Source organism: Pieris napi, chromosome 8 (genome assembly GCF_905475465.1).
Source record: "Pieris napi chromosome 8, ilPieNapi1.2, whole genome shotgun sequence".
In the NCBI taxonomy this organism is placed as follows: domain Eukaryota; kingdom Metazoa; phylum Arthropoda; class Insecta; order Lepidoptera; family Pieridae; genus Pieris; species Pieris napi.
The window spans coordinates 2,132,166-2,404,921 of record NC_062241.1 but is presented as its reverse complement, the minus strand read 5'-3'; the positions used below and the strand labels follow the sequence as shown (position 1 = coordinate 2,404,921).

Genomic DNA, 272,756 nt, shown 5'->3' with positions numbered 1-272,756 from the left:
TGTAAAAGAAAATAATTGCCAGGTCTTCTTGTCCGTTCTACGCCCTTTATTTGAAAAGTATAGAATAGTATGAGTTGATGTTAATTTTGTAACGTACAAACGTTATCTACCTATAATCAACATGCATAAATTATATTTTGATTATTTATTTTTAGGTTCAGGGGCCTATCGTCGCTAATTGGTAATGACGACGACAACAACAAACACAAACAATTTATTTTATCTTAATTTTATTTATTTGTAATACTTATTATACAGATTATTTCGTAAAAACTGAAACTTCCGATTGTTGAAAATCTTTTTCAATACTATTTTACTGTCCTTCGAAAAAGAACACATTTGAAAAAATATATTTTATAAATCATTAACAGTATTTTCAAACAGTATACAATAGTTTAAGCCCTTTTAACTTCCATTAATATACGTATTCAATTTCAAGAAAAATAATCTTTTTTTTTTAATTTGATCCAAATACCACTCTCAGGAGCGCAAGAAAATGATGTTGCCTTGATTCGAATTGGATCTTCTGTTTTTTCGTCCAATGATAGTTCGTATTTGGTAAGTAATTTCACTAACAACATTTTTGATTGTATGTAGCCTTGACGAATACCTGAAATAAAGACATACATATTAATTTTCTATTTTGAGTATTCAGGCTACTGGTGGTGTAGGTAAAGAGTCCCACATAATCCCTGCTTGAGTAAAATCCCGTAAGGATATCCGTAACCGCATTTCCTGACGATAAAAAAAAGAAAGTCCACTTTTCTAAGAAAACTTAAGAAATCACTGCAATCCCACCAAATGTTAGGCGTATGTTTTGATGGGATAAATTTAAGGTAGTTTTTATCACTTTATTTCGAAAAGAATCGGCGAATAGAATAGGGTCGATAATTTTTGAAACCAAAAAATAATAATAGTAGGATGAAAACCATTGGAAAAGGAGGAGAATATTATAAAAATGAAAAAACGGTTTATCTCGATTTCCGACAAAACTAACTTCCCCCTTCCCGACCTCAGATCGCCCGTAAGTTATTTTTCCTTTTATGTTTATAATATTCACCTCCTTTTCCAATGGGTTTCATCCTACTAATTTTTTTTTTTAATTCTACCCTGGTCTAGAATGGCCAATGACAAGGCATGTCTTTTGAGCTTACTTATTTGTTTGCTATCTGTCAAATTATGTTTTACACTATAATAAAAAACGTTTCCTTTTATAATATACTAAAATCGTATGAATGTCTATACTTTCGTCGTATGCCAATAAATTCTTAGTACAACGAAATTAATAATTTTCAAGGTATAAAATTGTAAAGTTCACGAACTGTAAAGCCATCCATCGTGACTTACATGACTTATAGCAACGATAATAATAAAAGTGGTAATTATTAGTTTAATTATAAATAAAATGTATTTATTATACATAGCATTAAGATACATGAGATATATTATTATTGTGTGTAATGAATCACAAATTACCTAAACATTTCTTAGGTCCCTCCCCGAACGGCATCCAATGACATGGATGCATCTTAGCTTTCTTCTCAGGTGTGAATCGCTCTGGGTCGAATCGCTCCGGATTTTCGAAAATATCAGGGTCCATTTGTATTGCGTGAATGGGTATAAACAGTAATGTACCGTTTTCTATAACAAAATCGCTGTCAGGTACTTTGAAATCTTTATTACACCTCCGGAACAGAGCGCGCATTGGTGGATATTTTCTCATCGTTTCTGAAAATGTATTGAATCTGAGCAACGATTTTAAGAACGTAAAACTAATACAAATTAAACAGAACGAATACACACATGTACATTGTACACGTAGCACTTGTGTGTGTAACATCACAGCCAATAGCGTTAAACGCTTTTAGTCCAGTCAGTCAAGACAATTAATTCATTATAATTCCAAAAGTTTTCAAATTTTGATGTAAGGTCGGGAGTGGTATTAAAACAAACTATAAAATTTTGCAACCTGCTCTGCGGTCCGGAACATTGTTAAAAATGCAATAAATGATAATTTGCTCAGTTCTTGGGACCAAAATTCCAAAAGTTCTGCAAAGTTGGAGTGGTGTTAAATATATTATTTTACATCACGTGTCAAATTTGCAACCAATTTAAATTTTTTGTTATTAAAAATTAATGTTTTTCTTTATTAAACTGAAGGAAAACGTTCCAAAAGTTCTGCAAATTTGACAGATATATCGAAAATAAAATAAATAACAAAAAATGTTCCGTACACTTAGGTTGGTTGCAAATTTTATACGTGATATGAAATATTATATCGAAAACTTCCCCAAGTTTGCAGAACTTTTGGAATTTTTTCCACGCAAAAATTAATTTAATTGCAATTTTAACAATGTTCCGGACTGCGGACAAGGTTGCAAAATGCGATTTATTGTCGTCCCAATGTACCATTCACTTGACCGAAGTTTGAAAACTTTTGGAATTATTATCAAATTTTCGATTTCGAATGTCTATAATGACTGGTCTATTTGTCAATTGCGAAAATCAATAATGGAACTTGAACCGGCTTTTACGCACGTAAAGAATTTATTACAAAAAATCATTAAATTCCAATTACACAGCACATTATATGAGTAATCGGAATTACATATAATTATGCTGTATTGCATATTATGTTTTATTAACATAACGTATTTTACCTTCAAGAACCATGGTTATATACGTCATGTCATTTTGCGCTTCATACGTCCATTCGTTATTATGTTTTGCGAGGACCCTGATCACCTCCTCTCTAGCTTTGGCCTGAACAGCCGGGTTTTTTGCCAATTCATATGCCGCAAACATGCCTGTCCCAGCCGATGTCTCGTAGCCAGCGAACATATAGAGCAATGTATTCGCTATGATATCATTGAACGTAAATCTATATTCTTCCGTTCCTGAAAGGAGGATTAGTTGTTGTCACAAGATACATACCGAGACTTGGAAACGTTTCTGCATTAGTCTCATTGATAATTGTTATTCCCTAATTTATTGACTATAAATCTATTTCAGAATTTTAAGGTACATACATAGTAGCCTATCAGGCACGCGATCAGACGGATCTGTGACCTAGAAGCTAGGCAGGGGAGTGTCAAATTCCTTTCCTAAAAAGGGACTTTATTTGCTGAAAAGGCTTGGCGTCTCCCATCGGGCCCGGGCAAACTACTCCGGAAATATTCTCATGATATTTTATGGCAGAATTTTTCCAGCTGCGATCTGTGCTCAAGCAACATGTCGAATAGCCCATCACGGGATATCCACATGCCAGTCTCGAGTTCCAGATCGCTCCTGGCTTTTTAAAAGTTCGGCAGTCAACAAGTAAATGAACCACCGTTTGGTCGGTTCTTTTGTTATATCTATATCAGGCTATACTTAGACTAAGCCACGAATGGTTCTCAGTCGTAGATTAGACTTAAGCGTTTTTAATAAGTAAGATTATAATATATAATATAATATAATTAAATAAAAATATAATATAATAAAAATAATATAATGACAACTTAGTATCATTAAATACAGAATAGCTCTGCTGTTTAAAATTAAAATTCTAAAGATTTTAACTAAATAATGTATAAAAAAAAATCCTTTTCTCTGTGTTTGCTGTAATATTTTCGTTCCGTGTTATTGTATGAATTGTATTTCTTTTTAACTCATTAGGAATTTTAATTTGTACTGCGGTGTAGCTCTTCTGGCACCAAGGTTTAAGTATTGTTTTTGGTGTTTTCTGTAGTTTTAGTTTATATTTATGTATTAATTAATAATAAATAATAACTATATATGTTCATAAAAGGATAAAATTACATTTATTTCATGAATAAGGAGACAAATACTTAACAGTACGTACATAATAAATTTTAAATGGATCCTACCTGACAGGGAAGGCAGGGTATCCCTGTCTTTTATTTCAATCAGTGTCTGAAGAAAATCATTACGGCGATAACTGTTTTTCTTGCGATAATCCACAGCGTCCCTCACCAGATTATAAAAGAAATTGTATATGCCAGGATCGAATCGGTTTATTCTTAATGCTTTGAAAGCCTCCGGAGCGAAGAATGCAATTGCTCGAGTAACTGTCCTGCAAGAGTAACAAAGATAAATAAATACGTTTAATTGGAAATTGCTTGAAGGAAATATTACTACAACATTTTTTGTGTATAAATTATACCATTATTATAAACTCTTATAAATCCTTTTCGTAGATTCTGTTACTCCTAGACACATTTTAGCTATGTTAGCCAATAAATCACGATCGTACCAATTTTTAAAATGCCGGCAACGCACTCGCGAGCCCTCTGGCATTGAGAGTGTCCATGGTAACACTTAACATCAGGTGAGCCTCTTGCGCATTTGCCCCCTGTTCTATAAAAATAATCTTCAATCTCACAGTCCCACAGTTTTACAGAGCTATCTTCAAAATTATATATTATATATATCTCTCTTTGTTATAATCAGATATTTTTAGTTTTTTCAATATTCTGCTAATAAGTAAAAGTAATAGTTGTTAAGAACAAAGCATACCTACTGTGTTTGCCTGTTAATATAATATAATTTATTTTAAAAGCAATTTTTAACTGTAATAAATGTATTATAATTAATTAAATATTTTTTTAAAGTATTTATAATTAATTTTAATAATAATAATAATTAAAAGTTAATAAAGAAAAAATATTAAACAAATTTAAAGGTTAGGTCCCTGAGACATTGTGTCATATTTATTTATTATAAAAAAAATATAATTTTCAAAAGTTTGCAATACTTGGTTTCCTCTACTAAACAAATCATAAATTATAGCATTACACAAACAATATTATTTGTTTGTATCTCGCAATTCAAGGACCAGAAGGGAAAACCTGACAATAATATTATAATATTCAAAGAAACATTCAACGCTACCTACCTATAATTAACTAAGTTTCATAACTTCTATTAATTACAATAAAATCATTTCACTTACCGATAAAAAGAAGTATATTCAAAGAACTGACGACCGCGCTTATGAAATTCTGTGTTCGATTTAAAACCGTTGTTATTAACACCAAAACCAATGCTGCTAATATTTTCCATCGCATATGTTGAATAGAAATCTGAAAAGTTGATTACTTCCCCTTTCTCATACATCATATCGCCATACTGTAATCCTTCATTAGATATTTTATCTACAAGCGGAAAAAACGACTTCAGTTTTCCCAATGTGAAAGCTGGCGATAATTTCGTTCGAAGGGTTTTCCACTTGTCACCGTGTATATTAAAAATATGGCCTCCGAAAGGATCTCCAACTGAGCTTGTAAATATTCCATGAGATTGAAAATAGTCGAAATCCTTAATTAGGATATGTTTTGCTAAATCAGGATCATTGATGCACAACACTGGTATACTGAAAGAGTATAGTCCAACGTAAGGTAGGTGTTTGTATGTGTTATAGCTGTCACAGTAGGGTTGGAACAATTGCTTCCTTCGAAATATAACATCGCGCATATTCCCGAATGGAAACGTGGGCCTTGGTCCTTTTACACCTCTTCTTGCCCAATAAGAAAATTTATACTTAAACCACGCGTAAAAAGCGAAGAAAATTGTTGTCGCTATTAATAATATGGTAACCATCGCAGCTGTTTGCTGTTTGTAGCCATAGCTGCAAACGAATGTTATATATAGTTTCCATTCTGAACAATTTGCGTAGCATTTTTCCGCAAAAAGTGTTAATTTATCTTTTATTTGACGTTGGAAAAGTTTATTGCTTCCTGTATCCAATTTTATGAGAATCTTCAAATGATTTAGTAAAAAAAATTAATAAAAAGTGAATAAAAACAAAGTAAATTTTTGTTAAGTTTATGTAGTTATTTTCATTTATTTTTGATATGATATGATACAATAAGTAAGTTTTTGCAATACATATATTATAGATTGGTCCTTGTGGCTAAATGCCCTTAAAGATGGCAGCATTTTCTCGCTGTATTGTGATGCCTATATCCTGAGAGAAAATTGATCTGGAGTCACTTACGGTTTTAACTCGTTCTCTGCAGCCTCCTGATTGGTGCGCTTATTTCTTTATTACGATTACCATAATTATGGAAGCTACTCTTATTTTTAAAGATATCTATATTTTTCCGCACATAAAAAATATTCTTATAAATGGTACAGATGGCAGAGCACCTACTTGCCTGTCAAAAAAAAATCACGAAATCGATAGACACAGCTGAGGGGCAACGGCGGTAGGGCCACTATTTTCTATACTATAGGAAACTTTTGTACTACCTTGAAATTATTATAAAATTGTAAGGCGTTAACTTTTGGAGGCGGTAAATTAAAAATGCCCAATACACAGACATATTTTATTTATTTACCTTAAAGCTATTTCTATAAAAAATATTGCTTATACTATTTTGACCAGTTATTTAGACCAACAAAACAGTATTCGTAAATATGTACAACATACTATGTATAACAATAGATATAGAATGACCAGCGCTGTGGCGCTGTTAGGGGTTTAAACAGAGGCACAAACTTCGTGAAGCCTACAAAGAAGAAAAAGAAAACTACAAAATATTAGTATTGAAATTTGGCTGATGCCTCATGGGACTTCATGACTACGCGGCGCGTAACACGTACGAGTATCATCTCCTGTGTAAGGTGTGTTCAGAATCCAGCGCTTTAGACGTTTTTTTCCTTCGGAAACATCTTTAAGATAAGTAATTGATTGGTATGGTAAATTCATGTTAACGACATTAAGTATAACTTGCACTACACGTGCGGTTTTACTTACAATTAACACATAAAAGTAAATATTACAAATTACGTTTGTTGTTATTATACGTCGGTAACACTGAAAATGATTAGAACGTTAGAAACATTGCTAATGATTTTTTTTTTTAATTTCAATTTTAGAACTCTTTGGTAATATTGCATTCATTTGTCGTTTGTTTTTGCGAATTGGCGGCAAATCTAAAACTCTGGTTACTCGTGAAAATGAACCTAACGCAAGAAAATTTTCGTTCAATGATTTATTATGATTTTCGTCGTGAGTTTACTCAACAACAAAGCTATGATAGGCTGTGATTAGCATTTCTTAATGAAGCCCCATCTCGTGCCACTATTTACAATTGGTTTAACGAGTTTAAGTGTGGACGTAACAATATCAACTGATGATCCGCATGTAATTTAACAGCGACTACTAAAGACACATCAGTGCAGTGCAACATCACTGCTGTGCGACGCATGATAGAGGAAGATAAGAGAGTGATCTATCAGCAGACACGGGCAAGCCTAGGCATTGGTAAGAGTCAAGTTAAAAAAATATTACACGAACATTTAGGCGTCAGGAAGCTTTGTACCAGATGGATTCCCCATACTTTAACCGAAACCCCTTTGCATGGACTGGTGTCGCCAAATGTTAGATAAGTTCAACGGCGGTGACTCAAATGCTGTATTTGACATCGTCACAGGTGATGAAAGCTGGATATATTGCTACGAACCCGAAACCAAAAGACAATAAGCTAAGCGGGCGTTTCCTTTAGAGGATCGGCCAACTAAGGTAAAGAATGGAAGAATTCAAGGAAAAAAGATGACGGCCTCATTCTTTGGTCGGAAAGGTCATTTCGCGACAGTTGTGCTAGAAGATGGAAGGACAATTATTGCAGACTGGTATGTCAATCGCTGTTTGCCTGTTGACTTGGAAAAAATTCGATAGCGCCCTCGAAGCAGAATCCTCCTTCACCACGACAATACTTCAGCGCACTCCGCAAAACGGACTGTTGAATATTTGACTAAGGCAGGTGTCGAGATAATGAGTCATCCGCCATACAGTCCTGGCGCCCTGCGACTTTCATTTATTCCCAAGAACTAAAGATAAAATTCGAGGTATTCGCTTTACGACCCCTGAAGATGCGGTGAAAACGTACGAAAATGCCATAGAAGAGACCCCTAAGGAAGAATGGGCCCGATGCTTTTCTCAGTTGTTCCATCGAATGCGACAATGTATAGAGAGGAACGGAGATTACTTCGAAAAACAATAAAAGTATTGGGAACTTTCTACATTAAGCCGTTTTTCATTTTCTAAACATTTTCAGTGTTACCTAGGTATAACTGTATGAAATACAGTCCTTTGAAAGCTGCGTGGTATTCGACATATCCTCATGGTTTGATAAAACGTATGCCAGGGTGGTTTCGTTTAAATAAATTCGCCGATTGCCGCATTAATACCTCAAATTCTATTTGGACTTTAAATAACTACGAGCATAACTGTTCTTTTGTCCCTTTCGGTCAAATTGTGTTTACGCTGTGATGAAAAGCGACATGAGTAATTAGTTTAAAACCGTGCAATTGGACTTTTGTATTATATGAATAACGGCCATAGTTTGCGACAAGAGATTATTTTAATGATTTTACATAAAATAAGTAATTTTTAGTTTTAATCAAGATTTCCCTTATAAACAGGTTTTTAAAGAATAAATATAACTAAATGTTACCCAACAACAATTAACAACGATCCAATTTAATTTTAGGAGCTTATAGAGGTCTATATTAATGCTGTATTGTATTTTAATTAAAACTTATTTCCTACATTCAACGCGAACTATTAAATTAATTAAAAACAAAGACAATTAATTAAACAAGCATTAATTACTATTATTATACTTAAGTGTTATTAAACATATTAATTATATTTTATTCTATCATGATTGTGTAAGTACTCCTAATCAAGAAGCAGTATTACCTTGGTAGAACAGTGTTGACTTCGTGCGACTCTCATCCGTGCGGTTCGAACCCCGGCTGTGCACCAATAGGTATACTTTCTAACTATATACCTATCTAAGGAAAGCATCGTGAAGTCTACGGCGTGCATCAAGCACAGCCTTGCTATTCTGTAACTCACTTTTCGAACTCTCACAGTCCTTAATCATTGTCTTTACAAAATGATGACGTTTTGTGTTATTTGATATCATTTTTTTTTCATATGATTTTGTCCCATTCGGTGATGAGACCCTTGGTCCGTGGGGTCCTAGCCATATGAGGCTTTTTAAGGAAGTAGCAAAAAAGGTTAGTCGACATCACAGGAGACCGAAGAGCTGCCTCGGACAAAGAATTAGTCTAGCTATTCAAAGGGGGAACGCTGCCAGTATCTTCGGAACCTGCCTAAAGGGACTGCTTTATATTTGAAGGTAGATATCATTTAAGCCATTTTTAATATTTGTAGTTTTAACTGATTCTATAATCTTCCTATCCTGGCTCAACGAATAAGTATCGCAATACAGCGAGGAAATGTTGCCAGCGTTAAAGGTACACTGCCACAGGGACCAAACTTTTTAAATTTGTTTTGATTTTCATTTTTTTTTTAATTATTCCTATTATTACTTTGTAGGTTAAGAAAATTGTAAATACTGTATTTTAAGGTTATAGACCACAAGCCCATGAACAAAAAATACCTGTGAAATGACCCAACCTGAATTACGCTTAGAAGGCTGTTACTATATCTGAAAATAGCTCTGAGCACTATGCCGTCATTTCTGAGCGGTACATGTGAGTACGTGAGTGAATGGACTTTCTCATGTACAATGGGGTAATTTCGACTAATTATTAATGTACGGCTTTGTTATAAGTGTATAGATGATTAAAAATAAATGTCGAAAAACCTAGTGCCGTACAAAAGTGATGGTGCCGGAAGACGGCGCAAATTTTTAATTCGACGACAGTTGCAGAAGCAATATAGGTCATTTATTACTGTACGGCATTTGTGTCATTCCTTTTGGACACATATACAGATACTTTACCCGTAAACGCCGTACATATTTCCAGCGGAGCGGTCGAAAGCCAAGGGTCGGAACCCTACCCCTACACCCATATACCATAAGGTCATTGTAAAATGTACGGCAACATGTTCAAAATATTATTTAACACGGACAATAATGTTTTATAATTATGCCGTCCAAATATTATAGTTAATATTTGTGTAATTAAATATTTATCGAAATTTCAGGATTTACCAAGTTCTTACTGCTGTAAGATCAGAGAATAATGTACGGCAACTTGTTTTTTTACATAATGTTACTAAATATTACCGTTGTACATTATAGCCGTTCATTATAAATGGTAACAAATAAAAATATTATGTTAAAAAGTATATGAAATTTCCGAAATTTAGATGACTTTTCAAATGCTCCTAGAGTAATATGGGGAGTAATATTTTCAAAGATTATTGTTATTTTATATGTAACAAATATAAATAAACATAAAAAACCAGATGCCGTACATTTTACTCCAGATTATTCTTTACAGCTGATAAAAACTTCGACGACGTTTGAGGTGTCCCTTAAGGTCATTAATAACTGTACATATCTGAGTATACTACCATAAGGCTGTAAAGTATATTTACAGCCTTATCGTACCAGCAGAGAGAGGTAAAGGAAAAATATTTTTAACAAAAATATATATAATACAGGGCGTCCCAAAGTTATGAGACATGAAGGAAAAGTACCTTAAATATCGCAGATAGGGTATTTTACTAAAAGAAGACTTTATGTTATTTATAAAAGTTAGTAATTCTGCATTCAAAGATTTTTTTAAAACTACTTGCCTCGTCTGGAAATCGAACCGGCTTAAATTAAAAAAAAAACACCCCTACTTTTATGATGCCAATCGAAACAATGGCCAAAACCTAATAACTTTTCTAAAGTAACAGACTCGTAGGGGATTTTTTTTAGGCCGAATACGATAGATAATGTTTTTAATTTGATTAAAAAGATATATTCACGCTGTTCCTTTCTTTTAAAATACTATGTTACTTAAGAAGAGTTATTAGTTTAAGGCCATTCTTTCGATTGGCATCATAAAAGTAGGGGTGTTTTTTTTTACATTTAAGTCAGTTCGATTCCCAGACGAGGCAAGTAATTTTAAAAAAATCTTTGAATGCAGAATTAATAACTTTTAAAAATAACATAAAGTCTTCTTTTAGTAAAATACCCTATCTACGATATTTAAGGTACTTTCCCTTCATTTCCCATAACTTTGGGACGCCCTGTATTGGTAGGCGGTGGTAGCGGACTATCGAAAGTGTACGGCATTTATCTTTTATTGAAGATTGTCTAAAGTATTAATAACCTGTGTTATTGCCGTACAGATAAAAGTCACCGGAAAATGACTCTTTTCTGAGAAAAGTAATTTACCCCATACACCTATGTGTTCCACAAAAAATGTACGGCATGCCGGAAAATGTTATCTATTTGTGAAGTACTCTCAAGATCATTTAATTTTATGTTGATTCATATCATCATCACCTATATGCTAATCAGACATATGTTGCGACCCTTGGCTTTCGACCGCTCCGCTGGGAATATGTACGGCGTTTACGGGTAAAGTATCTGTATATGTGTCCAAAAGGAATCACACAAATGCCGTACAGTAATAAATGACCTATATTGCTTCTGCAACTGTCGTCGAATTAAAAATTTGCACCGACTTCCGGCACCATCACTTTTGTACGGCACTAGGTTTTTCGACATTTATTTTTAATCATCTATATACTTATAACAAAGCCGTACATTAATAATTAGTCGAAATTCCCCCATTGTACCTGAGAAAGTCCATTCACTCACGTACTCACATGTACCGCTCAGAAATGACGGCATAGTGCTCAGAGCTATTTTCAGATATAGTAACAGCCTTCTAAGAGTAATTCACGTTGGGTCAATTCACAGGTATTTTTTGTTCATGGGCTTGTGGTCTATTAGTTATTGTGTTTCTTTTAGTATTAATATAGTTCTATAATCGTTGTTTTATGTCTTGTGAAGCTAGGTGTTATTATTTCAGCTCCTTGCAAGCGTCTTGTAAAAGAAACGAATTGCTTGTTCTTCTCGGACCTTCTCGTCCGTTCTAAGCTCTTTATTTGAAAACAGTTGATGCAAATGTTGGTAATGACGACGACAACAACAAACACACACAATTTATGTTATCATGATTTTATTTATTTTATTATATAAAAACTGAAAACGTTATTATATTTATTACACACTTAAAACACATTTTCCGATTGTCGAAAATCTTTAAAAAAAGAACAATTCCTTTGAAATAATATTTTATAAATCATTACATATTTCCATACAATACAAAATAGATAAATCTCTTTTAACACCCTTTTATGTTTAAATTTCATTTTTTTTTAATTTGATCCAAATTGCACTATCAGGTGCGCCAGAAAATGATGTTGCCTTGATTCGAATTGGATCTTCTGTTTTTCCGTCCAATGATAGTTCGTATTTGGTAAGTAATTTCACTAACAACATTTTTGATTGTATGTAGCCTTGACGCATACCTGAAATAAAGATTTATAAGTTAATTTGCAGTTTCGAGTTTTCAGGCTACTCTAGGTAGTATAAAGGGTCCCACATAAAACCTGCTTGAACAAAATCCCGTAGGAATATGCGTAACAGCATTTCCTGACGATAAAAAAAAAGAAAAGTATTTCATTTTTCTTAGAAAACTTTATGAATCACTGCAATCCCACCGACTGTTAGGTGAACATACAAACAACTCTGGTTAACTGCCGCCTGTTTAAATATGACTATCTTATGATGGGAATTTCCTTTTAACAATATTTTAAGATTTCCTAAATTGTCTATACTATCGTCGTATGTAAATAATTTCTTAGTAAAACGAAATTAATATATTTTTCAAGGCATAAAATTGGAAATTCCTGAAATGTAAAGCCTTCGTGAATGACATCACTTATAAAAGTGGTTATTATTAACTATTATACACTATTATTGTGTGTAAATTATTGTAATTAAGCTTATTACCTAAACATTTCTTAGGTCCCTCCCCGAACGGCATCCAATGACATGGATGCATCTTAGCTTTCTTCTCCGGTGTGAATCGCTCTGGGTCGAATCGCTCCGGATTTTCGAAAATATCAGGGTCCATTTGTATTGCTTGAATGGGTATAAACAGTAATGTACCGTTTTCTATAACAAAATCGCTGTCAGGTACTTTGAAATCTTTATTACACCTCCGGAACAGAGCGCGCATTGGTGGATATTTTCTCATCGTTTCTGAAAATGTATTGAAACAAATTAATATGAACTAATACATACATGTATACATTGCACTTTTATGTGTTATAATCATGCCAATATAGCAGTAAACGCTTTGACAATTCCAGGAATAAAGAATGGAACTTAAACCGGCTTTCACGCACGTAAAATATTTATTATTTTTATAAGAAACTTATTTACAAAACGTATTTTACCTTCAAGCACCATGTTTATATACGTCATATCATTCTGGGCTTCGTACGTCCATTCGTTATTATGTTTTGCGAGGACCTTGAGCACCTCCTCTTTAGCTTTTGCCTGAACAGCCGGGTTTTTTGCCAGTTCGTATGCTGCAAACATGCCTGTCCCAGCCGATGTCTCGTAGCCAGCCAACATATAGAGCAATGTATTCGCTATAATTTCATTGAAAGTAAATCTATATTCTTCCGTTCCTGGAATGAGCATATTTCTGCGTTAGTCTCATTGATAATTGTTAAGGTTTTCACTTTTTTTGTTCGCCAGAATTCAAGATACATACTTATACGTTGACTCAACCTAAAAGAGAAGTGGCCACGGCATGTAGTAGAATGCACATATAAAAGGTGGACTTTAAGACAACTATATGAAAAGGACTAAGAGGAAGAAGGAGAAGAGGGCGCCCAAAAAATGATGAATATAAGAAACTAACGCTTCTAGCGTTAGCAGGAAGCGAATGTGTAGAAAGATACAATTAATGGTCCTGAAGGAAGCTAGGTTAATAGGATAACAAGATTTTTCTTTATAAAATGTATATAACAAATCGAAGCATATTATAGTATATACTACTTGTAATGATAAGAAATTAAACAGGCTTTTATTATTATTGTTTTATATTTTGTATAAAATAGTATATTAATAATAATAAATAATTATAATAATATTAAGCGTTTTTAGTAAGTAAGATTGACGAAACAAGAGAATATTAAAAACTTTAGCCCCAGTATCATTACAACTTAACAACTTGCATCAGTTAAGATAATAAATACATAATAGATCTGCTGTTTCAAGTTAAAAATCTAACGATTTTCAGAATTTGCTTAGCCTTATAAATAAGCAATGTATAAAAATGGTTTTTTTCGCTGTATTTGCTGTAATTGTTTAGTTTTGTTTTTTTGTATTAATTGTTTTTTTTATCTCTTTAGTTAATTAGAAATTTCAATTTGTACTTTGGTGTAGTCATTAAGGCCCCAAGGTTAAACCTCTTAATGTTTTTTTGGTGATTTCTGTACGTTTAGGGTATTTAAGTAAAATTATATTATCAAAAAAAACAATTCTATATCTTCATCATCATCAATTTTACAGACGAATGAGTTCTTTAGTTAAAATGATGAAATTACATTAACTTATATTTTATGAATAAGAGGATATATACCTAACACGAAATAGTATCATTTATAATATAGATAGGATACAATAGGATAGAGAAAGATGGCAAGCCTTGGAAGAGGCCTTTCCCGGAGAGGGTTCCTGATATTAACTGTAAAAGATATTCACTAACACATGAGATAATTCGATATTTTTGTATTAGGAAATAAGATAAGGCTTACAATAAAAATATTAAAAAAAAATAATTAAATTACAGAATATTTTTTTTGTATTTTTTTCTGCTTAACAAAAATTGCTGGTATTTTGTATATGACATTTATGTTTTGTTGTATGTATTTTTGTTTACCAAAATTGTTATATATTTTAGATAAAAGAGCTTGTAACACACCGTAGACCATATTATGTATGTTGTGTTAAACTTGAATAAATAAACAAATATCATACCAGACACGGCAGTTTCCCTGTCTTTTATATCAATCAGTGCCTGAAGAAAATCATTACGACGATAACTGTTTTTCTTGCGATAATCCATGGAGTCTTTCACCAGATTATAAAAGTAATTGCCAATGCCAGGATCGGTCCGGTTTATTCTTAATACATCGAAAGCCTCAGGAGCGAAGAATGCAATTGCTCGGATAACTGTCCTGTAAAAATTATACAAACGTTAAATGACAAAATTGAGCAATGTTGGCCTAGTGGCTTCAGCGTGCGACTCTCATACCAGAGGTGGTAGGTTCGATCCCTGGCTGTGCACCAATAGGCTTTCTTTCTATGTGCGCATTTAACATTTGCTCGAACGGTGAAGGCAAACATCGTGAGGAAATGTTAGACCCAAAAAGTCGACGGCGTGTGTCGGGCTGAGCAGGCTGATCACCTACTTACATACTTATTAGATTGAAAAATATTCAGAAATCTGAGGCCCAGACCTAAAGAGGTTGTAGCGCCACTGACTATTATTAAATAACGAAAATTCTTAAAAATTATTAATGCCAAGGAATTAACATTTACTTAACTTGTGTATGGAGTTATACCATTATACCCTTTGCCACTCCTTTTCGTAGACTGTGCTACTCATAGATACACTTCACGGACGTATTTGCAGAGCTATCGTAACAATAAGTTTTGTCAGTCATTCAATCATTATATTTCTCTCTTACGATCAGTTATTTTGAGTTAAAATATTCTGCTATTAAGTAATAGTTGTCAAGTACAAAGCTGTGTTAGCCTGTTAAAGGACGTCCTTTTTTTTATAAATATATAAATTATAAAAACAATCAATGTTGTTTTTTTTGTAACTCCCAATTCACGCTACCAGAACTAAAAGCCCTGACTACTATTATTGTTCTCTTACTATTATATTAGTGTTAATAATTCAACGTTTTCTACCAATATTTAACTGACTTAATTATTTATATTATTTTATTTTTCTCGGATCTCGATAGTAAAGGATATACACGTGTCAAAATAACATGAGACTTAAGAAGGCACAGCGATTACCAGATCCATTCAACTTCCTCAGAATCGAGTAACCCGCAACTGCCAAGGGAACTTTTTGTATGACATAAAAGTCACATTACAATAATAAATCATTTCACTTACCAATAAATAGAAGTATATTCAAAGAACTGACGACCGCGCTTATGAAATTCCGTGTTTGATTTAAAACCGTTGTTATTAACACCAAAACCAATGCTGCTAATATTTTCCATCGCATATGTTAAGTAGAAATCTGAAAAGTTGATTGCTTCCCCTTTCTCATGCATCATATCGGCATACTGCAATCCTTCATTAGATATTTTATCTACAAACGGGAAAAACGACTTCAGTTTTCCCAATGTGAAAGCTGGCGATAGTTTCGCTCGATGGGATTTCCACTTGTCGCCGTGTATATTAAAAATATGGCCTCCAAAAGGATCTCCAACTGAGCTTGTAAATATTCCATGAGATTGAAAATAGTCGAAATCCTTAATTAGGATATGTTTTGCTAAATCAGGATCATTGATGCACAACACTGGTATACTGAAAGAGTATAGTCCAACGTAAGGTAGGTGTTTGTATGTGTTATAGCTGTCACAGTAGGGTTGAAATAATTGCTTCCTTCGAAATATAACATCGCGCATATTCCCGAATGGAAAAGTGGGCCTTGGTCCTTTTACACCTCTTCTTGCCCAATAAGAAAATTTATACTTAAACCACGCGTAAAAAGCGAAGAAAATCGTTGACGCTCTTAATAATATGGTAACCATCGTAGCTGTTTGCTGTTTGTCTATGATTATACTAGACCATAGCTGCAAACGAATGTTATATATAGTGTCCATTATTAACAAATTGCGTAGCTATCTTCCGCAAAAAAAATAATTTTTCTTTTATTTGATGTTGGAAAAGTTTATTGCTTCCTGTATCCAATTTAATTACAACCTTGAAATGATTTAGTAACCTAAATTAATAAAATGTTATTAGAAACAAGATAGATTTTCTGTAACGTTTACGTAGTTTTTTATTTATGATATGATATAACAATTACAATTTTAGAATACATGCTTAATAGATTGATCCTTGTGCCCAAATGCCCTTAATGATTGGAGCATTTTCTCGCTGTATTGTGATGCCTATATCCTGAGAGAGAAATGCTATGGGTTCACTCACGGCTTAAATGTTTTAATTAATTTCTAAGCAAAACCAGCATATAATTTCTTAGATAAATAAGTGCTCATTAAAATAGACTACCTGTCTTGATAGTTGCGTACCTTTATTTAAGAAGCTCAAAATGTTATCTCTCCCATGTATTTATGATTTTAGAAATATCCTTATTCGTGCACAGAAACATACATATTTTTAAGTCGAATGTAGAAGTTGAAGTAAGAAGTAGACATGGGATGAAATTGGCTGTGCCAAAAATCAATCTGGAACTGTTTCGGAAAAACATGTTTTGTATGGCAATTAAAGTTTACAATAAATTACCAAAAGAATTAAAAGATCTTCCGTCTAGAGTCTTTTGTGGTGTATTTCTTTTAGAAAAAATGAACTATTAAATACCGTAATTGATAAAAATTTAATGATGTAATGTATATAGTATAATATACTAGATAATATAATAATTTACTTTGACTAAAAATGTAAAATTCCTTAAGACAAATTTGCGCGCCATTGTGTATGGCAGAATATGCGAACGATTTACGATTGTATCACCTTAACATTTTGTACCATATTCTTGCAATAAATAAATTATTATTATTAATATTTATAGGCTACTTTAGAAGAGAGCGTTCCGCTTTTTAAAACGCCGGCATCACACTCGCGAGCCCTCTAGCATTGAGAAAGTCCATGGGCGGCGGTACCACTTAACATCAGTTGGGCCTACTGCCCGTTTGCCCCCTGATCTATAAAAAAATATTTGCTCCCACCGATAGCGCTGTTTGTTCTCCCTCTAAATCGACATTATCTTTGAGGCCCGTAGATAGGATGTGACCGAGGTAATTACACACAGTTGTTAATAATGACCGCCACCGCTCCTTCTTCCCATAATGACCACGACCCATGACTTGGCTTTTATTGGCGTTTTAGCTCAGACCATGTGATGCAGCATATTTTTCGCAAACAGCCACCAATTTTGTTAATACGCCGGTAAAAGCGCTAAGCAGCACGAAGTCATTAGATTAGCTAAAATTGTTTAGGTTTTTACATAAGTGTATTCATGTTAGGTATATATGTATTGTCTTTATGGGTTTATGCCAGTACTGCACTATATAATTAACGATTATAAACGCAATTATTGAATTATCTATAGGTATGTTAACTAAAGCTGGCGGCTTTAACACATTTACACTTTGTGCTTGTGTAGTGTCTGTGAATAAGCGCGAGACGTGATGTCAAACTGAAATCCAATCATAAATACATCATGAATAGACTGTCCGTCGTGTATGAGTGGACTTAAATGTATAGCATGGCAAAAAAAACATATTTTGAAACATACTGTATGTGAAATTGCATTAGTGTGAGTACTGTGAACCCGCCAGCTTTCGATAATCGACCTATACATAACTTGACGTTTTGAGTGCCCACTAATCGTGGTCACCGATGACTTATAATTTTAATACCTATAACCAATGTGACTGAAAAGTTTCAATGCTTTTCTGATTTTTTTTATGTAGCCTGTTATAGCAAGCAGTGTTGGCCTAGTGGCTAATAGTGTGATTTTCATCCCTGAAGTCGTAGGTTTGATCCTGGGCACCATTTTCATGTCAATGTACAGAAGGATCGAACCTATTTGCTGGTTAGAAAAAATCACGAAACAGACAGAGGCCAATAGCAAAGGTAGTAGGGCCATTGTTTTCTACATAATAATTCTTTTTTGTACAACACTGAAATTATTATAAAATCATAAGGCGTTAACTTTTTGGAGGAGGTAAATTAAAAATGCCTAATAATACACAAATACATTTTATTTATATATCTTAGTGATATTTGTATAAAAAATATTGCATTTTCACTATAAAACTTATACTATTTTGTTCAGTTATTTAGTCCAAAAAGACATTATTCGCAATTATGTATAAAATACTATACTACTAACAATAGATTTTATATCCTAATCAGTTTATAAATGCATAATTGTGACATTGTATGACGAATTAAGGCTTTTATTCATCAATGTGGCATTTCACTTGGACATCTTGATAGCTTGGTCCTCATCCCCTCTGAAATAAAATACTTATTTTTATTTATTTATTAACACTTCGTTGCATAAAACAATAAATCAAACACAATACAAAAAAAATTATAAGGGATGCAACGGGCGGCCTTATCGCTAATAAGCGATCTCTTCCAGGCAACCCTAGTTAAAGAAAAAACTAAAAAAAAATATTGGTTGTTTGTAAAGTAGGTTTACGATCGAGATGTTTACGTGATAACGTCTTATTGGTGATATAAGTTTTTGGGAAGTAAGGAATTAATGAAGATAACAATTTTTTCAAATTTTAAATTACATCTATCGTTTTATTCACACTTTTGATGATAAATTTCGGGTGTAAAATGACAAGTTTACTTATTCGACTATGATATACATTTTTCTTCATACATTCACGGAATGACTGGCAGCGCTCGAGATGAGACGGGAGATCGGTCCGTCTCTCTCTCGTTATACCTGCGATCGCGCTCGTGAGGTTTTGGTGTGACACAAGTTTCTGAACATGTCACCCGACTAAAACGATTTTAAAGACGTTATCACGTCAAAAAAAGAAACATGATTCGTGCGAGAAGTGCAGAAACAAATGTTATATATAAAAATATATATATATATACACAGTACCTTAATCTAAAGTATTACAAAAAAAAACATATTAACAACAGACTAAAAACTTAAAAGCTAATCTTACAAATACATGGACAGCAAATAGTGATGTAAAAGGAAACATAAGATTTATACAAGTCACGATTGATCAGGATAGGATAAGGTTAAGAAATGATTATACAGAAGAGTTTTAAAAGATGACAGAGAGGTAGCCAATCGTACGGAACCGGGCAGCGTATTCCACAACATAATGGCGGAGATCGTGAATGAATTGCCTAAGAAGGATGAAGTGTGAGACTGAATTACTTCATGACCAAATTAAGACAATTATGGGTATTCAACAACTCTTTTATTTCTTAAGTCAATGTGAAGATGTGGAAGCAGTATGTTGACGTTTCGGTTAGGGCTTTTAAACTTAGCCGCAACCTTCATGATGAAGCCAAAGTAGATGAAAAAGTAACCTACAAAATAATAGCATTGAAATTTGAATCAGGCATTTCTTGTGTGGAAAATGTGTGGTTTTAATGCGTCTATGGACCTCATATATATATTACTACATAGGATTATAATATAAATAGTCATATTAATTTTAACACCCAGTAGTGTAAGATAACAATATGTGTTTAGGTATAATGTTAATAACTTCTTGCAAAAATTACAAATATCATTAAAATTGTCGCTAGAATCATTTGGAAGGCAAAATTTTTATTATAATATGAGGTTTTTAGATATTATACATAGGACAACATACTTTATAGATATAAAGGGATTCGATGTACCTATATATATGTCAGGCCGAATTTTTTCAAATAATTAATTTAGAAATATGAATGCAATTACTATAGTTATCACTATTTAAAGAACGTTTTAAGTATAAAGGTTATCGAACTATAGAGAACAGGAGGCACAGGCAGGTCTTAAAAGTTAAGTTTGTACCGCACCCCATGGAGACCCGCATCGCCAGCAGGTTTGCGTTGGCCTTTAAGGTACGGTCTTCTAATTCGTATCGGTTCGGAAATAGCTGCTTATAGTTGGTCCATAAAGTTTTGGTGCATGGACGTATTCGTTATTATATTTTTGTGTGTTGTAACGACTGTATGCAAACATATAATAAAAATGGTTTTTTTTTAACTGTGTCAGAGTTCCCAGCTCTTCCATAACAAAGTAATTTTTTTTAACTGTTTTCAATCAATTATCCCAATTAATTTTATAAAAAGCATAAGTACAGCGTGAGTGAATGAGTGAATGTAATGTGTATGAATGTGTAACATATTAGATATCAGTATCTTCTCTAACTCCGCGTAAGGTGTGTTTTTTGGGAAATAGCTTATATATTATTAACTGATTGGTAAGGTAATTTCATGGTAACGACTAGAACTCGCGTCAAACGTGTTGTACTTACAATTAACACATCAAAGTAATATTACAAATATGTTGTTATTATATAACTGTATTTCATGTAGTCCTCTGAATGCTGCGTGGTGTTCGATATATCCTCAGAATTGTTTGGCAAAACGTATGCCAGGGCGGTATGTGTCAATAGGAGCAAACAAAACATCCACATTGCCTGAAAAACAAAACATAAGTGAGATATCTGGCGTATATATCGCTTGCCCTGGAAAACAAAGTTGTAAAAGCAAAATCTATTTTTTTAATTTTCTATGTTAATAAACATATTGGTTGTATTATATCATGGTTGTGTAAGTATTCCTACTCAAGAACCAGTATTAGATTATTGGAACAGCGGTGTTGGCTTGAAGGAAAACATCGTGAGCAAACCAAAAAAGTCGACAGCGCGTCTTAGTTACAAAAAGTGAGCATCCATTACTTGCCAATTAAAAAATCTATTGTTTAAGAAACAGTTACAGAGATCCAGACCTAAACTATAGTAGTGCCACTGTTTAACTATTCAATGATTATTTCGCTGGAGTCCGAACAGTGAACCATTTTCATTAAACAACCAAATAAATTTGGCCATTAATCATGTACTTAGTATGAATTATAGAACATCTCTAATTATTTGTTTTGTTTTTGCCAAATTAATATGACGTCATTATGACGCATATACTCGTAATAACTATAAATATTACCTACTGACAAAATTGTTATTGTGTCAAGATTATTACAAAAACATTTAATAAGTGAAGGAATTAAACTAGAATGAACTAATCATTAAGATTCCAATTCGGGATCCAAATATAAACCCATTACGGGTTTATAATAATAATAATATAGCCTTTAAATTCCGAAACTCTGTCATTTTATATATCTGAACTTTAATATATTTTCACTCCAGTATATCTCGGAGTTCGGTATGCCTCTTGGCAAAGGCCTCCTCTAACCCTTTCCACTGTTTTCTATCTTTTGCGACTTTTTAGTGAATCAGGAGTTCTTAAAGTCCTAGTATTGAGCGATGCTATATATATATTATGTTTATTTGTTAGAGGGTGGTGGTCTGATCTTCCCGCGGCGACCAACCGTGGTGGGAAGGCTTCTTGATTAGGTTGTTTTAGAATGTGTTTCTTCCATGTTTGTTTTGCTTTTCCGGTTTTAGTTGTTGTTGTTTTTGTTTTGATAGGGGGTTATATCGGGTTTATATCGAAGTATTTAAATTTGTAATACACACAAAAACTAGATAAATGAACGAATAAGTATCGCAGTACAGCGAGAAAATGCTGCCAGCATTAAGTTTTTTTATTTTTATTTATTAAGTTTTATATATTACTAGCTGATCCGGCAGACGTCGTTTTGCCATGTATATCATTTATAATGAAAAATAGGGGTTGATCGTAGAAGGGTGAAAATTTGGGGTTATATGTATTTACTAATGCTGTATCATAAAAAAAAATTATTATAATTTTAGATAAAAAAAATTTTTTTTTATCTAAAATTAAAAAAAAAAATTAGGGGTTGATTACCCTTAACATTTAGGGGGATGAAAAATAGATGTTGTCCGATTCTCAGACCTACCCAATATACACACAAAATTTCATGAGAATCGGGAAAGCCGTTTCGGAGGAGTTTAACCACAAACACCGCGACACGAGAATTTTATATTTTAGATTATTACCTTGCAGGTAAATACTGCACACTATATTGTCATAATAATTGATAATTATGTTCGTGTGTTATCTTTTAACACCTATATTTCATTTCCTTTGTTATTTTTGGACATTTCATGATTCTGTATTTTTATAAGATATCGTAAATATAAGTACTGGATTGTTGAATCGCTTTTGACTTTCGGCAATGCAGTTGATATATTCAAAATTCATGTGTATTCATCATCATCTCTTCTATCCATTTTTGCTTATTATTATTTAAGTAAAGATTGTTAATGTAAGTTGCACGTGAGCGATCAAAAAGTTTCTACTCATGGAGAAAGTGTAATTTGTTTAATGAGATGAATTTATAATTACTTTCTTCAAATTTCTTAGTTTTAACTTGAATAATGAAGTAGTCTTCATATAATATCCCTGTGTAATGGTAATTAGCTACTCACGCGAACCATTTATCGTTTATCCGTTTCATCTTTATTTATTTTTTTTCAACTGTTTTATCTTTATTTATTTTTACTTAGGCTTTTTAGTACCTTTAGCTACATACCAACATATGGAACATTTTTTAAATAAACAAGCTTCCGGAATGATCATATTGTATCTACTATACTGCCTATTAGGAGAGCCTCCTGTGCCTGAGACACGCCGTCGACTTTTTGTTCTAAGGTTCAGGCCGGTTTCCTTACGATGTTTTCCTTCAACGTTCGAGCGAATGTTAAATGCGCACATAGAAAGTCCATTGGTGCACAGCCGGGATGCGAACCCACGACCTCAGGTATGAGGGTTGCACGCTGAAGCCACTGGGCCAACACTGCTCAGAGTTAAATAAATAAAAAATAAATACTCGAATTGGTACCAGCCGTCTTCGAGTTTTGAGCTTAGCAACATATTTTGCGATTCATTTTTATTTATATAGATATAGTTTATTAGACTGTTACAATTTCTTGTAAATTTTAGTAGTTTTTCTAGATCTGTTTTCTGCTTCTTAGTACCACTGATATTATTATTTACATCAATTTAACAATTAATAATTAATAATAAAGTTTTCCGACCTTTCAGCACTTGTACAGTATTATTATATTTAATTTAAAATAAATTAAAAAATATAAGTGTGTCTTTAAATAAAGATCTAGGTTATTTCCTTAATCATTGTCTTTATATATGAGGATCCTTGTGTACATTAATACGCGCCGTTGATATTTGGTTCATAATTCCCAGTTACCGTAATAACATCGTATGAGCGAGTATAAAGTATTAATTGACCCCGCTTATCATAAAATGTTGGTATGCTGTCCATGCCCCACTATAGAAGTCTTTTTGTTTTGTTCACTAACCAATACTAAAAAAGCAACTAAGACCGAATTCTTACTAACTCTAACTAAAACTACATATGGATGTATGAATAAATAAGTTATTAGTTTTTATTAATTGTGGACATAGCTTTGTACAAAGCCGGGGTACGAACCTACATCGCTACATAAGAATTATAACACTTAAATCGATACAAAGTCAACATGGTTTTTGTATAAAGCAACGATGTAGTTTTTCCATTTAAATACGGGTGAGACTTTTGCATAATCTCTGACATGCTATTTTTAAGTGACACAAATTACACATCCCTTTTAGATAAACGCACAAATTCCTCATTACTAATTAGTTAAACAACATTGATAGTGTCTCTGGTCGTGCGTTGTAACCTCGACATCAAATGGGTTTCATTTGTATGTGCACAATTATTTGTGCAGTATACAAATACGAAGCGAAGAAATTTTCAACTCTCTAAGTAGAAAAAACAGCTAAGTTTTTTCTTAGCTTAAGATTCTAATATAACGACCAATCAGGCTCCAGAAGATAAACCACTCCTTATATGGAAATTGTATTCGTTTTTACAACAAACTCCCAATACAAGCGAAATTAGAGAATTATCACTAAATAAATTCAAAGCCGAGGGATTAGTCGTAAATTAATCAATAAAGATTTTTATACATTTGACGAATATTTAAATGATCCCAATCCTTGGGATTGATTTGCTTCAGTTCAAACAATTTCTATGACTCAATACTATTATATATAATATTTCAAAACTAAAAAGAGTGGCGGAAAGTGTCTTGCCAGTTCTTCTTGCCCGCTCTACGCCCTTGACTTGAACTGATAGTAAATGTAAATTTACAATTAATTTAACTTTTTGTCGTTCATAAGTGAACTTGTTTACCTATATAAATAAAGTTATTTTAAGTTTAAGTTTGAATAGTTTGATTATAATTTCTGGATAGAAAACGCGATAAAAATAAGATTAGTTTGATTATTTTAGCCCTTTTAAATACATAGTTTGTTTGTATATAGAATACTCAAACTGTAAATCAAAAATGTATTGGATTTTTACATTTATAATTGTGAGTTCGATCACCTACTTCAATGACAGTGGCATGAAGACCACTGAATTATTATTGTTCCGAGAAAATGTGTATATTCTGTACGTTAATAAATCATATAAAATATTTTACTTTTTGTACCACAGAACTCAGAATTACGTACAATTAAATATTTAATTAGGAAATTATAAACTATGAGTACATGAAAATCATTAATTTATGTAAGATTTATAGGCGGTTATAATAGTCAAATTTGCCAAAGCTATGCCTTGGTGATTTTAGTACAATTTTGTATTACCAAAGTTTAGTTAATAATTTTAATATTGAATTTAAAAAAATGTATTTACCATAGAAAACAATACTCACTATTATCAAATGCATCGTCGCCACAAGTCACATCACTCAACTACCGTCACACACGTCTTAATTCGAACTGACGTAAAAAATATTCATCTGGTGTATTTTTAAATCTGTAAATAGTTTTTCGTTCAGAGCGTTCTTCTCATGGCGAGTTCGGGCTCAAATTAAATTATTACGTAAACAATTCCCAGGATTCATTTTGAATCATCATGGTTTAAAAAAAAGTGCAGCCACAGCACGCAGCACACAGGTTCTATTTAGTAATTAACGTTTTTTTATTAAATCAAGGGATGATAAGATTGTATGATAAGTGATGGGATGGGATGATAAGTGAAGGTGATTCTGACCCAAAAATCAATCTAACTAAACTTAACTAAATCAATCTAAAAAAACCTACTCTTTCCACTATTTCTATCAAATTGTGCTCACGCTGTGATGAGAAGAGATATTTAAAATGTTGTAACTTAAAAAAAAAAATGTTTATCTGGGTTAAAGAGGGTTTATATAAATATAGTTATAATAATTTAATATATTGGCAATGGGACACAAAGTAACTGTTTAATTAATGAAAATATCTCCTAAAACATCAGACTATATAAATGTAATAAATACGCATATATGTATAAGATTAATTACCTACTTAAATATTATTTTTTTGGGAACAAATTAGTATTTAATACATTTGGTTAGTATGCATAACATTATGAACTTCGTACTAAATAGTTATTCCTGTAGCTAAAGTTTTTTTGTTAATTCCGTAACCTTCAACAAGTACTTAATTCTAAATACGAAAAATCTCAATACAATTTCTACGAACGCATGGAATTGAATTATTTATAATTCTTTGAAATTATTTATTCTAAGCATGTAAGGTTTTGATTTAGGATCCCTTTTTTTAAATATTCAAATAAACCTAACTTTAATTTTTATAATAGAACCTAGATTCTTTTTAGTTTTTTTAATTAAACTTATAATTTCATTAGTAAATACGGTTTCATCGCGCGGGATGACAAGACTTTGGGTTATCTTAACCAAAACATCTATTTCAGCCTTGCGATTCTGTAACTCACTTTTCGAACTCGCACAGCGGTTTTCGCAGCGGCGGTCGCGCTCAAATCAGTCGTGAAGCAGTCATTTTACGATTTGGCCATCTGATAAGGAGGGAGCTTGTAGTTTATTGTTAATTAGAATGTTAATTACATAACAATCAAATAATATACAGTATTTACAATTTTCTTAACCTACAAATAAAAAGAAAATTAAAACAAATTTACAAAGTAGTCCCTGTGGCAGTGTACCTATAACGCTGGCAGCATTTCCTCGCTGTATTGCGATACTTATTCGTTGAGCTAGGAAAGCACCAGCTCTGAGGTCACCGGTACCATCTACCAGGCGCCAACTTAAATCTTTAATTAGTGCCGGTGCTCCTTCATAACATTTTTTATACAAACCAAACAGGCAGGTCCATACCACCTTACCTTAAACATGGACACTTATTCCCATTTTGACATACGAGTCATAATTTCGATTCAAAATCTCTCTCTTAGGGTCGATTCGACCAAACAAGAGTAAATCTTAATCTTAGAATAAATCGAGAGTTAATCGAGAGTAAATCAATTTTACGTTTTACCAACTACAAATTCTAAGAATAGTGGGCTTATTCGGGAATTGCTACTATACCGCCGTTTCGCACGGAATAACAGCTATTCCTAGAATAATTTAATGGCGTCAGTCAGTCCAATCAGCTGATTTCTGTCATTTCACAAATATGTATTCTGTGTTTTAATTTCAAGTCAACGCAACGCACTAAATTAATAGTCTAGCATTGTATAATGAAACGTTTAAACAATTTATTATTTATTTATTTGTTTTTAGATTTTTTATTTTCTATAATATTAGAATGAAATTCAACTGGGCTCAACAGAAGTTCCTTTTTAGACGAAAGCCTCAAACAAACAAGAAATAAAAACTTTTTGTTGTCGTTTGACACCTGTTAAAAGCTACTTTTTCACACTATAATACGGCAAAATCGAGTTGACATGATGTATGCTCTTACACTGTCCCGTTGTAGAACAACATTTAGGTATTTGCCGAGTTTTATTTTCGTTCACCATTCTCTTGCTATTCGCGTATTGTTATTCCTAGCACAATTATACTATCGATTACGTGGACAAACGACTATGGATTTACTCGAGATTAAAATCATGGAATAGATTATTCTTGGTATAGTTACTCGTGCATAAATTGAAGTTTGGTCGAATCGACCCTAATACTGCTATTCACCTTATAGCTGTGATGTATAGTCGTATGTTCCATAAATTACAATGCCTTTATTTAAAATGTATGATAATACAGAGGTCACCGACAGTTCATGGAACAATTCAACAAACAGTAATTGTTTAAGTAACGTCATTTATTTCCGTGAATGTCGCTTTAATTAATACTGATTAGTACCTAATTGTTTTGACATTGAAATATCTACTATTTGATGAACGATGTATGTTTTTTAGGTATTTATAATACATTACTGAAAATTGGAAGATACAATAGTTTTTACTATTGATTAAGATTGTATTTTTTAATAAATTGTCTCTGCACAAAGACATAATTTACCCATTACCTTCTAGCCTAATTTAAAACTAATAAGTACATATTTTAAGTCTATCTTAATTTAACAAAAAATATATTTAACATAAGAATCTAATAACACTACCTACTTACAGTTTCTATTAATACTGTGTTCTTGTGTAATACTTGTTCTTGTGTAATACTTGTTCTTGTGTAGGTATTATTTACATACCAGAGTTATTTATAATCGTTAATAAATAATAGTTAAAAAAAACTAAAAACACGCTTTTAAAGCTGTTGATGTTTTTTAGTTTTTTATAACTATTATTTATTTTTTAGGTAAATTTTTTAAATTTTTTTAAATTTTTTTTCGGATTATTGCATTGTCATCGATCTTTGACAGGTGCGCAAAGTTTGAATTAAATCTGTCCGTTAAAATTGGGTCAAAATCTAGTCCGAAGGAGTCGGTTACATACATACATACATACAGGTGAAGCTAATATAAAGCGTGTAAAAATATGTCTCATGCCCTGAAGAGGACTTAAAGACTTAAAGCCATCTAACAATAATGATTTTAACCTATTTAAAAAACGTATATACGTACGCTATTCCCGTTAATTTTGTTAAGCTGTCTAGCTTCTATATTCCTAATGATGATACAAACAGCAGCATTATTTTTATTAGTCTAGGCCGCTGTTTCAGCGTAAAACTAACTCTTCCCCATTCGCTGGGAAGTAAATCCGAGCACTAGAAAGATCCATTTGCAGTCATTCCATTATTGCTATCTATAATAATAATAATAATTTATTTATTGCAAGAATATGGTACAAAAATGTGTAAGATGGTACAATCGTAAGTTCGCATATTCTGCCACACTATCTAAAGAGTTTTATCTAAAAACAGCAAAAATGAGGTCGTCAATTATCAGTTTTGATTTTATAAGAGATTAAATAAATATAAATAATAAAGTTTGTTTGCCTCTTCACAATATTGAATTTTTCGGGTTTACATGATGTATTGATCATCTTTGGGCTGGTACCTATAATAGGACTTAAGAAGTCTTTTTTTTACTTGGGGAAATGCATTGCGCATACCGCGGCGTGACTGCTCAGTGCGGGAGGGCTATATGGGACTCGCGATTGTGTCGTATACCCACTAAAACCTCAAGGCGCCACCAACAATCACCATAGGTGGGATGCGGTAACAGCAGTGCCTTTATGCTTCCCGACATGCGATGCGGCGCGGCGGTTGCGTCCGCTTCTCCACGCCCATTGTTGGTTTGTGAAGATACTTGACACAGGAAGTATCCTTGACAGACCGGGCCATACACTTTTACATATAGCTAGGGGAGATCGGGTCCAGTTGCCATATCCATTGTTTGATGAGACACTATTTGTACTAAGCAATAATATTCCTAAACCGATAACCAAACCAAGGTTTGCACCAACGTAAATCTCTTTATTTCATGAAACCGAATATAATACCCCTAAGGTTTAGTCTATCAAGATCAAAAATCCTGTCGACAAATACAGCTTATCACGGCTGAGTATATGTGCAATAATTACTATGAATATTGTACTTATCAGGTACTTAATAAAATAAATATTAGATTGACGGGTGTCGATAATATTATCAATACGAGATAAAGATTTCTCAATAGTAAAATATCACGTCTCAGTTTCATAATTTTTATATACTTTGATATCAAACACTATTTTTTACTTAATTGCAACCGGTAATCCTATGTTCATTCAGCAGTGCAATATTTTTTTATATTTTAAGTACAGAATTAACTCATGATTACTACGAAAAGTACAGGTACAGTAATATTAATTATAAGAACTTCGGAAATTGAGATTTGTAGCTAATAAAAGATTATACGTAGGAATAACAAAGGATAAGAATTGTCATGGATTACTATTACTGTCTGATTTTTTTAAACGTAATTTATAATGATATCCATAGTTGCTCCCCTTACACTTTAAAATCGATTTTCGTTTAGATTTTGTAATTTTAATTGTTTGGTTTATAATTTGTATTATCTCTTCGTATATGTCATGTTTGCCTATAAGTGCTTGTAACATTAAGGGTCTGTTTCACAATGTACGGATAAGTTCTACATAAGTTCCAAATTAGCTATTTATTACTTATTGGTAGGATAAACACTATTATTGCGTTTCACGACTGTCAGATAGAGCTATTCGTCACATAAAGTCCATCATAAGTTATGAGTCCGATGAATGTCAAATAACACAATTTATCTTCCAAATAATTTATGTGTTGCATAGCTATTTGGTACTTTATCTATACATTGTGAAACAGACCCTAAAAATTGTATATTGTGGCTCTTTTAACAATGTATCAGTGTGCCGAGCGCTGGCAAGCTTTAATCAATAAAAATTATATATATACTATACATACACGGAATCACAGTCAATCAAATAATTTGACATTTGATTCAAATTTGTTTTGATTGTAATTTGACATTTATACCAACGCATTGCTGTCATAACAAAAACATCATATATGTTAAAAATTTTCAAGTATTATGTTTAAAAATATAAATTATGTTTCATAAATTCTACGTGTTAATTTTATGTGCACTTAATATACAACACGGCCAACGATGCGTGTTAAATACAAGAATACATTTCGGTGAACCTCTCCCAGTTATTTTGCGCAACAACAGAATTCTGGAACCAGACGATAATGAGGGTAACATAGTACTAAACGCTGGAGATGTTCTCACACTTAGCTGCCAAGGAGCTGGTTTTATCAACCATCCAGATATTAAAGATCGCCGTGAAGTAGCAACTATATCGTGTGAAGGCGGCGATAACTTCAGAAACGATGATTGGCTGAATTCCCTTGCTAGATTCACGTTTTTTAGATGTTCCTTTGCCCCAATCCATCATAGTAAGCCCACAAATAGAACATGCTACGAAGGATACCCCATAATAGACGTTGGGTATACGATTGAAGACCAATTTTACCCTGTCTACGAATCGTGTTTTGATGACGTCCATTTTAATCCTATTTATTCAAAATATACCCAAAAACCCTATAATGCATTCTTTCAAACCAGAGTAGAACGTCCGTTCTTCTTGGATAATCATAATTATGAAAATATTCCCGTTGAAAGGCTATTTTCCCCGCCAGGTCAAAAAGCAGCAGTCGCCCAGCGAGTAGGTCCTTTAGTGGAGTCGTATGTGACCAAAAGTCAACTTCTATCGAGGGGACATTTGGCTGCAAAAACAGATTTTGTCTTTGCTTTTACTGAACGAGCAACTTTTCACTACGTTAATTGTGCACCGCAATGGACAGGTTTCAATGGAGGAAATTGGAATACTCTAGAAGTTGATTTAAGGAATCACATTCATGATGCTGGCTATGAGACAATTATCTACACCGGTACATTTGGAATAACTCAGCTAAGCGATAATTTTGGAAGACGAGTTGATCTGCATTTATACACGGATCAAAATAACAATCCTGTTATTCCGATACCGCAGTATTTTTATAAAGTTGTATATGAACCGAGAACGAAGAGAGGTATCGCTTATGTGGGTATTAATAACCCATATTATACTTTTGCTGAAGCCCGTGAGCTATTTTTTTGTTCGGATATTTGTAGGAATACCAGCGGATTTGGTTGGTTATCATGGCATCCTGATAATCCTGCTGAAGGCTATACGTTTTGCTGTTCAATTCCTGATTTTAAGGATACCGTGCATCATTTGCCATATTTCGAAGTTGGAAGTCTACTAATATGATTTGTATGATAACAAGTTTATTGTCCCCTTACGTTATCAGAGCAGCGGCTCGGTTGACCTTTGATATAACTAATTGAGTACATACAGTCATCTTTATAAACCTTTTTATTTTATATACAACGTGTATGTAATAATAAGAATCAAAATATTATTTAATAATTTGTTTTTATAACCACTTCCTATTCTAGTAAACTAGTCAAAGTCATTTACAAATGATGCAATTTACGGTTAAATTATAACTTATTTATAATTAGGGATTTATGATCCTAATTATCATTACAAAAGGATCTATCGCTAGAAATCATTAAGGTTTTTAATTAAGTTACTATATAAATGTGTCCTGTTTTAATTTTTATTCATTCAATATTTGACCAGCTTATCGTTGAGTGATTTAAAGTAGTGATACATAAAGTGAAGTAAGTGAGATAAAGTAGTGAGTTTTAAATGCAAAAAGTTAATTAACAACAATGAAACCAAAAACGGTATGTTGAAGATTACAAATACTACTATAGATAAAATTGTATATTAACGAATTTTTTATATTTACTTACTGTTATTTATATTTTCAGATTGCCTTCGCGTTTTTGCTAGTGGTTACAATTTCTTTAGTACAAGGACTTCCCAGGAGTCACAGATTTAAGCCTGTTGTGAATCTTAATCCAGAAAAGGTGACGACAACACAGAAGCCTATTGAAGTACGAAAAAGCACTCTTTTCCCCAAGAACACGAAAAAGTATGTGATAACGGATAAACCACTTCCGCGGATGACTGCTCCATCTTCGTATAAATATTTTCTCGCAAAAAGGCCTCTAATGCTTAAATTCGAGCCAACATCATCACTTTTGAGAAACGGGCCCACCGTACCCCACCAATCTCTGATGAAAAAAGTAAACTTTGTGGTTTCGACTCCTTCTCCATACGAAAATAATTCCAAGAAATCCTATTGGGAGAATCAGCGTCCAATTCACATCAGAAACAACAAAACTACCGAAGATAATGTTGTCAACAATACGATGCCACAAAAACCTAACGAAAATAAGGATAAAATTACTGCTCAACCACAGCTAAATATTATGAACACAACCAAGAGTACCAAGGCACCTAAAAATGAAACAAGGGAAATCATTTTGCTACCCGTTAATGAACAAGAGTTAAAATCTAATCCGAACGCAATTGCCGATGAAGTAAGTGATATTATAGCATTCGTAAACAAACTGCATGAAAGAAAGGAAAATATTTCAAAAATTGCGTCTACTACACAACAACCTATTGATAAAAGAACGTTCATTCATCCTACGATGCAACCATCACCTAAAGTAACAGAGAGTTCTTCGGCTTATACCACCCATGAGCATACAACAATAAAAAACCAAGTTAATGGTAGCAGAAAAACACCCAATGAAGACGTAATACAACCAATTAGTTCACCCACTACAGAAAAAACTGCAAGAACTTTATCACCAGTACAGAAAGATACAATAACTAAAAGTTATTCCTTAAAAGGTAATAAAGATGAAATAAATGAAACCGCGCCAGAAATTGTGTTCATACCAGTAAATATAAGTGAACTTAAATCACACCCAGATTTAATAGCAGAAGAGGTTAAAAATGTCGTCAGTGATATTTCAAACCATGCCTCACAAGTAACTCAAAGTACTACGGTTAGTACTACAGTTGCCAGTATCAGTAGCTCTACTACTACTTCTACGGTAACAACTACTGCTTCAGAAAAAGCCACGCCAGTAACTATGGGATTGGATGAACCGGAAATCATTATTATAGGTAAAGGTAAAAGTTTTCCTTCAAGTAATAGCAGCAGTGGAGACCGCCAAAACCCTAATGACGATGTCGAAAACGTGATTTACCTTCTTTCAAACAAAAATTTCAATAAATCAAGTAATAGTTTAACTACCAAACAGTCTTCGTATCCTGCTGTGGACCTGACGACTACACCTTTAACACCGATACAGAAAGAAATAATAACTGAAAGTTATTCCCTAAAAGGTAACAAAGATGAATCTTCAGCTCCGGAAATCGTTTTTATACCGGTGGATTTAAGTGATCTTAAATCACATCCTTATTTAATAGCAGAAGAAGTTAACGAAATTAAAAAACATACTTCAACAGTGTCTGAAAGTAGTACTAGTACAACGGCTGCTATTACCAGCACTTCTACTAATCCTTCGATAACTACTACTCCTACGGTAACCACGCAAATACCAATGGGACCCGAAGAACCAGAAATCGAAATTACAGCTAAAGGTGAGCAGTCTCCATCAAGTAACAATAGGAAATACAGCCAAAATCCAGACGATGATGTCAAAAACATAATTTATCACACGCCTAATAATGTTTTAAATAATTCAAATAACGATGTAACAACTGAAACATCTACAAATGTTGCTATTAGTTCCGCTAATAACTCTTCGCCAGAAATATTGTTCATACCGGTCAATCTAGATGAGCTAAAATCACATCCAAACTTGATAGCAAATGAGATGAAGAATATTATCGATAACATTAATAGGCATCCGCCCAAAATTGATATTACTACTACCACTAGTACAATAACTAATGAAGCAGCTACTGTTTTAACTACTATTACCCCGTCTACTACTAGTACAACTACCACAACTACTACTGCGGTGATCGATAACAGCGTATATAATCAAAACCCAAATGCTGGGGTAACTACTGAACAATCAGAAGCAACTCCCAAAGTCGATAAACCCATTACATCTAGCTCGTCTCATGATATGATATTTTTACCAGTTAATTTAGCTGATTTAAAGGCACACCCAAATGCTATAGAAGATGAAATCAAGGATGTGGTAAATCTAATAAATGATAACCCCGATAATAAGAAGAAAAGTGAAACAACGGCAACCCCTTCACCAAAGAGTAAAGAGGTTGTTCCAAATACAACGCCTCGAGAATATAAAATAATAACGAGCACTTCGGAACCCTTAAGTAAGCATATGTCAAATCCTGAGAGTATTGTTCCCGTTGGAAGTTCTGACAAACAAATATCACCAGAAATTATTTTTATACCGGTGAATTTGAAAGACTTTGAATTACATCCTAATGATGTAAATGATGAGATTCAAGATATAGTGAATAATATGGATAAACCTAAATCAAGTGATGAGACAAACTTAACGGATAAAAGTCTGACAACAATGAATAAAGATCACACAACAGAAAGTTCAAAAAATCTACTTCCAATGCAACTAGATGATAAACCAATGAAAAACGAATCCAAGAATATGATGGCAACTGAAAAGTCGCTACCTACAAGTGATATGGTTACGGAAAGGTCTTCAACTCAAGTTGATTTCCAGTCATCAACAATTTCTTTAGATGACATAACGACTGAAAATGCTCACAGCAAACAAAATGTTACGGCCGAAAAACCCCCCGATGTTGTCTTCATTCCTGTAAATTTGAATGATCTTGAATCAAATCCCGCAATTGCAGATGAAGTACGAGATATCGTTGATTTTATGAATAAACTTCACCCACATGATAACAAGGTCACAGCATCACTAGATCCTCAAAAAAATACACCGCAAGAAAGTGTTTCACCAAAATCGACGGATAAAGTGACAGATACTTCTTCAGCCATGCCAACAACGGAAATGTTGTCTACTACTACTTCTACGACTGAAAGTTCTGTTAGAAAATATTCCCAAAACTTGGAAACAAACGCAACAACCGAATCTTTCGTAAAATCTTCAAGTGATGCCAGTCTTACTCCGAGCAAAGAAGATCACGTAACTACAGAGAGCTTACAGCGAGAAATTGTCTTCATACCAATAAAACTTGAAGAACTTAAATCTAATCCTGATTTAGTAGCGGATGAAGTAAAAGATATTGTTAATTATATGAATGAAAAAGACAAAACTTACAATAATACGACTGAACAATATACAACTGAGAAGGACATTTCATCAATCAAAACTACATCTGAGATACCCGCTGACACCACAACATTAAAAACTTCTACAATTACTGAAACTACTGACAATATCGTGACACCAAAGTATATAATTATCGAACCAATAGAAGTAACTGCTATGAAAGATGAAGATGAAAATGACATATATGTGGGAAACATCTTACGTAGACCAAAAGTTACCAACAAGCAAAACGACAGTGAAAAAAATAAAGGTGCGAATAAAAGCGGAAGATCAAACTCAATAAGCGATGATATTTCAGATGTTATTTATGTTATTAAGAAAAACAAGAATAACACGTAAAGGACTAGGATATAACATACGTAAGTTATTAAAATGTAAATAGCGTTTTCTAACAGGTGTATTATGATCCACGTGATATTGTATTTAAATTAATTTAAGAAATAAAAACTCACACAAATTAATTTTATTTTTATTTATTTACACCTTATATTTTATTAATACACAGTGCAACGTGAAATTGAAAAAATATTTACGATTGAATATGTGAGCTCCTTATTTGGTAGCTTAGATAATTGAGCAGGTATTACCGGCCTGAATTGAAATTGATGTGATTTTTCAAAGCCAGCAGATGCGTACAGACGTTCTTTATTTTAATGTGTAGTTTTAGTTTTTAACATAAAAATAAAAGAACATGAGATCTTAATGTGTCAAATGCTTCTATTACCGACCCCTTTCAACAGCTAATAACGATTTTCATGAAGGTATTACCGACTATATGTATGGTACGTCAATTAGAAGAGATCTAAACTTAATAACCTGTATTGGTTGTTAATACATTACAGAACAAAAAAATTGTAAAATCAATTATTTAATGGTAATTAGAACTTTTTTTATTGTGACATACACAGATAACATTGATAATAATAAAGTATGCACTGTTCATTTGAATAGACCAACTGACATGGCTCACGTGGCTGTTTCAATTATTGGCGATACCGAGATATCATAACACTAATATTATGTATGCGTGAATAGGTGTAAGTACTATTTAAGATGTTGTTTTGCAACAGTAAATTAGATTTGAATACTGCTCTGTCTTATTAATTTCTCGCTTCCTCTCACAGTGGCGAGCCTGAATGACTCGCCACTCAAACTCGACGATAGCTATGTAAAAATCTTCTTGAGTTTTACTTGATCCTGCTCGTAGGGCTTTTCCAACTGTTACCTTGATGCAGACATCTCGTACTTATATAATGACTGTTTATGTGTTAGGATACATATTATGTAGGGCTTAGGGATCCGTAAGTATTTTAGGTTTATAGGTCTAACCCTCTCGTATATTTAGTTATCTAGTGCAGCTTGCTAATACATACAGTACATATTCAATAAATTCGACGACTCATTGGTCTAGTGGTTAGTACCCCTGACTGCGAATCCATGGGTCCCGGGTTCGATCCCCGGCTGAGACGAACATCGATTTGGTGAGCATATTTTGGTGTTGTGCTTAGGTCTTGGGTGTTTAAATATGAATTTATATGTCTATCTATCTATAATATGTATGTATTTCCGTTCCTAGTACCCATAACACAAGCTTCACCAGCTTAGCATGGGACTAGGTCAATTGGTGAGAATTGTCTTTAAAAAAAAGAAGACATTTATTACATATCAATTAAAAGTCACCTTTTTTTTCAATGAGTGATGTTAAGTGATGGACACTCACATGTCTAGAAGGCTCGCAAGTGCATTGCCGGCCTTTTGAGAATTGGTAAGCCCTATTCTTGAAGGACCCTAAGTCGATTTGGTTCGGAAATATTTCAGTGGGCAGCTGGTTCCTGCCTTAAGAAACGCATGAATAATTAATTAATTTTATCTTAATTTATTCGTCTTAAGTTTGGATCGACGGGCGTCGAGGATGATATTATATGGATGGTATTTTTTATTCAAACAACTTCTCTGAAAACTTTTCATAGTAAATGCGGTAGAAGAGACCCCATATCTCTTCGCAACGCCAAGGGATCAAGCCGGTCGGAAAGAGACGGGTCGTCGACGATTCGAATCGCTTTTCGTTGATTATGGTCAAAAAGAAGGTGCTGGTACTGGGAAGCCCCCCAAAGGTGAGAACAGTGCTTATGTGGGGCTGAATTTGAGCTTTATAGGGTTGCAAGCGGTGATCCAGAGTGAAGTACCGTCTCGCCTTGCCTGAGCACATCAAGCTTCTTAGATACTAATTTAACTTTACCTTCCAAATGACCGCGTAACTGAATTTCATGTGAAATATTATGTAGAAGCAGATTTTTTTTAATCAATTACCAAACCATGACCTATCGTGCATATTCTCAGAAAAACTTATGTATTTTGTTCCTTTCCCGAGTTGAATGCAATACAATCAGGCACGCATAATTTAACATTTTAATAGAAAAATGCGAAATAAGCTAATGAATGAGTGACCCTGCAGATTTTCGATGGGTTGCTCATAACTACATTTACCTGTAAACAACTATAGTACAAGTATTAAACGTCATTATTTCCATTTAATATGAGAAAACTTTTTTTCTTAGTTTTATTTATTTAAAACTTATTATAGACATAAAACAATATATTCTAGAAATTATAGATTTACTTAAACTACCTAATCCAAGAACATACCGAATACTTATGCTTTTATCTGACATTAGTCATACTAATAGACTAAAAGATTTTGTCACCGTTATGGAATCCCTATATTATATTATTGATTTATGTGTATTTGCTTCCGTTTTCTCTTTAATAATAACCCGGATGTCCTTAGTACCCGGAAAACATTTTTTGGCTTTGAAAGCATAATAATAATAATAAAGCCCGTTTAATATCCAATCATTAAAAAAAAGATAATATTCAGCTTGGAATTTTTACATTTTATACATTATTTTATTTATTTTGCTATCGTATATTTCCTATATCTTAGCTACCTTCAGTACCGTCGATCGGAACTCCTTCACAGGTAAAGTCATCAAGCTTTTTCCAACTGACTCTGTCCATGACTGTCTTTCTACATTCGCTTCCGCTACCGCTTCTATTTCTTCTATCCACCTTTTTTTGGGGCAACCTCTTCTCCTTCTTCCCCTTTGTCCTTTCCATACAATTGTCTGTAAAGTCCACCTTCTATCTTTGTTCCTGCTATATGTCCCGCCCATTGCTACTTCTGTTTTAGGGCATACTATATTATACGAAAATGATTTGCAAGCATATTCCTATATTATTGAGAAAAAGTTTTATGTTCGTTGTTGACTATTTTTGTATTTAGAAAAGTGAAATGTAGGTATAAAGAAATTAACCCAAATTTCAGGTAATTCAAAGCATAAATTATTTAATTTCTTACTTAAATTTCAGCTTATACATTTTAAGCTTATAAATATTTTCCAACTTTTACTTATTCGGGAAAATAATATTTTTGTATTTTGTTCTGTTGTACACTGTAGTATACCTTCTTATTATTTTTAAACGAATGTATAAGCTGAAAAAGAATATATATATAATTATAAATAGAGTATAATTATTATAATACAAAGATGAACGATTTGTGTTTTGTGTCTATGTAACAAATATACTCGAAAACTAATGCACCAGATCGCTTCTATAGAATAAATATACTGTATGTAGAATACTATTCTTTTTCTTAAATATAACTACGCTATAAGAAAATCTACCTTTTAGCCAGATTTATTATAATTATATGATGAAGTAAATTTGCACTGCCTCAATCAAGAACTATGCATTGCGCATATTGCGTAATTCATACTTACATTTACCATTAGCAAAACTTTGCTAATGTTCACATAAACATTAAGAGGCCATTAAAATTGCTTTCCATTTAATTGTAATCACTTAAGAAACATATTTAAACATTGATTTTCAAAAAATTATTCACTTGTCAATTGAAAATCCCAAAAACAACTTGACGCTGCAATCATGAAGATCAATAAAGTGAGTATGGAAGGTTCTTTTATTTTAAGTTTTTAAGTATTAACTTTATCTTGCAAATATGTATAATTGTAAATTTAGATATTTTAAGTAACAGTATTTGTGTTTTCAGGTTATTTTTGTTATAGTAATTACCACATGTGTCATAAACGGCCTGCCAGTACAAGACAAAAATGAACCTGAAAAGCCTTCTGAGCCAGCCCAAGATCAAAAGAAATCGCCCGTAAATAGCACAGATGAAGTTATTCTTATACCTATCAATCTTCAAGAACTCAAATCAGATCCTGAGGCAATAGTCAAGGAAGTTAAGGATATTCTAAATTTTATGAAGAGTAAAAAGGACAATACTAACAACCCTAATTCCTCTACAACTGAGGCATCTTCTAAACCTAGTGATGCTACAACTGATAAGTCTTCTGATAAACCATCGAATGATACCACTATAACTGCTAAACCATCGGACAAACCGTCAAGTGCTGCAACCACCACTGCCAAGTCAGATAAGTCATCCAGCGATGCCACTACCACTTCACAACCATCAGAAAAACCATCGAATGATGCATCCACTGTTAAACCTTCGGATAAGCCATCAAATGATGCCACAACCACCTCCAGCCCATCTGACAAACCATCAAGTGACGCAACCACCACTGCGAAACCTTTAGATAAATCATCTAACAATGCCACCACTACTACTAATCCCTCAGATAAGCCATCAAGTGACTCCACCACAACTGCTGCGCCGTCGGATAAACCAAAAAGCGATGCCAGTTCAACTGCTAATCCTTCAGATAAATCATCAAACGATACTACTACAACTGCCAAGCCCTCAGATAAATCTTCAAATGATGCTACCACACCGGCCAAGGCGTCGGATAAGCCAAGTGACGCAACAACGACACCTAAGTCTTCGGATAAACCTTCGAATGATAGTACTTCAACTGCTAAGCCAGCAGATGAATCTTCAAGTGATGCTAAAACTACTGCCAAGTCTTCAGAAAAAGCGACAAGCGATGCTACTACAACTAACGACACTTATACTACCGCTAAGCCATCAGACAAGAAATCAGAGGATTCTACCACGAAGGGTCCAAATAAAGACAAAGTTGATTTAGAAAAAGAAAAAGATGTCGCACCTGAAAGTGCAACGCAAAGTCCAGAAAAAGACTCCAAAAATTCTACAACAAAGGCACCTCAAAATATTATTAACGAAAATTGTTATTACTGTATAAACGAATATTTCTTTGATAAACCAGCGCCTAAGCACTAACAAAAATGTATCATATACTATTTTCATGTGCCCAGGTGCTTAGTTAGCCACTTCTACTTAGTTCACTATATAATAAACTTAATAGCAATAACATACATTTATTTTATTCATGTTAAAAGTCACGATGTTGCAGAAAACATAGCAACATTTGCCAATATTTGGCATGCAAACACATTAGATTAACTCTCTTAGAACGACTCTCAATATCAACAATCATTCTGTATGAATATTTTTGTGTTAAAATACTACTACTTGTGGTACTAGTTCACCTCCACTGTTTATTGATCCTTTAGATCATTTGAAACACCAATATATATTTTATGACAGTATTTTTCTAGGAACATCAAATAATCTTTAAAATAATACACAATTATAAGCTTACTTTAAAATATTAATAGAATATATCGATAATTTATATTCGCTAATATTGATTGTGTATCAGCTAATTAGGTACAATATAGTTAGTACTGTAAGTAATCCATTACCTATCTTTGTAAAGAAATAAGAAATCTTGTTTTCCTACTCGATCGACATAAGAATTTGAAGTGTTTCGTAGCGATATTAAATCTGTTTTAAAACTCTTATTGGTCATAAATTTGTTGCTAGATAAAATTGTCAGGCGTTTATTAATAGTATTGTACATATAATATGAAAGAATAATGAAATATATTGTCTTCTTCGTTTCGGAGTTACACAATACGACACAACTTTAAATACAATAAAAATAAATTGTTCGCTTTTGTTGGTATGGTATCTGAATTATTTTCATTTTTGACCACCTTTTTCTTATTATTAATATGCTTGTTTGTTATACATTCTATGATATGGTGCCATCTATGCTAAAAAAAGAAAAATATTTATTTAACAAAGCATATAACACAGATTTTTAGTAAGTCCATATAGTAAGTACTTCAAAGAAATGTGTATCGATTACAAACTAGTAACAACAAATTTACTTTATAAAATAACAAGCTTTTTCAATGAATCGCGTAACTCGTTAATTAAGAACATGCTGTTACCAAAATACCTGTCAAATTCATTTTCGATAATTGTAGATAGGGCGATAACTCTTTTCATAAAGCTTTTACGCGTTTTGAAACAAAAGTTGTTTCCTCGGGACGCAGGACCTCCGGGTTTTACATCGTAAGTTAACTTAACTGCGCACCTATACGTAGAAAAAATTTACTTAAAGCTTTTATACTTGTATGGTTAGTTACTAATTATCCATTTTCTAAAAAATATTATCCATAGCTTTACAATCTCCGAACCAAAGTTATATTATACAGTCAAAACCATTTACGACCACATCGTTTAGAACAACATACCGGTTATATTGACAAAAATTGTTCCCGTCCGAATTCTATTGTACGTGTATTAGGCTCTTAACGTTATCGGCTGTTACGACTATCGGTTTTTACGACCAGATGAGTAATTCCTTCGATGTCGTTATAACAAATTTTGACTGTATTATAATTACTATACCAAAACTGTCCTACAACCTAACACTTCGTTTCAGAAACATATTACAATTGATATAATTAAATAAAAAGGAGGGCAACTGGCGGTGTTTAAATCACGATTCTGCATCTTATCCGTATAACAAAGCCAATACGTTTTTGACATATAGGTAAGAGTCAAACACCTGATGTGTCTCTTATCACCATATACATTCAGGTTTCTTTATCTATTTTCACTATGTAGTGCTACAAAATTGGGCTAAATACTATTTCTATAGTACCTTTAATATAACCTTTTATACATACTTAATTATACAATTTTTCCGACATTACTTTTCTCTACTTCTTTTATATAATTTCTGCAAAATCATGTCGAGGCTATTCAACTTCTTGTCACCACGGGCTTGGTGAGAAGATTGAAAAGGACAAAACGATTTTGAACTAATGAATTAGTGTTAGTGCACGTTAGGATTAAGTGCTAAACAGTGAGTGAAAAAATAGAACACAAGAACAGAGTGTCTTCCCTTTAACTGTTAATGGACACTTTCTTATGTTAAATATCCTTTCTAATAAATTAGGTTAGACTTAAATTAGGCTTTTGTAATGTTCCATGATGTCTTAGTGAAGACACATATATTAAAAAAAACTGCAATATCACCATACGGATGTAACAACAATTATGAATATAACTTTTTTAACCTTATGCAGTTGTGACATCACAAAGGACTAGACGGGTTTCGCGCATTATCTAAAAGACAATAGGTGTTGTGAATGTAAGAAATAGTAACATAGCAGGTAATTTAACGGGAACCAACATGGCCGTTAATCTATTCTCAAGAAACCATAAGCTTTATTATTAAAATTAACAAATGAGCACCCAAAATGTATTTAAACAAACTCACATTGAATACTTTGTCATTGTGTTCTTGCCCTTACAGGATGAGGCTTCTGCTGGTGAGTAGTAGATATCCTATTTTTAAAGTGTCTATATATCTATGTTTCATCTTTTATCTATGTATTGTTTTTCAGATATTAATTTCGTCCCTTCTGGTGATGTGTATAGCAGAAGTACAGAAGAAGAATCGCAATGAACCTCCAACAGAAACGTTAAGCGAGAAGAGAATACTCATGCCACCAAGGCACATTAACATAAAATTATCACCAAAGACCAAGCCTCAACCTTTGATATCATTGTATAAAACGTACGTTGGGAAAAAGTCTTTGATGCGTAAGTTTGTACCTGTTCCAAGAATGACCGAACCACCGATTAAGGTAACTAGACGACCAGTTATGAAGCAACGGCAATTAGTTGTTGGATCTGTCACAGTTAAACCACATAAGAAAGAAGATATTCATGTTACATTAAGGAGAAAAGCCAATTTTAGACCTGTAAGTTTTGTGAAGGATACCAAAAGACAAGAGGTTGCTGCAAAATCTGTTAAACCGGATAGTAAGGAAGACAAACATGTTACTAAGGCTCTGGCCAATGATCACAAAGAAGATATTTTAAAACCAAAAGAGGAGAAAATAGATGCGGATGAAGATAACAAGGAGTTTATATTTCTAAATCCAAACGCTAGTGCAGCTAAAGAAGACAGTGATAAAAACTCTAATTAATTTTAAAAAATTGCTTTAGTAATTTTTGATTCGTAGTCTTCGGCAAATAACTTGGCAAGAGTCCTTTATACGTCTTTTTCTACGAAAGGTACAAAACTTTCCCACCAGGCAACGTTGCCAATTTACCTGCCGAGACCTTATAGATTATAGAACATGATTGTAAGTTTGAACTTCAAATAAAAAATTAAATTGAGAATTATTATTTTATTTCTAAAAAAATCTTAAATTTAAGACAAGTAAATGTACATCCTTAATTCTAAGTACAACATAATGGCAATAATTATTATCTATTTCCATCACACTATCATAAATTATCTTTAACTAGGCAAGGCGAACCACTTGGTAACATCACACCAACACATTCAATCGAAACCTAGAATTATAACTTTTGATTTGACATAAAACGAAGAATTTGAAAATTGCATTACGACCGACCCAATAATGACGAATTAATGATATTTATTGCAAAACTTAATTAACAATTAGCAAAATTGTGATGTGCATGACATAATATTACTTATACAAATTCATTAAATTAAAATCTTGAATCACGTCACATTTATTATGTTATGACATTTTTTATTCAAAGATCGAAATTTCTCATAAGGCATTTAAAAAACCACCTTAAAATTATAAAGATGAAATTCAATTTCTAATCGCATATAGCTAAAACGTAAGCAAATAAATATACAAATTACTGGCTTAGGGTCGGCCAACTTCTGAGATCTTTCACGCACTGCGTCAACAAGATTGCAGATTTTTCTATATTGTACTCGTAGATTTAGATTTCAACTGGGTTCAACGCCGAAAGATGGCGTTGTAAAAAATTTAGTCGATTCTATTGTAATCGTAAAAAGATAAACCAAAATAACATTTTAAGGAATTATATAATGTCTAGAAATTTATATTTAAGCATTTTATTTATCAGAAATAATATTTCAGAGATATACATCTACACATTTAGCTTAATTTCTTGTGAATGATTCCACTTTTTTGGGACTGGGAATAAAAACATCTTGTTTTGAAAATATCATTCAATACTTTGATTATTCGATGTTGAAAAACTCCTTTTTTAATAACATTGGTTTAGTCTCTCCTTCTACGATTTATGGCGATTTACACTGGAATTTTCCAATCATTTGGAAAGTCTAAATACGTCATTGAGGGGTGAATAGGGCGTTCTTGTGGGTATTGCGTTGTATGCATACGATGGCTGAGCGTCCGCTCGGAGTATTACCACACCTGTATAGAAAAACGGAAATGAATATTTATTTTTAACAACTCTTTTCTACTAGCAAAGTATTAAAGCGATATATAATGTAATAAGCTTATATTAATAATTTATTGAAATTAAATAATTCTTTATATTTAAGGTTTCATTTGTTTATATGATAAGTCATATTATGTTCTCAAATAAATAAGAGATATGTACGAAAATAAAAACTGCTTTCAGACTTAACTTGTTTGGTGTTAGATTATACTTACGAAGCCTCCAATAAATATAAATAAATATTAATACCGCAGCCTAGAATACAAAGAAAAGCGACACTTTCTACCTGAGGGGTTCACTTTCACTTTGATCTTAGTTTGAGGTGACAGCACTCCGTAATCCACGTCCTCGTAAAGATCCTGGAAATTAAAAACGTTCAAGTATTGCAAATACTATTCTAATACTCTGTTTATATAAAGGACTATATAAGTTAGCGGTTACAGTTCTCCAAGCCTTCAATAATATGTTTTCTAGTTCTACAACGATAGCTATAATAAATCTAAACATATATGGTGCAGTTTATTGTTAAATAATGTACATAATGTTGGTAATATAATCTTTGGATGTCGTTTATTAGCCTTAGAATCAGATTTCATATAGGACCATTATTATCAGGATTGGAAACATTTTAATATTTTTAAGGCACTCTTTTTCATCACCCTATTAAAGAATTTCCATTGAAAATCAAATTCTTCAAAAAAAAAAAGGGTTTCCAATTCTAAGAAGGCTGGCATCGCACTCGCGACCCCACTCACCGTTGGCGCACTCTTCAAGTTCGCAACTACTGGTGCACAACCAAAGATTTGTAAGCTTAACAACTATGCCGATCTGCTACCCTTCTGATCACAAATCTGGTAAAATAAGTCTTGCATACCTCAACTCTGTAGCCTGATGGGTTGTTAAGTCCCAGCTCCCTCAAAGTGACAGCGACATCTGACGGTGTTCCATCTGTTCGTCTGTTGACGAACGCCACGGCATATGAATAGTACTGGCCTTGGATCGGTAAGATAGGTCTGGACCAAATTTCGATGCCTCGGTGCTGAAATATAATATTTTATACTAACTTAAACATGTTTAAAATGTCTATATGTCTATTTACTATTGACTTAGGTTTTTGAAGACTAACTTTATTTCTCATAAGAATTGCATACATGATTCACTTACTGACAAAAACAATATTTTAAATTAAGATTAAAAATTAGAAATTAGACCGCATAGATGTAGGTATATATATAAAATAACTAAACAAAACAGCAACAAAAATGTGGGTAAAGACATAATAAACTTGATCAGTCAACTAAGCAAAACACAGATGTTCGAATTTGATTTTTTACTAGATGTGGCATTGATGGCATAGTCTGATTATAGCAAATTTATATTTATTATTTTTCATAACACTATTTTATTTTTAGTTTATTGTTTTTGTCAATATATATATACATATTATATTTTAAATCTTAACTTAACTTAAGGCATAACTTTGTTCTCCTTTTATAACTGATGGTAACTTATTATAAATTGTATTGTATTTCTTTAACAAGTAACTAGCACGTCTTAAGTTAATGTTTCGTGTTTGTTGTTTTGTTAAAATTTTTCTTTCATGGCACATAAAAGGTTGGGAACCACTGCTCTAGAGTATATATATCTCTCTCTCTATCTCGGTGTTTAAAACGCGACATTATTGGTTTGAAAAAATGTTGAAGATTTAAGAAGAAAAAATTGTGATTATATCTAACAGTGTAAAAAGTATCGCAATTATTCTTGTCGCCTTGGTTCTCAAAATAAAAAGTTTATAAATTCAGTAGGTACCTCATACAAATTTATTTAAAAAATTTTGTTTAAATATGTCGAAACTACACTACATTAAACATCATAATAATAATAAATAATCAGTGGCGCTACAACCTCTTTAGGTGTGGGCCTCAGTTTTCTGAATCTGTTTCATGATCATTTTTAAATTTAATGCGCAAGTAGGTGATCAGCCTCCAGTGCCTGACACACGCCGTCGACTTTTTGGGTCTAAGACATGTCGGTTTGCTCACGTTGTTTTCCTTCACCATTCGAGCGAATGTTAAATGCGCACATAGAAAGAAAGTCCATTGGTGCACAGCGGGGGATCGAACCTACGACCTCAGGGATGAGAGTCGCACGCTGAAGCCACTAGGCCAACACTGCTCTTTAAACATCATAACTTAACTCACCTTGTATATCCTTCTACCCTGTATTCCCAGTGGATCCTGGTCTACATCGATGATCTTTCGGTTCTGCAGGATCGCCTTGTACTCCGGCCGAATGGTCCTCAGGTCAACACTCATCAGTAGAGGCGCCGCGAGTATAGCCCAAATCGCAAACTGGGTCTTACTCTGCTCGTACGATAGACCAAAATTGCCTATGATCAGCTGGAAAAATACAGTTAGGATGATATCTCGATCAGTAAATTTGAGTGCTTTTTGTACAACATGACTTCACATTTTACATGAGGGGCTACCATATTATACACAACAGGCCTATATTTAAATAAATATTTGGATATGTATTTAAATATATAGCAATCTCGTCTTGAGTACTGCCAAGTATATCAAATTAAAAAAAAAATTACAGCTCTTGAAACGAGCATGAAAGATAGAAAACTTCCATATGACAAATGATATAATTTCCAAAAGGCATCCAATTCATCTAAGGCATCATTTCTAATAATGTTCATTTTTCTGTATGGAACATGGAGTAAACGGGCGGGAGGCTCACCTGATGTTTAGTGAAAACCGCCGCCCATAGACACTATCAATGCCGAACGGCTCGCGATTGCGTTGCTGGTCTTGTAAAAATCGGTATGCTCTTTTCTTGAATGTTTTTTCTATTTCGAATTGGTTCGTGAATAAATGTTCGATTTAATAAGTTTCGAAAGACTTTTGTGTCAAACAAAAGAAATCAAAAAATTTTATAAGATTAGGTAGTCCATTATATTGAGCTACAGCTGTTGATGGATTGCCTCTAAGGACCAAAGAGATGTAGTAAAAAGGCCACTTACCATGTCCGGGTCATTCCAATGTCCGGGACCTGCATTCGGCACGATCACGTCCTGATGGTTTCCGTAATAGTCTATGATAGACTCGACGGACGCCCACGAGTCTTGAATATCGTCGAAGTTCCTCCACAGGTTGCAGTGCTCGATTATCGATGAGAAATTGGGCTGAAAATATCATTTTTCTTTATTGTTAAGGAATACCTAGATACTTTTTGAAGTTATACTTCTTTTGGTGAGTTAGGGAAAAATTATGAGGGTAAATTTTTACGATGCGTTACCGTCACAAAAAACCGACACCCTGAAGTTAGCTATAATCAACATTTTAGTTTTTTCTATTGTTAGTGTATTTTTTTCTACATAGAATACAATTTTTGAAAAAAAATTAACCTTGTTACGCCAAAGAAGTATAACTACTGACGCGTGTACATAAGTACACACACGTTATTTTTAAATCATTTAATATTTAAAATTATCCATGCTACATAGGGGGCATAATAATTTTAGAAAGGCTATGGTAGGGCATAGCACAACAAAGTTTGGGAATCACTGGTATAAGACATCTATACGTATGAATGAATCATGCTTTATATTTAAATAACGGCCATGATAAATAAAAATATAGTAAAACTAAGAAGGTATATAAATCTTAATTATCATATATTTTCTTTCGTAATTCTTTCATAAAAGTATTGTTCACAATAATTAATAAATTCTCTTCAATTTAATGCTTTAATCCGATTTAAGCCAAATCATTCAAAAGGATTAAATAAAAACTTCGTCTAGTAATCGTTTCGTGGAACAATTGTTGTAAATGTGTTTTACAATTCTAGGAAGTTAAAAGAATACTCGGTTTCAATGTAAGTACTTATGGATTACGTAAAAGGGAGGGTAATTATTTGATTACCTTGCAAATGACAAAAAGCGGTTTAGAACCACTTCCATTATATAGCTTCCCGATGCCATCATCTGTATGATATATTATTAGAACTTTTTATTTTTTAGAATTATTATTAGTCGTAGCTATAAAAAAGCGTTTGTGTATTTCATTGTAGTTCAAGTTGTTTGTATGAGATTCATCTTGAAAACCTAAATCAAATTTTATTGAAATATTTTTTTAACAAACAAAATAATATAAATTTACTGGGGTTTGATTCATATTTATTATTTAAAAATCAACATCTTTCAAAACGGGTCTACGGGACGAAATGTAAAAAAAGTTTTTACGTTCAAAAAACTTTACTTTTTACTTTTTACTATACCATGCGTGATACAAATATAACACATTATTAACGCCTGCCCGAAAATATTCTTCGATCTTTGATTTGACCATTCACAAATAAGCGTTTCTTTCGTCTTTTGTTTTACATTTTCATTCCTCACAATATCTTTAGTGCACGTTTAGTAATGCAGCTATAGAAGTTAAAAATGTACTGAAAAAGTGTTAACCACTTACAACTTAGTAAAATAATGTTTAAAGTTTATTCAACATTAGGCGTTTCACACTTTAACAAAATCGTGGACGTCTTTAAGTGTAAATATCATGTTTAAAAAAGCAAATAAAAAATAAATCAGTGGCGCTACAACCTCTTTAGGTCTTGGCCTCAGATTTCTGAATCTGTTTCATGATCATTTTTAAATCTAATAGGCAAGTAGGTGATCAGCCTCCAGTGCTTGATTAACGCCGTCGACTTTTTGGGTCTAAGACGGTTTCAACACGATGTTTTCCTTCACCGTTTGTGCAAATGTTAAATGCGCACATAGATCATTGGTGCACAGTCGGAGATCGAATCTACAACCTCAGGTATGAGAGTCGCACGCTGAAGCCAATAGGCCAACACTGCTCATAAAAAAGCAAACGTCACTCATTAAAAAGTAAGTACAATTATTCTAGCTATATACCTGTAGGCCGGCGTATATCTGGTAGACTGGCCAACTGCACGAGTAGACCATCTGTCTCCCAGTTGCGTTCAATTCCCTCCCAAAGGCCGGGTATCCATGGTCCATATCAGCTGGGAGAGCGTAGCATCCATCCAGCTTAACATAGTCTACGCCCCATGCCTCGAAGGTTGCCGCATCTAGAAATATAGTACTAGTTTAATTTTTGAAGTTATACTTCTTTAGGCGCGTTATGAAAAATTGATGAGAGTGAAATTTTACGATGCGCGCGCACCGTGACACAAAATTAACAGAATGAAGTTGCCCACGGAAGATGCTACGGCATTGGACATAATTTAAAAACAACATTCGAATAATAATAGAATTTATGTTACACTTAATGTAAGAGAATAATAATAAATATTTATTTATTTAATTTTTCAAATGTAAACTGAACTTTATTGACTATAATGGCTCCTTTTCCAGTCTTTGATTATTTAATTGCAATTAATTATTTGCTTGCAATCAAAAACTATTTTTAATAATGCCAAATAAGTATAACTTCTTACGCGCGTACATAAGTACACGCACCCTTTTTTTGTAGAATAAATATGGAAAAACACAAAACTAAATTCCATTTAGCGACGCTGAAGAATCTGCCCATTTTCATTTCATTTTTATGTTTAAGTAGCAAACCAAAATCGGATGAATTCATTTCAAGGAGTTTGACACTACAAACAACTTTACACTGTAATTGACCTTTTCCAGTTTTCTTCGCTCCGATGCATTTTTTAATACTTTATTATACGGGTTGTTAAAACCACCATACAGGTAATATAATTCAATATTACACGGCTGACGTTTCTATAATTGCTTTTGTTTGTATGGTAATTATCGTAGGGTCTCATTCATTATAAACTGTGGATGTGTTAATCTAATGTATCCATCGCACTACGTGTTGTTCGTGAAAGAATTTTATAAAATTTTACTGCAAACATTTCTTGCCGCACACAAGTAGCCGTAAAAAATGAAGGCCAAATTATACCCAGTTTTCATTTTTGTAGTATTTTATATCATACAACAAAATTAGGGTTATCTTAAACAATTTCTAACCGCAAATCTTATTTTTGAAGTAGTTCCCTGTAATTTCGTTTTATAATTCTACCAATAGCAGTAGAAACTTTCCATAAATATACAACACCGTCTGTCAAAATGAACTGTTATAAATTCCTTTTTCTTTAAAAAAAAAGGTAAAGCCCCAATAGATGATCATGTGCCAGTATATGATCACTCCATGTATTTGTATATCTATATTCACACTGTTTACATCCTGTATACGAGCTAATGAAAATATAAATAAATAAAAAATCTGCGTTTACTGCACAAGACGTTATGCGACAGAATTGCTATCTAAAGTTCTAATATGTAGCTACTAAACGAATACATCAACCAATAGCGTGTATTTTTTCTCGATCTCCCTTACTCTCTCTCTCTCAATCTATCTCACTATAGCTCTCTCCCACCTCTCGCTCCATTGCTATTTGCGTCATGCTACGTTCGCCCTTTCTCACTATCTCTCTCAATCGGTCTCAATCGCTGTCTCCCTTTTCTTTGACAAAGACTCTGCACATCTTCGTGACGCTAATATTATTATTATTGCGTCTCACCCCTTAAAATTATACCCTCATGCGCCTAAAAAAGTTTCACTTCAAAAAATTCAAATCTAGTTCGCGACTATAAATGTAATTTAATACGCTAATACGATACGACATATCGTTGCATATTTGGTAACTTTAATGCGTTCACTACACCTTTCAATCGTGTCAAGGTGTTAACTCAGGAATCAGCCCCGTACTTTGTAACTAATGCCAATTTAAGTATCTCAATAGTTCTGTAATATTTTCCTCACAAAAAACGATGACCTTTATCTAGGGACAATTCAGAGTTGAGTCTAAGTGCTGGGTATCAGTCCAGTATGTCAAAAAGTTATTGGAATTTGGCATTTGAGAGTCATGGTCGTGTTAAGTATCTACTCTAAAGATAAGATTGGATTTAGATTATAGAAACGAGACTTAGCTCGTAGTAACGCAAACTTGGGCTTACGTGGTACGAAAACTGGAAATGAAAACTAGTTGCTATTAAAATGAACATAGTCCTATTCACGCAAAGCAAGGAAAAGTATAATATAGGGTAGGCTTCAAAATTACGGTTTCACCCACTATTATACATTTTTTTATGTATAATAGTGAGAATCGAACTGGCTGAAGCATCGAATATAATATAGAATTACATAGTATTATGTCTTAGGATGTTTCTTCATTAGTGGTTATCGGACATGAATCCTTGGGCAGCCGCAGAAATAAGAATCACATCTAGTCGCAATAAGAACGGTATGATGAAAACAAACAAATGACTGCTTCACAACTGATTTGAGCGCGACCGCCGCTGCGAAAACCGCTGTGCGAGTTCGAAAATTGAGTTACAGAATCGCAAGGCAGTACTTTAATTAAAACGGAGCAATAAGACCGATTAATTTTTGATAAGTATCACAATTTGTTTAGCCATCGAGGAATAAAAATTCCAATCGTGTTTTGTTTCAACTACTACTGTTGATTGTAGTGTATTGAGTGAGTATTGAGTGACATTTAGTGGCAACCTTTAATAGGTTAATTATTACCGCGTTTATATAATTGCTAGTTTAAATGATCGTCATCAACTAATTAGCATCTATTGATCAATATGCAACTTCCTAATTAAACGAGAATCTTCAACAGCATAAAAATACATATTTATTAATTTCCGCAAACTAAAGGAAGAATAAAGATGGTATGGCGATTTTTTTACTATATTATACTACAATATAAGTATCCAAGACCGAAAACCATAGAAGTCCAAAACAAAAGTCTCGATAATCCTGTTTTGAGTTGATGTAAAAAAATGGGTCATGAAAAGCTTTGCAGCAAAACAAAAACCATTTTACAACGTTTTTTGAGACAAACAAAATTGCGTATATTGTTTTTGAAGTCCTCTATTCTGTAAAGAGGCACGAGGTAGAACAAATGATTCCTTCTATTAATATTATTTTTCCGTTTTAGTGGGGTTTCAGTGATCATTTTTAAATTACACCGTGATGATACGTTTAGGCTTGTAGGGAGTACTTAGGGTAGAAAAGGCGGGCTTCATACGTGAACTAAAGTCAGTTTGTTACTGGATGTATTTCTATCGTAACCAAATCAGTCCACAATTTATATTAAAACTAGCAGACCGGCTGCGACCAGCGTTGCTGTGGCTAAGATTTTTGCTATATTACATAGTAGTAAACTATTCAAGAGAAACGGCAGGAAAACACCAATCCACCATGCTTTTTATGGCATTAAATTGTAGCTTATGTGAAACGTTGGTACTTTCAACACAGCGCCATCTGTTAGAATTGTGACTATCAAATAATAAACATAATATATTGTGCAATAAAATAATATCGCGGGTATTATCTTTTAAGTTGGATCAAACTACACACGGTGTGCAAATTTGTTTGATATCGGTTCGGTAGTTTAGGAGTCCATAGCGGACAAAAAACGTGACACGTAATTTATATATATTAAGATTAACCCTTAGGGCGACAATAAGCGCTTACTATGTCTATCTAGTAAATATATTTGTTTAAACTATTGCCGAAGTCGTGTGTAAACTCGTAATGCATAGTACAGTATCGAAGATTAAATGTAAATTACATTGAATGAGGTAAGACTGGGTTCATGACAGGGGATTGGCATTTTGTAATGTTATTATAATAGTCGCAAATAAACTTACGAAATATGTAAATAAACAATTACTTTTTTGTCTCAAAGGGCAACATGTAAATTTCATGATTGGTTCAATAAAGCGTTTGATATTGCTAAACTGCGTGTGTGGAGCAATAACTTTTCCAATAAAATGACCGTCAATTACTTTATTACAATTATTTAAAGGACGCCAAACTCACTAAAAATGTATGTGGTTTCATCTTAAAAAAACAGTGGCATTTCTGTATTTGTTCATCAGTTGTTGTTAATTGATTATCCTTCTGTGCCTGACACACCGTTGCCTTTTTTTGGGTCTAAGGCATACCGGTTTCCTAACATATCATAACATAATATAATAACATAACAGCGCACACACAGAGAAAGTTCATTATTGCCGAGAATTGAACCTACAACTTCAGGAATATCAAGCTGAAGCCACTAGGCCAACATTGCTTGTGTATCTCATCCTTTAAAAGCAAATTCAGTAAAACATAACAATTGTGACTAATAAATTATTACTATGTAAAACGTATTATATAAAAATACTCTGCAGAAACATCGACAAGCAAATTACACATATAATAAACTTTGTAGTACTATCATTAAGATTATTTGTCTTTCAATTTTACCTCCAGCAAGATGGCCGACAACACCCGGATATCCGGCACAAGTGAAGTTGCCATAATCTTCATAGATACCAAACTTCAGTCCTTTGCTGTGTACCTGAAATTAAAAAAGAATCTTGTACTCTATTTATAAGCAAAAAGATATATTTATCTAATTAAAGTTACAATTTAATTCTTATTTGCGCTTAATATTCAAGACTTCTATGAAGAAGTGCAGAAATTGTCGCAAAAGATAAAACACACATACACGTATTTCGTTAACGCAATTTGAAGATAGAACTACTCAAAAATATCCTCGTTTCTTAGCTAACCTATTTCCTGTAGCGTATTCAAAATCTTTTAATATATAAAATTCTCATGTCACAATGTTCGTTCCTATACTCCTCCGAAACGGCTCGACCGATTCCTATGAATTTATTTATGCATATTCAATTAGGCTGAGAATCGGCTACTGTCTATCTTTCAAATCCCTAAATTTATATTTTTTAGATAAAAAAAAGGAGAAACCAAGTTCGTGGGGCAGCTAGTTTTATTATAAATATTACATTTAAATAAACCAGCTACTAGCATTATTTTTCCATAAATAATAAGTCATAAATTTATTCTTCGTCCGTCAATAGATAAAAAGTGAAAAGGCGAATAACGCTTTGCATTCACAATTCTTTAAAACTATTCATTGGATTAACCATGGAATAACAATTGTTCAATGTAAGATAATCGGTTATCATTGTCAAAATTACAAAACAATAAAACAAAAACTAAATCACTTAGATATTGTTTTTTATTACTCAGTGATACGGAAAGTCGAAGGTTAGATTATAGATAACTTTTTGTTGCCAGTAATAAAAATATCATTGTTTTACCGCGTTCGAAGGTTTATAGGTTACGCATAAGAGGCTTTATTTAAAAAATCATATTATAATCTATCATATTCTAAAATGTTCGTAAATGCCAAAATTGTATTTAGTGTGTATAGCTGTTATAAATATACTTTTTTCTTTCTTAAATACTAAAAATCTATTTCAATCAGTAATGTGACGCTCTGCTAGAGTAACTGTTAACATTCTCTTGATGTGCACTTTAAAATATTGAAAATATATTATAATTTGTCTTATTAATAAACATCACTTTAATAATAAGTTACTAAATACTTGTATCATAAGTTTACTACCCAAAGTGTTCCTCAACTACTTTAGTTTTCTTTGTTTTACCATGGATTTACCCAATACATCTAACTATAAAGTACTTGATTATAGATGAACATTTTTTTAAGGCGTAAATAGTTGTCTATATTTAGCACATAATTTAGTTATAAGCTGTGAATCTTCTTTATAAATAAAAAAAAGAATTTTAGTTACTATACTAGTTGCAACACCCGTGACCAATTATCAGTATATTCCAATTTTTTAACACCATTGTTTGGCTCTCTGAGCAGTATCAAATGTATTTAAGGCTTCAAAAGGTTTTAAAGCTTTAAAAGCTAAACACTTACAATATATTATGAATATGAGTTACTTATTATAAATAGTTACTTCCTTTGTCTTGACTAAGATTAAGGCTAAGCTGCGTAACAGCTTAATATAGTAATTACGTCAGCAGGTAAATGTCAATTTATAAGGTTAATTGCTCTTTGGTTTGTTAGTCAGGGCTGGATTTAGGGGATAGCCCTCCATAAAAGAGTGGCTCCCACAATAGAAACTTCGAGAAAAAAGTTTCAAATTCCGATTAGTAAACACGTTTTCTTTCGATATATTTTTATGTTTGTTAAATACTAAAAGAATCTGGTTTCACGATAAATTATTGATTGAAAAACTCCACTAAAAAAATTGTTTAGTTTATTTGGAAAATGATTTGGGGCCAAAGGGCCCCGACTCCTTTTCTTGGAGACATCTAAATCCGGCCCTATTGTTAGTATACGTAGCAGTTGTTCTGATTTATGTCTGAATAGAGACATTTTACGCTGAATACGTATAAAATCTAGTTTTAGTAATTGTTGATATCATTGGTGATTTAAAATGGTAACATCGTAATGTTCTAATACTGAAAGTCTAAAAGTTTTACGGGTTTAAAAAGGACGGACATGGCGGACGGATATAGACTTTTTGTAGATCTTAAATCAATAATCGAATAAGAAACATTAATAAATCAAAGTGACACATTGTTGCCATTTTCAAAACAAATAATCATCGATTAAGAAAGTATAATGACCTCCTTTACTTTAAATTTATGAACGAAGTATAAAAAACTTGTCATTATTACAATCTAAGTAAGTTTCGTATGACCGACGTCAGTTTAATTTATAATATTAGCTACAAAAAATACATCGTTACAATTAGCTTTTAAATATAGAACAAAATGAACCATTTTCAAATAAAACAACAAGTAGTTAGGTGTCACAATTCACCGTAGTTACATTAATTTCGACACAGTTCTAGGTACATACTTTACTGTTTTATAGAAGCATCAAGTCGTGATTTCATTGCAGAAGCCTACTGCGTGGGAAAGTGTTTGCAATATAGCGTGCACCCGGACAGTAATCCAACACAGTCATTTGTAAGGATAATATAAAATAAACAATATAAATCGTCGTAGTACTCGTTAGAGACATCAGAAGATCACAATAAAAGGTATTAATATTTTACGAATTTTCATTTCTTAAAAATGTCACCTTGGTTTTTTTCGTAGGTATATATGTATAGTGTACTTAGTATCCGCACTCAGACGCACATTCGGTTGTTTGTACGTCCGATCCTGTCCAGAAGTTCTGAAGTGAAGCCTCAGCCACGCAATCCAGGACTACGTGGGTGACTGATTGTGTGCCAAAAACAAAGAGACGTTTATTTAGGAGACAATGGCCCGTTCTCGTATATATACTCTTTCATATGGGAGAGTTTATTTACAGCTTTCTTAATCAGCAATCATTAAATCACATCGAAGAATATATTTAGTAATATGAGTTACTGAATGTGGCATAAACTGTGGTTAGATCAAATAGTTTCGAAATGTGCCACTGTGGCAACTTCTAATGACTTCCTCTACCGTCTCGTTTATATTACTGACACATAAATAACGCAGCTGTCTTGAATAAATACTTAAGAACACTCCCATCCTCTAACAACCAATTCCAGTAAAAGAACATACTTCAAAGACTATATAGACTATACAGAGTTTGACAATCATACGCGTATTCAGCAAACGATTAGGCTTTTATCTGAAGACCTGTGAGTTGTATCAGTTCATAAATTTCTGGCTTGGCAACTGGCTCCACAAAATTGACATGTACTCCAATAGAATCATGATTACACGGAAACCTAAAAAAAAAATAGGTTTTGCAATACCAGCTTCAAATCCATTTGACTTAGGGAAAAGCAAAGTCGGGTCTGCGGTAGGTACGCAATACGGGAGTCATATTTGGACCATCAACTAAAGACCGAAACCTCTTAAAAGGCCGGTACTGCACACGCGTATAGTAGGAGTATCCCTTAATATCAAAGTGTTCCATTTTCCAAATTAGATGTTTAAATTAGATTTGTGTAAGTTTTTGTTTAACTAAATCAATATGGCACTGATATTTATCTTATTTTGCTAGTAAAAAACATAATTACATCTAAAACTCTACTGTAATCCAAATAGGCCCTAAGTCATAATATATTTCCAGACATATTCCTACAACATATCCCTAAGATTCGTTTACAATCTTGGTGGACAAGTAATTGTCATCAATCATCCTCGCGTCCATGTACCATGATTTTTACATCTCGCGATGTTTTTCATTGAAATAAATATTGATTGCACATAGAAAAGCTGGCACAGTATCGATTTGAACGTACCTTCTCAAGTCACATATACTTGTAAAACTTCTAAATATATTCTTGTATTCATATGTCTAAACAAACACAATTAATGCTAAAAGGCATAATAATAATATATTTTATGATATGACAATTATACTGCATTAATATCGCCATGATATCTTTTGTTTAACATAACACGACATAGGCGTTCCCACGCAGATCCTTACGCGAAGGTCACAGATCACAAAATGTTGAAGTATTTCTACAGACTATAGAACTATCACAGAACAACTATAGCAACAATCTACGAAAAATATCTATAGATTATAATTTTTGAAGTTATACTTCTTTAGGCGCGTTAAGGCCGATTTACATTATCTTAGTGTTTAGGAGAGTGCTTTAGGATAGTACTTTAGTTGAAACATGTAAACGCTACTTGCTTTAGTAAACGCTACGCTAAAGAACTTGCCTTTCAAGTTGTACTAAAGCACTCCCCTAAACACTAAGATAATGTAAATCGGAATTTATGAAAAATTTATGAGAGTGAAATTTTACGATGCGCGCGCACCGTGACACAAAATTAACAGAATGAAGTTGCCCACGGAAGATGCTACAGCATTGGACATAATTTAAAAACAAAATTCGAATAATAATAGAATTTATGTTACACTTAATGTAAGAGAATAATAATAGATAAATATTTATTTATTTAATTTTTCAAATGTAATCTGAACTTTATTGACTATATGACTCCTTTTCCAGTCTTTGATTATTTAATTGCAATAATTAATTATTTGCATGCAATCAAAAACTATTTTTAATAATGCCAAAGTAGTATAACTTATTACGCGCGTAAATAAGTGCACGCACCCTTTTTTTTGTTATATGGGCCACACGGGATGTATGATGTAAGTTTGGTTTTATCAATATAATATAAGGTACAATTTAATTAATATGAATCGAAAATTTTATAAGTATAATATATCTAACAAGAATATAAAACACAGATTGTCAATTCACACGTAAACTAATCTCTCACTAACGTTCCAAATTTAAAAAGATATTTCCCCACTATATTCTTTACACTATGGTTCTAGTTCTATGTGTTATTGTTATGTATTGTTCACAGTTCACATACAGGGGTTGTGTCGAAATAATCATTGTGATATAATGAGATTGCGGTCGCAGTGATTAAAAAAGCTTTAGAATTAAGAATTGAAAGAATAGGCTGTACTTAGGCGTATCACAATTAACATTCTAAAACAATTGAATAACGTACGTGATAATGTAGGCATAAAAACAGCCCGATAAAATTTCACGGTCTATTATATATGATTATTTAAGTTAAAGCATTGTCTAACGAAGTAGAAGTACTTACATAAATAGAAGATTTTAATTTTAATTTCTTTATGTCTAACTTATTATGTATATTATGTAGGTTTACACTTCTTGGGCTCACCTTATTTAATTTAATTTCCTGTTAAAGGTTGCCTGGAAGAAAACGCGCAAAAATGTTAAGGTTAACAGTTAGAAGGACCTTCTAATTATTTAATTATTATACTGATTTTCGCAACGAAACGTTAAATAAACAAATAATTAAATAATTATGTCATTAATTTTTATCCAAATTTTTGTTATAACTCTTATTTTTCTCCTTTCTGATTTAAAATGTATACAGCTATTACGAATAGTGGTTTCATTAGTACGACAGCCTTGCTGATTTTGCAGTTGCGGAAATAACGAAACACTGTTCGTTAAAAGCATCAATGAGTTTCTTCTTGAACTTGGCCTGCTTAACTTGTTGAATTTTAGAATTCCGTTAAACTATGAAAAATAAAAAACTCAATAAACGTGGAGAATATAATATAATGGAGTATGCCTATTAATTGTTCATACCTAATAATAGCACATTCCAATGACAGGACGGATTAAAGACCACAGATTAAAGTAACGAAGAAAAGTTGACATTAAGCTAATCAAATATTATCATTAATCAAATGTTAATAACCATGAATACATTTTGTTACCTGTATATATTGGTGGTTCGTCGTATACAGGCCTACGTAATAGATTTTTTTAAACCCTACTATACAAAGACGGGAGGTCTGACCGTAGCCCGATTTGTAATTTGAGTTAATTGTATTTTATTGTACTGTATTTGTTTTGTTGTGTGTTGATTCTTGTACGTATTTATGTAATAATAACATTACTTTGATTACGATGAGTAAGAAAACTCCTAGGTTTAAAATTGAGACTTATTTATAATTTAATACGTTTTTGACATCCGGGAGTCATGCTTAACACTAAGTTTATCTGTACTAGTGATTCATTAAAAAAATGTTATTAATATTTACCATAGACGCGGCTAAGTTTATAATGCTTACAGCAACTAACAAAGAAAACCTTGCTTCCGTATAAAAAAAAATATATAAAATTACTAGCGGACCCCACAGACGTTGTCCTGCATGATATTTCAAGCTATTAGTATATTAAAGTATGAAAGTACCGACTGCAGCGCCACCTGCCGGGCTGATTTGTGAATCTAAACCATTCCCAGATCCTCTTAAACAAACATAAAAAATTTCATCTTATATATATAAAGATACCTAATATAAAAAGTTAATATACGAAACCCAATACCCGCGTTCATCTTGATACAACCTTCAGCTTTGCTCTGGTTCAAATGAATGTTCAGTTTTTCTCACGCTGCTGACATTGAACTGTCAAAATATTCATTTTCGCTCGAGTTATTTATTGTCTCAGTTAACTTGGTCACCCTATTACCATTTACGATTTATTTTAATTGGAACACACTTAAATTATAATTTAAATTTATTTGTTAGTTTTTTACGTATTTATGCGTCTAAGACTGTATGTCTATGTATAACCATAAAGCATAGAAGGCTAACTATAAAGAAAATAAATGCAGAAAACTAATGTCAACACTAAAACAGATATAGTAATACTAGTTGTAAGGGTAATTCAGATATACTCACAAACTATGACCCTGTATACGATACGATATTGAAATAATACTTTATAACATACGAGATTGCTCAATTATCAATTTTATCCTAAAATCTAAAGCTGGAAAACCTTTTTAACTAGCTGACCCGGCAAACGTATGTTTTGCGATGTATATTACTTCTAGAAAACATTTTTTTCGTACAATAATAATAACTATCTATTATAATCAAATATAGGAATTGATCGTAGAGGGGTGAAAATTAGGGGTTGTATGTATAAAAATACATGCTATATCATAAAAAAATAAAAACAAAAAAAATATCTAAAAAATATTTTTTGGGGTGGACAGCCCTTATCACAAAGGGGTTTTAAAGATAGATAATAGCCGATTCTCAGACATACTGAATATGCATAAAAAAATCATAAGAATCGGTCAAGCCGTTTCGGAGGAGTATGGGAACGAAAATTGTGACACGAGAATTTTTTATATATAGAGATGTACACCACATATTGCTATCAAGCAGTTCAGAAAATTGGCGGGCCATAATATATTCAGTAAATTGTATAATAGCTTAATTTAATATAATTTAATAACATTTAAAGCTTCAAAAGCTCTTATATTATTACAAGCTTTAAGACCATCAAACGGAGTTTCACAATCATAGATTTTCCAGTATAGAAATAAATGTATTTACACTAAAATCATTGACCTACATATAAAATTTAAAACTATTTACCTTAGCAATTGCTAAGAGTATGAAAGTGAAAACAATGCTGTGTTTGTTACGCTTTCAGAGCAATACCACTGCACTACTTTTATTGATATTTAGCGACGATTAGATAACTTTATTAACATGTTAATTTGTTCTTATCATGACCAGTTATGAAAAAACTAGCGGCCTCACACGCCTGAATTTTTATTGTTAATATATTTTGCGAATAATCTTTTTTGTGCCTTGCCCCACCAAAGCCTTTCTAAAATTCTTATGACATATGTATGTAAGTAACCAGTAAGTATATTTTCGAAACATAAAATGAAAAAGGGAAATTCAAATTCCAAATATTAAAAAAAATTGAATAGCCCCCCTTAACAATAGAATTGACCGGGGACGTTGGGACGTTGGCCCCACGTAGGAAAACACCGCTATATATATATATATAGCGGTGTACATATATATATATATATATATACGTGGTGTTGTACTACTATAGACTGGGATAATGTTTGAAATTGGTCCAATTTGAGTCAAACAAATCTTTCTTCTTTGTAAGCAGTTTTGGTGAGACTGTCATTATTACAGGATTTATACATATAAATTATGCAATATATAATAGATTTGTTTATGTTTACACACAAATGCAATGTATAAGCTGAGCTAGATAGCCCTTAATAGTAATATTTAATAGATGAAATAATAACGCCGCAAATACTAATAGTTCATTAGAATAATGACAAGACTTGACTACAGATGATCAAGCGCATAAAAGGCCTTTGTATCGGTCTGATCTCATTTCAATGCGTAAGCGCACGTAGTTCTGACGTGAGTTCTCATGCTTCATTATCATTCAAATTTGATTTGACCGACTGCAAAAAACGATAAAGAAAAATTCCAAATTTAAATTTTATTTAATTACTTTACTGCAAAACATATTCAGCGTAATTTAATTTAATATTTCTATTATAAAATTGTTAATTCCATTTGCTTGCAATTTATTCACGGTATGTAGGTTCTAATATTCTGCATTTGGCATTAATAAAATAACACTATTTGCTAATTACTGTTTCGATTTTCATTTGTTTTGGACCGAAATCTCTCTCCTCGGACCTCCATACCAAAACATTTATTTAAATAAATTTCTCCTTTTTATATTATACATATAATATATCTAAATAGTTTACGGGGCAGGTATTTCTCGTGATTTAATTGATAATTTAATCACGTGAACATCGCAATGTGGTAGTTATTTATGAAGTAATCGATCGAGTCACGAAGAATTATGCCAATTGTAATATTAGTCAGTCAATTGTCAAATTTAATCCAAAAATAACCAAAGCTACATTAATTGTGACCTTTCTAATAAATTTTAAGATGTAGAGAGGGAAATAAGTTTTCTAGAGCGTACCTAAATATGCATTCCGCCATTGAATTGCATTAAATAATCGTAACCTAGAAATAGATAAAGAAAGTCTTCATAAATGTGATTTTCCATCTTTCAAGCATAATTTTAGAATGATTGTAGATCTGTAATATTCGCTATGGCCGATTTGTGTCTGGGAAAGTGTGTTACCAGGTTTGAAAATGCGTGCCGGGTCAAAGAAATAAACGTCAATTGCCTTGAATTAAAAATAAATATATGGCAAGTAATTTTTTCGATTCTATTAAAATTGGAAACTCGGCTTTTATTACTTTCGTAAATGTAATACAACTTGAAAGCTTTTAACTATTACTTAAAAACTGTTCTTTTTTACTTTGATTATCTGTGCTCATTCAACGAAAGTTCTGTGGCTTATCCATGTTTGACAATTTATGTCAAAGTCTTAGTAAAACTTGTTTGGAAAGAATTTTAAGTTTGTAGCCAATAATTTAAAATTAGGGGCCTCATAGCCTAGCGGTCTTATTAAGTGGCAGCTAGGTGAGGAGTACCGGGTTCGATTCCCGGTTCGAGGGCAAGTTTTAATTTAATTTAAATTTGTTCTCGGCCTTTGGGAGGGTTGTGCGGTACCGGGCGAGTGCCTAAACCGTACATGGAGGACACGGTCGAATTTCTAAAGACAAGCACGAATTATAAAAAAATCCTATACTTGACGCTGGCTAATGCACAAATCGTGCCAGAGCCATATTTTTTTTTTTTAATTAAATACAAATATGTATGAATATATTTGAACTGTAATTTGTCAAACTGATTGAAGAACAAATTAATATATTTTAACTCGTTGGTTGATTCCAAGCAAACTTGTTTAAAAACCTACACAAGTTTGGTACTTATAATTAATCAAAGAAACAGATACAGAATTCGTACAATAAGGTAAAGACAGCGACTTAAGTGATTCTTTTGACTACAATACTTTATGATATAAGTATCTCGATCCAATAACGATAAAAGTGTCTAAAAAAATTCTATACTAATAATAAATTATGAAACATGGAACTAAGAAATGATTATAAACGTAATCTAAGGAAACAATCAAAATGTTAAGTGAATAAGCCGCGTAAATAATATAACAGATGATTTAGCGTTGACAGCGCCTACCGCATTCTGTGAAAGTAATAAGCCGTAATTTAACCGACTTATTAAGATATATTGACAATAACAAGTTCCGTTAGACGTACCTATATTTTTAATAAAAATAAAATAAAACGAAACAAATTAAAAGTCAACTTTATTCTTAATAAGAGACAATTTTGACCAATGCAAAAAAAAATAAAAAAAACATTTTTTATGGGACATGAGACAAACGAGAAGGTGGGTCACGTTAAATAAAGTGACCCTGGCATGGTCACCTGCAACCGCCTGCAACCTTCATACCTTCAACCTTTTTATGTGAGAACAAATGCAAAAAAATTGGTTTCCTACATATACTTTGGACACAAACGGATCACAAATTCTTGGCCACTCAGGTAGCTTGTGGAAGATGTAAATTAAATTGTTCTGAAAATTCTACATCCGTAAAGAGAATTCAAAGAGACTATGAAACTAATCTAATGTCCATAAATATCATGAGGATATTTCCCGATCAATTGTCGCCCGGGCACGGCAGGAGACGCCAAGCCCACCAGACCTTACTTAAAGCAAACAAAGTCCCTTTTTAGGAAAAGGGAGATTTGATACTCCCCTGCTGAATATATTCTCGGCCACAGATCAGCCTGATCGCGTGCCTGAAAGGCATATAGGGTTCCTAAGTATTTAACCATCTAATGTGAAACTTTACTTTGCATTTTTAAAAATTTCTTTAATATATAATATATGTAAATATTACTAATATTAATTTCCGTAAACACGTGTTTGTGTGTCGCACGTACAGAACTCATCAATGCCACTTCCGACGTCTGAGATAACCTCCTGAACTTGACATACAAACTTTCTACTCATTAGCATTAAATCATAACAGTAAACTTCCGTATGCAAACATTGAGTTAAATGTGAATTAATATTAAATAGCGACGAAGATCGCTAATATCTGTTTGAATAGATTTATCTGTCTATTCAAGAAATTATAAAGTACTTCATAAATTAATTAAATATTTTGTCGGCTTAGATTTCTATTAACTAGAGTATAATTATTTTATTATCATAGATAAGAAAAAGCTTTGTGCCTTTCGGGCTGACTTCAAGCATTTATTTGCAATAGCCGTAAATTATAAACAATAATTCGTTACAACTACGAAATGTATGTAACATAATATTAGAGAACTTTCTATAGTAAAACAATGCGCATAGCCTCAATGCTCTGACAACAACGTTTCTTCTATACTAGGTATGCTAATTTCTAATAGTTACGCCTATAGAACAAAGTCTAGAAAATTGGCGTTTTTAAATGGAAAGGGAAATCATTTTAAAAACAAGTAAATAAATAAGTCAGTGACGCTGCAATCCTACTTGGGATGGACCTCAGATTTTTATAACTGTTTCATTATAATTTGTCAATCTAATAGGCAAGTAGGTGATCAGCCTCTTGTGCCTGACACTGCCCGTCGACTTTATGGGTCTAAGGCAAGCTGATTTTCTCCCGATGTGATGCGCACATAGAAAGAAAGTCCATTGGTCACAGCCAGGTATCGAACCTACGACCTCAGGAATGAGAGTCGCACGCTAAAGCCACTAGGCCAACGCTTTGAAACCAAGTACCCATCCTATAATTTCACAGCGAAGTATTGCTTAACTTGTTATATACAATACAGGTAATGTATAGTCAAGCCAAACGCGGATATCAACGATGCCCTAGAAAGTGTCCACAAATCATTCAAAGAATTACTAAAAAGCAAACAAGAAGTTTGAATGGACAAAAGCTTCGATGTCGTAATACAATTTCTACTTTGATACGCGTGAGAGTTGATAACAATAGGCAAAAAGGTACAGACATTGTCACGAGCGTGATTACAGGAAAAACTACTTCAAATCGGGACATCGTATGTTGTATAATACGTGGGTATAGTCGGTGTACTTGACTCAAAGGTAGAGGTTAAAGTTTTGTAGTCCGAGAAAGCGCTACGTCACGAAACGCATGAGTAGGTACTTGTAGACGACCAAATAGGTGAAGGTACACTCTTCGTTGCATTCTGCACTGGAGAATGCAAGTCAATAAGCAACTCTGAGTGTCTATACAATGTTTGAACTCTTCCTAAGAATTTAAGATGCATTCATGCGTCGATGTATAATGAAAATACCCTAAATGTGAAGAGTCTTTTTGGCCTAATTCGTAACGCAATTAAATCTGATTCTTCGAGTTTGAACTTGTCCCAAATGTGATGCCATATGAGCCGAAGACTAATTGTTTTCGGGAGCACATAAACTGACCACGTTCTCAAGTTTAACATTTAAAAATTTAAAACGTTGATCTTAAATCCAGATTTAGTATGTAAGATAAGAAACTTTTAAAACGTTAGAAGAAGGTAATACAATAATCAAAATAAACCCGAGTGAATATTTTCATTTTCTCCGATCACTTTCTCGTACAAAACATGCGTGTACAACTGTACAATGATTAATCTCCAACCTGTACAACTGTCTAAATCGTGTAATGAACACGAAATGAAGAACACCAGACGGTGAGACTATGTTTTGGGATTAATGTATAACCTTCGACATAATAATACAGATATTCCTCACAAATTTATATTTGTAGTCTTGACCTTAATAAGTGAACTTATTCTTCCGTTACTTAGTTACCACTATCTAAGTAACACTCTAAGTTCCGAACTCCGCTATAAATTTAATGTTTAAGTTATAGCAGACTGTATTATCACTGCGATTCATTAAGTATCACACAAAAACACAGTTTTATAAACCTTAACACTAATTTGATTAATCTAAATGACTCGAAAATATATTCAAATTAATTTGTTATAAAAGTAAATTAGTTTCTATTTCCTACTATGTAAATATACATTTTTTCGATAAAAATGAATATGGTAATAGATTTAAAAATATTTAAAAAACAAGATTGTGAATTGCTAATTATGTATTTGGACATAAAAACCGCCAGCGAAATCACGTGTTTTAGGAATCTTGGAATCTTTATGTATCGTGTTATAGGCATTTTACTTGCACCACCCGTGGTCAAAAATTTATCTTCTAATGGTAGGGGAGCCCACGATGCTAAATGGGGATTTACTCGAGCGTCGTAGAGACCTATTGGGATGCAAAGCTTAGATAAAAAGAAGAAAAAAATGTTATATGATAAATTCCTTTTCATCGGTGGGGGAAGCGGTTATAGATTGTTAAATATGTAAAAAAAAACTGTTGCATGGACATCCTCGAGCGCGTCAGATATTGATAGCATCTATGCCCTACGTATTTTTAATAATGTACGTATATTAATCTGATCGTTTGCATGATGCGGGTGGTTGTATTTAAGGGTTGAAAATTAAAAAAAAAAAAAAATTATCGAGCGCGTCAGATTTTCTAAGGGAGTGTTAAGTGCACCAAAAAAAAGCTCTCATTCACTAATCTGACGATTTCGATGGGACGCAAACCCACAGCCATTTTCTTAATTTGCAAAAAAAAATCGCAATTTTGAAATACTCAAGCGCGTCAGATTAAGATATATGTGGTTCATCTTTATGTTCTAAACGTACTGTCTCATAATCTGACGATTATCTAGAGGGATTCGCCTGATCTGACAAAAAAAAAATAGAAAAACGGTTCACCTAAAGGGCCATCCCTGCAACTTCCCGCTAATTCCATTCCTGGGCGCTTAAAATTGATATTTTGAGCTCGCTGAGTTCAAAGAAATAACATTTCTATGCATTTGAGCTCTCCCAGCTCGAAAGTCTGATAGAAGTTTCATAGAACACTATTTTTGGAATTTTCAAACCGCAATAACTTTTGAATGGATCAAGCAATTTTCACGCGGTTGGCGGCATTCGACGCAGTTTTATCATCCTCATAAATAATTTTGCAATTTTAATTGATCGAACCACAAATTTCGGAGTAATCCCGAAAAAACACTTTTTCGGGTTTCTTTCGTGTACGATATCTCTCGAACGAATCAACCGCTTTTGACCAGCTTGGTGGCGATCGACGTGGTTTTTCAAGCTCAAAGGCGGATTAGTTTTTGAAGTTGATCGATAAAGAAACCACTTTAAAAAAAAATATTTCTTATTTTTTTAAGATTTTTCAAAATTTCTCAAAATCTATCGGTCCGAATCGGTTCAAATTCACAGGAAATGTAATTTTGAGGGAAATGTTTAGAACGCCGTTTAGTAGATTCCGATCGGTTTAAGGAAATGTAGACATCACGCAGCTGCACGCATTTAACTTTATCGACGAATTTTTGTTATTTCGGCTTGCGGAAATCGTCAGATTATATATTTTTCATTATTCTTGAATTATTTCCTTCAAAATAAAAAAAAAATTAGCTACGCTCGAGAATGTCGAGATGACGTTTTTTTTTTACAACTTTGTTGCCCTCCCCTTTTTTTCCGTCACTCTCAAATTGTCAGATTAGTGGAATATACACTTTTTAGGATGTAATTAACTCACCCTACCTTAATCTGACGCGCTCGGGAATTTCTGATGGTCAATTTTTTTTTACTAAACTGATTCTGTCTCCTTCACGTGCGGCTTTATATATGGGCCTCATATTTTGTGGAGGTACTTAACCGGGTACAAGGTATCCCCCTATATATTAATCTGCCGCGCTTGAGTAAATCCCGAAATCCCCTCTTGGGCTCCCCTACCATAAACCATAAACCAAAAAAAACTGGTTGAATAAAGTATTTTTGTATATACTTCTACATAATTCAATCTAGTAATATTTTACTACTACTTTTTATTACATTTGTCCGCGATTATAACCAAATTATCGTAAATGAAGACGATATATCAAAAGTTCTCTCGTATAAAACGATTTTATTTCAACCAATTCCGAGAACAAATCAACGCAATCATCAACAAATAAATAAAACATGGAATAATTATCTTATTTGGTAACGCGTGTTATTCCGAACATTAACAATTACCACGACAAAAGGCATCCAGATCAACGTCCTAGCGTTATGTCATTGAAATTGAGCTAAAAAGTGATTTATTCTTTGTATAATGATGTCGTCACGGAGATATAGAGATAGTGAGACACGCAATACAATTACATGTCTCACATACGACTGCACGGAATCTAGGGTTGGCAACCGAGCAATGAAACATTTTTCCTAGGTGTCAGAATTTATCTCTAAGACTTAGAGTCTGTTTCACAATGTATGGATAAAGTACCAAATAGCTATGCAACACATAAATTATTTGGAAGATAAATTGTGCTATTTGATACTTCATCGGACTCATAACTTATGATGTACTTTATGTGACGAATAGCGCTATCTGACAGTCGTGAAATTTAACAATAGTGTTTATCCTACCATAAGTAATAAATAGCTAATTTGGAACTTATGTAGAACTTATCCGTACATTGTAAAACAGACGATAAAAGGCTATGAAAAGTATAATAATCAGTTCTATTCGTAACGATGGGGCGGGATATACAATTTTGTATTATTATTCTACCTTTATATGTAGGATGGCTGACTATGAAATTGCCAGAGCTGCCCTGCGATTCTGTAACTCACTTCACGAACTCACACAGCGGTTTTCGCATCGGCGGTCTCTCTCAAATCAGTCGTGAAGCAGTCATTTTATGATTTGGCATTCTGATAAACAATAAAGTACAAGCTCCCACCTTTTCAGAATGCCAAATCATAAAATGACTGCTTCACGACTGATTTGAGAGCGACCGCCGATGCGAAAACCGCTGTGTGAGTGCGTGAAGTGAGTTACAGAATCGCAGGGCTGTTATAATTACTATCTAATCCAGAATGAGCAGTGTAGTACACTAGTGGGCTTTCTGTCTATGTGCGCATTTAGCACTTGCTTTAACGGTGAAGGAAAAAATTGTGAGGACCCAAGACTAGACCCATACGGTGCTGATACACCGTGCAAAGGGGACGATGCCTATTAAAAAAAAAATGAACACAGATACAGAAATCTGAGGCCCAGACCAAGAAGTAGCGGCATTTTTTAAAATATTTTATCCAGCTGTCATCAGCTAATGGTATCCCATACAATTTTGATTTGGTTTATTTTACGTAGTATATAAGGTGAATGTGAGTTTGGTATTAACTGGACTAATTCAATAAACTAGGCTAATATAGATATAACGCCTTTATTATATATATTTACTGTCGTATTATATTTTGTTTGAAATGCTAGCCCTATAGCGTATACAATGAAGTAAAGTATTTTTATCAAATTAAAGTTCCAAATTTAGTGAAAGCTGAGTAAATTCTCAGAGAATTTTGAACAAATAGAAGATTTCTCTCAAATAATGGAATCGGAAGTTATTGTAACAAATTTTATAAAAATGTTATTGTCGAGGCGATTTTCTTTTATATTGGTATTTGTTTAAAATAATGTAGGAAATATTTACCAAGGATGTCATATTGGTGACAAAGGCCAAAAACAAGATAATTAAAACTAATTTAATAATTTATATACAACTGCGTAAAATAATTTTACTATCGGTTAATATGTTATATTCAAATCACAAGATTATATCAATACGATAAAACCTAAATTGTTTATTTCATAAAAGTAACATTTCGTAATGTTAGTAAAAAAAATTGAAAATCTTAATTTTAATAATAGCTTTTTTAATAGTAATTTTAATTGGGCATTTCCGCCTTTGTACTTCGTCGCAAGACACGCTTTGGCTATCATTTATGGGGACGAGTTCAATGTTATTCCAATTCTAAATGTCGGGTCGTTAAGGAGGACTAGCTAAAAGAATGCTCTGGCATCTCTATCTCTCTCTATGTGTATAACAATTCATACAGCAAGATCGTAGGTTTCCAAAGTCAACTACGCCCATAGTTTCCCATACAAAAATTTACCTACCATTCCACAACTCCAACTATTCGATGTTATAAATACATGTACTTACGTAATCCGCCAAACTCTTCATGCCATACGGGAACCGTTCTCTATCCGGCACCAATCGGCCACGAGGGTCCCTTTCCCTCTCAGGCCAGCAGTCATCCACGTTGATATATTCGTAACCAGCTGCTGCGTAGCCCTCGGAGACCAGGATATCAGTCATCGTTCGGAACAGGCGGTCGCTGGAAGATTAAGCTCGATAAGACACAATAAGAGAAATCTCAAATTACATTGAAAGGTTTTGGATATATATTATTCGTTAGATCTTTTCAAGCTTTTATTGTTTCTTTAAAAATAGAAAATAATTTTTTACTTATTATTATTACGGCCTATCAGAGATACGCGACTAGAAAAATCTTTGATGCGTTGAAAAAAAAATTACATTTCAATCCGGGAGTACCTACCTATAGAATACCGTACCCTTACCCGCTCTACGCCCTTGACTTGCGAACTGGTAGTAAATGTAAATTTACGATTAATTTAACTTGACGATTCAAAAGTGTACTTGGTTACCCACTTGAATAAAGATATTTTGAGTTTGAGTTTGAGAAGTACGTAGCAAATTTTATCCATCAAAATGATATATAACGATTTAGATTTAATAGTCTCACCTTATACAATTATCAGGATCATTCTTGCAGTCTGTGTTACATCTGAAGCGTTCCCACGCGAGCCATCCCATCGGCGGAGTCAAAGCCAAACCATTGTCCAAGCCCAAAATTTGCCCCAAAACACACAACACGCCAACGGCCGTCCACACACATGATTTCATTGATGCCATTATCAAATATAAAAAGAAGCCTTTAGCCTCGGTACGACGTATTCACTCAGATGTCAGCAGCCAAATGGCATTCTGGTCCAGATAAATGATCTGTAACAAAGGATTGTTTATTATTAATTGGCCTCTGAACATCCTTAGTTTAGACATTTCCGCTGAGTAACAGATAATGTCAAGTTTACGTCAACTTAGACGATAGATATGCCATGAACCTATTTGATCTGTTGACAGTGACATCACAACTTATTTTCGATTAAAACATTGTTTATGTCTAGAGAAATTCATAGAGAAACGTGTGTATTAAAACTGGTTTTTTTTATTGTTAATTTTTCATTGTTTGTTTATGCTACTCAGTTTAAATTATTCCTTTACGAGATTTATGCAAATTATTTTTTTACAAGGAACACAATCCTATATATTCTAGGTGATCCTAAAACAACAAAAATGCAAATTTAAGAAAAATCTTATTTATTAGAACTGTTTTAAGTGAGACACAGGAAATAATCCAACATAGATATTAATTAGGAATACTACGGAACGGAATATATAATAATATATATGATTATATATATTATATAGTGTATATGATTCTATAGCAGTTACACATACACATACATAGACATATTTTGGCTTAAAAATGTACAATGGGCGAAAAGAAAAAAAAAATACAAATTCAAACAGCGATGACTTCAGTGATCTAAAATAAATACGTGATCTTGTTACCCAAGCAAACCCCTTTTTTAATTTAAAATCCTGTTTGTAATAAAATTATATGCAACGAAATGAATAATCAAGGCATCATAATAGACGATAAGAAAATAATCTGCAATTAAATTATTCTTAAGAATATAATTAATTATTGTTATCAACGTTATATTCAAGATTATGAACTAATAATAATATTAATGCATCAAAGTCATATTCGGTTGGTTTATACGGTCGATTCTGCAACCCCAAAATAGGCTTTAGAGGCCAACTTTATCTGCAGGAATAAAAATATTTTTTTTTTAGAGGTATACCTCATATATCATTTTAATAGAAATTATATATAATTTCTATTAAAATAATAGCCGAGCGTTTGGAAAACTAGAAAATTGGATAAATTAAAAATATCATACAAGAATAACTGCAACCGGAAACATAAATAAATCGACATAATCAGAAGCGATTGAATCATGTCACAATTCAAATGGAATATAATAGACATTGAAATAATTATGATAATTTTATAACTGTATTAGTGCTAATCGATTTTTTAATGAAATATTAATTGATGACTGTGAGATCGCATTTAAGTGGGTATGCATTCCAGACTACCCTTCCAGAAATAAATATTTATCTAGAGTTCATATTTGTCTCTTTCTCTAGACTTGTGTTTACGCTGTGATGAAAAGTGATAGATAGACGACACCTAGGAAAGGGATAGTTATTACTTAGTGGTATTAAAGAAATTTTATCACGAAATCTGATCTGCAGCCTAGTGGATTCGGCGTGCAACGTTCATCCCAGAGGTCGTGGGTTCGAACCCCAGCTGCACCAATGGACTTTTTGTCTATGTACGCATTTAATACTCGCTCGTGCGGTGAAGGAAAACATCGTGTGGAAACCGGCATGCTTTAAACTCAAAAAGTCGACCGCGTGTGTCAGGCACAGTAGGCTGATCACCTACTTGCCTAGTACTCCAAAACAAATGATCATGTGACAAATACGGAAGTCCAGGTTTTATTAATACTGATTCTGCCAAATATTAATCATCTATAGCCGTACTGTACTGTAACTCGAGATTTAAATGGATTAAAATTCTTATAAATGATACTAGAACAGTAAAGAAGTTTATTAAGTCGTTTTATTATTTAAAAATAAACAAATGCTAGTAATAAAACTTTATATTCGTGATTCACCTGTACTCAACTGTTGCTAAAGAAATAATCTCAGTTTAAACAATTATATAAAGGAAAAACTCTGAATAGGTTTTTTATTGAAAGTAATTTGTTTTAATAAGCGCGTGCAGACTTGAGACGTTTTTAATACTGATAAAATCAGAAAAAATCTTATAACAATGATGCTTGTACTAACTACTAGTAAACGTTCGTCTGATCCGGATTTGATTCCCGGCGATAACCTTTTTAGTAATTGTGCACGTCTGAGATAATATTTATTATAAAAAAAAAGTGATCGTGGACCATCGAAGTGAATTCATTAGTTGATATTACAATAATAGGTATTTTTTTATTTTTTTTTGTATTACTTTAGGGTACTATATATATATATATATATATATATATACACTTAACTCGTGTAAAAGTATTCAAAGTTTATTGACTTTATAATATAATGTTTAAATAAGATCAGAGAAATTAGGAAATAAATCACTCAGTGTGAGTTATCTATTAGTTTAGGCTTTTGGTAACTTATGTTAACTTTTAGGTGTTGTATTCGTAACTTTCTAATACATTATTCCCGAGTAATGTATATTTATATGTATATACATATATATATTTTTTTATATAACATTTGGTTCTGCACTTCTCGCACGCATTATGTTTCTTTTTTTTTTTTAGTTTTTCTCATTAACTAGGGTTGCCTGGAAGAGATCGCTTATTAGCGATAAGGCCGCCCGTTGCATCCCTTATATTTTGTATGTATTGTGTTTCTTTTATTTGCAACGAAGTGTAAATAAATAAATACATTTGTCGAATAACGGCTCCACCTAAAACAGCACCACATTTTTTTTATCTTTACGACTTATATGAAATACCCCAAGTAATATAAAAGAGGTGCATGGCTTTGACCCCTTAAAAATTTAAATAAGTCATAATATTACATGCATGATGTAAATGATAATCTCTCAGTTACCATTGAATTACATAAGGTTATAATTTTAATTTACTGAATTTTTTGGGGATGTTAATTGTGTCCTTTTCTGAAGGTAGTCGAAAAACGATCAGATGAGCTCAACGTTTTTATTATATACCTATGTTATAACTAGCTGACCCGGCAAACGTTGTTTTGTCATACGCTTATATTATTTCTAGGAAAAAAAAATTGGTTCAATTAAAATATCTATCTACTATAAATAATAGGGATTGATCATAGAGGTGTGAAAGTTAAGGGTCATATCACCATATTTTTTTTGTCTAATAATAAAATTTTGAGGTGAACGGTGGACCGGACCACCCTTAACATTTAGGGGGATGAAAAATATATGTTGTCCGATTCTCAGACCTAACGGATATGCACACGAAAATCGGTCGAGCCATTTCGGAAGAGTTTAATTACAAACACCGTGACACGAGAATTTTATATACCTATTAGAAGATAACTTGCGACAGTGTGGAAGATATGTCTATTGTCTAAGCTCCTGCCTGACGCAACAGACTGGTTCACTTTGATTAATGTTAAGAAACTACGATCTTCTCGGGTTACGCTTCACAAACTTAATCTATGCTTGATGTAATTAGTGTTATTTAATAATAATTGAAGTAGATTTAAACCAAATTAAAATTTAAATATTATATTTCTTTCGACTAATAACAGAAACATTAAGTTGTAGTCTCTGTGAAGCTTAAAAGTTTAAAGTACAACCTTTAGCGCTTTACAAGCACGAATAAAAATTACTGGATTTGAATTAAATCGTTGGTTCTAATATAGAAGGCTCCGCTAGTTGTTTATATATAAATTAAATTAATTAAGAGAAAACCCGTCAGACCGTGGGATATAGTTGTCAAGTACCTCGAAACAATAGGAGTTCGATATTGGACTTTTTTTTTATAGAACAGGGGGCAAACGGGCAGGAGGCTCATCTGATGTTAAGTGATACCGCCGCCCATGGAGTGTCCAATTCAATGCCAGAGGGTTCACGAGTGCGTTGCCGACCTTTTAAGAATTGGTACGCTCTTTTCTTGAAGGACCCTAAGTCGAATTGATTCGGAAATACTTCAGTGGGCAGCTGGTTCCACAAAGCACGCAAAGGACGTGGAAAGCACTGGATAGATTGCGATGGCAAAGTGTCCCCACAAACAAGGCATTGATGATGATTGAACTCAAGGTATAAAATAAAAATATAGGTATATTTGTTATAGGACTCAAAATCCTAAGGAAAAAGTCACTTTATTTAACACTATTTAAAGATAAAAAAAAATCAATACGAAACACAAAAATGTACTTTTCGACACGCTGTTTTTTTTAAATACAGCTTGTCTTCACTGAGACATCATGCAACATTACGATCTAGCCTAACTTAAGACTAATATGTAATTTAAGTCTAACTAATAAGGATTTTTAACATAAGAAAGTATCTACTTAGTCTCTATTTAACGGGAAGACACTCTGTTCTTGTGGTCTATTTTTTCACTTACCACGAGTTATGTAACCCAACTTCAGGTAAGTTACATATAAATATTTTAGTTACTAATTAGAAGCGTAAACAAAATGTGTTTATCACACTTGAAGCAAATATGAGCCCTTTAGTTTTTACTCTTATAAATTGTATTTTAACATTCTCGGTTCCGATAATGTCCAATAACATAAGTGTCATTTAGATTTATGGACCCTTAGATACGCCAAGTTTGTTGTTGTGTTAGTTATAAGCTCATAGCTCATTTTACACCATTCATGGCCCTTAAAACTTTTGCACCTTTATAAAAATCTAACTAAATTATTTCAATGTAGTTTTTATTGCTACGCTAATTATGTATTATAATCAAAAACCCAAGTCAGTTTTGTCGGATATGTCAGATAAAAACGCTGTAATTGGAAAAACCCGTCTATCCGAAATGATTTGTACAATTACAATAATTTCAGAACTATTACATCGAATTACAATTGTAATTATCTAATTATAGAGAATAGACTATTTGTAATCTATTGTTGGGTATAATTGAGATTATTAACCTTTCAAATTCGCATATATCTCACGTACATTTTTTTGTAATAAATTGACTATATGCCACTGACCTCCTCTATATGAACAATTAGATTGTATACAAGTTATTGTTATCGAGTGTGAAATGTATGGTTATTTGTTAATATTTTTTGAGTCTAAGGGCAACATTCATAGTCGAGGCTATCTATACGTATAATAAACGTAATGTATTTGGACATAGTCATTCGCCCTAAGTCTTCACTCTTTTTATAGGATACGTGACGTCAAAAAAGGGCAGTCATCGCAGCCCATAGACACCCGATTTAGTGGGTGGGTAGCCGGCTATTGAAAACTCTACCAAGATCGTAATCTTGGTATTTATTGATAATTTTTACGTCGTTAAAGTCTGAGAGATGTCTCACGATGTTCTTTACAACAAAAGCATACATACAAGAGTATTTATATAATGTTATTTAATTAGATTGAGACATACTAAGACAGTTACAAGGTGTCTTTCAACACTTTGTTACCAAAATCCTGAGTTTTGGACATGTAACACGGTTTAGCGTTTAGAAAAAGTCGTCGTGACTGGCAGAGTCCTCACCAGACCTCGAGGCCGATTGAGTAAAGGCCCTTACAGGTCTTACCATCACCCAGACGCAGAGGCTTGCCGAAGACAAAGAAGAGTGGAAGAAGATCTGTGGCACCACTAATATGACCTACAGAACTGAAGAAGTTGATTTTCTCTGAATTTATTTTATAAGTATGTGATCTCTTAAAGCTTGGTGTAATAAGGCGTTTTAGTTTTCAAACCACTTTCGAAAACCAATAAGTAAAAAAGATTGTCATATTTATCTGAAATGTTTCGTATCGGTATATAGGATTTTCGTTAGATTCATTTATAAATAATCCCGATTCTTTACAAAGTGTAACACTATTCAATAAGAATAGACTTTCTAACAGACCATAAACTATATATTTACCGTCTCAAATACTTCGTAATTCTTATACAAGAACATATTTAAGTTAATTATAGTAACGTGGTGATCGGCAAAGCTTTACGTAATTTTATGTAAGAAACCGGATCAAAAGTTAAACGCAGGGTTGTCAATTTACGTTAGTATAAATTCCATCAAAAATATTAAAAAAATAAAAACGCATGTGCACTTATGTACATGCGTTAGAATATTTTATTAATAAGCTTTTGCAAATTAATAGAACCCGTATATTTTGATTTACTCAACAGTTTGTCTTTAGTTTAAGGTAGGTTTTATTAAGGGTCTAAGTTGGCGCCTCGTACATAGTATCGGTGACCCCAGAGCTGGTACTTTCCTCTTTCAACGAATAAGTATCGCATTACAGCGAGGAAATGCTGCCAGCGTTAAAGGCACACTGCCACAGGGACCAAACTTTTAATTTGTTTTAATTTTCTATTTATAAATTTTAATTGTTATTATTATTAATTTTACTATGTAGGTAAAAAATTGAAAAAAACTAAATAATATAAATAATACCTTTACAGATGCTCCTTGCAAACAAATACTCTCGTACATTCAGTGACAGCCCTAAACATGTTCTACGTAATGTGGTATTCGTGAAAATGTTTAAAAAACTCGTCTAAGTAACAACTGTAATTTCCGTCAATCAGACACTAATTAGCATGTTTGAACATGGTTTACACTTTTTCTTCTCTTCGTTGCTTAAGGTAAATAAGATATAGGTCATCACACTACAAACCTTAATTAGTTTAAGTATGTTTATCCCGTTTATTTAATTTCCAGTTCACTATTTAAATTGAAACGCTGTTGTCTCTTACAAAAACAAAAAACAACGAAATACCACTATAGCTAAAACAACGTACGTACAACTGTACGTTTTATTAATAAGCGACATAATTATAAGACAGGGCCTAAAGGCAATACCTTTCACTATGGTTGCTTACCATTTCTTACATGGAACAACTTCGTAACCATGGCAACTATCCTTTCTTTTATATAATTTGAGTTGATATGTGGTTATTATTTAAAAACAAATCAATGGCGCTACAATCCTTTTAGGTCTGGGCCTCAGATCTATGTATCTGTGTTTTGTCAATATAATAGGCACGTAGGTGATCAGCCTCCTGACACACGCCTTCGACTTTTTTGGGTCTAAGGCAAGCCGGTTTCATCACGATGTTTTCCATTACCGCTCGAGTGAATGTTAAATGCGCACATAGACAGAAAGTCTATTAGTGCACAGCCGGGCATCGAACCTACGAACATCCTACTCAAGGATGCATTCCTCTGGTCTGCATTGAACACTCACTTATTACTTAGATATATATTATTATAAGAGCAGTGCGAAGACTTCAGCACGCGTCTTTCATCCATAAGGACGTAGGTTCGATCCCAGGCTGTGCAGCAATTGAATTTTATATGTACGAATCTACCACTTGCTGGTACGTGCAAGGAGCCGCTCACTGAAGCCACTAGGCCGACACCCAACTTATAATAAGGGTGTATATTTACCAATATTTTATGCTCAAGGACCCTAATGACTTTAAAAATTGTCTGTAATTAAGGCTTCATGAATCGGCCTTGTGTTGCGGTAATTTAAAATATGAATTATGCAGTTATAAAAATGATATGAGTCACTGTATATGCAGGTCATGTAACTAGTACAGTATATAGTATGTCTCATTGAGAAGTGACGGGACGTAAATATTAATAAAATATGTAATATTGTTTAAAAATCCAATATAGTTATTGCATAAATACGCGTTTAATAAAAAATGTTTTTAACCAAATCTTTTTTCTAAAAAATGCCACACAAAAATACCACTTGTAAAATAAAAATAAATCTAAGACGTTAATTATCGTTAAATTATTGAATCCATGTCATAATATATTTATATAAAAATATTAATTAAAAATCAATAAATATAAAAAATTTGTTCCCTGTGGCAGTGTACTTTTAATGATGGAAGCTTTTCCATACTGTATTGCGATACTTATTCTTTGGGGAAGAAGGTACCAGCTCTGGGGTCATCTGTACTATGTACCGGGCTCCAACTAAAATCTTTATATTAGGTTAATTCGTTTCTGCTTCGCCAAGTTTTACTTAATTTCTTGCGAACTAGAGGAGCGTACAGATATACACTGTGTGAGGAAATAAAAAATCAAGTTTAATTTAATAATATCAAGGGTTTAAATCTCAACAAAATCCGTAACTGAATTAAATGCGCCATATGACTCAAAGTTAAATCAAAAGTTCAAATATTGAATTAAGGACAGATTTACTGGTTTCGCTGTGTTTATACCGAATGACCTTTGAAATCAAGTGAATTCCAGTATTTTGCAACACAAAATTCAGGTCGAATATAATATAATTTTATTAAATTAATAAATAACTTTGATAATTACCTGCATTTGTATTTATAAAAACATTACTTTTTAAATGCTTTAATTTTCTATTTATTATTTTTTTTAATATGATTACTATGCAGGTTAAATAATAATAATAAACCCATTTTATTTCCAATCATGACAAAAAAAAATTATAATACACAGCTTAGATTATTTTACTTTTTTTTTTTTTCTTTTGCTTGTTTTCCTATAACCTAGCTTCCTTCAGTACCGTCGATAGGAATCCCTTCACGGGTAAAAGCCTACTCCAGCTTTTTCCAACTGACTCTGTCTATGGCTCTCTTTCTCCATTCGTTTCCTGCTACCGCTTCTATTTCTTCTATCCACCCTTTTTTTGGGGGCCTCTTCTCCTTCTTCCTATTGGTCCATACAGTTGTCTTTAAGGTCCACCTATTATCTGTGTATCTTGCTATATGCCCCGCCCATTGCAAGTTAAGAAAATTGTAAATACTGTATGTGTTTTGGAATTAAAGATTTTAAAATTGTACAAAAGCAATTTGATAGTAGTCATTGTATTACGGAATAAATGTCGGTAATGTTAGCACCGCAAGCGTGCCGCAATTATAAAACGACGTCGTTAAAATAATACTTCCTAGATTTGATGAGAGCAGTGAAAAAGCGTTCTATTTTCAAAAGTGAGATCGTGCGTCCCCCGTCTATGAACTAATGAATTTATGCGTGGAGGACATAACATGAAGTAGAACATCAGCCGGCGATTGCGAGTCGTCTGGCAATGTGAACGTCTATGGGCGGTATCACTAAACATCTGTTGAGCCTACTGTCTGGTTGCCCCGTTTCATTAAAAAGATGATGATGATGAGAAAGACGACACCAGTGATCATTTTTTATAAACAGGGTAAAAATCAAAGGCTAAGGCAGTTGCCTAGCGATTTTGACGTTTCTAGCACGAATATCCTTGGTTTCAATCACTATCACTATTAGGGATTACTAAAGTCCGTGCTTTTATAATGCCACTCCAAAATTTTACTAAAGGCCCATTTAGTTTATTTTTGTATTCATGGATTTAATAAGATAAAAGATACGATTATCTAGTTGATAAAAGGGCCTGGGACTAGTGCTATACAGGCTACTTCTAATTAATTTGCGATATTTGTTTTAAAATTAGTCTTGCTATTTTAAAACGGTACCGAGAGTTTTTTACGCCGGCTTTTTCTCTCGGCCTACACCCTCTGTCTTCTTTGCCGATGAGAAGGGATTCAAATTTAATGACGTGGAATAAGTGATACCTGTATCTTATATTCCATAATAAACATATTTTATTTTTATTTTGATATGCGTACAACTAATATAACTGCGTTTCAATCGATCAGTCCCGTTAATCGTTCAACAGAGAGGCAGGCAAACAGTAACAATTATTTTGAAATAATGTAGTATAATTCAATGAACTCAAGGTATAGGCTGTCATATCTCAATCAAAGCCATTATAATCCTTAATCCAAGGCATATAGACATGTTAATCGCATGAATAAACAACTGTTTTGATCTGGTTAATGTAATACGTGTCAGTGAAACCGGTCCCCTATCCCCTTCCCTTTATAGAGCAATGTCATTTGGCAATATTACTTCACAGCGTCACCGTTACAAATGTACAAATATATGCAGTTTTCTTTGGAATTGGAAATTCCAATATAGTTCTCGAAAATGTAATGTATATATAATTTTTTCTTGAAAGACCAGTGTTATAAAGAACGCCAGATAACAAGAGATAAGTAAAAATTTGAATATTTAAATTTCTATATAAATAATTAAATCAAATGGATTTCTGGGTTTGACAAATGGAGTCATGTTAAGCGCCGACTATTTTGAATTACCCTAGTTCGTGGTGGTTCCTGGAGCCTTTAAAAACCAATAGGGTAGCTATAATGCGTGGTACTCTATAAAAGACAATATATCATTTTTTTCTCAAATGAAATCCAGCCTTGCAAGTTTCATATCAATTCAATTGTCAGAACAATTATTCTTATCTCAATGATAAATACATAGATTGTAATTAAATCGCTGAGATGTGTTCTAATAAGGCATGGTCACGAAGAGTCTTATCTCTGTGTAAAGAGATCGAAAGTGTTCGTATGGTTATGTTTTATCGAAGGTAAAACCGCGAGTATTCACCGAAACTCTTCTGGCTTTACGATCTTTGTGTTCTGAAACAAGAAACTTCCACCGCTCCTGTTTTATAAATATTTTTCGTATATTAAGTGCAAAGGGGTACATTATTTTGAGGGGGTTTTAGCTACAACACAAATGATGAAGATGTTAAGGAAATAGCAAAAGCACCGACATCACAGGAGACCGAAGAGCTGGCAGCTACCTCGGACAAAGAATTAGTCTAGCTATTCAAAGGGGAACGCTGCCAGTATCTTCGGAACCTTGCCTAAAGGGACTCCTTTTAATATCATATTTTAAGGTTAGTTATTGTTTTTAGTCAAGAAAATTGTTGATAATAAAGTTCAAGATTGTAATTTTGAATTTGGAATGTCATATCGCGAGGTCAATGTTTAATGGGAATGTTCACATTTTCGACATTACCAAAGAAGGTTTGAGGAAATATTTAAATAAGCGGGACTGACTTTATTTAGCAGTGACAATTTATTTTTCTTTAAAATATTAAGTTGTCATTTAATTAATATTTTAGTTTTTTTTAAATAATTTAATGTATTCAATTGACTTATGATGTCCGTTTCGTATATTTTGTTTATCAATGTAATTTGTTTGTATTTTACACTGCTAAATTTCAGTTTCAGTATTAAACTAGTTTACTAATATTTTATCACCAAAGGATGCGGTGACACGCCTATAAAACTGACATTTATAATTTCATCATTTGCCCTTTTATGTAAGGTTGATAAAACAAACTAAACTGGCAGCATTTCCTCGCTGTATTGCGATACTTATTCGTTGAGCGAGGAAAGCACCAGCTCTGGGGTCATTGGTACTATCTACCAGACGCCAACTTAAATATGTAATTAGCGCATGTGCTTGAACCCCACGGCCCAAGAGTCTCTACTCCAAGAGGAACAAATTATATTTTATTAAATAAAGATCCTCAAACAATGATTGTATTCATCCACATTTTTATATTATAAAATATTAAATTACACTATACACAATTCCTTAATATTTAGTAAGAATGTAAGCAAGCACATGCTAAAGTTAACATCTTGGGTTATGCTTATCCACTATTAATAACTTAACTGACGCAAAGTTGCAAAACAAGATTCACTTTCTTTAAAGAAAGTTAAATTGCGCGGAATCACAAATCTGCACCGCTTTTGGTCAGTATTTCATTAATAAACTTTTCAATCGACCGTATCGAGCTTAGAATGGCCTATGGGGCAGAATATTTCTGCGTCTGTTTATTTGTAGCCGATCAGCATTTTGTATCTAACGAGTAGCTTTTTCGCCGGTTTTTATAGGATTTATTACTTTTACACGCACATAGAAAGATAGATTTATTGGTGGACAGTCGGAAACGTACGCACAATTGCTAAGTATGAAACTGCACTTTTAAAAGCGAAACTAAAGATATCCATTTTAAGAAGTCGCAACGGAAACTTATAATCAACTTGTGTGCTTCCCTGATTGGGGGGCAACAGAATTTATAAATAAGTATTCTTTTTATATCAGATATTCATATCTCATTCTTCTTGTCCAGAAGAATCTGCTAAAATATTTTTTTTAGCCGAAACAAAGAACGGTTTGGTGGCCGTTGATACACTAATTTATATTAAAATAATAAGCTCTGTACACACCTGGTTCCATATATTCTTAACATAAAAGGCACACAATTGTCAGTCGTAAGGATATGGAGAATAAATTAAACAAAAAAATCATCTTTTATAAAATTTAAGACGTAACTAATAATAAATATAATTAGCCAAACGGTAATCAAAATAAAAATGCGCCTAGCATAACAAATCAACAGAATCATCATGTGACGATCGGCCGAGTTAAAATATTTTAGATCAAAATTTACGAAAATAAAAATATGTATGTATCCTTACGTAAACTATTACGTTCCAAACATATTAATATCTTAAACTTTCTTAAACTATAAATTAATATAGTTACGTATAGGGAAGTTTAATTTATAAATTAACGAATCACGTGTCCACTTGTTATTCAGTTACAATAGTACTTTCACGGTTTGTTCAATATGTAAATAAATACAAAAAGTGTGAATATCATCTATTGCAGTTTCCATATATTCATTGGTTTATAATGAGTGAATAAATATGAGTAACAAATGAGCATCAGATTTTCATAGATCGAAGATTCGGGTCTTAGGAACGTGAAAATTATAGGAAAGTTTGTATGAGACAAAATGCTTACTTATATTTATTTATTTATTACAGAAAAACAAACATTATCCTTACAGACTATGCCAATACGATTTCGATAAAAATTAAATAGTATAAAGTATAAATAAATTAAACACATAATATACAAAATATCGCTACTGTGAATTCACTCTGCGAACATATAAATATGTCGATAGTGTCGGAGACAGCATTCAGTAGGCGCAACGATCCCCGTTACCCAAGACGTAACGGGTAACGTGCGCAGTAAGAATTGCCTTAAGAAACGTTCAGTTGTAGAACGACGGACGTCGAGGTGATACGGATGGTATTTTGTATTCTGTCTTGACGTCCGATGATGAAACTCAGCTGCCGGTATTAGTCCGAACAACTCCTCTGAGTACATGGTAAATGCAAATTCTGATCTTTGGTATCGCAAATAACCTAGGAATATCCCATAGGTACAAAGAAACCCAGTTCTTGGAGTAAAGGTTTCAACCATAATATAGATAAGGGTGAGATTCAATAGAAATACGAAGTAATAATAATAATAATTCTCCTGTACGTTTTATACAAGAGCCATTATTGCGCTAACCCAAGTTTGAAGCATTTGTTATGAAGTAATCAAAATTCTGAGCAGTGTTGGCTTCAACATGCGACTCTCATCCCTGAGGTCGTAGGTTCGATCCCCGGCTGTGCACCAATAAACTTTCTATGTGCGCATTTAACATTCGCTCGAACGGTTAAGGTAAATATTGTGAGCAAACCGGCTTGCCTTAGACCCAAAAAGTCGACGGCGTGTGTCAGGGACAAGAGGTTTATCTCCAACTTGGCTGTTAGATTGACAAATGATTAGGAAACAGATACAACTTTTTTAGGTCTGGGCCTCAGCCAGACCTAAAAAAGTTGTAGCGTACCACTGACATATCAATCAAAGTTCTAGGCTCTTTAGATTAATGATTTTATTAATTAAGGGTTATGCGTAATGACCCAATAGTCTCGAAATTTGCCTGATTAATTAGTTTTTAAGTACCAATAACAAACGATAACCTAATTTTTAATCCGTATGTTATACATGCATTAGATAACGAACTAATGAAGTCGAAAACACATGCGATATAGTCGAATTGATTTTTGACGTAAGTCACATTTAGCGCGTTTCAACGGAATCTTAATCTTGACATGTGACAGTGTGAAACTGGCATAAAGTTAAATCTATTGCCATAATATTAAAAAAAAAGTCGTTTACCCCGAATATCATGGTAATTGCATTAGTATGTAGTTATCATATTAATGTTTTGAATTTAATTCTTCATCGCATAAAGTTCGCGCGATTTTACCTACCATGAAGCAGTAAAGTTCTGCAGCACTGCAATTTGTGGTTCATTAAAAAACAAAACAAAAGCCAAAATACGTTTGTGCCAGCGTGCGTCAGAAGTATTCTCGGAATTTAATTACGCGACAAACATAAAAGTGAAGGTATTCGCAGAAAAACAAAAATAATTGATGCTAGCAATATGACCTACAGCTTAAATGGAGATGGGCATGGCACGTAGCCCGTTATACAGATGACATATAGTCTAAAACAGTAACCGAATGGACTGGTTCAAAAGGTAAAAGGAACAAAGAAGGTCAATAGAGCGATGGTCCGACGGGATCGAAAGGGTAGCTAAAAAATTGGATGACGGTAGCACAAAATAAAATAGGGTGGAAAAAGCAGGAGGACTTCTTCCGGACAGGGGCCGCATCTTAGAGTAGATATTTTTTATTTATATCTATTATTGTTAAATGTATGTCAATAGGATAAGAGAATAAAGGCTTATTATTATTATTAAATAGCCCTTATAATGGGGTCAATGACACTCAATATGCAGAATCAATAACTCCATTTTAGTAGTCAGTTAAAAAGCGAGACAATTTCTCAGAAAAGTCGACGCCTTTTCCCAGACCGTTTTATTCAATTCAAGTTCGAAAGGTCACTTAAGAATTTTCCGCGTTAAGTAGAGAAAGTTATTTTAAGCATTTCGTTTAGAAACTAGTTTTTTCTCTCGAGTATATAGAATGTTATTTATCCTATTATGATATCGGAAGTACTTCAAGAATTGTTAATAAATGCTTCGCATTTTACGATATTAAGAAAGGTTTTTTCTCATTTATTTATTCCTAAAACTGTACGACAGTGATAAGGACAACATATTAAATATTTTAAAGGCCGGCAACGCACATAAGTGTCTATTGGCTTGGCGCAACTGCCTTTTATGGTCTTTTCGTATGCTGGTTTGTCCCCCTATCTCCTCTACATATAAAAAACCACTTCCCTTGAATTTATATATATTATTCGTGATCATTTGTTTTTCACGACACACGCCGTCGACTTTTTGGGTCTAAGAGATCTGGGGTCCTAACAGGCGAGTGTTAGATGCTCACATATGTAAATATAAAAGCCAGGTGCAGCTGAGGATCGAACCTGCAACCTCAAGGATGAGAGTCGCACGCTGAAGCCATTAGGCCAATACTACTCACGATCTATAATAATAAATATCTTGACTCGATTTCATAACTTTTAATGAATGACTCACAAATCATCTAGTTAAGTTCACACAGATGCTTGAGCGTAGGTGAGCTATGGGCGTTATAAATGTAATGTAATTATAGCAATTGTAATTACTTCTTTGAAATATGATAAAGCTTCTAACAAATCGATGTTGTAAGACAAAAGAATTCATCACAATCGTGATACGAACGTGTAACATGATTTGCGATTTTGATTCTTATTGGAATGTGTTTTGGTTTAATTTTGCTTGGCTTTCATTGTTTGTATATGCCCCATAAAAGTAATGTGCAAGGTCGCACATTAATCAAATTGGTAATATCATTTTATTCATTTTTGATATGCGTTATGGTAGTTTTTAACTTTTAAGCAAATGCAAAGATAGGCACCGAAATATTTTATGAATTATAATAATTATTTTTTCACGTGAAATAATTTGTACATTTATTATCAGGACGTTATATATTGTTGCCATAAAATACCACGCCCTTGTACCGAATTGTAATAATTGCGAAATTGATTATATGATAAACAAAGGACTGAGAAATTACATTATTTGCCGTTGCCTCATTAATTATTAAGAAAATTTATGTTTTTCATTATTTAACATTTTTTTAAAATAAAAGCTGCTAGTTTAAAACATGACTTATTTAATACTAATCATGTTATGAATAAGTTTCCAATACAGCATTGCCCGGGTGGGTTTTATGTATGTTCGTATGATTTTCGCAACCTCTTTAACGATAGCTATATTTTAGTAAAAAAAACAAAAATCAGTGGCGCTACAACCTCTTTAGGTCTTGGCCTTAGATTTCTGAATCTGTTTCATGATCATTTTTTAAATCTAATAGGCAAGTAAGTGTTAAGCCTCCAGTGCCTAACCACACGCCGTCGAATTTTTGTCTAAGACATGTCGGTTTCGTCACGATGTTTTCACCGTTCGGGCAAATGTTAAATGCGCACATAGAAAGAAAGTTCATTGGTCCACAGCCGGGGATTGAACCTACGACCTCAGATATGGGAGGCGCACGCTGAAGCCACTAGGCCAACACTGCTCATTATTATCATACCTATATTATAGTAAATTTTCATAAAATCATGATGAATTTAAACCTAACTCTGAAATCACACTATTGGTGATAAAGGTAAAATTCAATGTTTAGATATTATCGTGTTGTGTCGCACTCGCGTTTCATTTGTTTGTCTAAACCCTCATTTGTTTTCCAAAATGCGTATTTTATACACGTTCGGGTGTAGGATGACATAAGACCCAAAAATCGAAGTGTCAGGCAAAGAAGGCTGTTTATCTGTCTATTAAAAAACGCGGACACAATCCTAAAAGCACCACTGGTTTTTTTACACTATCTAAACTGTAGAATAGATCCATATAAAATATTTGTTATCTAGTAATATGCTTTAACAGTAACGGTATACCTTATACATAATCAATGTGTTATCGTTAACTCATCAATTAAACCAATCAATTTTCTCGAGTTAGAACAAATAACATTGTAGTCGGTATTCTGCGTCAATGACTTCAATTAGTTTTTGTTGACATAAGTTACAATTGTATTTTTAATTAGCTTTTTACGCAAAATTTACTAATTAGGTATACATTAATTCTTAAGTTTAGACCAAAACAGTTCCGGGTTAATTCAAATATTGCGTTCATCATTTAAAAGCTACTGAACTCAGTCATAAGAAAAACTAACTACTCGGTTAGTGATGTTTGAACCATAGCAGGAATAGCAAGAAAAGTTCAGTTGTGATCTTTGTACCATCGCATACTACTCACTTCTCGTAGTCTAAATAGAGATAGCCGATTTTTTGAGGTTTTTAATAAGTTATTCCATTGTTTTGTGATGTTATGTTTACGCAAAAGTTGTAGATTTATTATATTAGATTCAAATCTACCACTACGAGTACTCTAAGGAAAACGTACGCAGTAATTTTTATTTTTTTTATTAAAAACAATTAATGTTTAAAGTAACTCAGGGTCAAGTAATGTTTGGTATACAGGGCGTCCAAAGACTATGGGACATCAACGTATCAGCGTACATAGGATATTTTGCTAAAGGAAGACTTTATTTTATTTCGAATGGGTTTTTTATATTGGAGTCGGTTCGATTCTCACACGAGACAAGTGATTTTTAGTAAATCATTAAGTGCAGTATTACTTTTTTTTTTTTTTCAAATTGAAATAAAGCTTTCTTTCAGCAAAATATACTATCTGCGATATTTAAGGTACTTTCCCTCGATGTCCCATAGTCTTAGGACACCTGGTATAACACAGAACAGGTGGTATATCTGTCACCGTAAAATTGTAAAAACCGTTAGATTGTAATCTATCTCGCGAGATTGTAAACTGTCGAAAGATTGTGAACCTCAACGAACTGCTTACAAATTATTATTCGGTAGTTATATGAAATTGTTGGGAAGTAAAATTAATCTGTAATTGACCAAAGAAGTTTGAATGATAACTAAGTTAGTGTAGTACAATCTACCGAATAATAATACGTTAAATTGTAAGCAGTACGCTGAGGTTCACAATCTTTCGACAGTTTATAATCTCGCGAGATAGATTACAATCTAACGGTGTTTACAATTTTACGTTAACATATCCAAACCATAAAATATGTCGTTTTGAAATAGCATAAACGATATTTGAAGAACCTTTATAAGGAAAACGTTTAAAATCCCACGAGCTCGCTTTATATGCAGGGCGTGTTCCATTTTTGAATATTTACTTGTTACCTTCGCCTTGGCTTCAATGTTTTTAAAGAAAGTTGACGTTGTCATGTTTGGGCTGCTTTATGCGAATGTAAAACCGGTCATTGTAAGGTAATACACAAATCAACCACAACACACCAACAGAGCTGTAAACTAATCTGAGTCAGTTATAAGCTACGCTGTTATGAAATTTATATTGAGACTAGCCGACCTGGCAAACGTCGTTTTGCCATGTATATCATTTATAATAAAAATAGGGGTTGATCGTAGAGGGATGAAAATTAGGGGTTGTATGTATTTTTTAATTTTGTATCATAAAAAAAATAAAAATTAAAAACATTTTTTTTTTAAATTTAGGGGTTGACTACCCTTAACATTTAGGGGGATGAAAAATAAATGTTGTCCGATTCTCAGACATACCCAATATGCACACAAAATTTCATGAGAATCGGTCGAGCCGTTTCGGAGGAGTTTAACCACAAACACCGCGACACGAGAATTTTATATATTACATATAACCTAATCTTTATTATTAAGCTTTGTAGTTCCCCAATGAGGCATGAGGCATATAACTGTTTCGTTTTTCTATGTAGACAGTTGACGATCGGCCTGTGCTATAATGTCTGCATGGCCTTGCTTTAAACGAATAAAATTAACAAGACATATCCTCGAAATAGTCAGTAATATATATAAGATATATAAGATTGTTTCTATATGTTGTTTAGTTATTAATTTTAAGTTGATAAAAAAATATTATCAATTGTAAAACTAATTTAATGTTGTATTTGGGCAATGATACATGCCTGAGTAGGGACTAATAAATATAATGTAATTTAAAATGAATGGATTAAGGTCATTTCCTTATTTTATTATCGAAATTTATATATTTTATAGGTGTTATTGAATTGGAGGTCGGTTTACTTACATATGAAAGTAAAAATATTCTAAAATATATTTCAATAGAATTCAAATTTTTTCATATCAATTTCATCTGTAAATTTTGATAATTTTATTTTAACAAAATTGTTTTTTATTTGTGTGCAAAAAAAGATACTATTGTCTCTATACCTACTTCTTCGAGGGCGTGTCGATAGTCGATGTAGATGCGAAGTCATATAACCCAACCCAACACTTAGATCTCACTGTGATCTGGAGACTGGCATGAGGATATCCCGGGATGGGCTATACGATGTGTTCCTTAAGCACAAAACGCAGCTAAAAAAATGTCTGCCATAGAACTGTCAAATATGTCAGTAACTTGAATAGCACAAGAGGTAACGCGGGTCCCAACCAAACCAGACCTAAGTTTTAGAACCAAAGTTTGACCTCCCCTGGTGCCTACCTTCTACCCAACAGATCTGGCTGATCTGATAGGCTACTAGGGGTTCTATGTATTCAAAAAATCCTAACCCAAAAAACATTTGCTGTCAAACACTCCAAAATAAACACAAAAATCTATTTACCTGGAAAATTATATTCAAGACAGTATAGGAACCTTTTATTAGATAAGCAAGATATAAAGTTTCTTCATTTTTAATTGCCGTAACATACATATACTTAAAGTAAGATTATATGCCTGTAGGTATCCTACACAATAACCACACATTTCCGCTGTCCAGTTCCGCAACATGCGAGAAAGTTGAAAAATATTACGAAAACAAATAGCGTTGCACACATTCCTTGTTTTCAATCAAACGACTGTTTGACCGTATCACGAAAACCGCAATGTATGCATACGTACCAGTTGTAATTTGCCGTTACTCAATCAGTTTCGCAAAGATACTAATTTCACGTGTTTATTAGCAGGTTTTCTAAAACGTTTCTTTTGATATTAAGCGCATTATGTTTAATTAGGTTCAGATATCAATTTGAATATATATCCATATCTATGTTACGAATTGTGACTTTTTATAAATTGACAGTACATTTTGAAGTATAGTTTTAGTATAGAAGAAAAATAGGCAGAAGTCTCGCAAAACGCTGATCTGTTAAGAATCGATACGCTGAAGGATTAATGAAATTGGATCGGAAGTACTTAGCACTGCTTTAATCATTCAATGAACTCAAAACAAAAAACAACACGCGATTCATTTGTTAAATCTAAATAATGAAATTCATTAATTATTATTTTCCGCCTTCTCTGCGGAAAATATAAGAGTTTTTTCTCCAACTTCGACTTTGTTCCCTTTGGAGTAAAGACTCTTGGGCCGTGGGGTTCAAGTGCACAGGCGCTAATTAAAGATTTAAGTTGGTGCGTGGTAGATAGTACCGGTAACCCCAGAGCTGGTACTTTCCTGGCTCAACCAATAAGTATCGCAATACAGTGAGGAAATGCTGCTAGCGTTAAAGGTACACTGCCACAGGGACCAAACTTTTGAAATTTGTTTTAATTTTCTATTTATTAAATTTAATTATATATTTTAATTATTATTATACTATGAAAACATAAAGCCTTTAGAATAGCTTGTAAATAAATTGTGAATGTATGTTGATCAGCCTAGGAATATGACTATGATAGTAATTTGCATATAGAGTAGTATTGCGTTATATAACCTTGATTTAAATACTCAAAGTATGTAGATACAAATTTAGTAACAGCATTTTGTACATAATAGTTAAATTACCTCTGAATATTTTGTGAACCATAAAATTAGCAACAAATTTATAAAAAAAACTAACAAAAATAACCGAAAAAAGTAAGAAATTTAAACTACATTGCAAGAACACAAATATTTAAATTATTCTAATTAAGAATGGATTTTCAGTACTTTGTGTATACAAGTCTGCCCTGCGATTCTGTAACTCACTTTTCGAACTCACACAGCGGTTTTCGCATCGGCGGTCGCTCTGAAATCAGTCGTCAAATGAGTTACAGAATCGCAGGGCTAAACTTATTGGAAAGGTCAACCTATTTATGTCTCTACTTCGTAGTCTCCATTACAATCAAAGCCCTTACAGTCCGATTTGTTGCCTCACTGCTCTATTTTCCGCTTGTCTCGGGACATAAACCCATAGTTGTCTTAATTTGTTCAGACCCAAAAGACGATCGACCGTCATTTCTGCCATCACTAGTTTGTCGAGACTATCCGGTTCTCTCCTGGCTTGGCCAAAGCTAAGCCCATTTATGTAACTGAATCAATTTCAAAATTATTGCGTACGTATGTTTATACGCATTTAGAAACTGCCATTATGCTTCTGTTTTTTTTTTCTTAAGTTTAAAAATAATTGTTTTATGGTTTCAAATGTGTACCAGTAAATGAATTATTTAGGTTTAAAGACTTTATTTCTCAAAAGACAAAAAAAAAATGTCACTTACATGAGAATAATACTCTAGATTAACATAACATGAACGAATTATTTAAAATCTTAACCTACATAATTATAATTACGAAAAAATTGAGGTGTTTATTAGTTTAATAATTATTATTTACGACAAAATTTATGAATTCCAAATTTGAATTTTAAATAAAAGAGATTTATAAATATCTCCAACTGGACTGGTTTAGAAAATTCTTTAACCGTTAGAATACTGAACCCTGAGTAACATAGTTTGTATTCATTTCCAATAAAATTAAAATATCGTCCAATCGTGGGGCGGGCTCCGAGAACTATATACTATTTGATCAAAATATCCTAAATACTGCCTATGTACTCACTGGAGTGCAGATTAATACTCTAATAGATAATTATCTAAATAAACTAATATTATCCAATTACTTTTGAGTTGAATGCGGATACAAATAAATTTTGGTAGCGAATATACTGTTGTTAATTATTTTCTAAATTGGTGTCATTTTAAGAATCTTATTGCTCTCCATAAGAAATCGAATGTTGGATCTTATAACTGTGCGTAATTATAAATTAAAATACTTGTATGTATAAATGTTTTAATTACAAACACGCACATGTTTGTAACTAAACTCCTAAATGACTGGGCCGATTTCAATGAAATTTTTTGTGTGTGGATTCGAAAATGGTTCAGATTTTTTTTTAATTTGAAGCTCTTATTATGTATATTTTTTTTATATTTATATTTAAAGCTTAAGCAGTATAAATACTAAGTATTTTCATAATATACATACCTGCATTTAATAAGAGATGAATTTGAATATATAATCTTATAAAAAAACCATAATTATTATTTAACATTCATTGGATTAATTAGAAAAACGAATTTCACCGTTTAAAAATGTGAACGAAGTATTACGATTAGGTAACATGCGCGCGCGCTGTCGTTGAATTCTTTCCTAGCGATGGAAAAATCACATAATCACCTCAATTTAAATCATCATATTATGTATGTAATTAAATTTATAATTTACTTGTGAGACTTTTTTATATTAATTTTAATTATAAATTCATTAAATAATCTAGGATATTTACCTCTTTTTAAAAAAATTTTAGACATAAAATTTTACGTTTTAATTAATATAATTATAAAATAATTATTTACAATAATTATGTCTACACGCGTTGAAAAGTTTTTTTGTTATATGTTATTTTTTAAACTTACCGCAAGGGTGACGATTATGAAAATCCTTTCTAACACCGCTCACTCACTTTGAAAATGGAACGAAATATTTTAAAAATGGCGGGCGCGTTGGTCGCGGGCAGTCGCGTTCCCTCCGAAACGTCGACTGACAGTCCGTGGTAGCTGCTTGCAAGAGTGGTCATTCTTCGCGCATCGCTCAATACTACCAAGAATTTTCCACGTCGAAACCATAGACTTGTTCCTATTCATTGCTTGTTGAATATTGAAAACAGATTTTTGGAATTGATTAAACACGCAATGTATAAAAGATTTTACTAAACATAGTTAATCCTGTTATGTATGAACAATGTTAATACATTTACAAAAGGTTTTATATTAACGATAGTATTAAAGCTTTTAGTTTGAATATATTTTTCATTGAATTTGCATTTTATCGTATTTATCTATAGAGGAAATACACAAACAAAAAGGGTCTTCAGAAAAACAAGTTGTCTTCAAAAGCAACGTTTTGCATACAATTATGTATGCTTATAACGTTAATTTTATAAGCTGTGTTAATTCCTGATTCACGAATCTCTAATTGCAGTTAAACGATTTTTAACTGACTTAAATCGCACAGATTTGATTAATTCCTTTAGCAAAGAGCATACCAATTCTTAAAAGGCCGGCAAAGCACTCGCGAGCCCTGGAATTAATAGTGTCCATGGGCGGCGGTATCATTTAACATCAGATGAAGCTTCTGCCCGTTTGCGTTTCTTCTATAAAAAAAGCAATTTTGTAAATATGTTAGTTGTTGAGTTGAATGCGATTACAAATAAATAAATATAAAATAAAAAATAATAAAAAAATAATAATAATAATAATCGTATAAAATTAATTTCCAATATAAATAATTTTAAGAGAAATATTATTCGTAGACAATTTGCAAACTTAACAATATAATCAGCCCATATAATCATACCCATAAAAATTATTTGTATTATGAAAATGACTACTTATGTAAATATAATTTATAAAATAAAAATTAATCTCAAAATATTTTTGGAAAAGAAAAACTCGTTTTTGTTAAGGAAAACTCGAAGACGGCTGGACCAATTCGAGAAATTTTATTAATTCCTTGAACTCTGAGCAAGGTTATGCGAAGGAAAATTGCAAAAATACAAAAAAAATTGAAAAAGTTAGTATATTGTAATAAGCTAAAATTTTATTCCGGAAAAGCGAATAGTCTCAATAAGAAAATGTTTCATTTGTTGGTATGTAGCTAAAAAGATGGGCTAAGTATCAAGGCAAGTAAGCAAAGTAGCAAGTTAAAAATAAGTACAGTGCCACATACTTTTCTTGGCCGGTATTAGTATTGCCAGTAAATAAAAAATAACCATTATAAGGGGAATAATTGGAAGTCATAATTTATTAAATGTCTTAATAAAACAATGTATACTAGTATCTACAGTTCTAGGCTTAAATAAATGTGACACAAACTTAGAAACAACTGATATGATAAAAATAATACGTCGCACTGTAAACCTTTAAAATATTAACTCTGCACATTCCAGTAACATATTTTTTATGTAGTCAGTGGCGCTACAACCTTCTTTAGCCTCAGATGTTTGTATATGTTTCGTAATCTTTCTTACAAAACAAGTAGGTGGTCAGCCGTCTGTGGCGCACGTTATCGACTTCTTTTGTCTTTGTTTTACACCATAGATTTTGTTCGACACCATAGATCACATTAAGAAAATTATATTTATTTTCAATAAGATAATTCGTAAAAGATCGTATTCATTGTTCCGGTCAATACTCTTCCTATTGAAGGCAAATATGGTTTTATTTAATTATATACGTTTTTGAGGAGTTCCTGCTTGGTGATGGACAAGGACCAATGTCATTGACCTTTCACTTCGAGCTTTATGTTGACTCAATATTGTAAACGAGGTGAGAAATTTGAAAAGAATATTTAAGACCTTATACAAGTACAGAATTTCTGGCTCACGATTTTTGATACTCAAGATTGAACCATACGGGCGTTAAGGACTATACAATATACATATTACATATACTATGAGTTTCACAAAATAACGCTTAACGGCCGCCCAATTTTTACTACTAGAGATTGATATTTTAATCTATTTCTTATAAACTACTATCAATAACCGATCGATGAATCGATAGTCAATCTGTTTTTGTAAACCATCTTTGATATTTGTATGAAAATGACCGATTTATTTATTTATAAAAGCTTGCCAACGCTGGCATATTAATACATTGACAGAAGAAAAATAAAATACAGTTTTCAATGTGTCAAGCACTTACTGGCTAACATAGCATGCAAGAAGTAATAAAATTAATTAATCAAAACAATAATAAAATTTAAACAAACACTAAACGAAAATCGCTCTCAAAGTCTGAGGTGAGCAACTATGGATGTCCAGATCCAGCTCGTTTAACAGAATGCTCAATCTGGACATCGGTGAATTTCGGCCAAAACGCGTTCTCCGGAAAGGAGGGATAAATGGAAGGATTCGATGTCTGGGACAGATCGATGCTTTCTATAAAATATCTTGGAATTTGATAGATCAAATTTTGACAGTTATCAATCTAAATTTGCGATCTTCCCACTTTGATCGATTCACGATTATTACGATTTTACAGCTGTTACTCGCAATTTAATATGTTGTTATATAAAGAATATTATGATTTTACAATAACATCGTTTTATACAAATAATCACGTCTTTAAGTAGTGATATGGTTCCTGACAAATAAGGGCAACGCGTAAAACGAAACCACATGAGGGCCGCAAATTTAAGACAAATCCTTTTTTACAAGGATTTCAAATCAGGGATTGTCATATTGAAATGCAGATTCTCGATCGATCGCAAAAAATCTGGGTTGGAAATAATTTTAGATTATAAATATAAAAGCGGCCGTTAAGGACCTATCTGGTCGCCAAACTCCAAAACATTGTTTCTTTCCATTTTTCGTTATCGTTTCCTGAAGTAGGGCGAATGGAAAAAATATATAGTGGAGTTGAGTAGTTTATGTATCCATTTTGAAAGATCGATACACGATTTAAGTAACTTCGCTCGATTGAAAAAAAATCCAAACATAGCCAATTTTTTACACTTTGAATTCATTTTATGACGAAAATGTATATAGAACATAATTTTGAAATTTACACGATATTTTTTATCACAAGCCAATAAGTCCATTATTTTGCATAAAATACTAATATTTCATAAATTCTCTTTACGAAATTTTAATTTTAAAAATACAATTCCTATAAGGTAATTCACCCTTCTCACTCTCTCTTAATCGGTCTCCATCGCTCTCACCCTTTTCTTCGACAAAAACGCTGCACATCTTCGTCAGTAAAAAATTTACCCTCATGCGCCTAAAGAAGTTTCACTTCAATAATTATTATTAAAAATTAATAAATTGAAACAATTTGATCCCTATGGCAGTGTTCCTTTAATGCTGGCAGAGTTTCCTCGCTATATTGCGATACGTATTCGTTGAGCGACGTAAGCAGCTCTGGGGTCACCGGTATTATCTACCAGGCGCCAACTTAAATTTTTAATTAGTGGGCTTGAACCCCACGGCCCAAAGGTTCTCCAAAGGGAACAAAATCAAAGTTGGGGGCCTAATTATTACATGAGAAATAATGAAATGTTAATAAAAAAATAGATAAGTAATCTTATCTAATTTAAAAAAGAAGTATTTGTTAATTTCGTTTAAATAAATATTTTTCCCATTTTAGTCTAGTCAAGGAGGTTATTGTCCGATTCTCAAAAACCCGATCAATAAATCTGTGGACGTAATTAATGAACTCCGCGATAAATAACATATTAATGCGATAATAAAATCCGTTATCTCAACTAATAATAGATGTCGTCATGATAACGGTATTTAAATTATCATTTTGTTAAGTTATCGACCCCTATAGACTTATTTATTTGATAAGTATTACAAAAAGTAAACTAGCGTGTTTTGTAATGGCATTTTAATATTCATTACAAAAAAGTGTGATAAACGCGTGTAAAGTAATAGATTTTTTTGTTTCTGGATGTCACAAAAAAATTTAATGAAATAATATCTTTTATTAATTATTGTAAAATGTCTAAATTTTGTTAAGATAAAATAGAATACTACGTAAAAAAATAATAAAAATATAACGCCCCCGGGTGGGCTCGAACCACCAACCTTTCGGTTAACAGCCGAACGCGCTAGCCAATTGCGCCACGGAGGCAGATGAGCAACATATGAAAATTTAACTTCATATTGTTATACGTTTACGTATAATTCTTAATTATGATATACAATAAATATATATAATATAAACTTCAAAAATATGTGTTTGTAACACTGCTACGCTTAAAACGCAAAATCTATAGATATATAAAAGGATAGATTTTATTATATTATACGAGTAAAGATGATTCCGATAGTCGTTTTCACAAAATATTCATAGAAGTGGGTTTTTATATAATTTAAAAAAATTGCTATTACCTAAACACTTTTAGAAGAAAACAGCTGCTAAAGGCGAAACATCTGTCATAACAGAAGACATATTTATTCATATTAGATACATATATATAATTCTACTGTGCGTGTGTATGTCACTGAACTCATCTTAAACGGCTGGACCGATTTAAATGAATTTTTTTTATGCGTTTGGGTGGCGCCCTGAATGGTGGACTTAAAAACCAGCCCGGCGAAGGCGCTGCAGTCGGTATTTTTTAGAGAGATAACCATATCGGTAAATGATGCGATATTTCATGTTCTCTATTGTATAAATAGAGTGACGCAAAGAAAATAAATACAACGGAAAAATAAAATGAAGCACGGTTTTCGAAAAACAAATGCAAGAGTAATTAGCTGAAAAATTTAATTTGGAGGAGATATTTAAGACCAAAGCGTCAATTTCATATGTAAAGACCTAATATTAATAATTAGAAAGATATATAATATACGTTTTCTATATCAAAAATGTACCTGTTGTTAACAATTTCCAAATAAGCTAAAACAAATTTACAAGACACGCCCTAAATGTCCTAACCTTTCAATATGCCCTTCACCTTTAATCAAAACTGGGTCACGATTTGCACATTCACTTCCTTTTGAACTATGGAAATTTAATTAGTAATCCATGGTTATATTTGGTCCAGCCCTATGATCGCAGCGTGTATATAGCCTTAAGGCTTTCCATACCTTCTCTCTCTTCAGTCGGTAGCTCATATCTGAGCTTCGTCTCCAAGGAAACAACTGGAGCAGATAATATGTTTGTATCCAGCGCCTCTCTTATAACAGCGTATAGTTTTGAGGACGATGAGTCTTTCACTTGATCGGTCCATCTGGTTGGTGACCACGTGATGTGCCTTCCTACCTACTATCGGTGTCTCCAAGAGCCTCTGTGCATATAAAATATACCTCAATTTATTCATTAAAAGATTTAGAGTCAGATTTTGAAATACAAGTGATATATCATTTGATGGGAACATTGCTTTTGAATACCGACTATTGTTATCATTTCGTAATATTGTTGATTGATACTGATTGTTTTGTGATGAATTGGGACAGACCTACTTTGAAATGCAAGAAAATTGGCCACAAATAGGGATGAAAATGTACAAATAGTATGAAATGATTTTTGATACTGATTAGTCTTAAGATGGATATATATTACGTATGTCAGAGAATCAGACAATGTTATGATCGAGTCAATTGATCGTCAATTTTTATTTTTGTTTTGGTTAATCATTGAGATTCCTTCAATTACTTTAATTAAATAAATTGAGAATCACGATTTGTTTTGATTCGATTTGTTTTATTATTATTTAATTGTTTCATAGTTTGGACTCAACAGAGTTCAAACTTTTATGAATGTTACCGTATACATAAGGTTTTTTGTATTATGTATTAAAGTGACCTATTTAGTTGGTTTTATAAAATAAAATAAGGCAAGGCTAAGTACAGCATTAATCTTATTAATCTAATTAATCTGGATATGTCCTTCGCTATTATACCATTCTACACTTTTTATTTCGTCCTCCCAACGCCTCACCTTCCCTTGCTTCACTTTCCATCCCTGAGGTACCTGTTACTATGTTTTTAAAGATGTTATTATCCACTAAAAAAATCTTTTGTAACAATTATATTGTTCGATTATTATTATTATTCGATTGGCCAGGCCAGGGAGTGTCATTGGATCGCTTTAGGATTGCTCCAAAAACGAAAACGAATTTTGTTTCGTATTTTATTAAAACGTTTTTTCTATAATAATGTTATAAAGCCCGCATGTAAGGCAAATAATACTATAGTAAAATGAAGAATGAAAAGCGTAAATAAAAATTATAATGAACAATCATAAATCATTATACAACTGATCCAATTACCGATACAACTTAATCACTCGATCAAACAAATTGCTTTATGGGAATTCTTTATAAGGTATAAAACAATTTCCTATTGTTATACGAATTGAAAAAACGATTGTTCCTAGTAAAAGTAAATTGGAGTACAATTACCTACTTTTATGACTCCCTGGTACCTGGACTAGCAGAACTTGAGTTGTCAGATCAGATCTTTTACAGACCTTAGGTTTACCCAGCGTGAAGGTCTTAATATTATGAAATAATGAGTTTATTAAAGTAAACATGACTTATACAAACTTGCTATATCTATTTTTTACACCTTTACATTATCGAAGTTTTCATACGGATCTCCAACTTTTTTGAAAATATTTTGTAGTTTAATTTTATATAATAATGTAGTATCCTAACGGTGGAATAATTTTTCAAATCAGTCTAGTGGTTTGGGTGGAAACCTATTTATAATATTAAAACAGATTAGGTTAATTTAGAAAAATCTTCCTCCTTTTGCAATTTGCAAGTCATGTTGTACGGGATTTATACTTTATTCTGCCCTTGCCTATACACAAAAAACAAGAATAAGTAGATATAGCATAAAACATACTAAATATACATATTAATATTATAAAGAGAAAAGATTTGTTGAACGTTTCAAAAATTCTTTAATTTTCTCCCTTTTATAATTTTTAAGTAACTGAGGCTATATATATTTCCAAAATGTTTCAAAAATATTCCATAAATAAAAGGCTCTTATTATTTTTACGATTTAACAATAGATATGAAGATAGAAGTTATTATCACCGCCCACAGCTTAAACCTTTGGAAATAAAATCTACGCAAAAAATCTTAAATTTTCTTCTAATCTTCTATCTTCTTCTTTCTTCTAACAAAACATTATGTATATTATTGGCGTTATAATGGGAATGAATTTTTTAAATATTTAAAAAGAAATATATTATAAAATATAGTATGTGAATTCTAGAAATTTGGGGTCAAAAACCTCTTAAATATCCTGAGAAAAGGATGAAATTAAACTAGTTTCGTAAATGTTTTGAGAAGACGCAATTATGTTTTAAGTTCTATGACCTCATAAATATTTTAAATGTCAAGAAACAAAATGTTTTCTTATAAATATTAGATTTAACCATAAAGTGCTTCTATTTGCAACACGTTGGCGGATTATTTGTTCCACTGTATATGAATCCAAAATTTTCTCAGCCTAATTTTAACTTTTCATCAGCCAATTGCCGTAACAGTATATTATATGTCCAGTATAGTAGATATTGGAGTTAACGGAGTGCTAACTATAAATGTTAGGACAATTAATGAACTTAAAGCTTGAATAATTTATGTTAAATATTTCATCATTTATTTATTAGACAATAAAGAGAATAGAGTAAACAATCATAAATATTTTGGGACAGCAATCTTCCTTATTGTTGCCATTCATCTTCTTGGTAATAGATTTTTCATGTTCTACAAAGTAAATTGATACGATATTACTTTTTTTTATGGCTCTGGCACGGTTTGTGCATTAGCCAGCGTCAAGTATAAGATTTTTTTTTATAATTCGTGCTTGCCTTAGAACTTCGACCGTGTCCTCCATGTGCGGTTTAGGCACTCGCCCGGTACCGCACAACCCTCCCAAAGGCCGAGAACAAATTTAAATTAAATTAAAACTTGCCCTCGATCCGGGAATCGAACCCGGTACCCCTCACCTAGCTGCCACTTAATAAGACCGCTAGGCTATGAGGCCCCCCGATATTACTTTATTATCAAATAGTTTGTAGTTTAAGTAAGTGCCATCTAGCGGCAAGTTGACAACATGTATACTACATAGTTTAATTTGAAGCACTTATTTGTTATGACGCCATCTAGCGTCAACAAAATTTATTACGTAGAAGACATCAGTCTATTTGTAATAGAATAACCTTGCTATAGATGACGCTTGTCATGTAAAAAATATGAATGAGTCTACTTAACACAATAATTATAATAATAAAGACAAAATAAATACGTTGTGCAACTGTTTCAAAAGAATATTTTTTTAAAGGTTTTCAAATAACATTATGTTACCTATATTGTCTTTAAAATTTATAATTTTTTCAAAATATTAATATGACTTTTTTAAATTCTATTAATTGTTTATTTGTGTCCTATTATTGACATTATATACCTAAACATGTAATACCCACTTAAATTATATACAAATTACAATAATTTGAAATTTAAACTTAGACTTTAAATTGTAGCTTCATATAGTAAAAGATAACACGTAGGAACTAAATTTAAAATTTTCTGAGCTCTTTAAAAACAAATATTTGCTTTTCAAAAATAGAACTTCCTTAAGACCCTGACGTAACAATATAAGAACCGATACTTTCCATCTAAGCTTTCCTTTACCGCTTCCCAGTAATTTCGACTACGCGCCTTTTCCCAATCTCCTGATTGGCGGAAGTTACGTGACGTCATCGCGCCCACGCGGTCTCTATGACGCAACCCGATCGATATTGTATCCGTCCCTTTCATACGTATGAAGAAGGCAATAGGTCTCGCTCTCGTAACAGCATTTCCAAATTCAAAAATCGTAGGCGTCCTCGTGCGTAGAGACGAACCGTTTGTCAATGTTGAATGTAGTCTGACCCAGGATTTTATGTTTGTTTACAAACTATTCCTCAGCTTTAAGGGATTTTAACAATTTAATAATTTTTTGATCATAATACTATTAAAATATTTAGCTATTAAAATTATCAGTATCTGATATTAATAATATAAATAATCTATCTCTTAAGAATTAAAATTTGTCCAGCGCTTCAAAGATTCGTACCTTGCATACACAAAACTTTACACCTTTTAACTTTATTGTACTGAGTATTAACTTCTTTGATAAAAATATTATCTCTTATATTTAGCCATATCATCACCACTCAGAGTTATTCATTAAATCTAAGTTTTTAAATTAAAATAAATACATCCGAATAGAAACTTGTAAAGCCTGTTACTATACTTCCTTAAATCATTCTTATAAGTTGCTAAACAACGATAGTATGAAGATATATAATGCAACATATATACTAGCGTTCTATGTCGGGTGAGAACGGGATTTTTTTTAAAATATGAAACTGGGAGCATTGTTGGCTTAGTGTAGTAAATAAAAAATGTGTGCGTGTACTAGTGTACACACGTTAGAAGTGAAACTTCTTTATGACCTTATTTTTCGAAAAATGATCAATATGCAACTTTACAGAAATTTGTTATATAAAGTTTAATTTGATAGTTTATCAAAAGGATTTTATTATTATAGACATGAATACAAATAATACAATTATTTCATTTTACCTTATTACCACTAAGATTGTTACAGAATTTCATAAATTGTAATAGAATTTTTAGTATCATAGTTATCGTTATTATAAATTTTTGTTATTAATGGTTTAGAATCTCTTCGAATCACCCGTGGTAGGGAAAAGAAAAAGACGCGCGTAACGGTCAAATGTGACGCGTAACCGTAACATGTGACGCGTAACCGAAAAATGTTACATTAAATTTTTTTCCAACCCCGATAAAGAAGTTTCACTTCAATAATTTTCAACAGTTTTACAATAAAATAATATTAATATAAATACTGAACTCTTGTTTTATGTATAGAACCCCTTGATAGGGTATAGGCCTCCTCAAACTCCTTTCAAAGTTTGCCGCGTTTGTGTTAAGCTCTTGTGACATGTCCAATTTGTATATGCCAATTCATATGCCTATGTAAAAAAAATAATTAACATATTTAATATTTATTCTACCCTTAATTTTTACCCATCTACCAAAAATCGATATAAGGAATAATCTTTACATAGAACCTAGTACGTATGTATAATATGTATGTTATTTATCGTTCAGGGACAGTTCTGTGAAATTCAGACAGCCCTTGTCGTCACAACACCCACTTATTTTCAAATGACAAAAGCTACGGTTTCCTAGAAAAGCAGTGCCGTTAACTAACGGCCGTAATGTAACGTTGGGTGACGTCACCCATACGTTGTCTATAAATAACATCGGAGTAGGTTTTCTAGAGAACGTTGAGTGTCACCGTAACATCAAATAGCGGTGCTGTCATATGATTAAGTTGATAAAGCGTAGTTCAACGTTTTTCGCGTGTTGCGGTGCGCATATTTAATTAATAAAATAACTTGGACGAGCGAAAATGATGAACAATTAATTGATTTTGTTGAAATTCATGAAGCTTTGTACAATATCAAATCCAAAGAGTACAGACGAGCTCAGATGAAGCAAAATTTGTGGAACGAAATTGGAATAACACTTCAAAAATACGGTCGCACTACTTTCTAGGAAACCACAGCTCGGCCACCGTAAAGACGGCCGTTATTAACTACCGTAAAATGACGACCGTTAGTTAACGGCACCACTTTTCTAGGAAACCGTAGCTTAAGCAATAAATGTGATTCTGACAATTATCGCATTTATTGCTTAGATGGTAGGAAGATGGGAGACTAATGGAAGAATTTGGAAGCCTTTACTTCGGAGGTCGTGTACATGTGTAATATTAATTATAATAACATAAACTTAATGTAATTTATATACTACAAAGGAAATTATAAGTAATTTAAAAAGTTTGGTCCCTGTGTCAAATTATGTTACAGTGTTACAGTTTTCTTAACCTAATAATAAAAATAAAAGTTAAAAAAATAAAATTATAAAGTGTGGAAATGTGACCTTCAGCAATGGTATTGAATCAGTACTTGGCAATATAAACTTTTGGCTTCTTTATTTTCTCAAAGGACCATAAATTATGTAATATCACTTCAGGGTTATCATACAAATATTCTATTGCTATACTAACATTAAGTTGTATATTATCTATCATGTCAAAGTATTCATCTGTCTCTTACAAACACTATTTGACAGAAAGAGATGAAAGAGAGCTTTTGTTAAAGCTATAAACACAACACACATTACAAAAAGTTAATTATTCCCTAGGGTATTTTTGCCGTGTTTTTACTACACTCTCCATGTTACTGATCGAGTTTTGAATGCGCACACACCGGAAGACAATCGATGCACAGCCGGGGATCGAACCAACAACCCCAAGGATAAGATTCGCAGATTCAAACTAGGCCAATACTGTTTTCTTAGAGGTTTGACTACCAGAGAAAAAGCAATAATTTCGACTTTTTAGGCTTCTACTCATAAACAAAGCAGAACCAATAGTAATATTACCCAATAGTAAAATTACCTAATAGTAATATTACACAATAGTTATATTACTCAATGGTAATATTACCCAATGATAATATTTACTGATTCTGCTTTGTTGGGGTTCTCAGACACAATACAACTTTGCGTGTTTCTCATATCCAAGATCCCAATACAAAAACAAAATACATTTCCTTTAACCAATGAATTCATAAATTAGATCAATTCAGCTAAATACGACTTTTAACAGAAATCTTAACGTTACCTCGCTTGAGATACGATTATTTATTTATTGCAATAAATGCAATATAATTAAAATAATTAAACGAGGAGGGAAAGGAAGTCTATTCCAGGAAACCACAGTAAGGACATTTTAGTATGAGCGCAAAGTGCAATACTACATTTTTATTTCCGTACCAATTTCACTTAGGGTCCAGAAAAGAGCGTACCAATTCTTGAAAGGCCGGCAACGCACTTGCGAGCCTTCTGGTCGTTAAGTCCGTGGACGTATCACTTAACGTCAAGTCCTTCTGCCTGTTTGCCTCCCGTTGCATAAAAAAAACAAGATATTCAATTTGACATAAAGAATGGACGAAACTATAGGTATGTTAACTAAAGCTGGCGGCTTCAACACATTTACACTTTGTGCTTGTGTAGTGTCTGTGAATAAGCGCGAGACGTGATGTCAAACTGAAATACAATCATAAATACATCATGAATAGACTGTCCGTCGTGTATGAGTGGACTAAAATGTATAGCATGGCAAAAAAATCATATTTTGAAACATACTGTATGTGAAATTGCATTAGTGTGAGTACTGTGAACCCGCCAGCTTTCGATAACCGACCTATAAGCAATTATAACATATGATTGTCTATGAAAAAAGGTCACACGAAAAAGTTTATACCAATGGAATTGGTTTTCTGTATTTGTGATCAGCCCTGAGCGCTGCGTCTGATCTAAGTCTAGCCAGGTCGGCGCCAGCGCGTCTATTCTTGGCTTATTCGGTGACATTGCAAGTATTGACTAAATATATCAAGGGTAATTCATGAATGATGGAGTGTTGGCCTAGTGGCTTCAGCGTGTTCTCATACCTGAGGTCGTAGGTTCGATCCCCGGCTGTGCACCAATGGACTTTCTTTCTATGTGCTCATTTAACATTTGCTCGAACGGTGAAGGACATCGTGAGGAAACCGACATGTCTTAGACCCAAAAAGTCGACGGCGTGTGTCAGGCACTGGAGGCTGATCACCTACTTGCCTTTTAGATTTAAAAATGATCATGAAACATATTCAGAAATCTGAGGCCAAGAGCTAAAGAGGTGGTAGCGCTTCTGATTTATTTATTTGATTTTAATTCATGAATAGAATAGTGGGGCATTGGGCAGACATATTTTAGTGTCTGGTTTATCAATTCCTTAAATAGATAAAAGTAACTTCCAATCCCTTCTTGCTGCTGGGGCTGAACAGTTTGACAAAGCAGGCTTCAACCCTAAGTCTTGAATCATAACAGTGCTTAGATTATTCTGTGTCGCAAAAGCTCGCGGAGTGAAGGTAAAATTTCTCGTGTTCAAAAATAGTCGTCGTATATCAGGTACAAAACTCTACGATTCCACTGGTTTTTAATAACGAAATAACAGACAAATGGTCTGTATTTCAATAGACACCATGCATACTACATGCCCCATTAGAAGGTTTATGTACCATTGGTTGCGGCCTATTATATTTTCATAGACATACAATTGCACTGTAACTGTTATAGAGAGAAGGTAAACGCAGTTTAATAAGGGATATTATGCCTTGGATGTTTTTTGGACACATTATTAGCTAAACTTAAATATCTATAGTTTATAAGATCATCAAGGTCACAAAATTTACCATTGATTATGTTTTACCAACATTTTACCACAAATACAAAATTTGTCTATTATTTTTATCCCACGAGATTGCGGAATAAAAAAATACGGGGCAATATGGTCAAAAGACTCTAGCTTGGCCGCAATAATAATTTACACCAATGACAATTAACATATCACTGTTGCCATGGTAACAAACAATGGCGACTATATGCAAGTATACTCTATCCGTAAGCTGTTATATCGATTTGACTAATAAAACTTTAAAGATTATCTATAAAACACGTGGGTGCTAAGTCTGCTTTATCGTCACTCCTCGTAAACAACTATTTCGAGCGCCATTGATAGATTGCGTCACTTGTTTTCTTATTTGTTTTATAAATATAGCAAAGGTTATCTTATAAGGGCGTCTGAATTTTTTGTATGAAAACTTAACCTTTAAATATAAAAATAACAATATAACAGATGTTTAGTTCCTTCAGATAAAATAATTTTCTTGTGTAGTTGGAATGTAGAAGGTCTTGTTGAATGATGTTAACAATAGTTATTAACATTATTAGGGTAACTCGAGTCCGACAACCTTTTATGGAATTTGGCTACCAGATTTTCCATAATTTCTATAGACAAATTTCATCACTGGTCGTTGAGGAAGAATACGAAATACCACCCGTATCACCTCAACGTCCGTCGTTCCACAACTGAGCGCTTTTTAAGACACTTTTTCCGGGCACCACCACTATGTAAAACCAGTTGCACACTGAAGTATTTCCGAACCTATTCGACTTAGGGTGCATTATGAATTCTACCAATTCCTAAAAGAACGCACCTGTAAGCCTTCTGGCAGTATCCATGAACAGCATTATCACTTAACATCAGATGACCCTCCAGCCTGTTTGCCCATTATACTAATTTTAGCAGAATTTGCTTGCCACTATGTTTCACCGTATGAGGATGTGTTATTTACGCACATACTAATACTTTTAGACATGGTCTCATATGCTCGAACGGTAATAATAATAATATTGAAGTCTTAGATTCAAAGTTTTGTCTTAGAACACAACGTTGTCTTTTCAGCGTTGTGAATCGTATACACTGATGACTAGATGTGAACAAACATCTTCCTACTAAAACATATACAAAGTTTGTACTTATTGTATATATGTTGTTCCAAATTCAAATATTAGTATAAAAATAGAAAAATAACGGTCTATGTATTTAGAAATATAAAAATATCTTACAACACATCGGAATAATGATCCTTTTGCTCTATTTTTATTAGCGGAGGTCTAATCCGCAGTCGTAGCCCGTAGCACGCTACGTAGCAGTTAAAAATAGACAGTTGATGTCATCCTTATAAAAATCCTTTGCGTTAATTTTAGAAATACCGCGTCGTACAGCTTTCTACTATATACATAGATACATACACCATTTCTATATTATGTGTACAGGATTTTAACAGGTAATGGAAGAAAACGTATGGAAGTTTTGAAAGGAAGCCTACTTGACGGTACATACATGCGCGTAGGTGTGTTTTGGCGGGTAGTCAGTTCGCATGCGCGGTCTAAGCCGTCCGCAGTCCTGCCACCATTCTTTAGTTGCACACTAACAATTGCCGCGTAAAGACGTGTCGAATTGTAACGAGTTCCACTAACAGTTCTTCCAGATAATTGTGATTTTAACATTGAATTTGGAGTTATTTAGAGTGTTAACAGCTTAAGAAGGCGGTAAAGTAGTTGTACGCGCTGAAATTTGTCGGGGAAAGTGACTAGGAGAGGCTTGAAACGGTAAACAAATAGGAAATGTGCTGTAGCGATTTTTGTGAATGAATTTAAGATGGTGGACGATGCGCGATTGTGGAGGCAGCGTCGTGCTCTTGTTTTATGGCCTTATGTTGAATATAGTTTTGATTAGAAGAAGGATATATAATATATATCAAAATAGATCTCCTTAATAATTCACCGTGATTAAATGAGGTGTCTAGTCTATTCTAGTCCATCGACACTACTTCGATTGATAAAATTTTATTCATGTACTGTTGCAGTTATAGCTTATCTTATCATAACTTTTACTTTCCAAATATTCAGCCTATATGAAGCAGCTTGCATTAATAAACGAAATGTATACAATATAGGTGGGTAGAGATTTGATTTACAATTTCTGCGTGCTTTGTCAATAATTTTTTTTTAAGTTACTAACTGTAAATCATTATAATATCTTGAAATTTTACGAATGAAACTATGATGATAAATGTATAGGACTGGATTTGTCAATATTACTCCAGATATGAAGGTTTACATTGGAAGATTTTGGGTATGTGTTCGTTCGTGATACGTACGCGTGTGTGCGTGCGATCGAAATGAATGAATGGAAATGACGTGGTTTGCGGCTGTTTGATAACTGTATGGACTTTATCTTATACCTGTGTACTTAAGAATCTCTTAGGAGCATTTTAGGAGAATTAGAATTTATAACAGTACTTTTTTAAATTTATTTTTATATAAATTAGTGCGAAAAACAATACAACTTTTTAGGCCTGGGTCTCAAATTTCTGTATGTGTTTCATGATCATGTGTCAATCTAATAGACAAGAAGGTGATCAGCCTCCTGTGCCTGACACAGGCCGTCGACTTTTTTGGTGTATGGCAAGCCGGTTACCTCACGATATTTTCCTTCGCCGTTTGAGGGAATATTGAATGCGCACATATAAACAATGTCCATTGAGGCACAGCCGGGGATCGAACCTACGACCTTAGGGATGAGAGTCGCACGCTGAGTCGTTTTATTACTCTTAGTTTTGCACTAACCACGATCATCAGACCGTCTGTCGTTCCACAACTGAGCATTTTCTAAGGCAGTTTTTGCCGCGCACCATCGCTATGTGGAACCAGCTGCCCACTAAAGTAATTCCGAACCAATTCGACTTAGGGTCCTTCAAGAAAAGAGCGTACCAATTCTTGAAAGGCCGGCAACGCACTTGCGAGCCTTCTGGCAATGTGAGTGTCCATGGGCGGTTGTATCACTTAACATCAGGTGAGCCTCCTGCCCGTTTGCCTCCTATTACATTAAAAAAGACAGAACACCTAGGTGAAGAAGAAGATAATGTACACAGTGATTAGGCCACCTGTTCTTTTTTTGGCTGTATACTTGATATTACGCACTCAAACCACGCACCTTTAGATCAGAAAAGCTTTTACTATTATAACTAAAGTCTTTCGTCTCTTTCTATCAAATTTGGTTTTCGCTGTGTTGACAAGAGACAGGTTTTCATAAGTTAAATCGGTGCAATTGCTTTTTTAGCAATTGGCTAGATTATTTTTAAGAATCCATTAACTAAAACTTAAAATATCTTTATTCATATAGGTAAACAAGTACACTTATGAAAGTCAAAAAAGAAGTTAGTTAATTCAAAATTTACATTTACTACCAGTTCGCAAGTCAAGGGCTTAGAGCGGGCAAAAAATTTTCCGCTACTCTTTTTAATCGCTAAGTTTTGAATCATACAAATTGTTTGAACTGGAGCAAATCAATCAAGATCCTTGTACTTGTACTTTCATAATGCATGGGGCATTAGGATCATTTAAGTATTCATCAAATTTATAAAAAGCTTTATTGATTAATTTACGTTTAACGAGAGCTTTGAATTTATTTAGTGATAATTCTCTAATTTCGCTTGGGAGTTTGTTGTAAAAACGAATACAATTTCCATATAAGGAGTGGTTTATCTTCTGGACGAGCCTGGTTGGGCGTACACTTAAAATCACACTCAACATGTATTAATTAACTATACACAAATATACTTTTATCGGTCTTTGCACAGCTTAATTACTCCCTTCATTATAGAAAATTTTACGGTTAGTGTGTTGAATAAACAATATAAATTTTAAGTATCCAGCGTAGTATGTGTATGTGTACGTAGAACCGTAAGATAGTATTTCGTGGTTATCCGGCCTCGGCCAAAAGTAGATTTACACAGTACAGAGAGAATTAAATGCTAATTATCAATTGAATAATAATAATTTAAACAAAATGATAATTCAACTAATTTCAATTAAGTGTAATATAATTCAGTTTGAATTTCATTTTCGCTATTCGCTATAGAAGAAAGGCATAATTATAATATTTTTTAAAGAACTGGGCAAACGGGCAGGCTCATCTGATAAGTGATACCGCCCATGGACACTCTCAATGACACAGGGCTTGCAAGAGAATTTCCGGTTTTTGCGTTTATAAATGTTCTAATTAAAAATGTCACGTTGCATTATGCTTTGGATTAGATAGTTCTCCGTTGCAAACCTTTATCCATTTAATCTACATTCTTTATGAAGCCTTTAAATCTCATTTGTACAATTTATGTATGTAATGATGTATATCCAGTAACGATAGGAAAGACTATACCTATAGGATGTATGAAAGTATACGATTCAGCCCTGCGATTCTGTAACTCACTTTTCGAACTCACACAGCGGTTTTCGCATCGGCGGTCGCTCTCAAATCAGTCGTGAAGCAGTCATTTTATGATTTGGCATTCTGATAAACAATAAACTACAAGCTCCCACCTTTTCAGAATGCCAAATCATAAAATGACTGCTTCACGACTGATTTGAGAGCGACCGCCGATGCGAAAACCGCTGTGTGAGTTCGAAAAGTGAGTTACAGAATTGCAGGGCTGTATTCTAGATTGAAGCAAAGTGCGTTGACGGCCTTTTAATAACTGGTACGTCTCTTGAAGGACCCTAAGTCACATTGCCCTACTTCAGTGGGCAACTAGTTCCAAAATACCAAGAAAGACAACCACTGCTGGACATAGGCCTCTCTCTTAAATATCCAGTATGTGAATATGAATCCTTAAATATCCAAAATTGGATTGAAGTTGGTTGCGATCAGTGGCGTAACAATAGGGTGGCAGGGCTGGCAAAATGCCATGGGCCACCAACCCAAGAGGGCCCCTGCCCAAGATATATTATGGATAAATGTGAAGTCTCCAATACGCATTGGGCTAGCGTGGGGACAACAAACCATTCCCTCTCGCCTAAGAGAGGAGGCATTTGGCCATTAGTGGGACATATACAACGTGTAATTGAGTACGCTGAAAATCTTCTCTTTATTAAAATTAACCTGAGAACAACGCGAAGATTTTTACTGATAGGGCTCCAAAAAAGAATTTGCCACGGGCCCCAGATGGTATAGTTACGCCACTGGTTGCGATGTCAAAATAAAGAAGAGAGCCATGAGATAGTGAATAAGATAATTAATGATACTTACTTCCTAAGCACGAACTAAAGTTAAACAATTTTCTTTACAGAGCCGAGTGTTATGCCTCAAGTGTCGTAAATCAGCGATCTAAGCCAATGCAAGCCAGTAGCCGTCATTGCACACGTCATACACTATGACTGGATCGATACAACATCGAAACGACCTCAGAATATGATAAAGGTATGTTAGAATTTTAAACAAGGCATAAATGAGCTCGGGCTAGTAAGAGAAGTTGTGAGAAAGAGAGTGAAAATTCTCGTGACCAGCGGAATTCACTCAGAATTGCTCCTGTCCTTGTTTGGTTAATTTTCATTTAATTTATTTATAAGTAATCTCACAGCTACACTTATCTATACGAGTATTATAGAAGAAAACACTTAGACAATATAAAAAGCCAAAACAGATATCATTGATAAAAAAAGAAAACTGAAATGAAATATTAAACAAACTACAACTTAATATTTAAAAAATTGTTACTACTGATAAACAAAGTCAAAGTTTTCCCGCTTCTTATAATATTTCCTCAAACCCTCTTGGGTAACGTGGAAAAGTAAGTTATTTATTTATAGCTGCAATAAGTCCATACATAAAAAATATACAAATAAGAACCAATAGGGGCGGGGCGGACGAAGATAAATATGACAAAAAAATTACCTTAAATTTCAAAATATAGCAAAATAAGAATCCTTAGTTAACATTTAATTCAAAATTAATATTGTTTCGCCCTCAATTCACCCCAGAATCTGTTTGTTCACACTTTGTTGTACGTAGACATTAACGACAAATTTATTTCTTCGTGTGCTTGTAACATCTTGAACTGCGGTACTTTTATAATAATAATAATAAAGCCACTTTAATTCCATACTGTACAAATTAGAAATGAAATGGGTGTTAGTTGTTGTTATTTCCATTACTTAGTGTTCTGCAGTATTGACTCCTTTTGCTTCCACCATTTATTTCTTTGTTAGGAATTTAGGAATTCTTTATTCATTTACTTCTAATTAATTTGCGATTTTTTAAAATAAGTGTTGTTTGATGATTTGCTATTTTAAAAGAGTACCGAGAGTTTTTTACGCCGGCTTTTTCTCTCGGCCCCTCTGTCTTCTTTGCTGATGAGTAGGGATGCCTACAAATTCAAATTTAATGACGTGGAATAAGTGATACATGTATCTTATGTTCCATAATGAACATATTTTTAATAAACATATTTTATAGTTAACTGAATGATTCAAAAATAAAGTCTGAAGTACATCATTGTCCTATGGACCAAAAATAAATTGTTGAACAATATCATAAATGTTAGTAATACATTATTATGTATTAACCGAACATCGACGCTATCAGACAAAACTTCAAAAAGAACTTGACAATTGACATAAGTGACAGTTGGCTTTCATAAACAAAATGGCCATAAACGTTGAGTTATACTATTACTAATGATTTGTAAAATTAGACGTTTATTTCTCTTCTACTCGTATTGGAAGATTCTAGAAGAAATACTTAATGTTACACAAACAATGTATAATATTTAATCGCAATTGGGTCGTGGAGATCCGGGCGCGAAGCCAATTCTGTCAACGGCACGCCCGCCAAATTTGTTTCTTACCACTTGTAACTTTACCAAATCGCCAAACTCCGACCGCTTGAAATATTATTTTTTGTTGAACATGTTCCAATTTCGAATTTTATTGTTACTTCGAGATTTGGAATTAAGCCGAAAACTTCATTTCTTAGTAGTTTTATTACACTGCATACATACATTACTACCAGCCCTGCGATTCTGTAACTCACTTTTCGAACTCACACAGCGGTTTTCGCATCGGCGGTCGCTCGCAAATCAGTCGTGAAGCAGTCATTTTATGATTTGGCATTCTAAAAAGGTGGGAGCTTGTAGTTTTTTGTTTATCAGATCAGTTTCAGTATCAGTTTATTTGCGAGCGACCGCCGATGCGAAAACCGCTGTGTGAGTTCGAAAAGTGAGTTACAGAATCGCAGGGCAGGGCAGAACTCAGTAGAAATGTGCATCTGTTTTTTTTTATATTTTTTTATAAGGGCTTAGGTATCGTTGCTTACTTCTGTAACTGCAAACGCAACCCAAAATTTCCTTATGTTTCATTTTTATTAGCCAATTAAAAATGTATACATGAATGGTACAAGTGTAAAGAAGAACTATTATCACTTGTACCACCCATTGCTGGTTCAGGGTGTAAAAGCAATTGCGATCTTCAAGAAAAAAAATGCAGGCCTAATTTTAAAGAACAAGAACAAAAGCTATCGGTCCTGCGACTTCATTCAAAAGTTGAAATTATAAATTACTATCCTGAACTACACTTATTATTGTCTATCACATACCTAATAAGGTTTTTAATTATTGAAAAAAGACTAGTTTTAAAGAGTTTTTTGTTATTGCTTTTTTTTACAGAATAATATAATCTAAATCATGGTATATTACATTTGAATACCACTGTGGTTAGAATTAAAGTAACAAAAACATGACTTGTTGGGAGCGCGAAATGCATATAAAATTTGTTTCATGTTCCTCACATCAACACTAAACTATGCATAACATACAAATACCAATATGTAAGCCTTGACTTGTATAGCCTATCGTGAAATATGGTTAAAATGAGTATTAACAATATCCATAGCGCAAAATCACCTTCACTTTACACCATCACAAAATGTTTTGAATAATATTTCTTGTTTTTCCCTTTTGTAAATGTTTGAATCTTTTTGTAAAAATTATGTATTCCATCTTTGTCTATATTTTTAGTGTAATTGTTTATTTTTATATATTTTTTGTTAGCTGTAGGATTACAAAATAAATAAATAAAATAATTCTTCGAGTTGTAAATGTTTACTGTAAATTGTTACGATTGAACCGCTAACGGCTAATTAAATAGACAGTGTATATTAGCCTAACTGGGTTCTGTAAATAGCGGAATGTCATGAAAATGTAGTGAATTTCGCTTATTTTAGATACAAATATCGGTTGGAACTGCCTATTTATTGACCGCTATTTTAGGTGCACAGCTGCGGCCTATATATATTTATTTGATGTCACACCTATTATAGAGATACTAGATTACGCCCGCAGTTTCGCTCGCGTATATTTCCTGTATTTTGTCAAGATTTTTTTCTACAACTTCAAAAGTATTCAGACTATTGTATAGTTCCTCAAGGGGTTCCTCAAAATAATAAATTTAAACTACATATACCGAACCAATTCGACTTCGGGTCCTTCAAGAAAAGAGCGTACCAATTCTTAAAAGATCGGCAACGCACTCGCGAGCCCTCTGGAATTGAGAGTGTCCATAGGCTGCGATGACTGCCCTTTTTGGGCGTCCCATAGGCTCGTTCGGAGGGCATTATTTATAAAAAATAATAATTGTTTTATACTAGATAATATATGTGCGAAAAGACAACCGGCGAAGTGGTTATTTGCTTCGCGTCCTTTTATTCATTCACAAAAATTATATAACATTTGTTCTTAGTATAAGTAGATTATTATTGAACTATAATGACGTGTTAGTGTTGTCAATAATAATAAAAATAATTTATTTTCTACCATATAAGATTTGCAATAAAACAGAAAAGGTGATTCGCCACTACTGCAACCTCAAATCTCACGACGGCTCGCGTCACGGACTCTACCGACGTTTTGGTTTGAGCAATATAGCGTTTATATTTGCAATAACAAAAATTAATCATCAATTACTTAATTAAATTTTAATTTAATGTAAAAGTTCTAGTATGATCATTCCTAAGATATTAATAACCAGCTCTCTGTAGTAATGATAATAAAATTAATGGTTAAGAATCTCTTTGAATCAACCCTCGTAGGGACAAGTAAAAGACGCGCGTAACGGTCAAATGTGACGCGTAACCGAAACATGTGACGCGTAACCGAAAAATGTGACGCGTAACGAAAAAATCCCGATACAGAAGTTTCACTTCAAAAAAACTTTGTAATATAGTTTTTAAATCTATGGAAAGTTCAAGGCCTCAGTAATATACAAGCTTTGTAACAGTGACCTGCACACAGAGCCTCTAAAAAGTAATTTTGTCTTGTCTGAAATTTCGCGAATCGCTTTTCCTAAGTCAGTCAAAGACTTTGCGCGCCGTAAAATTGTATGCAACTGTTTATTTTTAAGCCAAGAAACGGGCTTTTCCAAATATGTCTGTGTTCAATGTAGTTCTAACCACAAAGATTCACATAAACACAAGATTAAGGCAGAAAATTATATATTATGGAGAAAGAAACAGAAAAAGGGGCCATGTGCTACTTAGTATAAAGACGGTATCATACTTGACGAAGAATACTTACATTACAAAATCGTGAAAAAGATTTTTCATGATTTAATTTGATATCTGAGATATATTATGAGCAGTGTTGGTCTAGTGGCTTCGGCATGCGATTCTCATCCCTGAGATCGTAGGATCGATCCCCGGCTATGCACCAATGGACTTTCTTTCTATGTGCGCATTTAACATTCGGTCGAATGGTGAAGGAAAAATCGTAAGGAAACCTTGCCTTAGACGCATAACGTCGACGGCGTGTGTCAGACACAGGAGGCTGATCACCTACTTGCCTATTAGATTAACAAATAATCATGAAACATACAGAAATCTGAGGCCCAGACCTAAAAAGTGTAGCGCCATTGACTTATTTTATCTATTGGACCGTCAGTTTACTTCTTTTTGACTTTGACAGTTTCGGATTGACAGATCGGAATGTCGATATTATAAAGAATAATTGTTAACGTCAGCTCTGCCTATTTGGGGTTACCGGACTTTACTATGAAACATAATCTTATATGACGTCACGGCCCACCTTCATTGATAAGGTGACCGATGGGCTTACATCGATAAAGAACGTGAATGGACAAAGGTGGGCCGATGTCTTTCATCATGAATGAATTGTATTAAGAATATCCACAAAGTGATGTAATTCTTTCATTCGTCACTGAACTCCAAGCACCTTTTCATAATCCGTATTAAGTATTCCAATTTTAATGTTAATTAGATTAAAATTATGCACCTAAATTTGAAACTTTATAAAACCATTTTTGTAAAACAAAACACTGTCGAGTCAAAATGGCGGAATTTTGTACGCATTAACCTTATACATTTGCTATAAATTTGTTTAATTAAAATGGCATGGTTCGGTGTCAAAACGTTTAAAGTAAAGTTTAAAGTTTTTGCCAATTTGTGAACCCAAGACATCCAGATCATACATGTAAATTAACTATGGCTATTACTAAGTGCCGCATACCTGAGGAACCAGCTGCCCACTGAAGTATTTCCAAGCCAATTCGACTTAGGGTTCAAGAAAAGAGCGTACCAAATTTAAAAGGCCGGCAACGCACTTGCGAGCCTTCTGGAATGTGAGCTTCCATATTACTTATGAGCCGTTTGCCCTGTTATATATATATATATATAAACCAAATTTAAAAGGCCGGCAACGCACTTGCGAGCCTTCTGGAAATGTAGCTTCCATATTACTTATGACCCTCCTTCCCGTTTGCCCTGTTATATATTTATACCAAATTTAAAAAGCCGGCAACGCACTTGCGAGCCTTCTGGAAATGTAGCTTACATTATGACCCTCCTGCCCGTATGCCCCGTTATATATTATATAAACTAAGCCTCAAAAATATTCGTATCTTCAAAATGTGATTTAAATTATTCTCCCATCTCAGATTAAATATCCTTTTTTACATAATTATTCTGATTTACCATCATAAGCCAATTTCTGTTTTAAAAGTCCATTGTATCCCTAACCGCAGTAAGTTAAAATTAAACTGCGAAACTTCATAAATAACAATAAGTAAGAAATAATTCGTTATGACCTAAATATGTTGAACGATCTACAAACTTTGTACAGATTTCTGGAAGGTTTCCAAACATCAAACTAATCTACATAGTGTGCCATATCTTGTGAAGTATATATACCTTAAATGTATGATGGATAATGTTACCCGAGAAAGCGGAATACTACTTTCATGAAGGTTCGTTGGTAAACTCTTCATAGAACACTTTATGAAACCCGGGATCTCAGTCGTAATTGCTACGAGCCTTACGGGGTTTTCAGGGCATTGGTAGGCTTCAATTAATTAAAAATTCATAAATGGAAAATGAAAACAAATTTAAAAAGTTTGCTCCCTTTAACGCTGGCAGCATTTCCTCCCTGTATTGCGATTTATTTATTTGCTCAACGGTATTCCTACAGCTACTTATTAAACAATATTATTACAATAACATTGAATTGGAATACACATTTAAACATACACAAAGCACAGTTTCACCTATACAAATACAAAAAAATATACAAAGAATATATGTATTAATAATAAATTCTAAGTTCTAAGATTTTCATCGTTCATTATAATATATACCTATTTAATTATACAAAGGAAGAATTTTTAAATTATTTAAGTTTTTTTAAATTATTTTTTAAACATTTTTTAGTTACATTAAATATATCTATTTGCTGGTACATGATACATGACTGAGTTACGTAAATAGTTTGTATTAGACCGAAGAATTTTAAATAGTTGGGTTTGCCTTGTATTGTATGTAGAAGGGGTGGAAAATTGTATGAAGAAGGGGTAGGCGATACTTATTCGTTAAGGAAAGCACCAGCTCTGGGGTCACCGGTACTATCTAAAAGGCGCCAACTTAAATCTTTAATTCATATTGGTTTCAAATTACTTTTTTTATCACATTTTCAATCCATAGGCAGTTGAACAGTCTTCTGTGCCTGACTGTTTATTTCATCTTACGTATTGTTGATTACGCATATAGATCTCGAACGCACTAGTGCAAGGTTCGTACGATTAACACTAGCTAACACTGCTATGCTTCTCTTTTCTGCTGAGTCGAAGATGTTTTGACATTTCTTATTCTGTCAAATCATTAAGAACAAAAGTAAGTTTTCCTAAAAATATGAATCATTCAAAAGTGTATCACAAAAATGAAACTAAAACCAACGATAGTTACATTTAATTTAACAATACTGGCTCACACTTTTGTACTCACTTGACACTTCTTCACACACACAGTGTCTACTTGAATAATTCATATTTTATGGTTTGCTATTGATCCAGGATAGTGCATACACGTAACATTTATTAGTTATCTTTGTTTTTAATTTATTTTATTTGTTACTAAAGATGTCATGTGGAACATGGTGTAATGATTGCAGCTCAACGTTGTGTCAAAAACTTGGCGATTAAAAAGAGTGGCGGAGAGTTTATTGCCAGTTCTTCTCTTCCGTTCTACGCCCTTGATTTGAGAACTGGCAGTAAATGTAATATTAGAAGCATTTTATGTATATTTCTTTTTTGACGTTCATAAGTGTACATTGTGTTACCTACATGAATAAATGATTTTTGACTTTGACTATGGGTATAATAAATATAATACTAAGGAAATCAATAAAATTCCCAAGAAGTGAATGTGGATCAGTGGGAGTAGAGAGGTCACCGCAATGCGCGTGCGGGCCTCGCCGTTCGTTCACCCGCGGGCCATCTGCAGCGATGCACTGCATCCTACAATAGCCCTAATGCCAGGCAAATGTCACTCAAATATAAACTCATCAAAGTCTTTGTTTTTTGGTGGGGATTATTGACAGTGAGATTACGAGTTAAATTAAAAAAAAACTCATTTGTTTTTTTTTTTGGAGTCTATGGTCTACCCTGTAGGCGATCAATGTGTTATTTGGTCGCCAATACCATAGATAATTTATTCCTCCACAATAAAAATAAAAATCAAACAGTCTGCATGCAACGTCTTAATAGGATAAATATATATTGGATCCCAAATGCAATGAGAGCACGACGTTTTCAAAACTGCTGACCCCATATTGGCTCCAGGTGGGGCTTGTGTTGGAGAAAAATGGTATTTCTTGGAGTAATAGGCCTTCCCCAAGAATTACCATTTTACTCACCTATAAAGGAAGTTTCTACTAATTTTTTACTTATATTTTAATAAATATTTATTGTAACAAAATTGTTTGAACAATCATATTAGTAATATTTTTAGTAAGAAATTAAAGGATTTATTATTTAATTTATTTAGTTTTAGATTTAGATTTCGATTAAGAAAAGAATACTTCACAGCAAAAATATCTTAAGTACCTATTATTATTAGTGGCTTTATTTGTCTGGATTTTATGATTATCATAACATAATAACTTAAAACGGCAGCTCACTGTAGCTATGGATTAAAATAGACGCCTTTTTATACAATCTTAAAAATATCCATAGAAATTGAATAATATATGAAATTATACGTTCTTTATTATATGCGCAGATTCCCACATAAATTAATATGAAATAACAAAATCGATTGTTACTGCGTTTCTTCATAACGCCTCTTTCATGTATTCTTGGTCAACTTGTAACTGATATTATTTTATAACCAACTGCTCAAGGCTCACGGCTGGATATTTATTTTATTAAATATGTATAGGACTTTTTTTAGATTTTGTATAAGATAAAAGTTTACAACTTTTTTCAAGAACTCGCGTACGAACTTATCGCGTTCGTAAGAAACATTATCGTTAAACTATTATCCGACTATCCGAGTTACGAATACAACCTCAAAAACTACACCTCTATAATAATAATATAGATTAACATCGCTGTTAAGTTTAAAAAACATTTTTTTTCTACAAATAACTAATTATTATAGATCACCTAGCAATACATTTTAATTGACTTCCAAGAAATATTAATGGCGATAGATAACCGGGTCGCAGGTTCGATGACTTCCCGATCCAATCATTTTCCTCGTTTAGCTCAGTATAAAGCCTGTGGGAGCTTTTATTAAATTTTCTTCGTTACGGAAATTGTATTTTAAAATAGAACTAATAAATGAAATCGTGGCAAATAAAATTCTTATGCACTATTACTTATAAATTATTAACTTAATTTTTAACTGTTTTTTTCAAACATACTATTGACGGTACTGTTTTTATATAAAGGGGGCGAACGGGGAGGGGGCTTGATGATGCCGTGATACCGCCGCTCATAGACACTCACATTGCCAGAAGGCTCGCAAGTGCGTTGCCAGCCTTTAAAGAATTGGTTCGCCCTTTTCTTGAAGGACGAAGTAGAATTGGTTTGGAAATACTTCAGTGGGCAGCTGGTTTCCACAAAGTGGTGGTGCGCGGCAAAAACTGCCTTAAGAAACGCTCAGTTGTGGAACGACTGACGTAATACGGGTGGATTTTCTACCTTGAATATGATGAAACACAGCTTCAGTTATAAATCCGAAAAACTACTCTGAACACTCTCTCACTGACTCAAAGTCTTGAACACATTTCATTTTTTTTTTAATAACGTATCATAGATACGAAATGTAATGTTCAATAAACAACAGATTAAGGAAAGATTTCTGAAAGTCAAAGACTTTTTCGTTTTCAATTGATTCTATGGTAAACTAACTTAAATCTAAACGACCGTCAATTTTCAACAAACTCTGGAATCCTTGTGAGGATGTTGCGTTTATTCAACTTAAGAGTGGAGTGAAAAAAATATTTTTTGAGATTTTTTGTACGTTTTTGTATGCATAGTAAGGATAAAGTAGTAAATTGAAACATACATAATGGAAAATAGTCATTTAGATAAAATTTATTGAGAATACGTGCGCCCCTACGCATTTAAAACGTTGTATGTATTTTGACTTTTGTGTATGTACTTTAAATTGCTGCGTAACAGTTTTGTTTCTTTTTAATTTTTAGTTGTACTACTCATAATTAATTAAAACAAAATCTTACCTGTGAAACAATATAAGGACACTTATATATATATTTAACATATCTTGTATTTGTAATGTGTCTGTTTCTGTATAGTAAAATTCATTAGAATATTTGTCCAATAAATATAAATAAAAATTGATTAGTAATCAAAACAACCAATACAGTCATTACAATTTTCTTTTTGTTTTCTTTGGAGTAGATCTCTTGGGCCATGGGGTTCAAGGACGGGTGCTAATTAAAGATTTAAGTTGGCATCTGGTAGATAGTACCAGTGACCCCAGAGCTGATGCTTTCCTCGCTCAACGAATAAGTATCGCAATAGCGAGGAAATGCTGTCTGCGTTAGAGGTACACTGCCAAACCAAAATTTGTCTTAATTTTGTTTTTATTAATTTTTAATTATTTTTATTATTACTATGTAAGTTACATTTATTATTATTATTATATTATAAATATTATATTTCTTCGTAAAATTAGATGAAATAAACGTTTTACATAACTAAGAAACTAATTCGATTTTATGTCTACGCACGGAATAACATCTTAAATAAGATTACTGTTATTTTCACACTCACAGGCGTATTTTCTTGTAATAATTAGATTTTCTTTAAGATGTTTCTAGTAGAAAACATCTACACTGTTCGTAGACACTTGCGTAGCATCGTAGCCCGTAGCTATCGTAGCATTGACGATATTATAATAGCCTCCGTTTACGTAAGGCTGTTTATTTTTAGCTTGTATCGATTGTTGTAGATCATTTGGATTATATGTGGTCTAATCCTTAAGTTAAGTCATACATATTATATCAGTAGGTGCATGTGAATCATGGAGATACTTATATAATTTTAAAGTCACTGGATTAAACTTATGATGACGTGTACTGATTCTTACCAGGTAATATATTCTGTGTCCTAATGATGTACTCATTATATTTAATTACTTTAAATGAAACCTTAAAGTCATGTTATACTATAGTAAAATAATAATTAAAAGTATCTATGTGTTTTAAAAAGAGACATTTTATAAATTTGGCCCTTCTATGCGTGTCTATTAAATAAAAAAACCTAATGAAGTGTGATGACTGTGAACAAATACAGGGTATTTCCGGTCATGGTTTAAAATCGACCCAATTTACTATAACACAGTATAAAAGCATTGCAGTTATCAAATGAAAGTTACGACCGAAAGCTGAAATGATTTCGTGTCAATGCCACATGCATAGCCAATTCGGAAAAACAAGGCAAAAACTGCGTGTTTTGTCACGACAAGCCATCAAAACGAAGTTTATTTTTATCGCAAATGCAACCGAGTGATATTTAAATGTATGAATGATCGATTGGACTTTTTCAATTGGTTTTGGAATCGAGAAATGATTGGGTTCCCTTCTTTTTAAGACACTTGATTTATTGGCTATTGGTTTTTTAATACACTGTTGTCTTTTTCATGATATCAATAATTATTCTATTTTTATCTCTATATATATATTCTCGTGTCACTCGACCGACTAGCCTCGACCGATTCTTATGAAATTTTTATGCATGTTCAGTAAGTCAGCTACTATCTATATTTCAAACCCCTAAATGATAAAGGGGTCCACCCCAATTTTTGTGTTTATTTTTAGATTTTTTTTTGTTTTTATTTTTTTATGTTACAGTATACAGAAATACGTTCGTTTAAAAATACTTTAATGATAAGATTAACTTACTTTATTGGTTTTATAATTAAAATTTGATTTCAAAAACACTTTATAGCCTATGGTTTCATCAGAATCTTACCAGTTATCCATAGTTTTGAACTCCCAATTCGATTGTGTAATTTTATAGACTTTATCTAGGGTGCTAATCTAAGCGTTATCAGTGCATAGATCGTTAAGTACGCCAGTAAAGAGGTGAAGGTTTCGACCTGTATTCGTCCTAGTTGCTTTGAGACACTCCCAGCGGCAACACGTATCATTGAACTAAGGTGAACTTAAAACAATTAATAGGACTGTACTGTTTCATGCTACTAGTAGCTTTTATCTAAAACTTATGACAATATAAGCTTATCTTTATATATATATATATATATATATATATATATATATATGTTCTAAATACAATAATGGAAAGTATTTTTATCTGTATCATTATCTGTAATATCTTTTATTATTTCAATATACATAACTTATTAAAGTTAATTATGGAGTCAATAGTCAATGGAGTTGGAATAGGGTCTTTTATACTATTGATTTATCTAAGCATGATATGTGAAGAATTCTGAACACATTCTTCTTTTTCTTCTCCAGAACTATTCTTTTACTCTCTCAGAATATAACTTCATTAAACATTGTATTCTATAATGCTTTGTTGCTCCACTTTTTTTATATTTTACTACTTAAAAGACCTATAAACTCTACTTTAAATAAAAATAAAAACACGGAACAACTGCAGAAATCCATCACAATGAATGAATCAAAATCACGTCCTATTTAAAACGTTGAATACGAAAATAATGGCATTTTCAGAAATCATTCACCGCTTACATCTTTTGTATTTGAACAATATGCTAGGGTTTTATAAAAATGCTGATTCTCAGGATATGTGCCAGATGTTGTGTCCCTTTTTTATGTAGCTATTAAAATATACTGACTTTCTTGTAAGCAATATTAATATTTTGTTAAATACACAGTCCAAGTATATATTTTATTGGTTTTGTTGCGACATAGACTAAACGTCAAGAAAGACAGAGAATAATAAGAAATGTTTTTCTGAAGAGATTCAGAGTTCAATTTCAATATATAAGAGATGCTCTTGATTTTTATCTTTTCATTTATCTTGCAGCCCGAAATACAGCTTTCATGTGCAGCACTACTAATTATTATTATTTTCTTTTCTACTCTTTTAGTTCTTAAAATAACGTATAACCAAAACGTAAAACCTATACATTTTTTTTAACAATGAGTTTTGAAATTTTTTATTAAAAAAAATAAAGTCCTTTAAAAAAGCTACTCTAAAATTTACTAAAAGTCTTGTATCAAGTGAAGAGTTAAACGATAATTAATTTACTTACATACAGGGTACGAAGTTATACTATGTATTTACTTACATATTAACGTGCAGCCAGTGGCAAGTCTAGTGTATTATAGTCAAGTGTGTTTTCATGGACTTCGGAAGAAGATCCTATTATGTCCGAATGGACAACAATTAATATAATAATTAAAATAATAATAGGGAGTCCCTGTGTTGTAGGTAACTAAATAACAATTAGTCAGTGGTACATGATATATATAAAAGAGGTTTTTGAGAAAAAGTAGGCTTAGTAGTACAACTAATAAAACACAAGTCTTATAAGACGTTTAGTATGTGTGAATGGGTGAATGTGTGAATGCGAGACTGTGTGAATGTGTGACTGTGTGAATGTGTGCATGTGTGAGAGTATAACAAAGAGTTGTTACAAGTGTGCGTTCTGTCTGTGTTAGTTTTGGTTACTATGTTATGTAGGAAGATAGACGATTCAATTCATTATATTAAATACTCTTTGTTAGGAAAACTAAATTTAACTATAATAAAAAAACATTTTTAAATCGAAACGCCAATTAAAAGGTCTACAGACTTAAGAATAATATGAGAGAGAATGCGTGTAGGGTGTGGGTGTGTATTTGTGTGAGTAAGTGAGGCACCTGTGTTAAAATCTGATTGATATAGTAATATTAAATGTCTGAAAGTGTTTTAAAGATCCTTGCAATATCATTTAACACCACGTTCATCCAGATTGGTCTATGGAACTATGCTTAACACAAAAATTTACACATAGAATTATCCTCCAGTTTTTTGGCTGATTAAAAAAGGACTTTGCGGCCCATGGACTCTCATTTTAATGGATGCGTTGCCTTTGAAGGAGGTGTATACTCTTTCTAAAAACAGTTGGAGGTCGTATCTCCCAGAGAAGACCATCACCGGGAGTCGTTTCCACAGTTCGCTAGTTCGCAAAAGAAAGTGTCTTGTGAAGCGGAACGTTGAAGAATTCCAGCTATAAAGTTGATACGGATGGAATTTTGAATAAATACGGCTCGTACTACGTGTCAGAACTACTATAAAACAATTTAAAGGAATACTTTAAATCGAAAAGATATTAAAAGTATTAAAGCTGTATAAAATTACCCTTTCACTTAGATAACAATTTTCCAATGGATTGGTAAGTGATTTTAAGAACAATTCCTCAGAGTTCCCGGGATGAAACTTTAGGTCAGAGCCAGCCGTAAATCGGGTCACCGACATTAACTGCGAATAGTGCGAGAGCTAGGGTTGCCAGCTTATGTTTATTTTTTAAGGCAAAATAGAATTAAAACAAATTTCAAAAGTTTGGTCCCTGTGGCAGTGTACCTTTAACGCTGGCAGCATTTCCTCGCTGTATTGCAATACTTATTCGTTGAGCTAGGACAGCTCTGAGGTCACCTATACTATCTACCAGGCGCCAACTTAAATCTTTATTTAGCGCCTGTGCACTTGAACTCCACGGCCCAAGAGTCTCTACTCCAAAAGGAACAAAATCGAAGTTGGAGGAAAGAGTAAATATATGTTTCTTCATGTTTATTAATTACAATCAATTAATTTATATCTGGTAGCGGTATGTATGCGAAGCGAAAGCAAACTAGTGACTCTACAAGCTTTAGGTCTGGGCCTCAAATTTCTGTATCTGTTTCGTGAACATTTCTTTTTTCTAATGGGCGTGTGTAAGGCATCTACTTGACACACGCCGTCAACTTTTTGGAACGGCTTCCTCACGATGTTTTCCTTCACAGTACGAGCGAGTGTTAAGGTGCATATCTGGGGTCTGACCTCGAAGTCCCTACTAAACCCACTTGATCACAAGGCTATACGAGGAATTATAATACTAAATATTGGGCTTATGCTATCCTTTGGAGCGTACGTTTTAAAGTTAATATGAATAAAACAATTCCCTATATGTAAGTACGTAGAAAAACGCACCACAAAACAATAGCATTAATCTAACTGTAACTGTAACTCGTTTCACAACCGAGCGTTTTTTATGGAAGTTTTTGCGCGCACCACCACAATGTGGAACCAGCAGTATTTTTGAACTAATTCGAAATCAAGAATAGAGCGTACCAATTCTTTAAAAGTCGGAAACTCGCGAGCCCTCTGGCAATGTGACTGTCTATGGGCAGCGCACTCACACCTGGTGATCCTCCTGTCCGTTTGCCGTCTTTTCTTTAAAAGAAAAGACGCATCTCTTCTGATACGACTAGATATGCTGTCACAAACAAAATAAATACGCCATCGTTTCGTCTTTTGTATAACGTACCTTCCCCGAGTCTTTTTGCTGCGAAATGCTTACATTAAATTCGATCATGCATAAAAATATTAAAAGTAAGTTGGCAACCCTATTTACAGGGAACATCGTAAATCTCGCGCACGACGTGACTACTGTTTCCTCGCGAAATTGAACTTTTTCCCCTAAATGCAGCGATTTCTCGAGTATTTCAAATGTAACCTGCATTTTTGCAATCAGATTTCGATATTACCTAACCTAGGTAGAAAGTCGGATGACATCTGCAGTTTCCGGTTTTGTGATACATTTTACAAAACTATAATGACCGCCTTCCACTGCGAGCGGAACGGACCCATTACGGACTCCGCTATACTCGTAACGATGATTTTGTGTGAATATAGATATACAAATACATGTAGTGATCATATACGTACATGACCATCTATTGGGGCTTTTACCTACGTAATACTAAATTTACTAAGAAATTTCACTTCTGACATGTATACTGTGTACGCTCGCACTTTTTTTATGTAACAGGGCAAATGATGGGCTCACCTGCCTTGCGATTCTGTAACTCACTTTTCAAACTCACACAGCGGTTTTCGCAGCGGCGGTCGCACTCAAATCAGTCGTGAAGCAGTCATTTTATGATTTGTCATTCTGATAAGGAATGTTGTAGTTTATTGTTTATCGAAAAGTGTTCTTAAGTTCGAAAAGTGAGTTACAGAATCGCAAGGCTGATGTTCCTCTGAATTGAGGTTACATTGGTATACAAAATCAATGTATGTCCTACGTATGTTGAATGATATAATATGAGAATCTGAAAATAGACTGTCGACATGAATTGAAATAATTTTACTGCGGCGTTTCAAATTCTGAAATGTACCTCTGTTTCCGAACACCGAGTTTATAGGTTAGGCTTACAGTGTATTGTCTGATAATTTTCATTTTATATAGAACATTTTATATTGTTTGCTACGGAGTTTCAACGTTGACGTAACTTCTATAAGTATCAAATATTTTCTAGATCAAACAATTTATCTACTTTGTGTATTCCTTTATTTATTTTCTTCTTTCGTATTACAGTATGGGAAATTTTCAGTTAGTACGTATAATTTAAATACGAGATTGTGCCTGATTCGTAAATATTATTTCTATTTTATTATTATTATTATTTTATTTTAAAAGGCACACTAACGAAACACATACAAACACTTACATATACATTTTATATATTATATTCGTAATATTCGTAATGTTTAGTATCGTTAAAGAATAATGACTATATTCTCACAACATTTTTTTTAAATGTTCGGACAGGAGGCTCATCTAATGCAGACTCACATTGCCAGAAGGCTCGCGAGTGCGTTACCAACCTTTTAAGAGTTGGTAGGCTTTTTAAATAAGCGACCCTAAGTCGAATTAGTTCGGACATACATTGGCACGTGGTACCACATAGTAATCGTGCGCGGCAGAAACTGCCTTAAAAACGCTCAGTTGTTATTTTTCTACTTTATTACAGTGCAAGAATTTAATAATATTTAATTACAACTGTTCGTTTTAATAATTCCAGCTGAGAATAATGCGGTGATGGCGGATGGCGCGGGCGCGGAAGCGGGCGCGGGCGAGAGTGCAGCGCGCGGTGCGGCGCTCGAGCGTGCCTACGTGCACGACGTGTACGACCAGGCGGGCGAAGATGAGCCTAGCGAGCCCGCGCCCGCCGTCACTACATTCCTCAAGGAACTTGAGCCGGGTGCCCTCGTCTGCGATGTCGGTAAGGGCTTATAAAATGTTTTTATAGGTCCGATTTTAAGGATGACTGGAGAACATATTGCCCTATGATTTTTAATCAGTTAATTTAAAAGGCCGGCAACGCACTCGCAAGTCCTCTGGTATTGAAAGTGTCCATGGGCGGCGGTAGGTATAACATCAGATGATTTCTTTAATATTCGCAGACGTCGTAATCTCGAAAATATGTATGAACAATGTTTAAATTGCAATGTATTGGAAGTTACTAGTCTTGTCTTAATTTTTAAAATCCTACCTACTTCTGCTACATGTATAAATATATTTTAATACGCCGTTTGCAGAGTACAAACACTAGTTAGTACATTATCTTTCGTATTGGATAAAATATTCTCAAAGAAACAATGCACTGCGGCTAATAATATATATTACAATTCCCAGTTTACTGTATTATATATCTCATTATTCGCCCACGCCTCTTTGTGTATATATAAACGTACAATTAGCTTTCAATTTTCAACGAAATAAGGTAAATGTCACAGCGTGGGAGGTTACAAAAGACTTGGAAATGTGATACACCCTAGAGCTACATTATTATCATTTTCAGGTAAAATAATACAGACATTTAGACTCTCGAGAAATGTGCTTGACTCATATAAAAATTAAGAAAGTTTTTAAACACTGCAAACTACTGCCCATAGCAGAGAAAGTAAATAAATGTCTTCTAGTCGCTATGGTTACATTTATATAAACCACAGCGGTTTCCTATACATATTACGTTTTTATAACTAATTAAAAATAAATAAAAAACAAATTTTAAAACTTTGGTCCCTGTGGCACATTTACTTGCTGTATTGCGATACTTATTCGTTGAGGCATGTACCAGCTCTGGGGTCATCGGTACTATCTACTACGCGCCAACTGAATTCTTTAATTAGCGCCTGTGCACGTGAACCCCATGGCCCAAGAGTCTCTACTCCAAAGGGAACAAAATCGAAGTTGGATTTTATTATATTATTATGTAAAATAAATAAATTTAAAAAAAGATAATATAGCATCGGTGCTGTTCTGCTTGGAATATAATAAAGCTTATTTTTGAGGTTATACTACTTCTGGCTCTTTAGGGAAAAATTATGAGAGTAAATTATTACGATGCGCGCGCACATCTTCACAAAAAAACCGACACCCTGAAGTTAGCTATAGTCACCATTTTAGTTTATTGTATTGTTAGTATCGTTTTTTCTACAAACGTAGAATAAAATTTTTAAAAGATTTTTATCTTATTACGCCAAAGAAGTAAAACTTCTAACGCGTGTACATAAGTACACACACGTTTTTTTTTATTAGCTGGAATAGCCACGGATTTTAATACGCCACGGGACTATGGAAAACGTGTTTTGATTTAAGTCAATATAAATGGAAAATTACGTATGGCTTGATCTTATTTATTCATTTATTAAAATTCACCACCTCATACATAATGCTTTATCTGCAGTATGTGTTACAAGCGTTTCTAAAATATATTACAATTATTTTAAACATAAATGTTACAAAAAATAAAAACATTACACTTCCAATAATAGAATTTACTAACAAAAAGACGCTGTTTTTTTTAAACATTGGATTTGGTATCAGTTGGACACTTACGATGTTTTTTTTAATTGATCAGCCCACTACAGATCAGTCCATATCTGGATAGGTAATGTTTATTCTGTTATATGCGCGAAGAAGTTGAAGAGGTTCTCAGGTAGGTTGGTTTTTGCAGACGGAATTTGGAGCTTAGTACAAGAGCTGATCAAAATATTATTATTAAATAGATTTTTATGCATATCTATTTGATTTCAGGTTGTGGAAATGGAAAATACCTGAGTGTGAACCCCTCTGTCTTCGCAGTGGGTGGAGACAGATGTACCAGACTATCGACGCAAGCGCACCAAACTAACAATGAGGTAGGTTAAAAGTTAGACTCTCTTTTAACCACTTAATACATTCAAATTAATATTGAACAATAAGCTATTATCTTTATAAATATAATTCTACTGTGTATGTCACTGAACTCCTCTTAAACGGATTTGAATGGCTTTTTTTATACAAAAAATTGAATGCATACGCGTTTGACTGTATCAACCATATTAGTTAAGATCAACCATTGTAGATCATTTAAGTAGGAAACTAACTAAATTTTATTTGATTAAATATTGACCCACCTAAAACACAAATTTTCTTTGACAGGTTGTTGTATGCGACAACCTCAGTCTACCGTTCCGCGATGAGTCATTCGACGCGGTGCTCTCTATTGCCGTGGTCCACCATTTTGCAACAGTGGAAAGGAGAGCCATGGCACTACGAGAGCTCGCCAGAATCACCAGGATCGGTGGTAGACTGCTCCTCACTGTGTGGGCTATGGAGCATGAGGGACGGAACTTCCATTCACAGGTGCATTTTAAATTTGGTATATTGATTGACTTGTAGTCATATTTTTCATTAAATTGTATTGTATTACTTTGGAAATTGAAAAATAGAATTGAGATAATTAATCGACAATTATTTCTTTTTTTAGGATGTTCTGATACCTTGGCATAGACCCGTGACGTTATGTCCTCCACCACCAGCCCCACGGTTCCTTTCCGTAGAGCATGATCAGTAAGTATTTTTAGATCAAATATTTGTTTAATATACGTATTTCAACGTTTACATTTATGAATAAAAATACATAAATATTTTCAGAAGCGCCGAGCCGTGGAAAAGCCACGATGGCTCGCCTGGATCATCATCTTTGTCATCTCCAAATGAAACTTGCTATTCCTTCGTGAGAAGAGCATTACAAAGGATAGCTGGTCGACGATCCTTTCTCCCTTCTTGGAATCTTGGATCCAGGGTAAACTTAAGAGCTTGTCCTCGTGGCCAACTGGAACCACCGGCGGCTGATCTACCCATTGAATTACGAAGATTGGATGAAGTTCTACCTCCAAGATTGATAGCACAATCTTCAGAGACATCTACACTAAAGTCTAGAAGCCTCACCGATATCGCAGATGTAGAACGACATGCCATGGTTAGATCGAGGTCGAGTCTCCCAAGTCTCGGTGGAGAGGGGCACGAACCACCAACAATACAACCACCTCCGACTGACGTACCAGAACAACGAAAAAAGCCGAAGTTAGTCAAACAAAAAAAATCAATCAATGAAGATGATGCAGAAGAGGATTTAGATAAACCGACGGATATGAAAAGCCTTGTCGAAGAGATGCCTAATTTCAAAGTTCATACGTACAGAGCGCAATCGAGAAAGCCAGGCGTCTTCAAGCAAACGTCCCTAAACGAAGAACTTATGTCAGTAGAAAGGTTACGAGAGAAAGAACGCTTAAGAAAAAATATACAAAAGCAAGCGTCACTCAATGAAGAATATTTATTTCGAAGGCCTGGAACATTTGACTCAATTCGTGATTCAATATTTTCAACATCAGCCACTACTGCAAAGAAGTTTCAGTCACTTAAAAATGGTCTTACAAATAAATTCAAAACCTCTACAACGAATATAGATAAAGTAACTGTTTTCGTCAGAATGTTGCAAGGCTGGAAAAATCATGGACCTGCTCCTGAGGTTCCAACAACACCAAGTGATACCAATTCAAACAGTGAAAAAACTTGCCCCGAAAGGAGACATTCTAGGGAAGATGGTTCAGATTCATCAAAAGATAGCAGCTTACAAAGTGATACAAGTGTCGATTCCGAAGACAGTTTTGCTTCAGTTATATATGTACCAAAGGCTGATGGAAGCAGTGATCCTCTATCACCAACCCCTTTATCTCCTGGTCCAACCTCACCAAGATTAAAAGTATCTTCAGTACCTACTTCCCCTAGGATGAAGAATTCCCCTGGTTTACCTTCACCGAGAATTAAACAGTCATTTCCTTTAATAAGACCTCCATCTTCACCTAATGCTGTACAAGCAGCTGCTAATTTTAATAAGATACTAGTGGCTCAATATAGCCTGAAAAATTATTCTACCACCAATAACACCCCTGTTATTTCTATAAAGCCCCAATCAAAGAGCCAGCCCAATTCACCACCAAAACCTGAGGATGAAACCAAAACTATAAGTACTGCAATTGAAACTTTGCCCATACTTAATAAAACTATACCAATCTCGATCCCAGAAATATATGAAGAAATCGATCCAATACCTCCTATCAAAGAAGAAGAAGAATTTATTGAAACTCCTTCTGAAGTGACGAAGGAACTTATCGCAGAAATAAATAAAGACATTGAAGAAATCCACAAGCTGACATTAGAAACCAATGATCTCAAGCCTCGCATACTTCAAGATACAAAGCCATATCCCAAAATAACTCTTCAAACTGTTGCTGAATTACCAGAGATACCGCAGTACAAACCTAAAGATAAATCACCTATATCTGATGTATTAGACTCAAGACACGCAGATAAAAAGCGAAAAGAGAGAATAAGGCAAATAAAAGAAATGTTAAATAAAGGGATTCCTTCTTTAAGTATAAGTCGACGGCCACCGTTTCCAATTGTACGAACGACAGGAAAATCTGAACCTATTGCCAAGAGTCATCCAAAACTTATGTCCTTAGAACTATTTAATCCTGCTGTTGATGACATGGACAGTGATTCCAGTGGAGTTTCTTCTCCCGATTCAGTTGACAGCGTAATCAGTGTAATACCCGAAGAATTGCGCAAAATGGCGATGGAAAAAGGTAAGTTCTACGAAGTAGTATTTCTTAAATTTATTATTTAAGGTCTTTGCCGGATTGTTTTGATGATGATTTTATGATGATTGAATCAATGGATTTACGCAGATTATATTATCTTTTTAAGTCACATTTTGGATAAGACCATTAAAAGTTCCTAAAAAAAATGTAGAATATACTGATTTTTGAATAATTATTTATACGTTTCTTTTTTTTAGATTTGTCTACTTCCGAATTAGAAGCAAAGAAAGCTGAGCCAGCTTCCGACAAAATAACCGCCAACAAGAGTAGTTCACCAAACCTTTTAGATGCTGTGGCTGAAGTGGCACAATCATTGGATGATACGTGTGAAACGATTATTCATACAAGTCCTAGATCTAAACGGAAACATTTTGAAAAAGTAGAGAGTTCTGATACAACGGCCATTGTTCAAGGAGCTTCAAGTAGTAGCAGTAGTAGTAATTGGAGTTTAAATAAACTATCGCCAGGAGATTTGAGGCTATTAGAAGATAAATCTCGATCACAGTCACATACAAGTTCAAGTGGAAGTTCTTCTAGCTTAGAACGACTGTCGCCGGGTAGACGGTCAAAAGACCGATCCCCAAAGCTAGGAAGTACAAGTAATTCAACGTGGAGTTTAAACAGGCTATCGCCAAATAGACCAGAAGGCCGTTCACTTGACGAGAATTACACAAAGAGTCATCGCAGTCCAACACGCTTACCTTACGATTCAATATCAATATCCAGCACAGACTCAGAGAAGTCAATTTCTAAATCAGAAAGTTTCAACAGAATTCAAGCTAACGAACCTTTAGTCACTTGTAAATCTGACATGATAGCAAAAGATGAAGATTGGGTAGATCAAGACAGGAGTCAACACTTAACTGAATTTGCTGAAAAACTCAGTGAAAAACTTTTACAGGAAATTGATCAATATTCAAAACGCATTAGCGAAGAAGACTTTGATCTTCCGAGCAGTAGCAGCAGCGAAAAAAGTATATCCTTAAGACTGAAACGGGAAGAGGAAGACAGAAACACTCAAAAGATATTAGACGAGCTGTCGGATAGTCTACAGCATCTTGAAGATCCCTGTCTAACCAAGAGTGATAAGGGGAATGAAAGCCTTAGTATAGGAAAAATATGTGAAAAAACTAAATATGTTACTTGTTTACAAGATACACAAGAAGTTGATATTAATAAATTATTTCCTAAGTGTTCAACAAAAACTAAAAGCAAGAAGAGATCCAAAGACGTAGACCCAATCATAAACAAATACAGAGAACTCAAGAAAACTATGAAAGTGACAAGCGAAGAGGACATATTTTTAAATAATTGTGCCAATATTCAATACAACATAAAACCCATAACAGATGAAAAGCTCCCGGATACGATAGAATTCAAAAATCCTGACGATGACAGTGCAATCTCCTCCAGCAATGGTAATCCAGAGATAACAATCGACTCTGGGGCTTATGATACAAGTCAATCACTGGAAACTGGATATTCACTGGAGTCAGAAATCAGCGTGGACTCCCTCTGTACTAGTACTGACAAACGGTCTTCGTTGAAAGTGGGTCAGTCAACTGACTCTAGCGACTTAGACAAAATGGAAATAAGTCCTGAATCCATAACTTCTCGTTCAAGCACAAGCACTGCGCCCTTAAAATCTGGCTTCTCCATCGAATCAAGTGATACTTCCGCCGGATGTGACTGGAGTCGTAGAGACAAGACCGGAAGTACTGCGTCATTGGGCTGTGCTAGTTTGGCTTCCTTGCCTTCCTGTAGTGAATGCTCTAAGGAGAGAAAGTTTTTGGAAATGCGGTCGTCGTCAGAAGATACCGCAACAATGCCAGTGGTACCACCGCGATTGTCGCACGCCCCGCTCCTGCCCTCACTGAGCGACGGCTCTGACAGTCTTCCTTCAGAAGGGGGAGCAGTAACCTATCATCGATATTATCATGTCTTTAAAAAAGGAGAGCTTGATCAATTAATTGAAAAGTACGTAGAAAGTCTTCACGTAGTATCCTCATACTACGATCAGGCGAGCTGGTGTGTTATTGCTGAAAAAGTGCAAGTGTGGACTATTTAAGTGTAATCGTTGTACAAAATGTTAATGGATATTATATCCGATAGTGTTTAACTAAGTTCTCTCAAACTGTACAGTGAAGAATACATCCAAGTGACCTTACGGACTCTAATGAGCGTATAATTGGATAATCGGAGTTATGACATGTAAACTTACAAATGCCAAAAGCGAGGCTTTTGATTTAAATATATAATAGACATTAATCTATATAAATAACTGTTATTACTAATGTAATCGTATTTACTCGCCCTCTCCAGAGGCTACCGAACTCTTAAGGGCCTTTAGGGCTCGCATAAAATGAAAACTAAGAGCTTTAAATAGTGAAAAAAATAATTATAATATATTATATATTTCAGAGGCTCAAATAATATAAGCTGCTTATAGCTTATCTATCGTTCTATCGATCAAGTTTACCTGCAGTGTAGTCGTTTATACCGTTCTTCAAGACGTTATTGTTCGATTGTGCTAAATTATTCTATGACAATAACACAATTTATTTAAATATAACATATCCATACGAATTACTATCGAAACGTAGTTTTTTCAGTTTTGAACAATGGTATAAACATTTGAATTTAAATCGTATTTTCAGTATTATAATCAGAGCTGGCCTCGCTGTTAAATTTGTACAAAGTTCTGCATAATGACTTACTTCCAAACCTAATCAATTTATAATTGTTACTTGTACGATAATCACGTCATAAGTCGTAAAGTCAACATCATATGTTTCCATAACCGTTTTTGTTTTCACACTACATAATATAATTATCAACATACTAGATAAAAACTACGTTCGTCACTAGATATATAACGATGAATAAGAAAAGCACTAATAACGAAATATTTTCGACTACTTTTGCAAATACTTGAAAGTACAAATACTCATAAGTGTACTTGGCGTTCGATTTGTGTAACCATTCATTTTGATACACATTTTTACGTAGATTCATTTCAAGAGAGATAAGTACGAATTGTATATTATTTTAATAGATTATTTGTATGCGAATCTACTAGACAAAATGTTCATTGCTGAAGATCGAAAGATCTTCTCCGAAGTTGTTTAATAATAAAAAAAATAAAGACAATCTTCAACGTGATTTTTCTGTTTTAAGTTGCAACAAAGCTGTTAAAACTTAGCACGAACAACAACTTCCATGAGCTCTGAATACCCTTAGGCCAAGTAGCAGCCAAAAGTAATGGAGATCAGACGTGACACTGAACACTCTGTTTAGTAGAAATGTTATCTCAGCCGAACTGGCATTGCTTATGCATTTAGTACAGCCTGTTAATTAATTTCAATGTAAATATCGCTCTAACGAAGCTATAAGAGTAATTATGTTATCAGAATCAGTGAGATTAAACTTAATTTAATTAGACAAATAAGGCTGTATATTTAATAATTACATACTTGCAAATACAATTACTTAACAGACAATGATGTACATCTCCCGAATTCGTTCGTTTGATAAAAAAGGACGCAATAGTCAATTGTCATGAATCTCAAGTAATCATTGAATGTACAGCTATTTAGACAAATACTTTTAGTAAATAAATAGTATTAAGAAAGGATGAAAGCACAAGATAATAAAGTCCAAAGATTATTTTAAATCGTCACAGTTTTCTAAGTGCCACGACATTTTTTATACTGATACATTTGTCTTGTGAATGGGTTTGGGAAGTCTTTGTCATGTATGAAGGTACTACGATTTGATTCTCGGATGTATTTACGATATTGAAAATATAAAAATTCTTTACTGAAATAGTATTTATTTATATAAGGCAAGATTGGAATACATTCAACGATCTGGCGTCTTAAATCCGTTTTAAAAAAGCCAGTTCCGACCCAAACACATTGTCAAACATGTACTAAAGTATATCCACTTTTATAAAAGTGAAACGAACCTCTTTATATCACAGTAAAGCCTATATTAGTAAATTACGACAGACGATTTAAAATTGAATTGTATTGATTATCATGAATTTTGGTACAGAAGTAGATGAAAAGACACACTAATTGGCTTTAATTGTATTAAATGCGTCGTGGATTTTGAGAATAACCGTTTATTCATAAGTACTTTTCCTACGCAAATTAGGTAGCGGAGAACATAAACGCTGGTAAAATACGAGAATCAAGTCGGAAGCCTGGACATAGATTAAAAACATACCCATCTTTTGTTCGGTGGACGGACACACATATGCATCCGTCCGCCACCTGTGTGTTACATTATGTTGCGCTTGAGCATTATTTTAACACTTTTAAATTCACAAGACTTATATTTTCTTACTACTATATAAATAATAAAACCATAAACTTGAATTGTACCGCGATTACGTTTTTCCTTTGTGTCTTAAAGGAAGGTATTATTTTTGCTACCAGTCAAATCATCAATAACGCGCAACTGATCTGTCGTAAGTACATAATTAACACTTGCTCATAGACAAACATCGCCAGAAAGTCTGTCTTTGTAAAGCAGCGGTAGAAAATTAATCGACAGATTCAGCTTCGACGTGCCTCCTACGCAAGGGAGCGTTCGAGTATTACGTAACGCAAATATTGGAGACCCCCTTCCCTAAACAAATATTTCAAACTTCTGAAGCGAAAACAGGAGGAATAATCCGCGCATTTAATACCTTGCAAGAAATATGAGCGCTATTGTAGGTTCTGCTGGTTCTTGGGTTATCTTCAGGGTTTCTATATTCCTCCGAAACATCGTATTAATTCTCATTTAGACTTTAGCGAGTGTCTCAAACTTAGGCCAGCCTTAACCTTCCTTTAGGTATTTATATATAACGCATATCAATGGCTATCTCATATAAATATCACTAATTATTTTTGTAACATTTCATACAGGGTGAACTTTCATAGCTAATTGCACGTAGTTAAATAAAATAATACTTTTCTCCATGTGACCAAATCGCTGTTCTTTTTATCAACGTAAGATACTCTTTACCTTCCCAAAAATTAATAAAAAAAATATTTCTTATATATACAGTTGGTTGCGCTGGAATGTTTCAATCTTCACGGATAGAAATATTAATATTTTGTTTAATTTGAAGACTCGACATGAAACACAACCTATTATTAAAGAATTACATTTATATTTTGGACAGATGTTCTAGTTATTATCATTAATATATTAGTTACATACTTGCAATATGTTTGATAACATAGCTATATAACTATTTAATATTTGATTGCTGTTTATCACGTGCTAATTCTACGTCAGCTTTAATATTTTGTCCTGTACACTCATGCGTCACATTGCAAATAAATAAATGAGACAAAACATTCTCCGTTACGTTATATAAAACCTTGACGTGCGTTTATGATCATAAAACTTTAATATCTTTAAAACTGGCTCTGGTATGACAAATGAGTTTTTTATACATTTTACGCAGATGTACGATTATATTTCATATGAATGTACTGATAAAGCTTTGGTTAATGCTAGCAACCAATCTTATTAGTTTAAGCATTCCAGCGTCGGATAACTTCCAATAGGGTACACGGTACGCTCAATATTGTAGTCAGAATAACTATTGGGAGTGAAAGAGTGCCGGTAATCGACGCCACTTCAAGTAACCAGAGTATTTAAATTCAAAGTCTTTACTAGACCAAAATCAGCCTTACTTAAGAATAGATATTATTCCTATTAGTAATAAAACGTTGGAATGGGGTAAGAGTATCAATGTTATTTGTCCGCTAAACACCATGTAAATACAGGTTTGGGAATCCTAGTGTCATCGAGATATAACATTTTTATGACCTTCTTAATTATTGTTTGAAATTACATGAAATAAGCGGTCTGTTACATCGAAATACAAGTGTAATGATACTTCATAGATTGTCCATTAAAAATTGTTACACCTGAAGCGGCACGGGTAATACAGAATGCGTCGAATGACCCTAGACCAATCCTTTCAGTCTAATTTTTATTGCCGATTTTAATGATAATGTGATACTCGATGGACTAGGAAATTTGAAGTATTCTATTGCTAATCATTTCATATTGGCTTGTCTGTGATATGAATAATGTTAATACTGGCACGAATATCTCAAATATTATTTCATTAGATCAAATATAGATAAAATACCGTATATTTAAGAAGAGCAATAGGCAATTTTTAATATATTCAATTAGTATTGGCCCGAGCCACAACTATTTTCTAACTTTCATTTGTTTTTTTTTAAGATTTAAGATTTTTTTATTTATTTAAGATTCCCCGTCTATGATGTCGGAGGTATTAAATAACTTAGTTAAATGTCATTGGTAATCCGGATGATTAAACACTACTACCTATTTCTTTTAACAACTTTTTGTATGAACTTTACAGCAAATTCCAAAAAGATGCCTCTTAACCAAATGTTGAAACTTCCTTTAAATTTCCATTATTTTCATTTGATTTTAAAAGATATAGTTTTAATTTTCAAAAAATCCAAATGTGTATTTCTAAGACAATACTGGACAATGTTATTATATGGTGAATTTTGGTTTCATATTATTATCCACCGTAATTATCGTAAGTGCTACGAGTCGTAGACATTGCTACGAGCGTCAAATGATTTTAGTGAATCGTAGCTGCGAGGTCTTTTATATTTCAGAACTATCTCTTCTTAAGTAACGAAATGCATCAATAGATAGATAATTTAGTTATAGCTCACATCCTTTCATAGAATTACATTAATCGAAATATTGTGATATTTTAATTTAAATCCATGTATATGCACAGTTTGAATTTTAAATAAAATTTTCCTCACAATGTAATGCTATCTCTCATATACAATAGAATAGTTCGACTTAAAACGAACTTTCGTTTGAGAATATACAGTAATAAATTGTAAGCTTATTATACTATATCTGTATAATATTAGGTGACAAAATTCACAATAAAATGAAGATTTAAATAAATTTTGAAGTTTTATTACCATTTCATATCGGCTGCAAGACTGGGTAACTACACCGTGAGTCTACGTTAAAATGCCTTTCATTATTGGCAAGGATTACTAGAGCAGTGATTCCCAACCTTTTTTGTGCCATAGTGAGTAGTGGCCGACTGGAATAGGCTTCCTAAAAGTGTAATTAGTGCACCCTCTTTGAACTCTTTTAAAAATAGGTTGGATAGTTTCTCTAAATCTCGAAATACACGTGCATCAGCTTATTAAGCTGCTAGTGTGCATAATAATAATAATACCCAATATAAGAGCAATTAAATCATTCGACGACTCATTGGTCTAGTGGTTAGTATCCCTGACTGCGAATCCATGGGTCCCGGGTTCGATCCCCGGCTGAGACGAACATCGATGTGATGAGCATTTTGGTGCTTAGGTCTTGGGTGATTAAATATGTATTTATATATCTATAATATGTATGTATATCCGTTGCCTAGTACCCATAACACAAGCTTCACCAGCTTAGCATGGGACTAGGTCAATTGGTGTGAATTGTTTAAAAAAAATAAATAATGATAGGTTTTACGTAGAAATCACTAGGAAATTGTAAACGAAACAATAAGTAAATTTTCATAGCATAATGAAAAACTGGAATTATAATGATTTTTCTATATTAATTAAGTTTGCGCTTGCTTGCTATGCTTGCTGCATAATGATTTTATATTTGGTTCCAATTCGGTAAGCTTCAGTCTCAAGTCTCCACGTTGTGTTATATCCACATGATTTCGATTGCCCCTCTTAACAATCAAATTGCCCTGCCCTAGGCTGATGCTAGGCAACTTTCAACGTAGAGGGTGTATGTACCCTATATAAAATTACGATAAAAGGTTTGTTATAATTATTTTATGAAAACCGTTTTAACTAAAGTGCCTCGCTAACTCGACCGGGGTAGGCACTCGAAATGTCGAGTAATGTAAATAATGTAATCAATTCGCGTTAAAGGTATCTAATCAGTTTAATGGTCATGAAAAAGTTTGAAGAGTAATTAGTTCAATAGTTTAACTTTTAACAGACTATAAAGATGCTTTTCTTAGGCAAATAATGTTTATATTCATTCAATGAGAGTTAGATGTGTTCGCCTAACTTAAGCGACAACCCTGTTGTCGTGCGTTAAGGCTATATTACACCGGGGCAACACTGTGCAACTTTGTTTTTGACAAAGTTAAAAATGTCGAACATTGTGGCAAGAACCGTGCAGCATGGCAACACCTTGCGTCATGTGGCAAACTGTCGCAGCTTGTATCCGAGCACAACTTTTTTTTTTTTCCTCCTGCCCGTTTGCCTAATTTTACATTTACTGCCAGTTCTCAAATCAAGGGCGTAGAACGGAAGAGAAGAACTGGCAATAAACTCTCCGCCACTCTTTTTAATCGCCAAGTTTTATGTTTTACACAACGTTTGTAAGAAGCTGCAACCATTACACCATGTTCCACATGACATCTTAAGTAATAAATAATAATAATTCAGGATAACTATGATACAAATTGTATTTAAAAGGCATATTAAAACAAATATTATATTGACACATTTATTAAGTAAATTAATATAAATAACCTTATATCTATGTTAAGATATTGTTGAGAAATTCATTTATTTCACAGATCATAAATATACAGGATGTTCAAAGAAACGTCAAACCGAAATCAGATCAGTGGCTCGCTCAGAAAATAAAAAAAGTTACCACTTTGGAATTCGGACTAGATTACCATAAATTTTCTGGGGTTTACCACAACCATCACCCGATTTAGACCTGACAATGATAAAGTTCCACCGATGTGGCGACGGCTTATCTCTATATTGGCATTAATAAGTCAATGTAATTGCACTCAAAACTAAAGTACTCTTCCGTCTCTTTCTATCAAATTGATTCCGTTGTGAAAGAAAGAGATAAGTACTTTAAAACAGTGTAATTAACAGATTTTAGACGGTTATTGTTTATAAAGGATGTTAGCTTGAGCTCACAATTTACACGAAGTAAGCGGCGAGTTGCGCCATCTTGTCTTTGGGCTGCTTGTTCCGATGTTTGTTGTTGCGTTGTCGGCCACGCCCACGGGCCCCGCCCCCTCGCTGCGTCACCGCGCGATGCTTTTCCACCTGAAATTTTTACATCGGGCATTATGAATTTTTGTTATTAATCGACCTCAAAAAAAGGAGGTTATGAGTTTGACCAGTATAATATTTGAGTATGATGATTTATTTAGTCTTCCACGCAATTCGTAAATGTATGTTTGTCCACAAATTTCTCGGAATCTATAGGTTATATCCAGATCTTTATTTGAATCACGTATTCCAGCTTAGAACACAGTCCAAATTTCACCAAAATCTACTATTTACCTACTATTTACCTAGGTAGGTGTGGTATTAAAGTAAGTTTAATTAACCGACTTTTAAAACCGAGGGAAGAGGTTAATCAAGTAAATCGTCATAGTCGTAGTATAGTGACGGATCTGACAAATAGTAATAATATAATCATGTTAGTTTTTTGTAAATTTAAAAGTTATGAACTTTTTTAATTCATATTCTGTAATTATGAAAACTGGCATACAAGCAAACAAAAGGATTTGTTTTAAACAAAGTAAAAATAATAACATTAAATTACACAGTTTTCTAGAAAAATCACATGTTTGATAGAAACACATCCGTCACTCTACCGACTGATTAATTTGAAATTAAAAACACATGGATTTTTTTAATGTAGCCGTAATATTTCGTTAATGAATTCAAATATGATAAAATGTGGATTTTGGATTTTTTTCAAATCCGACATTGTTCTACGATCATGAAGAAATGTTCGTAAATAACAAATGAACCCTTACCAATGCAGTAAAAGTGGGTTCGCAGTAAAGGCAGGCCGTCATCTCCGTGAGGGCTGCGGGCAGTTTGGTCCTCTCGGGCCGATATTCCACTGTCACCTGTTGAGCCCCACAATCCGGGCATTGCTGGTCGCTCACAGTCACTCGTGACGCGTCGTCAAACACGTTTATTATTACGTCGCACCTGGTAATATTTATTTACAATTAAACATTTAATACAATTTTAAAAAATCAGTGGTGCTACAACCTCTTTAGATCTGGGCCTCAGATTTCTGAATTTGTTTCATGATCATTTGTCATAGGCAAGAAGGTAATCAGCCTCCCGTGCCTGACACACGCCATCGACTTTTTGGGTCTAAGAGATGTAGGTTTCCTCACGATGTTTTCCTTCACCGTTCGAGCTAATGTTAATTGCGCACATAGAAAGAATGTCCATTGGTGCACCGTGATTGAAACTACGACCTCAGGGAGGAGAGTCGCACGCTGAAGCTACTAGGCCAACACTGCTTTAAACATTTAATAAAATAAATCAGTGGCGCTACAACCTTTAAAGGTCAGATTTCTGTATCATGATCATTAGTCAATCTAATAGGCAAGTAGGAGATCGGCCTCCTGTGCCTGATTTAATTACATTTTATATAAACAAAAATGTGTTTCAAAATCAAACATATACAACGTAGAAAAAACGTTATGGCACTTTTTATAATGCAGGTAAATAAGGTGTAATATGCATATTTTCGTTACAGTACAAGGGAAATGTAATTCACTAAAAACCTTGTTTTTCCATACAAACAAATTGAAATAAAATTAGTTAATAAAATAAATAAATAAAAAAAATAAAATAAAAATAAAAAGCCTTTTATTTCCCAATATAGTTAATTAATAAGGTACATTTCTTTAAATGGTTTTCTAAACCTATGCAAAAACTTAACAAAATCTATTAGTAAATGAATAAATATTATGACTATATTTCTATCATGCTAAGTATTATTATTTACAGTTTTTGATATTCTAATTATTGTATGGGAACCCCTCTTCAGGTGAAGGCCTCTTCCAGCTTTTGCCCGTTTTCTCTATTTTGCGCTATGTGCTGCCATTTGGGGCCAGCTATTTTTTAATATAAAATTAGTTAATAAACACCATTAAAAATTCTTCCATAGACACTTTCAATGCCAAAGGGCTCGCTAGTGCGTTGCCGGCTTTTAAAGAATTGGTATGCTCCTTTCTTTTGATCTTTACACAAAAACTAATTACATCCAAAATGTAAATTGCAAAGCAAGAAGCGGTGTGCGGCGCGCTTTGAACTTATTTAAATATATTATACATGTAGTAAATCAAAGTTAATCTGGGAGGAAATTTCACCGCACACACATATACACATAGCAAGTGCTAAACAAAATCGTTGTTGATATAATACTCACCGATTACAAGTGAGCTTCCACCTCGGAGAAGACGGGTCCAAGACGAGAACTCCATCACAATCGATACATCCGGACACGCCCGTTGAGTTGACGCCGTACGAGCACGTTGGGTGCGTACACGAGTTACAGCCGAAACCTTTCTTCATGTCCCTAATTTTGTTACATTTAATACAATGAGAAAACTCACATAATAGGAATACGAGAAAACTCTATAAGTGAGTATAATAGCCGGGACCCGTCATTTTAATCTCCCAAAACCGCTATTAGCAAGAAACAGAAACCTCTGTAAGAGAGTGGTTTTTCCCTCATGAACCTCCGTAAGTGAGATTGCTAGTATTACATATTTTCTACATTCGTACTTGTTGTGAATTGTTATTGCTGCGTACCTCTATAAGAGAGAAAATCTGCTTATCCAGGTTTGACTGTAATTATCAATTAAACGTACAAATGTAATTTAACTCACCTAAATGGCGGATGGTTATAGCAGTAGGGGCAAAGCGGGAAGCTCTTGCCCTTGGAGCCCGAGGACCACGAGAGCAACTCGAACTCATCCAATGGGCATTTGAGTTCGCGGTAAATACGTACAGTGCCCGTTTGAGGCAACGTATACGTGTCGTCGCAATGCGAACAATGGAGACGGATTGGTTTGGCCTGAAAATTTAAAATAGTTTACGCATTTATTGTACACATAATCTGAAATAGAAAAGAAGGTGGTGTGGTCGAAACACGAAGTGGACACAGTTTTTCTGTCCACCAGGATTTATAATATATGTCAGAGATTATGTATAATATAACACGATGTCATTTGTTTTATTGGAATAGCAACACCACGCAATATCATAGACATCTTACAGGTTTTAAAATGTCAAAGTCAATTGGTCAGTAGTGCGTGGAATCGATCGTTGAGTACTTGAGTAGCGTTGCTCTCTGATCGGCGTCTGCGCCGGACGTGCGCACTGACTGTGTTAAAATATTAAGTAATAATGTCGGACGACGATAGTGTCACCAATTTTCTCATTATTAATCGCGTTGAATCTGCGACATACACGTATGCCTAAAAGCTTTACCTGAATATATCTCATATAACGCCGACATTTGCCGCACCTCGACAGCGCCTTTCCACTTGTCTTCAACGAGGAGAAGCTGACTTCGAACAGCTGGTCCATAGATTCCATACTCCTCACGAAATACTGGAATTTCCTTCTAAATATCTCAGTCGTATGGGAAAGTACGGCGTGGAAATCCGCTCGACCGACGGCGATGAGGTTTAGCTGTTCTTCAACCGCGGAACGCATAGTTGGTAGAACGAGTTGTGGATCAATCTGAAATATTTATTTAAAGACTGGTAATTAAAAGGAAGCTTTTCAATACTTGTGTTCTACCAGTACTAATATGGGGAAGAAAAGAATGGATAAAATAAATTATACAGCATTAAGAAGAATAACAAAGGCAAAGTCAAAGTCAAAAATCATTTATTCATAAAGGTAACACAATGTACACTTATGAACGTCAAAACAGAAATATACACTAAATGGTTCTAATTTTTAGATTTAAAGCTAGTTCTCAAATCAAGGGCGTAGAACGGAAGAGAAGAACTGGCAATAAACTCTCCGCCACTCTTTTTAATCGCCAAATTTTTTGTTTTACACAACGTTTGTAAGGAGCTGCAACCATTACACCATGTTCCACATGACATCTTAAGAAATTAGTAATAAGAAAATAAATTAAAAACAAAGACTTGTCCTCTATCAGCAGGAGGCATAGTGAAATAGGAGCACGCACTTACATTCTCGTGGGAGCAACACGCAAATACATAGTCGTAATAAAATTAGAGCAAGTAGTGAACAGATGTCCAAGGTACTATAAACGCAAAATACGAAGACAATTTGGAAGGTGGATAGACCAGATTAAGAAAAAAGCAAGTGGTCCATGACAGAGACTGGCATAGTTAAGACAGGAATGGCGGTATTAGAACAGCGGGACCTTTTTGCAAAAAAAAATTTAAAAGAATTCGATGATAGAAATATAAACATTTTAAATAATATTAATTTGATAGCGTAATAATATAAGAATTGATATGATCCATAATGTATGTAACTTCTAAGTTAAATTCCTTTCAAGACAAATTTTCACGTCATATATAGCAGTATATGCGAACTTTCGATTGTTCATACATTTTTGTACCATATTCTTGCAAACAAATTATTATTAATATTATGAAGTGTTTAAGAGTAAAAGTATCTGAAATAAAGGATTTTGACCAACTATCGCTTAACCAATCATTTAAGACCATATCACGTAGAAGAAGCACAGAAGTTCACCTAATGTTAAGTGATACCCATGGACACTCAATGCTAGAGAGCTCGCTAGTGCGTTGCCGGCCTTTTAAGAATCGAAACGCTTTTTTCTTGAAGGACCCTTGGTTAAGTAACTAAATAATATAAAATAACCAACCTTCTGATAGCCATGCACCAAAACCACACCCAAACTAGTTGGGACCAATCGTCGTCCGCTGCCCACATTTACGTAATTCCTTTGGCAAATATTATTTATATGTACCGGGATTGATGCGTCCGTTCCAATACCGTGTTTTTCCATTAATGTGATTAACTGGAAAGGTTTTTTAAAATAATTTCATTCCCGAAATTAGTTAAGCATTTAAACCGACTCAAAAAGGAAGCAATATGTATAAGTGTTTAAAAGGGCATAAAGATCGAACAAAATGGCCGTTTTTTTTTTCAAAGATGGCAATAATTTTAAACTATCAATGTGACTGTCACAAAATGCGTTTGACAATTAACAATAATCTAATATGCGAACGTGAAGAACATTCGCTATAAAATCTACGAAAAAAAATCCTTATATATACTTCAGTAAACAAATACAGGGGATTGAGACAAAATCATGTGACCCACAAATGGCAAACGAGTTTGTATGAAAATGGTCACGTGACAACGTAAGCAAATGTCATTCCCATGTCGAAAAGTGATTTTATCTCAAGACCCATGTCAAAACTAAGACAAAAATTCCACAGAATATTAATTTCATACAAAAAATTTAAAAAAATATTAGAAATTATTTAAAAAGTATAATTCATAAATACCTCAGCTTCAGTTAGGTAGTCAGGCGGTGAAGTCTGGCATTCGACCAATCTGTGTTCGTGGGCACGTAACTCTTCTCCCACATTGAGGGTAGGCACGAATTCATCTTTACCGAACGCCTATATAAGATTAAAAGTTAAAACAATCACCACGCGTTAATTTTTCATTTGTTTAAAAGTTTTCATTGTATTATATCACCCCGGAATAGTTTTACGTTCGTTAAGTTTTACGTAAAACAAACCACTTTATATAAAACACTTAATTTTCGTCCACCACAAAATATTCAAAAATTAAAATAAGAGGGTAGTTACGAATTTACAAATTTTATGTAACGAATTATAACCGATTAAAAGTTTTATAAGTGTGGCGATTTCCTAAATTGTCGGAGTTAGGCTAAACCCACACGATGCGGTGCAGCGCCAATTATTTCGAGCTATACGGTGCCATAAGGGCGTTGCGGTGTGGCAATATATTTTACCCTCTCCGCCTCGTCTCGCAGGTCACAAGTCCGACGAGCTTGCGGTGCAAGGCCGCGCGGCGTCGCAACGCGTCTTGTGACATGGTATAGTAATTTGTATGTAGGATGACGTTGTTACCGCTGCGGCGCCGCACCGCACCGATACCGAATCATGTGGCCGCGCACTACGCCTCGAGAGTATAGCCAGAAGTAGGCTCTCTCTTCGACATTTGCATTAATTTAGCAATCGTTTCATAGCTATTAATTAACATTTAATTATTTCGCTTATATTCTATTGTTGTACGCGAGTGTTTAATATAAGTAGAGTAAAACTAAAATCCTCTATTATTTGAAGTACCCCGATGACCGCACATTTTTTTTTTACATTTAATATAAAAATATTAATGCTCAATAAACAATTACCTGCCAATGCATAATCTCCGTGTATCCCGGATCGACCAAAGTGTTGCCTGTGTACGAAAATGTCTCCGTTCCCACTTCGAAGGTTATAACCGTGGACAAGAAGCGACAGTCGCGCGATAAAGTCGCTATAAAGTGTCGCGTCACGTAGTCGTAAATACGCCACATGTCGCCATCCAACTCCGAGTCAGCTGGAATTATTAAATAAGTCTAGGAATAGTCATTTTTTTTAAAATACCGAACTTTTTTTACTGACGGAAAAAAACCGTTTTTTTTATGATTGGACAATTCACACCAATTGACCTAGTCCCGTGCTAAGCTGGTGAAGCTTGTGTTATGGGTACAAGGCAACGGATATACATACATATTATGCATAGAAAGACCTAACACATATAAATACATGCATATACACATATAAAAACACCCAAGACCTAAGCACAACACCAAATGCTCATCACATCGATGTTTGTCTCAGCCGGGGATCGAACCCGGGACTCATGGATTCGCAGTCAGGGGTACTAACCACTAGACCAATGAGCCGTTTTAAAAGTGAATAAGCACTGTTTTCTTCAGAATTATTTATAACAAAATTCCATTGATGAAACTCAAGATTCGAAATCTCGGCCCCAGGAATGAGGGTCGCACGCTTAAGCCACTAGGCCAACACTACTCCTTACGATTTTATAGATTTTACTTAATATAGCTAACGCAATACAAATAATAAACGCATTTTAAATGTATATAATATTAATTAAGAACATTTAAAAACTAGACAGCTAAGAAGTTTTGATAGAACACAATATCTTAAAACAAATTAAAATTCAATTTCGCGATTCAATCTTTTTAGGTCTGGGCCTCATATTTCTGTCTGTTTCATGATGATTTGTTAATCTAATAGGCAAGTGATCAGCTTCCTGTGCCTGACTCACGTCGTCGACTTTTAAAAAGGCAAGCCGGTTTCCTTACGATGTTTTCCTTCACCGTCCGAGCGAATGTTAAATGCGCACATAGAAAGTTCATTGGTGCACAGCCACACAATATCTAAGAGTTAAAATGAAATTGTTATATATGATATATAAAGTTTCAGAATAACATACAAGCTAGTTTCATTGGCGTGATCGGAGGATGATCTCCTACATCTTTCCCTTTCTTGGGTTTGTTGATACCATTCGCTATCAACGCTCGTACGTCCGCCCCCCACTTGTTTGAATTCTGTTGCAGTCGGAGAGCACCTCTGAATATAAAAAAAAATATAATATTAAAGAACTTTATTGCTCATTACAAAAATATTTTTTATTTACATGAGAAAATTAATATTATAATATTATATTAATATTATTTTATATATATATAAAACGAGATACACGTCGCCAACAGCTAGCCCAATTTTAGTCTGGGCTATGAATGAGCCCATTTTTGTCTTTGATTTTCTTATTTGGTGCTTACGTCAACAGTAATTATTTATTTTTTACACATATTACCCACACATTGTCTATACTTGAAAACGAAATGCATTTTCGAGGATTCCTACGAAAAATTAATACGTTTATTATTTTTAAGAGCTTTGCTTACTTTTGCTGACAAGAGGAGGGGTAAATCTGCTTACGTAATACTTACACGGCCCCTAAGAATTGATATACCCTTTTTAAAGTCGGTTAAAAATATAGAAATCAAATTTTAACTTATCAAAAGACATTTTAAGAAATAAATACATTTTGTAAGCATTATAAACATATATAGAACATGAGTACAAGTTTTACAAATCACAGAAAAATTGCTATAGAATTAGCCGAGTGTTATAATATTGAGGATAACGCCCGAACCCAATAACCTATCTCAATCCATTATCTACCATCTGGGATAGTAATCTTAATCCAAATATTGAACCAAGTGTGCCAATAACCAATCGACGGATTGTAATAGCCATCTGTCGATACAAGCTCGATTTCAACTGTTAATTATTTTACGGATTTTAACTTACACCAGTTTTTTAAATAATTAAAAAAACTGTTTGTTACGTTTTAAACATACACACGTATATTTTAATGTTATTTGACCGGTTTTATTTACTTTTTTGGTTTACATTGATTATCAAATATGAGTGAAAACTCGGTAAAATGGAACGACAGAGAGCATTATATCCGTCGCCAAAAATGGATTGTCTTCGTAGGGTTTGGTTTTTGTGATGGAGATCGATCGACTGTCACGGTCTGATCTCAGATTGTTTTCAATCTCAGATTGTGGATTAATTATTGGGTTCGGGCGTTAGTCAATGTTAATAAATTTATAAGAACTTACATCAAATCAAAGTTTTCCGGATAACTTGTCGTCTCAGTACGGGGATATGAGATATAACCTTGTGTGTATAGACGCTCTGCCACCTATAACAATTTGATTTGAATGTCAATCCAACGCCACAGAATATTAAACATACCTTAAAGGTTTAACTGTAGGATAGTTTGTGTGACAGCGGTACCTGCATAGCATTGTGTGGTCCAATACCCAATCCGGAACTGGCCACTCTCATCAGCTCCACAGTGTTTAGAGCCACTGGCCGAGCTTTTATTTTCTCTTTTGCTTGGATGTTCACAACTCTAAAAAATAATATATAATATTATCTGATCAATACTTACAATATAACTAGATATAGACCACTTATTTGTAAAAATTTATACAGTCCAATTGCACCGTTCAAACAAAATCATACATACTTAATTATAACAGATAGTTAAAAGAGTATGTTAATCAAAAGATTGCAGTTGGACTTATTTAGTTCCGGCAGGCCCATATCCTACGACATTGAATTAGTATTTAATATAATACAGGCATTTACAGATATTTTTATGATGCATGTGTGATACTTTAAGTTTTCAGCTATATACACATGATTTAACGTTTTTTTTAACTAGGATCCTTTAGAAGATCCTTAATAAAACAACTTACACAGCTTCCTTTATCTCTTTAATGCTTGCCAGGAACATATTAGCGATATCCTTTTCAAAAACACGTACTCTCTTCCACTCTAATGGGAGTTCTCGACCTTCAGTTGTAGAAGCTGTCACTCGTAAAACCCAGTATGACTCTGGTTTAAAGGTCTGAATATCATCGTGACGCTGAACACAGAATCCAAGGGTTGGTGTCTGACATGGACCATAGGAAATAAGAGACGAATCCAAATCCCCATAACGGCCTGAAAATTCATAGTGGTAATGATACTATTCTCCTTAAATAAACAATGCAGTAGTGTGTAAACAATATTTTCAATATTGCTCAAAGAGTTAGTATCAAAATATAAGGTACAAAGGAGGTATTGTATTAGAGAAGGCCAACCTAAAGGGCTGTTGTGCCACTGGATATAGGTATGCTTTACTAGAACATAGAATCATCAACACTGTTTAATGTGACTTTAACTGGTTACATAATAACTTATACCCAATAATTACTTTTTAAATAAACAAAACTGTTATACAAGACAGAATTCAATCAGAAAAAAGGTTAGTTTTGATTTCTGTACAGATTACAAATTAAATCTTTAACTATTATATACTTAGAGCTACATATTAATTAACATAAAAGAGATTAGACACCTTGAAAATATTTAGTTTGAAACCTTGTAAAGGCACAGCCAATTCTCAAATCCAATTCCTGTCTAGCATCAACACTTCGTGATTCATTTTCATTTGGTCTAACAAGATTTAACATTGCTGCTTTTATGTCTTTGTCAGTAATAGCAGAAAATTTCGCACGATATGTCACTAGCGGTGAATAAACATCACCTTTCATAAAGGGAGCAACACAACTCATCACCTGAAATATAGTTTTAATCAAGATTTAGAAAGTGGTATTGTTTTGACTATTTAAGCGCTGAGTGTTAAAATACACACAGTGGTTAGAATAAAAAAAAATATGTTTTAGTAGTAAGGTATTAGATTTAAAGAACACACAATCTGTTTGTTACTTATTAAATCAAAAACTAAAGAAAATGTGAAAATTATTTAGTTTGGGAGACATACCTAAAATGCTCAAGCAAGGTGGTCTGACCCAAATATTTATTTTTATCTTGATAATAGCTTTACAATTGTTATCTATGGTATTACCTCAAAACAAATGTTTTCTCCTTCTTTATCACAATCCAACCACAGTATAAGATAATCACATCCCCTGCCTTCCTGCGCTAGAAAGGCGGGCATACGGAGTCTTGGCATTGCCTCCTTCTTTTCAGTAGGACAACTAAACAGCTCAATGGGGTCGACTTTGTCCCAATTATTAAATTTACCAGTAAAATCTAAACTCATTACATGCCCACACACAGATGTCATCTTGAACTTCACCGATTCATTTTTAAATAAACCGGTCCATTCATGAACAGAACAGGCTGTATTGGAACCTAAAATTTATACATTATTACAAATCTTTGTTGTAAAAACACCGATCAAGTAACAAGTCACAAATATACCTTTATTGGTGATGCATTTTCCATTGCTAAGTATATTGGCCAAACTCTGAGCTAAAGATGGCTTTTCTGCCACCATAAAGGCAGTCTTCATCCTTAGTAATTTCTATACACTATCATATAAGAATAACTTTAGTTTATTTCCAAGCAACAAAATTTCTCCACACTGCCTAGCAATATGATTTAAATTTTAAATTAATTTAATGGTTAAACTGACAGTCGACAGCCGTGAGCCGGTGTGAGAGCTTTAACACTGATAGACGTATCACGTAAATATCTGTAAATGAGTTAATGACATTATTGACATTGATCGTTTTCAACGTCAATGAATGTCAATGCATATAATCTTACTGCAATGATTGACATTGACATAATTGATATTCACTTTGTGATATTCTGCATTATGGTTTTCGCGTATAATATTCGCGACTAAATTATACCTTGGATCAATAAAGATTTCACAAAAATTATTAATTCGAATGGTTTAGTTTTGAAAACAATTTGTTGGATTTAAATAATGTGCAGTGTTTTCCCTGAAATAATTCAGTAAGATAAAAGGAGTGGTTCTAATAAATATTATTCAAAATGGTACGTAGTTAGGTGGTGTTTTACGTAAACGTTTATTTATTTAGTGCGGTTGAGAACAGGCCTTCAACTAATTCTCTTTTGTTGTTCTTTTATTGTAGAGTCAAACGCGCATTGAAAATATGTGCCCCGCAACGCATCTTCGTGTAATTTTGCCGTCACCAATGGAAGCCAATAATATGCCACCAACTTACATTGATATCAGTAAGAAACCTTATCGACATGTGTCACTATATTTATATACTAGGAAAAGATAAAGTTATTCACATAATAATGTGAATGTTTACATAGAATATGTTATCATGGATGTGGTTGCTAGATAGTCATAATAGAGGTATTGGAGAGACATATATATATATATTTTATAAATCCTTCCAAGTTAATTTTAAATTTTAATGAATATGTCACATGTGTCAATCAATCCTTACTTCCTTAATTGTGGTAATGTCATCTTTATTTATAAAATAAACAATATGTGCTAACTTATTATTGAATGTATACTAAATAAACTATTCTAAAATTTTTGTTTTTATGTATTCTACTGCTAAAATCTATCATGATTCTCTCAATGCAACAAAATAGATAAAAATAAACTTTAATTACTTTGGATCCTTGATTTCACTGGATTTCAAGTCAATAATTAATCACAACCAATGAATAGATACCATGCAATATGATGTATGATATGATAATAATAATGATAATATGATACCATAAAATTAGTTTCACTTAAATGATTTTGTATAAGAAAAGTGTGATTGCCATTTGCATTCTAAGTAGATTAGACAACCATTATCTTATGTATATAAACATAAATTTTATTATGTTTAGGTGGTCACAACATCGACATTCCTCCCCCTCGGCCAGACTTCTCAGCTCCACCGCCATATGATGTTGCAGCAAATTCTAAGCTCCCAACGTATGAAGAAGTACAGCGTGAAAAGCAAATGGAAGGGGAGGGACCCCAAGTAAGTTTGTATTTTAACTATATACAAAATATGATTAATGAGTATGGCCAACAAAACAACTACTAAACATTTACTTACAAAATAAAATAATACTATATTCATATATAACAATACTAACAATAGTATTTAGGAAACGATAAGAGGGTAGCTTTGTGGAATAAATAATTTTTGTTAAAGAATTTGGTGTTGGGCACTATTCCTTCACTTTCTATACAATTCTAATGGCCCTTGATTTAAATATTATTCTAGATTGAATTTCACAAAAGTAATTCTAATTATTATTAAAGCTTTACATTCACCCAATATGTTCTAAGTGAATTTTAAACTTGGGTAACAAAGGGACTTTTCTAGCAAGACAATACCAGTGGGGGGGCACCTATGACATATCATTAAGGGAAACCTGAATCTTTATATTCTAATGAAGTCTAAAAATATGTGTGCCTTTCTTTTTAATATTTCATTTCATTATTAATTCTGTGACTGATAAAACTGTCAACTTCAGTGTGATAAAAAAACATTGATTAAATTGAAAATGTTTTTAAATAACTCTTTTAAATCATGCTAACCTGTTTGTTTATTAAAAATATTCTAATTATTTGATTACCATATCTTTGTTACTTAATTTGTGACATTTACACCTAATTTGTAAGCATCAAATTTTGTATACAATAGACTGCACAAATAGCTATTTTCATCATGCTTTTAAAATGTGTGTCTCCTTTGTGCTGTCTTATTGGGAATTTAACTATAACAAATATTTTTTATGAACCAGCTACCAACTCACCCTACAATAGCTGCATTTGTGACCATGGAACCCAGGGAAGCAACAGCACAGCAACTTGACCCAGAGAACAATTTGCTTGGTACTGATTTCATGTTCCTGACTTCGTTTTTTGGTGAGTGTTACATCATATCATACTTTAAGTCAATTCAAGCTACATTACTATATTTAAACATTTTCTTTTTCAAAAAATGTATTTATACCAAAATTATTATTCGATGACATAAATTATTTTTTTCTTCATTTTTTAGATAGATTACCTCAATACTTTTGTATAAAATTCCAATTTTATTGAGATACCTTTGTAAAAAAATTAATTTACATTTAGTACTTTAAACAGTTGTATGTATGAATATAATATTTGTTATTAAAGTTAATTTGATCATTTAAGATAAAGGTCAAATAAATCTTAGCCACACTTATTCTCCTGATTCGCAATGAGGATATTAACATAGTACGACGGCCTACGCGTTAACCTTTAACCTCTGTAAAGTTCGATCGATGTAAGCTTTTCATTAGAAATACGTTCAGAGTGACCTTTCCTACGTCTTATCGCTAACCAGGCGGAAATTGGCGAGGCTATCACGCAAAGTAATAAATAGTTTAAGTATAATCTGTAAGGCTAGATGGATGGAAATTAAATAAAATCTGTTTAATGGTGAAAGTACTATATTTGGTCGTTAGTTGACAATAAAATGGACATTATTAGTAAAGGACTCATAATTTTAAGTGCTGGAAAATTATGTTATATTGAAATCAATTAAATAAAAATAAAATATATCACTTCCGTGAGTCGTTCTCTGACACAGGCAGCCTTATCTCTTATTAGCGATCTCTTCTAGCGCTTGCTAGGAAAGAAATAAGAAGAGAAGTACAAAATGAGAAGGAACGAAAATGGCTTAATAAAGATATTACTAACCCTCGGAGTTAATGACCTCTCAACAAAGCTCGGTCATGTGTAGTAATTTGAGATGTTTATTGCCAGTTATTCTCTTCAGTTCTACGCCCTTGATTGAAAACTGGCAGTAAATATAAAATTAGTACCGTAGTTACCTATATGAATAAATTATTTTTGTCTTTGACTATCGTAATTGAATTAGTACTCCTTTTAACAATTGTATAAACCTTTTAAGGCCTCAAATTTCTGTATCTGTTTCGTGATTATTTATCTTTTCTAATAGGCAAATAGGTGATCAGTCTTATGAGACTCGCCGTTAACTTTTTTAGGTCATGCCGGTTTTATCACAATATTTTCCTTTACCGTACGAGCAAGTGTTAATGCGAGAGTCATACTCTGAAGCCACATGGCCAACACTGCTCAACATATAATTAAAACCCGCTCTAACGCGTATTGGCCGCATCTATATTTCGTCATCGTGTGTTAGGTTTATTTCGTTACGGAATTTCTTGATTCGGTCGCCGCTCTCCAAGCCCGCGATAAAATCTATGCAATAGCTTAAAAAAAAAATTATTTCATGGAAAGAAAAAAGTAAACTTAATTTTTTCCTATTCCTATTATATTATATATATTTTTTTAAGACAATAAATAACACTACTTTTTTCCTATATATTATTTATATTTTTTCCTATATCTATTTCCTAATTATTTTGCAATATATAATTAAATTTAAACATTCCAGTGGCATTTCTATTCAACTGGATTGGGTTCCTCTTGCTGATGTGTTTCTGTCACACGGTGGCAAGTCGCTACGGAGCGTTGGCTGGCTTCGGTCTCTCACTCGCCAAGTGGACACTCATAGTCAAGCACTCGACTGAACTCGCATCCCATGAGAATTCCTGGCTGTGGTGGCTCATTATGGCTTTTGGTAAGATTTTTACACGCTTTATATTAGCTTCACTTGTATGTATGTAACCGACTCCTTCGGACTCGATTTTGACCCACTTTTAACGGACAGATTTAATTCAAACTTTGCGCACCTGTCAAAGATCGATGACAATGCAATAATCCGAAAAAATAAATAAAAAAAATAAATAACAGTTTAAAAAAACTTAAACACACGCTTTTAAAGCACATCAAACTAAAAAGTGAAAAATAATTCCTAATTTAGGCTGAAAATGGTAATGAACAAAAAATACTGAATGAACGAAAACGCGTGGGTTGCTCGATAGACGAAAAATATGGCACAGAGCGCCCCACGTGTTTTTTAGTTTTTTTTAACTATTATTTATTTTTTATTCAGTCTGTCTTGCTTTTTGATTAATATATCCTATTGCATGTACCATATTGATTGAAATTCGATTGTAGTGCTTTTTATTACGATGTATTTTGCAATGCATACGGTTTGAGGGTCATAACCCGTTGTTTATCGTCGCTTGATAAGATGTGTTCGTGCGTGAAGTCTTTTTCTACGGTCCTTCAGTAGGTATTAACTCAAATAAAGTTAAAGTTTATAATACCTTCGCTTGAACAGTACTTTATATAAAACAATTATCAAATATACGACGAACTTGTGATTTAACCCATCAGCTCTTGGGAGTTTGAGATTTTATTCTAATACAATATACCAAATATTTCCAAGTGGTGTTGAAGTTTTCTTATAAACATTGTCTGTTCGTGTAACTCGGTTTAAAGAGTTTTATTCTCATTAAACACACACAATTCACTTTCACGAGTTTTTTTTTAATAAAACATGAAAAGTAAAATATATCACGCCACCGTCGTACGCTGTTATTGCATTAGTTTCCAAAGTTTCTACCAAAAAACTTCAGGCTTATTCGAAACGGGTCCACTGCTACTATTTCCCGTATCTCCGAAATAGGTTATATTTTTGCGACAGATCCGAAACCTGATTTTAGGTAGATCTATTCCTGATTTAGGTAGATTAGTATTGTGCCGGCTACGTGTAGGAATGAAGCTAAATTTATTAGCTTGGTTATGTATTTATTTTTTAGCTAAAACTACTTATTATTCATTAATTGAGTGTCAAAGTATAGTTTGTAAGTGGGAAAAAGATCTCTCTTAAAACAATTACGCATTCTTAACAAAAAGAACTTAGTCTTAAAACAATTAACATTGCATACGTTCTTAAAAGTAATGCAGATTCATTGTAAAATCCATATTTGATTTTTTAGTAGGTATAAAACAAGACCAAACTTATATATTTAGTCAAAACAATAAATACTATTTAATCATTTTATTACAGGTATCCTAATCTGTGTTCGTGCAATCATTCAGTACCTTAACATAAAGCGTGGATGGCGTCTGCTGTCCGGCACGGCTCAAGAGCGACTGCTCTTTTTCTATTAAATTAATATCTATCTCGCTCGCACTCACTTCTATTTCGTATAAGTGTAATGTGAATGTATTGAAAAGATAACCGATAACTCAAAGTTTTCGGGCTAATGTGTAGATTTTGTTCATATAAATGATTTCCATAAATTTTGCTAAAACTTAAATTTAATTAGTGTATGTAATATATTGTTATTTGTTTAATTCAATGGTATTGGTGTTATTTTTATTGAAATTACATTAAAATACTATTGTCTAAATTTATGAATTGTATTTTGAATGCAATGAAAGGAATCTTGTCAAAATGTCCAAATATCCAAATTTTGTCGGCAAGAACCGTTTTCTGAACTGGAGGTAATTACTTTAACTCAATTCAAATTAAGGCTTTTTGTTTTGTGTGTCTGGACCTTTACAGAAATTGGAAACGCCTAGATTGTTCCACATCACCTAAAACTGTGTTAAATATTTCGTATTGTTTGACCACTACTTAGATAATATAATGTCAACACAGCCCTATCTTATAAGTCGAACGGTATTCAGTATAATTTGTACCTGAAAATATTTGGATTTAAAATACCATTTATTTGTTCTTAATTAAATAAATAAAAAAACCAATTCAACCTTAGGCGAGGAAGTAAAAATTGACAAGTGACATTTCAACATGGCGACCATAGTTCTGTCATTTCACAAGTGAGGCTATAATAATTACAAATTTTGACGTTTAAACATGATCTATTATACACTTTGTATCGTAAAGCTAAAGATTTATTTTGATACCATATAGGTGAAAAACGTCTATAAATGATTTCTATGTAAATATTTTATTTGTATATACTTAATTGTACTCTAGTTAAATATTGATTAGTTTATATATTGCTTACATTAATGTATTGTTTCGATATGGTCTTATTTAATGTATTGCTTTAATCAGTAGAATGTTGTAACGTGAGTCACGAGAGTAATAAATATTCGAATGTCGTATAAGATTTCCTTTATGGTTGGGTTTTTTAATATTTACGCCTCTATACATAATCTAACGTTAACGATTTGTTGCCATAGTTTAATGGTTTTATGGAATTGCAAAAAAATAATATGAAAACGTTATGGTAAAATTACCGGCAAAAATCTTGAACATTAAACAAGGGAGTGGGGGAAAGTTGGCGCAGCGCGGGACACAAACGTCAACTGATTTACCAATCACGCGATCGACACGTCACTCTCCCGCCGCCGCGCACCAGCGCCCCCTCCCAGTGATACCTAAAAATCGCTTCTGCGAAGTCAAGGACATTTGTTCAAGATGTTTGCCGGTATATGTACTGTGGGTCTTGGGACATCCAGACACAATAATAAATATTTAAAAGGTCCTATTTTGATATAGTCGGTAAAATTTTCCTTGCTCATTAGAATTCTGTTCCGAGGTAATTAAAACATTTCAAATCTTATCTTTTTAAATAATCAATAATCTTTTATTATATTTCAAACATAAAAAACTCAACTATAAACTAGTAATACGTAATGGATAAATAAGCATGGATATCCATAAATAAAGCAAGAATACCTCAACTGTTAAAGGTGTATGTTTAAACAATCATACTTCCTAGATTTTTTATATGACATTCAAACCGACACTGATTCTAGCCAAGCAAAACCTTATCATCTATTACTTTAAATTGTAAGACACTGCGCACCAAATATTTGTCTAGTGACACCCAAATATTTTGAATTTAAGTGCAATAAATAGTTTATAATAATTTTATTTTGTAATCAAGTCAATAAATTGTATATTTCGAAAAATTAAATATATTTGTCAATTGTACAATTTTCGCGCGTAACTTAAATGATGGGTAAAACATGGCGCGTTTCATTTGATTGTCATTTGTCAACAGAAAGTCTGACATGTCACAATGTAAGGCCCAATTAATAGATGACATTTGACACCTCATCAAAATTCAATAACGTATATAATTATATATTAATATAGTTTAGTCGAGGCAGAATATAAAATCCATCACCTCGACGTCATTCCACAACTGAGCGTTTTTTAAAACATTGCCGCGCACCACCACCACTGAAGTGTTTCCGAACCAATTCGACTTAGGGTCCTTGAAGAAAAAAGCGTACCAATTTTTACAATGTATCACAATGTATGTATTATGGCCGGCGGGTATCACCTAACATCAGGTGAGGCCACTTACCCCGTTGAATAGAAATCAAATACGTTTTCAACATATATATATATATAAAGTCACAGTATTGACTCTCGACTCTGAAAATCACCCTTATTGAGACCCCAATGGTTTTTTTTTCTCTGAATACGAAGAACTACAGACCAAAAAAGGTTTGCGATCTTTTGATTCTAAGTACTTTAGCTTAAAGTTGGAGTAAAAATATTGTTAGGTAAGTGTAGGATTAGCACAAATCTGTGTATGTCAAGTTATTTCGTTGATTTAAATTAGTATAAATATTGAATGCTAAAAATATTGCATTGCCTGATATATTAGTAATTTTAAAAAGTTACGTCATGGTTAGTTTGTATCGTTCACAAATACAGTTTATTAAAGTGTTTGATTAAAAACCTGACGTCTTCAGAAGTCCTTTTAACTATAATGAAGTTTTTTGTTTTATCGGCCTCTAATTTTTGTTTATAATAATCGAATGGTAATAGAATTTCGGCAATGTAAAGAATTATACTCGTACACCACACGAATATGTTCGCTGTGGATTTGCGAATCGAATATATTTTGCTGTCTGTAATTATTTTATATAAATGCTGGTTGTACTTTGACTGGAAATAAAGTTTAATTATAATTGAATGTGTGTTTTTATTTATAATATATTTTATCACTACTTCAGAAACAAAGTCCTTCGCCGTATGTCTCGATAAACTTGAACGACTGCACGAATCATGCCATTTGATTAGAAAGTTATATATAAGAGAGGATTAGGTATATTTTAATGGTTTACAGATACGTGTCTAGTTGAATATATTTTAATTTTAAACTTATTGTATACACAAAATATTGAGATACGATTTCCAAATGTATAAGTTATTATTAACATTTATTATGACGAACAAACTTTGGGACCTTTTATAAATTTATTTAGGCATCAATTGAGACATTTTTTATGACTCTGGCACGATTTGTGCATTAGCCAGCGTCACGTATAGGATTTTTTTATAATTCGTGCTTGTCTTTAGAAATTCGACCGTGTCCTTCATGTACGGTTTAGGCACTCGCCCGGTACCGCACAACCCTCCCAAAGGCCGAGAACAAATTTAAATTAAAACTTGCCCTTGAACCCGGTACCCCTCACCTAGCTGCAATTGAGACATTTAAACCTCCCATAATTTCCTTGTAAACACATGATAAATAAAAAAAACCGTCTCCTATTGCACTAAAAGTATATAGTCAATAACAATATTTCATATTTCTATTATATGTTCTTTGTCATCAAGAGAATTAACAGTCTTAAACGATGATTCATTTATATACAACGAAGGCCCTATTATATCCGGTTTACAAAATGCCGAAACTGGATATGAGTGGGCCATGCGCTCCGGAGGGACCCAAGTCATATTGCCAAGCAAGCCCTCGATTGGAATCCTCAAGGAACCTGGCAACAAAGCATCATTGCAGAGGCGAAGGGAGCAGGAATGACGTGGAGTAAAATTAGGTGAGCTGCCCAGGACCGATCAGGCTGGTTTTCTACGCTGAATACGCCCCACTTGGGGGACATGGGACTTAAAGTCAACATCCTATTAGTCTTAAGTATATCCTGGAATTCTTTCCTTTCTATGTGACCTTCTTCTTTGCTGCAAATCCGAATCATTTGCTACATCATCAGATCCACGGACGGAGCTATGCTTGGACATACAAAAAATAACACATCGAATTAATAATTTCTTTCGGATTCTCGAAGTTGGTAATAATCATGGTTGAAACAAAACCTAGCAATATTTTGCATTCAGCAGACACCTTGATAATTATAATTCAATTACATGAAAATATTTTAAAAGTGGACTTTTATACCTAAAGACATTGCTCTTGTAAGTGATAGACTCCAAACAGAAAATTTTATTTGCGTAGATTACATACTCGTATAGTGAATGAATGATGAGCATTGCGCCGACTCTAAGAAAATGGGGCAAGGCCAGAGTTTATTATGGACCCCGTAAGGAAGCGATCTGCCGCAAAAAAAGCTTTAGCTAAAGTTATCTGAAGCTTGAATATATATAATATGTAAGATATAAGATCTTAAATTAAATTAATAAGAAGTTATAAGGCAAATTTAAAGTACAATTGTACCTTCTTAAAAATTTATGTCTCTTTTCGTAATAGCGTAAATATAATTGGACCGAAAGAGACGAAATAGTCAAAAGATTGGAAATAGGATGATTTTTATCAATCAGAGACTAAAACAAACACATTAAATTTATCATTAATTTGTACCAAAATTGATAACAATTAAAAATTTCTAGCGAATACAATAATATTAATTGCAGATTAAGAATAATATTAAATGCAAACCTAAGGCTCAATCAGTTTGAAGAATATTTTATTGTGTCTATTCATTTGTTAGGAGAGAACATTCAATAGTGTATTTCCTTCTGTCAATGGTGTTGAAGATGAGAGGCGATTTTTTTATTATATACGTGGGACCCGCTTTTTCAAAGACACAACTACATTATATATGCAAGCTTATCTAATATGTATATAAAATTCTCGTGTCACAATGTTCGTTCCTATTACTCCTCCGAAACGGCTTGACCGATTCCTATAAAAAAAATTATGCATATTTAGTCATTCTGAGAATCGGCTACTATCTATCTTTTAAGCCCTTAAGTGATAAGGGGTGGCCACCCCAAAAATTTATTTTTTAATTAAAAAAATGTTTTTATTTTTTAATGCTACAGAATACAAAATACATACAACCCCTAAAAATGTTTCCTAGAAATAATATACATGGTAAAACAAAAGTTTGCCGGGTCAGCTAGTAATGTATAAATATGACACACAATGAAATTATGTACACACATTGACTATAAAACTTATTGTTATACGTTTAAACGTGGCAAAAAATTAAACTAATTTATATGAACTTAATCTGTCGCTTTTCATCATACGTAAACATAAATTGACAAAAAGGGTCGAAAGAGTACTTTCGTTAAAAGAGCAATGAGACTAGTTTAATTAATAATAAATCTTACTCTTGCTGTGTTAAGCGTAACTGTTGTTTATCAAATAGTTATAGTTATAAATATTAAAATTGGCTTCTATTCATAGATCAGTTTGTGTTAATATTTGGCTCTGGTTGTGAAATATGAGTTTTAACTTGTTATTTCTGGTTTGAACCAGTTTTAAAATGAACCTAGATATAGCTAGTTTAATCCTAGGACTCTAGTGATAGGTTCTATAATATATTAAAACCTTTTTCATTATTTCAGTTTTCACAATTTTATGTTTGTTAAGTTGTAGTACAAAGTTGCGTGTTTATTAAATTTGGTCGAAGTAGTAATATACGTTTAGAATCAAGGTTCGTAAAAAATATTTTAGTAACTAAAAGTCCTATTTCCAAATAAAACTGAAAAATCAATATCGTTTCCCCAACTTTTCAAGCTTCAGAAATTACGCAACTTAATGAAGAATTGAATTGGGACGACTTTCATCACCGGGATCAATGAATTATTTAAGCTGTCATTTACAATAAAGTAGGTTAAACATATAATATATATAGATTTAGGCCACGTTGCAATCATTTTTCATTTCTTGCAGGCCAGACATCTCAACTATAACCATATATTCACGCAAGCACATACCGCATTGCTATATCTATAGTCTATTGCCAAAAACTACCCAGTAAGCTGCCAACATTCGCGCAGGGTTGACGTCCCCCAAACGTCCGCCATCTTGGTGCCATTTCCCGCGTAACAGTAAAAATTTTCGCGCGCAAAACGTCCGGAAAATAGCAGCGTCCTTATGAAGGAAGTAATTACGTATATCTGTTTTCAGTTTACAACAAATCTGTTTTGTCGGGATAATAATTTCTACAGCATACTAGGTGAGTGAATCTTTTAATTAAAATGCAACACTGATTTTATATTGCCAACATTAATGAGTTTTTATTGACTGTTGCTAAGTTAATGCTCACAATTTTACTTACCGAGAGGTTGGCACGGCGCCAAAAAGGCATTGTTCCGGGCAGCCCTTACAAGTGATCGATTGCACTGGGTTCAAATAATTATGATCTTGAATTTTTCTCTGAATGAAATGCTATGGTGTGAAGGCCTTAACCTAAATAACTTATAACACAATCTATGTAAAGAAGAAGTTTAAAAAAACCTATTTATTTATCAGTCTTAAAATAATATGCATGCTTAAATACACAAAAAATATCATAATGAGTACATCACACACATCAATTTGAACATTGAAAATTGAAATTACTTTCCTTTTACTTTTAATGGAGACAAAGAAAATAAATATAGACAAAACAGCAAAATCAATAATTAATTTATTCATGTAACTTAATCTACACTTACAAATATTTGTAAAAAAATGCTTCTAAGTTTACGCTAACTGCAAGTTCTCAAATCAGGGGCGTAGAACGGACAAGAAGAACTGGAAGTAAACTCTCCACGACCAGTATTTTGTTTGGAAATTACATCGCTTAGAAAACTAGTTTTTGTTGTTAACCCGTAAACCCATGCCTTAGACACATTTCTTCATTCACTGATACGGTTACTAAAGATTATTTCACGTTTCTATCCATAAAATAAATTTTGTTGAAAAGTGTAGTACCGGAGAAGATGTTTCGTCTGGAAACGAAGTCGGCGTCTCCTGCAAATGCGCCTTACGACTATTGAGTCAGCGTTGTACTTTTTAAAGAAATCTTATATTAAATATTTACCTTATCTTAAATTAAATAGATATAGATTAGTATTTTATTACATAATCATTAAACGAAGAACAGAACAGTTGGCCTAAGCGTGCGACCCTCATCCCACCTTAGGCAACAATTAGGACTTGATCCTACAGAGAAGGAAGTGAGGAAAGCGGACTATCTCAAAACCAAATGTCGACGACATGTGTCGGACACAGAAGGCTGCTATATACTTGTCTATAAAATAAAAGAAATATCGAGAAAAGGATACAATATAAGTAACTGCTACCGCGAACTTCGAGTTGTCTTAATATGATTTTTTTCTTAGCCCTTCTTTCCAACTTTTCTCACTATACAAACCTTCCTCCTAGTTCACTTATTCACTCACTGCGTTCTGCGACCCAAAAAGTGTCATGGCCTCTAAAATCTTCCAGCACTCTTGGTCCTGTGTCAACTCCCGCCAATTGCTCAGAGTTCAAGGGGTCAATAAAAAACATTAATTTAATTCAAAAATTACTCGACTTAGTTCAGTCTTCGAGTCTTGTTTATATAGATTGAGTAAATAACGTCATGCTTAGTACAATTCGATGTCCTGAAAATCTAATTGACGAACACTCAAACGTGTGGTTACATCGATAGATTTGATTTATTAATTAAGTAGAATATAACTTTATATAATTTGTAACTAGTGCTATTATTTTTTTGTTCAATGTCCGTTGTATGACGGTCGAGGCTGTAACTGTGCCTCATGAATATCAGTGTCGCTGGTGACAGCAACATTAAACTGAGTTGAGCATTAAAAAACTGATTTTATCTTTTATGTGTTGCTCTATTAATACGAGAAATATAGTCTCTTCTCCTTTTGAAGTGATTTCAAACCGGATGCAACGGAAAAAGCGACAGTAAAAAGAGACAGATTCATAAATTAATAGGATTTGGCGTGGGAGAGAGTGAGATAGGAGGCATTATACAGTGTATAAACTTTAAATTAGTGTGTATTTGAACATTTTTTGAAATAAAATAACAGATTTGATGAAAATTAAATAAGTCAAGTAAGTAGTTTAATTATAAAATTAGATTATTTATCAATTTTGTTTACAAATCATTAGTTATAGAAACTTTTTGAAGTGAAAACTTCGTACTACTGATTGATATTAAAGTTATAAATAAAAATTTAACATTAAAATAAATAATTATATATATATTTTTTTAAAGAAAAGATCCTACATTTAGATAGAGAAAAAGTCTAATTTACATATTTTAATTATAAAAACTTTGTTTTTGAAGGTTTCACTTCTACCACGTGTGAATTGGACACATGTATTTTTTTTGATAATGGCATTAAACATTCAACAATTACCAATAATATTTTGTCACGTTTATTTAACACGAGCGCCGGGACAGCTATTTTAGGAAAGTTTAGAAAAAAGGGTAATTAAATCTTTAAAATTTTTAGGGTTTCCATAAGTCATTTGCAATTGTTATGAATCCTCACTATTCGACTATTTATATTATACAAATACTTCTCCTTATTGTCATAGATTGGTTTGTTGGCATCAGCCATTTAATATCGACATTGAGAGTCTATTGTTTAAAGGCTTCTGCTTAGTTAGACCGCTCAATCGAACTGAGGGCCACACTAACCAGTTCCTGTATTTAAGCAACCAGCATTTTTAATTCCAGTTTCGTGACATTTCGTGTACTCGTTCCACGACCGAACCCGAATCGACCACAGAGTCGAACGGCAGTCATAGGAACGAGTGTCAAAGATTACTTTAATATTTAAAATTATGATAAATAACGTTTAATAATAATAAGTAGTCACAAATTCATTACATTCGGCCGTCCGACTACGTGCGATCTCCCGACGCACGGTATATAATCATGGAAAGGTTTTATAAATTCAAATAAGTACACTAACAAGATATTTTAGTTTCATGTGAACTAATTGTAACCTATCTATACATTTGGTTTTAATCAATTATTCATTACATTCGGCTATTATTTGGATTCAGATTGATTTTGTTACTTTTGTTACTTTCGCTATCAGACGTACTACTGCTTCTAAATTATCATTATGTTCGGACACATTTACATTGATCCACGGCGAATCCTGTCTACTGCAACCACACTATAAACTCCCTGGTGCAAATAATGCACTTTCCTAGGCTCCATGAGGATAAAAATTACATTAAATAAGGTAAGTGCAAGAAGTGCAAAACTACATAAAATATACAATTACTTCGGCAAAGAATGGAACAAAACTAAGCAATCAAAACATTTTGTAGACAATGAAAGGGACAATAACATAAAGAAAAGTGCCTAATCAAATCTCAAAATATTGTTCAAGTACATAAGGAAAATATAATATTTGACAGTATAAACTGTGTTCAGATAATTTAATATGCCCCGTAGACTTAACCATGTTATTTCTAGCTTGTAAGTTGCACCATACCTGAGATGAACTTGATAAATGTCAATGTCTATTCTACCTAGTCCTGCTTCATTTCTAGGGATCCTTTATTCTGTTCAAATTAAATTGTTAAAGATGACTCTGGCCTGGACCAACTGCAAACATCTTAATAACACACTGCACAAGATATTTTATATCAGTCTGTGACATATCTGCATTTTATTTCATTTCATTTCATTATAAGCTTTATTTAAGTTCATGATGTCACAAATAACTAACAGAATAAAATCTATCTTAATAAGCACATTCCTATTAAATGAGTGAATTCTTTAAAGTTCACCCAATTCTGAGAAAACATGGACACCAAAAACATTCTGATATTCACATTTAGAATCTACAATACAAGCTTTATTTATGCTAAATTCTGTTGGCATTAAGGACATCAATAAATTCAAATTTTTAATTTACCTTTACACTGCTACAATAATTTGTCTTATGGTAGATAGGAGTTTAAAATTGCATAGTTTGTAACTTACTGCACAGGTAAACCCCAATGGTTATAATTGACTTCTCATGATACTTACTTGATGGAAATATATAACTTTAAAGTCTTCCTTAAAAAAAAGGCTTACTGGTAAAAGCTACTTCCTTGTGTCTGTAAATTACTCTTTACAAATTATGTATTATACATTTTCCTTGTACCTGTATTACTAAAGAATTTTCATATTAACACAATATTGTTCAATAAAATGCTCACAAGTGAGTGATAGAATTAAACCAAATTCAGGAAATAACAAAATCTAAAATATTATAATGTTACTAAATTTTCTTACTTTTATTAGAAATAAATCCATGAATATTCATTTATGATTATATGAATATTACAATGATTTACTTTAATAACAAAAATGAGTAACTCTTAATGTTCTTTTCTTTTTTTTTTTTTTCTAGGTACACAATACCTCTAGGATACTCACATGACTCATGATAGGCATACATAGCCTCTGGTAGCTGAAGCACACTTGGCTTCCTATTGTGGGCACACATAACCCTCTAACGACCAAGCACACATGGCTCGGTAGGCATACATAGCCTCTAGTAACTGAAGCACACTTGGCTTCCTATTGTGGGCACACATAACCCTCTAACGACCAAGCACACATGACTCATGATAGGCATACATAGCCTCTGGTAGCTGAAGCACACTTGGCTTCCTATTGTGGGTACACATAACCCCCTATCGACCAAGCACACATGGCTCGGTAGGCATACATAGCCTCTAGTAGCTGAAGCACACTTGGCTTCCTATTGTGGGTACACATAACCCCCTATCGACCAAGCACACATGGCTCGGCAGGCATACATAGCCTCTAGTAGCTGAAGCACACTTGGCTTCCCATCGTAGGCACACATAACCCACCAAGCACACATGGCCAATAGGCACACATCACCCATTAAGCACACATGGCTCGATAGGCATACATAGCCTACTAAGCAATAACATTAATAATCGTATAAAACACTTGTACGCACCTTAGATTGGGTCCTTATCGCACTTCTGAATTGTAATGAATCCTCACTATTCGACTATTTATATTATACAAATACTTCTCCTTATTGTCATAGATTGGTTTGTTGGCATCAGCCATTTAATATCGACATTGAGAGTCTATTGTTTAAAGGCTTCTGCTTAGTTAGACCGCTCAATCGAACTGAGGGCCACACTAACCAGTTCCTGTATTTAAGCAACCAGCATTTTTAATTCCAGTTTCGTGACATTTCGTGTACTCGTTCCACGACCGAACCCGAATCGACCACAGAGTCGAACGGCAGTCATAGGAACGAGTGTCAAAGATTACTTTAATATTTAAAATTATGATAAATAACGTTTAATAATAATAAGTAGTCACAAATTCATTACACAATTAAAACGATAATTGTTTTTATAATAATTCAAAATTATTTCCTTTAGTGGATACAAATCTATCTTTAAAAGGCTTCTTTTATATTCCTATTTAACCGACGCCGATAAAAGGGATTACCGAGTAGTTTGACGTATTGTGTGTAGTTTTTATAATTGAAAAAAAGTTGCTTCCAAGCACCACTTGTAGATTAAATCAAGTATTTTCTAACTTTCAACTATCTTTCAATTTATCTAAATCGGTTCAACGGTTTTTGAGACATGGGTATCTACTTCTTGGGTTACGTAATATTGACTCTAGGAAAATAATGTTGCTAAGTACTTGAATTCTGCTTTCCAACTTAAATAGATAAAATGTTTAAAGATATTTCATTACCCGAAAATGTAATTAAATTCCATTACGGAAGAAAGCGCTTGAAAGATATCAAAAGATAATATCTTTTCAAGTAGGTGCCTAGATTCCAAACAATGTCTGAAGTATACTTTCCTTGAAGTACTTTGATTTATGAACCGAATGACAAACCTTTTTGAATTTTTTATATAAAATAAATCAGTGGCGCTACAACCTCTTTAGGTCTGGGCCTCAGAATTCTGTATGTGTTTTATGATCAGCCTCCAGTACTTGACACACGTTGTCGACTTTTTGGGTCAAAGACATGTCGGTTTCCTCACGATGTTTTCCTTCACCGTTCGAGCGAATGTTAAATGCGCACATAGAAAGAAAGTCCATTGGTGCACAGCCGGGGATCGAACCTACGACCTCACGGATGAGAGTCGCAAGCTGAAGCCACAAGGCTAACTATGCTCTACTGAATAAGTACATGCGTCTACTGGGTCCTATACATACCTCGTATTATTAAACAGCCTACCGCCCTTGCCGTTGTATGTAAGCCGTTTAAATTACGGCCTAAAGCTTTAAAAAATAGACTAAACATACTTTTGAAAAAAAATATTCTATTAATGATTATGTAGGTGTATAGTATGTGGTTATGTAACTAAACATAACAATCAAATATACAGTATTTACAATTATCCTAACCTACATAGTAATAATAAAAATGAATACAAAGAAAACTAACGTCTGCAGCGTGCGTACCTTTAACGCTGGCAGCATTTCCTCGCTGTATTGCGATACTTATTCGTTGAGCGAGGAAAGCACCAACTCTGGGGTCACCGGAACTATCTACCAGACGCCAACTAAGATCTTTAAATATCGCCTGTGCACTTGAACCCCACGTCCCAAGAGTCTCTACTGCAAAGGGAACAAAATCGAAGTTGGAGGAAAGACTCTTATATTTGAGCCGTTTATTATTTTCAGCCTGAAAATAAGTGGCAGTGGCAGTTTTATGAACGGCGTTGTTGGTTTTATAACTAGGTTAATTTTTAACCTAAGCCCTAACCTAAACTTTTTAAGCAACTTTAGGCATAAACTCTCATCGATTGTATTCCAGCCTTTAGTAGCGGAGTAATAATTCGAGAATTAACGTGAAATAAGCATTAATAAAATAGCTTACGGATGGCAAGTCTAATAATGATCCAGCCGCCATGAGATGGAACACCTGCAAACACCCTGATCCCTTTTTAAATAAATCCCAATCGAAGTATGAACAGGAGATGTCGACAAATAAATTTAAATCACGTTGAACTAAAGCCATGTTTAAAAAATAACTCACTTTTGTTATTTTTTAAACATGGTTGAAAACAGATGAAGCTTGCCTAAACGTTTGTTAGTTTATTGGTTTGTTCCCTCAAACCAGGGCGCTTTATTAAACATTCCTAATTGTTAAATACAAACGATTGTCTACATAATGTTACATAACGTATTTAATATTGAAATTGATATTTATTTATTTTGTAATCCTACAGCTAACTTAAATTATATATAACAAAAGCTAATATACTAAAGATAGAGCCAAAAATGTATTACATAAAATATACAAAAAGGTTCAAATATTTACGAAAGGAAAACATCAATAAAAATTATTAAACACATTTAACTAAGTAATACCTAGTTCAGCTGTGTTGTGTGATGGTGTGAATATGAGGGTGTGTATGTGGGGTGTGCTCATGATGCAATGGTTTTAGCACTATGGATATTATTAATACTCTTTTTAAGCATATACCGCGATAGCTAAAACAAGTCAAGGTTTAAATCTATATATAAAAATAAAACCAGTTTTCCGTTGTCACGACATAACATGAAAACGGCTTGACCGATTTGTCTGATTCTTTTTTTATAATATTCCTTGAAGTACGAGGATAGTTCTTACGGAGAGAAAAATTTAAAAAGAAATTGAGTGTAAAAGTCTAAAAACAACACTTTTCTATATTCCCATAGAAAATATTCGTAATAATATTTAAAGGCAATTTGAACTTTAATACCATATCATAAAGTTCAAGTGTTAGTGGAGGGGTTCCGGGAAGGTAAATTTTTATTTTTTGACATAATGTATTTGTTGTTTTATCAACTTTTTTTTTATCTTACTAGCTAGACCGGTGTCCCGAATAGCAGAATAAGTATTAAAAAAATAAAGAATTGACTGTTAGGCGGTACGATGTTCGCCAGGCCAGCTAGTAGTGAATAAATTGACTATACCAAGAAATTTATCCTAATAAAACCTATAGAATTATCAAAGTAAAACTATATAAAAACGGTTGTACTTTGAGGTAGCAACATAGGAGTTCTGCGTAGCGGCGACACTTAGGCGGGCGCCGGTGCCATATTTACGATCGAAATATGGCATTATTCAATATTACTTTATGGGCCAGAGACACTTTGACTGAGTTTTATTTCATTATTTCCGCTGTAGGTACAACTTAACTATACAGAATATACAGCCCTCGAAATAAGTCTTTAAAGCTTCTTCGTGTTCAGTCGTCTACCAAATATTATTGTTTCTACATTAAAAAACATTCAACATCTCCCTTCACTACTAAATATGCTTTTACTCCAGCGTGGACAAATGTTTGGGTATCGTATCACCTCGACGTCCGTCGTTCCACAACTGAGCGTTTTAAGGCAGTGTTTTCCGAACCAATTCGACTTAGAGTCCTTCAAGAAAAGAGCGCACCAATTCATAAAGGGTGGCAACGCATTCCCTCTGGCATTGAGTCCATGGGCAGCGGTATAACTTAACATCAGGTAAGCCTCATGCCCGTTTGCCCCATGTTCTATAAACAAAAGTGTAGAATTTTTTAACTTGAAGTTTACACACGAAAGTTTGCCCTGTCACCTAGGGATATCTTCACACACTTATTACATAAGTTTCTTCATTGTACTTCGAATTGTCTGTCATGTTCAAAGACTAAAAGATAAAAATGCTCTTTCATTAAAAAATCTACCGCACAGCTAATAGGATTGGTATTACCCTATTGTGCTTTTCAATGATAACTAGGGTTTGTAAAGTTGGAACTTTCGCGCTGTTATTACAACTAAAACTAGGTAAACGAGATTGTGCAACTAAAGTGAACTTATGCTTCGGAAACATTGCTTCTATTTATAATATTTAAGTTCATACTTAGTTTCACATATTTCGGCACATTTCTGTTGATACACCTTGTAAACCTCCTTGGGGTTTTGTGGGGTAACCCCAACTCCGCAAGGAATGCTTGAATGTTAAACGAATTTAAGTTAGTTTCGAGTTTACGACCAACTTACCCAGATAGTGAATGGGCGAATCTCCAAAACATTGGCAACTTTTTGTACGTGTGTTTTTTTACATTTGTTGTGCATTCTTGTCGATTTAGGGTCACCTGTTTGGACAGGATTGTGTTAAGAATAATTAAAAAATTAACTTCTATCATTAATTGCGTGCATTTCGTTTTCAGCCAATTTGTCATATTCAAATATCTTAAGTTCATAGATTCAACTAGCTGACCCGGCAAACGTTTTGCCATGTATATTATGTCTAGGAAACATTTTTTTAGATCAATAAAAATAACTATCTTCTATAATAAAAAACTAGTAGACTCGGCCAAGCGTTGCTGTGGCTAAGATTTTTGTTATATTACATAATAGTAAACTATTCAAGAGAAACGGCAGGAGAACACCAATCCACCATGCTTTTTTGGTGGTTACGCCATTAAATTGTAGCTTATGTGAAACGTTGGTATTTATTTTGATAAGGATCAATACCTAGGTAAGAATAAAGAGCCTTTTCTAGCGGTGGTATTTTAATAAAACAAAATTAATAAAAGGACGCTTATTGTGACACAACTATAAAAGATAGAGACATGCTGTCGGGACATTATTCATAGATAGTGATGTGTCCTGAAAAATTTTAATACATCATTTGTTCTATCATTAATAGTTTTCGCAGCGCACGCGATTGAAGGAAGTTTTTTGTTTATTTTTTTACACCTTCCGTTAGATTATTCAAGTTTTAGTAAGCAACGCCTTTTTTTTTAAAATGACATAGCCTTTGTCACTCGGGAACAGTGTAGCTTGCCAACAGTGAAAGAATTTTTGAAATCGGTCCAGTAGTTTCAGAGCCTATTCATTTCAAACAAACAAAAAATCTAATATTTCGTCTTTATAATATTATAGTATAGATAGAGGATCATAAAGGGATGAAAATTAAGTGATGTATGTATTATTGTATGCTGTATCATAAAAAAATTAAAACCACCTAAAGCATTTTGGGGGGATGACAATTAGATGTCCGATTCGCAGACCTAACCTATACGCACAAAAACTTTCACGAAAATCGGACGAGCCATTTCGGAGGAGTTTACAAATACCGTGACACGAGAATTTTATATATTAGATATCATTGCCTTAAGTAAAACGTTTAAGCATGAGAGTCTCTTATCTAATTAAAAGAATATTTATCAAGCCGTGCAATAGAATGAGGTCATTATGAATGAAAATGTACGGGGTTGGAAATGGCCCAAACAACACGTTCCATTTTTGAATAGGGGTACGCAGCACTTCCTGTCTCGTCTTTGACGTCACACTGATCTGTTATATAACGATGACGTCAGCGGACGTTGCACAATGCACACCTGTCCGTATCATAACAACTGTTCAACCACCCTTTTGTAATAGAGAACATTATTGTACGGCAAATTAATTATAATAATAGTCTGGCATGCACTTGGCTTGTGACGATGTCTTAAATCGAGACAGTCAATTTTGGCAGGCCCTTGAGCTAATTCAAAGAAGTCTAGTCTTGTTCTGAACAAGCATCCATAGATGATATTTGTCGTTTGTCTTAGATTCAGGTTTACTTTACTTGAAACCAGCTTAGTATATTATATGTTTGTAGTAAATGTACAACATTACATTATTAAGTTATCTTAATTCATACATAACTATTTTCTCGACACTTTGCGGAATGCTGCAAAGTTTACACCTGGAATAGCTTAAGCGTCAAGAATGCATCTAAAAATAGTGAGACGCTAGCGTCTCGGGTTAGGATTAAGTTTTATATTGAGCGTATGCAAAGTTATGTAAATAAAAAGTTGAAGCAATTATGACTCTAAAAAAGTATCCAAAATTATTCATTACATTTAAAAAAACTTGCCTGTATCTACCGAGGGGTCCAACACGGCTGGGACTGGGTGCCTGCATGTTGCACCATGATGTATTTAAAAAATTACGCCAAGGCTATCAAACTATTTAATCACCTTTCCAGATGTTATAGATCACTCCCGTGTAATGCTTTCAATGGAAAGGTATTAAAGCAAAGTGCCTTTAATATGGGAGAGTATTTATACCATAAGTTTTGACAACAATTCAAAGTCAAAAATCATAGGTAACACAATGTACACTTATGAAGTAATTCCGCGGCACCAACCGCACCTCTACAGCCTTAAATGAGGGACTCACAGACTTGGCCAGGATATCGGTGTGTACCCAGACTCTCGACATACTCGAAAAGTGAATCGGTTATACCCCAAATTTGTTCTAGAACCCTTAACATTATGAAATGCTTATATAAGTTTAGCATAATGCCCGTAGCTATGCAAAATGGTACCGTTTAAATAATGAATAGTTTATTTGCAAATAAGGTGGTAAATTCTGATTGAAAGAAACCCGCACAATCAGTCATATAAGAATAGCATGCAAATGTCATATAAGATATTTATTTATAAGAACAGGTTATTTTTATTAGTAAGTTTATTGCCAGTTCTTCTCTTCCGTTCTACGCCCTTGATTTGAGAACTGACACTAAATGTAAAGATAGAAGCATTTCATAAATATATTTTTTTTGACGTTTATAAGTGTACATTGTGTTACCTATATAATTAAATGATTTTTGACTTTTGCCCGTCGAGGTATTTCCAACGAATACGACGTAGATCTCTTCTTCAGGGATTGCAACTTTAGCTCAGCCTCTCCTTTTGCCCTGTTTAAAATTTTTTTAAAAAGGTTTCATTTTATTCGAAATATAGATCCTAGTTATAGTACAGATAAGATTATGGCTCTAGTTGATGATATGATGCATAAAATATTGTTTTTCCTAGCACTAATGGGCACTAGACTAAAATAGATTAACGATGGCTCTCGAAAACTATTTTCTAGTTTTACTTGACCGATAACAATGGAGAAGTGTCCACCGCATGTTTCCATTATTTACTTTAAGATTAACTTATGATATCTAGGGTAAGGGGAAAGTAGGCTAACATATAAATGAAAGGAAATATACTGCACTCAGAGTCGTTTATTAAAAGTTAACGGTTGCTTAACCCATTTTTATAAAAACATTAAAAATTAACTAGCTGAGTTGCAGGTTCTATTAATTGTACTTTAATGACTCTGAGTAGTGATGTTAGATAACTTAATCCATGTGAGTTACTGGCCTCTTTAAAGGTTCTTTTATATTAAATATAAGTACTTATGTTAATTTTTCATTAGTATATTTTTAGTAATCAAATATACAGTATTTATAATTTTCTTAACCTACAAAGTAATAATAAAAATAATTAAAACGAAAATCAAAACAAATTTAAAAAGCTTTGTCCCTGTGGCAGAGTACCTTTAACGCTAGCAGCATTTCCTCGCTGTATTGCGATACTTATTCGTTGAGCCAGGAAAGTGGCACACTCTGGGGTCACCGGTACTATCTACTAGGCGCCAACTTAAATCTTTAATAAGCGCCTGTGCACTTGAACCCCACGGCCCAAGAGTCTCTACTCCAAAGGGAACAAAATCGAAGTTGGAGGAAAGACTCTTATATTTGTGCCGTTTATTATTTTCTGCTTGCTCTGCGGCCGCCCCAGCTTATAGTTAGTTTTTAGTAATCTTTCATTTTAGTTACTATTGCGTAAGTTTACAAGTTAGTTCGTCATAGTAATCATTCTCAATTAAAAAATGTCAAGAAGATATAAAAATATCTAGTTAGGGATAGTTATCACCAATAAAATCTTTATGGCCTATTCCAATACATGCCAAATATAAATAAAAAATCATAATACCTTTTCGAACATGTGGTCTATTTATTTCTATATACATATTATTCGCTATGTTAAATTCTACTGCAGCTGGTGTAAACACTTAAACACAAAAGGCTATCAAAAGTTATATAATGTCCAAATCGTAAACATCCAAGGTTGTAGCTTCCACACCCAAACTAATAACATCGAAGTTGATAAAATAAAAGCGCTCGGTACCGCATTGCAGGTACGCGTCGGATCAAGCCTCGAATCGATGTTAAAGTGCAATGCTTCTAATTACTCTAACAATTGTCTAATTCTGAGACCAGGATCAAAAATTTAACAGAAAGTTTCGTTTTACTACTGAAATATCATAAACACAGTTTTTTTTTTCAGGCCCTGAATATCTGTGAATGAAATTTAAAGCAACGTAATAGAGCCTTAATACGCTGTAACCGTAATAATTTAATAACTCCAATAATTAAAATGAGAAAAAAATTTGTAATTGAAATTAAAAAAAATGTTAACATAACATGAATAAACATATTTCTACTTTATTTTAGTCATAGCTAGTATTTCTTTGAGAGCTGTGTTGGCCTAGTGGCTTCAGCGTCCAACTCTCATCCCTGAGGTCGTAGGTGCGATCCCCGGCTGGACACCAATGTACTTTCTATGTGCGCATTTAACATTCGCTCGAACGGTGAAGGAAAAACATCGTCAGGAAACCGGCTTGCCTTCGACCCAAACAGTCAGCGTGCGTCAGGCACAGAAGGCTATTAGATTACCAAATGATCATGAAACTGATACAGAAATCTGAGGCCGAGACCTTAAAAGGTTGTAGCGCCATTGATTTATTTATTTTATTTCTTCGAGATATAATATTATCAAGGAAATTATGTAAATTCATAAATATGTTGTTTATGAATTCCCTCCATATTTAGGGCGTACGTGGTATTTTAGGAGAATTCCCGGAGAAATACTTATGGGTAAGGACGTATCCCTACGTCCTAACCTTTGTAAACCTTTTCCTAAATTACTTGTTTAATTGAATATCATGTGTAGACTATAAATACCTTTTTAAAAAAATAATACTAATCTCTGTCATATTTTGCGCATTTATGTCATAACATTGTAAATTGACATGATAGTGTATGATGGATGCTGTTACAGAGAAATATTAAAAAAACGTATTAAACATAATGAAGCCCAGTATTTTGATATGTGAAGCAACGGTATATAACTTTATTTTAATGTCTTAAAAGCAATTTACAAAAAAACTTCACCACAAGAGAGTAGTGTCAAATATTCTTGCAGAGTCTATGCCAAGTTGCTTAAAGAAATCTAAATAAATTCAAATTATTTGTCTTAGGCTTACTTGACTTAATGTCCTAAAACCCCTAGATGGGGCAGAGGGCGTCTCCATCGCGTTCGATCTTGAGCCACGTATTTCACCTCGCTCCAAGTCTTTCCGGCTCTCTTTGCCTCGTCTGCAACTGTACGGCACCAGGTTTGCTTGGGACGGCCATGCTTCCGCTTTCCTTGCGGGTTCCAGCTAGCGCCTGCTTGGGAATATGATTGAGATCCCATTGTAGTGCATGGCCTATCCAATCCCATTTGCATCGCTTGCAGGCTGATCGGGGTTTCTCGCCGGCTTTGTCTTAGAGAGTATCTAAAGAGAGTTTGGTTTTCTTAGTAAAGACATTACGATCAAAAGCGCCTTTTTAAAGAATTTTGTATTATGTTCTACCTTACCTTAAAATACTTTTTTGTATTAACAGAGTTGCTGAGTCGAGAATGAGACGCGATGAATCGTTAAAGAGTATATCAAGGTATTCTTCGCGCCGGCTGAGCGAGCAACGCCCGGCGCTCACACTTGGCTTGCGGCAGAATTCGCTCACTATCAGCACACTTGCTCAGCAGGCCGCGTTCTTGGCTGAAAAGGCGAGGCAAACCGAAGTGTAAGTATATTATAATTAGGGAGGATGAGCACTTCGGATTTCCTACAGGATTTGTAAGCGGTTTTAGAAAACAATAAATTAAAAAATTTCAACTTCGGACACAATATAGTACGGTGTTATATAGTTCATCATTTTAACATCTTTTCTGTTGACGTTCATAAGTGTACTTCGTTACCTATATGAATAAAGTTATTTGAGTTTGAGTTTTACAAGTATTGTCTAATTGTGAGTGTGCCGATACACTTATACCGAAATCACCAATAGGTACACAAGGTACCTACATAATATATATATTTAATGATTCAAGACCCATCTCATATGAGAAAACAAATTGTACTGAATTCAAACTCAAAATATCTGTATTCATATAGGTAAACAAGTACACTGATGAACATCAGAGATCAAGTTAAATTAATTCTAAATTTACATTTACTACCAGTTCGCAAGTCAAGGGCGGGCAAGAAGAACTGGCAAGAAACTCTCCGCCACTCTTTTTAATCGCTATGTTTTGAGTCATACAAATTCTTTGAACTGGACGTTAAAGCTACTATAATTTTAAATGTATTTACTAGGGACCGGTGGCGGATTTGCAAATTTTCATGGAGAGGCTGTGAAGTTTGTGCCGCCCTCGCCTCTACAATTGTCATGTCCTAGATTATTTATACAATCCAACAATTTCGTTAAAATTTCACGTAACATAATTTTTGAGCACAAAATTCAACCATCCAGTTTGCAGCCTCCATGTATAAGTTGATAGGGGGAAGAGGAAAGAGGGTAATACAATTTCAGCAATTTCGTTCTCGTCACTTATACAAATTGTGAGCTTAGGGCGGAGAGGTGGATTACTGGTTGGGGGGTGGTAGTAGTGCTGTTAACTAAGACTAAGCTGGTGGAATAAATGTTTTCTATTACTGTAGTACCTAATACATTTTTTCGATTTGAACAGACACAGGCTGGTATTTATTTATAATGCCGATCACTTGTCCTTATTTGTAACAAAAACTTATATTTTTAAGTCAACGGAAATAGACATCTGTCGAAGTAGATATGGAGAGAAGTTGGCTGTACCAAAAATTTATCTGGAATTGTATAGGAAATACACATTTTGTATGGCAATCAAAGTCTATAATAATTTGCCAAAAACATTAAAAGATCTTAAAAATCGATTTTGGAAAAAAAAAACTTTTAATGATTTTTTGCGTGAGACATTATAATTAATATTAATTTGATAACGTTATAATACTTTTTAATAATGTGATATTTATCACTACAAATAATATAAAAACTTCTATGTAAAATTCCTTTTAAGACAAATGTGCACGTCTTTATGTGAATATGCGAACTTTAGATTGTACAACCATTTTTGTACCATATTCTAGCAAATAAATTATTAACTTTACACATATGAAGGTACTTTAATTTTAATTAGATTATTAACAATCTTAACCAACTTAATATTAAACTCATAAAAAGAAACTTAAATAAATTTAAAATATTGGTGTCTGACCACAGGTTGGTTATATTCTTTCTGTGTTAAGTAATCTGATGTTTGTTTAGCTGCACAAGGACGTTGAAAAGCTATGGAAAAGGCTTTCAGAATACGGTATGCACGAAGCTCCGCTTAGCTTGCATCTTAGACAGTCTTGTATAGAACATAATTGGCATTACTAAACCTTGTTTAGGTGGACTGGCAATATCTGGCTTTTAGATTTTGTTTATCGCTTCAATTTCAATTTTTTTTTAAATAATTGCTTTACGTAGAAGAAATAACTTAGCAGGAGGCAGTGCCGGATTAGCCACATAGCAAGAGTAGCAAATGCTACGGGCCCCGCGAACTTAGGGGCCCCGCGCTCCAACGCCTGTCTGACCGTAATAAAAAACGTATTAATTTAGATAGTAGCGTAAAATATCTTGCATACCTTTAACTTTCACATAAAAATAAACTCGACTTCGTCAAGTATAATCGTAAAAACAAGTACGTATTTATCTTTTTAACGTTAATTTTCAAATTTTAATTATAATTAATATACATATTTAGACTAACATGTTATTTGTACCCTTCAGATTTTTATTTTTATAAAGGTTTACATTTATTTTGCGAGTTTACGTAGCCGAGGTTGTACTTTTCTAATCGATTTTAATATAATATCGATTATAAGTATTTCGAGGAAACAGGCGAACTATTTAAATCCTAAAGCCTAACCAAGGGCCCCTAGGCAGAATTTGTTACAGGCCCCGCGCTGGCTTTATCCGGCACTGACAGGAGGATATATAGACGTATCTTACACTTGTTACAATCCTAGGCGACCTTAGTAAATTTTCTCATCATTCATAAATCTTCAATGCAATTCTTTGTCCTCATAGAATATTTGGCCCTGACCCTTTCAACTCCCGGTCATAACAATTTCCTGGTTTGCTCATTTTATTATATTTAGTTTCCGCGTAACTTAAAAATTAAATTTGTATTTAGGCTATGTATTTTATTCACGTGAAGTCAGTCCATCAAAAACAAGGGTTAGTGTTTGCGAGCGGGGTCTTTTATTCATTACTTATGTTGATATTTATTTTCAGTGGGGACCCTAATCAACAAGCGGCACCTAGTTCTTGGTGGAACCTAGTAAGTAAATCCTGTTATTAAAGTCTAAAGTTATTTATTCATATAGGTAACACTATGTACACTTATGAACGTCAAAAAAGAAATTTACATTAAATGCTTCTAATTTTACATTTACTACCAGTTCTCAAATCAAGGGCGTAGAACGGAAGAGAAGAACTGGCAAAAAACTCTCCGCCACTCTTTTTAATCGCCAAGTTTTTTTGTTTTACAAAACGTTTGTAAGGAGCTGCAACCATTACACCATCCACGTGACATCTTAAGTAATAAATACTAATAAGAAAATAAATTAAAAACAAAGATTTGTCCTCTATCAGAAGGATGCATGGTGAAATAGGAGCACGCACTTACATTCTCGTGGGAACAATACGCAATATTAACTTATAAATATTATAAAACATGATTTACTTAATACTATAAACTTCATTTAACTTAAAGCTTTCAAGTTATATTATTATATATTTATTATTTAAAAAATTCTGTGGCGCTGCAAGATTTTTAGGTCTGGGCATCAGATTTCTATATCTGTTTCATGATCATTTGTTAACCTCATAGGCAAATAGGCGATCAGCCTCCTGTGCTTGACACATGCCGTCGAATTTGTGGGTCTGTTGTTGTGGGATGTTTTCTTTCAGCGAATGTTAAATGCGCACATAGACAGAAAGTCCATTGGTGCACAGCTAAGGATCGACATACAACCTCAAGGATGAGCTGGTCTGCACTGAACACTCTCGCGTGTTACTTTAATATATGATTTTTACAAGAGCAGTGCGAAGACTTTAGTCCAAGTCTCTCATCCCTAAGGACGTGGGTTCGATCCCCGGCTGTGCAGCAATAGAATTTTATACGTACGAATCACCACTCGCTGGTACGTTCAAGGAAAACATCGTGAGGAGACCGGCATGTCTCAAATCCAAAAATGTTCATGTATCCGACAGAAGGATGATCTACTAGTATATTTAATATAAATGATCAACGAAACAGATTTAATCTGTCAATTGCGTTGGATTATCATTATTGTAAGATCAAAATTTCAAATATTTTTTATGACTGTAGCAAAAACAGATGACAGGTTTGACAACATTCTTATTTATTTATTTATTCACACTTCGTTACCTTATACAAAAACATGCATAAATTATTAGGCAACGGGCGGCCTTATCGCTAACAAGCGATTTCTCGCAGGCAACCCTAATATGGAACAATAAAAAAGAAACACATACAGAGGGTAAAGTACAAGAACTGCATAAATAACAAAAAAGAACACAAAATAAGATGTAACACTAACTATAACTAAAATAAAGTAAATCTAAAAAAAATCTATATGTATAAACAAAAATGACAAAGATATATCTAATATCTAAAATTCTCGTATCGCGGTGTTTGTAGTTAAACTCCTCCGAAACGGCTTGACCGATTCTCATGAAATTTTGTGGGCATATTGGGTCTGAGTACCGATCAACATCTATTTTTCATCCCCCTAAATGTTAAGGGTAGTCCACCCCTAAATGATTATTTTTCTTGACTTTTTAGATAATTTTTTATTTTTTTATGATACAGCATTAAAAAATACCACACAACCTCTAATTTTTAATATTAATGATATACTTGGCAAAATGACGTTTGCCAGGTCAGCTAGTATTTTATAAATTCTTTAGTTAGACTGAAACAAAAATTTATAATTTTATATAGTTACGTGTCTCAAATTAATTCCAATTTGTCCCTTCAGTTTAGATTCGCGAAACCATGGGAGCTACTCGTACTCCTACTGGGACTAATTCTCGCCACATTCAATGGCCTGATGGTGCCAGTTGGGGTGATAGTGTATGGCGAATTTACGTCGCTACTAATCGACCGTACTGTTATGACTGGGACGTCTACCCCGGTTCTTTGCATCGCGTGGTTTGGTGGGGGGCGGTCACTGTAAGTAATGACATATTTGCATTAATTTTTTTAACAGATTGCATCGGATTTACAATAAAACTGTGATGAAAAATTACTCGGTGGATATTTTCAGCAACTCCATAGAGACCTTTCGCCGAGTCGTTTTAGAAACCGTGCCGTGTTAATTTGCTATTATTATTATTTTCTTCATACCTACATATTTATGTATACATGTCGTTACTAGCTTCATTAGCCGTTCAATTAACAGGATAGCCTTTTAACTAAACGTCGCCGTTTAACTAGCGTCCTGAAAGATGTTCAGCCAGTTGATGAAACAGCTAACCAATGACTTAGATCGATGACGTTTCTTTAGTTGCCTAGCCTGTTGACTGTTAATTTAAATTTAAGTCAGCGACTAACTTCATTTTATAAAACCTAAGATAACCTAAAAAAAGCCCTTGGTTTGCAAGCGCTAAAGAAAGCATTATTTCACTTATTACAAATTACACGTATTCCAATGATTCCAGGACGAATGCAACGGCGGAAGAGAATCGCCTAGCGTTGATTGAGGATTCCGCTGCGTTTGGCCTCGGTTGCTTCGTCTTCTCAGTTATACAGTTTATCGTTGGTGCTCTTAGCGTCGACCTGTTCAACTATACCGCTCTTAAACAGGTACATTAATTATACACAGCCTTTATTAAAAAAAATCAATTTTGCGGCAACAGATGGCGTTAATACTAAATTATTTGAATATAATCATAATATTATTCTTACGTATATGTTTCCCAGGGCAAGATTTAGAGGTCTGGATCTCGGGGCAACAAAGGAGTAGATTATTTTAGTATTTAACAAACTTAAAAATATATCAAAAGAGTCAAAATCAAAAGTAAAAAATCATTTATTCATGTTGGTAACACAATTTACACTTATGAACGTCAAAAAAGATACATACATTAAATGCTTCTAATTTTACATTAACTGCCAGTTCTCAAATCAAGGGCGTAGAAGAAGAAGAAGAAGAAAAGTTGTTTATTGAAGTGTAAAGTTGAGAATCGTTGTGATTTTAAACCGGATGCAACGGAAAAAGCGACAGTAAAAATATACAGAGACATAAATTCACAAGATTTAATGTGGGAGGAAATGAGATAGGAAGCATTATACAGTGTTTAAGAGCGGGCAAAATCACTAATCGTAGATTTGCTTTTATCTAAATACCTATGTAATGATTGAATTAAAAACAATAAATATTCATCCTTCACTATAAAACAAAATACAATAAAAATTCCTCGATACAATAAAATCACAAAGTGACCCCTAACTTTTGTCTTCTGCACATTAGTTTGGCTGAAGGCTGTTACTAGCGATTTTATTAAATATTGTAAATTTTACGAGTTATTTAAATAAAAAGAATTTGGTGTTTTCTTCATTTTTGTTCCGCGAAACAGTATCTTGCATCTCATCTTACGCCATCATCAGTCATATGTTTGTTTCACTAGTCACCAGAGCGGGCGGAGGGAGACGCGAGAATCAATGTAGACTGGTATAAGCGTTTTTACGTTTTAATTCAAACTCAAACTCCAAATATCTTTATTCAAGTGGGTAACCAAGTACACTTTTGAATCGTCAAGTTAAATTAATCGTAAATTTACATTTACTACCAGTTCGCAAGTCAAGGGCGTAGAGCGGGTAAGAAGAACTGGCAAAAAACTTTCCGCCACTCTTTTTAATCGCCAAGTATTGTCATACAAATTGTTTGAACTGGAGCAAATCAATTAGATTGAGATTAGGATCATTTAAGTAGTCCTCAAATTTATAAAAAGCTTTGTTGATTAATTTTCGTTTAACGAGGGCTTTTTAATTTATTTAGTGATAATTCTCTAATTTCGCTTGGGAGTTTGTTGTAAAAACGAATACAATTTCCATATAAGGAGTGGTTTATCTTTTGGAGCCTGGTTGGTCGTACACTCAAATTAGTTCTATTTCGCGTATTATACTGGTGAAAGTCACCATTTGTTTTAAAATCGTTTATATTTTTTTGGACATACAACAAGGCTTCAAGAATATATTGACCAGATAGTGTCATAATATCTAACGAATTCGATGATGATTTCCCATTAAGCAAAATCATATTATAGTTAGCAATATTATAGATAATGTTTTAACAAAAATATAATTTTCACAGATCAATAGGCTAAAAGAATGCTTCTTAAAAGCGATAATCCGTCAAGATATCACCTGGTACGACTTGAATCAGACTATGAACTTTGCTACGAAAGTATCCGAGTAAGTTTTTTTGTATTGAATCTTAACTTACTATTTTTGCATCTATATAGATATTTTTAGACAACTAGTTGATAGCTATTTTTTATAAGTAACCGGTATTAATGCCCCGAAAGTATTTCCGAACCAATTCGATTTAGGGTGCTTCAGAAAAGAGCGTGCCATTTCTTAAAAGGCCGGCAACGCACTTGCTTGCCTCCTGGCAATGTGAGTGTCCGTGGGTGGGTGGTATCACTTAACATTAGGTGAGCCTCCGGGCACATAAAAAATACAAACCTCATAATAAAATTATTAGTGTTATGGACCAAACTTTCGAGTACCATTCTTAGTTAAGAGTTTGGCATATCATTTTACTTATCACTGTAGGTATAAAAGAAAATCTAAAATGTATTAAAATATTCAGTGACGTCGAGAAATATCGGGAGGGTATTAGCGAGAAAGTTCCAATGCTGGTGTACCTAATAATGTCATTTGTCACCGCTGTCCTCATATCCTTTGCGTACGGCTGGGAGTTGACACTTGTCATCCTGTCATGTGCACCTGTCATTATTGCTACTACAGCTGTCGTGGCGAAGGTAAGAAGAAAATTTAATGTTTCAAAAATATTTTTTCGCATACTTAAATTTCGTAATAAATAAATCAGTATCCAGCCTAAAAAAAAACAATGAGCCTACGAGCATTTATGTTTGGATTTCAGATTTGTAGGTTTCACAAACAATTGTTTTCTATAATAGACAAGTAGTGTGAGCCTTCTGTGTGTGTGTGTGTGTGATTCCCAACACACGCCGTCAACTTTTTTATTCTTATGCCATTTTTCTCACGACGTGTTCCTCCTTTATTGTACGAGTCAGTTTAATACTTTTCACTAAAGATCATTAAGTCTAAGTATAAGCTATGATTAAAAGCAGTGTCCAAGTGGCTTCAGCGTCCGCTCATAGGTTTGAATCCCGGCTGTGCACCAATGGACGTTCTTTCTATGTGCGCATTTAACATTAGCTCGAACGGTGAAAGAAAACATCGTGAGAAAACCTACTTGCCTTACACCCAAAAAAGTCGACGGCGTGCATCAGGCACAGGAGGCTGATCTCCTACTTGCCTATTAGATTAACAAATTGATGAGCGCCATTGATTTTTTTTTACATATGTAATTCGTTGACTAATGTAATCCAGCGAATCATATGTGCCCTATTCAGAAGGTTACTCCTAACTGGGCATAATTTAAACAGTGTAAATTGAACTCTTAATCGATCTCTTTCAAAGGGAAGAGCAGCCTTCTGGTTTCTCTGAAAATCTTCATAAAACCTTAATTTTATGCGTAACATTCTACGCAGTTATATTCATACTAGAATCTGTGTGGAAAGAAATCTTTGTTGTCATTAAAGTTCAACAGTAATCTTGATACAATATTTGTAATTAAACGAAATTATTAAATTATTTCAACACGCCGCGTGGTGTCTTTCCGCACAGATTCTATCCTTGCTTGAACTATTATATTTTTTAGATACAATCATCATTGACCACGCAAGAGCTTAAAGCTTATAGTATAGCCGGTGTAATAGCAGAAGAGGTACTTTCTTCTATTCGTACGGTCATCGCGTTTGGGGGAGAGGAGAAGGAAATAAGCAGGTAAGAACTTCATGGCTTAGTGCTAAGAGTGCCGTCAAGAGGCCTTGAGACTTCTGGCATAAAAACTATTATGACAGGCTGGTTTGTTGATCCATGCCCTAAATATGGTTTTCTACTAAAGCACCATATGCTTAGTGCTCAGCGTATGGTTATGGTTGGTGGACTCATTTTCGCACTTAGACACATAATTGGTCCGTTGTGCGCCTCCTGGCTAGTATACCCAGCCTAGCTCCTTCTAGAAGTCTCCTGGGCACTTCACAGGCTTCACGGAGCGACCTCACTGTTCCGAGCATTTCTGCACGAGTGCTAAGCGTATTCAGTATTCGTATTCAGGTTGGCAACACCACCAACGCCTCGTGGCGTTATAGGTTTCCATGGCGGCACTAAAGACTTCTTTCTAAGTGATCCGCCCATAGTAAAATAAGTAGAAATAAATAAATATATATATATGTATGTTAAAACTAATCTTCAGTAGTCTACGGCGTAGGCCTCCCCTAAACCAACCCATTCCATGCTATTTCTGGTCAACCTCTTCTATCCTGAGCCCCATCTCTGTGCTAATGTATTCCTGCTTCTCTTTGGTTCTCTATTTCCTTTTTTTACGCATCTCAAATTTTGACTTTTATAAAATAAGAAGTTCATCCAGGCAGTCATCTTTATTGGTTTAGCTAAAAAATTACGTCTAAATTACATTATTCTAATCAACAATATATTTGACATAATTATACAAATTACGAACAGCCTCTGATTGTGTATTTAGGTCCTTTTAATTATATTAAATACGCTATATATTGCTCAATTGTCATATATAAGCATTGTATTTATTATATATAATAATAATTTATAAGATAAAGCAATGGCTGATCAGCGCCAATGTTTTTTTAAACTATCTAATTTCAGGTATTCACAACGATTAGAACCCGCGAAGAAAATGGGTGTACGAAAAGGTATATTCTCTGGGATCGGGAGCGGTGTGATGTGGTTCATTATATATGCGACGTATGCACTCTCCTTTTGGTACGGAGTCGGTTTGATATTGGAGAGTAGACATGAAGAAACTCCAGTGTATACACCCGCAGTGTTAATGATTGTAAGTGACATTTTATTTATTTGACACGTTGCAAAAATAATATACATTTATTTATTGGAACGAAGTTCCTTATCGCGCGTTGTGAAAGGGGGCTAGACGGAAAAAATTCTTACGAAAAGTTGTCACGACACTTTTTTGCTATTTGCTATTGTAATACACCGGTTCTCGTCCGATCACCGAAGTTAAGCAACGTCGGGCGAGGTCAGTACTTGGATGGGTGACCGCCTGGGAACACCTCGTGATGTTGGCTTTTTTTTCGAAGTAAGATTGGTGTCGAGAAAATCTATCATACTTTTATGATACCAATTAACATATAAATTAATCGAAAGGAATTTCGTTCCATCCGGGTGTACCTTGACACCTCTAAAGTTATATTATTTTAACAGTTTTCGAGTCTAAAACCACTTATCATCAATGTGACTTTTTATGTGTTTCTATTGACCTTAATCTGATGGGATTTTATATTATAAACCAGTTTATAAAGTATGAGCAGTGTTGGCGTGCGACTCTCATCCCTCAGGTCATTGATTCGATTCCCGGCTGTGCACCAAAGGACTTTCTGTCTGTGTACGCATTTGATATTCGCCGAACGGTGAAGGAAAACATCGAGAGGAAACCGGCTTGCCTGAGACCCTAAAAGTCGAAGGCGTGTGTCAGGCATAGGAGGCTGATCTCCTATTTGCCTATTAGATTGACAAATTATCATGAAACAGATACAGTAATCTGAGGCCCAGACCTAAAAGTGTTTTAGCGCCACTAATTTATTTTATTTATAAGGTATACCAAACATTAATTTAACACCAACTTTAAACACAACAAATTTAAACACCAACTCACAAAGTCGAGCTCGAACCTTAAATATTTATGCAACAATTTAAAAACAGTACACGTGAAGATTTAGATAAGAGAACGTTAAGAAAATTTCCAGATATTCTTCAGCGTGCTCCAAGGCGCTCAGAATGTTGGGCTCACAGCCCCACATTTAGAAGCAATGACGAATGCTAGAGCATCTGCGGGGTCCATTTTCGCTGTCCTTGACCGGAAACCCGCGATTGACAGCTTGTCGACGGAAGGTAGCCGACCGGAACTGAATGGTGATCTGGAACTGAATAACGTGTACTTCAAATATCCAGCTCGGGCGGATGTACAGGTATTTTTTACATCATCCAAATTTTAATATATTTCGCTAATAATAACATATTTTATAAATAACTTATTTATTAACACTTTATTGTACAATAAAAACATATTTGCAAAAAAAGGCAACTGGCGGATATTTTTAGACCACAAGTTTTGACAAAAAAAATAAATAACTTAACTTTTCTTATTATTATGACATTATAATAATTAGTTTGACATTAGCATGCCTATTTTTATATATCTGATTGTTTGGTTTTTTATGATAATAAATCTGAATGTTCTTTGCAAATAAACGATTTATTATAATTAAGTATTATCGTTATCAAATGAGTGCAAATATATGTTAATTTTTCGAATGTATAATAATTCATTCAAATTCATAAAAGTACGCAATTTTTCATGTGTGTTTTCTTATGACATTATCACGTATTCTTCGTAAACCGACTTTACAGACAACCAAATTTTACTTCATAATGCCTCTTCCATAGGTATTAAACGGTTTAAATCTTAAAATCAACCGCAACGAAACAGTGGCCCTTGTGGGGTCTAGTGGTAGCGGTAAATCCACAGTTCTACAGCTCCTACAGCGAATGTATGATCCGGAATCCGGTTCTGTGACCGCATCGGGGCACGATCTGAGGAATATCAACGTGAGACATTACCGTGACCACATCGCCGTGGTGGGGCAGGAGCCTGTGTTGTTTGCTGGCTCGATAAAGGAGAACATACGGTGAGTGGATCAGACTTATCGTCAGACCACTTTACGAGCGGTTTGATTCTTTAGTGTTGGGTGATGTCTCTCTGCATCGTCTATCGCATTTGACATGGAGAGTGTTCAAAGGAGTTGTTCGGATAAATACCTGCAGCTGAGTTTCATCATCGGGCGTCGAGGCAGAATACGAAATTCCACCCGTATCACCTCGACGTCGGTCGTTCCACAACTGAGCGTTTCTTAAGGCAGTATTGTCGAGCACCACCACTATGTTGAACCAGCAGCAGTTGAACCAGCTGCTGCTGTATTTCCGAACCAACTCATATAGTGTTCTTCAAGAAAAAAGCATTGCATTGCACTCGCGAGCCCTTTGGCGTTGAGAGTGTCCATGTGCGTTCACTTAACATCAGGTGAGCTTCCTGCCAGTTTGCCCCGTTATATACAAATAAAAAATGCTTAAATTTATTCAAATATCACTCAAAATTTGATTTTATAATTACATCTTTGAATTTATAGTTTCTTTCTTAGAATTAAGCATATTTTAAATGGTGTTAATAAAATTAATCAGTATAAGCTTTAAAAATTAATAATGTTTTTTAGGATGAGTAATCCATCGTGTACAGATCAAGAAATTATTATAGCCGCAAAACAAGCGTACTGCCATAGCTTCATTAAGAAATTACCTGAAGTAAGTAACTTTATATTGCAAATGTGCTTCATTGAAAACGTTTATAATGTCGTATTAAAAGTTACATTAATATAACTAATGTAACATTGAAATTTAGTGAAATTATCACAGTTTTTTTTAGTTTTTTTCTCGATTTAGTAAAATGTTTAAGCATTTTTTACCTGAACCTGCGTATTAAAAATAATAAAATATAAATTTTTTTTTAACTTTAGGGCTATGAAACCATGATAGGTGAGCGCGGTGCCCAACTATCGGGGGGTCAAAAGCAACGTATAGCCATTGCAAGGGCATTGGTACGAAGGCCCAAAATATTGATTTTGGATGAGGCAACTTCAGCATTAGATTCTCACAGTGAAGCCAAAGTACAGAGGGCTTTGGATTCTGCTGCCCATGGAAGGACCACCATCATGGTGAGCCACAGGTATACTTTAAAACAAATAGATATTTCTAGGAAATTCAGAAATAAAACTATTTTAACTCTATTGGTTTTCGTTTCTTACGACTCAATTGTTTTTTATGTAACTCGATAGTTAGCTACCAAGCTATAAAACCTAACCTCTTTTGATTTCTCTTGTTTTTCCAAAAATAAATTGGTCAATATTCTTACAAAAGTGCATAAATATGTAAGCATAGGCCATTGATATACAAAAAACCCAAGATGCACAGTCTCGAATAAAAGTAACGCTCGAAAGTGTCCCGAAACACTATTTCTGTCCCTTTCATATAAGTTACAAGCATATATTATTGCAAAAGCAACCTTACGCGAATTGCTTAAAGTTGTTATTACAACGCAGTGTATACGTACTTAAAGCAATAAAATTTACGACCGACCGTGGTCGGTAGGACAAGGTATTGAGTGGAGTCGAACATGACTTTTTTATTTACAACTATTTAACATAATTTTAAATTTATCCCACTTTTCGGACAAAAGGTGTTGGATGTTAAATAGTTGTAAATTTATAATAATACATAACTTTAATCCGGTTAAAAAGTTTTTTCTTTAAATTAAAAAAAAATGTTAAATTGGCTACCTCCTGACCTACACTTTATATAGCGTAAATATATTTGTCAAAAACTACACACAAAAAAGTTCAAAAGTACATAAATTTATTTATAAAAAAAAACAAATAAATAACATCGACTCCACTTATTAGACGCGAGACTATTTGAAATGAGCGCACATTTTAGAATGTTGCGCTCATTTTTGGAGGACGTTTTTTTGACGTTGAGTGTGCATCTTGGGTTTTTTGTATATCAATGGCATAGGCCCATATATTAGGTTTTAGAACTCAAACCAAACCAGTTTTATTGTTATATACCTTGCAAAAGACACTTAAAACATTGCTCTGTTCAGGTTAGCGACTGTATTAAACGCAAATCGTATAGTTTTCATCGAAAAGGGCGAGGTGGTTGAAGAAGGTACACACGAGGAACTTCTAGAATTGAAGGGACGGTACTATCAACTGGTTCTACAGAATGAACCGAGTATTGCTCCCAGTACCGCAGTGGGTAATGAGGGTGGTTCACAGAAACGTAAGTGAATGTTGATAAAATTGCCATCTTCCTTACTAATTATGCACCGATCCTTAGCTCCTTGAAATCCTTGAATCCACCCTCAAACATACGGCTCAAGCGTAAAGAGTTAAAACCAACTTGAGACATAAAAGATGTTTTCAGAATATTTAGAGTTTGCTGTAGATTTTTTTAGGATCAGACACGCTCACTGGTTATGTGTGACTATATAAACCTGATGAATAGGACCGAATCTTCCTCACACCGCTATCCTATTCCCCAAAGGAACAGTCGACCTTCCTTCGATGGCACACATGGCTTTCTCCAGGTTTTCGTACGACTAACATGGCCCTAATTTGCAGCAGCTAACTTTGATCCCACCGCAGATACGAAGTTTCGTAGAGTGAAACTCCAGAAGTTGGATTCAGTGGATTCCATCAAAAGTTCATCAGCAGAAGAGGATGATACAATCTCTGAGGACAGCGTAGTTGTAGAAGATGAAAAAGTGGGGGAATTCGAACCTACCACCTGGCAGATACTAAAACTGTGTGAACCGGAAAAATGGTGGATGATGATGGGTATTGGGGCAGCGGTGGCTGTTGGTTCCTCTTTTCCCTGCTTCGCTGTGCTCTTTGGTGAAACATATGGTGTGAGTATATCCAATGTTTGTTTGTGGCAAATTTTCAGCTTAGTTATTAGAATACTCATCATATTGGTCGTAAGACTTGCCAGGTTCCTCTCAACTAGGGTTAATTACGCTTATATAAAAATAAATATATTGAATTGGGTTTCAAACGCCTGATCTCAGATTTAAGAAAGCACGCTCACACTGCTTTACACTACCATATAGGAATCTTCCATAATAAAATCTAGAACAAGCTATTGATTGAATATGTCATGGTAGGTCTTACTCAACTATATAAATCCTAAAAATTAAAAATAATATCGGTTGTATGTAATATTCATAATAATTATAATAGCCTTTTAATCAGATACTATTACATTTGAACACGTTTATATTTAAATTTGTACTTGACGACTCGTGGTTAGTACCCCTGACTGCGAATCCATGTGCCCCGGATCTTCGATCCCCGGCTGAGACGAACATCGATGTGATGAGCATTTTGTGTTGTGCTTAGGTCTTGGGTGTTTAAATATGTATTTATATGCCTATCTACCTATAATATGTTTGTATATCCGTAGCCTAGTACCCATAACACAAGCTTCACCTCACCAGCTTAGCATTGGACTAGGTCAATTGGTGTGAATTGTCTTTATAAAAAAAATAATATTTTAGGTATCTGTGTGCCCTTTTTGGCAACTCCAAATCCCGCTATTCCTCTCTGCACTGTGCCACTCTTTGCCATGTTCCACCTGCTCTTTCTTTTATTAGTAGTATATAATTGTATGTCATATTTATTATGTTCTTTGAATTTCTAGTTACTGGAGAGCAAAGATGAGGACTATGTGCGCTCAGGTACAAACTTGATAGCGGTATTGTTCCTAGTGGTTGGCGTGTACACGGGCATCGGTATATTCTTCCAAATATTCATATTCAATTTAACTGGTGTTAGACTCACAGAGAGGCTCAGGTAATTTCTTTATTTTTTTTTATCTTCATATATGTATTCGCATTTTATGTAGGGGCAAGTCGAATGGGAATATTTTTACATACTTTCCGTCAGTGGTATATTTATAATTTCTTTGTTTAGAACACAAGAAAATTTTGGAATTATTTCAGAATATGTGGTAAATCGTTTATATAAGCATTCTTTAAATGTTACCTTATTGCTAAAAATAAATTATATTACCGTGTTTTAGACGTGTACCACAATTTAGTTACCTAATTTTTTTTTTTCAATGGTCAAGTTAAATCGTTATCGTAAATAACGTCACTATACACGTATATCTTGCTGAGAATTTTCATTAACCTGGTGTAGGTACGGAGTGTGGTTTTCTAGCTGCAGTTGGATATGGTATTTTAAATAGATCTTTAACTCTTCCCACGAGTATTAACGAGTTATTACAAAGAAGAAAACAAGGGTTATTCAAATATAATTCGATTGATTAAGAATTAAATCTGTCGCTTGTCCCTTTTCGTCGCAACGTGAATAGAATTCAAGAGAAAGATACGAATGAGGTGGTACTTTACATTGTTAGAATAAGAGAGAGAATGTAGAGAATAATTTGTTTTAATAAGGCGACTAGCATCCTAGATTAACTACTGGTGCTCAATAAAACCCGTGTGTATACAGAATCGGTGCGTTCAGAGCGATGTTACGACAAGAGATGGGTTGGTTTGACAATCCGTTGAATGGAGTGGGAGCACTCTGCGGACGTCTTGCTGCTGATGCTGCAGCTGTTCAAGGGGTATGTTTCTATTGTGCAATTTTTTTATTAAATAATTTCATGTTGCTTAACAAAATGTTGACATTTCACTATTTGTCTTATCTTTTATAATTTTTTACATTTAAATTACAATTTCATTAATTTAAATGACATTTTAACCTTGAGATTTTTCTACTTCGAAGTCCGTAACCATTCACAACGTAGGTACTTATCTACAAGTAGATGCTCTTTTTCTTCTTCTGATTATTTTGGCATGATCTTAAACCCAGGAACGTAGAATGCCGTTTCACCACCTCTGTTTTAACAGCTAATAATGTGAATTGCCCCAGTACGTTGTTGTATATTTCATTTAAATGCACGCTAATTATATTAAAAAAATGTTTAATAATCAAGTAAATTCATAGTACATAATATAAATTACCTTATACATTTTACATTATAATATTTATATTTGATTTCGTTGTATAAAATTTCAGGCAACAGGTACCCGTATCGGCGCTTTAATGCAAGCCTCTGCGACAATTTTCATCGGAATCAGTCTCTCCATGTACTACACATGGCAGATGACTCTGGTATCCCTGGTCTCCGTGCCAATGGTCATCATTGCTGTTGTCTTGGAGAGTAGAGTCCTGGCTGAGGGCATAGCGACAGTACGAGAGGCTTCTAATAGAGCGAACACCATTGCTACTGAGGCGATAACGAATATACGAACAGTGTCTGCCTTTTGTGAGTTTTTTTATGAACATTTTTTTTTTTTATAGAACAGGGGGCAAACAGGCAGGAGGCTCACCTGATGTTAAGTGATACCGCCGCCCATGGACACTCAACGCCAGAGGGCTCGCGAGTGCGTTGCCGGCCTTTCAGGAAGTGGTACGCTCTTTTCTTGAAGGACCCTAAGTCGAATTGGTTCGGAAATACTTCAGTGGGCAGCTGGTTCCACAAAGTGGTGGTGCGCGGCAAAAACTGCCTTGAAAAACGCTCATATATACATAGCAATTAAGTATACAGTATTTACAATTTTCTTAACCTACATCTTAATATATATAAATTACGTGTCACGTTGTTTGTCCGCTATGGACTCCTAAACTACTGAACCGATTTCAATCAAATTTGCACATCGTGTGCAGTTTGATCTAACTTAAAAGATAGGATAGCTTACATCTCAATTTATACCCGCAATATTATTTTATTGCAAAATATTTGTTTATTATTTGATAGTCACAATTTTAACAGATGGCGCTGTGTTGAAAGTACCAACGTTTCACATAAGCTACAATTTAATTGCATTACCACCAAAAAAGCATGTTGGTCCCCATGACTGGTGTTCTCCTACCGTTTCCCTTGAATAGGTTACTACTATGTAATATAACTAAAACCTTAGCCACAGCAATGCTTGGCCGGTCTGCTAGTAGTAATATAAAAAAATATAAAAAGTTGGTCCCTGTGGCAGTGTACCTTTATCGCTGGCAGCATTTCCTCGCTGTATTGCGATACTTATTCGTTTAGGAAAGCACCAGCTCTGGGGTCACCGGTACCATCTACCAGATGCCAACTTCAGTATTTAATTAGCGCCTGTGCACTTGCACCCCACGGCCCAAGAGTCTCTACTCCAAAGGGAACAAAATCGAAGTTGGAGGAAAGACTCTTATATTTGAGCCGTTTATTATTTTCCGCCTACGCTGAGAGTGCCACAGCTTTTGTGCTTGTCCGAGGGAGACGGGGCAAACGTGTCCACACAAGTAGCATCCCATCTCCAAATGGGTCAACGACATCCCCTCCGGGTGTTTGTCATCGGAAACATTGCGGAGGCAAGCGAGCGGTGTGATGATGTCATTGATCCTTTGGAAGATGGGACTGGCTAACATAAAATTGCAATGTTATATAACACTAGCTGATCCGGCAAACATCGGTTTGCCATGTATATCATTTATAATAAAAATAGGGGTTGATCGTAGAGGGGTAAAAATTAGGGGTTGTATGTATTTTTTAATGTTGTATCATAAAAAAATAAAAATTAAAAAAAATATTTAGCGGTGGACTAACTACCCTTAACATTTAGGGGTATGAAAAATAGATGTTGTCCGATTCTCAGACAAACCCAATATGCACACAAAATTTCATGAGAATCGGTCAAGCCGTTTCGGAGGAGTTTAACTACAAACACCGCGACACGAGAATTTTATATATTAGATTAACCTGACTCTAACAATGTGTATTAACAAAAACTATTATTTAATACGATACAGGCGGTGAAGAAGGCATCTTAAACCGCTACAAAGAGGCTGGTGCAAGCGCAAATCAAGCAGCACGAAGCAGTATGCGCTGGCGGGGTATGGTTTTCTCGTTCGGGCAGACGGCACCCGTAGCTGGGTATGCCCTGTCCCTGTGGTATGGAGGGGTTCTGGTTGCCAACAAGGAGGTGCCGTATAAAGATGTTATCAAGTGAGTTTTTTATATGGTTGTCTACGACAATATTGCCGACATTTTTTTTAATTGTCATTTTTATTTTATTTTTACTGTTATAATTTGACACTCGTTAATTTGAATCTCTAGATAATTTGATTTTTTCCGGTCTCTTGCAAAATCGTTGATAATTAAAAATTGTTAATACAATAAAATAGAAATAATAATTCAAGAATTTTGATCACTCTTACTTACTTGAGTTCCCCCTCTTCGGGTTAATGGTTGTAATAATAACTTTTTGAAGAATCTTCATAGAATTCGCTTTCCGAATCAATCATTGCATCCGGCTATATTCATAACAATAATCATAACGTTTAAATTTTTAATATTTATATAGACAATAAGTTCCTATGTAAATTCTACATCTCTCTCTTATAAAGAGATAAGATAAGAAAACCATATTTAACATAATATCAGTTGACAGAAAAATGTATCATTTGGCATTGGTATAATCTGTGTAGAGCGTGACCCTCTGTAAAAATATGGTTTTCATAATAAAACATACCTCATAATTTAGGACATTGATCTGTTCTTTATTCCCCATTCGTGTTATTGGATTCCTAATTAATAAATCATTGGCGCCTTTTTAGGTCTGGAACTAAGATTTCTGTTTCTGTTTCATGATCATTTGTCAATCTATAATAAGCAAGTAGGCGATTAGCATGTGCCTGACACACGTCGTCCACTGTTTAGGACGGCCAAGCCGGATTCCTCTCGATGTTTTTTCCTTCACCGGTCGAGCGAAAGTTAAATGTCCATTGTACAGCCGGGCATCGAACCTACGACCTCAGGGATGAGAGTCGCACGCTGAAGCAACTACGCCAACACTGTTTATATTAATTCAATAAATTCTTAATAAATAATCTAAGATATTTTTCATTATTTTCTTTTGTCTTAAGAGTATCAGAAGCGCTGGTATTCGGGGCGTGGATGATGGGCCAAGCTCTAGCGTTTGCGCCGAACTTCGGTGCGGCCGTGTGCGCAGCTGGCAGAGTAATGACACTTATTGAGAGACGGCCCATCGTTGAAAGCACACACGCGCCTTCTGTACCTGAGAATTATGTAAGTTTTTCCCATATATATATGTCGCAGCAAACTAGATTAATTAGCCGTTCAATTAACAGCCTAGCCTTTTAACTAAACGGCGCCGTTTAACTAGCGGCCTGAAAGTTATTCAGCCGTAGCGTTTGCTACAACATTTAATAAACTGACTGGCTAATGCTTGGGCCATTCGTACGATAGAGTCATTATTAGGCAGGAATAAATAAGATGAAACATATGACATAAAAAATATTTATTTTAAAATGAAATTGCTTCCGTCAAATTCACATTATTATTGTCACTACACTCTTCCATTGCACTTGTTATTTTTCATGAAACTTTGTATAAACGCCATCAACGTTGTGCCGACGCAAATGACGAAACGTCATCGAACCAAGTCATTTGCCTAGCTGTTTGATCAACTGGCTGAACATCTCTCATGCCGCTAGTTAAACCGCGACAATAACAATTAATATCTTATAATTTTAGCTGTTAGCGGATAAGTCAAGTCTAGTCTAAGATTTGTAAGATTGATAAATTTTCTTTAGCTCTCTCTTTTTAAATGACATTTCACCAGTTATGCGAGTTACTAATATTTTAAATTATTTCTGTAATAATTTTTTTTCATATTGCTCTTTTATTGTTCAATCTTCTATCTATCTATCTAACCTTTTATTATCTATATTTTATTACGTCTATAGAGAAATCAAATTCCACGCTTATAAACGTCAAACATTGAAATCTTTGGAAACCTAAAAATAAAAAAAATTTGACAAATTTTTTCATATTGCTCTTTTATTGTTCAATCTTCTATCTATCTATCTATCTAACCTTTAAATATCTATATTTTATTACGTCTATAGAGAAATCAAATTCCACGCTTATAAACGTCAAACATTGAAATCTTTGGAAACCTAAATTATAAAAATGTAGAGGGCTCTTTAAGAGTTAGCTATTTTATAAGACAAATCATTTATAATTATCATTCATTTTATTTATTTTAAAAATATAGCGATTAATATTATTTTAATACATAAACACTATTATCACGGTTTTGATATACACAACAGTAATCTTTGAATTTTACAAATTTTTTCGTTGCCCAAACAGGTAGCTCAGGGTAAAATCCAGTACAAGAACATCAAGTTCCGTTACCCCACTCGCCGTGAAGTTGAAGTACTACGAGGTCTCTCATTAGTAATTCCAAGTGGGAAAAGGGTGGCCTTGGTGGGGCCTAGTGGTTGTGGGAAATCCACCCTTATGCAATTGCTTCAACGGCTATACGACCCGGATGACGGCACTGTTGTGAGTAAAGCCTGCGTGAAAATGGTTTTTGTTTTTCAGTATATCGGCAGATAAAAAAAAATAGGTTTATTATGGAACATAAGATACAGGTATCACTTATTCCGCGTCACTAAATTTGAATCTGTAGGCATCCCTACTCATCGGTAAAAAGACAGAGGGTGTAGGCCGAGAGAAAAAGCCGGCGTAAAAACTCTCGGTACTCTTTTAAAATAGCAAATCGTCAAACAACAAATTAATTAGAAGTAGCCTGTCTAGCACTAGTCCCAGGCCCTTTTGTTAACTAGATAATCGTTAACTTTTTATTAAGCCTAAAGTAGATATAAAGATAGCCGTTTGCCGTGAAATTTACAGTATGTCTCGGGGATATTAAAAAAATATTAACAAGGGTTAAGTTCAGTTTCAAGACTGCTAAGTATGAGCTTCAGTATATCAGAAACTTATTGGATTTTGACAGGAGTCATACTTAGTCTCTCTGATAAAGACAACTATACTTTATTAGATACGGGGGGAGTCTAATTTTGATTGAATAAACTATGAATAGCTGAGACAGTTTAGCTCGTACACTTATTTTTTATATAACAAGGGCCAAACGAGCAGAAGGCGCACCTGATGTTAAGTGATACTGCCGCCCATAGACACTCACATTGCCAAAGGGCTCGTTGCCGGCCTTTTAATGAACGGAACTCTTTTCTTGAATTCGCTAAGTCGAATTTGTACGGAAATATTTGTGCGCAGTTGATGGAACGTTAGGGCGGCAAAAACTGCCTTAAACTCTCTATTGTATGACGATGTGATATGGGATTTCATTTCCCGTCGCAAGTATTATTACTCCAAATTAGTCTAAATTCATTTAGTTATGTATGACGTATTGATGATAATGAAGTTTTAGCTTAGGGTAGGTTCAGAGTCATGAGCGAACTATGACTTCGGTATGTCAAAGTACATTATCAAGTCATGCTAAGGGTCCTTCAAGAAAAGAGCGTACCAATTCTTAAAATGCCGGCAGCGCACTCGTGATCCCTCTGGCAAAGAGTGTCTATGGGCGGCGTTATCTCTCAACATCAGGTGAGCCTTCTGCCCGTATGCCCCTTCTCTTATAAAAAAATTGTTTTCAGTTTCTAGACGACTACAGTATCGTAAGCGACATGCGACTTTCAACCTTACGCGGTAACTTGGGCATAGTATCACAAGAGCCAGTATTATTTGACCGCACTATCGCTGAAAATATCGCGTATGGAGACAACACGAGAACAGTGCCCATAGAAGAAATCGTTACTGCGGCTAAATCCGCCAACGTTCATACATTTATTGCTGCATTGCCATCTGTAAGTACATATTTAATATCGTACTTATTAATAAAAATAAATAAATCAGTGGCACTAAAACCTTTTTAGGTCTGGGCCTCAGATTTCTGTGCTGTTTCATGATCATTTGTCAATCTAATAGGCAAGTAGGTGATCCCGTGCCTGACACACGCCACGCTATCTGTAGGTAAATAAAATTTTTGCTATGCCTTGGTACACGGAGTTTGGAGGAGTTTGTGAGTTGGTGTTTAAATTGTCATGTTTTTGAATCTAATCAATATTCAAATTAATGTTAGGTATACCTTTTGAGTTAAATAAATAAATCAGGGCACCACAATATTTCTAGGTCTGGGCCTCAGATTTCTGTATCTGTTTCATGATTATTTTCTCAATCTAATAGGCAAATAGGTAGGTGATCAGTCTCCTGTGCCTGACACACGCCTTCGACATTTTAGGTCTAAGGCAAGCCGGTTTCCTCACGGTTTTCCTTCACCGTTCGAGCGAATATTAAATGCGTATATAGAAAAAAGTTCATTAGTGTAGAGCCGGGGATCGAACCTACCACCTCAGGGATGAGAGCCGCACGCTGTTCTTATTCATATTATAAATATTTTATTTTATATTATGTTTTATCGTCTTTTTTCTTGTACATATATGATAGATTGACAAATTATCGTAATACAGAGTTCTGAGGCCCAGACCTAAAAAGGTAGCACCACTGATTTATTTTATTATTTTTTAGATTTAAACCTTATCAATAAAAAATAAATCAGTATAATCCTGTTGTACTAAAGATCTCACCTTACTTTTTATCATAGCGTAAACACTGTTTGACAGAAAGAGACAAAAGACTTTAGTTATAAGAGAGCAATTGTGTTTACAAAGGGGATATTTTTCAGGGTTACGAAACCCGTATCGGCGCCCGCGCATCCCAATTGTCTGGTGGACAGAAACAACGCATTGCCATCGCACGCGCGTTGATCAGAAACCCACGTGTTTTACTATTGGACGAAGCTACTTCGGCCCTTGACACACATAGTGAAAAGGTAATTTTGTGTGTGTATTAATGTCATTATGTTAAAAACGCTGTCGCGGCTGTACCTTCCAGTAAGTAATCCAAATTATCTATACTCTGATTATTCATTCCGTAGAGTTCTGACATTTCATTAGTGTGCTACTAAAAAAATGTGTCCAATTCACACGTGGTAGAAGTGAAACCTTCAAAAACAACGTTTTTATAATTAAAATATGTAAATTAGACTTTTTCTCTATCTAAATGTAGGATCTTTTCTTTAAAAAAAATATATTTTAATGTTAAATTTTTTATAACTTTAATATCAATCTTTAGTTAGGTAGGTAAAAACTAAAATAATAAAAGTTTGAAATAAATTCACAAGATCCAACGTGGGAGAAAATGAGATAGGAAGCATTACTTATACCTACAGTGTATAAACTTTTAATTAAGTGTAGTACGAAGTTTTCACTTCAAAAAGTTTCTATAACTAATGATTTGTAAATAAAATTGATAAATAATCTAATTTTATAATTAAACTACTTACTTAACTTACTTATTTAATTTTCATCAAATCTGTTTTTTTATTTCACAAAATGTTCAAATACCCACTAATTTAAAGTTTATACACTGTATAATGCCTCCTATCTCACTCTCTCTCACGCCAAATCCTATTTAATTTATGTGTCTGTCTCTTTTTACTGTCGCTTTTTCCGTTGCATCCGGTTTGAAATCACAACGATTCTAAAGAAGTTTCACTTCAAAAGTTCTCCACCGAAAAAGGGACAAATTTAACGTAACGTGCTTTACGTATTTGTTCCCCGGGGCAAGCCTATTGTTATTCCTTGTACTACATGAAAATTTATCAATATCTGTATAGCGATAATTTAAAAAAAAAAAATATTTAAAACTGAACTGAATTATTTTATTATTTCCCAGGTGGTTCAAGAAGCGTTAGACAGAGCCAGCGAAGGCCGAACATGCCTGATCATAGCCCATAGACTAGCGACTATACAAAATGCAGATATGATTTGCGTTATCGACCGAGGAGTTGTCTCTGAAATGGGAACCCATCAAGAACTCATAGCATTAAAACGAATTTATGCAAGATTATATGAACTCCAATGCGGCTTTGTGGAGGAAAGCGAGGAAAATCTGGACCAATCTGCTTAAGTCTTCTTTTTCTTACTTTTTAGCAATTTATATTCTATGCCCTGTACCTCGAAATTAATTACAGTAAAATCCGTTTAATAAGATTTCTATACCAGGGGCTTGACACGACGCTTTTCGATAGGCGTGACCCACTAACGCGAAATGAGTTTGGGTCACACCTGTCGAAAAGGGTTTTTTTTCTCGAGCCCCAGTCCCCGAAGAAAATCGTAATATGTTTTCCCACTTAAAACGTTTTTACTTCGTACTATTAAATGGTATATTAATCTTAAGCTGTTTATAGTTAAATAACGTCTAAGAATGAACTCACCTTTGAAGTGTCAAAACCACGAACTGACCTATCAGCTGTATTGTTACGCATTACACGAATAAAAATGTCTAGTGTGACATTGTAGGCTCTTAAGGTACGATAACGATAGTACGATTAGGCACATTTTTTACAAACATTTTGTGCAAAGCAGAACACGTACTAAGCGCGTATCGTGTTTGGCTTCTGTCTCCACCGGCAATGCAGCGAGTTTTGTGCGCGCACAGTGCTACACACTTGTTCACTGGGAAGATTTTCTGCCGACAGTTGCTAATATGGCCGGGCAGGAAAACGTTGTGCTTTGTAAAATATTCTTGATGATTCAAAAAATTACTTGGCATAGTGCGCGCACAATTGTTCGCTTTGGTAGCGGAAGCAAGCTTTGGCGAACAACGAGTGTGTGCGCGTCGACACGATTCCACTACTTGAACCATGTGCGCGCACACAAGTGCACAGTTGTGCGCGAATGAGTCGAACAAAACAAACATTTGTGCCGTACGCTGTGCAATAGTGTGCCAAACAGTTCAGCCCAAAAGGGTCTAATCGTACCTTTAAATATTCTGAGCCTAAAATAGAAGGATTTAAATAGCAAAAATAAATTATTGATTAGATTTTTACAATGGGCTTGATGTTTAATATTCAATTTGTCTACTGTTTATATATTTTCCTTAATAGGATTCTGTCGATATGATGAATAAGGAGTTGATGAAATGGGCTAATTTCCTCATATATATAATAATAAAACAATACTAATTCTTAAAATATTAAAATGATAATACGTAGTAATAAGGTCCGATATGGCCTCGGTTCCTAAGTGAGATTTAAAAGTACTTATGTAAGAGGATCAAAAGTGAATTGTATGACAATATACGTAAGCTATAGTTTACTGTTATAGCTATACATTGTAAATATATAACTTGAATATTGAGAATAATTCTTTAAATATTAAGATGCGAATTCATCCTGTCAGTTCATTTTATTGATTATACTAGTGTTTACTGGCAAATCAAGTAATCATTGATTTAGGTACTCTAAGATGTATAAAGATATTTAAAATTAAACTTCAATTATCCAAGTCTGACAACCTAGTCAAATTATTCGGATTAAATAAATGATAATTTATGATTTTTACTTATAAATACAATATGTATTGTTCAGGTTATATTTAGGTATATAAATTAATTAAAAATACGATATTTAATAAAGACCTCGTAAAAAGATTTTTTTTATGTCCAGTATTTAAATTGTTTTAGGTCAAATAAAGTATTTATTTTTCGTTATCTGGATAGTACAAAATAAAGCCACATTTTGTATACAATTTATTATTTGTATGTAACCTAATATGCTGAGTTTGACAATCTGTTGTTTAAAAAAAAAATATTTCAAATAATGCTTCTATTATGTGCCTTGCATTCATCGTGTGTCTTTGCGTACAATAAATTAATAGATAATTAATTAAAATAGCGCTAAGAAGTAAGAATATAATATAGCTATGTCGAAATATAACATGCGACAAATTAAAAGAAAGAAAGAAATCGTTTATCGTAATCTATGGTCAAATTCAATTTTCGAACGCTTAAATTTTTAATTTTCGCTTCAAATGCATGTAATTAGCATTTCTAGTTTTAGGTTTTGTTTCATATTGTGCTCAAAACAGTAATTGTGATGAATAGTAGGTAATATTTTTATATTATAACAGCCTGTTTGTGATTAGTGTAATATAGATTAATTTGTAGTTAAATATATTGTGATTTAAGAAGTTGTTTTTATTTTCCCAACTACAATTAATTAAATTTAACTATAAATAGAAATTTAGTGACTATTTTGACAGATTTCCATAAAACTAATTAATAAATTTCTATACACTAAGGGCGAGGCCCCACTACTGCGTTGCGTCGACGTCGATCGTCGGACAAGAGACGAAGCAGGGGGGAGGGTGATCACAATTTATTAATGCTATCAGAGGAGATATTCAGAATCTTCTATGGCTTCTAAGTTTAATTCGGCGGTGGCGTAATAAAATCAACAAAAGAACACGTTTGTGTCTGTCCATTTCGAAGGCTGAGACGCAGATGCGACGGCGTGTATACCCTCTTGCGTCGATCCGATGCGACGACGTGACGCAACGCAGTAGTGGGGCCTCGCCCTAAGATTGCTTTCCGAGACGAGGTTAAGACGTATGCCAAGACGCCAAACTTAGCCTAAAAGCTGTCACTGAAAAAAATTAAATCAATTTGCTACATTAAATGTAAATTAAAATCTAATTATTTCCATATTTTAAATACATGACTGTCCATAGGGTTTCTAACCAACCGTTGAATAGCTATTCTATATATTCTCATGAGGATGTAGTGAGAATTTACAGTGTTTTTTCCCATCGTAGTGAGTGTTATATAATAGAGAACACTTTTGCCTATGCTATATCGCTCAATCTCAACTCTTGTGCACTATACCTCGTACATATTATGTTCTATCAGTCATTCAATATTCTTATATTAGGTCCTTACATACGAAATTGGCGTTTTACGTTTTGTCTACTTTGACCTCAAATATCTCCTCTTTGGTTAAGAATTCCAAATCAAAATTTGTACAGCTATTTACTCATGTATTTGTGCTTCGATGACCGTCATTCATTTGTTTTTTTCTTCTGTTTTTTTCTGTTTGCGTCACTCATTTTAGAAAATGGAAAACTTAAAGTATTGCATTATTTACGAGTACGAGTTCCGCCGTGGCACTAGTGCTGCGGAAACGACTCGAAGGGTGAATAATGTGTATGGCGGTCATGTTGCAAAAGAAAACACAGTTCGTTTTTGGTTCCAACATTTTCGTTCTGGAAATTTCGACCTGCAGAACAAGCCCCATGGACGGCCTGAGACCCAAGTTGATAATGAAGTATTGAAGGCTATTGTGGAAGCGGATCCATCGCAAACCACGTCCGAGTTAGCTGCAGGCTGCTGTGTTAGTGATAAAACTGTTTTAATTCACTTGAAGCAAATTGGGAAGATTAAAAAGCTTGAAAGATGGGTACCTCACGAATTGACTGAAGCAAACCGGCAAAAGCGCGTCGACTGCTGCGTTACATTACTGAACCGGCACAATAATGAAGGTATTTTAAACCGAATCATTACCTGTGATGAAAAATGGATTCTTTACGATAATCGGAAGCGCTCAGCACAATGGTTGGATCCTGGCCAGCCAGCCAAATCCTGCCCCAAGCGAAAATTAACCCCAAAAAAGTTACTTGTAAGCGTTTGGTGGACTAGTGCCGGTATTGTTCATTGCAGTTTTCTCAAATCTGGCCAGACTATTACGGCTGATGCCTATTGTCAGCAATTGCAAACCATGATGGAAAAGCTAGCGGCTAAACAACCTAGGCTGGTCAATCGCTCCACGCCACTGCTACTTCACGACAACGCTAGACCACACACTGCACAACAGACGGCTACCAAATTAGAAGAGATTCAATTGGAATGTCTAAGACATTCTCCGTACTCCCCGGACCTTGCTCCAACAGATTACCATTTTTTTTCGAAATTTGGACAACTTCTTGCAAGGGAAAAAATTTAACTCTGATGGGGCAGTCCAAATCGCCTTCACAGATTTTATTGATTCCCGTCTGACTGGTTTTTTTAGTAAAGGGATCAATTAACTACCTATGAGATGGCAAAAGGGCATAGAAAACAATGGTTCATACTTTGATTAATTAAATATATTATATTTAAAAATATTCGACTTTTTGTTCCTCCCATACAAAACGCCAATTTCATATGTAAGGACCTAATATATACCTGGACATCTTGTTTTGGCTGTCAAGCTTTCAAAATTGTTTCGAATATTAAACCAGCCCGGACCAGTGCAGATATTTAACAAATGTGGGCGAGGCGATCAAATCTTATCTACTTTAGCCATTACTTCCAATAATTTTGTTTAGGGTGTGAAAAATAAAAATGCATTAATTTCAATATATTTATTTCTAATAATAATAAATAATCCCTTACATAAAAACGAAAATGTGCGAAATAATACAATATGATCCCCATCTACGAATTGGCAATTAAGCTTACTAAAATACACAAATACAAAATAAAGATAAAATAATCTCAAATAAAATGTATATTCGGGAGTGTAAAAGTAATTAATATTTCAACAATGGTAACACCAAGGCATAATAGATATGCCTTATAAAGCTCTATCTACATTATACAGATAAAAAATAAGTACAATAAAAAAACAATGTGTTAAAAAAAGTAGCGGTTTAAAGAAATTCCTACGATATTCTTACTCCATCTTGCAACGTTGGCAACACTAAAATCGGATAGCGGGATATTACGTAATAACCGATGCGGATAAAATCTAACTTTAATTCGTGTATGACGTCTCGGTCCGGTAAAATTTATTTACATTTATCGCTCAAAGCGTTGTGATTTTTGCTTTAATTTCGATAAAAAATTATAAATACAAATTTCAAAGTATGTTGCCAAAATTAAAAAAAAAGGCCTTCAAACAGTTTTTCGTTTCAATTTTTGCTATGGGATGTCGTTCGTCCAACAAACATACATAGTAAATTTATTTAGTAGACTTTTCTATAGAAAGTGTTATTCACTCGAACGTTAACATTCATTACTTATAAAAATGGGATACAAATCCTAGTGGTATTAACCATATTTTGATCAAAGGCACACAGACTCAAAAACCTATGACAATTAAACTATTAAAATCGATTTATTGACAATTGACAAAGCCGCGTCTCCTTTGTTTTTGACAATTAAAATAATTCACTAATAAAAATAATATTCAGACACGGCTTCAAGACATTTGGGTAATTATTGCATTTTTGAACTGTGTATATTTTGCTATACTTCCCTAATTCCTGGGAACCACTTCCACGTGCTGAAGGGGCGCGGCCGGGTGAATACCGCGAATGACATTCTCCAAATTGTTATAATAAATGTCGCCGGCCAATTCCTCGGGACCGACTTCGGCTTCGGCCTTGGCTTGTTTGGTCGCTTCGTCTACTTCTTTACGAACTTTTGTATCGATTTCCTACAAAATCAACGTATTAATATTTCGTGCAGTATCCAGGTGTTTATTTAGCCTATAAATAAACTTATAAAACTACTCGAAAGCTAAGAACGTGCCCCATGAGAGCAATCAATGTATTGGCTGAATTACGTCATTCTTTTGACAAATCAATCTACCAAAGGATAATTAATTTAGCACGTCTGATAAATATTAAAAAAAATAGTGTACTTATGTACACGCGTTAGACTTTAGAGGTTATACTTCTTTGGCGTAACAAGATGAAAATCTTTTTAAATTTTTTATCTTTCGCCTTATTCTACGTTTGTAGAAAAAACTAATGTAATACATTGAAAGATTTATTATAACGCATTATCTAGTTAAAGTTTATTTAAATATCACAAAAAATGATTTCTACACAATTAAAGAAATGGACATTTTTTATTTTAAAATGTTGACTATGCTAACTTCAGGGTGTCGGTTTTTTGTGACGGTGTGCGCGCGCATTGTAAAAATTTACTCTCATCATTTTTCACTAACGCGCCAAAAGAAGTATAACTTCAAAAACATAATTTTATATTTCTTTAAAATTATAGGAAATTATAACGCAATAATTGTAGTTGAGCGTAATTTTAACCTTGCAAGGAGATGAGAGATCGAGTAAAACTATAATAAGTCGGTCCTCAAAAATTGGAAAAAAAGACATTACAAGAGATCCCATCTCTTGTAAATGAAAAAACTGGTGGCAGACAAGGTTTGGTCAAGAGAGGGGCGAATAAAAATGGAAGGGTATGGAGGTGGCCTTTGTCGGGATCGGCAAACGGACTTAAGTTTGTTTTGAATTGATTGTGTAAGAAAAATAAATTTGGGGCTTAGACAAGACTTTGTCGACTTTCTACATACACTAGTGTTAGGGAGAATTCAAGTATTACGTCACGCAATTTTTGACGGGAATCGATCGTTCACTCTCATATCTTACCTTAAGCTGATCAGGTGTAACAAGTTCACTGGTGATAATTTTCTCCTTGAAGGAAGTAATCGGGTCACGGGTCTGTCGTACCTCCTGCACTTCATCGCGTGTGCGGTATGACGTACCCGGGTCAGACATGGAGTGGCCGGAATAACGGTATGTCTCCATTTCCATTACTAGGGGTCCTGTAAATTCAAATTAAATATATTATTATTAGGACTTAGCCAAACTCATCCGTTTCAAGACCTGTCATTTGTTTGACATTTTGTGTCACGTAACTATAAAAACAATATTTTTATTTATATACAAAATTATTTTACTCCATAACGCTTCATAATGTCATATTTCCTACAGATTTCTCTCAATAACACTTTGTTTCACGATGAAAATAGTTATTAAGGCAATAGGTATGAACTGATGATGCGGAAATTTCATACATACAGTCACATCGATATATCTGCGAACCTGGCTTAATGACGTCATACAAACTGGAGAGATAGCAAAAAAATTGAAGATGTAAAAATAAAAAATATTTTATTTGTGTACTTATTTTTATTGATACTCGTACCTACTTGAAATTTACAAATACTTATTATTTAAAGCAGAAACGCAGAATTATTTAAAGAAGCGCATTCCAGCGAGGTTCGCAGATATTTCCGACGGCTTGTACGTGAAACCATTTTTTTTTTCGTATATTTGTTTTTTTTTTTTGGTCTAAAAAAAATTATTCATTTATTGTTCACTTTTGTCAATTTAGGGTCGCCTATTAGAGCAAGAGTGTTTTTATAAAAAAATAAATAAAAAAAATTCTTCGTCGGAAATCGAAGTCTAGACCTCCAAGTCTTCCACTAAGCCACGGATTCTAGTAAAAACACTCACCCTTTCCACTAGAGCAGTAATCGATGGCGTAGCGTGTTGCTTCCCGCGTCGCAATGACATCCATACCGTCCACCCAAATACCAGGGACATAGTCACCACGAGAGAAGTATTCGGTACTGGCCGATGATCGATCTACACTTGTGCCCATACCTGTAAGGAAATTATATAAAAAACATTTAAAAAGTTCCTTTGACTGAGCTACCACGAGACATTAGCACAAACTTTAGTTTCGCCAAGTATACTCACAGCTCGAAAGTACAATTTCTCCAGTATTTTATTCGACCGTTATGTATAGTATCGTTCACGAAGCGAGTTATAGAAATATCGTAATATTACTTTCCTATTACAATAGATTTTACGTGATCGTGATAAGCTTCTTTGGTAGATTTATTATGAGAAACGGCTATAGAACATATTACAAATGGTACATGCGTAAATAAAATATGTTTTTTTTTGCATTAATTAAAATTTTTTTTTAATTTTATAAATTCAGAATACAACTACAAAATTAGTGTTACATAAGTTGTTATATAAAAGCGGAATTTTATGTAGTTCACATTATTATTACTAATACATATAGAATATTCAATAGCTAATAAAGTACAGTGCACCATAGATAAAATGTATAATATAGACCCAGAATATGTAGGAGATATACAGATTACAGCAAAAGAAATCTTGTCTAAATAAAATAGGTTGTAGTGGATAAAATTTTAAACTAAAATTATGATTTTTTTTCCATATAAATAACACTCTTACGGTGTTAAATTATTGTGGATGTATTGTAATTGGTAATTTGGCCGCTTGTAAGTAACCTCATAGAGTAGATACTTAATATAATATATGTCAATGTCTTTCAATAAAAATCCCTACAAATATGAAACATCATGAGAAAACTGTATTATTAAGACTAAGTACTATACATCAAATACAAGACGTTTTTGTCATACGAGAGCCTTTGTTCGTAACTCTCTTAATCTTAAGGTTAGTTACTTCAAATTAAATAAATTAATCACTTGCCAATAAAGAATATCAACAAAGCGGGAGTTTATTCAATTAATTAAAACGTTTCTTACCATAACCATTGTTCTCGCACACAAACACACAGGGTAAGTCCCAAAGCTTAGCCATGTTGTATGCCTCAAACAATTGCCCCTGGTTAGCAGCTCCATCTCCATACAATGCAAATGCTACGCCACCATCACCGCGGTATTTGTGGGCGAATGCTAGACCCGCACCCAACGGAACCTATTAAATGTACAATAGTCAATGTTAGAAACCTGTCGGCAAGTTATACAATATTAACAATTCATAATTTTATTGTTTTCTTGAACCACAGAAAATATTTATGCACATACATATAACTCTAAAAGTAAATATTATTTCTGATCTAGATTAAAAAGTAGAATTTATATGTAATAATATAGATTATTCTATTATTAAATTTATATTATTATGAGAAATGGCTAAAGTACATCTAACAAATGGTACATGCGTAAATAAAAGATGTTTTTTTATATATTCAATAAAAATATAACATCTTGTGCATAAAAAGAATTTATAAATATAAAACATATACAAAATTAGTTTTACATAAGTTGCTATGTTAGGCAGAGTTTTATATAGTTCACATTATTACTACATATATAAAATATTCCATAGCTAATAAAAAAGTTATATATAAGTTTATTATTTAGTGATAAGGACAACACATTCAATAACTATGTAAGTAGGTTTATAATTAAGCTGGTCAATCTACAAAGTTATTAATTAGCCTTATTACAAAATGTTTAAAGAATTAAAAACACTACAGAAAAAAAAAAATTCTTACCTGAGCACCAACAATTCCATTCCCACCATAAAAGTTCCTTCCATACAAATGCATAGAGCCACCCTTGCCTCTGGAACAACCAGTTCTCCTTCCTGTCAATTCCGAGAGTACTCCAAGGACGCTGACCCCCATCAAATAAGTCCAGCCATGGCAACGGTAGGCAGTGATGACCGAGTCAACGTCGCGTAATGCAGCACGCATTCCCACAGCTACCGCTTCTTGGCCTGTAAAGCAATGGCTTTTGTTATGAGCATGACATTTCATGGGAATCATATACAACTCAAGACAAACATACTTCTTGTTGGAACTCCAATTTTTATCCAATTGCTACTATGTAACCAGCTATTACTAACTATTTAATCTCTTTAATGTAGTTGGATATAAATTTAAAAAAACTTAAGGTTTAGAAACATCTTGAGTTAAAAATTTCAGGAGAAATTTGCACATTCAGTCCTGATTGAATCAGTGGCAAATAGTAGTCATTCATTAAAGTAATATTTTTCAGTATATTGTTATATTATAGTTCCATTCTATATAATTATGTATCTTCTTAAAGATTTCTATAATCAATTATTTTTATATTACATTTATAAATCAGCAGGATTTAACAAAAATAAAACAAAGTATTTATACTTATAACTTAAATAATATTATAAGTATGTATATTGTATCTATTGATTTGGGTCAAAAATTTTGATAAGTTAATTTAATTTTTAAAGAAAAAATAGTTAAAAGTTAGTCTTACATATGGAAGTGATGCAAGTTTTTATTTTATTTATTGTAGTCTGTTGATAAAGAGAAATGCACATTGGTTAAGATATCACTGTAGAAAAATGTAATACATAATTTAATCAATTTACGAAATAATCCATATTTAGGAATATTATAATAAGATTCCTAAATATGGATTATTTCATTTATATATTTAAAAATTTCAAATTTAAAAAAAAAAATATTTTTAATTAAGTGTAATAATAAATATTCTATTTTCACACAGACTCTAACTTGAACTTCTAAAGATTCATTAAGTAAAAGTACCTGAATATAAGTGGCAGAATCCACGAATGATTTTCTCCTTATACAAGTTTCCAGAGGCAGTTTCAATTCTGCGTAGGACAGCAAGCTTTTCATATAATTGCAATGCATCTTCTGCTGTTAGAGTAGCTGATGTAGCCGGGCCTTTATCCAATTTGTGAAGTTTGTAAGGCTAAAAATATAATTATATGAATGACATTCATACTCTACATTATAATTTAATGTGTAAATTCTTAGTGGTGATTTTCTTAGTAAGATTACATATCTTTATTTGCTAAACCTAGTATAAATTCAAGGAGAATTTTATCACTATCTTGGTTTGTAGGAAAACAGCTTTGATCTTGACATTTTGAAGGTTAGGTTACATAATTTACAAAACCTGCAAAAATCCTATTAGCCGTTTTAATGTAAAAAAATATTATAAAGGCAACATGTATAACAAAATATTCATGATCTATATAGATTTACGAAGACTTACCTTGATTTCAAAAGTTGATTCAGATTTAGTGCTATAATTTGTTTTTGAAGCAACTACAGCTGGGGCGGCTGCTTTCTAAAATAAAGGAAATATAACCATAAGATAAATATAGACTGTAGTTGGAACCATATGGAATTAAAGAAGTTTTATAGAATAATCCAACACACCGACACTGTTGCTCCGCTTAAAAGCTTTGCGGCTGATGGTATTAATTTACTCATCGCTTTTAGAACAGTCTCTATAAAGCCCAGATTTATTGAGTGATCCGCTTCCCGGATCACTTTCGGAAATAAATTTCGGAAACAAAATTGATCTAATAAACTTTACAATTAAAGCCCCATGAATAAGTATTTGATTAGAAATAATAAAATAACACGAACGTGACTTTGACAGGAGTATGCGTTGACATTAAAGTGCTTGTGATGTCAATTAGAGGTCACTTTGATACGTTCAAAAACTTTTACATTATAATATATTCAATCCTTTCAAATCCTATTAAACCTTGTACTAATATCATGACAATCTTGAGACTATTCAACAAATTTTTTATTGCTTATTTTTCTAAAATCTTAAAATATTTATTTTTGTAACATAAACTATAAGCGTTTTAACCGATTTCATTATATTATGTCAGATCACAGCTGTAGAACTTGATGATGACATTTTAATTTTCATTGTGATTCGTGCATGACATTTGAATTTGATAAATTTACTAAGATATAAAAATGATGATTCAGTAGAAAATAATGTTATTTCATGTTGTGAAAGACCACCTCAATGTCTCGTAATTTGTTTAAAGGGAAATTTTAAAGTATTTCATCATTTTGGATCTTTGGTTTTAATTTTAAGTGTTCGGTGTTCTTTACCTAAAAGTGTAGCTAATAACCGTATTTTACAACAATGGAATTCCCTCATATCGGAAAGAACTGCTGCTATAAATCCTGTAACAAACTCGGTAAGGACGAATTTATTATAGTTTTACATATTAATATATTGAATAGTAAACACTTGTGATTTAAAATACTTACTTTGATACTTCATTTTACTATGTACAAATATAAAATATGACATTATAATTTTCAGATTTCCTACCTATGAAATGTGATGCTTGTAAAGAAGTATACTGGTAAGAACTAAATATTTGTATTATTGTACCATTATCTAATAAAGTTGAAAAAAGTTTAGTTAGTTCTTTTAACCTAGTGGGACCTTAAACCTTAAACAGAAGATCAATTATTGTACTTAGTCTAATGTTTATAGAGTTCTACAAAGAATTGGAGTGAAACAGGCTAGTAACTTTAATTATATGAAAACATATGTGTATAGAGAGTAGAGTATTTTTAGTTTATTCAATTAATGAATGCTATAACTTATTGTTTATACTTGCATTTCAATTATTTCAGTTCTGATCACTTTGCATACATAAAACATGAATGCCCTGCACCAAATAGTCGTGATGTGCAAGTACCACAATGCCCACTTTGTGGAGCTCTAGTACCTGGAAAAAGAGGGGAGCCACCAGATGTTGCAGTGGGGGCTCATATTGACAATCAGTGCACATCGGACCCAGCAAGAGAAAGGCGAAAAAAGGTAGCTACTACTTAGTAACAATAAGAAGTCACAACCATTGACACCCTGTGTAAATCATCAGTAAAGCTTGAAAATGTGTCTTCATTTAAAAAGTATTATTACAATAAAAACATTGATTTACATCTTTTCTGGAGGTAGACCAAATTTATGGGATTGCTTAACAAATTATTGGGTGTAATAAACCTAAATGGTTCTTTGTGATAATTTGTTACATAAATGTGGAATTTCAGGTATTTACAAACAGATGCTCATACAAAGGATGCAAAACGAAAGAGATGGTGCCTCTAGTGTGTGTGGAATGTTCGCTTAATTACTGTTTAAGACATAGACATACTGCTGATCATGCATGTGAAGGAAAACTAGCTGCGAAACGAAGAAGAGCTGCGTAAGTACTTTAAGCAGATTTGTAATCTGCCTTAATACAAAAATACTGTAGCATTTTGATGCTGCTTTGGCAGCCATACATTTTATTATGTTACTTTGAATTGTTTTGGATCCAGCTGATATAACTACTTTTAATTCCTAAATTAGCATTAAGAGCTGAAAAAGATGCCTACTAATATTTGTACAAATCAGAATAAAAACTTTAATATTGTAAGTAACTTGGTATCTTAAGTATAGTTATCTATACAGAGAGGCAGCTTTGGCGCGCATGAAAGCAAATGACCACAAAATAGCAAATGTTCGCCAAGTACCATCAGGAGTCACCACTTCTGATATACAAGGGAATATGGTATGTATAGATAATATGTTGTGTATAGATAAAGGTACTCACTTCCTTATATTTTACCAAATCTAAACTATATTTTGTGAAGTAGCTAATAACATAAATACACCACTTGGGTTACTAGTTAGGTGCTAGGTGCACCAATAAATCCTTAAATTTGCACTAGCACTATTATTTGCAAAGATAATTTGTACTGTTTATTGTTATGGTGGCCAGGTTGGCGTTTATTAAAATAAGACGACATTACTGTTATTCATAAACATATATTCAGCCATGACAGGCGGTCCGAGACATACTACAGGAAACGGAAAACCATAGATAATATTAAATCATAGATACGTAACATTTATAATTTAAGTTCATCTTGTTTTCTTGAAAACAATGCAAACCCACAGATACAGTCTATATGGCCAAATAAAAACATTTTTATGTTATGTTTTCAGACTGAAGATGAAGCTTTAGCGCATGCATTGGCTTTATCGTTGCAAGATGATCAACAAAGCATGGGAAATATTCGGACCCGAGTGGGCGGTGAGCCTAACTCTAGATGTACTGTTTCGTAACTAATTATAACCAAATACCTTATTGATTTTTACATCGCATTTTAAATATAATTGATGTGTATTCGCTCAATTTATTAAATCTATTTGATGTTAAGTTTCATGTTTAATCACTTAAAAGTCAATTAAATGCTTAATTTTAAATGTATTGTGCTAAAGAACATTTAATCAATAATATGTTATATCCTATATTGATGTATGTCCAAAATGTATAATTTAAGATTTTTAGGTATGGTAATTCTTTAAATTTTACAACATATTTGTATGAAAAAAAATTTAAGATATAAAATGGGTAATTTAGGTTATTAGTTGATTTTACCTCCTGCTGACAATAGCTTCATTGCACAAAAATTAAGATTTTTAATTATAAATGTTACTGAATTTATTCAATTTTATTAATCTTTAGCATGATGTTGCTATATGTCATGATTGTCATAATACTTTTAATGTGTATGGGTACAAGTGAAAATAAATACTAATATCAATTTTATCTTTAATGCTTTACTTAAATTATTTTATTGGGCTATTTAAAATTTTTGACGTTTTCAAAACTTTTATTATTGAAGAATATCTAAGACAACATTTCCACTAGAATATTTAATGAATTTTCATATGAAAATGTATTTTGTATCTATCACTAAGCTTCTGCTGTGTTCACATTTAAATAAATATTTTTGAGATAAATACATATATAGAATTGAAACACATTTCTTTTTATTTTCTTTATTTTGATAAGTAATAAAATATATTTATGATATAAATCCTTGGTAAACTATAAAGCTATTAAAAATTAAAGGAATGTTGCCAGTTTTTTCTTTGGTAATAATACATTTACTGTATCAATTCTCCCAATATAATTTTTTTTTTCTTACACCAGCCTAGGTGGCTTCTCATGGATAGGGCTTGAGACAAAATCACTATTCGACAGAGGTGACCAACTAACTCCTAGTTAACCGCCAGTTGCCCTCGTTTACATTTATGTTCGATTTGGTATTATGCAACGAAGTGTTAATAAATAAATAATTCTAATCGAATTTGTATGGGAATGACATTAGTTCACGCTTTGTCACGTGACCATTTTGACCATTTTGACCATTAGACTTAGTTGGTCACGCCTATCGTAAGGTGATTTTGTCTCAAGCCCTTGGACATGAATAAAACAATTTGGCATGTTCTAGATAACCTTTCAAAATAAAAACAATATATAGGTACTTACAAACTACATTAACACAAGGCTCCATTTTTACGCCTCTTAGTATTTTTATTATGAAAATACGCGATACATATGCTATGTATCAATAAAACCCGATTTTGAAGACCCAGAAACAATTTTTTTTTAAAGCATAAGTATATAATGTTTGTTTGTAAAAGGTAACCTACAAATTACTCAACAAACTCTTGTTATGTAGAGTTCTAAACTTATGATTATCATTCAAATAGCTGGTGATAAATTCTGGAGGATTCCTGGAGAGGAATATTTCCATACTCATATATCTGGCAGCCGTAAGCCGTTTGCGCTCAGCGTTCGAACGACAAAGGTTCTTATGCGCGTGAGCAGCGAAATTAGCTGCAGTTTTTTCAACTAATTTTGCCGTCACTTGGCGTGCTGGGTCGTCTTCTAATGGTACCTGAAATTACATTATTTAAATGGTGTAGGAAAACATCGTGAGGAAATGTATGCCTTAAATTTAAAAATCAAGGCGTGTCATGCGCAGGCGGCTGCGGCTGCCTATTCGGAACAAACGTTAGAGAAAGAGATGCAGAAATCTTAGGCCAGAACCTAGAAGCTGGTTTTTTCAATATTTTTGCTATTTTTCATAAATCATGAAAGATATCTTGAAGAGCATTTGTAATAACAAAATAACATTTTATATTACATGTGAGCCACACAGCAAATACTATACAAATAAGAAAATAGAAATCTCCAAGTCTTACTTTTATCAACTTATGTGGGGAGATATGGGATTATACTTCTAATTTGATTTAAAATGATTAATTATGTGAAAATGTACCAATCCTTCCACTATCTCCTCTACATTAACGTTTTTCGGTGTTTATTTAAATTTCAGACAGAGTTAAAAATAATAACTAACACTGCATTATAGTAGCAAAACACAAACCAATAATCAAGATGTTTTCTTTTATCTTTCGTAACATGTAAATATCGTATTTAATTTACCATTAATTATTTATTCATTAAAGCACATCACATATAATAAACTCTTCCGCAGTTTAAGTTTTAATCTAATGTTCTAAATATACAACAACAAGTAGACTCGGCCAAGCGTTGCTGTGGCTAAGATTTTTGCTATATTACATAGTAGTAACCTATTCAAGGGAAAAATGGTAGGAGAACACCAGTCATGGGGACCACCATGCTTTTTTGGTGTTAATGCCATTAAATTGTAGCTTATGTGAAACATTGGTACTTTCAACACTGCGCCATCTGTTAGAATTGTGACTATCAAATAATAAACAAATAATATTGCGGGTATACATTGAGATGTAAGCTATCCTATCTTTTAAGTTAGATCAAACTGCACACCGTGTGCAAATTTGATTGGAATCGGTTCAGTAGCTTAGGAGTCCATAGCGGACAAACAACGTGACACGTACTTTATATATATTAAGATAAGATTAGGGTGGACGGAATCTCATTGTAAAATCTCGTAGCAATTTAGATTGAAACTTTCCATTAAAACCCGGTCTAACCACATTTCCACTTACCCCAAACCTTATCCACTGCCAAATCTGGTACCTAGAAATCTCAGCTGTGGCTGAATCTTCCACATTTCCACTATAAAAGAAATGGCCAACACCAGCCAGCCATTGGTATATGAAGAGAATGGACACGGCCACATTGTGTTTAAGACCTTGCAATGTCACTCCACCAGCGGGTATTGCCAGTAAATCATCAGGTGTGACGGAAACGTCAAAAATACGGTGAATTTGATTGGGTGTCGTGCTGCTTTTCTTCCAAAGCTGGAATATATTATTAGGTACTTCATTTCACTAATAAAATGAAAGGATAAAAGTTAAAGTCTTAAACTTAAATAAGTCATAAATATTTTTCTAAGTAACGTGCGATCAGTCTGAAACGATTTCGTCGCGAACCGAACCCTGTATTTAGGTTAACCACTAAGACACGGAGACGGATAAAGAGAATTTTATAAAACTTTTTAACTGATTTTAATTTCTAAATATAACAGTTTATTTAAAAAAAAGTTAAATTAATTCTAGCTCCAAAAAGTTCTGGCGTACCTACACAAAAAATACGAACTAGTTCAAGGTGAATAATTTTATGATGACAGGCTTAAAAACATTGTAATATTTGCATATTATTACCTCATTAACATGCGGCACTATACGCGAATCGTACACCATGAATCCATCCACGCCCATTTCTATTTCCTTCAATTTTGCTTCCAATACATTGTTTATTATTGATTTCGATCTAAAACATAAATGTGTTCCATTGTTCACAAATAAACAATGGTAAGTAGGTCAATGGTCATATTGTGTGTACACAGATCTATTAAAATCAAAATATAATTTTTTCATGTAGCTAACTTAATCTACACTTAAGAACATCAGTAAAAAAGTGCTTCTAAATCTAAAGGGACGAGAAGAACTGGCAATAAACTTTCTGTCACTCTTTGAAATCGCCATAGTTTTTTTATATAAAATTTTTGTAAGCACCTGCAACCATTACAATTCAAAATATGAGTAGTTTCAGAGAGCAGGCCTAGCGGCTTAAATGTACGACTTTCGACCCCAAAGTAGGGCATTCGAATCACAGCCGAGCACTAATAGATTTTAGTTTCTATGTGCGCAATTATACTTGCTTGTACGGCAAAAATTGTGAGGAACCAGTATGACCGGTATTGAGTGGTGGTTAAATGGTGATAGTCATTCTCGAGCAAAACTCAACTACGTAATATATCAGAATCAAACATCTGATCTACTACTCTATAAAAAATTAAAATTATCAAATAAACTGTTGGAATCTAAGGCCAAGACGTATATATTATGTATTATCATTTTTAATCTAAAAAAAAGGGTGCGTGTACTTATGTACGCGTAATTACAATTAAATAATCAAAGACTGGAAAAGGAGTCATTATAGTCAATAAAGTTCAGTTTACATTTGAAAAATTAAATAAATAAATATTTATTCTCTTACATTTAGGGTGGGTTGCATCAACAAATTTTGACGGACACGTAACCGTTAAATATGGCGCTAACGAACGTTAGACAAAAAAAGTGTTGATTCACCATCTATGACAGCTTACGTTCGTTAAAAAGTTACGCTTACGTTAACCAGTGCTTGAACCATTGGTAATCGTCAAATTTTGGTTTGTAACTTCGTAGTTCGTACTTCCTAAACTCTGTTTCCTCTGAATTTAATATTAGAGATGGTTTGATTAATAATTATTTTGCAAGGTATGTTAAATATTACGATTATTTTTGACTTCAAAAAATAAATTGCAAATTTAATATTTCAGATTATAACTTTTTTATGGCATGGGTGTATGGGTGGTATGGTGAAGGACTAACATATTCTATACTGTTTATATTGCTTATTGCATGCCTTTGGTAAAGAAATAAAATATTTGACAAAAATAATATGCCTTTACTAACTGAATTACAGCCTACAGATTTTATTAATTTAGACCAAAGTTAACTTCATTGACAACAAACAGAAAACTAGTTTTCTCTAAATTTAATTTTATTCTAATATGTGGGATACATAGTTTAATTATTATTATTTTGCAAGGTATGTTAATATTTAGATTATTTTTAACTTCAAAGAAAACAAATCTCAAATTATAATTTTAAAGCTGTCTTATTTTCAGATTATAACTATTTTATGGTATGGATGTGAAATATGGTGAAGGATTAACATATTATATACTGTTATATTATATTGCATGCTTTTGGTGGAGAAATAAAATGTTTTACAAAAATAATATGCCTTTTTATTACCGAATTATAACATTACATAGTTAAGCCTGCCTATGCACATAAGAATTAATTCATCTTAAAAATCTATTTTTTACAGTTTTTATTATTTTTTACACAAATTTTATAACATTTATACACACAACTTTAATTATTTTGAAGAGCATTTATACTAAGTTTCAAGCAATTCTGATCATAAACAAGTTATAGTAAGTTTATTTTTTATTGTAAAGGTAAATAAGTACCACTTTTCATACAGTTTACATTAGAAATGGCAGTTTCATATAATCTTACATCCCTTTAGTATAATTAATAGTAAGTAATTTTTTTTCTTGTAGTTTAAAAATGATTTCATCGTTCTTCCTCTTCTCATTTAGATGTTGAACACGCACCTCAAAAATTTCTTTTTCATATTTATTATCTGAAAGGGCATTAAATTCTGCATGAATCGCACTCCATGCCCTCTTTTTTTTTAAAATTGTTAGTACTGTCTGTCTTTTTATGAAATAATATGTGTTTATGTTTTACTATTAAATTTCTAAATCTGTCCTCTTCTTTTCCAAATTTACCGAACGTTCTCTGAAAGTCAATGAGTCACGTAAATAAATACACTTCTAACTATATCTCTCAATATAATATATATACTTTGCGCATATACAATTCATGCAATATAATAATAAAATAATAGCTTTATACTTACTTTGGCGAAAAGGTTTCCATTATTTATATTAAAATTAAACACTTTTTAACTATCCTTTCGTACAAAACAATAAACATCGATGTCAAACTTGACAGAATGTTTCAAATGACATTGTTTTTATCAATGTTGTTATTACTAAAAAAAATTCCCATAAAACATTAGGTCAAAATAGCGTTACGCAAACAGGCAACCCCATTAACAATGACGAACTCTTTTTTTAACAATGAAGCAACGCTAACAAGTTAACAGACGTTAAAGTTCATACGTGTCTGTCAAATTTTAACGAACGTAAGTTACGATAGCAAATGGTTTGAAACAACCCACCCTAAGTGTAACATAAATTCTATTATTATTCGAATGTTGTTTTTAAATTATGTCCAATGCCATAGCATCTTCCGTGGGCAACTTCATTCTGTTAATTTTGTGTCACGGTGCGCGCGCATCGTAAAATTTCACTCTCATCATTTCATCAATTTTTCATAACGCGCCTAAAGAAGTATATCTTCAAAAAAACACACTGCATAATCATTTCAATGAAACTTACGAATTATCAGTACCGACCGATCCTGGTTTGAGCATGGCAGCAGCCATTCCTCCAGTAGCCGGTGCCCCACGTAAGTGACAAGTGTTTACCACCAGCTGCATATAACTCTTGAGGAAACGTCTATCCATATTCACATATTTATTTCTATCTGGCAGTAGAAATTGTTTTTTTGTACCTGTAAACAAATAATAAACAAGAAACAGATAATTAGAAATCATTAAATTACTAATAATAACTAATAGAAAAACCTAAGGATTAGGAAGGTAGAATTTACCCATATAGTATACAATATAATTATTTTATCTGTTTATGAAAACAATGTTAAAAAAGTTCTTGCATCCAATAAAAATATAAAAGTTATATATATGTTAACGTAAAATTGTAAACACCGTTAGATTGTAATCTATCTCGCGAGATTATAAACTGTCGAAAGATTGTGAACCTCAGCGTACTGCTTACAATTTAACGTATTATTATTCGGTAGATTGTACTACACTAACTTAGTTATCATTCAAACTTCTTTGGTCAATTACAGATTAATTTTACTTCCCAACAATTTCATATAACTACCAAATAATAATACGTTAAATTGTAAGCAGTTCGTTGAGGTTCACAATCTTTCGACAGTTTACAATCTCGCGAGATAGTTTACAATTTTACGGTGACATATATGAGATTTAACATTGACTAATGCATGTTTGCATTGCAAAAAAGCCTACCAAAATATTCTTTTCTTAATTGATCTTTGAAATATTTCAATTTTATTTAACAAAAAGTAACTAAAACCAATCAGAATACAAGATTAGTTTGTTTGAGTGGTTACAAAACAAGGCCAACTAATTTTCTCATTAAACCAGAAAATTGCTAATTTAAAGTTTAGGTACTTGTTTAATTTTTAGTGACAATTGATTTTATGCAATCAATTTTATTTAAGTAGTTTTTATCTGCGCTTTAATTTAAATGGCTCAAAAATTATTATGGCTAAAATAATAGAATTTTAGATTATTATGGCTAAAATAATAGAATTTTAGATTATTATGGCTAAAATAATAGAATTTTAGAATATTATTTTAGTACAGATAAATTTACTAAAACCCGACTAGATTACAAACTGTATCTTACCAAATTTAGCAATGATGGATGCACAGTAATCCCATATACCACAATTAAGTCCCAGAGAATGTTCTCGTAAAGCAAACAATATCTCATCCATCTCAAATGTTGATACAATATTTTCAATCAAAACACACGCTTTTATGGTCCCCTGTGGTATATGCAGCTCATTCTGTGCCCATACAAATATATCATTCCATAATTTAGCTTCTGATGCACCTTCTACTTTAGACAAATAGAAGTATGGCCCACTATTGGCTTCATATAGTTTTTTTGCAGTGTGATAGATTAGGATTCCAAAATCTACAAGAGGTCCAATTGCTTCCTTTCCATCTATCTAAAAGTTTTCAGAGATATTCTTAATGAAACAATGATAATTTATTATTTTATGGATTTAGTATAATACTTACTTAGCGTTCAAGTATTACGTAACAATTTTTTTTTCTTTTGTAAAACGTTACGATGCGGGGCGGGGATTGAATTACGCGTTATTGTTAGTATTATTTTCGACTTTCTAGTACTTTACAGCACATAATAATAAAATAGCCTTTATTATTGTAAGTTTTAAAGTTAGTATATATAAATTAAAATATAAAATATCCCTAATTACAGTATGCCTTTCGGCAAAGGCCTCCTCTCACTGTGTTCTGTCCAAGGCGACTAACTTGTAAATGGTAACTATCTATAAAGAGTATCTGGGTGGTCACAAAAGGTTTTACTATTGGGTACAGAATAATGTTACGGTGCATTACACTGTGTTATTCAAATTATCTATATTGAAAAGTAATATTTATTACAACTGAATAGAACAACACAACATAAACCTTATTCCACAAGGACATTGCATATTTAATGATACTAAAAGTACTCAAACAGTTACATAACCAGTAAAATATCTTACCAAAATATCATGGTCTATCATATTCCAAGCTCGAGGTCTCAACATAAGAATGGGGCATGTTGTTATACTGAATGGTGCACCAGGCAATTTCCCACTGATCACTGATAATATATTGTGATAAGCCATGAGCTGGTTTTTCCATGTTGGACAATGACCGTCATCAAAATCCACTTGGATCCCTTGAACATCAGCATTCAAAGCACTAACAAAATGAGCAGTATTTGAAGCAGATACATCCCCTAAATCCAAATGGCGATTCCTTAAAACATAAAATTTTTAAATTGCACTTATTTACTAAAAAAAAATGTTATTAATATTGAAATGTGCACAAACAAGCTAAAAGATATGAAAATGGAAAACGATGATGATACCATTGTGAGAAGCATATCCCCATACAGCATACTATACATACTGCAGTCTCGAAGGTAAAGACGCAATTTTCCACGATCTATCTATCCTCTCAGGAGAAGCTTTAAAACTTAAAACGTTTTTCGCATTTAATTCAACCATTCGCTGTAATCTTGTTTTAAAGAGTTCATCTACTTCTTTATCAAACTGCTGATGAAGTTTACCTAAAAATGCTTTTGCGCCTTCGTCAAAAATTTTCTTTTGAACATCTTCTAATTTCGGTGGAGGCGATTGCAACAGTAAGACATTTGCCATTTTTTAAATTAAACTGTTGTTATGTTCCTTCAGATTCTCTTTTATACCCTTATTAACACAGCGCTTGACTTTAACAACACAGTATCTAGGAAGCACTCTTATCTGTTCTTATCAGTTATTGTTGCTAAGCAATGCCGAAGTTCGTAAACAGTAAACAATTATCAGAAAGTTAAAACTTCAGGCTTCTTATAGGAAGATACTGTTCTTGACAGATACAATCTAAGCAACGCTTACATCAATGTCATATTGTCATAGTTTGTCAGTGTCAGTCACAAATTCACAATCACCTTTGTAAATTGTACAATGTACATACAAAGCTGTCAGCAAAACATTAAACAGTAAAACAAACCTTATTGTTGACTGTTGAGTATATTATTATTTATTACACTTTGTAGGTAAGTAAAGTTATTTCATGATTCGTCATGGATCAAAAAGAAGAAAAAGATGATGTTGAAGTTAAATTTAAACCAAAAAAGAGAAAGAATTTACGACAAAGAGTAAAACTGGAAGACGAAGAAGAGGAAGATGAGATTCAAATCTTAGCGAAATTACAAGAGGCAAAAGAACTACAAAAACTTCGACAGAGACCCAATGGTGTTAGTATAATTGCTTTGGCGACAGGACAAAAAACTACTTTAGAGGATGAAGTGACATGTAAAGATCCTTATAAAGTGAAATCTGGTGGATTGATTAATATGCAAGCATTAAAAGGTGGTAAAATTAAGCAAGTAGATGATGCATATGATACGGGTATAGGGACACAATTCTCTGCCGAAACAAATAAACGTGATGAAGATGAAGAAATGATGAAATACATTGAAGAGCAACTATCAAAACGAAAAGGTATGGTGGTATTAACTACTTTTTTGTTTTCCTGTCTGCTTATGAATTTTGCACTGCAGGCTTTGAAATGTTTTTACTGCTAAATATTTTCAATTAAATTCAATTGTATGTTCATAATTATATTTACTAGTTTTCACAATAATTTCAATCTAAGGATTGTAATATATAATAACAATAACATCAACAAATAACATTTTATTATTTTCAGAGGGGCATGATCAGAAAAACATGGAAAGAGATGAAAATGATACACTTAAATACTTGTCGCCAGAAGAAGCAGCATTGCTTTCTCTTCCTGAACACTTAAGAGTATCCTCCACACATAAATCAGAAGAGATGCTCTCAAATCAAATGCTTAGTGGTATTCCAGAAGTGGACCTTGGTATTGAAGCAAAAATTAAAAATATTGAAGCCACTGAAGAAGCAAAAATGAAACTTCTTTGGGAACGGCAAAACAAAAAAGATGGCCCATCCCAATTTGTGCCAACAAATATGGCAGTAAATTTTGTCCAGCATAATAGATTTAACTTAGAAAATGCTAACAATAAGAAAAAAAAAGTTGAAAAAGAAAAACCAAAGGAGGTTAGAGTTGTGACTTCAATAGATGAAAGTGTGGATAAAATAGTGAAAAAAGCTAAAGGAGAACGGGCAACTGATGATTATCACTATGAAAAGTTTAGGAAACAGTTTAGAAAGTATTAAATATTGCTTAATATAAATCTGCCAGATCATTGATAAGACTAAAGTTGTTACATAACATAATATTATAAACAGTCATTTTTAAGACTTCCAGTTACAAATATGTTTATGATAAATGACACATAATTTACTAAGTTCTAACTGTTAAGATGTCTTTTATTTCCATACATAATGAAAACTACAAATTTGTAATTTGCACCCTACTTATTTATTAATTCTAGGGTTAAAATTTTGAATAAACATTATTAAATTTTGGTACTAATTTTTTTTATCATATGGAATTTGTGAGATCAAGAATTAATTAAAAAAGTAATTAACAAACATTCTTTCTATATAATATATAGCTATTAAAATAATTTAATTGAATGTAAAAAGAAACACACTGATGTTAATTGGACATTTTATTTTGCAACTTAAAACAAATTATAACGGACGGAGACTGTATAATAATTACCTAAAAAGGTACATAAAATGAATATTTTAATAAAAAAAATTCACAATTACTGAAAATGTAATACAAAGATAAAAATGTAACAAGCTATGAACAAAAGTATTTCAATTTATAAATTAAAATAAGTAGTATTTCCGAAAATTTACCCTATAGTGGCTAAATACTTATTTCCGATCTAAATTTTTGACGCAAGGCGTACTTTTGCTATGCAATTACAGAAAAAATAACGTTCATATAAATTCTGATTACACTTAACGTAAGACTTAACTAAGACCAGAAAGTGGACGGATAAAACTATAAACTTAAGTAAAAAAAGCAAGAACACTTGCTGGGAAAAGGCACAATTTAGATAATGTAGTTTATCAAATAATAATATGAGGCTAAACATAACACCAATGGCTGAAAGTTGATGTTTCTAACAATAATTACGATTGATATTCAGCTCACAAAAACAACAAGATTATTGGTTACTTAGTATAACCAAGAGAATGTATACGAATCTGTACCCTTAAGCATGAACAATAAAATCTGATTAATATTAGAGTTAATACAATATAATGACAATTAATAATTTTCCCATATATTTGGAATATATACCAAATTAATTGGACATAATTGTTTGTACTACCAGAAACGAAGAATATTGAAGCGACATGTATGAGCATGGAAAACCATTATTTGTGTTAAAGGTACGAATAATAAAATTAATAACCTGTTTCCAAAGAACGAGTAAACACTTACAAAGAAATATCTATGGTATCTTACATAAAGAAAGAAGGCAAAAGTGGTGAAGGTAGACATCAACGGTAAGATTTAGTTTGTATGTCAAAAACATATTGGATTTGATTCACTTACCCTTAGTCTAGAAAACCTCGCCAATATGAGATGCCATTGGTCTCATTTTGGGGTTCTTTTTAATAATATCCTTAAGGTACTACAAAATGGTTTATCTGATTGAGACCAATACTAATCTAATTCCCTAAAACCTGGTGGGTTAATTTTTTTTTTAATATTTACATTTATAACCAAGACGGAGGACATAGGTACATTGTTAAGATACTTTTTTGCTATTTTTATTTTAAATGGATCTTAAAAACAACTAAATTAGTAATAGTTATCTGATTTGAATCAGCCAAAATCTGTAAACATAACAATTTCAACCAACTAGTTCTGAATTTATTGGTTTTTTACTCCGTCTTTATTAATACTTGTAACATCAAAACACTAAAAATATTGCAATAAAATATTAAATTCAGTATATAAAATTCTTATCATCCTAACACTATGTGCCACAATATTTACAAAACAGAACTTTGTTCAAGCAAATATACAAAAATGTATGAAAATTTAAATATCAAAATGGTCAGTATGCATGATAAATTTTAATAACAAAAGAAAAATATAAAAATGTTTGTATAGTGCTTAAGTTTGTAAAAATATAAATTTTAAACTTCATTGTTAATATGAACAATAATCATTTATAATAATAATATCTTTAAAATATTGCATGACAAAAAATATACCTTAAAATGTGTAAAATATAATTTGGAACTATGTAATATTAAGACATTTATAAATAAAACATTTCCGGCCTGTCTTATTATATTCATGAAAGACAAATTTATGCTCTTCGAAAGAAAATGTCTTACATATTATGCTTATCTCAAGACTTGAGAATCATTTATAAGAAAAAAAGAATAATTTCATACTTTTAAATAAATTTAAAAACTGAAGTCGGGTGACAAATTCTAAGTCCTCTGTTATATTTGCAACTAATATTACTTGTGCAATATAATTTGTGATGGTGTTTTAATACATCTAAAATTATTTTATAAAATGTTAACCTGATTATATTCATAATAAAAAATCAGACCAATTCAACCATTATAACTAGTACGCATTTATCTCTTTTCATCACAGTCTAAATACAAATCGACAAAAAGAGACAAAATAATGCAATTAATCAGTTTCAGATACATGAGTGATGAAAATATAACAATAGATATTTGAGGCTTATAGTAGGTTCATACATAATATCATACCTTATTTGTATACTTTACTGACTATAAAAGTTATAAAGATTTTCAAGAGATTTATGCTTTATGAAAAACATTAATATTTAAAGTTTGTATAGACATCAAGTAAAACATTTAATTTAGACAGACATACTCAGAGTCGCCATTAATAATTAACATTTAAACTTGAGGTTTTACACTGCTGCATACTTCTTAACTATAGTTAACTAATTGGGCTTTAAACATAGCTCGTAAGATTTTTAGATACAGAAACTGTATTTATTTATCTACATTTATAGATAATTCAATAGACGAGTGTCCAAGTATCTCTTACACCTAAAAATTATTCTAGATTGCTTTATATATGGTTTAAAAAATCCAAATCAAAATCTAAACACATTGGTATAAAGTCAATTTAAACTTTTCAGGTGGAAATAAAAAATATTCACATTCTGGAATAAACCTTGCTATTGGAATAAGTCTGGACGACTAATTCCACTTGGAATCTTCCAACTTACACCTCAGTACTGTGCGTCTGTATTCTGACTTTCTTCTGGCTGCCATTACGGTTGAGAGGTGGGGAATTCCCCGAATACCCTGGGTTTTGGATACCCATCCCGCCCGGTTCACCTTCCCTGGGTCTGGGTTTCTTCAAAGATGACCTCAGAGGCGACCTAGTTATTGTACTGGCGTCTGAGAGGCCAGTTAAGGTGGTGGCCGTGGTATTCATGGAGGCTACGCTACCGTGACCGTTTGTGGTGTACGGTTTGCCCGACGCGTCTGTCATTGATATGCCTGGAAATGAATTGTTTATGCAAATACTGTGTTAAGACTACTAGTCTTGGATTTACTAGACTTAGACCAGTTTGCTTTCTTTGGTGGCAATTCTTTTGATGGAGCCCTAACAGTAAAAATCGTCCCTACTCAGTATAATTTGAATAAACTTCGAGATTTTCAACGTATTAAGTACGTTGTATATGTCCCACTAATGGCCATAGGCCTCCTCTCTTAGGCGAGAGAGAATGGACTGTAGTCCCCACGCTAGCCCAATGCGTATTGGAGACTTCACATTCATCCATAGAAAATAATATCTCTTGGGCAGGGGGCCCTTTTGGGTCGGGGGCCCGTGGCATTTTGCCAGCTCTGTATTGTTACGCCACTGACCAGTTTGAAAGTTGAGTACAGCTACTGAATTAAGGTTCAAAAATTTGACTGGCTTGCGCACTGTACATATATAATATTAAACAAAACAGTTACGACTACTTTTCTATACTAAATTCAAATATTGGGAGAAATAAACCTGTAATTATACCAGGATTATAACTAAAATTGTAATGAATTTTGACATAGAAAATGACGTTATACATAAATCCAAGAATCTCACCTCTTCCTTCCTTAAACCCTGGATTATTAATGGTAGTGGCATTAGCTTCACCAATTGGGTTTGTGGGATCGCCACCATCTCTCCGCGAAAATAACGTGTCGTATACCGACATTATAAACAATATCGAATTTATAACGATGCATACTATCTGCAATTTAAAAATACCAAAATTATTAATCGCACTAAAAATCTTAATAATTATTAAATAGCTATCCACTTATTTATAAAATCTAAATCAATCTGACTGCACGTATAGGTTTTATCTTGTATAACTTAATAAAAAAAATCAATGAGAAGGTATGTTTATGCGAGTACCATACAAGTAAGCAATGTGGCAATTAAAATATTTAGCAAAGCATATACAGTTTTATATCTAGTACCGAATTAATTCACCGGAAACTTGGAATCGAAAGCTGGGTATATACATAAACTAATCACGATAGTATAAGAGATAAAATAAGAGAAATTTAGTTTTTAGATAAAGGAAAAATTCATTTGGTAATCTAGAGTTAAGGGCTTTTTACAATTATATTCATTAATTACGTACCTGTACATAGAAAGCTTCTCCTCTATAGATGTAGAAACCTCTGTCATCGCCTTGGACTGCAAATAGACCGGCTGCTGCTATTGACAATAACGCTGAAAAATATGATTTTTTAATTAGACCATAACTGAGTATGTGAAAGAAACACCTCTAAAGTAATTGAACAAACCAATTGGTCAAATTTTAAATCTAATAAAATTACTTGGTTTTATTTTGCTATAATTTATTGCATTTTATAAGTATTATATACGAGTTCTTTAGTACGTCAAACAAACAATTTTGGCCTCCACATTAGCCTGAATTAGAAAATTTTTGACGAAGAAATCGTAGTAAAAAACTATATAATACTAGCTGACCGGGCAAACGTCGTTTTGCCATGTATATCATTTATAATAAAAAAATAGGGGTTGATCGTAGAGGGGTGAAAGTTAGGAGTTGTATGTATTTTTTAATGCTGTATCATAAAAAAATAAAAACAAAAAAATATCTAAAAATAAAAAAAAATATTTAGGGGTGGACTACCCTTAACATTTAGGGGGATGAAAAATAGATGTTGTCGAATTCTCAGACATACCCAATATGCACACAAAATTTCATTAGAATCGGTCGAGCCGTTTCGGAGGAGTTTAACCACAAATACCGCGACACGAGAATTTTATATATTAGATTTACCTATACATATTTTTGTTTGTCTCACTTTAATTCTCATATAAGTACTTTTTAGTAGTACATATTAGTCCTTTAACATATAGTAGAATACTTAATAGTAGTCTCTCATTAGCAACGTTTGTTAACTTTAGGTTATTTGTAAGTTTGCAATCCCTCACTCAAAACTAAGTACCATTTATAGGTAAAGAAAATTAATGACTAATATACTCACTCGCTAATAACGCAAGCGCCAGTTTGGTCATAACAAGGTGCGTGTACTTGAAGGCGACCTTCTCCTTGGATGAGATCATGGCGAGCTGGAGCACGGACAGCACACAGAACACACCCAACACTGTCACACCTATCGCGCCCACCACACCCGCTAAGTACACGGCCGCTGGAATAAATACAATGAAAATTTAAAACATTTTGAATAATTAAAAATATTAAAGTATGAATAGGGCCTTGAGAATTTATATAGCTATTTCTAGAACCTAAATAGAACGACTGCTTGTAGCAATCAATTAGTAAAGAAAATATACACAATAAATCAGAAAAAAATATTTCTATTTAGTTACACTTCACTGCATCCATATTGATCATAAACACGAAACGTGGCGCAATGTTTATCCCTACATAAGATCCATTATTGGCAACCAATAATCGCAGAAGAATTTTCTTTATAAAACTTGGACTAAGGTTAGTACGATATTTTCTACCATGGTAACAATTCATACATATTTATCAATATTAGCTAACTGTGTAATCTGCTGTCCCTGTGAGATACGACCTCCAACTATTAAAAAAACTAAAAGGCCAGCAATGCACCCACTACTAATTGTTCATGAGCTGCGGTAGCTGCCTATTATGGATGTTCCGTAGGCTCGTTCGGCATATATTTTCCATGTATTTATCATAGGAAAATGGTAATGAACACGGTTCTAATGTTAATTTACGTTTTCTAACTAAGCTGATCAAAACTCACTTTCAATATTATATCTGATTAACTTGCGTATGCACAGAGTGAAGTTAGTACATCATACACCAAAGCAATAATCTACTAGTGTCGTAGGTGAGTGACACTATAATAGTTAAAATAATTAAGTAATAGTTTAACCATTAGTCATATGTCCACGTCTGATTTCTGTGAACCAATTTCATAATTGCGTACTCGAAATGATTGACAAATAATTTTTGTATTTTAATAAATACAAATATTTCTATATAGAACCCATAATAAGTCTAGCAAACTAGTTAATGTGTATAGAAAATTACGGAGAGGACGCAACTCTGCTGTTGCCGCATCCCACCTAAGGTGATTGTTGGTGGCGCCTTGGGGTTTTAGTGGGTATGCACAATCGCGACTCCCACATAACCCTCCCGCACTAACAAGCATTCGCGCCGCGGTGGGGTACCCATGCTCAATGCATTACCCCAAGTACAAAAAAAAACAGCCAATTATGATTTCGCGAGTTTGCTTAACAGCTTTCGATGTGATACTAATTTCATACGTTTTGGTGTAAAAAATTAAAAACTTAAAATTTTGCAATAAAATATGCACTATTAACATAGTGAACATATATGTAGCATAGTCATAGTCATAAGGGGTATTTCATAAAATACTAATGGCAGCTTGGCACTGCTAGAGTTTTTAAAAATATTGTTGGTAAATAAATAAAGCCCTTGTAACATCTTATAATGAAATAGTTTTTGAGTGGATTATATGCAAAAATACACATTATATCCTCTTAATGATATATTAAATATTAATCCAATTAACTCCTAATTAAATCGGCTAGCGTAATTCACACATTTAGGTCGCAAACTCTGCTTCAAGGTTTTTTCACGGTAAATTAATGAATGAAACATTCAGTTATAAACACCTCACTTTAGTTCTGCTAAAACATACGGTAAACAATTTCCGATAAGGACTTAGAACTTTTAAATTGAAAACAGAAATTGAATTTCTTTAAATAGAAAAGGGATAAGAGTCGATTAGATAAGGATAAGCTTTGTGTCTAGACTTGAAGAACGAAGCCATCTTTAATTAAATGACTCGAAGAATTATTGATAAAACTATAAGACAACTTGAGCGAAGCTAAGATATTAAAGTTAGCTATACAGTATTGTTGTTCTAACTTTACTATGCGTGCTAGTATTTCGCCCACTCATGCATGGTGTTTCTTACTTTGGAAATCAAAAACTTTGCGGTTAAAAAGAGTGGCGGAGAGTTCTTGCCCGCTCATCAAGACTTTTTTCACTTTGACATCTTTTGTAATAAATTGTAATATGTGTAAACATGTAAATAATTACTGTTGACGTAATCAACAAATAAGAAAATCAAAAAAACCCTCCCTCCTGTGGTTACGTAATACTTGAACGGCCCCTATGAAGAAGGAAGCTATATTTTGCCTACATAAAATTACGACAAAAAATACTTCGTCCTAAGAAACTACATTCCATTTTTAAAATCATAGGTATTTAAACACAAGACAAGGTCACCGATGACTCGGATTAAGATATTAAATTATGCGTGATGGCTGTTTACAATTGCAAGAAAAACATAAAAAAAAACCCTGAACACGACACAATGGCGTGACATTGGATTGCACTGCAAACAATTGTGCTAAATAGGTGCAATTTCGTTTGTTATCTTCTCTGTATATATTATCCGATTTCAAATCATTGTCTGTCTGAACTTCTCTTTATAAAGTATAACAATTTTGACAGAGCTCTAAGGAGAAGATCGTGACTTACAAAAATAGGTTTCGAGAAATAAAATTCTGTTCGTGACTAGCGCGAATCTTTGTTATTTTTATCACCATTGCATGTATTATTTGTGAATCTTTCAATGTGAAGACAAATACACCAATATAAAATAAACCAATCGTTACGTACACAGTTATGGTTGACCTTAGTCATCCATTGTAATAAATAACTAATTTATGAATTTACTATACTAAAGAATGGTCCAAATCAGCAACGAATTTCTCTATTAGTTAGTTGATATCAAGAAGAATAAGGGCTGAGAGAAAACTTTTTAGCTTTCAATATCTATGGTGGACCAGGCAAACGCTACAGAGGCAGACTACAGATGGGATGACGACATCAAAAAAATCGCTGGTCCCCAATGGTTAAAAATAGCTCGGGATAGAGAAAGCTGGCAAGCCTTGAAGGAGGCCATTACTGAAGAGGGTTCTTGATACATACTAACTGAAAAAGATATTTACTAACACATGGGATAATTATTAATTAGATAATATCTATCAGGAAATAAATAAATTTAAAATAAAATAAATATCTACGGTGGATTATTTTAACCTATTAATTAATAGCTAAAGTAACCACGTGTTACTAATGTTTTTTTATATGAAGGACCTTTCATCAATTTTTTGCTACCAGACTCGGTCGACCTATATTATTATAAATATACTTTGAACAATATGCAGTGTTTATAATGTGTCTATACTATACTAAACCTATATTATAAGCGACATTTCTGCACGTTTCATAACGTGACTCTGAGTCATTCATCGTGCATTGTTTTCGCCTATCATTTTCCTCGAGAAAATTCTGTTTAAATTGAATTTTTTGCATCTTGTTTGTTTAGTAATTTTTTGTTCAAGGATGGTTATATTAATATTTCAATGTAACAAGATTATTGTATATTTTAAAGACACTTTACAGATATTGTTAAGTATAGTTTTCGTGTTTGTGTATCTGTGAATAAACACATTTTTATTCATTTATCTATTTCGTTATTTTCTCCCGGTAATAGTTCTCCATATTTCTAGGTCTTCCCCATTCTGACTGCTACAGGGTAGATCAAGTAGGTGGCACTGAATGACTCATCCAGAGCCACCGATCGGCCACGTGAATGTTTCCCCACGTAAACGGTTCTTGATTGATTCGAGTCAACAAGTCTCTCAATGGAATTAATTATTTATATATGATATGTTGTATGAACAACGTCTTTCCTTGAAAAATTGGTCCGGTTTCCGAATACTGTCCTTAATATTAAACAACAAATTTAACTTACTCATTTTCCAGTCGGATATAACAATGCAAACACCTGATTCAACGCTGTCCCATTTACGGACGTAGAATCTAAACAAGCATGCACCTGTTTTCAAACAATTCTATAGACATTATTTATTTAACCAAATTGGACATATTAACATCTGTAGCAATCTTAATAAAAATAAAGATTATAAAACACTAATCGTGTACCATAATCAAATTTGTATAAACCAATTAAAACCCGGAAGTCCATTGCTCGATTTTTTTATTTATTTCGTAATCCTACAGCTAAAAAAATATATATAAAAACAAACAATTACACTAAAAATATAGCCAAAGATAGGAATACTTACATAATATTTACAAACATTTTCAAACATTTACAAAAGAGAAAAAGCAATAAAAAATATTCAATATATTTAACTAAGTAATAATAATTTGGATGTAATGGTGTAAGTGAGGGTTTGCGGAAAAACAATAATCATTCTGTGTCAGCACCGGTAGGTTTTAAAACCGGCTGCTACAAAATGCCTGGTATGTTACGAGACATTCATACAAAAAAACCATTTAATACTGATAGAAATATGTTCTAAATAAAAATACATACTAATGCGAGCGTCAAAAACTGCCTTTAAAAAATACTCAGTTGTGGAACAATGGACGTCGAGGTGATACGGATGGTATTTTGTATTCTGCCTTGACGTCCGATAATGAAACTCAGCTGTAGGTATTTGACCGAACAACTCCTCTGATTATTCGCTATTATTATTCGTTTCTTTACTCCTACATAATTATGTATTTACAGTGTATGTTCGCGGATCCAAGCGACTTCTTCAATGTAAAGTGTCCCTTCGTGTGCTACGATATTGTGGGCTACTAGATTGTGAGGAAATTGCATGCGCCTGCGCCTCCTTAAGTTCTCATATCATTTTCTCACATATATATCCTCTATAACATATTTTCATAAGTATTTGAGGGTCCTCATTTTAACATGTCTGATATTTGAGAGCAAAAATGAAATAAATAAACCAACCAAATTGCGATGATGAGCGCCGGTTAAGTGACGCACTAGACACAAGTCATCTTCATTTTGGCCTCATTTGAATATTATAAGAGTCTAGATCTAATCGACTCATTAAAAGCGTGGGAACTAAACGCATAATGCCATTAATGGACTGCTATTAGGTTCATCTTTAGACGAGTAAGCGACTTAAACTAGGTTCGCTACTTTCTAGTAAAAGTAAGCTTTCTCATTAACAGGAAAGAATGTTCCTAGGCGCCTGAGCTTTCTTTGTGAATAGGCATTTCTTAATCGGGAGTGATCTTTATTTCCTCTATGCGCAGTGTCATATATGTAGAATTTACAGAGTATGTACACAAAGTAGCTAAAATCAATGTTTTATGATTTTCCTTCAAATAAGGCTACATTGTGTTTTTATGAAATATCCTGTATAAAGCCCTTATACATTATGTATCATATTATATATATTAATTCACAATTATTAGAAATAATTCGTTCCGAAGAACCCTAAGTCGTAGTGACTTGACAAAAGGCAGCATGAAATAATAATAATAAATTTATTCATGCAATATATGTTGTGACAGAATTCATATATCTCTAGTCCCCACACTAATCTATATTGTATGTAACTAGTTAACAATTAGTCACTAGTATATGGTACATGTTTAAAACAGTTTTTTGATAAAAAGTAGGTTTAGTGTAACAACTAATCAAACACAAGTCTTATAAGACATTTAGTATGTGTGCATGTATGAGTGTGTGAATGGGTGTAATTGCGCATGTACTTGAGAGTGTGGCTAAGAGTTATAAACGTGCGCTGTGTCTGTTTTATTTGTAACACCTCAGAAACACACTTTATATAGATATTTATAAAATACGATAGTGTGGTTAAGTAATAGCACTTAATCTTGAACAAATTGATTTCAATACGTGACTTTCCAATTTACACAGAAAAAGAAATATTACTAGACATTCCTAGACGAGTGAAAGTATGGAAGATCGATTTAGCATAATCGATAAACACTCGCCATTTTTAACCTTACTTTTCCCTCCTTATTTTTTTTTATGGCTCTTGCACGGTTTGTGCAGCCAGCGTCAAGTATAGGATTTTTATAATTCGTGCTTCTTTCCTTTGAAATTCGACCATGTCCTCCATGTACGGTTTAGGCACTCGCCCGGTACCGCACAACCGTCCCAAAGGCCGAGAACAAATTAAATTAATTTAAAATAAATAAATTAAATTTTATTAAAAATCAATATTTAATTTTATTAAAAATTAATATTTAATTTTATTAATATAGTAATTAATAAAATTAAACAAAATAAATTAAATTAAAACTTGCCCTCGAACCGGGAATCGAACCCGGTACCCTTCACCTAGCTGCCACTTAATAAGACCGCTAGGCTATGAGGCCCCCTAAACCCCTCCTTATTTCAGCCTAATAAAATAGACATAGACATATACACTATAAAATACATTCATCTGTCTCTTTCTATCACAGCGTAAATACAATTTGACAGAAACAGTTCGCTTTATTACGCTTACACCTGTGTCTATAATACATTACTGCTATTTCAATAAAAATATATATTTCAAGATAAGCCTTGAAAAGGTTTACTTACTGACTGATCTATGAAGTTTATACGTAACTCCTCCTCCATAGAATAAATTCTACATAGTTTCTACATGTAGCCTAGACTTTTAAGAAAAACTATAATGTACTGCAGGACGATTCGGCATTGTGATAAACAATATTTTAAAATCAAGGTCAAGGATCAATCTTCTTGACCCTTGATAAAGCAATAAAAGTTTATTTATTTGTTCTTTACGAAAGTAGTCCGTGTGAAATGTCGTAATTGGTATGCCTCACAGTACGAAATTCAGTACATACATTGTTTCACTTTTCTTATATGAATTTTCGTATTGCAGTAGTCATTTCTGACTTTAGATTTAATTACAACGCACGAAAATTAAATGTTGTCCGTTGAGAGAGTGGTTAGTTTTACTTGAAATAATATTTATTGAGCAGTGTTAGCCTAGTGGTTTGATGCGAGTATCCCCTAATGTTCCATCTTCCAAGAGATAATAAATAATTCCCAGTCGTACACTAATGCATTTTTCTTACGAAAATTTCTCGCGCTGTGAAGGTAGATTCTGATGAAGTCGGTTTGGACTGTATATATATATATATAGGAAGACATATCTGGCACAAAAGGCTGATCACCCAAGTGTCTAGAAAATATTTACCCTATTTTTTTTTTTTAGGTTAGCACTATTTCTCTTAATTTTATTATTCAATGTGTCCCACGCCTTAAAATTTATGGGTCACTAGGAGTAAGGTCAAATAAGACAAAATTAGACTAGAAAATTATCGGTTTAATAATAGTATTATTTATTCCTTTTAGTCAACTTAGTATCAGATTTAAAATATCAATAAATCTCTCTCTATTTCTAAACCATTATTCCCGTAATGGCTTAGAAATAGTGAGCAATAGACGCCGTTCTAGGTTTAAGATGTTAAATAAAATAATCACGATTCTTGCTGGTCGTGACTTAGAGCACATCTTCCAAAAGGATAACTATTTACTCTAATAAATCACGAAACTTTATACCTAGAGAGCGTAACTGCCAGATAAAGTTATGAATTAACGGTTTTATGAAATTTATTGGTACTTTCAAGTTTCATTATAAAACTGTATAGTGTATATTCCATACCTCAAATAGCTGTATATTATTTCTAGGAAACATTTTTTTAGTTCAATAAAAATAACTATCTACACTAATAAAAAAATTGGGTTTGATCGTAGAGGGGTGAAAATTAGGGGTCGTATGTATTTTGCTAAAAAATAAAAATAATAAATTTGGGTGGACATTTTAGTTAAAATATAAGTTTTAAAATATAGAAGCTGTTTCTAAGACTTACTAGAAATGCATAAAAAAATTCATAAGAATCAGTCGAGCTGTTTCGGAGGAGTATGTATAATAAGACAAAAAAAGTTGTAACTATTTGAGAATAATCTTACAAATTACGCCAATGAATAGTTTTGTAAAACACGCAAAAAAGTTAAACACATCTGTTGTTTAACTTTTTTGTTTTTTTGCTATAACGTTAAAAATAGGATTTAGTTCAAAGTTCAAAATATACTAATTAAAAATACTTAACTACGTTTAATGTACCCAAACGCTACTATTAAAAATAAAGCAGAGATTAAGAATTAAGAAGATTACTTAATAAACAATTTCTATTTACCAAATCACCGAAGTTAGGACACTAGAAACACACCGCTTTCTGTAGTTTCACTAAAATATTTCCGATTAGGAACACTTTTCACCACTCGTATCATTGACTTAACAAAAGAGTCTAAAAATCAATTATGTAATTCCACTCGGCTCGTTATACCATCGACAAGGTGGCGAAAATACTAACGTGCGAACCTATCCCTAATAGACTCGTGTTAACGTTAAATTAATGTGATGAGGTAATGAAATTATTCTAATCTAGAAAATGTTTGTATTAATTAAAACGCTTTAACACAAAGACTATTGAACTAAAATTTAGTTCTATCTTAATAAAACTTTTAACAAATTTCCCTAAAACTTTTCAGCGCTTAAGATAAAGTAGAATGAGCTGAGGTATAATTAAAATTGTTCTAATCAAGAATTGTTTTATATTAATTATAACGCTTTAACACAAAGACAATTGAACTAAAATTTAGTGCTCTCTTAATAAATGTTTTAACAAATTTCCCTAAAAGTTTTCAGCGCTTTAGATAAAGTAAAATGTTCTGAGGTATAATTAAAATTGTTCTAATCAAGAATTTTTTTTATATTATTTAAAAGTAACACATAGGCAATTGAACTAAAATTTGGTGCTCTCTTAGTAAATCTTTTAAGAAATTTTCCCTGAAACAACGCTTTACATAAAGTATACTAAAAATTCTATCAAACATTAGCGTTCAACGTCAAAATTTCATATTTAAATACGAAAAGGGAAAACGATATATGTCCAACTCTCTCTTGTATTCATTGTGAATGTTTCAATAAGTTTATCTTCTTAAAGGGAACGGTCCACAATATCAAAATACTTGGTCTATATTATAAGAAATTCCCTGATAATACAAATTACATAATTCCCTTGCCAACAACTAAAATAGCAAAATGAAACACAAATGTAGGGTGTGTAAAATGTTACAGCACGCAACTGTCGTGTATAATCAAGGTGCTAATTAATATTGTATTCTGTCATGTTTCTAGAGTTTTCTATAAACATTACATAACAAAAATCATCATTTAAGGGCCACGAAAACCTGGCGTAGGCGAAGATTTACCGTTATCAAACAAGGCCTTATAACATTTTAAAATTAAAATAACTGGAGAACGGCTGAACCGATCTTCATGTTTTTTTAATTGTTGTATTGGTCTCCGTATAACACAATCATAACTACAAAAAAAATTCCAATAGAATATGGGTTTCCAAACTGTCAAAGATGTTATGTTCATCTCGTCAATACGCTAGTTCAGCTAGTTGGCTGCGACATATCGTCAATATTTTCATAATAGCATATTAGGTTGTCAAATAGTTATGTGTAAGAATAACATATAAAGCTACTTAAATATACAACAATTTTATTTATTTTTGTGTTATTATCCTAATGAATCTAATATTTATGTTTTATTCATTATATTACTTTCATAGGATCTTAAATTAAGTTTAGCTAATCTGTAACACGACGTTCATTGTCTGTTACGCACGAAGGTCGCCAGGCAAAATTTAAAAAGGCACCACAGGCAGCACCTGACTTACTGTCCATTTTGCATTTATAACAATTTCAATCCGGGTCACGCTAATTAATAATAGATAGAATATTGATTATTGTACCAATTAGTAGGTATTAAAAATTCAGTAACCAAACTCAATCCTTTCATTTGCTTAGACGTACGCGACATTAGAATTACAAATTATAAAATCAATAAAGAACAAAGGAATTGCACCTATAGTTTTCTTTATAGCGCCTTCCTGTGGGAAGGCGTATCCTTCCGTGATAATACAACATTTAGCCTTCAATAACGAAGTTCGGTTCAGGAATAAACAATAAAGCGAAACTAGGTTAAATGACTTTGTATTGGGTTACGTACACATCCATTCATCGTGGTTAAAGCTTTTATTGGCATTAATTCTGTAATATTTTAAAGTTTTAAAATACATATTATCGAAGAGCACAGCTGCTTTAATAGCGTTTTATTGATTTAAATTATGTAGCGCAAATTAGGTTAATAACTAGTGTTTAATAAAATTTCCAGTTGCAATGTATTTCTTTTAAAATTTACAGACACTTTCATCAATAGAAAAGTGTTACAAAAATGTTGTGAATGCATTCTATTCTTTGCTTAATTTTAATTTTGCTTCAATCTTACCTCATTGTATCTACAATATTTTATAATCCTAAATTCTAAAAGTAGCTATACATGCAACGAAGTCATAGTTAATTAAAAATGAAAAGCTTTCATTCAATCGAAACTAGCAATCGAAGCTAATGACAAAATAAAAGAGATTTATTATAATCAGTCTGCTCGCTTTATTTTCGGCATCATAAATTTGTCTGTCTTATAGGTCAACGTAATACAGTGAGTCGATTGTAATCCCTTAAATAAAATGGAAATAATATGGAGATAATATAAACTGTTAAGCAAATACCAAGTTTTTTATAATATCTGTGGCGCTACAACCTTTAGGTCTGGGCCTCAGATTTCTGTATCTGTTCCATGATCATTTGTTAATATAATAGACAAGTAGGTGATCAGCCTCTTGTGCCTGACACGCCTTCTACGTTTTCGGTCTAAGGCAAGCCAGTTTCCTCACGATGTTTTCCTTCACCGTTCGAGCGAATGTTAAATGCGCACATAGAAGGACAGTCAATTGGCGCACAGCCAGGGATCGAACCTACGACCTCAGGGAGGAGTCTCACGCTGAAGCCACTAGGCCAAGACTGCTCTATAAGCGAAAAAGTATTTTAAAAAAAATTACTAGTAGAAATTGAAATTCGAAGTGTTTATACATTGGTTTCTGTAAAAAAAATACTATAGAAAATGCATTATAAACGTGGCGTAATTTAATAAACAAATGAAAGCCGCAACGAATCACCTAATATGTATTATACTTTCATATGTACTAATAGTATATAAAACACGGAATAAATTGTTAAGAGAGATATATAAAAGGGGTAAAATGTTGTCTACATTTCTTGAAAAAAAAAACTGGCCCCAAGGTTCTTGACAAAAATAATTTTTAAAATCAAATTCCGTCATTAATAAAGTCGTATTCAAAGATTTCACGAAAATCATTTCAGTTTCTCCACACAATTTCAGCCAGTATCCGTGCTTTGAACATTTTAATTCATTTCAAGGGCATTCTTCATCGGTCGTAAATACAGAATCGTCGATTAGGCTCACCGATGCTTTTATCTGACAGTTAGTTTATTTAGATAGAAAATATTTTGTATACAGCCACGAAATTACGATTCTATTTAACGAGAAAAATATGTTTTTAAAGAGCATAAAATGTCGGTTTGTTTTTGTTAGCCGAGGCTATATTTTCATTTTAGAAATATATTTTTATAGCACTGTTTTCCTAGTGGCTTAAGCATGCGACTCTCATCCCTGAGGTCGTAGATTCGATCCCCGGCTGTGCATCAATGGAATTACTTTCTATGTGCGCATTTAACATTCCGTCAAAGACCGACCCAAAAACTCGACGGCGTGTGTCAGAGTAGGCTGATCAACTTGCTAGCCTATTAGATTTTTTTTTTTAAACAATTCACACCAATTGACCTAGCCCCACGCTAAGCTGGTGAAGCTTGTGTTATGGGTACTAGGCAACGGATATTCATACATAGTATAGATAGATAGACATATAAATACATATTTAAACACCCAAGACCTAAGCACAACACCACATGCTCATCACATCGATGTTCGTCTCAGCCGGGGATCGAACCCGGGACCCATGGATTCGCAGTCAGGGGTACTAACCACTAGACCAATGAGTCGTCGAGACGATTGACAAATGATCTTGATACAGATATAGAAATCTAAAGCCCAGACCTAAAAAGGTTATTAATACTTTTTATTTCAATAAAGACTTACTTGTCGGCCGGAACTTGGACACGTCGGTGCCACATTTCTCCCTGTTGTAGAGCAGTTTCTTGCAGACACGCCATGGTCCGAAGTAACCGTTGTCGAAGTTTGGATTCTCCACTGCAAAGAAAAGAAAACTCAATTGTAACATACAGTGTTTAATAAAATAATTCCTGTCTAAGAGCACATGATGGCGGTTTTATATCGCAATTCGATCAGTGCCAGTGTAAGTGACATAGATCTTCTAAATGAAAATATAATCCATTTATTTATTCGCGCTTGGACTATTGAAACAGCTAAGTTTGTAAGTATTGATAATTAATGTATGATGTTTTTATAGTAACATATTAAAACATGTACTTTTTTACACGCTTTATATTAGCTTCACCTGTATGTATGTATGTAACCGACTCCTTCGGACTCGATTTTGACCCACTGTCAAAGATCGATGACAATGCAATAATCCGAAAAAAAAAATAAAAAATTAAAAAAAATTAACTAAAAAATAAATAATAGTTTAAAAAAACTAAAAAACACGCTTTTAAAGCACATCAAACTAAAAAGTGAAAAATAATTCCTAATTTAGGCTGAAAATGGTAATGAACAAAAAAAGCATGGGGCGCTCTGTGCCATATTTTTCGTCTATCGAGGTAAGGTAAGGTAAAGATTTTAAAAGGCAAATACATATTAGATTTCGATTTATAAGTCAAACTTCGCGAAGATTCTCCTTTCAGAATCTCACGATATAAGAACTGTATAATTCTATATTCGACACAAGGTGTTCATTTGTTTTTTCACAAAAAATTTGATGTTGATTAGACCAACTGTTATATCATAAAAAAATTAAAACGGATACACTTGAACCCATATAACTATAGCAGCTGGTTTCTTTATCTGTGAGATGGCAATGCTACAGAAACAAATGTCTGTCAAACATTGATAACGCATTGAAATTATTTATTTCGCAACCGCGTTAAAGTATGTTTAGCTTTGTAACATGTTTTTAATTGCATCGAACAAAAACACTTTTTGTAATGCATTCGCCGCTAAAGAATTAGGTATTGGTTGACTTTTAAATAAATTAAATGAAGGTGATGATTCATTTATGGGCTATACAACACCGAGGGAAGTATATCCTCCCTCACAGGAGCACTCTTTGAAAAAATACTTGCTACAAATGGCATTTTTCTCCAAAAGACGTCCGTCGCCTTGCCTAAAAGTGTGCTGCTAAATTTGGCATTGAAATTCCACGCAGCTGAATTGCAAATAAGATGGCCGGAAAAGAATGGTTGATGATGTTTTTAAAACAAAAAATCGTAGCTATCCATACAGAAACCAGAACCCACCAGCCTTGGTAATCTTTTTGAGAAATTATCGGAAGTAATGAATAGATATGGATGCACATGTTTTGTTGGTTCTAGTTTCGGGTAATTACACAAAGAAAATTTCTTTAAGTTTTATTGTTTAGCTTTGTAACATGTTTTTAATTGCATCGAACCAAAAATTGTTTGTAGGTAATGCATTCTCCACGCACGAAGCTTGCGATAAAATTTTATCAAATATTCGTATACGTAAATACGGAAACTTCAGTTTTTGACAGTGACATGTGACGTTCCGTACTACTTGTATAGATAACGAATTCTATTCGAACGATGTATGCTTCCGTACACTTCTAGAAATAAATAGAAATATAGTACAATTGACATAATTAAATGAAAAGGCGGGCAACTGGCGGCCTTATCGCTTTTCAGCGATCTCTTCCAGGCAAATGAGAGAATAAAAACAATTAATTTAGATAAGGTAAGCAAGAAGTGCAATAATACATATAGTTATTTAGACATAACTAAAGCAGGAACAGAAAACTAAACTAAAAGAGGACACATGAAAAAGAAAAAGTGCTCATGAATCACGATAAGTATAGATTAGTTTCACATCAGATATGAACAGGTAATATTTGTACAGTAGAGATTTCAAGGAAGATAGAGAAGGAGCTATTTGTTGGTTGGGCGTCTGAAGACTGATGTACCCAAATGATTCTTGACAGATGACTAAGAACATTATGTGTCCACTCCATTGCTATACAAAATTACAATACAATAATTACTGTGAAATTATTGCATGCAATCAATGACTCAGCTATGCTAATAACTAGAAATTATTATTGAGCATAATTGGTTAATTATCACGAATGTCTATTACCTATCTAAATTACTTATTTAACTGACGCAATTTGAAAAAATTATAATTAAATAAATATTTCTATTTAACTTTCCTCACCGGACGTCGAGGCAGAATACGAAATTCCACCTGCATTACCTCGACGTCCGTCGTTCGGTGGAACCAGCTTACGCCAGAAGTATTCCGAAACAATTCGACTAAGAGAGTAGAAGAGAAAAAGAGCGTAGCAATGAATTTAGGTCGAAGTCGAACATGATCACTCAGAAGCTGAATCAGTAACGATTTTTAACAAAAACTTGAATGGTACAATATTATAATTCTAATCAATTCTCATAGGAAAAAATTGTAACATTCATATACGGAAAATAAATTTATTACATAGGCTAAGTTTATATTCGTTTGGAATAAGCTACCTTCACTTTATTTGCCAAGAAAACGTCAAAAATTTTCTTTATTTATGTAAATTTATAAATCAGTAATTATTTTTTAAATCGACCCCTTCAAAAACTCCCTGGACATCTTGATAAAAATGTCCTCCTAAATTTTGTGGGGAAAACCCCCAAGATCAGTGTTGGCTTAGTGGCTTCAGCGTGCGACTCTCATACTCAGGTATGTAGTAGTAGTAGGTTCGATCCCCGGCTGTGCACCAATGGACTTTCTTTCTATGTGCGCATTTAACATTTGCTCGAACGGTGAAGGAAAACATCGTGAGGAAACCGACATATCTTAGACCGAAAAAGTCGACGGCGTGTGTCAGGCACTGGAGGCTGATCAATATTAGATTTAAAAATGATCATGAAACAGATTCAGAAATCTAAGGCCAAGACCTAAAGAGGTTGTAGCGCCACTGATTTATTTTAAACCCCCAAGTAGGCATCACTAGCCTTAGCGGAGCTATCAAAATGACGGAGAAACTACCTAGTTACAACACATGCACTGCAAATTACCATCGGCACGTTAAGGGACCACATTTGCACCTAATTAACTCCTGACTCACGTGTCAATTGTCCGACCTTGTGCACTTCATTCGCTTTAGCTTTCTTACTCATATCGTTTTTAATTGCCCTATTGTTTGTGATATCTATTCAGGGCTTTAATCTCGATTGCGAAAAGATTGTTCAAGCTGAATAGGAAAAGCCATCAGTGTTTTCATTACTAGAAAGTTCTACGATGATCTAGGTTTTATTAACTGTTATGAGACAATAGTTAAATGCGCTTGTATAGACCATATTCTAACAAAAAAATTTTTTTTTAAATTTTAATCTATTCAACCTTCCATGAACTTTTCAGATGTACTGATTTGGTTTTTACTATTTGATTTGTTCGCTTCAAACACGTACAAAGTTATTCCTGAAATATACATATATGTAGAAGATCGAATGATCACCGAGGATGTATCAGTCATTAATATTTAACTAGCAAACATATTACATAGAAGTATGTCAATGGAGTTGCAATGGAGTTGCAATGGACTACGCAGTAATGACTCATAAAAATCCCAATCAATAATTGCATTCAGAGCACGATGAACAACCATTGACTCAATTCAAAAGGTTAATTTAAGACAAACAAAAACATTTAATACTAGTGCAAATTGGTAAGAAAAACAAAAGAATAAAGTTATTATTTAATGTATTTTATTTTATTGCTGTTATTTTTTTAAAACTAAAAAACAAAACATTATCGTTATACTTCAAATAGGTGACTGTAATATAACTACGTTAATAAATCTATACTTTATATGGAATTACTTTATCCTATCGTTTACGACTTATCTTTATAATACTCGTGCAAATTTGTGAAATCAAGAGAATAAATTTCTCTCTTATTTAAAACACAAAAACGAATCGTGTTTAACTTACTTCAAATAAGTGACTGAAATATAACTTCGTTAATGTTTCTATAGTTTAAATCGAGGAGGTGCTTTATCCTATCGTTTATGCTTATTTTTATAATACTAGTAGGTACAAATTTGTGAGGAAATCGAGGGAATAAAGTTATCTCTCTTATTTAAAACCAAAAAACGAATCATTTTTAACTTACTTCAAGTAAGTGACTGTAATATAACTATTTTATCAATATATACTTTAAATCGAGGTGTTTTATAACAACGTCAATAAATAAATCTCGATAAAATCAACAAATTTCATTTTTATATCCAATCACGATTCAAAATTATTGATTGTCGTAATCTTACGCAAGTGACAATGAATGGATCGAAATGACGCAGTTATGCCAACTTACTCCTACAGAATGTGGCCCCTAGAACAAACTTCAAATACCCCTAAATGTCGATTAAAACCCCTAAAATGTCTGTTGTACACTCAGTTTATATATATATTATAAAAAAAATTGTATAAAGTACCTACCCCATAAATCAACGTTTCTCAACCATTTTTATGTCGCGACCCACGGAAAAGAAAAAATGTTAAGTTATACAGTCTCGCGACCCGGTCACTGTAAAATTATAATAATACCTACTAGCAGCCCTGCGATTCTGTAACTCACTTTTCGAACTCACACAGCGGTTTTCGCATCGCAATCGCTCTCAAATCAGTCGTGAAGCAGTCATTTTATGATTTGGCATTCTGATAAACAATAAACTACAAGCTCCCACCTTTTCGGCTGGCCCGGCAAACGTTTGTTTTGCCATATGTATAATATTTTCTAGGAAACATTTTTTTAGTTCAATAAAAATAACTATCTACAATAATAAAAAATAGGGGTTCGTTGTAGAGGGGTGAAATTTGGAGTTGTATGTATGTTTGTATGCTGTATCGTAGAAAATAAAAACATAAAAAAAAAATTGGGGTCGACACCACTTATTACTTAGGGGTTTGAAATACAGATAGTAGCTGATTCTCAGACTTACTGAATATGCATAAAAAAAATAAAAAAATCGGTCAAGCCGTTTCGGAGGAGTATATATACATAGCGCGCTATTTTTAACAAATCTTTTGTATATATTCATTATATTTCAACAGACTGCGACCCCCTTTTAACACAAACTCGACCCTCCGCTTGACAAACGATGCCCAAAATGAACCTCCTAAAATCCTCCCAGACCATCTTGTTTCCTCTAAAATTGGGGGAAAACCCCCAAGTTGGCATCACTGAAATTACATTCGTGACGGCGCAGACTTGCAACCATTGGTTCATTACAGAACAATAACTCGTAAAGTGCAAGACGATAATTTTAACGATTTACAAAGCCCCCGTAAACCGATAGCCTACTTTTTAAAGAAATAGCATTATGAAACTAAACGTCAGACCGTACAATTAATTTTCACCAAGCAATATAGCGGCAATCAATTTTATTACGCACCTGTAGTGTAAAAAAATATATTTTAAATTGTGTACTATAAACTTGATTTAATCTAGTTTGTTTAAATTTGCTATTTGCTATCGTTAGTTTCTCTAAGAATCCCTCCACCGTATACGACAAGATACACACAAATCACAATTGTTCCATGTGCCTCGTACGAACTCGAATTACCTGCATAATTCGCCAATGTTTCGGGTTTTATCTAACTATAACACTAATTATAAGCATATTGATATTTCCACCTCACCAAAGAGGATGTGAGGAAACATTTGAATAGGCGGGAAGACTTTGATTTTGTTTAAGCAGTAACACTCGATTTTATTTTCTTTCAATCGTTTGCTTAATGTTAAATTTCAGTTTCTTTAATATTTTTTTTATACATTGTACTTATGTTTTCTGTTTCATATATATATTGTTTATCTATGTAAGCTGTTTTGGCTTTCTATATTGCCTAGTGTTTTGTTTTATAATATGTATGTTAGCTGTAAGATTAGTAATAAATAAATAAATTCAACAGGGTACACAGTATCCACTACTAAACTCTTAAGAAATGTAAATTTAGAAGCATTTTTAGACGTTCATATGATACTTACAAAAAGGTTTAATTGGCCTATTGTTAGTGATACGCTTTATATTTATATTCAGCGCTTTAATCTCGATTATGAAAAGATTGTTCAAGCTGAATAGGAAATCTAGCCATTAGTGTTTCCTTTACTAGAATACTACGATGATCTAAGTTTTATTAACCTGTTATGAGATATAACAGTTAAATACATAATAACGCAATTTCAGAATATAATATGCAAAAATACGCGCATAAAAATTTTCGACATTTTGAACTATTCAGCCTTCTAAGAACAGCAGCAAAAAGACATTTTGTGGTTTTCATTCTATTTCTTAAAGTAAATAAACGTGGTTTAAATTGTTTGACTTTTCGATTTGTTTGCTTCATACACGTACATAATTATTCCTGAAATTTACGAATAGAAGATCGAGCAATCACCGAGGTTCTAGATCAATCAGTCATTAATATTTAACTAGCGAAGATATTAACATAAATGTATGTCAATGGTAATAACTATTAAACTGGTAGGAAATTTAAATTTAGAAGCATTTTTTTCAGACGTTCAATGATATTTATCAATGTTTCCTCTTTTGAAGTTATACTTCTTTTGGCGCGTTGGAGAAAAATTACGAGAGTAAATTTTTACGATGCGCGCACACACCGTCACAAAAAACCGACACCCGACTAGCTATAGTCAACATTTTAGGTTTTTTCATTAGTGTCGTGTTTTCTACAAACGTAGAATAAATTTTTGAAAATATTTTTATTTTTATCATTTTTAAAGGTACATCTTACATTAATTAGATTCAACAAAATATTTGCACACATGTTAAATAAGGCCATATGGCGTTTATAACATATGTAAATATTATATATATACTTATTCGGTGATTTTTCACGCATCACGCATACGTCACGACTCACGATCGCAAACAATTAATAATATGACCCGGCGCTTCATTTGACATTGATACGTTCGTCTTTTTGTCCCGTGAATAATAAACTAAACAAAAGCTTACAACAACATCAATCCTAAGACGTACGAGGTCGTTGGCTGTCAGAGTGGCATCGTCATGCTGCGATACGCACCAAGGCAGAACCGCATTATGGGGATCTTCATATGTAATTAATTTTACATACATTGTGTAATCATGGAAGCGATAACCGCAAACGAGCTAATTTACTACTTGATTATTTACAAATGTGTTCCAAATTTAAATGACAGTTGATTTTAACTGTCATTTAAATTTGGAATTTAAATTTCGAAGCTCAAGCTTACCCCATAAACGAAACTAACATTATGCCTGGCCCAATTGTCAAGTATCCCCTTAACTGTCACGTAAAAACGCGACAGTTAAGGGGATACTTCGTATCGTGGTGATCCCTCCTAGATAATGGACGAGGCTCTGGCGAACCTAACCACACACCTGATCCAGCTACAGATTAGTAGATGCTACAGCGACCTTAATGCTCGCCTTCCACTGCGAGCGGAACGGACCCATTACGGACTCCGCTATACTCGTAACGATGATTTTCATACATGTTCTTCCACCAAAGCGGAGACGAGCGAAAGAGTGACATGAGGTTAGCGAGTTGACCGAGTTTTGAAATGAAAATGAAAATCATCGTTACGAGTATAGCGGAGTCCGTAATGGGTCCGCTCGCAGTGGAAGGCGGGCATCAATGTGTGGAGCAGAAGGCAACGTGAAACCACTGTTCAGTATTTTTCCCTAGTAGTCAGTAATCACGAAAAATTCTAATAAAAGACACGCTTCACGAGACGTCCAACCTCCAGTAATGGAGAGATTCATCAGAAGAGGAATCATCGAAGCACATTTTTATAGTAATAAATCTTATTAACCAACTCTGTCTTAACCGCGAATGTACAGTACCAAAACAACAGTTACACTATTGTTAAATATTATCAAACAAATCATAAACTTGTCGCTTGGACGGTTGTATTGAGAATCAAAACTTCCGTTATCAAGTTCAATATTCCTTTTTGTCAGCATGTTTTTGCTGCGATAAATACGAGATACCTAAACAAAGACTTACAATCTTCGAAACCTGTTGTAATCGTAGATATTGGTGAATTTGACCGGTTTTAAAGCCCGTACGCTGTAACTCTCAATTCAACTTTAAAAAAAGTGCGTGCGTACAAAGTACACATGTCAGAAGTAAAACTAATTTTTAAGTCTTGTTCATATTTATACAAATCTAACTTAAGATTTCCGAACTTAGAGGGAGGGAAAAAGTAAGATATGTTAGGAATTTAATGAATTTAAATGTCATTAAGATATTAGTGTCGAAAATTAATACAAATTATAAATTTAATTTAATTTTTTTAAATTTATTTCTTCGATAAAAGAAACACGTGGCATTTTAATTAACAATTCGTAATTTGGGATTTTAATAAATTATTTTGCATAAAATATAAAATACTAATATTTCATAAATTCTCTTTACGAAATTACAATTTTAAAAATAGAATTTCTATTAGGTAATTCGCCCTTCTCACTCTCAATCGGTTTCAATCGCTCTTTCTTTTCTTCGACAAGAACGCTGCACATTTTCGTGACGCTAATATTATTATTATTGCGTTTCATCCGTAAAAAATTTACCCTCATGCGCCTAAAGAAGTTTCACTTCAATAATTGACAGAATTCAATAACAATCTTGGGTTTTAACAATACCTAATTGACGACATAATCAGTGTTGGCCTTATGACTTCAGCGTGCGACTCTATCTCTCAGGTCGTAGGTTCGATACCCGGCTGTGCACCAATGGACTTACTATGTGCGTACTTAAAACTCGCTCGATGAAGGAAAACATCGTAAGGAAACCTTGAAGGCTTGAATTAGACCCGAAAATTCGACGGCGTGTGTCAAAGGAGGCTGATCACCTACTTGCCTATTAGATTGACAAATATTCATGAAATAGATTCAGAAATGTGAGGCCCAGATCTAAAAAAGGTTGTAACATATTTATTTTTGTTTAATTGACAACTAGTGTTGCCCAAAATCGGTCTTGGTCTTGCAGTCTTGGTCTTGTTCTTGCACTTTTGCAAGACCAAGACCAATACCAAGACCGCCTTATTGTAGCAAGACCAATACCAAGACTGAAGCCTGCAAGACTTGAGCAAGACAATACTTAAACCTGCAAGACTCTTGCGTCTTGCAGTTAAGTCAAACTGAGATTTGGGCATTATTAAGTAGGTATTTGTATTAAATCCCGATTTTGAGAAACGTTCCCCAGTATCAAAACCGTAGGTATCGTCATAACACTAAACTAAGGGCTGCAGTTGTATCTGCAGTTGGCAACGTGCCGCTCGTCTGAAAGAACCCTGAAAGGTATTGTATTGATTAGGTAGGTAAGTACTTATTATATTTCAACTATTTATTAAGTAGGTAGCGTGTTAATACTCACAAATCTGTTCCCATCATCCCATGTGATGTAAATGTACCTAGAATAACTTTCTAGCAAAGTTCATACCTTGTTGATCTACCACAGATCTGCCAGCGTTGCCAGATTTTTTATTGTCAAGGCGGGATTTTGGAACTTTTTCAGTTAAAAAAGTGGGAATCTCTCGTCAATAGCGGGACATAGTAACTAAAGGTGATATTTTAAATCAGAGTTACCCTATCGTTAAACACTTGTCTTCTTAATAAAAAAAAAAAAATAAACAAAACAAAACTAAACCAAAAAAAGTATTCATATCATTAGACAAATGGCGTTTCAAATAATTGTCAGAAATCTGAGGAATGAGTATATGATATACCTGGTATCTTTTTTTGGTAGCTGTTAAAAGAGCTGGTGCAATTTCTGAGCATGGCAGTGGTGTCTTGAGTAACCCCAAAAAGCGGGAAAAATGTCCCGCGCGGGGCATTTCATGTTCATTAAAAAATCGGGACGTATGGCAACGCTGGTATCTACCTATAATAATATATTATGCTTGTTTATGTCTAATGTGCAGATTTTACGTTAGTACTCGTAGGTTGGTATGTGCTTAAAATTATAGCCAACAAAATTATATAAACATTATGTAGGTAGCTACTTATGTTTCAAAGTTTATATTATTCTTCTATTCAGAAAAATTTAAAACTAACAAGCTAGCGAGTCGAGTAGGTCTAGTAACAGTTTCTACGGCAGCCAATGTTATGGTACAGACGCCAGCACATTGAGCTCCTACAATCTGTCAAATTTCTTTAACAGATTTTCAACTTTATCGCTAGAGTATTAAGGTTCAAGGTTAATTGGGAAAATGTGACGTTCTGCGAATAAACTGTTGGTCGGTCGGTGTATTATATACCTAATTATTTGATAATTTACCGACAAAGACGCCGCGGTTTGCAACAAGTGTATCACAGCATTTGACACTGTTTGAGCGCCGCATTTGCCGACAAAGAGTACGGACAGAGGCACACAAAATTGTTACCTATTTTGGTAGGGTTGGTATAGGGGGATAAAATTAAATGTCTCAGCAGTAGGTAGGTATAAATTGAATGCTCTGAGTTTCTTGTACAAATACATTCTCACACTGGCTGTCCGGCGAGATCATAATTAATAACTAAGTAGGTATTGCATCTATTGAATTTCGAATATTTTAATTTCGAAATAATCATTGTTAATATCGGTAAATGATAGATAGTGAGTGATATACCTAGGTACTAAAATGTGAGCAGCAAGATTGAAAATTGTATATGCCATGTCAGTGCTTTCCATAAGTTTATTTTAAAAAAAGCTCTTAAGTAAGATTTAGAGTTCACTATTACACACAACAAATTATGAAAAATATATTTAGACTGAGTACTTAGGGAATTAGTAGAAAAAATATTCTATCGTAGATACCTAGTTAAAACGTTGTGTTTACTTAATTTTATTTTTCTGTGCTAATGCCAGCATTGACAACCCTACCAAAATAGGTAAAAATTTAGTCCGCCTTAGTCCTAGACTTTGTGTTGCCGCCGTCGCGTCGCTTTCATGTCAAAGGTCGCCGCCACTGCCCATGTTCCAAAGAATAAAATAGGTTTCCGGGTGCTCAGAACGGACGCCAATAGATTATGTTGTCCTCGCAAGGAAGATTGTAGTCGTAAGCATATTATAAAAAAAATTGTAATAACAATATACCTAGTTTATATTATTATTATACCTTTTTAAAGGACATTGCACTGCAAATTTGGAAGTGGGTTAATTTAAACAAACTTGAAACGTGGAAAAACTCCAAATATGAGTGACGTCGTGGGTTTTGTTTTAAAATCACACACTTCCAAAAATCGAGATTTAAAGTGTCGGTTTATCAACTTCTATCGTACCTACATGACGTGAGGCATGACCTAACGGAACATGCCTAGTTCCAATAAAAAAGGAACGTGATAAACAATATTATTTGCATTTATTATCTGCACTATATTTTTGCGTAGGCACAAAACCTATCTGATTCTGATTCTGATACTTCTGTTTTTTAATCTTTCAAAGATTTATTCTATCTATCAAAGAACGCCGCATTTTTCTTTGTCGGTCTTCGGCTTGTGCTTATAAATATGAGTTTTTAAATAATTTTCAGTCATTTCCAATTGAGTTCCGCTTCGAGTCTATCTTATTTATTGTTCTCGCCGATTTACCTAGCTAGATACTCTAAATCCTTATTACTTTCGGAGTGAATGTTTACAATTTGACATGAGTGACGAAGATTCAAATAGCTCTAGTCGGAGTAGTGAGAGTTGCAGAATTAGATCTAAAAGACTTAAAAGCAAATATGACGAGTTTTTCGAAATAACTCATGCGTCCCAAATTGGTATGTGTAAATTGTGCCAACATAAGAAAGTCGAAATAAAAATGAAAAACAGAAACACTTCAGGCTTAAGAAAGCATCTAGTATCTTTTCACGGGAAGGAATCGCAAATATTTGTTCCTGTAAGAAAACCAACATTAAGTCAAAGTCAAAGTGGAGATATCACAAGGTTTTTAACAACCACTGCAATAAGTAGACAGGTAAGAAAAAAATATGTTACGTAAATACTAGGTACCCAATTAATAATTACAGTAATTTCCAGAGTAAAGTACCTAGCTGTTTCTCGTAGGTACTTTATTTTTGTAAATTTATGAAAAAAAAAACAATGCAAATTAGGGTGTTTCATAAATACCTACTTTACTTTTTATAGTTTAAATTTTTTTTTTATAAATTATTTAGTAGTACGTAGTCCTCAGCGTGGCAATTATGGGCAACTACACCCCGAATGGGAAGCCTTTGTCCAGCAGTGGACGTTCTAGTAGTTCGTAGTTATTAAATTTTTTTACGATTTTAATCTCTATTTCTACAAACGGGTGTTTGTATAGGTATCCTTGTATTACGTGTTACAGAAAGGGTAGGTAGGTATCTGGTTTAGAATCTGCATTCATTTGAACCGTGAGCTAAATAAAGTACTCTACTTAAGCAGGTACATAGTTACTTAATTACTGAGGCAGCCGCGGCACTACTTAAGTTTATTTTACTACAAACAAAAAACAATTTCCCAAGCTACAAAACCTACTTCGATTTTGTACTAACTAATATGTGTTCAATTATTTGTTATTTTGTGGCATAAAACTATCAATATAATAATAAAAATACCAGAAAAACAAATGTTATACGGAGTTGTTTCTTGGATGAATATATGTCCCCGTAGAGCGAAAATTCATTAAGTCCAAAAAACCTGTTTTGAGATAATGAGGGTTAAAGTTTTGAAAAATATAAATTGCCATAACTTTAGCATGTCATGCCATATTTTAATGTTTTTAGTTTCATTTTGAAGGAAATCAAATTAAGTTAAAATGTTAGCTACCCAAAGTGATGATTAAGTTATTACTGAGAAAACCTAAAAAAAAAACCAATTAGTTATTTGTTCTCTGTAGAATATCCGATGTAGTTATGAATTAGTTAATATTTGCCCCTAGTTAGTGATTTTTCACTCAGATCGAGTTTATTTTTATGTTATATGTACTTGATTTGGGTAATTTACGACTAACTGGTAGATATACAAAATATACATAATGAAAAAAAACTTAAGAGTTAAAAGACATTTTGTTTTATAATAGTATAAAATCTAACTACTTTTATATAAAAAAAATCTTCTACACTTCCTATGAATTAAAAATGTTAATATAAAAGTAACTTAGGTAATCTTTTATTTTATAAGCTATGTAAGTTTTTGATAAATAAAAAAATAGTTAACATGATTTCGTAATTTCTCTTATTTTCTATTAGGACCAAAGAATAGATTTATTTAATTTTCACTTTTTGTAAATCGGAAACTAGGATACCTACAAAATTGACGGTTAGACAGTTAAATAGGGGAAAAAACTATAGTTTTATTGGCATTGTTAACTCGATTTGGGCATTTTTCAACCTAATGTGTTTTCGCTCTACGGGGACGATTATTAATTGATTGACACTATTTGACACCGATCAGCTGACGTAGGTACCTATGTAATGAATGATTTGTGTACGTATAGACTTACAAACATTAATAATTATGTAGGTAATTATAGGTATTGAAAAATGTTGCCTTATTGGTTTCTTATCACTTATCACCATAGGAATCCGTGCCTTTGATATGTATGTACATTAAGTATATCCTTTCCGTAACACGATTATAATACAGATTATAGGTATACCTAGGATACCTAGATATAGGTACAGACCTATACCTAGGTAATTTATTCAAATGCGAAGCTAGTTTAGGTATAGTTTAGGTTTTCTAGTACCTATATTATATTTTTATAGATATCATGCTATGTTCATAGTTTTAAATTTTAATAGGTACCTATTATTACTATTATTAACACATATTTTAATATTTTATTTCAGTCAGTATCTGAAAACCGAAGTGACAACTTCATGACAGCTACAGTTGATTGGATTGTAAAAAAATATCTTCCTTTCTCATTTTTCGATGATGAAGATACACAGGAATATTTTCGATCGATATGCCCGAATACGATATTTCCTAAAAGGTCGACACTAAGAAGGAAAGTTAAAGAGCGATTTGAAGAACTACAATCGAATGTTAAAAATCGACTACAACAATATTCATGTAAAATGTCATTTACCATTGATGGATGGACGTCCATTGCTGGTAGGAGTTACTACGGGGTCACAATTCATTTTATAGACAATGACTGGAAGTATCGATCTGTAGTCCTTGATTTTATACCATCGCGCGGTCGACATACTGGGTTAGATATTGCAACGATTTTCCACGAATGTTTATTGGAATATGGCATAATTAATAAAATACAGGGTATCACGGTGGACAACGCAACTGCAAATACCAAATTTATGTGTGAACTTGGCAAACAACTGCTGCATTTTGATTCAGACAATCAACATTTCCGGTGCTTTGCTCACATTTTGAACCTTGGTGTACAAGATTTACTAAAGACCTTAGCTTTACACATTGAAACTGACAATAAAGAACAAGAACAGCAGTATGAAGACTATGAAGACGAAACTGAGGAAGATGAAGAATATGTGCCAAATATTGCTGACTCACGTACAGGTATTACAAAATTACGCAGTATTTCCAGTAAAATAAAAAGAAGCGAGATATTGAAGAGGAAGTTCCAGTCTGCTTGTGAAGCAGTTGGCGTGCCATCAAATCTCAATCCTATACTCGACTGTCCAACAAGATGGAATTCCACACATGATATGATTGGATTTGGTTTAAAAGTGAGACCTGGCATTAACATATTATGCGTTTCAGTAACCGAATTGAATGATTTTCAAATCACAGAAACGGAATGGCAAATACTCGAAAAAATACATAAGTTTTTAATAAACTTTAAACTTTTATCAACGAAACTTGGTGGAGAAAAATATGTTACATTACCGCTAGTCATTGTATCATTCAATCTATTGCTTGATAAAATTGAATCAATGGTAAAACAATTAGATGAGAAACCAAATCGAACTGAAGTGGATGAAAGGCTCATTTTAGGTTTCCAAGCAGCCCGAGATAAAATGCTTAAACATTATAAGAAGAGCAACTGGATTTACTGTACCACTTTAATTTTAGACCCAAGGCACAAAGCTCAGACTTTTGATATTACATTATGGGGGCAGCAAATTAAAACAGAAAGCCTGCACAAATTTAATGAACTTTATAAAGAATATAAAAGTCTACACGTACAGCAACACTCGGTGTCTAAATCTCCAGAATTACCAAGAAATGAAAACAAAGTATGTGAGGATGAGGAATATGAAGATGTAATAGACTTTGAGAAACTGTATGCATGTCCCTCTACGTCGTCATCTGGATCTTGTCTTCAAGGCTTAGTTTCTGACGAGTTGGAGGAGTATCTAAGTAAACCGAGAGCCGCCAGCTCGGAAGACATTTTAGAGTGGTGGAGGACGCATGAGACGGAATATCCGATTTTATCCAAGATGGCTCGTGATTTTCTTTCGATACCTGCAACTTCAGTACCTGCTGAGAGATTATTTTCTAAAGCATCGCTAGTAATTAGAAAACATAGAAATAGATTAAGTGATGAATCAGCGAGGTGGTTACTTTGTATTAATTCTTGGTCAAAAGAATTAATATAAATAAAGTAACCAATTTTTTTTAATTCGAAAACAACCATATTCATATTTAGTTTTAGCCACACAACAAAAACCTCTCGGGGTTTATATCTGCATGTTGGCGAGCCGTTCATATCATTTCTTTACCAATTTATAGGTAGATACAATAATACATAGGTATTTACATAGGTACATTAGGAGAATTTTTGTGTAAGGAAACGCTTTGACTTGTACTTATAACTTTTTGAACTCGTTTTGTATAACGTTTGCAAGTCTAATGGAAGTTAATTATGTCGATGCTATTCTGTACTGTACTGCAATTTTTTTATTTAAATAAATGTTAAATTGCATAGATTGTCTTTATTCTACAACTCTTCCATCCCATTCCATTAAACAAATTAATTATTATTAGTTAGTAAATCATCGCTGAAGACAATAGTCTTTACTAAATAATTAAATAAATTTACTAAATAAATAAAACTAATTTAAACTAACGTGTTCAATAAATAGCAATAGGCTAATAGGTATTTGTAAGTCTCGCAAGACTTGCAAGACTCTTGCTGCAAGACCAATACCAAGACCAAGACTGAGAGCGCAATACCAAGACCAAGATCAAGACCAGGTGTATTGTCGCAAGACAATACCAAGACTGGGCTAAGTCTCGTCTTGGTCTTGCATTTGGGCAACACTATTGACAACATAGGGCGATGTTTAGATAGCTCATTGTATGTCACAAAACAACAGTATAAACACTACTTATCCAATATTTGATATATTCGGTACTGGGCTGATCAATAAAAAAAAAGCGATGTTAAGCGAAAAAGGCAATAATTATTATTAAATCAAAAATTACTATTAAAAACTAAAATTGGAATTGGATATTATTTTTGTAAAATATGTTCACCGTAATTGTCATTTTATTTTTAATAAAACGAGTAAACAAGCCTACGGTAGGTATGCCCAGAAAGGGCAGTCATGGCAGCCCATGGACACTTTTAGGTGGGTGCGTTGCTTGCCTTTGAGGGAGGACTCTTACTTTTAACAGTTGGAGGTCGTATCTCTCAGAGAAGACCCCCACCCGGAGTTGATTCTACAGTTCGCTAGTTCGCAAAAGTATCTTGTGAAGCGGACTGAGGAACACTTTCAGTTATCAAGGCGATGCTCATGAAATTTTGAAAATGTATTTTAGAATAGATATATTGTAATTTTTACTTTAAAAATGCATTATATATATGATGTGGTGTAATTTATTTATTTATTTATTAACACTTCGTTGCATATACATTAATATAGTACAATTGACATAATTAAATAAAAAGGAGAGCAACTGGCGGCCTTATCGCTTTCGAGCGATCTCTTCCAGGCAACCACTGTGAGAAAACAAAAAGTATTAATTACATAAGATAGGCAAGAAGTGCAAAAATACATGTATTACATTGAGTTGGAAACAAGGAACAAAAAACAAACTAAACTAATAAAGAATACATGAAAAAAATAATAATAATAAAAAAGTGCACATGAATCATTTTTAATTTCTTAAATTAAGATCAGTCTCAGTAGGTACCTATTATTAAAGTTAGGGATACGATGTGGACAGGTAATGTTTGTAAAGAAGAAATTTAAAGGAAGATAGAGAAGGAGCTAAGCGAATAGGGATTGGAAGTGAATTCCATAGCTTAACTGCAGAGACCTTAAAGGAATCGCCAAGAAAGGAGGAGTTATGACATGGAATTTCAAGGATATAGTTTTCGGAAGAGCGTAGGCTATAGTTATGGGATCCCAAAAAATAAATTTAATAAATAAACAGTGTTTTTCAACCTATGAATTATTTAATAACTCTACTTTTTATAAAGCGACAATAAATTGAGCCAATTTTTAAATTCATTATTCAGAGTACGGTTGCGTAAGTACTGTCTACAAAATCCGTTAAAATATGTTATATTGAACACAAAATTTTAGTACGATATTTGAATAACAAACTTACAATATTGTTATTGTTTGAATTGAATATCTCGGTTGCATACAAGGAATTTCAGTACCATTCCAAGTATAGTTACGCTTATTTGACCTAAATTTGCGGAATTTCGTGGTATTGATACCTTGAACTTTCGATATCTTAGACAGAATTCAGAAACGTGTAATTTTGGAACGACGTTTCTACTAACTATTTGATTAGATTTACTGAGACAACAGAAGGTCAAAGGTTAATCATGGACAACTATAACGTTAGAATATCTTCAACTATTTTGAATATATAACTTTTCTTTTTTGCCGTATCGCCTTGACGAGTACCTCTTTTCTGGTTTGTAGTTTATAGTTAGGTGATAAATCGTCTAGTGCCACATGTTAGAAGCTTAATCGATAGCGATATTGGATGATAGATAACTATTAGTTATAGAAAATACACATTAGCGCATAAGATCTCTCTTTGTTAGTAAAAGTTACTTTCCTTTAATTATTTTTTTATGTAAACTATGTATGTATATATTTTTATGTATTAAGGAAAGCAGCAGAGTTCGTGTTAAAGGAGAAAATTATTTGCTATATCATAATAATTTTAAATTAAGATTAAAAACTAGAATGTTATTCATACTTCTTTAAACTCTACCTATCAAATGAGAATTACAATATATCACCAAAGTTGAACGTACGGTATCTAAAAGCAACGCCATAAGCAACATGGTACATCAGTACAAGTTTTGTGACAAAGGTCCCAGGGTCAACGACCTGTTTGGCGGGCGGATCACATTTTAAAATGCACCATGGAACGTGGGCGTCTACGTTTTAAAATGCAAAAATATCACAAAGCACAAAAACGTTACGGGCTATTCTTAAAACTGACAATTGTATACCTCATTTTTAATAGTATTATAAAAACTATTCTTATTTCTGAGAAAACGTAAAACGTTACGCACTGTATTATAAACCATTATTATCAAAATATCGTTTAGAGCAAGAACCATTTAATTATAGCAATCGCGTCAATCTACTCACGAAGTTTTAATATAAAAAGCTATCAATATCCCGTTAATCTCGAGATAGGGCTTTAGAAAGGTAAAAGTAAGACAATGTATAGCAGATTCTACCGTCCTACTTTGCTTAGGATTGAAACTTCCGTTGATAAATCCGGTTTTTTCTCGTGTTAAAAATAGATAATGTACGTGTTTAAATGTTTAACGGTCGCAGAGTTACGTTCATTTCTAGAATTTTGCATGCAATTTTACTATTGATGTTTTTGCACTATCAGATAATTTGCGTAAGACAAGAAAGAAGGCCATACTGGGTAACCGTAAAATATTCTACTTGTATATATAGTAAAATTACTATCAACCTATATATGTGTAAGATAGTAAATTATTTTTTTTAACCTGGCATTTGGAACCACTCTAATAGGATAGAATAGACATAGGATGTCTTCATCCCTATCTAGATAAAAAATTATATTGAAAGACTTGTTATAAATTGCAAATATTAGGTTATTATGTATAAACAACCTGTGAAGATACAAGAAGCGATACATTGAGAGTTATGAGAGCATGCTGAAGTATAACAAATATTTGATTACTTTAGAAGATATTAACTATACAGACTATATGACTTTTATCAAATTTTATGTGTTACCACCATACCTAGCACATACAAGCACCCATATTACCAAGAAAATTAATTGTAGGAGGCTATGTACAATGTAGAAAGAAATTACTTACAATAATAGGACTGCAGTGAGAGTGCTATGTCAGAATCATCTGAAAGAATTAGTCAAGCTTATGTTATAATGAAAAAGTCAAATGTTTTTGAATTGTCAAGACTGTGAAGTACCTTTGGTAATAAAGAGTATTTTAATAATGTTCAAATTAGTTTTGATATGTTATATGAAGTGTTAGTGAATTCAAACTTAAAAAATAATGTTTAGACCAAAACTATTTAAGTAGCATTTCACAGCTACCAGAATTATAAAATATTAAAAAAATAAAATCATACTTACAGCTATAATAATAACCCCAAGTTGGTAGTCCAATGGCAACAGCGCCAACTACAAAGCACATAAACCCAAGTATGACAACAGCTAGGGAGTATAGCGTTTTTCCCCTGGCCATGACTGCATGTCTCAGCCAAACTCATAGAAGCTTCTACAGGACATCAGGAACAGTGCATATCACTTAAGTTTTATTAATCTGCAAAATAAAGTGAAGAAGTTTTAGCTCTACTAATAAACATCTCTTAATTTATAATTTTTAGTAAATTTAATCTTCAAGTTACTTAAGTAATTTATTACATTACGAAAATGCTTTTGAGATAAACGGTAGAGTAAACCCCATTTCTTGTAATGTCTATTTAATTAGATATAAAATAATATGTTAAGACAAGTATTTATAGACTTATCTAAATATTTAAAAAGCACAGATATTATATTACTAAATTATAAGCAAGTACATAATTAAATGTTTACTTCTAGCACCTCTAACAGATATTGGAATTCTAATAAGACTATGTAAGTTCTACTACAAATCTTACTTGAAGAATACTGACTATGATACTTAGTATTTGTAAAATATTCATTCAAGCATGCATTTGACATCAAGTTACCAGTAAAATACAGTTACTTAAATGGTACTTTTACTCACATTTGTCGCATTCACTAAGAAATCACACGCTGTTCACTCAAGTATACGACATTGATATTTAAATTCAAAACGTATTATCACAATAATTTCAATTAAACATTCCACTTGTTTTCACTTCACAGGTTACACTACACTACACACAGCAGGCATAACCAACTACAATTATGTTTAATCAAACTACAATAAGCGTTTTTGAATGTATGCACATTTTAACAAACAAAAACGATCACCAAGAGACAAGTCAAACAAATAAGTTCTGGTTAGAGAATTAAGGTTCTACTTTCCATAAACAAATGGTTTAAACCGAAGAACCTCCACGCGTATTTATTTACATTTGTTAATTATTATAAAAAGTTATAACACTTTTCGTCAATAATAAGGATACATTTTGTAACGCAGAATACAGTTATCACGCGCAAGCAGCAAATTGAAATGAAAAACGAGAATCGAAAATAAAATGAAAATGACGTTAACACTTATTTTGTCACTTTAACAGTAGTATAGCTTATCTGTGACTGGTAATATGTAGACTATAAATTATTTCACTCTACGTCGACTAAAATTACGGTAGACGAGGCTTAGCACTCCGCTGCACCGTCCGGCCGAGTCCTGTATGATTTTGACAGCCATAACATAACATTCCCATACTATATACTCAGAGCAATCACGTAAAAACTTAGAGAGACACTTTGCTACTTGGTTTTAATCGTTATGACTAATGTGAATGAGACAGCTGATTGACACTCATGTGCTTTTTTGCTTGGTTGAGTCTTGAGTGTACAATTGCATTTCGGGATTCGGATACTTGTGGCTTTAAAACTATTTCAAAAATTTAACATTATAATAACAAATTGAATGTAACATTTGTTAAAGTCAATTGATTGGCGGTTACATTATAATGAATGTGTTCATGGGCTTGAGACACGATCACTTTTCGACAGGGGTGACCTATAAATTTAATTGAAAACGGTCAAGTGACACAGCATAAGCCTATGTCATTCTCATACAGATTTATTTAGCATTATTGCTTCACACGTATAAAAAGAGATTTTTGTCTCAAGCTCCAAAAATGGCGTACAAGTTCGAAATTACGGGCAGGAGTACTGTATCTAAATGAAATTATAGACAATTTGCGTGTAAGTAATCTATGGTCAGTGGTCACGCATTGCGAGCTAATCTGTGCGATCGTCGATTGATATTTGTCATTGGATCGCAAATCGCAATTCGCAAACGCTATTTTGTAAAAACCATACTGCCCACTAAATTTAAATACTATAGTCGTATTTTTAATTAGACGAAGCCAACTGACAGTAGCTAATGTCACTTTGTAAAATAATGTTGCCATATTTAAAGTAATAGTGATGCGTTCAGTTCTTGTTCAATCAGATGAATGAACAATGAGTGTGAATAGTCAATCATTTCAAACAATAAAAGAATATTATTTCTATTTTAAAATTGTATAAAAGTGCTCTGATATAAGTTAGGTACTAGTTCTATGTAACTACAATCAGTTTTTTGACGTCTTATTACAAAGCGCGGCGCGGCGACTAGTGCCGATCATTAATTCATTTTTACTTTGTCACAACACTATTTTTATTTCATTAAAAACTGACAAGTGACAACACCGTAAACGTCAGTTGATATCGTCTAATTAAAAATTCGACTATAAGCAAAAATGCAATAAAAGTTTAAATATTAAATAGTGTCATTATTAAGTGTATGTTATGGAAAAACAGGTAGAGAAATGTTCACTGAATTGATGTTGTTACCTTAACTTAATTTAACTGATTATTTACTTCGATAAGAATATTTACAGTAATTTCATGAAACGGTTTCGAACGGTTAGCATTTATTAACTCAAATATTTTAATATTTTTCAGAAATTTTGAAAACATACAATGTCTGAGGAAAATAATGATATTGAATACTTAATAACAACACTTGGAACATTTTTATTACTGGCATTGGTTTGTTGTATCTGCTGTTTTTGTATGAAAATCAGGTAAAATACCATAATATAAAATGAGGCTTGCTTAGGTATTTGTTGCTACGTCAAGAAATGTTTTCATATATATATATGTTTATATCACTGATTTTTTTTTGAAAATTATTTTATTTTATCTTGTTAAAGACAACCACTGAAAATAGTACCTATAGTGTTCATTGTGCATAGTTCATTGGGCAAAAAAGAGAAAAAAAAAGCAATTTTATTTTAATTAGATTCTCTTTAGATATATTCTATTTGGAAGGTTAAATTTCTTTTCTCTCATTTCAGTGACATGAAACTGAGGAACTATATACTAGAGTTGGGAAAGAAGAGCAATATTAATGTGGATCTTGAGAAACTAAAACCAACCAATACTAGGTAGTCTCCATATGCTAATGAGAACTGTACAATTGTCATCCCTGATGTTGCCATAGTTCTATAGATCTGTATGAGTTTACAAGTAATATTAGCTATAAGTTAGTAAAATTATGCTTACAATATGATTGGCAAAAGAGTTATTTTGTGTTGCCATGTAAAAATTTGATACAACTTTCTGTGAGGTCACATTTATTGTCCAAAGTACACTTAAAACTTTAAGTTTTATAAAAATCAATTTGTACCTGTTTAATGTAATACTCATTTTTTATGTTATATATTATGTGATATGAGGCTTTGTCTTAAGTTAAACTTTTTTCAAAGTTATTTATTTTCTTTTTTTAAGTAAAATCAAATATGGATTTGAATAGTTTCTTTGCAAAATTGAATTCATATATATTTATTTATTGATAACTGAAACAATATTATTAAAATATATCCCAAATTAAAAAAAAATTGGGTGTGTAAAAGTTATACAATACAATTTGCTACATAGGAGAATGATGTATATGGTTTTTCATATATATTCTTTTCCATTGTAGTAGAAAAATGGTCTAAAAGTTCTCCAAGAACTCATGAAACTTGATCTTACTTGAGCGACGACACTGTCCATGTATACGCACAATATTATTAAAAAAAAAATATTTTTAAAATAAAACCAAAGGTTCTGTACTCAACCTGTAGATAATCCTAAGTTCCTAAATTATGTACTATTTATAATGTCAATTTATTCTTCCCTTTTAAATCTTGGCATCATGATACCATCATGTGTTGTGCCTTATTGTGGCCAAAGTTAAAAGCATGTATATTTCTATGATCTGAATAAAAAGCTTTTATATCTAATGTCTAAGAAAACTGTGTAGTATTTTTAACCTAGCGTTTTTTCTATACTACTTAAGAAAAACTTTAACATTACTTTAGGAGAAAGTGTATGATATTCAGTGTATCAAATTACGATGCCATTTTTTGTACAGCTTATTGGTACCAAATATAATGTATTTTTCAGACATGTGGGACAAAGTAATACAAATGCCACTCTTAGAAGAGTTTTGTGTAATAATTCTTATATACTTAGTAAACATTGAAATTATATGTAAATGAACAGTGTTTCGAAAAGCATTGTTTATTATAAAATTGTACACTTAGTTTAAATACAGAAAATACAAGAAAGAAAGAAAATACAATTATTCTGTAAAATTCTAAAACTCAAGAAATGTAAGCACATTTTCACAGTGTATCCTTTCGAATTGTTTTTATAAAATAAAAAAATACAATGAGTCATAATAACTAGTAGTTGTTAAAAAAGTTAATAGTATTCTTAATGTTCTAAGGTAGCTCTGATTTGATAATATAAGTTCTAAACAAAATAAGGTAATACGCACACATAATATAATAGGAATTTTTCTTCTTGAAATGTTTAAATAATAACAATACAATATATATAATAGCTTATATTGTTTTTTACGTAAACAATTTCAATTATGACTGATATTAATTTTATAAGCTCTCTACAATTGTATTTAAGTATGTTTTTATTGTACAAAGCTTGGCAATATTAATACTGTGAATAGCAATCTCTTTTAAATTTTGGAAGAGATTGTTAGGTTTTTCTATATCTGATAGGCAAATTTGAGATCAATTTATCATTAATATTTATTTTGAGCAATTATTGCTACAACTGACACAATATTTGGAAGAGAAAAGGCTTCAAGTTCTGTAAATCTGTATTGGAATTTGGATTCCCTTGTTTTTGTTGTTTGCGACATACCAATAGGTATGTAATTGTATCGAATATTTTTATGAATAAGCTTACAGCTCCCCTGGTGGACTCGAGGAGAACTAAGTTTTTCAAATAAATATTTATCATAAATGTTAATGACATTTATAATTAAATAACAGTTTTATTATTCTTAAAATAGTTAATGATCAAATTAAGAAGCTCAAGAGCCTAACTTAGCGGTTGATGCTCTTGGTGATTGATGGCAAAATTGATTTGCAGGGTGACAGCAGTTTGGTAATTAGAAATATTAATAATTGATGTATAGACTGATAGTATTAGTAGTAACCTAGCCTTGAACATTCTAAATTTAATTATATTGAGAAAATAATACTTGATTCGTTGAGGTAAAATATCTAAATAAAGTTCTAATGCACATGTCAGAGCAATGGTGCTGGTATCGCCTGCCAAACTATCAAAAAGTCTGTTAATTTGTAGATTTATTAATATTGGCAAATCTAATAAACAATATAACTGTTTTAAACTAATTTGCCTTTGATGATATTAAATTATAATGAAAATGGCAGCCGATACCACCACCATTGCTCCGATATACATAATGCATTTATTAACAGTGTTATTAGTTGCCAAGCTGTAGATATAGCTGTGTATGTGTTCACGAAATTTTTTAGATAAACGATTTATAAATATCTGTTTTATTCCGTTGTTGTCCCTCCGTGGCTGGGTGGTCGATCCTGTATGTGGTATTATTCGGAACGAAACAATTATTGTTTTGTTTTGATAGGCACGCGAGGTTGGTAGCCTTGGTAGCCTTCTGTTTAAAATGTCAACAATTACCTTACACAAATATTTTTGGATCCAGTTTGATTATGGATTGCGGACATAGTAAACTATCGGGGTAAAAGCTAAAAGCTTTCGTGCGAACCCCGGTAGTTTACCCGGTAGCCCTTCGGTTTTAATTGAAGTGGGCTGTTTTTACTGTGCAGTAGGAGAGTTGTAGATAGGAGGAATTCAGAAGTAAAAATAAAATCATAAGCAATAAAGGAATGATTTATAATAATAGTTTTGTAACCTAAAATTAGTTAAGTTAAAAAAAAATCAGTGGCACCTCTTTAGGTCTTGGCCTCAGATTTCAGAATCTGTTTCATGATCATTTTAAATCTAATGGGCAAGTCGGTGATCAGCCTGCAGTGCCTGACACTCGCCGTCGACTTTTTGGGTCTAAGACATGTCGGTTTCCTCACGATGTTTTCCTTCACCGGTCGAGCTAATGTTAAATGCGCACATAGAAAGAAAGTCCATTGGTGCCGAGCCGGGGTTCGAACTTACGACCTCAGGTATGAGAGTCGCACGCTGAAGCCACTAGGCCAACAATGCTCAAACTTAGTTAATTTACATATAGAAGATATTTTAGTAAATAAGTAGAAGCGTAAACCAAATATTAGCAATCCTCGCACACTTGAAGCCAAAATTACCCCTTTAGTTTTTTTAACACTCATAAATTGTAATACAACATTCTTGGTTCCGATAATGTCCAAAAAGGTCGACTACACTTGTATTGAAGTGTCACTTAGATTTCTGAACCCCTAATTTTATATTAATTATAAGCTAATGTTTTAAACGGTTAAAGTCATTTGTTTTTTTTTCAACAAATTTTATTTTTAACAGCATGTGAGTGAATGAGTGAATGTTATGTGTATGAATCGTATCGTAAGGTGTTAAGCAGCCAATTTCATTGCTCATGAGTATGCTCCGTAATTAATGTGATGGCCTCATGAATATTAAATTAGGCCGAATGTTACTTTACCACTCGTTAATAAACCTGTGATGTCACTCAGTCTTGACTCGTATCTTCTACTTGATCCTACTGACAAGCTCAATGATCTTTCCCATGACAGATACCTGATGGTGATAGAAGCTATTGCGCCAAACTTGACCTAGATACATGTATTTTGGAACAGATTAGCGTGAGTAATACATAACAGAATGGTATCGGATTATAGATAATAGTAACAATAACTTGTTTCACCGAAAAACCGCCAACAGCTTCGCCTCGTGGCTTTTGTATATTTCGGCAAAAGTCTTGCGATCTCATTATTTATTGTTGTAGTCGTTAAAAAAACAATGCATTGTTTACATTCAAACTTTCAATCAATATCTAGAAGAAACCATCCAAATATCCGTTCGGTAGCTTCTGTATTAAAATTTGTATTATTTGTGTTCATATTGCGGACGAGGGCCGTCATATCAATTTTATTGAGGCAAACGAATTTGACTTTGTAAACGCTCTGTTCTAGCATTTATAAATATCCGAAATGTTTTACTAGCATTTTTATTTTCACTACGTTCGTGCAAGCTTCGGTAATAACTCCTACGCAGAAAATCTACTTAATAAATTAGTCGACTGCCGGAAATATACCGTGATTATTGGTTGTAAAATAGGCCCTACCCAGAGTTTATTACAACACATAAAATTACAAGCGCTATAAAACTGTGACTAAAAATAGA

At 33.3% G+C, this 272,756-nt stretch overlaps 17 protein-coding genes, 3 long non-coding RNA genes and 1 other non-coding gene across 29 annotated transcripts; 10 read left to right on the top strand and 11 right to left on the bottom strand.

Annotated features, from left to right (window-relative positions):
- Nucleotides 1-308: 308 nt before the first annotated feature.
- On the bottom strand, nt 309-5,610 carry LOC125051857 (probable cytochrome P450 6a13). 2 transcript variants are annotated; one of them, XM_047652449.1, is made up of 5 exons: nt 4,955-5,610; nt 3,870-4,075; nt 2,661-2,897; nt 1,477-1,728; nt 309-610 (listed from the first exon to the last, which is right to left on the bottom strand). In XM_047652449.1, exons 1-5 carry the CDS (start codon nt 5,599-5,601, stop codon nt 435-437), a joined length of 1,518 nt encoding a protein of 505 aa, XP_047508405.1. In that variant the 5' UTR covers nt 5,602-5,610; the 3' UTR covers nt 309-434. The 2 variants fall into 2 exon arrangements, with proteins under 2 accessions (XP_047508405.1, XP_047508406.1); XM_047652450.1 differs by lacking the exons at nt 3,870-4,075; nt 4,955-5,610 and having other exon boundaries at nt 2,661-3,029.
- Nucleotides 5,611-12,001: 6,391 nt separating this feature from the next.
- Nucleotides 12,002-15,107, bottom strand: LOC125052052 (probable cytochrome P450 6a17). The gene is made up of 4 exons (XM_047652700.1): nt 14,829-15,107; nt 13,235-13,471; nt 12,786-13,037; nt 12,002-12,301 (listed from the first exon to the last, which is right to left on the bottom strand). Exons 1-4 carry the CDS (start codon nt 14,914-14,916, stop codon nt 12,132-12,134), a joined length of 747 nt encoding a protein of 248 aa, XP_047508656.1. The 5' UTR covers nt 14,917-15,107; the 3' UTR covers nt 12,002-12,131.
- Nucleotides 15,108-15,829: 722 nt separating this feature from the next.
- On the bottom strand, nt 15,830-16,630 carry LOC125052053 (cytochrome P450 6k1-like). Its single transcript, XM_047652702.1, has one exon. It carries the CDS (start codon nt 16,628-16,630, stop codon nt 15,980-15,982), a length of 651 nt encoding a protein of 216 aa, XP_047508658.1. The 3' UTR covers nt 15,830-15,979.
- A 2,178-nt stretch (nt 16,631-18,808) lies between these two features.
- Nucleotides 18,809-25,639, bottom strand: LOC125051912. The gene is made up of 3 exons (XR_007117366.1): nt 25,472-25,639; nt 21,077-21,241; nt 18,809-19,081 (listed from the first exon to the last, which is right to left on the bottom strand). It is a non-coding gene; the product is annotated as an uncharacterized LOC125051912 (long non-coding RNA).
- A 4,924-nt stretch (nt 25,640-30,563) lies between these two features.
- On the top strand, nt 30,564-31,902 carry LOC125051799. The gene has a single exon (XM_047652360.1). The coding sequence runs from the start codon at nt 30,601-30,603 to the stop codon at nt 31,804-31,806; it is 1,206 nt and encodes a 401-aa protein (XP_047508316.1). The 5' UTR covers nt 30,564-30,600; the 3' UTR covers nt 31,807-31,902.
- A 371-nt stretch (nt 31,903-32,273) lies between these two features.
- On the top strand, nt 32,274-36,862 carry LOC125051981 (myb-like protein U). The gene is made up of 6 exons (XM_047652625.1): nt 32,274-32,288; nt 32,376-32,539; nt 33,194-33,467; nt 33,777-34,637; nt 35,148-35,288; nt 36,851-36,862. Exons 1-6 carry the CDS (start codon nt 32,274-32,276, stop codon nt 36,860-36,862), a joined length of 1,467 nt encoding a protein of 488 aa, XP_047508581.1.
- Nucleotides 36,863-39,551: 2,689 nt separating this feature from the next.
- On the top strand, nt 39,552-41,124 carry LOC125051835 (cell surface glycoprotein 1-like). Its single transcript, XM_047652412.1, has 2 exons — nt 39,552-39,689; nt 39,799-41,124. The coding sequence occupies exons 1-2, from the start codon at nt 39,675-39,677 to the stop codon at nt 40,954-40,956; spliced, it is 1,173 nt and encodes a 390-aa protein (XP_047508368.1). The 5' UTR covers nt 39,552-39,674; the 3' UTR covers nt 40,957-41,124.
- A 1,903-nt stretch (nt 41,125-43,027) lies between these two features.
- Nucleotides 43,028-44,168, top strand: LOC125051850. The gene is made up of 2 exons (XM_047652439.1): nt 43,028-43,367; nt 43,443-44,168. Exons 1-2 carry the CDS (start codon nt 43,296-43,298, stop codon nt 44,028-44,030), a joined length of 660 nt encoding a protein of 219 aa, XP_047508395.1. The 5' UTR covers nt 43,028-43,295; the 3' UTR covers nt 44,031-44,168.
- Nucleotides 44,169-44,219: 51 nt separating this feature from the next.
- Nucleotides 44,220-94,815, bottom strand: LOC125051849 (alpha-N-acetylgalactosaminidase). Of its 2 annotated transcripts, none has more exons than XM_047652437.1 (10): nt 94,675-94,815; nt 72,127-72,386; nt 71,523-71,697; nt 54,612-54,705; nt 50,225-50,400; nt 48,329-48,490; nt 47,502-47,699; nt 46,175-46,339; nt 45,584-45,659; nt 44,220-45,272 (listed from the first exon to the last, which is right to left on the bottom strand). In XM_047652437.1, exons 2-10 carry the CDS (start codon nt 72,294-72,296, stop codon nt 45,166-45,168), a joined length of 1,323 nt encoding a protein of 440 aa, XP_047508393.1. In that variant the 5' UTR covers nt 72,297-72,386; nt 94,675-94,815; the 3' UTR covers nt 44,220-45,165. The 2 variants fall into 2 exon arrangements, with proteins under 2 accessions (XP_047508393.1, XP_047508394.1); XM_047652438.1 differs by having other exon boundaries at nt 45,587-45,659; nt 94,675-94,814.
- Nucleotides 94,816-98,824: 4,009 nt separating this feature from the next.
- Trnan-guu lies at nt 98,825-98,898 on the bottom strand. Its single transcript has one exon. It is a non-coding gene; the product is annotated as a tRNA-Asn (tRNA).
- Nucleotides 98,899-109,691: 10,793 nt separating this feature from the next.
- Nucleotides 109,692-138,006, top strand: LOC125051882. The gene is made up of 8 exons (XM_047652496.1): nt 109,692-109,864; nt 113,383-113,513; nt 129,943-130,143; nt 131,961-132,064; nt 132,348-132,551; nt 132,676-132,758; nt 132,843-134,839; nt 135,052-138,006. Exons 3-8 carry the CDS (start codon nt 129,960-129,962, stop codon nt 136,920-136,922), a joined length of 4,443 nt encoding a protein of 1,480 aa, XP_047508452.1. The 5' UTR covers nt 109,692-109,864; nt 113,383-113,513; nt 129,943-129,959; the 3' UTR covers nt 136,923-138,006.
- Nucleotides 138,007-143,384: 5,378 nt separating this feature from the next.
- On the bottom strand, nt 143,385-154,802 carry LOC125051555 (DNA topoisomerase 3-beta-1). 2 transcript variants are annotated; one of them, XM_047651957.1, is made up of 15 exons: nt 154,539-154,802; nt 154,180-154,469; nt 153,670-153,889; nt 153,026-153,272; nt 152,559-152,676; nt 152,381-152,463; nt 151,180-151,316; nt 150,086-150,273; nt 149,208-149,324; nt 148,559-148,714; nt 147,172-147,426; nt 146,568-146,755; nt 146,105-146,254; nt 144,687-144,867; nt 143,385-143,964 (listed from the first exon to the last, which is right to left on the bottom strand). In XM_047651957.1, the coding sequence occupies exons 1-15, from the start codon at nt 154,627-154,629 to the stop codon at nt 143,836-143,838; spliced, it is 2,550 nt and encodes an 849-aa protein (XP_047507913.1). In that variant the 5' UTR covers nt 154,630-154,802; the 3' UTR covers nt 143,385-143,835. The 2 variants fall into 2 exon arrangements, with proteins under 2 accessions (XP_047507913.1, XP_047507915.1); XM_047651959.1 differs by lacking the exon at nt 154,180-154,469.
- Nucleotides 154,803-154,914: 112 nt separating this feature from the next.
- On the top strand, nt 154,915-160,197 carry LOC125051556 (NEDD4 family-interacting protein 1). The gene is made up of 6 exons (XM_047651960.1): nt 154,915-155,123; nt 155,222-155,324; nt 155,952-156,088; nt 156,861-156,984; nt 158,510-158,695; nt 160,034-160,197. The coding sequence occupies exons 1-6, from the start codon at nt 155,121-155,123 to the stop codon at nt 160,135-160,137; spliced, it is 657 nt and encodes a 218-aa protein (XP_047507916.1). The 5' UTR covers nt 154,915-155,120; the 3' UTR covers nt 160,138-160,197.
- A 5,775-nt stretch (nt 160,198-165,972) lies between these two features.
- On the top strand, nt 165,973-205,628 carry LOC125051847 (multidrug resistance protein homolog 49-like). Of its 4 annotated transcripts, none has more exons than XM_047652433.1 (24): nt 165,973-166,179; nt 180,491-180,670; nt 183,242-183,287; nt 185,014-185,207; nt 185,696-185,840; nt 187,351-187,451; nt 187,852-188,023; nt 188,950-189,074; nt 189,975-190,164; nt 191,093-191,314; nt 191,793-192,034; nt 192,617-192,704; nt 192,917-193,125; nt 194,059-194,237; nt 194,603-194,865; nt 195,657-195,808; nt 196,472-196,586; nt 197,042-197,291; nt 198,812-199,007; nt 199,928-200,090; nt 201,180-201,374; nt 202,490-202,699; nt 203,578-203,724; nt 204,630-205,628. In XM_047652433.1, the coding sequence occupies exons 2-24, from the start codon at nt 180,507-180,509 to the stop codon at nt 204,861-204,863; spliced, it is 4,002 nt and encodes a 1,333-aa protein (XP_047508389.1). In that variant the 5' UTR covers nt 165,973-166,179; nt 180,491-180,506; the 3' UTR covers nt 204,864-205,628. The 4 variants fall into 4 exon arrangements, with proteins under 4 accessions (XP_047508389.1, XP_047508388.1, XP_047508387.1 ...); XM_047652432.1 differs by having other exon boundaries at nt 194,582-194,865; XM_047652431.1 differs by having other exon boundaries at nt 194,579-194,865.
- Nucleotides 205,629-209,952: 4,324 nt separating this feature from the next.
- On the bottom strand, nt 209,953-215,777 carry LOC125051939 (probable pyruvate dehydrogenase E1 component subunit alpha, mitochondrial). The gene is made up of 8 exons (XM_047652569.1): nt 215,547-215,777; nt 215,380-215,454; nt 214,905-215,073; nt 213,867-214,090; nt 213,112-213,283; nt 212,036-212,185; nt 211,166-211,341; nt 209,953-210,210 (listed from the first exon to the last, which is right to left on the bottom strand). Exons 1-8 carry the CDS (start codon nt 215,598-215,600, stop codon nt 210,031-210,033), a joined length of 1,200 nt encoding a protein of 399 aa, XP_047508525.1. The 5' UTR covers nt 215,601-215,777; the 3' UTR covers nt 209,953-210,030.
- A 291-nt stretch (nt 215,778-216,068) lies between these two features.
- LOC125051941 (AN1-type zinc finger protein 2A-like) lies at nt 216,069-218,959 on the top strand. Its single transcript, XM_047652571.1, has 6 exons — nt 216,069-216,334; nt 216,463-216,505; nt 216,783-216,969; nt 217,200-217,354; nt 217,603-217,702; nt 218,140-218,959. The coding sequence occupies exons 1-6, from the start codon at nt 216,280-216,282 to the stop codon at nt 218,257-218,259; spliced, it is 660 nt and encodes a 219-aa protein (XP_047508527.1). The 5' UTR covers nt 216,069-216,279; the 3' UTR covers nt 218,260-218,959.
- A 664-nt stretch (nt 218,960-219,623) lies between these two features.
- On the bottom strand, nt 219,624-227,331 carry LOC125051938 (malate synthase-like). Of its 2 annotated transcripts, none has more exons than XM_047652567.1 (7): nt 226,889-227,331; nt 226,477-226,735; nt 225,585-225,912; nt 224,463-224,637; nt 221,602-221,710; nt 220,984-221,238; nt 219,624-219,884 (listed from the first exon to the last, which is right to left on the bottom strand). In XM_047652567.1, exons 1-7 carry the CDS (start codon nt 227,137-227,139, stop codon nt 219,633-219,635), a joined length of 1,629 nt encoding a protein of 542 aa, XP_047508523.1. In that variant the 5' UTR covers nt 227,140-227,331; the 3' UTR covers nt 219,624-219,632. The 2 variants fall into 2 exon arrangements, with proteins under 2 accessions (XP_047508523.1, XP_047508524.1); XM_047652568.1 differs by having other exon boundaries at nt 226,848-226,975.
- Nucleotides 223,219-224,456, bottom strand: LOC125051942. Its single transcript, XR_007117372.1, has 2 exons — nt 223,919-224,456; nt 223,219-223,797 (listed from the first exon to the last, which is right to left on the bottom strand). It is a non-coding gene; the product is annotated as an uncharacterized LOC125051942 (long non-coding RNA).
- A 135-nt stretch (nt 227,332-227,466) lies between the features above and the next one.
- On the top strand, nt 227,467-228,939 carry LOC125051940 (telomere length and silencing protein 1 homolog). Its single transcript, XM_047652570.1, has 2 exons — nt 227,467-227,982; nt 228,191-228,939. The coding sequence occupies exons 1-2, from the start codon at nt 227,562-227,564 to the stop codon at nt 228,682-228,684; spliced, it is 915 nt and encodes a 304-aa protein (XP_047508526.1). The 5' UTR covers nt 227,467-227,561; the 3' UTR covers nt 228,685-228,939.
- A 1,864-nt stretch (nt 228,940-230,803) lies between these two features.
- Nucleotides 230,804-266,589, bottom strand: LOC125051557. Of its 2 annotated transcripts, XM_047651961.1 has the most exons (8): nt 266,149-266,589; nt 265,509-265,698; nt 265,231-265,269; nt 245,909-246,019; nt 233,956-234,120; nt 233,079-233,170; nt 232,532-232,679; nt 230,804-231,942 (listed from the first exon to the last, which is right to left on the bottom strand). In XM_047651961.1, the coding sequence occupies exons 2-8, from the start codon at nt 265,618-265,620 to the stop codon at nt 231,662-231,664; spliced, it is 948 nt and encodes a 315-aa protein (XP_047507917.1). In that variant the 5' UTR covers nt 265,621-265,698; nt 266,149-266,589; the 3' UTR covers nt 230,804-231,661. The 2 variants fall into 2 exon arrangements, with proteins under 2 accessions (XP_047507917.1, XP_047507918.1); XM_047651962.1 differs by lacking the exon at nt 265,231-265,269 and having other exon boundaries at nt 266,149-266,588.
- Nucleotides 266,590-267,773: 1,184 nt separating this feature from the next.
- LOC125051884 lies at nt 267,774-270,937 on the top strand. The gene is made up of 3 exons (XR_007117363.1): nt 267,774-267,884; nt 268,029-268,150; nt 268,424-270,937. It is a non-coding gene; the product is annotated as an uncharacterized LOC125051884 (long non-coding RNA).
- The last annotated feature ends 1,819 nt before the right edge of the window (nt 270,938-272,756 follow it).

What these genes read in the sequence shown, in the direction of transcription:
- LOC125051857 (XM_047652449.1), bottom strand. Translation starts at nt 5,601, where the DNA reads ATGGTTACCATATTATTAATAGCGACAACAATTTTCTTCGCTTTTTAC. An exon ending in GAATATACTTCTTTTTATCG is followed by an intron (nt 4,076 to 4,954) that starts GTAAGTGAAATG and finishes TTACTCTTGCAG; the next exon opens with GACAGTTACTCGAGCAATTG. An exon ending in GGGACCTAAGAAATGTTTAG is followed by an intron (nt 611 to 1,476) that starts GTAATTTGTGAT and finishes TCTTTATTTCAG; the next exon opens with GTATTCGTCAAGGCTACATA.
- LOC125052052 (XM_047652700.1), bottom strand. Translation starts at nt 14,916, where the DNA reads ATGGATTATCGCAAGAAAAACAGTTATCGTCGTAATGATTTTCTTCAG. An exon ending in TATAAACATGGTGCTTGAAG is followed by an intron (nt 13,038 to 13,234) that starts GTAAAATACGTT and finishes ATACATTTTCAG; the next exon opens with AAACGATGAGAAAATATCCA. An exon ending in GGGACCTAAGAAATGTTTAG is followed by an intron (nt 12,302 to 12,785) that starts GTAATAAGCTTA and finishes TCTTTATTTCAG; the next exon opens with GTATGCGTCAAGGCTACATA.
- LOC125052053 (XM_047652702.1), bottom strand. Translation starts at nt 16,630, where the DNA reads ATGGTTACCATATTATTAAGAGCGTCAACGATTTTCTTCGCTTTTTAC.
- LOC125051799 (XM_047652360.1), top strand. Translation starts at nt 30,601, where the DNA reads ATGTTTCATAAATTCTACGTGTTAATTTTATGTGCACTTAATATACAA.
- LOC125051981 (XM_047652625.1), top strand. An exon ending in AAGTAACTCAAAGTACTACG is followed by an intron (nt 33,468 to 33,776) that starts GTTAGTACTACA and finishes ACACCGATACAG; the next exon opens with AAAGAAATAATAACTGAAAG. An exon ending in AAGATGAAATCAAGGATGTG is followed by an intron (nt 34,638 to 35,147) that starts GTAAATCTAATA and finishes GTTGATTTCCAG; the next exon opens with TCATCAACAATTTCTTTAGA.
- LOC125051850 (XM_047652439.1), top strand. Translation starts at nt 43,296, where the DNA reads ATGTATTTAAACAAACTCACATTGAATACTTTGTCATTGTGTTCTTGC. An exon ending in ACAGGATGAGGCTTCTGCTG is followed by an intron (nt 43,368 to 43,442) that starts GTGAGTAGTAGA and finishes ATTGTTTTTCAG; the next exon opens with ATATTAATTTCGTCCCTTCT.
- LOC125051849 (XM_047652437.1), bottom strand. Translation starts at nt 72,296, where the DNA reads ATGGCATCAATGAAATCATGTGTGTGGACGGCCGTTGGCGTGTTGTGT. An exon ending in AGGGTAGAAGGATATACAAG is followed by an intron (nt 46,340 to 47,501) that starts GTGAGTTAAGTT and finishes ATTATATTTCAG; the next exon opens with CACCGAGGCATCGAAATTTG. An exon ending in CATCAGGCTACAGAGTTGAG is followed by an intron (nt 45,660 to 46,174) that starts GTATGCAAGACT and finishes TTTAATTTCCAG; the next exon opens with GATCTTTACGAGGACGTGGA.
- LOC125051882 (XM_047652496.1), top strand. Translation starts at nt 129,960, where the DNA reads ATGGCGGATGGCGCGGGCGCGGAAGCGGGCGCGGGCGAGAGTGCAGCG. An exon ending in GACGGAACTTCCATTCACAG is followed by an intron (nt 132,552 to 132,675) that starts GTGCATTTTAAA and finishes TTCTTTTTTTAG; the next exon opens with GATGTTCTGATACCTTGGCA. An exon ending in CTTTCCGTAGAGCATGATCA is followed by an intron (nt 132,759 to 132,842) that starts GTAAGTATTTTT and finishes AAATATTTTCAG; the next exon opens with AAGCGCCGAGCCGTGGAAAA.
- LOC125051555 (XM_047651957.1), bottom strand. Translation starts at nt 154,629, where the DNA reads ATGAAGACTGCCTTTATGGTGGCAGAAAAGCCATCTTTAGCTCAGAGT. An exon ending in AAAATGCATCACCAATAAAG is followed by an intron (nt 154,470 to 154,538) that starts GTATATTTGTGA and finishes TATAAATTTTAG; the next exon opens with GTTCCAATACAGCCTGTTCT. An exon ending in TCAAACTAAATATTTTCAAG is followed by an intron (nt 153,273 to 153,669) that starts GTGTCTAATCTC and finishes ATGAATTTTCAG; the next exon opens with GCCGTTATGGGGATTTGGAT.
- LOC125051556 (XM_047651960.1), top strand. An exon ending in TGGAAGGGGAGGGACCCCAA is followed by an intron (nt 156,089 to 156,860) that starts GTAAGTTTGTAT and finishes TTTATGAACCAG; the next exon opens with CTACCAACTCACCCTACAAT. An exon ending in GTGGCTCATTATGGCTTTTG is followed by an intron (nt 158,696 to 160,033) that starts GTAAGATTTTTA and finishes ATTTTATTACAG; the next exon opens with GTATCCTAATCTGTGTTCGT.
- LOC125051847 (XM_047652431.1), top strand. Translation starts at nt 180,507, where the DNA reads ATGAGACGCGATGAATCGTTAAAGAGTATATCAAGGTATTCTTCGCGC. An exon ending in TCATTAAGAAATTACCTGAA is followed by an intron (nt 192,705 to 192,916) that starts GTAAGTAACTTT and finishes TTTTAACTTTAG; the next exon opens with GGCTATGAAACCATGATAGG. An exon ending in TGAGGGTGGTTCACAGAAAC is followed by an intron (nt 194,238 to 194,578) that starts GTAAGTGAATGT and finishes CCTAATTTGCAG; the next exon opens with CAGCTAACTTTGATCCCACC.
- LOC125051939 (XM_047652569.1), bottom strand. Translation starts at nt 215,600, where the DNA reads ATGAGTAAATTAATACCATCAGCCGCAAAGCTTTTAAGCGGAGCAACA. An exon ending in ATTCTGCCACTTATATTCAG is followed by an intron (nt 214,091 to 214,904) that starts GTACTTTTACTT and finishes ATTGCTTTACAG; the next exon opens with GCCAAGAAGCGGTAGCTGTG. An exon ending in GTGCGAGAACAATGGTTATG is followed by an intron (nt 212,186 to 213,111) that starts GTAAGAAACGTT and finishes ATTTCCTTACAG; the next exon opens with GTATGGGCACAAGTGTAGAT.
- LOC125051941 (XM_047652571.1), top strand. Translation starts at nt 216,280, where the DNA reads ATGGAATTCCCTCATATCGGAAAGAACTGCTGCTATAAATCCTGTAAC. An exon ending in TAAATCCTGTAACAAACTCG is followed by an intron (nt 216,335 to 216,462) that starts GTAAGGACGAAT and finishes TATAATTTTCAG; the next exon opens with ATTTCCTACCTATGAAATGT. An exon ending in CAAGAGAAAGGCGAAAAAAG is followed by an intron (nt 216,970 to 217,199) that starts GTAGCTACTACT and finishes GTGGAATTTCAG; the next exon opens with GTATTTACAAACAGATGCTC.
- LOC125051938 (XM_047652567.1), bottom strand. Translation starts at nt 227,139, where the DNA reads ATGGCAAATGTCTTACTGTTGCAATCGCCTCCACCGAAATTAGAAGAT. An exon ending in TCTTTACCTTCGAGACTGCA is followed by an intron (nt 226,736 to 226,888) that starts GTATGTATAGTA and finishes TTATGTTTTAAG; the next exon opens with GAATCGCCATTTGGATTTAG. An exon ending in ATCCATCATTGCTAAATTTG is followed by an intron (nt 224,638 to 225,584) that starts GTAAGATACAGT and finishes ATTTGTTTACAG; the next exon opens with GTACAAAAAAACAATTTCTA.
- LOC125051940 (XM_047652570.1), top strand. Translation starts at nt 227,562, where the DNA reads ATGGATCAAAAAGAAGAAAAAGATGATGTTGAAGTTAAATTTAAACCA. An exon ending in GCAACTATCAAAACGAAAAG is followed by an intron (nt 227,983 to 228,190) that starts GTATGGTGGTAT and finishes TATTATTTTCAG; the next exon opens with AGGGGCATGATCAGAAAAAC.
- LOC125051557 (XM_047651961.1), bottom strand. Translation starts at nt 265,620, where the DNA reads ATGGCCAGGGGAAAAACGCTATACTCCCTAGCTGTTGTCATACTTGGG. An exon ending in CTCACTGCAGTCCTATTATT is followed by an intron (nt 246,020 to 265,230) that starts GTAAGTAATTTC and finishes TTTTCTTTGCAG; the next exon opens with TGGAGAATCCAAACTTCGAC. An exon ending in GTCCAAGTTCCGGCCGACAA is followed by an intron (nt 234,121 to 245,908) that starts GTAAGTCTTTAT and finishes TATTTATTCCAG; the next exon opens with CGGCCGTGTACTTAGCGGGT.